At 41.1% G+C, this 288,358-nt stretch overlaps 3 protein-coding genes and 1 non-coding gene across 9 annotated transcripts; 1 reads left to right on the forward strand and 3 right to left on the reverse strand.

Annotated features, from left to right (window-relative positions):
* Nucleotides 1-96,075: 96,075 nt before the first annotated feature.
* RPS15A (ribosomal protein S15a) lies at nt 96,076-101,901 on the reverse strand. Of its 2 annotated transcripts, NM_001037443.2 has the most exons (5): nt 101,877-101,901; nt 100,701-100,838; nt 100,106-100,185; nt 97,324-97,409; nt 96,082-96,210 (listed from the first exon to the last, which is right to left on the reverse strand). In NM_001037443.2, exons 2-5 carry the CDS (start codon nt 100,831-100,833, stop codon nt 96,117-96,119), a joined length of 393 nt encoding a protein of 130 aa, NP_001032520.1. In that variant the 5' UTR covers nt 100,834-100,838; nt 101,877-101,901; the 3' UTR covers nt 96,082-96,116. The 2 variants fall into 2 exon arrangements, with proteins under 2 accessions (XP_059737146.1, NP_001032520.1); XM_059881163.1 differs by having other exon boundaries at nt 96,076-96,210; nt 100,701-101,901.
* A 4,116-nt stretch (nt 101,902-106,017) lies between these two features.
* On the reverse strand, nt 106,018-114,652 carry ARL6IP1 (ADP ribosylation factor like GTPase 6 interacting protein 1). 3 transcript variants are annotated; one of them, XM_005224767.3, is made up of 6 exons: nt 114,537-114,652; nt 111,552-111,685; nt 110,975-111,094; nt 108,629-108,746; nt 107,962-108,046; nt 106,018-107,538 (listed from the first exon to the last, which is right to left on the reverse strand). In XM_005224767.3, the coding sequence occupies exons 1-6, from the start codon at nt 114,570-114,572 to the stop codon at nt 107,420-107,422; spliced, it is 612 nt and encodes a 203-aa protein (XP_005224824.1). In that variant the 5' UTR covers nt 114,573-114,652; the 3' UTR covers nt 106,018-107,419.
* Nucleotides 114,653-117,022: 2,370 nt separating this feature from the next.
* SMG1 (SMG1 nonsense mediated mRNA decay associated PI3K related kinase) lies at nt 117,023-216,017 on the reverse strand. 3 transcript variants are annotated; one of them, XM_005224744.5, is made up of 64 exons: nt 215,928-216,017; nt 192,760-192,818; nt 189,192-189,355; nt 188,526-188,681; nt 186,197-186,333; nt 185,048-185,106; nt 183,620-183,833; nt 181,284-181,409; nt 180,815-180,887; nt 179,653-179,750; nt 178,230-178,403; nt 176,244-176,468; nt 172,911-173,012; nt 172,040-172,309; nt 170,088-170,218; nt 169,734-169,895; nt 169,193-169,311; nt 168,626-168,713; nt 168,430-168,531; nt 167,803-167,943; nt 167,023-167,222; nt 165,241-165,437; nt 164,909-165,070; nt 163,740-163,894; nt 162,186-162,328; nt 161,830-162,031; nt 159,273-159,382; nt 158,404-158,551; nt 157,865-158,024; nt 157,016-157,136; nt 153,968-154,216; nt 153,396-153,680; nt 151,927-152,071; nt 151,670-151,808; nt 150,571-150,801; nt 150,284-150,461; nt 149,460-149,621; nt 148,664-148,881; nt 148,207-148,361; nt 146,477-146,699; nt 143,041-143,287; nt 142,423-142,652; nt 141,319-141,567; nt 140,690-140,828; nt 140,498-140,607; nt 140,156-140,374; nt 139,268-139,458; nt 138,398-138,570; nt 137,983-138,262; nt 136,986-137,258; nt 136,519-136,753; nt 136,130-136,356; nt 133,437-133,587; nt 133,144-133,333; nt 132,495-132,964; nt 129,964-130,101; nt 128,546-128,698; nt 127,650-127,829; nt 126,639-126,866; nt 125,673-125,884; nt 125,407-125,513; nt 123,839-124,018; nt 123,645-123,751; nt 117,023-121,612 (listed from the first exon to the last, which is right to left on the reverse strand). In XM_005224744.5, exons 2-64 carry the CDS (start codon nt 192,807-192,809, stop codon nt 121,535-121,537), a joined length of 10,941 nt encoding a protein of 3,646 aa, XP_005224801.1. In that variant the 5' UTR covers nt 192,810-192,818; nt 215,928-216,017; the 3' UTR covers nt 117,023-121,534. The 3 variants fall into 3 exon arrangements, with proteins under 3 accessions (XP_005224801.1, XP_005224802.1, NP_001192844.1); NM_001205915.1 differs by lacking the exon at nt 192,760-192,818 and having other exon boundaries at nt 120,810-121,612; nt 215,928-216,013; XM_005224745.5 differs by lacking the exons at nt 172,040-172,309; nt 172,911-173,012; nt 176,244-176,468; ... (9 more) ...; nt 192,760-192,818; nt 215,928-216,017 and adding an exon at nt 170,408-170,467.
* Nucleotides 181,762-181,871, forward strand: LOC112444380 (U6 spliceosomal RNA). Its single transcript, XR_003032708.1, has one exon. It is a non-coding gene; the product is annotated as a U6 spliceosomal RNA (small nuclear RNA).
* Nucleotides 216,018-288,358: the final 72,341 nt, after the last annotated feature.

A 288,358-nucleotide genomic window follows, 5' to 3' on the forward strand; every position in this document is an offset into this window, starting at 1 on the left:
TGCGGTAGTTTGAGCATTTTTTGGCATTGTCTTTCTTTGGGATTGGAATGAAAACTGACCTTTTCCAGTCCTGTGGCCACTGCTGAGTTTTCCAAATTTGCTGGCATATTGAGTGCAGCACTTTCACAGCATCATCTTTCAGGATTTGAAATAGCTCAACTGGAATTCCATCACCTCCACTAGCTTTGTTTGTAGTGATGCTTTCTAAGGCCCACTGGACTTCACATTCCAGGATGTCTGGCTCTAGGTCAGTGATCACACCATCGTGATTATCTGGGTTGTGAAGCTTTTTTTGTACAGTTCTTCTGTGTATTCTTGCCACCTCTTCTTAATATCTTCTGCTTCTGTTAGGTCCATACCATTTCTGTCCTTTATCAAGCCCATCTTTGCATGAAATGGTCCCTTGGTATCTCTAATTTTCTTGAAGTTATCTCTAGTCTTTCCCATTCTGTTGTTTTCCTCTATTTCTTTGCATTGATTGCTGAGGAAGGCTTTCTTATCTCTCCTTGCTATTCTTTGGAACTTTGCATTCAGATGCTTATATCTTTCCTTTTCTCCTTTGCTTTTCACTTCTCTTCTTTTTACAGCTATTTGTAAGGCCTTCTCAGACAGCCATTTTGCTTTTTTGCATTTCTTTTCCATGGGGATGGTCTTGATCCCTGTCTCCTATACAATATCACGAACTTTCATCCATAGTTCATCAGACACTCTGTCTATCAGTTCTAGTCCCTTAAATCTATTTCTCACTTCCACTGTATAATCATAAGGGATTTGATTTAGGTCATACCTGAATGGTCTCGTGGTTTTCCCCCACTTTCTTCAATTTAAGTCTGAATTTGGCAATGAGTTCATGATCTGAGCCACAGTCAGCTCCCGATCTTGTTTTTGCTGACTGTATAGAATATCTCCATCTTTGGCTGCAAAGAATATAATCAATCTGATTTTGGTGTTGACCATCTGGTGATGTCCATGTGTAGAATCTTCTCTTGTGTTGTTGGAAGAGAGTGTTTGTTATGACCAGTGCATTCTTTTGGCAAAACTCTATTAGACTTTGCCCTGCTTCATTCCGTACTCAAAGGACAAATTTGCCTGTTACTCCAGGTGTTTCTTGACTTCCTAATTTTGCATTCCATAGTCATATAGTCACACACAATTAGATGTTTTTACACACCCTACACCTGGCTTTCCAGGTGGCACTAGTGGTAAAGAACACTCCTGCCAATGCAGGAGGCATAAGAGATGAGGGTTCAATCCCTGAGTTGGGAAGATCCCCTGGAGGAGGGCATGGCAACCCACTCCAGTATTCTTGCCTGGAAAATCCTATTGACAGAGGAGACTGGTGGACTACAGTCCAGAGGGTTGCACAGAGTTGGACACGACTGAAGCCACTTAGCAGGCAGCATGCACACTCTACACAATACATGGGCATTTGTCATTTTGCTCACATTCCTGATTCCTGTTTTCTCATTCCACAACATGCCATGGAAAGCCCTCCAAGGCATCTTGTATTACTCTAATTCATCGTTTTTTAATGGCTGCACAAAATTCCATGGTGTGGACGTCCTATAATTTATTCAATCATTCACAAGCATGCTGTTGTGTCCCCTCTCTTCCAACTAACAACAATGCTGCAACAAATTCTTTCTACAAATGTCCGTATGCAGTATGGCTTTCTATGATCTTTGAGATAGAGTCCCAGGAGAGATTGCAGGATCAAAGAGTATATGTATTTTTTTTTAACTGTTTTTAATAGAACGAAGCAAAAAAATAGGATTGTGGTTATCTGGAGAGTAGCTTGCCAGGGGATTCAACAGTAATGGTGATGATCCAATTCAGGCTCATGAATGCTTATTTTATCATTGTTCTTTATAATTTGCAAATATTTTATTTCCTTCATTATTTGATGCATATCAAATATTGTATAACAATTCTAAGTAATCTGCATGTTTTAATTTGAATAAATGTGGCCAAAACAGCTGAAGGAACTCTTATCTTCACCAATATGAAAGAGTAACCCTTTTCCTGCTACCCCACTGGTAGGAGATGTAATTAGTCTTTTCCATTGTTTTTTCAGCCTGAGAGATGTATCTCATTGTTACCTTAATTTACAGTTCTCTGACTTGTGAGTCTGGGCATCTTTTCAGATGTTTGTCATCTATTTGAATGGACATCGGTTTGAATGGATAAAATGGCATTTTAAATGTTCTATAAACCCTTTCTAATTAAGTAAAAAGGGGAAGGCTGATACTCAGCCCTTTTAATCTCACCCCTCTGACAGATAAAGCTCAGAATTTTCAAACACCACAAACAAAAATAAATTAATCAACATGAATGGCTGCTCTCTCATCTAAATTCTAGATGCCATGGTGACATGAGCAACCTACAGGGGAATCCCAAACAACACCCAAGACCTCTGAAATACTAAACATGAATGTAATCTTCATATAGGAGTTGGTGGGATTAACAGATCATGGTCATCATCAAGGTACAATGCATCAAATGATTATGTTCCCCCTTCACTCCCCCAATTCATATGTTGAAATTATAACTCTCAAGCTGATGGTATTTTAAGTGTGGCCTTTGGATGATATTTTATGTATGGTCTTTGGCTTCCCTGATAGCTCAGTTGGTAAAGAATCTGCCTGCAATGCAGGAGACCCCCATTCTATTCCTGGGTCAGGAAGATCTGCTGAAGAAGGGATAGGGTACCCACTCCGGTATTGGTGGGCTTCTCTTGTGGCTCAGCTGATAAAGAATCCACCTGCAATGCAGGAGACCTGGGTTCAATCCCTGGGTTGGGAAGATCCCCTGGAGAAGGGAAAGGGCTACCCACTCCAGTATTCTGGCCTGGAGAATTCCATGAACTGTATAGTCCATGGGGTTGCAAAGAGTCAGACTCGACTGAGTGACTTTCACTTCACTTTAGAAGGTGATGAGGTCATGAAGGTGGAGCCCTCATGAATGGGATTAGTGCCCTTATAAAAGAGACCCCAGAGAGTTCCTCCCTGTTCTACCATATGAGGACACAGAAAGCAGACGACTATCTGTGAACCAGAAAGACAGAATCTATTGGACAGACACCAGAATCTGCTGGTGCCTTGATCCTAGATGTCCCAGCCTCCAGAACTGCAAACAATAAATTTCTGTTGTTTATAAGCTACCCAGCCTATGGTCATCTCCTACAGCAGCCTGAATGGATTAAGATAGAAAATAAGTGTGTCCTTTACTGAATGAAAAGCTACCTGGTCACACTGTATGAGAGTTATAACCGCCCCTCCCAGATCCCCACCCATCTGGCTAGTCTCTTCCCACGTGTTTCTCCTTTCCCGTACAGACTTACTGGGGGTGAGTGTTTTTACAAGAGCTCTCTACTCATCAGTCCACTTCTACAGCACATCATGTACATCTTTCCAGGGAACAGCCAGAGATCTCAATTGTTTTATGTATAATTTATTTATTTTTGATTGCACTGGGTTTTCATTGCTGGGCATGGACGTTCTCTAGTTGCAGCAAATGGGAGCTACTCTCCAGTTGTGGTGCACAGGCTTTTCATTGCAGTGACCTCTCTTATTGCAGAGCACAGGCCCTGGAGCATGTGGGCTCAGAAGCTGCAGCTCGGGGGCTCTAGAATACAGGCTCCGTAGTTGTGGTGCATGGGCTTAGTTGCTCCTTGGCATGTGGGATCTTTCCAGATCAGGAATTGAACTCAGGTCATTTGCACTGGCAGGTGGATTCTAAGCCACTGGACCACCAGGAAAGTCTCTCATTTGTTTTTAATAGCTACACAACATCTCATACTTTAGATGTTCCAATCATCTGTTAGCGATAGACATTCAGGTGTCTCCAATTTGCTTTCCTTTACTATTTTTTTTGTTTTGTTTTACTTCACTTTTTTTACCATATATATATCCATTGTTACAAACAACACTGTAATAAATTTTCTCGTGTTTGTGTCTTTTTGTAATTCTAGGTCAGATTCCTCTTGGCTTCACACACATATACTTAAATTTGTCACCATACCCACTCCAGCACCAGACGTTATTAAGTATTGTTGCTCTGCTGTTTGTTTGACAAAATCTGAGGGTTTGAGAATGAGAAGGGAAATTCATTGCAGTCTCATTCTTTAGCTCTGGCTTAAAACTCAACATTCAAAAAACAAAGATCATGGCATCCAATCCCATCACTTTATGGCAAATAGATGGGGAAACAATAGAAACAGTGACAGACTTTATTTTCTTGGGCTCCAAAATCACTGTGAACAGTGATTACAGCCATGAAATTAAAAGATGCTTGCTCCTTGGAAGAAAAGCTAGACAAATCTAGACAGTGTATTAAAAACCAGAGACATTAATATGCCAACAAAGGTCCATCTAGTCAAAGCTAAATTTTTTCCAGTAGTCATGTATGGATGTGAGAATTAGACCATAAAGAAGGCTGAGTGCTGAATAATTGATGCTTTTGAACTGAGGTATTGGAAAAGACTCTTGAGAGTCCCTTGGACCACAAGGAGTTCAAACCAGTCAATCCTAAAGAAAATCAACCCTGAATATTCATTGGAAGAACTGATGCTGAAGCTGAAGCTCCAACACTTTGGCCACCTAATACAAAGAGCCAACTCATTGGAAGAGACCCTGATGCTGGGAAAGATTGAAGGCAGGAGGGGAAGGGGACGACAGAGGACAAGATGGTTGGATGGCATCACCAATTCAACGGACATGAGTTTGAGCAAGCTCCAGGTGTTGGTGATGGCCAGGGGAGCCTGGCATGCTGCAGTCCATGGGGTTGCAAAGAGTTGGACACCACTGAGCAACTAAACAACAACAACATAGAAATCATCTATACTTTTATCACTAGAATTTAATTTTTATAGTTTCCCAGTCCTTTTGATTGGCTGATCCATTTGCCTTTTTTCCTCCTGGAATTTAACTATTATTACATACTAATGATAGCTAATATAGATTAAAAGTTACACTAATTTTTTTTAATTTCCAATTATTTTTGAACAATTGATTCCTTATTACTATGTGAAAGCAAAAAGTTGAATCTGATATAGCTCCTGCCTGCAGTTAACTTACAGTCTTACTGGAGCATCAGTGGTGCAGTGGTAAAGAATCTGCCTGCCAAAGCAGGAGATGTAAGAGATGTGGGTTTGATCCCTGGGTTAGGAAGCTCCCCTGGAGTTAGAAATGGCAACCCACGCCAGTATTCTTGCCTGGAGAATCTCATGGACAGAGGAGACTGGTGGGCTACAGAGTTGCAAAGGGTCAGACACAACCGAGCAACTGAGTGTACACACACACACACAGACACATGACATATACAAATAAATACAATTAATAAAATGTAAATGCCACAGTGTAAGTATAAACACAGCACTCACTGGATTCAGAGATGGGACAGGAAGATCAGAAGGCAACACAAAGGAAATGACACTGGAGTCAAGCCTTGAGGTGCTGGTCCAATTTTTGTATTTGGAAATCGGTGGAAGGAAAAGCACTTAAGGAGAACGAGGAACAAAGTGTCTTTCCTTTCCGAGTCCTTGGCCAGGAATACAAACAAGTAACAGTGAATTGCAAATATGCATTGACTACCGGTGACTGGTGGTGAAATGCATGCATGGCAGTACACACATGATGGATGCATTATCCACGTCTGCATTATGTGAGATCTCCATCCCTTCATAATAACAGGAAGCTAAGGCACTGCACTGGAGAAGGAAATGGCAGTACTCCAGTACTCTTGCCTGGAAAATCCCACGGACAGAGGAGCCTAGTAGGCTACAGTCCACGGGGTCACAAAGAGTCAGACACAACTGAGCGACTTCACTTCCTTTCTGGTCACTTAGCTGGTAAAGAATCTGCCTGCAAAGCAGGGGACCCTGGTTCAGTTCCTGGGTTGGAAAGATCCCCTGGAGGAGGGCATGGCAACACACTCCAGTATTCTTGCCTGGAGAATCCTCACGGACAGAGAAGCCTGGTGGGCTGCAGTCCATAGGATTACAAAGAGTTGGACACGACTGAGTGACTAAGCAAGCAAGCCAGGCACTGCACACCTTCTCGATCTAGCTATGTGACAGCACTATATGAAAGTAAATTTAGTGGCAATGTTGAAAGAAAAAGGAAAAAGCTAAAGTGTGTTCCAATAAACCTCATTCATTCAACAAATAACTAATATTCTAGTTACAGGAGATAAAATGGTGGAAAGACAGCAAGCCGAAGGTGAGGCTTATGTCTAATGGGGAACAGGGGAAAGTTTAAAGAACAATAAAAACAGTTTGTCACCACCTGCCAGGCTTGTTTTCTCAATACCATTCATTCTCCTACAAAAGGAATCAAGGGTCCCAGGAGAAATGGCTGATTCTAGGACTGGAAAATACAAAATAAGCCTGGAGTATCTCATAGAGTAAAAAAGTAAGGAAGTGAAAGTGAAGTTGCTCAGTCATGTCCAACTCTTTGCAACCCTGTGGACTGTAGCCCACCAGGCTCCTCCGTCCATGGGATTCTCAGTAAGGTAGTGCTCCCCCAAAAAAGGAGAGGGTATGTCAGCGGGACACAGGAGTGAATCTGAAAGAGCTCCCAGTGGTCAAAGCTGGAACAGTTTGAGCAAAGAATAAGTAGCACAGTATTGGATTCTAACACAAAGTATAAAAAAATACATATATGAGTTCATACTTGTGTGACTAAATGGTTGCATAAATAAATGTATTGGAGGAAAAGCAACAAACCCTCTGTATAGGAAAATTCCAAATAATATCTATAGATCCCCATCACCACCAATTCCACTCCCTTTGGGTGTGGGCCACTTAGTAACTTACTTCTAACAAATAGGGAAAACAGCTTGACTATAAAAAGGAAAATAGTAACCTTACTGTAGAGAGGCTTGGCAGACACGACCTTCACTTCATGATCAAAGTCAGCATCACAGTTGATGAATCATGTTGATAGCATGTACCTCTGTGCTGTGCTTCCCCCACCTGCAAAATTCCCCTGCCTGCAAAATTCCCCGGCGGGCATTGTGAGGGAAAAAAAGCTTCCAACAAACCCAGTTGAGATACATTTGACAAAACTCCTGACCAGTCTTCCTCAAAACCATCAAGAGGGAAGTGGGGTGGGAGGTACTGGGAGGTTGGGATTGACACATATAACAATTCATACTATGTATAAAATAGATAACACAAGAGAATATACTGTATAGCCCAGGAAACTCTACTTGATTCACTATGGTGGCCTGAGTGGGAAGGAAATCCAAAAAAGGGGGGATATATGAATATGTATGGCTGATTCACTTTCCTGTACTGTAGAAACTAACACAACCTTTTAAAGCAACTGTAACCCAATAAAAATTAATTTTTAAAAACATCAAGTTCATAAAAACAAAGGAAAGACCAGCAGAAACTAAGAAGACTTGAGGACTACATACCATGTAGCAGAAATAGCCTGTGTCCATGGACAGATGAATGGATAAAGGAAACACGGCATATTTATACAATGGAAGATTATTTAGCCATAAAAGGAAGAGATCCCACCTGCCATTTTTGACCACGTGGATGGGACTTGAAGGCATTATGTTAAATGAAATGAGTCTGAGAAAGACAAATTCTGTATGATTTCACTAATATGCAGAGTCTAAAAACATTCAACCCCTAGACCCAGTAGAATTGTGGTCACAAGGGCTCTGGGATGGGGCAGATGAGGAGATGTTGGTCAAAGGGTACAACCAGGCAGTTTTAAGAAGAGTACGTTCTAGCGATCTATGTTACCATACTTAACAATTCTGTGTTGTATACTTGAAAGTTGCTATATGAGTAGAGTTTAGGGACTTCCCTGGTGGTCCAGTGGCTAAGAAGCCGCCTGCCAATGCAGGGAACACAGGTTCAAATCCTGGTCCCGAAAGGCTCCACATGCCAAGACGGAACTAAGCCTGTGGGCTGCAACTACTGAGCCCTCAAGCTCTAGAGCCCATGCTCCACAACAAGAGACGTCTTCACCTTGTTTATATTATAGTTTCCTCATTGCTCAAAAGTTTTTAAGTTTAATTAGATGTCATTTGTTTATTTTTGTTTTTATTTCCATTATTCTAGGAGGTGGATCATAGAGGATCTTGCTGTGATTTATATCAAAGAGTGTCCTGCTTATGTTTTCCTCTAAGAGTTTTATAGTTTCTGGTCTTACATTTAGGTCTTTAATTCATTTTGAGTTTATTTTTGTGTTTGGTGTTAGGAAGGGTTCTAATTTCATTCTTTTACACATAGCTAACCAGTTTTCCCAGCACCACTTATTGAAGAGACTGTCTTTTCTCCATTGTATATTTTTGCCTCTTTTGTCAGAGATAAGGTGCCCATAGGAGGGTGGATTTATTTCCAGCCTTTCTAGCTTGTTCCATTGGTCTATATTTATGTTTTTGTGACAGTACCATACTAAGGTGAAAAAAACTACCCTCAGAATGGGAGAAAATAATAGCAAATGAAACAACTGGCAATGAATTACTCTCCAAAATACACAAGCAGTTCATGCAGTTCAATACCAGAAAAGCAAACAACCCAATCAAAAAGTGGGCAGAAGACCTAAACAGACATTTCTCCAAAGAAAGCATACAGATGGCTAACAAACACATGAAAAGATGCTCAACATTGCTCATTCTTAGAGAAATGCAAATCAAAATTACAATGAGGTATTACCTCACACTGGAAAGAATGGCCAACATCAAAAATCTATAAACAATAAATTCTGGAGAGGGTATGGAGAAAAGGGAACACTCTTACCCTGTTGGTGAGAATGCAAATTGATACAGCCACAATGGAGAACAGTATAGAGATTCCTTTTAAAAAACTAGGAATAAAACTACCATATGACCCAACAATCCCATTACTTGGCATATACCCTGAAAAAAAAAACGTAATTGAGAAGGACACATGTACCCCAATGTTCATCACAGCACTATTTACAAGGTAAGACATGGAAGCAACCTAGATGTCCATCGACAGTTTAATGGACAAAGAAGATGTGGTGCATATATAGAATGGAATAATCAGATCAGATCAGATCAGTCGCTCAGTCATGTCCGACTCTTTGTGACCCCATGAATCCCAGCACGCCAGGCCTCCCTGTCCATCACCAACTCCCGGAGTTCACCCAGACTCATGTCCATCGAGTCAGTGATGCCATCCAGCCATCTCCTCCTCTGGCGTCCCCTTCTCCTCCTGCCCCCAATCCCTCCCAGCATCAGAGTCTTTTCCAATGAGTCAACGCTTTGCATGAGGTGGCCAAAGTATTGGAGTTTCAGCTTTAGCATCGTTCCCTCCAAAGAAATCCCAGGGCTGATCTCCTTCAGAATGGACTGGTTGGATCTCCTTGCAGTCCAAGGGACTCTCAAGAGTCTTCTCCAACACCACAGTTCAAAAGCATCAATTCTTCGACGCTCACCCTTCTTCACAGTCCAACTCTCACATCCATACATGACCACAGGAAAAACCATAGCCTTGACTAGACGGACCTTTGTTGGCAAAGTAATGTCTGTGCTTTTGAATATGCTATCTAGGTTGGTCATAACTTTCCTTCCAAGGAGTAAGCGTCTTTTAATTTCATGGCTGCAGTCACCATCTGCAGTGATTTTGGAGCCCAGAAAAATAAAGTCTGACACTGTTTCCACTGTTTCCCCATCTATTTCCCATGAAGTGGTAGGACTCGATGCCATGATGTTCATTTTCTGAATGTTGAGCTTTAAGCCAACTTTTTCACTCTCCTCTTTCACTTTCATCAAGAGGCTTTTGAGTTCCTCTTCACTTTCTGCCATAAGGGTGGTGTCATCTGCATATCTGAGGTTATTGATATTTCTCCCGGCAATCTTGATTCCAGCTTGTGCTTCTTCCAGCCCAGCGTTTCTCATGATGTACTCTGCATAGAAGTTAAATAAACAGGGTGACAATATACAGCCTTGACAAACTCCTTTTCCTATTTGGAACCAGTCTGTTGTTCCATGTCCAGTTCTAACTGTTGCTTCCTGACCTGCATACAAATTTCTCAAGAGGCAGATCAGGTGGTCTGTTATGTCCATCTCTTTCAGAATTTTCCACAGTTTATTGTGATCCACACAGTCAAAGGCTTTGGCATCGTCAATAAAGCAGAAATAGAAGTTTTTCTGGAACTCTCTTGCTTTTTTCATGATCCAGCGGATGTTGGCAATTTGATCTCTGGTTCCTCTGCCTTTTCTTTCTTTTTTTTTTTTCCCTCTGCCTTTTCTAAAACCAGCTTGAACATCAGGAAGTTCGCGGTTCACATGTTGCTAAAGCCTGGCTTGGAGAATTTTCAGCATTACTTTACTAGCGTGTGAGATGAGGGCAATTGTGCAGTAGTTTGAGCATTCTTTGGCATTGCCTTTCTTTGGGATTAGAATGAAAACTGACCTTTTCCAGTCCTGTGGCCACTGCTGAGTTTTCCAAATTTGCTGGCATATTGAGTGCAGCACTTTCACAGCATCATCTTTCAGGATTTGGAATAGCTCAACTGGAATTCCATCACCTCCACTAGCTTTGTTCGTAGTGATGCTTTCTAAGGCCCACTTGACTTCACATTCCACGATGTCTGGCTCTAGGTCAGTGATCACACTATCATGATTATCTGAGTCGTGAAGATCTTTTTTGTACAGTTCTTCTGTGTATTCTTGCCATCTCTTCTTAATATCTTCTGCTTCTGTTAGGTCCATACCATTTCTGTCCTTTATTGAGCTCATCTTTGCATGAAATGTTCCTTTGGTATCTCCGATTTTCTTGAAGAGATCCCTAGTCTTTCCCATTCTGTTGTTTTCCTCTATTTCTTTGCATTGATCTCTGAAGAAGGCTTTCTTATCTCTTCTTGCTATTCTTTGGAACTCTGCATTCAGATGTTTATATCTTTCCTTTTCTCCTTTGCTTTTCGCTTCTCTTCTTTTCACAGCTATTTGTAATGGAATAATACTCAGCCATAAAAAGGGAACACATTTGAGTCAGTTCTAATGAGGTGGATGAACCTGGAGCCTATATACAAAGTGAAGTAAGTCAGAAATAGAAAAATATCATATATTAACACATATATAGAGAATCTAGAGAGATAGTACTGACAATCCTGTGTGCAGGGCAGCAAAGGAGACACAGACATAAAGAACAGACTTTTGAACACAGTGGAGGAATGAGAGGGTGGGATGATTTGAGAGAATAGCATAGAAACACATACACCACCATATGTAAAATAGATAGCCAGCAGGAATTTGCTGCATGATGCAGCGATCCCAAATCCAGTGCTCTGTGAAAAACTAGAGAGTTGGGAAGGGGTGGAAGGTGGGAGGGAGCTTCAAGAGGGAGGGGACATATGTATGCCTATGGCTGGCTCATTGGTATACGGCAGAGACCAACACAAGGTTGTGAAGGAATTATCCTCCAATTTATCTCCAAAAAAGAGAGAGAGAACCCACCAGAACAAGAAGACTATGCGCCACAGCTGGAGAGTAGCCCCTGCTCACTGCAACTAGAGGAAGCTCCTGTGCAGCAGCAAAGACCCAGAGCAGCCATAAATAATCAACAACAAAAGGGTAACTGTGTGAAGCGACAGAGGGGTTAAATCAGCCAATTGTGGCCAACATTTCACAGTACATATGTGTGTCAAATCATCACATCCTACACTTCAACTTACACAATTGTTACACGGCAATTATATCCCAATGAATCTGAAAAAAATAAAAATAGATGCCACGTGGTATCCTGCATGAGATCCTGGAATAGAAAAAGAACACTGGTGATAAAAACTAGGGCAATCCAGGTAAGATCTGAAGTTTCACTTACAAAACATAAAAATAAAGTTAGTCTCTTACATCTCCTGCATTGGTAGGCAGATTCTTTACCACCAAGCCACCCAGGAAGCACCAAAATTTGGATTAAGTGCTATTGGATATTGCTAAGTTGGATAAGGGTTGAGTCTGTATTATTCACTTCCTTACCCCCAGTATCTAGAACAATGCATGGTATACAGTAAAACAATGCCTGCCTTGAAAAATATATATCGTGAGTGAATGAATGAGTCACAGAATTAGAAATGCCATAATTTAGTCTACCATTCCCATTAATAGACTTTCAGATGGTCTCCAACTCAGATTGGTTTTCTTGCAATTGCCTTCTAGTGCTGTTATACATGGCATATTTTTAGCTACTGAAGCATATCCTTTGCTACTAATCCCTTTGTTCCCATAGTATGGATTCCTCAAGGTGAAACCTCTGTTACTGCTTAAGTGTGTATGTATGTGATCATTCACTCGGTCATGTCCAACTCTTTGCGACCCTATGGATTGTAGTCTGCCAGGCTCCTCCATCTATGGAATTTTTCCAGGAAAGAATACTGGAGTGGGTTGCCATTTCCTACTCCAGGGGATCTTTAATCAGCAGGCACTTTACCACTAGTGCCACATGGGAAGCCCGTGTCACAGTCACAGCTATGCCCCCTTTCTTAAAAATTTTAACAGGAAATCTTTCTTAAAAGATTGTGATGGTTTACTGTCATATCAGCAGTGCATAAAACTTTCTTATTTCTTTCTGCACTCTAATAATTTCAACTTCAATATATCAATAATTTCAATTTTATTAAATTTCAAATTTTAATATTTTCCAATTTGATGAATGAATTTCATCATCAAATTAAACTTTTAAATATTAAAAATATTAAAACACTGACACAGTTGCACCAGTTTTAGTCATTTTGTTGGTCACTTCCATGTCCTGCATTGTGAATTGCCTGTTGATCTCTTTTGGCCCAGTTTCCTATTGGGTTGCTTTTATTTTGAGTTCATGCTGTTAAGTCAACTTGTAGTGACTATGGGTGTTAGAGAGAATAACTCTTTGCCATGCGTTTCAAATATGTTATTATTTATAGTTCACTCCATCTTACGTTGCAGACTTTTTATTAAAGTGTGGTCAAATCTGTCAGCTTTTTCTTTTGAGGTTTCTGAGGTTCCCATCTTGCTGACAGAAATTGCCTTTCAATTCTAAGACTAGCCTTCCTTTCTCAGGGAGTTCCCTTTAGCAAGTCCTGGAGGCCATGAGCCTGTATATTCACCATCAGTCATTTCAGAACACATCTTCCCAGGGGGTCTGTTCATTTCTGTCTCCAGATGGACTAGAAGACATATCCTTTGGACGCAGTTTGTTCGTTAACCAAGGATGCCAACGCCTTTTACCACAAAAATCTGAAAAAGCGACAGCCACCAGTGCTGCTGTTAGCACAGGAAGAGATGGGTGCCAAGGAAGTCTGAAAGTGAACCCAAAGCCCTCGCTGAGACAGGAATCACACAGGTGCACCTTTCCCTCGACTTTTAATATTTTAAAATAGCGAATGTACGGAAAAGTCGTGAGAATGATACAACAAAAGACCACACATCGATGATTTAGATTTGACTGTTAACATTTTGCCACTTTTAAAAAATTAGTTTTGGACTTCGCTGGGGGTACAGTGGATACGAATCTGCCTGATAGAGAGGAGGGAGAGGGGTTCGGGATAGGGAACACGTGTATACCTGTGGCGGATTCACGTTGATGTATGGCAAAACCAATACAATATTGTAAAGTAATTAACCTCCAATTAAAATAAATAAATTTATTTAAAAAAAAAAAAAGAATCTGCCTCACAATGAAGGAGACATGGGTTCAGTCCCTGGTCGGGGAAGATTCCACATAGGGCAAAGCAGCTAAGCCGGTATGCCACCACTACTGAAGCCTGACTGTTGTAACTACTGAAGCTCAAGCGCCTACAACCTGTGCTCTGGAACAAAAGCAGCCACCACGATGAGAAGCCCACACAGAGTAGCCCCCAACCTCCACAGCTAGAGAAAGCCCGCACACAGCAATGAAGACCCAGCACAGCCATAAATAAATCAAAAAACAAAAATCACTCTCTTCACACACACATAAATAAATATACATGCATAGATCTATATTGCACTAAACCAATTGAGAGCAAGTTGCAGATACTTCAATCCTAAAAACTTGTCATGTATATCCTAAGAGCAAGAACACTGCTATAAAATTATAGTACAGTTACCACACTCTGGAGAACTACTATCAGTAAAATACAGTTAACTAACAATCAGTTCATATCCACATTTTCCCGTTATCTCTGTAATGTTCTTCGAAACTGGATTATTTTCTTTTTGGTGCAGGACCCTATCAAAGGTCACGTATCACATTTCATTGTCTTTTCTTTTCATTCTTCTTTAATCTAGAACAGTTCCCAAACATGTTTGTTTGCTTTTGTGGCATGTATACTTTTTAAAAGTTCAGTTCAGTTGTTTTGCACGATGTCTCTCAATTTGGATTTCTTGGATTTTCTTCTCCTGGATATATTTTTGGCAAGAATACTGCATAAGCATAGCTGTGACCAGCTCAGTGTCTGTATCCCAGGAGGTGAATGATGTAGGTTTGATTACTCAGCTAAGGTGGTCCCTGCACATTTCTCCATTCTAAAGGTACCTTTATCATAAATTAATAAATGATCTGTAGGTAGATGTTTTGAGGCTTATGCCACACTCTTCCCAACAATATTTCTTCTAATGGTTTCAGCCTAGCCTGTTGATTCTTTCATGAACTGAGTATTTCACTGTGGTTATAAAATGTGAGCTTCTAAGTCTAACCTTCCTTCTATCGTTATTAGTTGACATTCTTCAGCACTTTCTCTTCTCCCTGTCTTTTTTCTATCTTAATATCAGTATGGACTCATGGGCTCTCCTTTAATCCTGTTATAATTGTTTATTTCTTTTGTTTTTGTTGTGCTGTGTCTTTGTTGCTGCGTGGGCTTTTCTCTAGTTGCAGCGAGCAGGGGCTGCTCTCTCATTGTGATGCATGGGCTTCTCATTGCCGTGGCAACTCTTGTTGCGGAGCATCGGCTCTAGAGTATGTGGCTTCAGTAGTTGTGGCCCCCAGGCTCTAGAGCACAGGCTCAGTAGTTGTGGTACATGGGCTTAGTTGCTCCTGGCATGTGGGATCTCCCTGAACCAGGAATCGAACCCATGTCGCCTTCCTTGGCAGGCAGATTCTTTACCACTGAGCCACCAGGTAAGCCTCTATCATTTTTAATTTAGATGTTCAAATTATCCTGAATTTAGCCAGCGGGAGCCCTTTCAGGCTAATTTCTCTTTCATTGAGATATGTTTCCATTCTTCTGAGGCACTCCATATTTTCTGATTAAAAAGAAAAAAGAAAGATGTTTGAGGTACATACTTTGTAATTTTCCTGTCCCAGCCCTGGAATCAGCCATTTCTCCAGGGAGCCCTGGTAACTTTTAGTGGACAATGCTATTTAGAAACCAAGATCTGAGTATTAAGAGTGCTCCTTCCTCCTTGGATGTCATTCTTCAGTAGAGCAAATGCACTTTCAGCAAACATGGCATGGAAAGTCAGACCAAAAGTTATCTGGCAGCTGTGACATCAACAGATGCCAAATTCAGTGCTGGAATCAAGGATCATCCTCCAAGAACAAGAGGTATTTGTTTTCAGCTGACCAGCATCCACTCCTCATTCTTCTGATAAGAGCACCCTTTTTCCTTTTAGGAATTATCACTGCCTTCTGTGAACTGTCACAGTGGGACTGTAAGTCAAGGTGTTCTAAACCTCTCCTCATATTCGAACCCATCCTCATATCCATATTCAATCCCTAAATCAGACAGGAGCCCCTGGACCCAGGAAGTATGTTAAAGAATACTGAGCATAAGAGGGTTTGCCCACACATCCAGAACTGACAGTCACGTGCTCTAAGAGAGATTAAATGAACACCCCTTTCCATGGTCGGTTGGTTTCTTTCTTTGTGAAAACTTTTATCCTACACAGGTGAAAGCTATCCTGTCTTTGTAGAAAAACTCTGACACGATAGAGCCCATATTGAACTTCTTTCCCTAATTTTAGTTCTTAGGTTCATCCTTTCTACTTCATAGAATTCAGTTGTTTTGACAAATATCTAGATGGATAGTGATACATTTTTATCTCCTTCCAAATCCACACAACAGATAACCCTGCTTGTAAATCAGCGTTTTTTTTGTTTTTTTTGTTTTTTCCCTGAGAAAAAGCTTCTAAAACTTTGCTCATTTTATGTCCATCCCTGCAGGGTTTCTTTATTTACTTGCTTGTTTTGTGTGGAGTGAAATTAAAGGCTGAAATCTTGATAATCACAACTCCAAAATTACAATATTTGTTTACCTCCCACTTTCCTTTTTTTGAATCCTTTTCCCCCTCCTCCTTCTTGTTATTTTCTAATCTCCAACATATGAGTGTTATGCAAAATGGTAGATGTGAATGAAAAGAATGATGGAAGGGAGGGAGGGAGGGGGAAAGTGGGAGAAGGATCAAAGGAAGGAAGGTTCTTCTATTTCCCAGGGCTTCTTGATGTAAAAGCACCAAATGTTTTCTGTCTTTTGGTGCACGAGTTTTTTAGTGACCCAACACTTGGATACTAAACTCATTCATGTCTATAGGATCTGGTCATCATGAAGCACCATTGCTGTGGGGTGAATGCGGAGAAAGAGATACAAGGGTACCAACCTGATGGGGACCACTCATCATCTCTAAATGAACAACAGATTTGGATTTCAATATGAGCATCGAGACTAAAAGTTATCATCATGGCTATTCCAGGAGACACCAACTGCCAGAGAGACTGAGGCTCCTCTCCCGGCCCTGCCCTTAGAAATCTGACCTTACAGATGGGCGGAGTTTCAGTGTTGGCTGACAAGTTCAGCTATATGTGGAAAGAAAACAGCGAATGGGAGGAAAAGGAAAAGCTATAATCCATTTTCCGAAGTTTGGAGCAATAGACAGCCTTCCAATGAATGAGGCATGCATGCTGAGTCGCTTACAGTTGTGTACGACTCTTTGAGACCCAATGGACAGTAGCCCACCAGGCTCTTCTGTCCATGGGATTCTCCAGGCAAAAATACTGAAGTGGGTTGCAATTTCCTACTCCAGGGGATCTTCCCAACCCAGGGATTAAATCTGCCTCTCTTATGTCTCCTTCATTGGCAGGTGGGTTCTTTACCACTAGCTGCACCTGGGAAATTTTTCCAGTTGGGGGGAAGGGATTGATTAATTTCCTACTCACTGAAGACACTTTTAGCTCATCAAACATTTATTGGTGGGGAGGGGGTCAGCGCCATATGAGAAGGCAAAAATGAGCAAGTTCTCACAGTTTTGCTCATGAAGGGGAAATGGCCACCTCTAGCCTGAGCAGCGTGACAGTTTTCAGTCTTGTTGTGTCACGTTGACACCAATGGTGTGCTACAAGCCCTTCACAGTGCACTGCCAAGTTTTGGTCCTTGTGCAAACTTCATTCCTTTTTTCCTACAGCTGGACTACTTGCTGTTACAGTAAGTTCTGTCTGATTTCTGTTGAGCTGAATGGGCCAGCAAAACTTTAGGAGGTGGAGTTAAACTTGAAACAAGTAGATACAAGTGGAACAAAACATCAAGAAAGCACCAAGAAAAGATACAATATTTACTAGATTCTTGCTACTTAAAATGTGATCATCACACCGGCAGCATGGATATGACCTGGCCATTTAGGAGAAATACAGACTCTCCAGCCCCACCTCAGACCTATTGAATCAGAATCTGCATAGTATCAACATCCCCAGTAATTCATGTGCACATAAATATTTGAGAAGCCATAGCTTAGAGTATGGAGAAGGCAATGGCAACCCACTCCAGTACTCTTGCCTGGAAAATCCCATGGACAGAGGAGCCTGGTAGGCTGCAGTCCACGGGGTAGCTAAGAGTCAGACACGACTGAGCAACTTCACTTTCACTTTTCACTTTCATGCCTTGGAGAAGGAAATGGCAACCCACTCCAGTGTTCTTGCCTGGAGAATCCCAGGGATGGGGGAGCCTGGTGGGCTGCCATCTCTGGGATCGAAGAGAGTCAGACACGACTGAAGCGACTTAGCAGCAGCAGCAGCACTTAGAGTATATTGGGTTGGCAAAAAAGTTCGTTCAGATTTTTCTGTTATATCTTATGGGAAAAGCCAAATGAACTTTATGGCCAACCCAATAGAAGACAATTCTCCTATGAATGTGTAGTATACCTTGGCGGACTTCCCTGGTGGTACAGTAGATGGGAATCTGCCTACCGATGCAGGGAACATGGGTTCAATCCCTGGTCTAGGAAGGTTCCACATGCTGCAGAACAATTAAGCCCATGCATCACAACTATTGAAGCCCGCACAGTCTAGGGCCTGCAAGCCACAACCACAGAGCCTGAGTGCCGTAACTACTGAAGCCCTCGCACCCTAGAGCCAGCAAGGTCCAACTACTGAGCCCATGTGCTACAACTACTGAAGCCCATGCACCTACAGCCTGTGCTCCATAACGGGACAAGCCCCCTCAATGAGAAGCCCTGTGTATTGCCACTAGAGCGTAGCCCCATCCCACCACAACTAGAGAAAGACTATGTGCAGTACTGAAGACACTGCAACCAAAAAAAAATTTATTAATAAATATAAGACCTTGGTCAGTGCATTAAGCAGGCCAAGGGCCATTGAAGGGTCAACAAAGTGACCGTGTGCATGTTAGTCATGTGTTGGTCGCTCAGTCATGTCCAACTGTTTGTGACCCCATGGGCTATAGCCCTCCAGCCTCCTATTTCCATGGAATTCTCCAGGCAAGAATACTGGATTGGAGAATCATTCCCTTCGATCTTCCCGACCCAGGAATCAAAACCAGGTCTCCTGTATTACAGGCAGATTCTTTACCGCCTGAGCTATGAGGGGGAAAATAACCAAGTGATTAGTAGATAAAATAGAATGGTGGCAGATAAAATATAATACAGCCTGTTCTGTGTGCCACCACGGTTTCTGATGTGTGGAAGAGCAGGCACAGCTCAGGCAGCCTGAGAATTACTATTTGCCCAGCACTTATGGTATATCATCCTCTTTGGTGGTCTCCACAACCCTGCCAGGGATGTAGCACAGGCTCCAGCACCAGCCCATTATACAGGTAGAGAGACTGAGGTTCTCAGAGGTGAAGTGACTGCCCAAAGGCACATGGCTTCAGGGTTTACCCACTGAATAGCTGGTTCTAGGAAGGGGGTCCTTCTACAGCTGCTTCCAACCAGTGTGATAAGGACCAGGCAAGTTGTGAGACTCAAATGAAATCAGTGTGACAGGCATGTAAAGAAACTGTTAATCAGCTATACTCTAATATGAAATTTAAAGTTTTTTTTTTAACTTTAAAAGATTTTTAAAAGAAACGGGGTTTGTCTAGTGGAGAGTTAGGGAAAGTAGGAAAGCTGACACAAGGCTAGAAGCTTCAGATATCAGATCCTGAGCTCTGGTTCCATGAAGACTCCACCTACACTTTCATATCTTTCTTAGGTACACAGGAGTGAGATGATGTCAACAGTCCAACCCACTGAGACCCAGAAACCAGCCAGGACATCATTTATCTCCCAAATCTAGGGCAGGTGCCTTCTTTGGGCAATAATGGCCTATTTTTCTCCTCAGCAGGGTAACCAAACTTCCCTTCTCTCCAAGTGAGGTTGAAAAAACCCAGATTTAGGGCTTCTTGCTGATCTGAACTAACTTGAACAGAAAACCTGTTGTTCAGCCCTATTTCCTCCACCACCTGTCTAACCTGATTATACTCACGTAGAAAGAAGTGCCCCGCAGAGAAACTGAAGAGCTTTGCTTAGAGTAATCAACAGAGACCTGGGGGCTGATGCAGACCCCCAGGAGACGTCTTCCCAACTGTGCCAGACTGCCTTTTGCTCACTCCTCGACATCGTCTATAAAGCTCTTGATCCCAATGAGCTTCAATAAAAGGATCCTTGCAGATTCTGAGAAACAGGTAAGCTGGGGCAAAGCCGGGAGGCTAAGGGCACTGGGTAGGAAGGTCGTCCCCTATACTGTGGGCAGTGTGGGTTTGCACTTGTCTTGCCTTCCTTCTAGATCCACTACCTTCATGTAGAGGGCCAGTGTAGGACAAAAAGAAGCAGAATTCCTGGAAAAAACACTCAATTAGACTTACTCAGCGTGTCATTGGTTCATTTCACATTACCTCCAGGATAAATGAGAAGTCAAAAGTCCCAAGAAGTCTTAGCCTTGATTACCTGACATCCAATCATTGACTAGCTATGTTCAATGCAGCATGATACTAAAAAAAAGAAGAAGAAGAAGAATTAATAATATAATTTGGAAGATTTCCTAGGCCTGTAGGATTAGGGTTAGCCAATGTTTTTCTCCCACAGAGAAGTGGACCATTTCTCATCATTCCCTGCCTCCACCCACCCCCACAATCAATGCTTTCCTCTGCTCATGTTTCAGAAAACAATAGTGTCAGCAAAGCAGGCACCACTCCAGGTATTGCAAACAAATAATTGATTATAAGTGTTTTGAGATAGGTGGAAGATCAATTGGAAAAGAGGGTCTGAGAAGCAAAAAGAAGAAGAGGTGATAACCTGATATTAGAAGGTGCTGATGCCCCGAGGTTGAACCCACGAATCTGCACCTATCGCTATGCATTGAATCACCTAGGTGATGCCACTGCAGTCACTTCTCTATTTATCAAAGAGAGGCCGCCTCCACCAGGGCTAACACCACACAGAAGGGGCTGCCTCCACCTGGAATGCTGGAGTCTGGGATCACTCCACTTGTGCTGTTGCTACAGCGACAGAAATCTCCCTCCTTTCCCACCTTCTGATCTCCATCCAGTGCACCCTAATAGGAAGTCAGGTGGCAGAGGAACATAGGAAATGTAGTTTGCAAATTCCCAGCAGCAGCACTACAGAACCAGTTACAGAAGGGAAAGTGTTGGCTCAGATGGTAAAGAAGCTGCCTGCAATGCAGGAGACCCAGGTTCAATCCCTGGGCCAGGAACATCCCCTGGAGAAGGGAATAGCTAACCACTCCAGTGTTCTTGCCTGGAGAATTCCATGGACAGAGGAGCCTGGTGGTCTACAGTTCATGGGGTCCGCAAAAAGTCAGACACGACTGAGCGACTAACAGCAACCAAGCTGTCTCAGGTCGACAGTGACACCTGGTGCCAGCAAAGGAAACAGCACGCCTCACCACCTTTATTCTATCTCTTGAGTAGCAGGAGAGGCAGGGGAACTGCACTTAACTCTAAGCTGCGAGTTAGGTTCAGATCCACTCCGCATGTGCTTGTGTGGAGGAGGAGCTGAAGGAGCATCAGCTACCCAGAAAATGCTTTTTTATAACTGACAATAACATTGCAAGGAGGTGAACCAAGCACACAAACACATTTGGGGAATCAGTTTGCATCATATCTGCTAATGTCCCATTGTTTCACCCAATGTTTCACCATTCTCTGGGTGGTCAGAACAGGACCAGAACAGGTGTGCCACAGGACAGACTATATAACCTGATGACAGCCAAAGTTAAAAAGCAGAAGAGGGTCACACAAGGAAGAGACCATGCATGATTCAATGTCACTGAAAACAGACCACAAGCATACCAGATTCAAGTGACTCAGCAGTGACTTGGAGCAAGAGAGGAGAGGGAGTGTTCACAAGAGGCAGCCCCATGCAATGTGCCAGCTGGCCAGGATCAGGGGATCCATAGCTGATGAAGCACATACCCTATGTCATGCTGCAGCACAAGGACTCAACTCTTCCTCCTGGGGCCTGAAATACAGGGAGCTGGGGCATGCACGAGGGCCACTGATGCACGCACTTAAGCAGAACAACATTATACACGTCAAGCCGGAACAGAGAGACAGTCCTTCCCAAGGCCATAAACTCACTACAGGCTGTGAGAGCTCTTTGTCTCCCAGGTAACGGACTATACCAAGCTCAAACCCATTCTTATATGGCCAAGTAAGGGTCAAAAGACTGTGCCCAGAGACTGCTTTTCCCAACACCCGACATCCTGAGTGGGGAATGCACTCCGATCATCTATTACACTGCAAAGTCATATGGCAGAAGAACTGTGATGAACAATCGAATGGACCACAGCAAGTGAGTAACAAACTATATCTCTTTCATCTCCCTTTTCCTACCATCTGGTGCCAGAACCAGCGCAGACAGACATCAGGCAGTGGTTATTGAAATTAACTGATTAACAGTGAAATGGAGCAATGTGAGACATAATACATAGGAGTGGTCAAGAGTTAGACCCTCAAGGACCTGAGCTCAATGCAAAATGAAAAAGCCACTTTAAAAACAGTTAGGTAGTTTTTTTTTTTTTTTTTTTTAATAAAGATAGATGTAAACTTACCATTAGACCCAGCAATTCCACTTCTAGGAATCTGCCCAAGAGAAATAAAAACCTCCATATAAAAACACATGAATAATGCCCAGGAAACGAAAATAGTCCAAATGCCTATCAATTGGTAAATGAATAAACAAAATGTGATATACCCATACAATGGAATACTCTTCAGTAATAAAAATGAATGAACTACTAATACACACAACAACACAGACGTACCTTTGGCTAAATAAAAGAAGCCAGAGAAAAAGACCATATATTTATGATTCCATCTACATGAAAGGACCAGAAAAAAATACATTTATAGAGACATACAGTAAATTAGTGTGTTGCCTGGAGCTAAAGATGGTAGTGGAGATTGAATTCAAATGAGCACAGAGGATTGTGGGAGCGGGTGATGGATTATAGAGATGGTTACACAGTGTATTAAATTTACTAAAAATCATTGCAATATAAATTCAAATGAGTGAATTGTGATAAAATGAAAGAGGATCTGGATTCAAACCTTCACTGCACTTACTATCCATGTGACCTCGAGTGAATTATAGTGACATAACCTCTGTGAGCTTAAACTTCACTATTTGTAAAGTGGGGACCAAAGAGAGGGCTGTTGAGGGGTCAGTGAGATAATGCATCTTGTACCCCAGCACAGAGCATGACAGGTGTCTGAGGAGTAGTTATGAATTCCCCAGTACTCCTATGCTTTTACAGGGAAATAACTCCCACACAAGCCCATACCAAGACCAAGGTCCAACTTCTGTTTGTATTTAAGTTGCCAGTTCACAGATACCCTTGGGAATATGTCAGTCTCTGTCTTATCCCCAAATCTCTGGTGCAGGAATTATTCAGAATATTTCTAGGCCAGAAATTACAATATGTTAACTTCACCTGCTTCACAGCTTCAGAAACTAAGGCTTTTCCAGAATGCTGTACTAAGATGCAAGAGCCTCTGAGCAAATACAAGCATTTTGTCTCCACTTTGTATTTTACATTTTTTAATAAAAAAAAAAAAAAAAAAACTTGACTTAGCAGGTCTGGGCTGCCTGAAGCTGACAGATTCTATAAGCAAGTTGCAGAAAACATCCCAGCCTTTGCAATGAACTTGAGCAAAGGAGCAGCCACCGAGAAGGTGATTCACTTCGATGACAGCTTCCTGATGAGGGCTCAAACCAGCTGGAGGGTTGTTCAATTTACGACTTCACAAAAGACTCAATAAAAGTCATAAATTAAAGGACATGTGAGTGTTAGCACACCTCACAGAGTCAAAAGGTCTCAGACGACAGAACACAAGGCTGGTAACTTCGATTTGGCTCAAGGTTTATCACTGACTCAGTGAAAGGCACAGCCCCTGTTTGCCAGGAATGCTTGTCATCCAGCACAAACAGATGGCACCAAAGGATTAGGGGAGCCATTTCTCAGATTCCTTGGCCGTGGATTCATAGGCAGTGGCAGTGAAGAAAGGCTGCCTTCCCTAATAAATAAATCTTTGTGCTTTCAAAGTTGACCCTGGATAAGGATTCCTCTGGGAGGTAACTGGCCATCTCCCCTTCCAAACTACCTAACTTTCCACCATTCAATTAACCCTTGGAGCTGAAGGCTTTGTCTTCTAATACAATGCAAAACAGCTTCAGAACAGGCCACATGTACCTTCATTCAATCACTTAATAACTCTTACTACTGTTACTACCAATATTAATAAAATTGATTCTGAGCTCACATTCCCTCCTGAAATAGCACAAATTTCAGGGTATTGCTGTGATGGTAAAGGCAAGGGTTAAGAAGGGCAATACCAAAGAATGTTCAAACTGCTGCACAACTGCACTTATTTCAAATGCTAGCAAAGAAAAGAAAGAAAGTGAAGTCACTCCGTTGTATCCGACTCTTTGCGACCCCATGGACTGTAGCCTACCAGGTTCCCCCATCCATGGGATTTTCCAGGCCAGAATACTGGAGTGGGTTGCCATTTCCTTCTCCAGGAAATGCTAGCAAAGTTATGCTCAAAATCCTTCAAGCTAGGCTTCAACACTTCGTGAACCCAGAACTTCCAGATGTACAAGATGGATATAGAAAAGGCAGAGCAACCAGAGATCAAATTGCCAACATTCGTTGGATCATAGAGAAAGCAAGAGAGTTCCAGAAAAACATCTACTTCTGCTTCATTGACTATGCTAAAGCCTTTGTGTGTATCACAACAAACTATGGAAAATTCTTAAAGAGATGGAAATATCAGACCACCTGACCTGTTTTCTGAGAAAACTGTATGTGGCCCAAGAAGCAACAATTAGAACCAAGCATGGAACAACCGACTGGTTCAAAATTGGAAAAGGAGTATATCAAGGCTATACATTGTCATCCTGTTTATTTAACTTCTGTGCAGAGTACATCATTTGAAATGCCAGGCTGGATGAATCACAAGCTGGAATCAAGATTACTGGGAGAAATATCAACAACCTCAGATACACAGATGATATGACGCTGATGGCAGAAAGTGAAGAGAAACTAAAGAACCTCTTGGTGAGAGTGAAAGAGGACAGTGAAAAAGCTGGTTTGAAAGTTAACTTAAAAAAAAAAAAAAACTAAGATCAAGGCATCTGGTCCCATCAATTCATGGCAAATAAAAGGAGAAAAAGTGGGAGAAGTGACATTTTATTTTCTTGGGCTCCAAAATCAATGCGGACAGTGACTGTAGCCATGAAACTGAAAGATGCTTGACATCCATATTCAAAAGCAGACACATCACTTTGCTGACAAAGGTCCACATAGTCAAAGCTGTGGTTTTTCCAGTAGTCATGTACAGGTGTGAGAGTTGGATCATAAAGAAGGCTGAGTGCTGAAGAATTGATGCTTTCAAATTGTGGTGCTGGAGAAGACTCTTGAGAGTCTCTCGGAGAGCACGGAGATCAAACCAGTCAATCCTAAAGGCAATCAACCCTGAATATTCATTGGAAGGACTAATGCTGCAGCTGAAGCTCCAATATTTTGGCCACCTGATGCAAAGAGCCAACTCACTGGAAAAGACCCTGATGCTGGGAAAGACTGAAGGCAAAAGGAGAAGGTAGCGTCAGAGGTTGAGGTGGTTAGATAGCATCACCAACTCAATCGACATGAGTTTGAGCAAACTCCGGGAGATAGTAGAGGACAGAGGAGCCTGACATACTGCAGTCCACGAGGTTACAAAGTCAAACATGACTTAGCAACTGAACAATGAAGGGTTAAGTGAGATGGAATTAAAAATAAATAAATGAACCTCAGTACATGCCTGGTACATAGTAATCCTCCTTAAACTGTAGCTGTATAATTTCCTGCTATCTAAACCCTTTAAAATCTTATGCAGTGGAAATTCCCTGGTGGTCCAGTGGTTAGGACCCTGTACTCTCACTGCTGAGGGCCCAGGTTCAACGTCTCATCAGGGAACTAAGATCCCACCAGGGAACTAAGATCCCACATGCACATGGCCAAAAAAAAGAAAAAGAAGATGTGGTATATATATACAATGGAATGCTACTCAGCCATAGAAAGCATTCACACAGCAGTGTCATAATAAGGAAATTAACAGTAATTAATTATGACCATTATTAATCATGGCTACTAATTACATACTGTTCTAAAAGATCTAGGTCCTTTCTCTCATTTGGAGAAGGTAGGATTCAGATTATATAAGTAGATAATATACATAGATTTTATATGCAGTATCTTATATGTACACTCACATAGCATGTGGTAAGAGGGCAGGTGTGGTATACTACAGGGAGGTCAATAAAGTCCTGCCTGATAAAGTGACATCTGAGCAGAATCCTGAATGAAGTAAGGGAGAGGACCATGTTTCAGCGGGGAGCATCCCAGGTAATGGGAACAGCAAGAGCTAAGGGCCCAAAGTGGAATCGAGCACAGTATATCTGAGAGCTGAATGGCCCCCAGGCTGTAGGAGTAGAGTGAGCAAAGCAGGTCAGGGGAGGAGAGTAACACCAAAGTCAAATGTCAGGAGCCAGTCCCTACAGGGCCTCCTAGGCCACAGTAAAGAGTTTGGATTTTACCCTAAATGTGATAGAAAAGCCAAAGAAGGGTTTTCAGCAGAGAAGTATTTTATTTACTCCCTGAAAGATCACTCAGGCTACTGGGTGAAGGGTGATGATGAAGAGGCAAGGGAGTGGGGAGAAGGGCTCAGGGGCTACGATAGCCGCCCAGGCAGGCCGTGATGGGGGTGCGAGTGCTGGGTGGGTCTGGGCTGCGCTTTGCAGGATGAAAAGAACCAAAGAGAACCCACGGAACCAAAGGGTTGGATGGCAGGAGGTGGAGCAGGAGGAAGGGGAAGAGGAACAACAGAGATTCCTGGCGCCTTTCAAGGGCCCTGGGGACAGATGGCGCTATTCACGGAGCAGTAAGGACACAGAGAAATATTTCAAGGGAAAATGGCAAAATGTAAAATAAGTCTGGGTCATATTTTAAACCTTATCAGTCATTTACATCTGTGTGAATAACAGCATCTCTATTTATAGAAACTTTCATTTCTACTATACTATTATATGCTAACATATGACATAGGGCATAGTATATATAATGGATACAATATATAACATATATATTATATAATATAAATGAAAGATGGTTATATACACAACATATAATATTGTCACAGTAGCATAGTATGTCTACTATTTACATATAATATACAGCACATTATATACTATACTAGCATAATATATTACACTCAATATAGTATACAGCCTCTATTATTGTATAGTATATATGGTATGATATATATATATCATATACATTATATAATATTATATTATATGCAGTACATATTATATGTTATACAATACAAACACTATATATTTGATATATGTGATATTCATGTTATATAGTATATGTGATAAACGGAGCATGTTTCATGTATTACAGTGTTTATATGCTATATAATTAAACATATAACATATAATACCTAGTATACTACAATATATTACTTGTGTTATATGACAAACAATTCAACATACTATAGCATATATTTTATATATTATAGTATTATAATACTTATAAATTATAGTTATATAAATTCCATACTTATATAAATTATAGTTATGTAAATATACTTTGTATATATGGGCTTCCCAGGTGGCACTAATGGTAAAGAGCCACCTGCCGATGCAGGAGATGAAAGAGATGTGGGTCCGATCCCTGTGTGAAGATCTCCTGGAGAATGGCGTAGAAACCCACTCCAGTGTTCTTGCCTGGAGAACCCCAGGGACAAAGGCGCCGGGCGGGCTGCAGTCCCTGGGGTCACAGAGAGTGGCACACGGCTGAGTGGCTAAGCACACACACAGGCACAGTGTGTATATAGTATGCACACACTACACAGTGTGCCACATATAGTGTAGCACAGCTTCCTGTGTATTAGTCTGGTATACAGTGTGTATAAATATATAAAATAGTATATATTATATAGTGCATGGGGGATACCTTGTGGCTCAGACAGCAAAGAATCCGCCTGCAATGCGGGAGACCTGGGTTTAATCCCTGGGTAAGGAAGATCCCCTGGAGAAAGGAATGGCCACCCACTCCAGTAATCCTGCCTGGAGAATTCCATGGACAGAGGAGCCTGGTGGGCTATAGTTCATTGGATCACAGAGTCAGACACAACTGAGTGACTTTCACTTCACATTCACAATATAGGTTATTATTTACTATCTCTTTGGGCTTTAAAAATTCTTCAACCCCCCTCCCCTAGTTTTCTCTCTCTGCTAAATTCAGAGGTAATGGAGTCTCAGAGAGGGGACTAATTTTCCCAAAGTCTCAGAGATGGCAGGACAAGGAACTGGAGCCAAGTCTAGAAAATTCCACTTGCCCTACACTGCTGTGTGAGCTACAGATCCTTTCACAGAGAGTTTTAATAGTAGGAAAATTTTTTGCTCTTATTTACAGAATGGAAATATGCTCCACATACCATGCTAAGAATTTCTAAATTGTATCTCATTTAATCCTCCCCACTAAAACTACTGCAGAGAATGTATGTATTTTCCATAGTCATCGCTCCATAGCTAAAAAAAAAAAATGAGGCTCTGATAGATCAGGTACTTTGGCCAGGTCACAAGGTTGATGAGGAACAAAAATGGATGATTTAATCCACCACAGGGGCTCTGGATGGAAAAGCCCAAATGCCAGTTACATCTGTTCAATTATGGAATCCAGGTGTCTATGGAAAGAAATGTACAATGTTTCTGTGACGTTTCCCTTCTGAACTGTCTTGTCTGTCATGAGAGAGATCTCCAATTTGGCTTAAGTGCATTGATACTGTTGCAGAGTTAAAGCCTCTTCCTGGGTGAGGGGGTGGTGGTGGTGGGCGGGGAAGGGAGGAAATCATTAAAACTGAGCCTGAAAAATAAAAAGACCAGCACACAGGTATCGAAGGTGAAGCCAAAGCTGTTAGAGATGGAAATTACATAAATAGCAGCCCAGATTCCTAAAGTGTGGATTTCTCCTACGCAGGTTCTTCAAAAACTCCAGGTACTTGAAGGAAAATCCCCTACATAGACATCATTTTCTACTTATTTTTCCTGAGCAAACCCATCCTCCTAAAGCCATGCATTTCTCTTATCTTCTGTCTCAATTCTCCATCACACCAGGTGCCTAAAATCCATATTTCTCCATTTTTCTGCTCTGGAAATTTCACAGAGAGTTTTCAAAGTATTTCCCTCTGCCTTTGGTCTGTTGAGATTCATATATAGTCTGAGATACTGGCTAGGATGAGGAGAGAGATGGAAGAGCGAGGCGGCAGAAGGGAGTAAGAGCTTGAGTCTTGCCCAGAGATGCAGGAAAATGAGCATTTGCTCAGGCAGGTCAATAGGACATGGATTTTAACGACAGCACAATGCCTTATTCTGGAAAAACACAGTCAGACTCCAACAGTTTCTCCCCTCCATATGTGACTAGAAAACTACCAGCTCTCCAGGGAAAAGGAGATCAGGAAACAACAGTTTGTTGAGCACCTCCTAGGCACCTAATCCCTACAGCATCTCTGAGAAAGGGATGGCATCATCTCATTTGACAGATTAAAATAATATGATACTGTAAGCATCATACTAGCAGGGAGTTTGGTTGTCTTGTGTGCCCACATCGTCAGCACAGTGCCTAACACCCAGTAGATGCTAAGTAAATATTTGGTGAATGAATGAATGAGGAAACTGAGAAGCACAGAAATACAGTGTGTAGAAGCAGAAAAGAACAAGACATTGGAGGCGGAGAGACCTGAGTGTGAGCCCACCTCTGTCATATACTGACTGTGTAATCTCTAAGCTTTGCCTACAAAATGGATTTGATAGTGGGCCCCATCTCCTAGATCTGGGGGAGGATCAGATGAGCAAGTGCCGACACGAGTACTTGTAATCAGGACTTCCCTGGTGATCGCATAGCTAAGACTCCACACTCCCAACGCATGGGGCCCAGGTTCGATCCCTGGTCAGGAAACTAGATCCCACATGCCACAACTAAAAGTTCACATGCCACAGTTACAAAATCCCACAGGCCACAGTGAAGATCAAAGATCCTGCAGGCCCTCAATACATGCTAGCTTTCTTACGGTAGCGTGGCAGTCAAGCCTACACTTGAATTAAATTAATATTTAATGATGATGATGAAAGACCATGAAGAGGAGAAAGAGGACAAGGAGAAGTAAAAGGAGAAGAGGAAAGAGAAGATCAGGGTGGTCTCAGGAGTAATAGTAGATAAAAAAAAAAAAAAGATCCTGGCTTGAAATCTTGGGCAAATTCTTGGGTAGATGAAAACTTACCAATATATTCTTCCTGAACTGTATCTGTCTCTGTATGGGCCACTGTCTGGCTTGAACGTTCTAGGGACCCAGAATTCAAGCATCTCCTTTCCACGTTCCAGCCAAATGGAGTTAGATGTAACTATTTTTTTCCTTCCACTGTCCACTTTGGGAATGACTTTTCAAGTTTTGCAGTTGTCCCTTTAATAACATTCTATACAGAACATATCCAAAATGTCTGGATCACGTGTTTCTCAAATATAGTGGTTCTCAAAGTGTGCGTCCCAGGCCAGCAGCATCAGTAACCCCTAGGAACTTGTTAGAAATGTAATCTCTTGGACCCACCTTAGATCTCTTGAATGAGAAAATCTGGAGGTGGGGTCCAGTGATCGAGTTTTAACATCTTCCAGATGATTCTGCGACTGAGCGACTTCACTTTCACTTTTCACTTTCATGCATTGGAGAAGGAAATGGCAACCCACTCCAGTGTTCTTGCCTGGAGAATCCCAGGGATGGGGGAGCCTGATGGGCTGCGTCTATGGGGTCGCACAGAGTCCGACACGACTGAAGCGACTTAGCAGCAGCAGCAGCAGCAGCAGGTGATTCTGATGCATAAGGAACAAAACTTAAATAGGTAAGTTTTGAGAACTGCTGCTGTAATGAAACCAAATAGGGCAGCCAAAAACTGTCCTCTCCATTAAGCTCCTGAGAGAGTTCTGATTTTCAAATTAGAAGAATGAGGCAGAAGTAAGACTCTCTGGAGAATGGGCATCTTCTCCAGCAACGTGCAAAAGGATTTGACATGAGAGGAACCAGAAAACTGTGTTGCTCAGTCAGTCAAAAATTACTGAAGATCTACTATATTCCAGGAGCTGGGCTAAGTGCCAGAGAAACCATGGCAAACGCAACATATGATCCCGACTCTCTAGGAGTTAACATTCCATGTGGAAGACCTGCATTTCATCCAGATAAAGATGGAAAGTCAAACAAAACCAAATGTTGGAGAAATGGGATCTCTTGTGTACTGCTGGAAGAGTGGGAATTGTTACAACTGCTCTGCAGAGCAATTGGGTGAAATCTAGTAAAGTTGAAGATGTAGAGCCCTTATCATTCCATTCCTAGGTTTGTACCCTAAGCCTGAGTACAAAGCTCCATTGGATTTTCACAGGGAGAAATGTACATTAATGTTTACTGCAGCACTGTTCATAATAGCAGTAAAATAAAAACAACATCAATGTCTGTTTATGGGAGAATGGATAAATAAAGCATGATAGGGTTGTATGGTGAAATGTTATCAGTAAAAAATTAACACTAAAGAAACTGAGTGAAACACAACTTTGATAAATTTAAAAATCATAATAATTTTAAAAAGCAAGTCATGGAATGATACGTATTTAATATAGCAAGATTCTATTGAAAGTTTTAAAATACACAACCCAATACTGCATATTGATGATAGATAAGAAATATGCAATGAAAGTATTAAAATATACGTGGAATAAAAATACAACTGGAGGCTTGAGGTCACCACTGGAAAGAAGGGCGAGAGGAAGGACAAGATTAAGACGTGTTCCAGTGGGATTAGATTGCATGTGTTATGCTGTTTCTTAAGCTGCTGCTGCTGCTGCTAAGTCACTTCAGTCGTGTCTGACTTTGTGCGATCCCATAGACGGCAGCCCACCAGGCTCCCCCGTCCCTGGGATTCTCCAGGCAAGAACACTGGAGTGAGTTGCCACTTCCTTCTCCAGTGCATGAAAGTGAAAAGTGAAAGCGAAGTCGTTCAGTTGTGTCCAACTCTTCACGACTCCATGGACTGCAGCCTACCAGGCTCCTCCATCCATGGGATTTTCCAGGCAAGAGTACCAGAGTGGGGTGCCATTGCCTTCTGAATGATGGGTAAATGGTAGTTCACTATATTAGACTTTACATAGGATTTTTGTACCTGAAACGTTTCAATATAAAATAAATTTATAGATGACACTGCAAAGATAATCAATAATTATAAATGTGTACAGCAGTGCAAGAAGGACTATGGGCTGTCATAAGAGGAGATCTAACAAATCTTTTTCATTTCAGTCCTGTCTTTAACTTGCCTCCTTAAAAGTCTTACTGTCAGCTCCATCCAGTGTTAAGTTCTATTTCATTTTGGGGACTTCCCTTATGATCCAGTGGTTAAGAATCTGCTTGCCAATGCAGGGGGCCTGGGTTCCATCCCTGAATCAGGAAACTCAATCCCACATGCAGCGACTAGAGCCCACATACCATAACTAAAGTTCCCACACACCATAACTAAAGGTCCCACACAAGGCAATGAAGACTTGGCACAGCCAAATTTTAAAAAAATTTTATTTATTTCATTTTTGTTTATCTGTACTCTGTAATTTTCCTACCAAGGAAATAGACCACTCATGTTTTGAGATATCAAATTGATTTTTTTAATAATTTTATTTATTATTTATTTTTGGTTGTGCTGAGTCTTTGTTGCTGCGCAGGCTTTTCTCCAGCTGTGGCAAGCAAGGGCTACTCTTCCTTGCAATGAGTGGGCTTCTCACTGCAGTGGCTTCTCTTGTTGCAGAGCATGGATTCTACAGCGCACTCGCTTCGGTAGTTGTGGCCTGTGGGCTCATGAGTTGCGGTTCCCCGGCTCTAGAGCACAGGCTTAATAGTTGTGGTGCATGGGCTTAGTTGTTCTCTGGCAAGTGGGATCTCCCCGCATCGGGAATCAAACCCGTGTCTCCTGTACTGGCAGGCGGATTCTTTACCACTGAGCCATCAGAGAAGCCCTCTGATATCTTTGAACAAAGTAGTCAAAATCAGCTTACAAAATCTGTGTAGGATATTCCAATGTTCTATATGTCTAATAAATGCTTATAAATATAGACACACAAGGGAGACAGAGGGGACTTCTGGGAGGAGCCCCACAAAGAAGTACAGAAGTCATTATTTCTGGGAGGGGGGATTATTGGAAATTGGTGGGAAGATTTGCTTCTTATAGTGACACCCGTCATTTTCATCAGTTCATCCTCTTCTCTTTCTTCTGGAACAGAACTCCTCCTTCCTCTGGTAAACTGTTTCTTATATTTCAAATCATATATGCCTTGATTCCACCTTCCCTGGCCATTGGCTCACTAATCTGACCAATCAGAGCCCATCATTCGTAGCCACAGGGATTGGCTCAAGAACGCACATGTGATACACACCCAACCAATCAAGTTCCTCTCTGAGACTTTTTGACCTGAGCTCTGAGAAAAGTAATAGATTTCTTTCTAGTAGATTGTTCAATTGATAGGAATTAATGTGGGATTAATAAGGTCCACCTTTCTCACATCTGGGGAAAGCTTATTAGAGAAATGGAGAGAGAGAAAGAGAGAGCGCAAGGTGGTATCCCATCAGCTTTTGAGCTTTGGACATGCCTGATTCATGTCTAGAACATCCTGATGTCTGATTCTTACAGCTGAACAAGTCCTGACTGCTATGCTTCTATTTTGTTCCCCTACATTTTCTGTTTTCTGTAATGAGCATGTAGAACATGTTTCAGATTCAAGAAAAGAAAGGAGGAGAGGAAACACAGATCACATTTGTTTGCAGAAGCTGGCTCTTGGACACTCTTGCTAAGGCATAGATTGAGCCTGCCTGATTTAGGGAAGGTCATGGTTTGCCTCGGGCTCCATGATTCCACTGGTCCCTCTGAAGTCTCCAGGCCTGACTCACTGCTTCCAGACTAAAGACTTTACTCCCCTAAATCAAGGGAGAGGGAAGTCGCTCAGTCGTGTCCGACTCTTAGCGACCTCATGGACTGCATCCTACCAGGCTCCTCCGTCCATGGAATTTTCCAGGCAAGAGTACTGGAGTGGGATGCCATTGCCTTCTCCGCATATAGTATGTTGCTGCTGCTGCTAAGTCACCTCAGTCGTGTCCGACTGTGTGTGACCCCATAGACGGCAGCCCACCAGGCTCCCCCGTCCCTAGGATTCTCTAGGCAAGAACACTGGAGTGGGTTGCCATTTCCTTCTCCAATGCATGAAAATGAAAAGTCAAAGTGAAGTCACTCAGTCGTGTCTGACTCTTAGCGACCCCATGAACTGCAGCCCACCAGGCTCCTCCATCCATGGGATTTTCCAGGCAAGAGTACTGGAGTGGGGTGCCATTGCCTTCTCTGCCCCTAAATCAAGAGCACTGCCAAATCCACCTTTCCCAGCACCCCCCATGGGTCCCTGTTTTAAAGTGATAATTAGTATAAAGTTGGGTATCTTTTTCCCCCTGGGAGAGAAAATTCTTTAACAGCATGAAGTGGAGCAGAGTGTGGGTGGATTTAACAAGGAGGTAAGGAAGCTTATGTAAGTGGCATTATTATATATGATTATATCACTGGGGTAAGAGAAACTCGTTCCTACTTGGGTGTTACACCAATCATTAAGTTTTAGGCTTATGTGAAATAAAGGGATGAAGAAAAGCCATGTTTTCTGTCCCTCAACCAACCCCAGAATAACATCAATACTTATCCAGCCTTACCATATTCCTGGCCCTGTTCTAAGCTCTTTCCAGGTATTAAATCCTCACAGAACTACATGAGCGGAGTACCATTATTAGCCCCACTGATAAAGGTACAGAAGAGGAGACTAGGTTACAGAGAGGTCACATAACTTGCCCAAGTTCCCATAGCTGGAAAGTGGAAGGACCACATTCCCAGCTCATATCTTTCAGCTCCCCACATCCACATCCTAAACCTCTCATATGAGCTAATGCAAATCTATGTACAAAACCAAAAATCAACCTATCAGATCTCTCTGTTTGGTCAAACACACCATGAATTAGTCATGAGGGGGGAGAAAATCAATCCAACTATTTTTGGTTCTTTAAAATTTTAATTAAACTTACTTCCCAGCTTTGTGCAAAAGCACAATGTCAGGAATTACTCCAAATAATGTGCACATCAGGGAGAGGTTTCCACCTGGAAGGCCATAGACCAAATTCAGCCCACACATGTGTTTGCTTTGGCTGGATCAGGCTCTTGCTCAAAACGTTTTAAATGAGGCATGGGCTCTGTAGTTTACCATAGTCCCCACTGCTCCCTAAGGTCTTACACCAACTCGGCCCACTCATTTAGAAGGAATCTGAACCAGCAGCCTTTGATGTAAGCAATGTTATCATTGTTGTTGTTTTAGTTACTAAGTCGCATCTGACTCTTGCAACTCCATGGACTGTAGCCCACCAGACTTCTCTGTTTGTGGGATTTCCAAGGCAAGAATACTGGAGTGGGCTACCATTTCCTTCTCCAGGGGATCATTCCTGACCCAGGGATCAAACCTGCGTCTCCAGCATTGACAGGTGGATTCTTTACCACTGAGTCACCAGGCAAGCCCAAGGGACACTTGAGAACAAAAGGAAAAGAAATATCTTTTTGTTGACTTTGAAAAAGCAATTTGAGTAATAATAATAGTAGAGTATATGTTGAGGGCTTACTCTATTCCAGATCTCGTGTGGAGTGCTTTATATATCTTATCTCATCTAATCATAGCAACTGTCCTGTGAGAGTAAGTGGTGTGTTGACCCTGAGAATGCACCTGCGAGTTTGAAATCCATCACACCCCATCAATGTTGGGTTGAACAGGGAAACCAAGGCAGGCTCACTCCTAGAAAGCAGGAGCTCCTCTGACAGCCCACTTGGATGTCCCAGCATTGCTCAAACTGCACAGCATGGACACTTCCAGGCAAACTTTTCTCTCTCCTCTCCCTCACAGTCAGACTTGCATCACAGGCTGACTTCACTCATGCAAGCATTTCCCCTAATAAAGTCCTTGCGCATTGCCTGGCAGAGTGATGTTTGCTTCTCACACTAGTAAGTGACAGAGCCGAGATTTGAACCTGTGCTCATTCAACGATGGTCCACTCCAATCCACAAGTCAGAGCTCTGAACCACTACTCAGACCTTTTTTCTTTGGGCCCTTATTTTCTCAAACTTGTGAGTCCAGAGTAACTAGATATCGCCCTCTGGACCCAAGAGTGAGCCAGGGGCAGGAGGGAGAGTTTCAGACCCCAAAGCCAGGCAGGATGCCCATACTTGGATGCCTAACAGTTGCCATGGTGACCAGGAAAGTATGTTAAGCTCAAGAAAGGACACGCATGTGACTGGAGAGAGGAGATATATCTATGATACTCTTTTCGCAAAGCCCTGTGAGAGAACCGGCCCCTCCCCAGGTCTGCAGGGAAACAGTCCACATGATATGACAGTGAGCTCTGAACTGAGAGTCTGGGATGGGCACCTGGCCTACCCCACAGAGATGCATCAGCAAACAGGATGAGTAATCCAGGGCTCTGTGGCCCATGAAGCATCTTCATGTCCACCATCATCACAGTTGACCCTTAGATACAATTATTATAAGGACTTTAAACTGAATTAAAGCATTGGCATTAAAGCATTTCCTTGTGAACTGAGGTGAAATTCACTAAACAAATCCAAGCAGCAACTCCTCCAGCACAGGCTGTGTAGAGTTGCCCCATGAGAAGTATAGCTCGAAGCTGCATCTATCTCTTGGAAGTGTTCTTAGGACTTTTGGTGTGGGTCATATTGAGCATCCTTCCTTAACTTCGCTGGCCAGAATAGATCTCTCTATATTAGCACCCACATATCCTGCCCTCACTGTTCAAGTGTCAGCAGATGGGAAGACCAACGGTCTCTCTCCCCGAGGGCCCCCAGGGTCCTCCAAGTCCCTACCATTCTGTGTTGGCATCTGTGTCCTCGGTCAGACCTTCCTCAGACACACGCTCTGTATTTGGTGAAAACCCATTCACCTGCTCCGTGTTATTTGGTGTCACTTTATCTTAGGAATTCTTACATGTTACAAGAGAAAATACCATCTGGCTTTCTGAACCAACACAGATATTATGCCCCAAAGGCTCACACAACTTGACCAAAGAGATCTCCTAACCACCCACCCAGAATAAATTTTTAAATTTAATTAATTAATTAAATAAAATCCCCAGCGATGCCCCACACCTTACACCAGCTCCTGACCTTTGTTTTCCCCAATTGGACACACACAACAGGTCACATTCACACAAGCAATATCCTCTTTGGAGACAAGGGGGTGTCATTTCCAGCATTCCAACCCCATCCCTTTCTTTCTCTCTCCCTCAAAGAAGCACATTCATACACAAGCACAAGAGAGGGACACTATTGTAGATCTACGTCTGCATTTACTAAGTTAATTGTTAGGGAGCTTCTTTCCAGGAAACATTATCACTTGTAAAATGTTTCCCAGTGGGATGCTGTGTATGGAGGTTGAGACTTTGGCACAGAACCTAGTAGGTGCTCAGTAAGCGGAGGTTGAATAAATAAAGGCATGAACAGCAGGTAAAGGGAGAGGAGGAAGTATACTGGGCTACCAGAGATGGGAGGGACTTCCTGGGTTTAAGAAGGGCCCAGTGATTTTAGGTGCTGGCTTTGCAGAACCAAAGGGAATGGAGACTTAGGACAGTACTTCCCAAAGTGCAGTCACTGAGAACCATCATCTCAAGTTTTGTGTGTGTATGTGTATACACATGCATAGGGGTGTGTGTGTGTGTGTGTGTGTATACATATGTATATTTATACTATTATTTATTTTGTGTATGTATGTGCTCAATCACTCAGTTGTGTCCAACTCTTTGCAATCCCATGGACTGTAGCCCACCAGGTCTTCTGTCCATGGTATTTCCCAGGCAAGAGTACTAGAGTGGGTTGCCATTTCCATCTCCAGGGGATCTTCCTGACCCAGGGATCGAACCCAGATCTCCTGCTTGGCAGGAAGATTCTTTACCACTGAGCCACCAAGGAAGCCATTATTTACTTCATAGACTTATTTGATAGCAACGGTCACTTCTAAAAAAATAAATACATTTATTGAAAATAAAAGCTTTGTAGCACTCCTGTAAATGAAAAACCAATATCACTTGTCAGAAGTTGCAGGCAATCATAAAAAATAAATACAATGAAGATCTCCCAAAAAATCAAATTTTAACTAGAATTCTCTGCTGACAGCTCTATGCTGTGAGGCCTGCTCTCTCTTTATTAAAAGGGAGGGAAGACAGAAAAGTGTTAGGGCCAGACTCATACCAAATTGAGATATTCTCCTTGGTGTAATCAGGTTAAAGGGGAACCAAAATGGGATTGATAGTTTTACTTCAAAACATATCCCAGACAAGACTCCTTAACTTCAGCGTTGAGACACCTTTGTGCAAGTCACCTTGGTCTCTCCCCTAGCTCTTTGCTACTCAAAGTGTCACTGAATTGGTCAACCGGACCCTTGCTGGGGTCCTAACCTTGGCTGGGACCAGGGAGGTTCTTGTCTCACCAGGCAGGTTCTTTTTTCTGCTCAGATTTGCACAGCCAAATGAAATGGATGCTGAGACTGGAACAGCACAAGTTTTATCCATTGGCCAAAGGATGGAGAAGTAGGAATTCAGTTTGCAAATCAACTTCTCAACCCAGTTCAGGTGGACACACTATATATATATATAAGAAGGTAGAGGTAAAAGAGGATTGAAAAGAGGGAGGAGTATTCTTGAATTATCTAACAACAGGAATGTGGTTTGGACCTTGAACTGATGCAACACTCCTTTTTAGTCCATGGCACCCCACTCCAGTACTCTTGCCTGGAAAATCCCATGGATGGAGGAGCCTGGAAGGCTGCAGTCCATGGGGTCGCTGAGGGTCGGACACAACTGAGTGACTTCACTTTCACTTTTCACTTTCATGCTTTGGAGAAGGAAATGGCAACCCATTCCAGTGTTCTTGCCTGGAGAATCCCAGAGACGGGGCAGCCTGGTGGGCTGCCGTCTATGGGGTCGCACAGAGTCGGACATGACCGAAGTGGCTCAGCAGCTCAGGAGCATAGGCTTTTCTGGCTTTTGTCATGGCAACTGTCACAAAGCTGGTGGGTGTGTCATTTAGCTAATGTAGTAATGCAATGTCATTACAATGAGCATGTAATGAGGCTCAAGGTCTACTGGAAGTCAGGTGATTCTGATGCAGGCTTGAGTTTAACAAGATTGTTGCCCTAGATTACAACAGCCTTCTATCAGGTCCACCAGATTCCATTCTGCCTCCTAGCCGCAACCACCAATATCCCCTTCTTGAAGCAGCCAAAGTGTTCTTTCCAAATTCATAAATCATATTGAAACAGGAGGTAAGGGTGCTGGGCACAAACTTCAAAAGAATGATATAGCCCAAGGACATGACATAAACTGATTAGAACCAAATGGGTCCAAGATGACAGGTAAGTTGACTTCCACTACACATTGAGCCTCAGCACATGCCCATCATAAGACATCAGCAAGCTAAATGACACATCCACGGACTGTTCGCACAGTCAGTCTCTCCCACCAGAAAGCTTTCATAAGCCTCTTATCCTTATCCATCAGAGGGCAGACAGAATGAAAACCACAATCACAGAAAACTAATCAGACTGATCACATGGACCACAGCCTTGTCTAACTCAGTGAAACTATGAGCCATGCCATGTAGGGCCACCCAAGATGGATGGGTCATGGTAGAGAGTTCTGACAAAACATGGTCCACTGGAGAAGGGAATGGCAAACCACTTCAGTATTCTTGCCTTGAGAACAAAATGAAAAGGCAAAAAGATATGACATTGAAAGATAAACTTCCCAGGTCCCTAGGTGCCAAATATGCTACTGGAGAAGAGTGGAGAAATAACTCCAGAAAGAGTGAATGGATGGAACCAAAGCAAAAACAATGCCCAGTTGTGGATGTAACTGGTGATGGAAGTAAAGTCCAATGTTGTAAAGAACAATATTTTATAGGAACCTGGAATGTTAGGTCCATGAATCAAGGTAAATTGGAGGAGATCAAACAGAAGATAGCAAGAGTGAACATTGACATTTTAGAAGTCAGTGAACTAAAATGGACTGGAATAGGTGAATTTAATTCAGATGACCATTATAGCTACTACCGTTGGCAAGAATTCCTTAGAAGAAATGGAGTAGCCATCATAGTCAACAAAAGAGTCCAAAATGCAGTACTTGGATGCAATCTCAAAAACGACAGAATAATCTGTCCATTTCCAAGGCAAACCATTCAATAACACAGTAATCCAATTCTATGTCCTGACCAGTAATGCTGAGGAAGCTGAAGGTGAATGGTTCTAAGAAGACCTATAAGACCTTCTAGAACTAACACCCAAAAAAGATGCCCTTTTCATCATAGGGGACTGGAATGCAAAAGTAGGAAGTCAAGAGATACCTGGAGTAACAGGCAAATTTGTCCCTGGAGTACAAAATGAAGCAGGACAAAGTCTAACGGAGTTTTGCCAAGAGAACGCACTGGTCATAGCAAACACCCTATTCCATCTACATAAGAGAAGACTCTACACGTGGACATCACCAGATGGTCAATACTGAAATCAGATTGATTGTACTCTTTGCAGCCAAAGATGGAGACGCTCTAAAAAGTCAGCAAGAACAAGATCAGGAACTGACTGTGGCTCAGATCATGAACTCCTTATTGAAAATTTCAAGCTTAAATTGAAGAAAGTAGGGAAAACCACTAGACCATTCATGTATGACCTAAATCAAATCCCTTATGATTATACAGTAGAAGTGACAAATAGATTCAAGGGATTAGGTCTGATAGACACAGTGCCTGAAGAACTATGGATGGAGGTTTGTGACATTGGACAGGAGGAAGTGATCAAGACCATCCCCAAGGAAAAAAAAATGCAAAAAGGCAAAATGGTTCCCTGAGGAGGCCTTACAAATAGCTGAGAAAAGAAGAGAAGTGAAAGGCAAAGCAGAAAAGGAAAGATATACCCATCTGAATGCAGAGTTCCAAAGAAAGGCAAGGAGAGATAAGAAAGTCTTCCTCAGTGATCAATGCAAACAAATAGAGGAAAACAATAGAATGGGAAAGACTAGAGATACCTTCAAGAAAATTAGGGATATCAAGGGAACATTTCATGCAAAGATGGGCACAATAAAGGACAGAACTTGTTCGGACCTAACAGAAGCAGAAGATAATAAGAAGAGATAGCAAGAATACACAGAAGGGCTATACAATAAAGATCTCCATGACCCAGATAACCATGATGGTGTGTTCACTCACCTAGAGCCAGATATCCTGGATTGTGAAGTCAAGTGGGCCTTAGGAAGCATCAGTACGAACAAAGCTAATGGAGGTGATGGAATTCCACTTGAACTATTTCAAACCCTAGAAGATGATGCTGTGAAAGTGCTACACTCAATATGCCAGTAAATCTGAAAAACTCAGCAGTGACCACAGGACTGGAAAAGCTCAGTTTTCATTCTAATCCCAAAGAAAAGCAATGCCAAAGAATGCTCAAACTACCACACAATTGCACTCATCTCCCACGCTGTCAAAGTAATCTCAAAATTCTCCAACCCAGGCTCTAACAGTACATGAACTGTGAACTTTCATGAAGTGGATTTAGAAAAACCAGAGGAACCAGAGGTCAAATTGCCAACATCCACTGGATCATTGAAAAAGCAAGAGAGTTCCAGAAAAACATCTACTTCTGCTTTATTGACTACGCCAAAGCCTTTGACAATGTGGATCACAATAAAATGTGGAAAATTCTTCAAGTGATGGGAATACCAGACCACCTAACCTGCCTCCTGAGAAATCTGTATGCAGCTCAATAAGCAACAGTTAGAACCAGAAATGGAACAATGGACTGGTTCCAAATTAAGAAAGGAGTACATCACAGCTGTATATTGTCACCCTGCTTATTTAACTTCTATGCAGAGTACATCATGCAAAATGCTGGGCTGGATGAAGCACAAGCTGGAATCAAGATTGCAGGGAGAAATATCAATAACCTCAGATATGCAGATGACACCACCCTTATGGCAGAAAGTAAAGAGGAATTAAAGAGCCTCTTGATGAAAGTGAAAAAGGAGAGTGAAAAAGTTGGCTTAAAACTCAACATTCAGAAAGTGAAGATCATGGCATCTGGTCCCATCACCTCATGGGAAATAGATGGGAAAACAATGGAAACAGTGATAGACTTTATTTTTGGGGGCTCCAAAATCACTGCAGATAGTGACTGCAACCATGAAATTAGAAGATGCTTGCTCCTTGGAAGAAAAGTATGACCAACGTAGATAACATATTAAAAAGCAGAGACATTACTTTGCTGACAAAGGTCCATCTAGTCAAAGCTATGGTTTTTCCAATAGCCATATATGGATGTGAGAGCTGGACTATTAAGAAAGCTGAGCACCAAAGAATTGATGCTTTTGAACTGTGGTGTTGGAGAAGACTCCTGAGAGTCCCTTGGACTGCAAGGATATCCAACCAGTCCATCCTAAAGGAGATCAGTCCTGGGTGTTCACTGGAAGGACTGATGCTGAAGCTGAAGCTCCAGTACTTTGGCCACCTAATGTGAAAAACTGACTCATTGGAAAAGACCCTGATGCTGGGAAAGATTGAAGGCAGGAGGAGAAGGGGATGACCGAGGTGAGATGGGTGGATGATATCACTGATGTGATGGACATGAGTTTGAGCAAGCTCCGGGAGTTGGTGATGGACAGGGAGGCCTGGCGTGCTGCAGTCCATGCGGTCACAAAGAGGCAGACCCGACTGAGCAACTGAACTGACTGACACACTGTTCTGAAGCTAATCATCAAAGACCAAAAAATGGGCAGTGGCCCAATTCATGGAAATCTCCACCCCTTTTCTAAAATAGTTGAAATAATCCTCCCACTCATTAGCCTATAAAAGTGAAAGTCCCTCAGTTGAATCCAACTCTTTGTGACCCCATGGACTATGTAGTCCATAGGATTCTCCAGGCCAGAATACTGGAGTAGGTATCCCACCCCTTCTTCAGCAGATCTTCCCAAGCCCAGAATCAAACCGGGGTCTCCTGCATTGCAAGCAGATTCTTTACTGGCTGAGCTACCAGGGAAGCCCATGAAGCCTATGAAATTACCCAGCCCACAAAAACTAACCATACCATTTTTCCAACCAGTCTCACCTTCTAAGAGGGCCAACACTCTCTCTGTGTTTCTCTCTTAATAAATGTACTTCTTACCTATCACTCTGTCTCCCACTGAATTCCTTCTGTAATGAGACATGAAGAGCCTGAGCTTCATTAAGTCCTGAAACCAGGTATGTGATCTCAGTTGGAAGACCATGGATTTTGGCCAGGTTCGAGTCCTGAAACATGGGCTCAAGTTTCAATATGAGTTGCACGGTTTCAATATCACTTTGCCTGTTTAAACCTCCAAAGACTTCCACTGGGCTTAGAATAAAATCCGTTTTTCTTTTCTGGCAGGGGTCAGAAGCCAGCCCCTACCTCCCCTTCTGAAACCTATGCTTCAGACAGCTTGACCTTTGCTAAGTCCTCAAAGGTGCCCAGGAACACTCCCGCCCCAGGGCCTTTGCACATTCTGTTCTCTCTGCCTGGGAAGCTACTCTGCCATCATGCCTGTAGTATACACCCTTGCTTCATTCTGCCCTTACTTAAATGCTGCCTCCTTAGAGAGGCCCTGACCACCTCACCAACAGGGCAGCCTCACCAATAGGCTGCCTTTCTTAGGGTGGCCAGCTCATCCCAGTTTGCCCAAGGCTGTCCCAGTTTTAAAACTGAAAATCTCCTGTACTGGGAACTGCCTTCAGTTCTCAGCAAAACTGAACAGTTGCTCAACGTCCAGTCCCCACCACTGCTCACACAGAACCCTGCTTTGTTCTTATATCACGTATTCTTATCTTCTCTTTCTTTTATTTCTCCTTTCTCAGTCAGTCCCATGAGGACATGGAGTTTTGTTCACGGCTGTATTCCTGGCACCTAGGACAGTGCCTGGCACACAACTGGCATTTAACTCAGATTGTTTGGCAAAAATATCAAAGGAACAACCCTCATAGTTTATTTAATCTATTGCTTACAGTTTAGTTGTCTCTTCCATTTGGCTGCAATAAACAAAGCTTTATCCAGATTTAGAATACTGTCCTTGAGCTAGGTTACCAGGAGTAGATTTATTGAACTGAGGGGAATGCCATGTTTAAGTTTCTGATACCTAGCATCAAACTGTTTTCCAAAAGGGTCAGAACCCCTCCCCCCATGCCTACTGTATCAAGGGTTCCCTATATACCTCATTCCATGCTGGACAAAGATAGCATTATCATTGTTAAAATCCTTCATAGGTGCAAATGTAGCTGTTGTTTTAATTTGCATTCCTTGGATTACTAGGTAGGCTGATCATTTCCCCATATGCTTAGCTAATTGCTTCCCTGATACCTCAGGTGGTAAAGAATCCACCTGCAATTCAGGAGGCCCAGGTTGATTCCTGGAGAAGGGATAGACTACCCACTCCGATATTTCTGGACTTCCTTGGTGGCTCAGTTGGTAAAGAATCTGCCTGTAAAGCCAGAGACCCTGGTTCGATCCCTGGGTTGGGAAGATCCCCTAGAAAAGGGAAAGGCTACTCTCTTCAGTATTCTGGCCTGGAGAATTCCATGGACTGTATGGTCCATGGAGTCACAAAGAGTCAAACGCGACTGAGAGACTTTCACTTCTACTTTACTTTAGCTAATTGCGTTTCATCTTTTTTGAGTTGTCTGTTCATACCTCTTTGCTTATTTTTCTACCCAGTTTCAGGACAGGGATTATTGATATGCTTGAGTTCTTTGAAAAATATATCAGCCCTTTCCCCTCATACATTGAAGTCTTGATTCTTTGGTATTTTCTGACCTCTGACCCCAGCCTTCAATTGTATTACTTCCTTATTTCTATTTTACATGTTCACACCCCATTTTTCATTTCTCTTTCCATTTGCTTTTATATTTTTTTATAGTTAATTATTGCACACTTCAAGAAAGCCTCTAAAAGCTTTCCATCTTATTCAGAGTATAAAATACCTTTTTAAAAATCATCTGTAAGGCCCTCCATGATCTGTCTCCACACCCACCCCTATATTACCTCTGTAACCTTAGTCCCTACTCTTCTGCCCTGGATCTCTCTGCTCCATACTCTCTGGCTTCTCTGCTGATCTTCAAGCACCCCAGCCACACACCTCAGGACCTTTACACAAGCTGTTTCCTCAGCCAGGACCCCTCTTTCCCTGGGTATCTGCATGATTCCCTCTCTCCCTTCCTTCGAGTCTTTACTCAAGTGTCATCTCAGTGAGTCCTTCCCAGGCCACCTTATCTAAAAGTCCAGTCCCTGTGGGAGACATCCCTCTGCAAAGATGTCCACATTGCAGTGCCTGGGACCTTATCTGCCAAAAGGGAGGTTCCCAATGTTGCAGGTTTTGTTTTGTTTTTTTAATTTTTAGTTGGAGGATAATGGTTTTACAATGCTGTGTTGGTTTCTGCCGTACAACAACATGAATCAGCCATAAGTATATATATATATCCCCTCCATTTGAATCTCCCTCCTACCTTTCCCTCCAGAGAATTTTAAGTTATGGATTTTGAGATGAGGAGGTGGGCCCGATTGAATCACAAGGGTCCTTATAAGAAGGAGGCAGAAGAGTCAGAGTCAGAGAAGGAGGTATGACAACAGAGCAGACGTTGAAGCGATGCAGGGTCAGGAACCAAGGAACTCAGGCAGCCTTTAGAAGCTGGACAAGCCAAGGAAATGAATTCTCCTCTTCAGCCTCCAGAAGAAATGCAGATCTACAAACCCACTCAAACTCCTGACATCCAAAACTATGAAATGATAAACATGGACTGTTTTAAGCCACTACAGTCATGTTGCTGATGCTGCTAAGTCGCTTCAGTCGTGTCCGACTCTGTGCGACCCCATGGACTGCAGCCTACCAGGCTTCTCCGTCCATAGGATTCTCCAGGCAAGAACACTGGAGTGGGTTGCCATTTCCTTCTCCAATGCATGAAAGTGGAAAGTAAAAGTGAAGTCGCTCAGTCGTGTCTGACTCTTAGCAACCCCATGGACTGCAGCTTACCAGGCTCCTCCATCCATGGGATTTTCCAGGCAACAGTACTGGAGTGGGGTGCCATTGTGTTCTCCTACTACAGTCATAGTACCTGTTAAAACAGCCATAAGAAACATACACACCCCCAATGCCTTCCATCTACCTCCTGCTTTCTCTGTTTGTTCTTGACATTCATCACTGTCCAAGTTCCTGTAATTCTACAGATTCCTCTTTTTTATTTTTGCCTCCCCTAAAAGAATATAACCTCCATGGGGACAGGTGTCTGTTTGCTCACTGTTGCATCCCCAGCACCTACAACAGTGCCTGGCACACATCAGTAAACTTCTGCTGAATGAATGGAAGCAGGAGTGGGAAGGAAGGAAACTTTGGTTCGCAGGTCAAACAGAAACTCGTGCTCAGCTGAGGTTGCTGGAAGGTCACTACATCTGAAGGGCCACTCTGGGTAGAACAAGGTCTTAAAGAAGCTACCAGGCACTGGAAGAAGATAAGTCTAATATTCTAGAGAGCTCCTGGGGTCCCTCCCTCCTCCATCCGCTAACAGGGGTGCACAACACATCTATGCACTCAAGCAGAGAACAAACATGTGCGCTCCAGTCTCAGGTTGGGTTCATAGTCTAGCCCATTAGAACTGCATTTCAAACCTGTTATGTCATTTTAAATTTTCTAGTAGCCACATTTTAAAAGTTTTGTTAAGGGAATTCCCTGGCACTCCCGTGGTTAGGACTCTGTACTGTCACTGCCAACGGTGCAAGAACTAAGATCCTGCAAATCTCAGACACAGTCAAAAATTTTTTTAATTAAAAAAAAGGAAAAGTTTTGTTCAAAGGTGAAGTGAGGGGGAGAGGAGGGATAAACGAGGAGTTTGGGATTAATAGACACACACTTTGCTGTTGTTGCTGTGCTTGTTCAGTCACTAAGTCGTGTGTGACTGCTCGAGACCCCGTGGACTGCAACAAACCAGGCCTTCACTATCTCCCAGAGTTTGCGCAAATACATGTCCACTGAGTCAGTGATACTATCTAACCATCTCATCCTTTTGTCTTCTCCTCTTGCCTTCAGTCTTTCCCAGCATCAGGGTCTTTTCCGATGAATCGGCTCTTCGCATCAAGTGGCCAAAGTATTGAAGCTTCAGCTTCAGCATCAGACATTCCAATGAATATTTAGGCTCAATTTCCTTTAGGACTAACTGGTTTGTTCTTTGCAGTACAAGGGACTATATATAAAATAGATCAGCAATAAGGACCTACTGTATAACATAGGGAACTACATATTCAGTCTTTCATAATAACCTATAAGGGAAAGGAATCTGAAATAATATAGATATATATGTATAACTGGATCACTTTACTATATACTTGAAACTAACACAACATTGTAAATCAACTATACTTCTATTTTTTGAAAAGGTGAAATTTTAATGATACATTTTATTTGGCTTAATGTATCCAAGTCAAGGCTATGGTTTTTCCTGTGGTCATGTATGGATGTGAGAGTTGGACTGTGAAGAAGGCTGAGCGCCGAAGAATTGATGCTTTTGAACTGTGGTGTTGGAGAAGACTCTTGAGAGTCCCTTGGACTGCAAGGAGATCCAACCAGTCCATTCTAAAGGAGATCAGCCCTGGGATTTCTTTGGAAGGAATGATGCTAAAGCTGAAACTCCGGTACTTTGGCCACCTCATGTGAAGAGTTGACTCATTGGAAAAGACCCTGATGCTGGGAGGGATTGGGGGAAAGAGGAGAAGGGGACGACAGAGGATGAGATGGATGGATGGCATCACTGACTCGATGGACATGAGTCTCAGTGAACTCCGGGAGTTGGTGATAGACAGGGAGGCCTGGCGTGCTGCGCTTCATGGGGTCGCAAAGAGTCAGACACGACTGAGCGACTGATCTGATCTGATCTGATCTAAGACATTATAATTTTGATATGTAAACAGCTTTTTAAATACTAATGAGACATTTTACATTCTTTTTTCTATATACTAAGTGTTTAAACCCCAGTGTGGTATTTTATAGCAGTTTCAGTGTGGACATTAAATTTTTAACAGTTAAAGTGAAACGGAATCCCACTGAAACAATCAAACTGTTTTCACAGATAGTTTACACCACTTCAGTTTTTAAATTAAATGTCAATTAGTTAAAGTTAAATAAAATTTAGAATATACTCCCTTCTGGGCACTGAGCACATTTGTAGCCACACGCGACCAGTGGCTCTGATTTTGGGCAGCGTGGTCCCAAAGTGCAAACCCTCACAGGTGATGTGACCTTGCCCACATTACTGAAGCTCTCTGAACCTCCTGCCATCACGTACAGAACAGGCGATGATACAGTAGCTATTTTGTGGGTTAAATGAAGTCAACTGGTCCACAGTAAACGCTTTATAAATTGTAGCTGTTGTTACTCTGGGGCAATTTCTTGTCTTTCCATTGGAGGAATCCCTGGTTAGAAAGGAGACTGAATTGACATTTAGGGAACATGTACTGTGTGCCTGCCCTGAGCTGCAGATGGCCCATCTCAAACTTCCCAGGAAACGTTCACAATGGGAGTTGTCACCTCCACGCACCCGGCCCCATGTACTCTCCCAGGCTGCTGAATGAAGCTGGCCTCCTGCCTTCTGGAGGGGCCGCTGCCAATAGAAACCCTGGGAAATACAGCAGAGCATTTCAGTTACCATCAAAGACGCCTGCCTGAGAGGCTGTCTGCTGGCCTTCCTGCCACTTTTCCCTCTTCCCCTTCTTCCTTCCCTTCCCCTCTTTCCCTCTCTACCTTCCCCTCTCTCTCTCCCTCCCCCTTTGCCCTGGAGCTGCCTCCTGCATCTGTTGAGACCATCCCTTATCTCAGCGATTTTTTCAGCAGGGTGTTTTTCTCCCCATAGGGAACAAGGGATGGCAGACCGTGACTCAAACCCACTCTTAAAGCTGGGAGGGTGGGGACCTTCCCCAAGCCCCCTCCCTGTCTAGACTCAAGTTTCCTGAGACATGAATAATTAGAGAAACCCGAGCCATGGAACTCCCGGAAAAAATCCAGCTGATTTCTTCAGCCTCCCAGATGTTCTTGCAGGAGGTGGGGACAGAGCTTATCCACAGATAGTGGTGGAAAGAGCTTGGATGTTGGGGTCTGAAAGGCTGGGTTCCCCCCTCTTAACCTCTTGTGAGCTTGGACAAGTTGTTTAATTGCTCTGAGTCCAGTTTCTTCATCTGTAAAATGAACATACTGATCCCCTCCTGAGAGGTTGAATCATTGGCCCCATGCATGGCATGTAGTCCCAGCATGCAGTGGTGATTGATATCACTGGGCTGTCAAGGAGTTGACAGCAAGACCTGTGGCTTGCTCCACCTCATTCACAGCTCCATCCCCAATACAAGAGCAGCACAGTATGTGCTGCACAAGTATTGCATGTATAAAAATAACTATTTTCATATAATGACACTAAGTCCCCCCCCAAGACAAAGGAAAACATGCATGTTACTTCCTGACAGCCAGGGCTGGGATGAGGGTAAGGCAAGTGAGATACTCTCCTTTAGTACAAAATTTAAGGGGGCCTCAAGAAACCCAGTCATCATGATAAAAAATATTTTGGTGCAGTATTCTAAGAAATCAAAAGGAATGCAAACATATCCATGAAGAATGAAAAAATCAAAGTTTCTTAAAAAAGCAAGATCACAGATAATCAACAAGGACCTACTTATGGCACAAGGAAGTCTACTCAATATTCTGTAATAACCTATATGGGAAAAGAATCTGAAAAAGGATGGATATATGTTTATGCATAACTGAATCACTTTGCTGTACACCTGAAATGAACACAACATTGTAAATCAAGTGTGTGCATGCCAAGTCGCTTCAGTCACGTCCAAGTCTTTGCGGCCCTAAGGACCCACCAGGCTCCTCTGTCCATGGGATTCTCCAGGCAAGAATACTGGAGTGGGTTGCCATGCCCTCCTCCAGGGATCTTCCTGACCCAGGGATCAAATCTTTGTCTCCTGCAGCTCTTGCATTGCATGCAGATTCCCCACTGAGCCACTGGGGTAGCCCAAATCAAATAAACTCCAATATGAAGTAAAAACTAAATGTAAAATCTAAAAGAAAAAAAAATAAGACAAGACCAGTATTACCAATATTTCCTTTGTCTCCAGCTCCACATGGCACTGCCAGCCATGGTCTAAAGGCTTTTCAAATATTAACCCATTCTATCCTCATACTATACCTATGAAGTATACACTTCAAATACTAACCATTCAATGCTTATGATAACCCATGAGGTAACTACTAGTATTCAGATGAGGAAAAGGGGGCCTAGAGAAGTGATGAATTTGCCTCAGATGGTTCAGCTGCTAAGTGGCAGAGCTGGGACTTGAACCCAGCACTCTGACCTGAGAGACCCAGTTCCCACTCCATTCAGGTCTGCCTATGATACAGCTCTGCCCACTGGGTAATTTTCTTTTTCACTTTTTATCTGCATCAGGTCTTTGTTGTAGCTCTTGGGATCTTTCATTGCAGCACATGGATTCTCTAGTTGCTCCATGGCAGATGGGATCTTAGTTCCCCAACCAAGGATCAAACCTGTGTTCCTTGCATTACAAGGTAGATTCGTAACCACTGGACCACAGGGCATTCCACCTCTTCCCGAACTGGGACTTATATCATGAGATCATGTGCTTCAGTGGTTGATCAGGTTGTCCTGTTATTTGAATCAGACATGCACCATGTCTGCAGGCTGGGTTCTGCAGACACAGAAATAACCTCACAAGGGCAGTTCCCTGGCACCAGGAGAGCAGGGCTCCTGTCAGCTGCTCCTCCTGGCCTGGACAGGGCTTCATGAGGCTGGAGAGGGCATGACTAACTCGACTTTAGCTGGGAGGTTACTTGAAATGCAGAGGCGTTTCCTGCCTCCCATCATGTGATAACTGACGCACCTTTAAGAGATGAGTAAGCGCTTGTCGGCTGGAGAATACAAAGCAATCATGTCCCCATTTGACACCCACATAAGACTCAGCTCAAAGTGGTTTTTACCAAAGGCACGAAACTCAAGGAGTAAAAGGCCACTCAGTGTTCACTTCGGGTTCTTCGTGGGTTAGCAGACAGCCCTGAACTCTCCCCTCAGGATCCTTCTGGAGCAGTATGAGATGTGAGGAGTAGAATCAGACAAGACTGTCTGCACTTTCTAAGCTGGATGAGCACGGGCAAGGCACATAGTCCTTAGTCTGTTTCTTTACCAATAAAATAGGGAGTGGAAAATCCCATGGATGGAGGAGCCTGGTGGGCTGCAGTCCCTGGGGTCTCGAAGAGTTGGACACGACTGAGCGGCTTCACTTTCACTTTTCACTTTCATGCATTGGAGAAGGAAATGGCAACCCGCTCCAGTGTTCCTGCCTGGAGAATCCCAGGGACTGGGAAGCCTGGTGGGCTGCCATCTCTGGTGTCACACAGAGTTGGAGACAACTGAAGCGACTCAGCGGCAGCAGCAGCAGTGATGCCAACCCCACAGTTGTGGGGACTAAATGCGCTAAGTGAACATAAAGCATCCAGCACAGAACCAGGCTTGTGGAAAGCCCTCAGTAAATGGTAACTACTGCCATTACTTTCAAAACTAGGTTGCAATATCCACTGTTAAATGTAACCTACATTTACAAAATAAGGCAGTACCTCAGTCCTTGATGAGAAACGATCATTAAATGGCCTGTTTGAGGCAATGAAGTAGTAAGTTCATCGAAAAACTAAAGCGCAAAGACATCGTGGGACTTCCCTGGGAGATCAGTAGATAGGACTCCACGCTTCCACTACAGCGGGCATGGGTTCTATCCCTGGATGGGAAACGAAGACCCCACATGCTGGGATGTGGCCAAAAGATAAATAAATAAAGCACAAAGACATCGTTACCTGAAAAATCAGAAAAACTCATTGATTCTACCCCCCAGGGATTCTGCTTATGTTAGTCTGGAGACTCTTGGCATCATTACTTTGTAAAGTCTTCCCAGGAGACTTCACGAGCAACCATAGGTGAGTGAAATCACTCAGTCATGTCCCAGTCTTTGTGACTCCATGGACTGTAGCCTGCCAAGCTCTTCTGTCCATGGAATTCTCCAGGCCAGAATAATTGAGTGGGTAGCCATTCCCTTCTCCAGGGGATCTTTCCAACCTAGGACTGAACCCAGGTCACCCACATCGCAGGCAGATTCTTTACCATCTGAGCCACCCGGGAAGCCAAACCATGGGTGAGGACCACCAAGAAACTGGAGGGGAAGGGTGAATTTGGGGAAGGGGTTTTGGTGGGAGTGGGTGTGGCTGACAACGAACTGGTAGTAAATCCAAGGATGTTCACTAGACTCATTATTCACCCACAATACCTTCATGCTTTATGCACTTTCTATATAAATGCTATATTTCATAGAGTCTTACTTTTTATTATGGAGAATTTAAAACATACACTAAGGCTTCCCTGGTGGCTCAGACGGTAAAGAATCTGCCTGCAATGCAGGAGACCTGGTTTGATCCTTGGGCTGGGAGGATTTCCTGGAGGAAGGAATGGCTACCAACTCCAGTATTCTTGCCTGGAGAATCCCCAAGGACAGAGGAACCTGGCAGGCTACAGTCCATGAAGTTGCAAAGAGTCAGACACGACTGAGCAACTAACACTTTCACTAAAGTATACACTAAGCAAACAAATGCATAAATGCATCTCCTATGCCACCACTCAGGCCCCCAAATATCCAGCAAGTGTTCAAGTAAGTGTCATACTTTTTTAAAAAACTTTTTTTTCAGGATTTAAAGAAGGTCTGCACTTTTGTTATGGGCTGATTTGTCTTCCAGGTCTTATATCTCAGCACTTCTCACATTTTTACATGCACATGAATTTTCTGGGGATCTTGTTAAAACATAGATTGTAACCAAGTAGGTTTAGGGCAGGGCCTGAGAGTCTCCATTTCCGACATAGTCCCAGCACATGATACCGATACTGAGGGTCTGAGGACCACACTTTAAGTAGCAAAGTTCTATTTCATAATAAGAGGAAATGTTTTTTAAAGTCATGCTGATGTCTTTGGGCTGGCCCAGGGATTTGGCAGACAAAGCCCTGCTGGCTGGGAGGGACTGTCACCTTCTCATGAAGTGCAATTGATAATCATGCCTGCTGTGGGTGTTTAAATGCCAAAGGCATCATCTGAGCTCCCAGAATTGGTATCTGACACCCTGACCATCCAGAGGTTCATCCTGGCAGGGTCCAGTCCTCCTGAATCCAGAGGTCACAATCCTCAGAGCCTCCGAAGAACATTGATTTGTTCAGTTTCTGGCAGGCAGGCAGAAACGCAAGCTGCGGAAATAAAGCAGTTACCTTTTCTCGCAGTTATAGGTTTAATTAAAAAGCCCTGTGCTGCCAGATTCAAAGCACCCTCCACTGATCTGCGAGACCTATTGATTGCTTAGCTCTCCCCGCAAGACATAGTGGAGAGAAGACTTTATCTTCCTTTAATCAGACTTTCTTCCCTCAGATCCAGTCCTGACAGGGCTGCTGCCTTGTCAACCGCTTGCGTCTCCTGGTGCTCAGCCTGCCCCGCGTACAGTGGGCGGCACCAGCGTCAGCCACACGAGCTGGGAGGTCTGTGCCCCAGGGAACTGGCGGCATCATTAGCATCACCATGGCAAACGTGTATGGAGCCTGCACCACATGCCAGGCACTGAGCCAAATACTACTTCAAACGCATTCTCTCTTCAGATACATTAATGTAACTCATTGTTCAGCAGGTTATGAGTCCCTGATCGTCTGATCTCATGTCTCCTATGCCGGGCATTTGTTCTCTGTCATACCGCCCGGTCTATTTTCACCACAGCCCTTATTATTATCTGAAACCATATGTATTTCTTTTCCTACCTGATCATTGTCTCTGCCTCTAGATGGTAAATTTCATAAGGGCAGAGATTTTTGCCTCCCTCATTCAGATTAGAATCCCTGGCACCTAAAACAGCCTGAGCACACAGAAAGTTCTCAATAAATGTTGAGAAGGTTCATCCATGTTGTCACATATCACAGATTTTCCTTTTTCTAAGGCTGAATAGTATCCCACTGTATATGTGTGATACACCACATTTTCTTTATCCACTTGTCAGTTGATAGGCACAGGTTGTTTCTCTGTCTTGGCTATTGAGGATAATACTACAGTTACCATGGGAGTGCAAATACCTCTTCAAAACCTTGACTTTTTAAAATAATTTTTATTTATTTATTTTTGGCTGGGCTGGGTCTTCATTGCTGCCTGGGCTTTTCTCCAGTTGCAACAAGCAGGGGCTACTCTCTACTTGCGATGCGTGGGCTTCTCATTGCAACGTTCCCCCTGTTTCAGAGCATAGCCTGGCGGGCACACAGACTTCAATAGTTGCTGCTTGTGGGTTATGGCTCCCGGACTCCAGAGCACAGTCTCAGTAGTTATGGCACACGGGCTTAGTTGCTCCACAGCACGTGGGATCTCCTGCATTGGCAGGTGGATTCATTACCACTGAGCCAAGTAGGGAAGCCCCAAAATCTTGATGTTTGATTCTTTTGGATATATTCACAAAGATAGGATTGCTGGGTCATATAGAATTTCTATTTTGAAATTTTTGAAAAACCTTCACACAGCTGTTTTCCACATCAGCTGTTCTGTTTTGCATTCTCATCAATAGTGCACAAGTTTACAATTTCTCCATATCCTTGTCAAGATTTGTTGTCTTCTTGTCAAAAGGGTAGATTTCATGTTAAGTGTTCTTACCACAATAAAATACAATTTTAAATAAATACATGTGGGCTGAATCTGGTTTATCATATTCACTTTTCCTGCCAGCTTATGAGCTCACTAGTCTTATACCCATTTTACAGATGAAGAAACTGAGGTGCAGGTAGCATAGGCAACTCACACAAATGTTTGACACAGGAAGGTGTAGGGCCCAGGCTGAAACCCAAGCCTCTCTAACTCCAGCAAGGGCTCTTAACCTGGAGTCCATGAGCATGTAACCTGGAGTCAGTGAACTTGGATGGGAAAAGAACATGACCTCTTAATTTTCTGAACACCTAACTGAAATGTCTCATTTCCTTCCATGATGAGTGTCAGCAGCAAATTGTAATAGTGTCTGCAGCCCTGATGACTTTGTCACCAGTTGGAATCAAGGATACTTCCATCTCCTATTATGTTTGTTGCAGATATCTTAGAACATCATTTACACTCATCTTTTGCTTGAAATTGCAATCATAATAATGCAGCTGACCCACCACCTGATCTTACATGGTGTGTTAGTAAAAAAACACAATTTGGCTTTGTAATAGTGTGTTAACTGTAATTCAATATAATTGGTTGCCTGAAATAAGCCAGAGACAAATACTGCCTGGTCCACTTATATCTTATATGTGGAATCTTAAACACGTCAAACTCATAGCATAGAGAGTTAGAAAAGTGGCTTCCAGGGGCTGGGTGCAGGGGAAACAAGGAGAGATTAGGGAGAAGGTATAAATTTTCAGTTATAGGATGAATAAGTTCTGAGAATCTAATATGTAGCATGGTAACTATAACTGATAATATGGTATTATAAAATTGAAATGTGCTAAAAAGTAGAACTTAAATCTTGCCACCAAAAAAAAAAAAGGTAAATATGCAAGGTGCAGGTGTGTTAATTAACTTAATGGTGGGAGTCCTTTCACAATGTACATGTATATCGTATATCAAATCATCACACTGAACATGTAAAATTTTACAGTTTGCTGATTAAACCTTAATAAAGCTAAATATATATTCTAGGAATGTATTTACATGGTTGCCTTTGTAATCCTGTGGATTCTATCTAAAAGCTCTACTCTTGAGATGGAGTTCAGGCACAAAAAAGACTAAGAACCCAGCTCTGGAGGCATGCTCTGACCTCCCAGGTGGGCAGCAGGAGGAGCCCTGCCCAGTACCGCAGCTCTCTTCCCTTCAAGAGTGGGGACACCAAGCCCAGCGTGGGGAAGTGACCGGGCGGACACACAGGGAGGTAGAGTCTGGGTCTCAACTAGAATCCAGGTTCTCCCACTCCCAGCCCAGCGCTTTGCTGCTGTACCACACTGCCACCTAGGGACACAAAGCATTTCAAACCTGCCACAGCCCAGCCGACTGGGCAGCAGCCAAGGGATGGGCAATCCGGGGGCCGCTGACCAGTGGATGGACGAGGACTCCAGTTCACGGGGCTGCAGTGACCTGCGTTCACCGGATCATGCAAAACAGTCATTAATCGCTCACACACTGCCCTGCTGGTGAGGATGCAAATAAGGTCAGACACCTTGAAAAGCAACTGGGAGGATTTCCCTGGTGGTCCAGGGTTAAGAATCTGCCTGCCAATGCAGGAGACATGGGTTCGATCCCTAATCTGGGAACTAAGATCCCACATATTGTAGGACAACTAAGCCCGTGGGCCACAACTACTGAAGCCTGCAGGCCTAGAGCCGGTGCTCTGCAGAAAGAGAAACCACCGCAGTGAGAAGCCTGCACACCGCGTCTAGAGAAAGCCCAGGCACAGCAATGAAGAGCCAGCACAGCCAAAAATAGAATGCTTTTTTAAAACATTTATTAAAAAAAAAAAAAGTAAAGCAACTGGGCAGTGCCTAGTAAAAGAAGGGGCTATGCATCTCATTTGACAGTGATTCCACCACCTCCACCCTCAGTGTACAACCCAGAACAGTGGGTCTCAACCCTGGATGAACACTCAAACCACCTGGAAGCTTCTAAAACTACTGTTGGGAGTTCTCTGGTGTCCCACTTGGGACACCACGCTCCCAATGCACAGGATCTGGGTTCAATCCCTGGTCAGGGACCTAGAACCCCCATGCCACAACTAGGAACTGGCATGGCCAAACAAATAAATAAATATTAAAAAGAAGAAAAAAACCACTGTTGCTTACCTCCGGATCAGTCTATTGAAATCTTTTAAGGTTTCAGAAAATCTTAAAATCTTGAGAAATGAATTAAGGATCTTTGGGGGTGGGGCACCGGTGTGATTGTAAAAACTTCCAGGTGATTTTCTCTGCAGCCAAGCTGAGAACCATTGACGTCAGGAATTTCTGAATGTAGGCATGACAACGTCCATGTGGTAAGCTCACTGGAGTACCCTTTGCAGGGGAAAGGAAATAGGCATAATGCACATGTCCATCAACAGAGGAATAGCTTGACAGACAAAATGATGAAACACTATGCAGAAGTTAAGAGACATTAACTCAACCCACTTATATCATCAAGGATTGGACTTAGAAACACAGTCAAGTGAAAAAAATAAAGCTACAAAATATTACAGCATGATGTATCTTTGGGTCTTAAAATAATCAATCCTAAAGGAAATCAGTCCTGAATATTCTTTGGGAGGACTGATGTTGAAGATGAAGCTCCAATACTTTAGCCACCTGATGCGAAGAACTGATTCACTGGAAAAGACCCCGATGCTAGGAAAGATTGAAGGCAGGAGAAGGGGACGACAGAGGATGAGATGGTTGGATGGCATCATGGACTCAATGGACATGAGCTCTGAGAGTTGATGATGGACAGGGAAGCCTGGCGTGCTGCACTCCATGGCGTTGCAAAGAGTCAGACATGACTGAGTGACTGAACTGAACTGATAAGATGCACACAGATTATCTGAATGCATTTTAAGGTCCTTAAGAAGACATACCATGTTCATATCAGTGAGGCGTTGGAATTAGGGATGGAAACTAAAGAGACTTTAATTTTGTATTCTTTTTTAAGGAGAAGAAGATACTCATTCTTTACACAAGCTATTTTAATTGATTCTAAAAATTAATATATTTTAAAATATTCCAGTACCTTCTATGTATTGTACTAGAGGTGGGAGAAATGAATCTGAATAGGAAACTTCACAGCAGATAGTCCAGAGAAGAAAGACAAAGCAGCTAGAAAGACAGGGCTTTCATCCTACAATAGGAGAAGCGCTGTGGAGGATGAGAGGAGACACTCCTAACTGTCCTGCTAAGTACTTGCTGTGTAACAAATCATGCCAACAGTCAGTAGCATAAAATAGCCCTTTTATTATGCTCATGGGCTTTTTGGATCAGGAATTCAGACAGGATAACAGTGGGAATGTTCCATGATGTCTGGAAATCTAAAGGGTTGGGGGTGACTAGGTGGCCACTGAATCACCCGGAGGCAGCCTCACTCACATCTGGTGGTTGATGCTGGCTGTCTGCCAGGAACTCCGCTGGCTTATTGTCTAGAACACCTCCAGGGGCCTCTCCATGAGGTCTCTCCATGTGGACTAATTTGGGCTTCCTCGAAGGCTGGGATTGGGCCCCAAGAAAAGATAAAAGAGTATGATGATTTCATGCTCTAGCATCAGGAATCCCGTAGCATCACATAACATCATTTCTGCTACACTCTTTAGAAGGAAGCAGTCACAAAGGTATGTCCAAATTCAAAGGGACAGGACATAAGTCCCAGCCCTCAATGGGAGGAGTGCCTAGGAGTGTCAAGGTCACCCTGTAAGAAGAGCATGTGGGATGATACACAATGTTGCCACCATCTTTGGAAGATGCAATCTGTCACACTAACCTACCCCGTGGGGTAGAAGGGATGGTGGGGTCAAACTGGACTTCCCGGACAGAATGAAATCCAAGCTGAGGCTTAAAGGACAACTAGGAGTTGACCTGGAAAGGGACAAGATCATTCTGTGCCAAGGAAACAACAAGGGCCAAAGCCTAGTGTAAAATGAGGGCCTGTGCACAGAGCATACTTAGGAAGCCCATCACGAGTGGGCCTGGAGGAAGTGCTGCAAGTTGAGACTAAGAAGTGGACAGGGGCCAGATGGTGTGACATCTCTGAGGCCGCCTTAAGGATTTGGGTCTTTTTAAAAAATTGATTACTTATTTTTGGCTGCACTGAGTCTTCGTGGCCATGCAAGGGCTTTCTCTCATTGTAGTGGCTTCTCTTGTTGAGGAGCACAGGCTCTAGGGCACTCAGGCTTCAGGAGTTCCAGCACTCAAGCTCATGTGCTCAGTTGCCCATGGCATGGGGGATCTTAGTTCGCAGACTAGGGATTGACCCCGTGTCCCCTACATTGACAGATGGATCCTTATATTGAACACTGGGCCACCAGGGAACTCCCAAGGATTTTGGTCTTGATGCTCAAGGCAAGGGGAGCCACTGAAGTTTGTCGAGCATCCCACTGTACCCTCTTGGGTGGGTAATGAAGGAAGGGAATAAGAGCGGAGGCAGAGAGGCCAGCGAGGCAGCCACGGGGTGACAGGTGACAGTGGCAGTGGAGGTAGAGAGCAGTAGACAGAGCCAACAGATGCTTTGGAGGCAAAATTGATAAATTGCTAATGGTTTCTGTGAGGAGTAAAGAATTCAAGAATATGTCCCTTCAATGAGGCAACTTCTAGCTCTGTGGGGTCCTGGCTTGGTGGACTAATCCCAGGTCTGCACCCCTTCACATTTTCCCGGGTCCAGCACATTTTGGGTCAAGAAAAATGCTGGCTAAAGAAGGAGCCTTCCAGGAAGAAGACCCCGAGGTTCAGTATGTCTCAGATCAAAGACCAAAATGATCTTGGGGGAATTCTCTGGTGGTCCAATCATAAGGACTCTGCATTTTCACTGCTGTGGCCCCGGGTTCAATCCCTGGTCAGAGAACTATGATGCAAGTGGTGAGGCCCAAAGCAAACAAATAAAACGATCCTCCTGGCTCACCACATCTGAGTCCCTCGTGCCCCAAAACTCATTATCCTACCATGGCACCCGCTGACAATTAGTGGGAAATTGTATAGACAGCTCCTGATTGGATCTAATTTCCTTGACCTGGAGCATCGTGAATCAATTACTCTGAGTAACTCAACTTTAATGCCTTGACACCCGGACCTCGGTGAAGGCGCCCACCCCCCTTTCCACACATCCTTCTTTCTTCCCCATTAAATAAATTGTGAGCTGTTTGTCTACTGGGACATGGATATTTCCATTAGTGATTAAAGAAGCAGGTCTGCTCATCTCCTTAGTGGTGAGTCACGGATGACTGTGGTCCCAATCCCTGCCCCAGGTATGGGTTCCAGACTTTGCCCAAGGAGTGGAGTGTCCTGCTCTGTGTCCTGGTGACCTAAAGCCAGACATCCTCAGAACAGAGCTCCCAAGGGTCAGCCGCACTGGACACATTGCTCCAGGCCACAGCTCCAGGCATGAACCCTCAGCCACGAAGCTCTCATTCAAGAACAATGCCGGAGGCCTGCTCCATGCTCCAGGCACTGGTCCAGAAACCCCCACCCTCAAAGAGCTGAATTCATACAGAGAGAGATACAAAAGAAACAAAAACACATAATATGAGGGAATCCCTGGTGGTCCAGGAGTTAGGATTCAGCACTTTCACTGCCCGGACCTGGGTTCAATACCTGGTCAGGGAGCTAAAGTCCTGCCAGCTGCACAGCATGCAAAAATAAACAAATACATATATGTTATGAAAATGGCAAGATGTCCTGTGGGAAAAATTTTCGATGAAGAAGTGGACAGGAATTCCCAGGAGGTGGGGAAAGAGAATGAGCATTGCAACTTTAAAGTGTCTTTAGGGGCTGTCTTGTTGAGAAGGTGACTTTTGAGAAAAACTGAGGGAGGAAGGGTGGAAGCCATGGGCGTGTGGAGGAGAGAAATCCAGGGAGAGGAGAGAGCCCAGCACGTGTAAGTGTTCTGGGGCAGGAGGTGGGGAGTGCTGGAGGAACAGGGGGGTGTCCTGGGACAGGAGATGGGTGGTTCTGGAGGAACATGGGGTGTCCTGGGACAGGAGGCAGGGGCTGCTGGAGCAACACTGGGGCCAGTGAAGCTGGGAAAGAGGGAGGGAGGGGACAGTAGTAAGTGGTGACAGCAGAGAGGTGATGGGGAGCTGGAGGACAGGGAGACTTTCAGGCCAGTGGGAAGGTATGACTTTGACTCTGAAGGAGATGGAAAGTCACTGGCAGTTTAAAAGATCACTCTAGTTGCTGATGCTGATGATGATACTAATGGTGATGATCATGGTGATGACGATAATGACGATGGTTGTGATGGACCTTCTCGTTGTCACGTTAAAGTTCTGGTTTTCTTATGTTTTGTCCAGCATCTAATCTGTTCCTCTTGTACCCTGGCACTCCCATGGGAGGGCCCCGTTTTGAATAGCTTTTGGCTCTGACCTGCTTCAGCCAAATTTCAAGACCTTTTTCTGGAGAATATCACACTTACCTCATGACTTCCAGCCCCATTCTGTAGATCGCTGCTTCCTTTGCAAATTCTGCATCCACCTCTATTTTTAAAAGACAAATCTTATTGCCTCTGGTTTTCTGTTGAAATAGGAATTTGCTGGTACTTTCCAACCTCTAACCAAAATCTGAAACTTCCTGTGGTCCCAGCTGAGCACCACTTCCCTTCTACCACCTACCCCTTCTGCCCCCTAGCCAATGGGTGCCCTGACCTGGGCCTTCTTGTTGTCAGCTCCTCTCTCCTCCAGTTGTATGCCTGCATGCCAATTAAGGGGTGTCCCCTGCCACTTCCTGACCCCTAAACCCCATGAGATCCAGCACCAGAGGCAGCCCCACCCAACAAACTCCTCTTCCTTTGCCCACATCCACCCCCATCTTCTTCCAGAATAGGTGTGTGGGGCTGGATGAATCATGTACTGAAAAAAACCTAGCACCAGGTCAGACACACCCAGGTTCCAATCTCAGCTCTGATCCAATTGGCTGTGTGGCCTCAGGGTAGTCACTTCTGACTAGCCTGCTTTTTCAAATCACTGCTGTGCATTCACAGCTGGGCCCCCTATTTGAAATCCCACTAAGCCATGAAAGACCTCCTCAGTGTCCCAAGTCAGACCACAAAATTTCTGGATCTCCTAGATTTCAGGTGGGGAGAAATGGACTTTACCTGTTTGCCCTGCCTTGCTAAAAGAGGGTTCCTAACAGGTTCTAGCACTTGCAGGCAGGATCCCTTAACACAAGACCTCCTCAATTAATTCAGAAGAGAAGCAACTGTCAACAGGATGCTTTATCCACAAGCCAGCCTACTTCAGAGGCTTCTCAGAGAAGGAAGTACATTTGCCTAAGGCCTTAGACCCACAAAGGCACCTAACCCAGCCCTGGGAGGGATAGGAAGCCTTCCACAGGCAGCCCAGAGTTATCCAAGCAGAGGGGGGAGGGGCAGGCAAGCTGGTGCAAGGGCCTGGGAGATCAAACAGCTCTCACCTCCTAAGAGACAGACCCAATCCCAAGGCTGCAGATGCCCACTGGTCAGGATGCGGGCTTCTGAATCTGTACCCCTCCCCGGGCTCTCCCCCAGATATCAGGCCCAGGCCCAGGGATGTTTAACTTGGCAGCCCAAACTCAAAGCAGTAAAGCCAACTCTTGCTTTTCTCCCCCATGCTGCTTTTTCTCCCCTGTTTTCCCACTTTCTCAGTCTGGCTTTCATCAGAGTTTAGAGTCCGTGCAAGGTGCTTGCTGCCAAGCCGGCACCCCAGCTTCAAATGAATCCCTAGTCCTCCAGGGATGGGGCTTGGATAGTGAACAGAGAAGGGTGTAGTACCCCTGGGGTCAGCCAGCCAACAGGAGGAGGAGGGAGCTGGTGGGCAAGCGTGAGCAACAGGAGCTCTACAGGAACCAGGCATGAGATGCAATCCCTCCCAGGACACCCCCCAGAAGCTGCCTCTGCTAAACTCATAGAGACCTAGTGTGCATCATGTCAATGAATTTTTGTGATTGTTAGTGTTTTTTTAAACAGAGGATGTGCCATGCTACAGGTCAGAGGCATCCAAGAAACAGGCCTCAGGGCAGGAAAGCCAGGGGTCAGCAGCAATCCTAGAGAGGCCTTGGAGCTCCTCAGCAGTGGGGTAGAGGTGGGGCAGAAGAAGGGGCATTCGGGGACATTTTACCGTGTCACGAGGTCTCAGATAACATCTAGTGTACATTAAGAAGTGAAGGGGCAGAATATAATCATAATAGAAAAAGGGTAATAATATTAGAAATGCTAGTAATAGGGGCACGACAGGCAGGCCAAGTGCTTTCCAAACAGCAAAAAGAGAAAAGCAACCTAGACACTCAATAAAAGGTACTACCAGTTATTCTCATTGTGTATATATGATGTATATTCGTGTGTATATACATGTAAATACACGAATATTCATTGGAGGGACTGACACTGAAGCTGATGCTCCAATACTCTGGTCCCCTTATGTGAAGAGCTGACTTGCTGAAAAAGACCCCAAAGCTGGGAAAGATTGAGAGCAGGAGGAGAAAGGGGCAACAGAGGATGAGATGGTTGGATGGCATCATTGACTCAATGGATATGAGTTTGAGCAAACTCCAGGAGCTAGTGAAGGACAGGGAACCTGGTGTGCTGCAGTCCATGGGGTTGCCAAGAGTCGGACACAACTGAGCAACTGAATAATGAACAACAACGTGTATATGCATATATGTATATGAATATCAATATATACGTACTTCAGCATGTATGATATGCATCAGTATATATGCATGTATATATGATATATATCACTGTCTATATATTAGTATATATATATATGTCAGCATATGTGATATACATTAGTAGAGTAACATCTCTAACTTGTTTCCTTAGGAACTTATTTTTTTGGCCACACTGTGTGGCTTACTGGATCATAGTTCTCCAACCAGAGACTGAACACAGACCCTGGAAGTGGGAAAAGCTGAGTCCTGATTCACCAGACCACCAGGAAATTCCCAGAAACTTTTTTTTATTGAAGTATAGTTGATTTACAAAGTTGTGTTAATTTCTGCTGGAGCAGCAGAGTGATTCAGTTACATATATATATATATATATATATATATATATATATATATATATTCCTTTTTCTATTCTTTTCCATTATGGTTCCCTGTGTTGTTCTAGGACTTTGTGGTTTACCCACTCTATATGTAATAGTTTACAACTGCTAACCCCACTGGAAAAGGAAATGGCACCCCACTCCAGTACTCTTGCCTGGAAAATCCCATGGATGGAGGAGCCTGGAAGGCTGCAGTCCATGGGGTTGCTGAGGGTCGGACACAACTGAGCGACTTCACTTTCACTTTCATGCATTGGAGAAGGAAATGGCAACCCACTCCAGTGTTCCTGCCTAGAGAATCCCAGGGACAGAGGAGCCTGGCGGGCTGATGTCTATGGGGTCGCACAGGGTCGGACACGACTGAAGCGACTTAGCAGGAGCAGCAGCTAACCCCAATTCCCACCCCATCCCTCTCCTTCTGCCTCGCCTTGGCATCCACAGGTTTGTTCCCTGCCTCTGTGACTCTATCCTTAGAAACATTTCTTCACTGAAACCTAGAATAGATACAAATCATCCAATTCAAACTTCTGAGGTTAATGAGGTCTCTCACGGGCCTGGGGGATGCCTTCAAGTTCAAGGCTTAATCAGACTTTGCAGAAGGGGTGGACTGGCCAGCGCTCCCCTCTGATACAGGGAGGACATTGATTACCCAGTTGGATGGCCTCAGGGCTTAGCAATGTTTTCAGTTCCCATGAGCGCGGGCGGGGCAGAGGGAAAGAGAAGCAGCTCGGACTGGATGCCAGGACCTCAGCCTGACCAGTTTATTGCTCTGTTTTGCAGATGAGGAAACAAGCCCAGAAGGGTATGCTACATAATGGGGGGAAAGGATGGCTCCAAGTTGGGTGCAAGGCCAGTGAGGATGGGAACTCCCTGTGTTTTTCTTGTTCATCTCCGGAGCCTATCACGGGTGCTCAAAACCATCTGTTGGATGGAAGGATGGAGTGAACCTGTCTTCCAAACCTCGAACCAACTCTAAGCTGTCTCAAAGACGGTGGGTGCCCACTTCCCTTCCTCCCTTCTCCTGCCTCCTCCTCTCCCCCTTGGCTAGTAAATGCTCTACCCCAGCGTCTCAGCCACTCTTCAGGCTGGTCGTGGGATAGTTCAGGACATTTGCGGTCCTGTGCTGCCACCTACAGGGAGTCTTGGGTACTGCAGAGAGAGGAGCCCTGTTTGACTCGAGTCTCACATTATGCAGAAAAAGAAACAAGCATGAAAAGGCATTTGGCAAGGATTTGGTAAAGGCCACGGTAAATTGAGGGATGGTCTAGGTGTATAATCTGCTTTTAAAAAAGAGGAAAAAATTGGGCTAATTTAGGTACACTGGGCCCAGGGAGGTTAGGTCAGGTAGAGCAGGAGACGGCAGGAGGGAACAACCAAGGACAGAATGGAGCTTCTATCTAGGAGTCGCTTATTTCACTTCAAAACAACCATGCAACACGTGTGTCCAGGTAGCATTATTACTTTAAAAAAAGAAGAGAGGATCTGTAAAGGCAATTTGTAAAGTCTAAAACAAAAGAGCTCAATAAAACAGGAACCAACACAGGCTTAGTTGCTCCCTTGGCATGTGGAATCCTCCCAGACCAGGGATTGAACCCGTGTCCCCTGCGTTGGCAGGTGGATTCTGATCCACCCTATCACCAGTAGTCATATACGGATGTGACAGTTGGACCTTAAAAATATTGAATGCCGAAGAAGTGATGCCTTGAAATTGTGATGCTGGAGAAGACTCTTGAGGGTCCCTCAAGAGTCAGACCAGTCAATCCTAAAAGAAATGAACCCTAAATAATGTTCATTGGAAGGACTGATGCTGAAGGTCCAATACTTTGGCCACCTGATGTGAAGAGCCAACTCGTTGGAAAAGGCCCTGATGCTGGGAAAGATTGAAGGCAAAAGGAGAAGAGGGCAGCAGAGGATGGGATGGTGAGATAGCATCACTAACTCAATGGATGTGAATTTGAGCAGACTCCGGGAGATAATGAAGGACAGAGAAACCTGGTGTGTTGCAGACTATAGGGCGACAGAGTCGGACACAACTTAGCAGCCAAACAACAGAGGACGATACATGGAAGATGAAGTTGAAAAGAATGTGGCTGAGCCAATGAGACAGATGGTGCAGATCGTAAGTCTACTGGGGTTGAACACATCAGAACTGGGGGTAATCAGTACTACAGATTCTCACGCAAGATAAGAAACAGAATCATAGATCCTGGATGATTTGTCCAAGTAAACTCAACTGGGATCAGAACTAGGACCAGAACCACTACCTCCTAAGGTGGATAATGACCAGCACAGGACTCAGCAATAGAGAAGAGTCTGGCAAAGTCAGACCTTGAAAGATGGAGAGCCTGTCATGTGCCCACCCTGGGTCAGGTGCTGGAGTTGCCAAGATGAACAGGGAGCTCCCAGTCTGATGGTACAGCTTGATACAGAAGCAGTCATGGTGCCCTGAGATAAAGTACTACAAGACAAAGGTTATGTGAATAAAGAAGTCTACTCTACCCTTCCACAAAAAAAAAAAAAAAACACAAGAACCAAGACAGCTCAGAAGGTCCCAGCTAGAGGAACCCAGGAGCTCGCACAAGGGTTCCAACCCTTGCCGCAAAGGTGTCTCTACATGAGACAAATTCTCGCAATGGAGCCTGATTATGTGGCCATCTCAGAAGTGGGGTCCAGGATTGGCAGGCCCAGCACTGCAAAGCATCAGATAAAAGTCATTGCCCCCAAGAAAGAGATGCTGAACCCAAAAGCAACATGTGTCCCTATTTCACAGGTAAGGAAACGAAGTCTCAGTTTTGATGTGTCTGGTGTTGGTCGGGTCTTTGTGTAGGTTTCAAAAAAGAGAAACATTCTCAGGTGTCATTACATGATGGAGAAAACCAAAGTCTCAGCCACCCAAGTCTCAGCCGGCCTCTCAGAGGCTGGAACGGCTTTGGGTTACAGCCATAGCTCGAGCCACAGCTCTGTAACACAGCGGCACCCAGCTCAGTACTCCACGCTCCACCATCACAGTGACTCAGCACCTCCGGGTCTTGGCCTGTCCCTCTGCTGTCCCCACTCCTCTCTGTCTCGTTACTCACAGTTCTTGTTCATTTGTGGCTCCTACTCATCCATCACTTTTGTTGACTCAAGGCTTCAACTTAGAACTTTCCTTCTGCGTGTCTCTGCTTCTGCCCCTGACGCTGACCCTCATCCTTTCTCCATGTCTCAGATTCAAATTCTGCAGAAGAAAGGATCTAAATTGTTCCGTTGGTCCCCAGGACCCTTATGGGTTGGATTTTCCCACAATCCTCTGACCGGCCTGGATGTTGCCTGCTCTTAGTGGGGTTCCATTCCTTTCCAAACAGCTGTATCCTGAGTCCTAAGTGCAAAGCGGATAACTCAGAGCAAAGAAACCCTCTGAAGGGGCTGTGGATGTGCAGGATAGGCAGGTGTGACAGGCTCTTCTACAAGCTGGCTTGTACATGAAAGGACCAGGATCCGAGCCCGGATTTTCTGCTCCCAAGTCTTTCCCACCTGAGTACACAGGCTGTCCTTCCCCAGGGGATCAAGAAATAATAAGAACTAATACTGACTGAGCACCATATGGCAAGCACCATTCTAGCTTTCCACTGAGTATCTCAGTCCTGACTGCGATCCCTCTTTAATTGTGCTCATTTCACAGAAAAGAAAACTCATCTATAAAGACTAAATTACAGGCTCAAAGTTATACTCCTAGTAAGTGGCAAAAGGTGATCTGAACCCAAGCCTATTTGAGTTTATAAAGGAAAATAAAAAGGAATACAGAGAGAGCCCTTTGCTGGTAGGAAGCTAAAACTGTCTAGATTTGAACCTTCCAATATGGAACCACTAACCAAATGTGCTACTGAGTGCCTGGTAAATGTCTGGTCCAAAGTGATGCACTGTGACTGTAAAATACACAGCGGATTTCAAGGATCTGTTACCAGAACAGACCTGAGATACCTCATTTATGATGTTTAACACCGAATGAGAATAATGTTTACCTTTTAGGAGAGTGAATGACTTCTGTGGGCATCAGCTCCATTAGCAATAATACCAGCTTAAAGGGTGGTAGTAATTTCTATATAGTAACATTGTATATTATATACTGATCAAACTCTATACTTAATTTATTTCAATAAAAACTCCCATAAAAATAATGGTTTACATTGATTGCAGCTTTAAATGATACTATTTAGGATATTTTGAGTCCAATAAAATATATTAGTAAAATTAACTTTACCTATGTCTTTTAGCTTTTTATTTTATATTGGAGTGTAGTTGATTAACAACGTTGTGTTCATTTCAGGTGTACAGCAAAGTGATTCAGTTATACATTGTGTGTGTGTGTGTGTGTGTGCGCACGTGCACGCTTAGTCACTCAAGTCTTATCTGACTCTTTGTGACCCTATGGACTATAGCCTGCCAGGCTCCTCTGTCCATGGGACTCTGCAGGCAAGAAACTGAAGTGGGTTGCTGTGCCCTCCTCCAGGGAATCTTCCCAACCCAGGGACTGAACCCATGTCTCCTGCGTCTCCTGCCTTGTAGGCAGATTCTTTACCCACTGAGCCACCTGGGAAGCCCACACATACATATGTATCCTCTTTCAAATTCTTTTCCCATTGAGGATGTTACATAATATTCAGCAGGGTTCCCCGTGCTGTAGTGTAGGCCTTTGTTGGTTAGTTGGTTATCCACTGTAAATATAGCAGTGTATACCTGTCAATCAAACTCCCTCCCTATACCTTCCCCACCCTCCCCACTGTAACCTTAAGGTTATGGTCTTTTTACTTTTTAAAACATGTAATTCACATGCCATACAACTCACTCATGTAAAATACGCAACTCATTGGTTTTTAATCTATTCACAAAGTTCTGCCCCCATTACTACGATCAATTTTAGAACATTTTCACCACTCCAAAAAGAAATCCTGGACCAATTAGCAGTCACGCCTCTCCCCATTTCCATTTTCCCTCAGCCCTTGACAATCACTAGTCTACTTTCGGTCTCTATAAATTTGCCTATTCTGGACATTCCATAGAAGTGAAATCATATAGTGCAAGGTCTTTTAGATCCGGCTCCCTTCACTCAGCACATTTTGAAGGTTTATCCATTTTATACTATGTGTCAATACTTCATTTAATTTTATTGTCAAATAATATTCCCTTCTATGGATATGCCACATTTTGTTTATCTATTCATCAGTTAGTGAACACTTGAATTGTTTCCACATTTTGGCAATTATGAGTAAAACTGCTATGAACATTCATGTGCAAGATTTTGTGCAGACATGCATTTTCATTTCTCTGGATCTTTTAACTTTTCTAAATAAGGTTATCAGATAATTATAAACCACACACATTGCTGGCATTATATTTCTGTTGGAGAGCACAGGCCTAGATCTTTCACCCTGGTTCAAATCAATTGTTAAAATACTTGTGAACACAGCAGGGGAAGGAAAGGGTAGGACAAAATCAGAAAGTAGCATTGGCATATTTACAGTATCATGTGTGAAACAGGTAGCTAGTGGGAAGCTGTTATAGAACACGGGGAGGCCAGCCTGGCACTCTGTGATGACCTAGAGGAGTAGGATGGGAGGGAGGAGGCTCAAGAGGGAAGGGACATATTATAATGATGACTGATACGCATTATTATCCAGCAGAAATCAACAGAACATTGTAAAGCAATTATCCTCCAATTAAAAAAAAAAAAAAAGAAAATACACAGACACCACGGGAGACTATTGGCTAACTCTGACATCACCTGTCGCCCCCTCGGAGCTAAGTGGTTCCCAGCTTGACAATGGACCAGCAAACTAGGAGATAATTTTCATCAGTCTGAAGCCTGCCAAGCAACTCCAACAATTCCAGAGATCCAACAATCACTCCATCAAGTTTGCAAGCTCAACATGAGCAGCTAGGCACTTGAAGTGGGCATCTTTCCATTACAGAAAGCTGGATGTCTAACAAATAGGATACACCCTGAGGGACTTCACCTACGAAAATTGATCTGGCTCTCCGTTTCATCTGCACCGTTTCCCCATGAAACACCAAGAGTGTGTGGCCTGAGTTTCTGGGTGGCCTGGATTCTTTGGTGCCCAGTTAAAAATAACTACAGCTACAACAATGTGTTAATGACACAAAATATAAAAAGAGGTAAACTGTGATATCAAAAACATCAAAGGGAAAGAGTAAAAGGGTAGAGCTTATGTTTTCCATCAAAGGTAAGTTATTACTAGCTTTAGGGACTTCCCTAGAGGTCCAATGGTTAAGACTCCATGACCACCTGCAGTCCATGCAGGTTCAGCCCCTGGTCTGGGAACTATTAGATTGGTGCAAAAGTAACTGTGGTTTTGCACTGCTGAATTTGCCATTTGATATTGGAATACATTCTTAAATGTGGTTATCTTATGCATCATCTTAATGCACATTTCTTTATTTTTTTTTTTGCTAATGACTTATTACTTGCTATGTATTTTACATTTATTTCAGACTATGGAAATAATGTTAGACAAAAAGTAAATTAGAGCTATTTTCTGAATCGAGTTCAAAATGGGTCATAAACCAGCAGAGACAACTCACAATATCAACAACACATTTGGCCCAGGAACTGCTAACAAACATACAGTGCAGCGGAGGTTCAAGAAATTTTGTAAAGGAGACAAGAGCCTTGAAGATGAGAAGCACAATGGCCAGCCATCGGAAGTTGACAACAACCAACTGAGAGCAATCATAGAAGCTGATCCTCTTACAACTACCAAAGAACTCAACGTCAACCATCATATGGTCATTCGGCATTTGAAGCAAATTGGAAAGGTGAAAAACCTCGACAAGTGGGTGCTTCATGAGCTGCCTGAAAATCAAAAAATAACCATCCTTTTGAAGTGTCCTCTTCTCTTATTCTACACAACAACAATGAAACATTTCTCAATTGGACTGTGCAATAAAAAGTGGATTTTATATGACAACCAATGATAACCAGCTCAGTGGTTGGACCAAGAAGAAGCTCCAAAGCACTCGCCAAAGTTAAATCCTTGGACTGCAAGGAGATCCAACCAGTCCATTCTGAAGGAGATCAGCCCTGAGATTTCTCTGGAAGGAATGATGCTGAAGCTGAAACTCCAGTACTTTGGCCACCTCATGCGAAGAGTTGACTCATTGGAAAATACTCTGATGCTGGGAGGGACTGGGGGCAGGAGGAGAAGGGGACGACAGAGGATGAGGTGGCTGGATGGCATCACTGACTCAATGGACGTTGAGTCTGAATGAACTCCGGGAGTTGGTGATGGACAGGGAGGCCTGGCGTGCTGAGATTCATGGGGTCGCAAAGAGTCGAACACAACTGAGTGACTGAACTGAACTGAAAAAAAGGTCATGGTCACTGCTTGCTGCTCTGCTGCCTGTCTGATCCACTAGTTTTCTGAATCCCAGAAAAACCATTACACCTGAGAAGTAGGCTAAGCAAATTAATGAGATACACTGAAAACTGCAACACCTGTAGCTGGCACTGGTCAGCAGAAAGGGCCAAATTCTTCTCCATAACAACACCCAACCACACATCCCACGAGCAAGGCTTCAAAAGTTGAACAAATTGTGCTACAAAGTTTGGCCTCATCTGCCATATCCACCTGGCCTCCTGCCAACCAACTACCACTTCTTCAGACACCTTGACAACTTCTTACAAGGAAAATGCTTCCACAATCATCAGGAGGCAGAAAATGCTTTCCAAGAATTCATCGAATCCTGAGGCATGGATTTTTGTGATACAAGAATAAACAAACTTATTTCTCAATGGCAAAAAATGTGTTGATTGTAATGGTTTCCATTTTGATTAATAAAGATGTGTTGCTGCTGCTGCTGCTGCTCAGTCGCTTCAGTCGTGTCCGACTCTGCGACCCCAGAAATGGCAGCTTACTAGGTTCCTCTGTCCCTGGGATTCTCCAGGCAAGAATACTGGAGTGGGTTGCCATTTCCTTTTCCAATGCATGAAAGTGAAAAGTGAAAGTGACATCGCTCAGTCATGCCCGACTCTTAGCAACCCCGTGGACTGGAGCCTACCAGGCTCCTCTATCCATGGGATTTTCCAGGCAAGAGTACTGGAGTGGGGTGCCATTGCCTTCTCCGAAAGATGTGTTAGAGCCTAGTTAAAATGATTTAAAATTCATGGCCCAAAACCACAATTATGTTTGCATCAAACTAATAGGATCCCACATGCCACAGAGCACAACAAAATAAAAAGTTATTATTAGCTTTAAATAGACAGCTAAAAGTATAAGATGGTTATGTAAGCCTTATGGAAACACAAAGAAAAAAACCTATAGTAGATACACAAAAGAAAAAGACAAGGGAATCAAAACATACAACTATACTAAAATCATCAATTCACAAAGGAAGACAGTAGGAAAGGAAGAAACAACAGAACTACAAAACAACCAGAAAACAACAAGATGGCAACAATAAACCAGTTCAGTTCAGTTCAGTCGCTCAGTCGTGTCCGACTCCTTGCGACCCCATGAATCTCAGCATGCCAGGCCTCCCTGTCCATCACCAACTCCCGGAGTTCACTCAGACTCACGTCCATCGAGTCAGTGATGCCATCCAGCCATCTCATCCTCTGTCGTCCCCTTCTCCTCCTGCCCCCAATCCCTCCCAGCATCAGAGTCTTTTCCAATGAGTCAACTCTTCGCATGAGGTGGCCAAAGTACTGGAGTTTCAGCTTTAGCATCATTCCTTCCAAAGAAATCCCAGGGCTGATCTCCTTCAGAATGGACTGGTTGGATCTCCAACACCACAGTTCAAAAGCATCAATTCTTCAGCGTTCAGCCTTCTTCACAGTCCAACCCTCACATCCATACATGACCACAGGAAAAACCATAGCCTTGACTAGACGGACCTTTGTTGGCAAAGTAATGTCTCTGCTTTTGAATATGCTATCTACGTTGGTCATAACTTTCCTTCCAAGGAGTAAGCATCTTTTAATTTCATGGCTGCAGTCACCATCTGCAGTGATTTTGGAGTCCAAGAAAATAAAGTCTGACACTGTTTCCACTGTTTCCCCATCTATTTCCCATGAAGTGATGGGACCAGATGCCATGATCTTTGTTTTCTGAATGTTGAGCTTTAAGCCAACTTTTTCACTCTCCACTTTCACTTTCATCAAGAGGCTTTTGAGTTCCTCTTCACTTTCTGCCATAAGGGTGGTGTCATCTGCATATCTGAGGTTATTGATATTTCTCCCGGCAATCTTGATTCCAGCTTGTGCTTCTTCCAGCTCAGCATTTCTCATGATGTACTCTGCATATAAGTTAAATAAGCAGGGTGACAATATACAGCCTTGATGTACTCCTTACCTATCAATAATCACTTTAAATGTAAATTGATTAGATTGTCCAATCAAAAGGAATAGAGTAGCTAATGGATAATTAAAAAAAAAAAAAAAAAACAAGATCCAATATAAGTAGCCTACAAGAGTTTTACTTCAACCTTAAGGACATACATAAGTTGAATGTAAAGAAATGGGAAAAGATATTCTACATAAATAGAAACTAAAGGAGAGCAGGGGTACTTATACTTATATCAGACAAAATAGATTTGTCTGTAACACGAGACAAAGAAAGTCCTTGTGTAATGATAACGAGATCAATCCATCAAGGGGGAATAACACTGTAAATACATAAACACCAACAGTGAATCACCTAAATATGTTAAACAAATATTAATACATCTGAAGGCAGAATAACAATGCAACAATAGTAGGGACTCCAATACTCCACTTCAGCAACAGATAGATCATTCAGACACAAAATTAAAAGGAAATATTGGACTTGAACTACAATTCATACACCAAATGGACATAACAGATATCTCTATAACACTCCATGCAGACTTTCCTGTTGGTACAGTGGATAAGAATCCACCTGGCAATGCAGGGGACATGGGTTTGACCCCTGGTCCAGGAAGATTCCACATGCCACAGAGCAACTAAGCCCATGTAGCCCAATACTGAGCCCGTATTCTAAAGCCCATGAACCACAACTACTGAGCCCATGAGCCTAGAGCCTGTGCTCTGTAACAAGAGAAGCCACCACAGTGAGAAGCCTGTGTACCCAGTGAAGAGTAGCCCCCACTGACTGCAACTAGAGAAAGCCCACATGCAGCAGCAAAGACCCAGCACAGCCAGAAGTGAAAATAAATTAAATAAATTAAAAAAAAAAAAAAACAGTCCATCAAACAGCAGCAGAATACACATTATTCTCAGTGCACATAAAACATTCTCCAGGATAGATCAAATGTTAGGTCACAAAACAAGTCTTCACAAAGTTAAGCTGCTGAAATCAAATCAAGTATCATTTCTAACTACAAATGGAATGAAAATGGAAATCAATAATTGGTAAAACTGGAAATTTCACAAATATGTGGAAATTAAAAAACACTCCTAAAAGATCATTGGGCCAGATAAACCAAACAGGAAAAAAAAAAAACTTAAAATAAATGAAAATGAAAATACAATATATCAAAATTTATTGGATTCAGCAAAAGCAATTCTAACTAAATGCCTCCATTAAGAAAAAGAATAATGTTAAATAAACAATCTAACCTCATACCTCAAAAACTAGGAAAAGAACAAATTAAGCCCACAGTTAGCAAAAGGAAGGAAAGGACAAAGAGAAAAACAGAGATAAATGATATAGAGATGATAAAAACAACAGAAAAGATTGATGAAACTAAAAGTTTTTTTTTTTTTTAAAAAGATAAATTTAACAAAAATTTACCTAGACTAAAAGAGGAGTGGGAGAGAAAAGACTCAAATCATAAAATCAGAAATGAAAGAGAAGACATTACAACTGATATAACAGAAATTTAAAGGATCTAAGTAGTCTTATGAATATGTATGTGCCAAAAAAAAATGCACAACCAAGAAGAAATGGATAAATTCCAAGAAACATACAACCTACCAAGACTGAATCCTGAATAAATAGAAAATCTGATCATATCTACAACTACTAAGGAGACTGATCAGTAATCAAAAGTATACCAAGAAGGAAAAGACGAGGAACAACCTGTAAGCAGTGGATTTTTACACTATGATCCAGCAATCCCACTCCTGGGCATATATCCAGACAAAACTATAACTCAAAAAGATTGCATGCACCCCTGTGTTTATAGCAGCACTATTCACAATAGCCAAGACAGAAATAATCTAAATGTCCATCTACAGAAGAATGGATAAAGATGCCATGGTTCATATATACAATGGAATACTACTTTGCCATAAAAAAGAACAAAATAATGCCATACGCAGCAATATGGATGCAACTAGAGAGTATCATACTAAGTTAGGAAAGAGAAAGACAAATACCATATGATGTCATTTACATGTGGAATCTAAAATAGCACACAAACGAACCAGAAACAGAATGATAGACATAGAGAACTGGTGGTTACCATGTGTCAGAGGGTTAGGGGAGGGATGCTATGGAGGTTGGGATTAGCTGATGTAAACTTATAATAGATAAACAATGAGGTCCTCCCGTATAGCACAGAGAACTATATTCAATATCCTATGATAAAAAAAAAACCATAGTGGAAAAGAATATATTTTTAAATGAATGTACATATATATATATATGAATATATATGTACATTCATTTAAAAAATATTCTTTTTTAATATATTCATTTAAATATATTAAATGAATATATTAAAATATTTTAAATGAATATTAAAAAATATTCATTTAAAAAATACATTATGCACACACACATACGTATATATATTATTTATACATAAAACTGAATTGCTTAGCTGTACAGCAGTAATTAACACAACACTTTAAATCAACTACTCTTCAATTTAAAAAAATAGTGAATTCTACCAAACATTTAAAGAATAATTAACACCAATCCTCCTCAAGGTTTTCTCTGATAGCTCAGTTGGTAAAGAATCCACCTGCAATGCAGGAGACTCCAGTTCAATTCCTGGGTCAGGAAGATCCACTGGAGAAGCGATAGGCTACCCACTCCAGTATTCTTAGGCTTCCCTGGTGGCTCAGCTGGTAAAGAATCTGCCTGCAATGTGGGAGACCTGGGTTCAATCCTTGGGTTGGAAAGATCCCCTGGAGAAGGGAAAGGCTACCCACTCCAGTATTCTGGCCTGGAGAATCCCATGGACTGTATATCCATGGGGTCACAACAAGTTGGACACAACTGAGTGACTTTCACTTTCTTTCACTTTAATCCTCCTCAAACTTTTCCAGAAAATTGAAAAGGAGGGAACACTTCCAAACTCATTTCACAAGGCCAGCATTACCTTGATTTAAAAAAAAAAAAAAAAATCCAGAAAAGGACACTACAAGAAAAGAAAAGTCACACAGCAATATCCCAGATGAGCATAGATTCAAAAATCCTCAGTGAAATACAAGCAAACCAAAGTTAATAGCACATTATAAGGACCACATGCCGTGATCAAGTGGGATTTATCCCTAGTTTGTAAGTATGGTTCAGCATACACAAGCCATTCAATGAGACACATCACATTAATAGAATGAAGGATTGTGTGATCATCTCAACAGATGGGGGAAAAGCATATGACATTCAACATCCTTTCATGATTCAAAACTCTGAAAAGATTGGTGTTGAACAAATATACGTCAACATAATAAAGGCCATATATGACAAGTGCACAACTAACATTGTTCTCAATGGTGGAAACCTAACAGCTTTCCCTCTGAGATGATGAATAAGAAAAGGATGTCTATGCTCACCACCCGTATTCCACATAGTACTGGAAGTTGCAGTCAGAGTAATTAGATAGGGAAAAAGTCATCCAAATCAGAAGGAAGAAGTTAAATTGTCTCTGTTTGCAGTTAACATAATATTACATACAGAAAATCTTAAGACTCCACCAAAAAATCATTAGAACTAATAAATGCAGTTAAGTTGCAGGATACATCAATATTCAAAAATTAGTTACATTCTATACACTAAAAACAAACTATCTGAAAGAGAACTTTAGAAAGTAATTCCACTGATAAGAGCCATCAAAAACAATAAAATACCTAGGAATAAACTTAACCAAGGAGGTAAAAGACTGGGTTTTTTGTTTGATTTTGTTTTGGTTTGGTTTTTTGGGGTTTGGGGAGGGAGGTAGTTGGTCTTTTTGTTTTTTTGGCCATGCCACAGGGCTTGTGGGATCTTAGTTTCCAGACCAGGAATTGAGCCTGGGCACTCAGCAGTGAAAGCATTGAATCCTAACCACTGGACCACCAGGGAATTCCTTTGAAAGTTTGGTTTGCTGAAAACTAGAAAACATTGATGAAAGAAATTGAATAAGATACACATAAATGAAAAGGTATACCATGTTCATGGAATGGAAAAATTAACATTGTCAAAATCTCCATACTACCCAAAGTAATCTACAGATTCAACATAATCTGTATCAAAATTCCATTTTTGGAATTTGGAAGACATTTTTCACAGAAATAGTAAAAAAGAATCACAAAATTTGTGTCAAAACACAAAAGATCCTGAGGATCCAAAGCAATCTTGAGACAGAAGATCTAAGTTGCAGGTATCACACTTCTCGATTTCAAACTCTATTACAAAGCTATAGTATTCAAAACAGTATGGCACTGGCGTAAAAACAAACGTATAGACTAATGCAACTGAATAGAGAGTCCACATACATAATCAACTAATCTTTGACCAGCACCAAGAAAGTACAATAGGAAAAGACAGTCTCCTCAGTAAATGGTTTTGGGAAAACTGGATACCCATGTGCAGAAGAATAAAATTGGGTCCCTATTTTACAATACTCACAAAAATTAACTTGAAATAAATTCAAGATGTAAATGTAAGATCTGATGGAATATCATATATTTGTGTGTACAGATTCATTAACATATACACATTCTTAATAAATTTTGAGCTTTTAGAAGTGGGATATATTTATACATACACTTTTGTCACCCAATTTCACCTCTCCTATTCCCTCTTCTTTACTGTTTTTAATAGCATTTTTCTATCATTAAATCTTCTGTATCATTTTATTTCTTGCATACTATTTCTTGCTCTAAATTAATGGTAATGAATTTTTTTAAATAAATAAATAAATGTAAGACCTGAAACGGTAGAATTCCTAGGAGAAAACATATGTGGAAAACTCCTTCACATTAGTCTTGGCAATGATTTCTTTTTTCTTGATATGACAACAAAAAACAGGCAACAAAAGCAAGAAGAAACACCTGGGCCTACATCAAACTAAAAATCTTCTGCACAGCAAAGGAAACAACAAAATGAAAAAGACATCTACAGAATAGGAGGAAATCTTTGAAAACCATCCATATGATATATTCCTAAAATATATATGGAATTCATACAACTCAATAGCAAAAAAAAAAAAAATCAGATTAAAAATTGGCAAAGAACTATGAAGAACAGTACAGAGATTCCTTTAAAAACTAGGGATAAAACTACCACATGATCCAGCAATCCCACTATTGGGCATAGACCCTGAGAAAACCATAACTAAAAAAGACACATGTAACACAATGTTCATTGCAGTACTATTTACAATAGGTAGGACATGGAAGCAACTTAGATGTCCACCGACAGACGAAATGGATAAAGAAGCTGCGGTACACGTATACGATGGGATATTTGTTGTTGTTGTTTTTGTTCACTAAGTCATGTCTGACTCTTTGTGACCCCATGGACTGCAGCATGTCAGACTTCCCTGTCCTTCACTATCTCCTGGAGTTTGCTTAAATTGATGTCCACTGAGTCAGTGATACTGTCCAACCATCTCAACCATAGCTTTGACTGTATGGATATGGACCTTTGTTGGCAAACTGATGTCTCTGTTTTTTTAACATATTCTCTAGGTTTCTCATAGCTTCCCTCCAAGGAGCAACATCTTTAAATTTCATGGCTACAGTCACTGTCCGCAGCGATACCGGAACCCAAGAAAATAAGATCTGCCACTGCTTCTACTTTTTTCCCTTATTTCCCATGAAGTAGACCGGATGCCATGATTTTAGTTTTCTGAATGTTGAGTTTCAAGCCAGCTTTTTTTCACTCTCCTCTTTCACCCTGATCAAGAGGTTCTTTAGCTCCTCTTCACTTTCTGCCATTAGAGTGGTATTATCTGCATATCTGAGGTTGTTGATATTTCTCTCAGCAGTCTTAATTCCAACTCGTGATTCATCCAGCCTGGCATTTTGCATGATGTACTCTGCATTTAAATTAAATAAACAAGGTGACAATACACAGCCTTGTCTTACTCCTTTCCCAATTTTGAACCAGTCAGTTGTTCCATGTATGGTTCTAATTGTTGCTTCTCGGCCCACATACAGATTTCTCAGGAGATGGGTAAGGTGGTGTGTTAATCCCATCTCTTTTAGAATTCTCCACAGTTTGTTGTGATCCACACAGTCAAAGGCTTTAGCATAATCAATGAGGCAGAAGGCCTACTTATCTCTCCTTGCTATTGTCTGGAACTCTGCATTCTTTTGGATATATCTTACCCTTCTCTTCTTTCCTTGGCTATTTGTAAAGCCTCCTCAATTTTTTTTCCTTTGGGATGGTTTTGGTCACCGCCTCCTGTGCAGTGTTACCAAGTTCCATCCATAGTTCTTCAGGCACTCTATCAGATCTAATCCCTTGAACCCATATGTCACTTCCACCATATAATCTATAATAATATAACGATTTGATTTAGGTTGTACTTGAATGGCCTAGTGGTTTTCCATACTTTCTTCAACTTAAGTCTGAATTTTGCAATAAGGATCTCATGATCTGAGCCACAGTCAGCTCCAGGTCTTGTTGTTGTTGACTGTACAGAGCTTCTCCATCTTGGATTGCAAAGAATATAATCAATTTGATTTCGGTATTGACCATCTGGTCTTGTCCATGTGTAGAGTCTTCTCTTGTGTTGTTGGAAAAGGGTGTTTGCTATGAGCAGTGCATTCTCTTGACAAAACTCGGTTAGCCTTTGCCCTGCTTCATTCTGTACTCCAAGGCCAAACTTGCCTGTTACTTCATGTATCTCTTGACTTCCTGCTTTCACATTCCAGTCCCCTATGATGAAAAGGACATCTTTCTTTGGTGTTAGTTCTAAGAGGTCTTGTAGGTCTTCATAGAACCACTTCATCATCAGTCATTGGAGCATAGACTTGGATTACTGTGATGTTGAATGGTATCCCCTGGAAATGAACTGAGATCATCCTGTCATTTTTGAGATCACACCCAAGTACTTCATTTCAGACTCTTTTGTTAACTATGAAGGCTATTCCATTTCTTCTAAGTTTTTGCTCACAGTAGTAGATATAATGGTCGTCTGAATTAAATTCACCCATTCCCATCCATTTTCACTGATTCCTAGAATATTGATGTTCACTCTTACCATCTCCTCTTTGATCATTTTCAATTTACCATGATTCATGGACCTAACATTCCAGGTTCCCATGCAACATTGTTCTTTACAGCATTGGACTCTACTTTCACCACAAGACACACCCACAGCTGGGCATCATTGCTCCTTTGGCCCAGCTGCTTCGTTCTTTTTGGAGCTATTAGTTAATTGCCCTCCACTCTTCCCCAGTAGCATAATGGACACTTTCCAACCTGGTGGCTCATTGTCCAGTGTCACATCTTTTTGCCTTTTCATACTGTTCATGGTGTTCTCGTGGCAAGGGTACTAGAGTGGTTTGCCATTCTCTCCTCCAGTGGACTACATCTTGCCAGAACTCTTTACTGTGACCTATCCATCTTGGGTAGCCCTGCATGGCATGGCTCACAGCTTCACTGAGTTATACAAACCCCTTCGCCACAACAAAGCTATGATCCATAAAGGGAAATGGAATTATTATTCAGCCCTAAAAAGGAATGCATTTGAGTCTGTTCTAATGAGATGGATGAACCTAGAGCCTATTATACAGAGTGAACTAAGTCAGAAACACAAACATCATATATTAATGCATACACGTGGGATCTAGACAGATGGTACTGAGGAACCTATTTTCAGGGGCAGCAATGGAGATGCAGACATAGAGCACAGACTTGTGGGAGGGAAGAGGGTGGGGCAAACTCAGAGAGTAGCATGGAAACGTGTACATTACCATGTAAAACAGATAGCCAGTGGGAATTTTCTGTATGATGCAAGGAGCTCAAACCGTGCTAACTAGAGGGGTGGGATGAGGTGGGATGTGGGGCAGGGGGGAGGTTCAAGAGGGAAGGGACATATGTGTACCTATGGCTGATTCGTGCTGTATGGCAGACACCAGTACAATATTGTAAAGTAATTATTCTCCAATTAAAAATAAATAAATTTTTTAAATGGACAAAGGATCTAAAATACACATTTTCCCAAAGAAGATATACAAACGGCCAACAGGTACATGAAAGGGTGCTTAACAATATCAATCATCAGGGAATTTAAATATATATATATATAGGAGTTCCCTGATGACTCAGTGCATTAAAGAATCTGCCTACAATGCAGGAGATACAGAAGATGCGGGTTCGATCCCTGGGTTGGGAAGATCCTCTGGAGAAGGAAATGGCAACCCACTCCAGTATTCTTCCTTGAAAAACCCCATGGATAGACATACACACACACACACACATACAATGGAACGTTACTCAGCCATTAAAACAGAAATAATGCCATTTGCAGCAACATGGATGGACCTCAAGATTATCAAACTAAGCTAAGTCAGTCATAAAGAGAAAGGCAAATACTATGTGCATACACATATGTACACAGTACAGATACTGTGATATCACTTACATGTGGAATCTAAAGTACGACACAAATGAACATGTCTATGAAACAAAAACAGACTCACAGATATAACAGACAGCAGGCCAGCAGCGGGACAGCGGGTTGGGGCGAAATGGATTGTCACAGATGTAGAGAACAGACTGCAGGTCAGCAGTGGGACGGCGGGTTGGGGCGTAATGGATTGGGAGTTTGCAATTAGCAGATACAAATTATGATACATACCCTGGATAAACAGCAAGCTCCGACTGTATAGCACAGGGAGCCATATTCAATATCCTGTGATAATCCATAATGGAAAAGGATATATACATGTACAACTGAGTCACTTTGCTGTACAGCAGAAATTAAACACAACATTGTAAATCAACTACACTTCAGTACATTTTTTAAACAGTTATTGTATTGCACACACGATGACACTGGAGGAGAAAGGAAGGGAGAGAGGAATAACGACACTGAAGGAAGGGACAGAGGAATAGCAACTGAGTTGCCCTCCAGAAGTCTACAGTGTGATGGCACAAATGGGACCAGCTGAGAAGAAGCTAATCTGTGGGCATCCCAGACATGGCCACACAGCAAGCCTTGCTTAAGGTCCTCCTGAAGGGCAGCAGAGTCTTTTGGGTTTTTTTCCCAGGTAAGCTGGGGCAGAGCACCCTGGACCCTACGCAGTTCCGCTCCTTTTGTATTTTTTCTCCACTGACCCTGGGCCCAAGCCCTGCTCAAGCCTGTGTGACGGCATCTGAAGCTGATGGACTGATGAACAAGGAGGAGGCACTAACTCTCACTCCACAGCTGATGAACATTAAGACGTCACTTCCTAGACTTCCCTGGTGGTTCAGCAGTTAAGAAGCCACCAATCAATGCAGGAGACATGGGTTAGATCCCTGGGCCAGGAAGATGCCGCACGACACAGAGCAACTAAGGCCGTGAACCACAACTACTGAGCCTGTGCTCTAGAGCCCATGCTTGGCAATAAGAGAAGCCACAGCAATGAGAAACCCGTGCACCACAGCTAGAAAGGAGCCCCTGCCCCCCGCAGCTAGAGAAGAAGCCTGCACAGCAACAAACACCAGCAACGCCAAAATAAATACTTTTTTCAAATGTGCTAAAAGAATTCACTCCCAGCTGGCAAAGTCAAAGTCTTCCAAACTGTCTCTTCAGTTCAGTTCAGTTCAGTCGCTCAGTTGTGTCCGACTCTTTGTGACCCCATGAATCGCAGGACGCCAGGCCTCCCTGTCCATCACCACCTCCCGGAGTTCACTCAAACTCATGTCCATCGAGTCGGTGATGCCATCCAGCCATCTCATCCTCTGTTGTCCCCTTCTCATCCTGCCCCCAATCCCTCCCAGTATCAGAGTCTTTTCCAATGAGTCAACTCTTCGCATGAGGTGGTCAAAGTATTGGAGTTTCAGCTTTAGCATCATGCCTTCCAAAGAACACCCAGGATCGATCTCCTTTAGAATGGACTGGTTGGATCTCCTTGCAGTCCAAGGGACTCTCAGGAGTCTTCTCCAACACCACAGTTCAAAAGCATCAATTCTTTGGTGCTCAGCTTTCTTTATAGTCCAACTCTCACATCCATACCCATTAGGAAAACCATAGCCTGGACTAGATGGACCTTTGTTGGCAAAGTAATGTCTCTGCTTTTAAATATGCTATCTAGGTTGGTCATAACTTTCCTTCCAAGGAGTAAGCGTCTTTTAATTTCATGGCTGCAGTCACCATCTGCAGTGATTTTGGAGCCCCCAAAAATAAAGTCTGACACTATTTCCACTGTTTTCCCATCTATTTCCCATGAAGTGATGGGACCAGATGCCATGATCTTAGTTTTCTGAATGTGAAGTTAAGTGGGCCTTAGAAAGCATCACTACAAACAAAGCTAGTGGAGATGATGGAATTCCAGTGGAGCTATTTCAAATCCTGAAAGATGATGCTGTGAAAGTGCTGCACTCAATATGCCAGCAAATTTGGAAAACTCAGCAGTGGCCACAGGACTGGAAAAGGTCAGTTTTCATTCCAATCCCAAAGAAAGGCAATGCCAAAGAATGCTCAAACTACCACACAATTGCATTCATCTCACACTCTAGTAAAGTAATGTTCAAAATTCTCCAAGCCAGGCTTCAGCAATACGTGAACTGTGAACTTCCAGATGTCCAAGCTGGTTTTAGAAAAGGCAGAGGAACCAGAGATCAAATTGCCAACATCCGCTGGATCATGGAAAAAGCAAGAGAGTTCCAGAAAAACATCTATGTCTGCTTTATTGACTATGTCAAAGCCTTTGACTGTTTGGATCACAATAAACTGTGGAAAATTCTTCAAGAGATGAGAACATCAGACCACCTGACCTGCCTCTTGAGAAACCTATATGCAGGTCATGAAGCAACAGTTAGAACTGGACATGGAACAACAGACTGGTTCCATATAGGAAAAGGAGTCTGTCAAGGCTGTATATTGTCACCCTGCTTATTTAACTTCTATACAGAGTACATCATGAGAAACGCTGGGCTGGAAGAAGCACAAGCTGGAATCAAGATTGCTGGGAGAAATATCAATAACCTCAGATATGACGATGATACCACCCTTATGGCAGAAAGTCAAGGAAAACTAAAAAGCCTCTTGATGAAAGTGAAAGAGGAGAGTGAAAAAGTTGGCTTAAAGCTCAATATTCAGAAACTGCCTCTTAGAAACTCCTAATCCTTGAATGAGGGACTTGAACTTCCTGCCCAGATGGAAACAAAGGACATGAGAGGGATTGACCACTCAGAGAGCCCAGACATTCTCCACCAAGGAGGAGTAAAAAAATAAGAGGATTATTTGGCTGTAAAATTCATTTAATAATTGAATAGGAAACTTCTTTTGATTTCCCAAGAAAAAGTCACACATTAAGTAATGCAAATTCCCATTCAGCCGGGAGCCAAATAAGCAGAAAATATGAATCACTAGATTCTTCCCCACGCACCAGACCACATTCTATTTCATGGGAAGAAAGAAAATCAAATTCTCTGACATCTGGATTTTGTGCTAACAAGCAGACCGACAGAATGAACTGGGGAGGGGGAAATGCCCACATTTTCCCAGGCCCTATACCAGGAGCCCTCGGAACCAGCCACATCCTGAGTGTTCTCCTGCAGACCTCTTGGATCCTTTGAGGGCTAATAGGAGAGACTGGCTCATGACCAGGAAGTAAGACAAACGTGAGTGCCTGGTGGGGGAGAAGCCCAGGGGCTGAAGGACAGATGGTGGGCTCAGCTCACCCAGCCGCATGGGCCCAAGCTGGAGTAAAATGAGGAAAACCTTGAGCAAATTTTACCTTCCCTAAAGCATAAAGGTGTTTATAATTTGTTCTAAGTAAAGATCCACCAGTTCAACAGATACTTGCAAAACAATGTTCCCCACGCCCCTTTAAAAGTGGCTGTTTACACAAGCACATCTGACATGAGAGAGCTGGAGAAAGCCCCTGATTGTATGTTTGGATCTGATCTGATGACAACAGCTGTTACGATTTTCTGAACACTTATCCTGTACCAGACACTAGACTAAGCTCTTAATGTGTTCACCCATTTAATCTCATGATAAGCCCATGAAGCCAGGCCAGTGCTTAAGGTCTGAATCTGTCTTCTCCAAATACTAGCAGTACAACCAAGTGACTTAATTTCCCTATACTTCAGCTTCCTCATCTGTAAAATGCATATAGTGAGTATGTGCACGCGTGCTTAATCGCTTCAGTCGTGTCCGACTCTTTGCAACCCTATGGACTGTAGCCTGCCAGCCTCTTCTGCCTATGGGATCTTCCAGGCAAGAATACTGGAGTGAGTTGCCATTGCCTTCTCCAGGGGATCTTCCCAAACCAGGGGTCGAACCAGCGTCTCCTGCATTGCAGGTGGATTCTTTACCACTAAGCCACTGGGGAAGCCCTATAATAAGTGCACCACCTTGTAATATCGATATGAAAATTAGATGAGTTCTTACATGAAGTGTCTGGAACACAGTATGCACAGTACAAGCAGTGCTGTCATTATCATCTGTTTTCACAAATGAGATAACTGGAGCTCAAAAGGTAAGAAGACTAAGCTACATCCTCACAGTCCATTCTACTATCAAATTCATTGTCAAGGCCCCACCCTCCCCTGCATTCCCATTCACAAAGCATCTGGGTTACACTCTACAAAGCGCCTGCCCTTTGGTTGCCTCAGGAAGCAGGTTTGGGAGCAATGGTGCTGGAAACACAGCTGGACATGGACCACCTCTCTACAGACACATACCCACCTGCCCACAAGACCACCTCCTGGGGAGCTCTGCCCCGTTCTCCCTTGCCACACTGCACACTTTTCTAAAAGGACAGAGGCACGCAACTCCATCCAAACAGCAAGAGAGAACACAGCAAGTAGGGCTCCTCAACAGGACCACACAGGTACACATTTATTCTAAACACGTCCCATCCTCACAGCCCCCAAAGAGGACTTAATGTTTAGTGAGTACAGTTTCTATTAAATAATTTTTCTGGTGAATGGCCGTAATCTCGTTACTCTCATGGCTTGTTATTTTATTGTTGTTGAATACTGAGTATTTTGAATATGTGGCAACTCTGGAAGTCAGATTTTCCTTTCTCTGCCTGTTATAGGTTGCTGTTGTTTGCTTGTTTAGTGACTTTTCTAAACAATTTTTGTAAGGTTTGTAGTCAGTCTTTGCCACTAAATTCTGTGTTCCTTTATCTTACTGGACAGCTACTATTTTGGCAGAGCTCCTTAAATATTTGAAGCCAATAAAAGAAATGAAGAACTTTTTTAGACAACAGAGGATGAGATGGCTGGATGGCATCGCTGACTCTATGGATGTGAGTCTCAGTGAACTCCGGGAGTTGGTGATGGACAGGGAGGCCTGCCGTGCTGTGATTCATGGGGTCACAAAGAGTCTGACACGACTGAGCGACTGATCTGATCTGATCTGATCAGGGCACTCCTTGAACACCTAGTAGGCTGCTTACAACTCTGCCTTCACTTCACTTCCTGCTTGCACAGGGCCTGAAGGCCAGCATGACATGAAAGCCCAGATCTTCTCAGGCCTTTTCTGAATATGTGTCTCACGTTAAGCCTGCACATGGCTTTCTCAAGTCCCAGGCACACACAGATGCTTTGAAAAGCTCTATGCCCACCCATGTCTCTTCCCCAGCCTCTCCCTTCCCAGGCTTCTTGTTCTATTACTTGTCCCAAGTATTGTCCCTTGCTCCAGGCTGCTGAAGCCAGTAGCTGCCTGTGCTTTTAAACACTTTTAGCAAAAGCCACAGAGAGGTCACCCCAGCCCTAGGAATGCCCTGAGTAAAGAAATAGAAAGCCTTTCCACCTGTCCTGAAGGCTGACACCACAATCACAGTTTTTTGAGAATAAGTTCCTCTTCTGGCACTTGCAGTCAGCACGAGAAATCTAGGCCCCCTTCCTCAGGGCCATGGAGCATGGGGGATGGTAGGCGGGCAAACTGAAATGCCACTGCACTCTCTTACCATAAAGCAGCAGTTTCTCTCTTCACCAAGCTTTCCCTTGGTTGTTTTAAGTTTTTGACTAGATTTCAGAGTCCCCCAAGAGCTGACTCTGAGGCTTCCCTGGTAGTCTAGTGGTTAACAATCCACCAGCCAAAGCAGGGGGGACACAGATTCCTGGTCCAGGAAGATCCCACATGCCATAGAGCAGCTAAAGCTGGTGAACCACAACTTCTGAGCCAGTGGTCTACAGCCCTCGAGCCACAACTACTGAAGCCCTCGAGCCTAGACCCCATGCTGCCCAACAAGAGAGTGGCTCCCGCTCTCTGCAGCTAGAGAAAGTCCACTCAGCAACCAAGACCAAGTGCTGACAAAAACTTTTTTTAAAAAACTAAAAAAAAAAAAAAAAAAAGCTGATTCTGACAGTCTTCATCATTAATTGTTTAGGGGATAGGACGATCCCCTTGAGGCTTCCCTAGTGGCTCAGATGATAAAGAATCTGTCTGCAATCAGAAGACCCAGGTTCCATCCCTGGGGTTGAGAAGATCCCCTGAATAGAATGCTTACCCACTCCAGTATTCTTGCCTGGAGAATCCCTTGGGCAGAGGAGCCTGGTGGCTACAGTCCCTGGGGTCACAAAGAGTTAGACATAACTGAGTAACTAACACTTTCTGTGTTGCCCTGGATTTCCCTATTCCAACAATTTTGGTTGCCCAGCACCTTTTAAGCACTCTTTATGTGTTTGGGGAAATTCCTATATTGTGACTCTACAGATCCCCAAGGTTAGGATCTTGTTTTTCCCCATCTCCCTCGCAGTCAGTAATGCACTTCGATCCTAGCAAGATTGGCCCTGTATCTCAGAAGTACATCAAAAGAATAAATGTATTAAGGAACACAAGGGTGCTCTTGTCACTCAGGATTATATGCTTAGCACTGGCTCAGCATGAACTGTAATCCTAAATATCCTATTTCATAATACTGTTCAGGCCCCAAGAATGTTCTCCTCACTTCTTGCCCTAAAATCTCTAAACAAAAGGCAACAGTATCTGAATCTCACAAAGGTTTGCGGGGAGTGGCCTCTGCCGGTATTGCAGACAGACACCTCTTCAGAGGATTCAAAGAACTTGAGCACTGGAAACACTTATGTGAGAGAAAAAACAAATTAATTAACTTCTTAATTAACTTCTCCCTTCTCAAGTAGCATGTGTTCTTGTGCAATAGAGTCTGCATAACAAGCACCACTTTCCCGCAGTGCTGAACATCCATTTTTCTTTTGCTCTTCATGTTCCTGCTTGTTTCTGAGGAACATTTTGCAGTTTAAGTAGATCACGTTGATCAGTTATGTTCGACTTTTTGCAGCCCCATGGACTGTAGCCCACCAGGCTCCTCTGTCCATGGGAATTTTCAGGCAAGAATACTGGAGTGAGTTGCCATTTCCTACTCCAGGGGATCTTCCTGACCCAGGGATCAAACCTGGGTCTCCTGCGTCTCCTTCACTGGCAGGTGAATTCTTTACCACTGAGCCTAAGTAGATCGTATCACTTTCTAATTTGTATATATGAGATCCATAATTTCTGTTTGGATAGAAATTTCTATTCTTCTTCACATAAGAAGTATAAAGCGATACCAATTCCTTATATTAGCAACTAGATTGACAGTAAATACCAGGTAAAAAGTCATGTAATAGAAATACTACTTAATAATGAAATATTACATAATAAAACTTTTGTGTTTGGTTTTGCTTTTGGGCCGCAATGAGTCTTAGTTGCAGCATGTGGGTTTTTTTTGTTTTGTTTTGTTTTGTTTGAGTTGGGGCTTTCAAACTCTCAATTGCAGCTTGTGGAATCTAGTTTCCTGACCAGGGATCGAACCAAGGCCTCCTACATTGGGAGCATGGCGTCTCAGCCACTGGACCATCTGGGAAGTCCCCAGTAAAACTGTTTATAAAATTGTTTTCGAAACAGTAAACTAAAATTTCTCAGATTTAAACAACTTTGATTTAAAACTTTGATATTCAATACTTATATAATTTGTATTTTGCCCTGTAACTTGAATACTTTTGAATACTTTAGAAAAGCAACTTCATTGAGGCTTTACAGCTTTAACACTTTTTTATTTGTATATTTATTTACTTTATATTTTCTATGAAAACATACTCAAATTCTTATATTTTGAAACTAATTACACTTTTTTGTCTTTTGGATCATTACAGCCTGTAGAATATAAATTATACAAAAACTTTACTATATTTCATGATTTTATGAAAAATGAAGGGCAATAAATTTTATGGAACATACAATAATTTATAAATTATGAATGTCTTTCTCACCCAAATATTGCTGTCCCATCATCTTGCTAAGGATATATGCAATAGTTCAGTTTTTGACATTCAGCCAACTTCATCATATAAAACCAAATTTATTTAGGGTTTTGCTGTTATGAAGCTGTCAAGATACAAGAGAATATACTTTACTAAACATCTTGTTAGCTTGACTTATTACTTTTAAATACACAGACATATGACACACAAGCCTTTTTTGGAACTCTGGCCCTGGCACAGGCTGCTTGCAGCAAGAGTGTGAAGCCCTGATCCCATAGAACAGAGCTTCTCAACCTGGAGTGATGTTGCCCTGTAGGAGAATTTAGTAAAGTCTGGAGACATTTTTGCTTGTCTCAGTTGGCATGTAATGAGTTTTAAGACATTCCTTTCTTTCATTAACAGACTGCTAGTTTCATTAACATCCAGCTGAAGACTAGCAGGGGGGTAACTCTTTCTGCCCCCTTCTGATGCTTATGTCAGAAGCTTTCTCTATCTCCTTTATGCTTTAATAAAACTTTATTACACAAAAGCTCTGAGCGATCAAGCCTCATCTCTGGCCCCGGATTGAATTCTTCTCCTCCGGAAGCCAAGAATCCCGGCGTCTTTTCGTGGGTCAACAACAACCTTGTAGAATGATAATCCCTTTTATTCTGCCTACCACCAATTTCCTTTTTGTAACTTAAAAAGCCCTTACTAAATTTCAGAGACTGCTCTAATGCTTGTTGTATACAATTCACTTGTATCAGTGGGCTAGTAATGAACCAAAATCAACGGGTGATTTCTCGCTCTTCTACACTGCCATTGCTGAATAACTGGATCTCTGAGTTGTCACCCACACTCCCAGGACTAGGCTAACAGAGCCCAGCACCCAGCACCATGGCAGAAAGAAATGGGGCACACGGGAGTTCTCCCACCAGCCTGGCAGTAACCAAATCACTCCTGCTCACAGCTCATGCGTTGCCAGAACTAATCACATAGAAAGTATATGTACCTGGCAGGGGGAGAACCTGGACATTTCGCCAACAGCTCTAATCACCATCCCAGTACTTAACAAGCATTGTATTTGATCTTTGTGACCACCACAGGGGGCAGTACTATCATTCTTACGGTAAAGATAAAGAAACTGATACAGCAAGGAATGGCAATTGGCCCAAGATCACAGGGCATGGGAGTGACTGAGACTAACATTTCATTTCAAAGTGCATTCTATTAACCATCTTTCTTTACTGCCACCTTTAGCTTATTTTCTGTGTGGTCTTCAGTGTGCGGCAGTCTATGGGGTCGCAAAGAGTCACAACTGAGTGACTGAATGACAACAACAAAGCATTTAAATCTTGACTTTGCCACTCAATCCCTAGCATCTTGAATAAAATGGCATAGCTCTGTGCTTTACTTTTTTTCAACCTGAAAAACTGGACCCAACAATAGTAGCTGTAATGCCGAACAGTTAAGATGAAATTAGATGATACTTGTAAAGCTCTTAGTTCCATGCCTGGCATATAGTAGTAACTAACAAACTGAGAAACCTATATGCAGGTCAGGAATCAACAGTTAGAACTGGACATGGAAAAACAGACTGGTTCCAAATAGGAAAAGGAGTACGTCAAGGCTGTATATTGTCATCCTGCTTATTTAACTTCTATGCAGAGTACATCATGAGAAACGCTGGGCTGGAGGAAGCACAAGCTAGACTCACGATTGCCAGGAGAAATATCAATAAGCTCAGATATGCAGATGACACCACCCTTATAGCAGAGAATGAAGAGGAACTAAAGAGCCTCTTGATGAAAGTGAAAGAGGAGAGTGAAAAAGTTGGCTTAAAGCTCAACCTTCAGAAAACTAAGATCATGGCATCTGGTCCCATCACTTCATGGGAAATAGATGGGGAAACAGTGGCTGACTTTATTTTTTGGGGCTCCAAAATCACTGCAGATGATGATTGCAGCCATGAAATTAAAAGATGCTTACTCCTTGAAAGGAAAGTTATGACCAACCTAGATAGTATATTGAAAAGCAGAGATATTACTTTGCAAAGGTCTGTCTAGTCGAGGCTATGGTTTTTCCAGTGGTCATGTCTGGATGTGAGAGTTGGACTGTGAAGAAAGCTGAGTGCCGAAGAATTGATACTTTTGAACTGTAGTGTTGAAGAAGGCTCCTGAGAGTGCCTTGGACTGCAAGGAGATCCAACCAGTCCATCCTAAAGGAGATCAGTACTGGGTGTTCATTGGAAGGACTGATCCTGAACCTGAAACTCCAATACTTTGGCCACCTCATGCAAAGAGTTGACTCATTGGAAAAGACCCTGATGCTGGGAGGGATTAGGGGCAGGAGAAGAAGGGGATGACAGAGGATGAGATGGCTGGATGGCATCACCCACTCGATGGACATGAGTTTGAGTGAACTCCAGGAGTTGGTGATGGACAGGGAGGCCTGGCATGCTGCAATTCATGGGGTCGCAAAGAGTCGGACACGACTGAGCAACTGAATTGAACTGAAAAAACACTAAAAACTACTCTTAGCCTTACTAATTCCCAGGTGATGCAAAGCTGAAGAATCCACCTGCCAATGCAGGAGATGCAAGAGATGCAGATTCAGTCCCTGTGTTGGGAAGATGCCCTGGAGTAGGAAATGGCAACCCACTCCAGGATTCTTGCCGGGAGAATCCCATGGATAGAGAAGCCTTTCGTGCTGCAGTCTGTGGGGTTGCAGAGTTAGACACAACTTAGCAACTGAACAACAAATCTTCAGAAAAAGTGTAACACATTTCTTTGGAAGAAAGTTTTATGATGTGACATTTAAGCTGGATTCTGGGAACACCTCTGGGGAAAAGGTATTCCAGATGGGGTGAGCCATAACCAAGGGCTCAGAGGCGGCACACATTTGAGGGAGATTTAGAGCTCAGGATTAGATTGTCCCTATATTAAAACTGAAACAATGGGTATTAGCTATTTTATAAGTAGTGAATCAGAATGGAAAACCAAGAATTAGATTTTGGGTTTCCCAGAGCTTGCTTTCTTCTGGGTCAGAAGTGGAAAGCAAACTTCCTAGTCTGGGGTAAAGGAAAAGTCATCTCAGGTGTTGACCTGACCAAGTTAAACTGTTAATAATTCTGACTCGCCCAGAGAACTGAGCACTCTTCTATCTTCCCAAGTTACCCCAAAGCAAGGCAAAACAGCCTCCAAATGAGGACTCAGCATGCACTAGCATGGACACAGACGTGCTGCTAAATTGTGGAGGGTCTCCTTGGCAATGGTTTTGACTTTTTGAATTACAAGTTTCTTTCAGACTGTGATCAAAGGCTCTGTGCTGTATGGAATGTGTTTCAAAAAAAAAAAAAAAGGTATCAAAGTTTGTCTGCCTGACATCTATAGATTCCAGGTTAACCAGGACCTGTGAAGGTGTGGGGCCCCCTCATAAGACTGACTCAAAGTGCATCTAGAGGGTTCAAATAATCCAGGCGCTGTGCCACTCCAAGCCTCTGGTCTCTGCTTTCTGGCAGCAGTAGCACATTAGGAGTGAAGGCTGGGTTCACATCACCGAGAAGTCATCCTGCCAGCAGCAACCTAAACAGTCTCCAGAACCTCAACTCCAGTACATAGTCCCAGGTCATGATACAACTCTTACTGGGAGGGTATCAGAAACAGACTAAGGCCATCTGCTTCCTTACCAGCATACAGAACATGTGCTGTTAATTTCATTAACAGGTCTCCCAATTGTTCCCACCCTTGTTCATTTTAAAGGACACAGGATCCCTATTAATAGCAAATGGGGCCATTTTCTTGTCCTCATTTTAGTATTTGAAGTCAACACCCAGTATGATATTCAATCAACACGTACTTCCTGAGGGGCTTCTCTGGTGGCCCTGCTGCTGCTGCTAAGTCACTTCAGTCATGTCTGACTGTGTGACCAGAGACAGCAGCCCACGCTAGTGATACAGAATCCTCCTGCCAATGCAGGAGATGTTAAGAGACTTAGGTTTGATCTCTTGGTCAGGAAGATCCCCTGAAGGAAATAGCAACCCACTCCAGTATTCTTGCCTGGGACAGAGTATCCCAGGGACAGAGGTGCCTGGCGGGCTACAGTCCATAGGGTCACAAGGAGACACAGCTGAAGTGACTTAGCACACAGGTACTTACTAAGGTATCCCCCATGTGCCATTATCAGGCAGGCCAGAGACAACAGTAAACAATACATGGCCTCCATCTACTTAAGAGCTTACAACCTTGGCGTTTAAGACAAATCACATGTGTCTAAACAGCTGTAAAAACATCAAGTGCTTAGTACTGTTTTATGGAACCTCACCTTTCCTTCGGACTTCCCTGGTGGCTCAGATGGTAAAGCATCGGTCTACAATGTATGAGACCCGGGTTCAATCCCTGGGTTGGGAAGATCCCCTGGAGAAGGAAATGGCAATCTACTCCAGTCTGGAAAATCCCATGGACAGAGGAGCCAGGTAGGCTACAGTCCATGGGGTTGCAAGGAGTCAGACACGACTGCCTTCACTTTCACCTTTCCCTCAATTAAGGTAGATTTTTTCCATTTTCCCCAATGTACAGATAAGGAAATCAAGGTTATTAGGTAGAAAAGCAGACCTCAATCCTGATCTGTTGAGCCCCCCAAACTCATGCTAATTACTCACAACCTTTCAAATATCAGAAGCCCCAAACCTAGACATGCCTCTCAACTTGCTTTTTAGTGAGGCCTACCACATGTGGTTGGGCTTCCCAAGGGTACTAGCGGTAAAGAACATGCCTGCTAATGCAAGAGACCCGGGTTCAACCAGTGTGTCGGGAGGATCCTCTTGAGGGCATGGCAGCCCACTCCAATATTCTTGCCTTGAGAATCCCACGGACAGGAGCCTGGTGGGCTATAGTCCAGAGTTAGTCAGACAGGACTGAAGCAACTTAGCACACACACCATATGTGGTTACCAGGCCTGTTTCCCACATCTTACAGTAGGCCCTTTCAGGAAGTTACTAAATGAGTCCCCTCTTTACCCAAGAAGGAAGCTCAGAGTTGTTACTTGTAAGAGTTCACCTTACTTCAAGTCAGCAATGATTCTGCATTCCTACCCTGGAATACCAGTCCCAATTAAGATGTGCTTTAAGTGTGAATAAATGTACTATGTTGATCATTTCAGGCTTCCAAGACAGCGCTGAAACAAATATCAACCTCAAATATGCAGATTACACCACCCTTATGGCAGAAGAGGAACTAAAGAGCCTCTTTATCAAAGTGAAAAAGAACATTCAACATTCAAAATACAAAGATAATGGCATCCAGCCTCATCACTTCACGGCAAATAGATGGGGAAACAATGGAAGCAGAGACAGACTATTTTCTTGGGCTCCGAACTCACTGCAGATGATGACTGCAGCCATAAGACACTTGTTTCTTGGAAGGAAGAAAAGCTATGACAAATCTAGACAGCATATTAAAAAGCAGACATTACTTTACCAACAAAGGTCCATATAGTCAAAGCTATGGTTTTTCCAGTAGTTATGTACAGATTGAGTTGGACCATAAAGAAAGCTGAGCACCGAAGAATTGATGCTTTTCAACTGTGGTGTTGGAGAAGACTATTCAAGAAGAGTCCCTTGGATAGCAAGCTGAAACCAGTCAATCCTAAAGGAAATCAATCCTGACTATTCATCAAAAGGACTGATGCTGAAGCTCCAACACTTTGGCATCTGATGAGAAGAGCCAACTCATTGGAAAAGATCCTGATGCTGGGAAAGACTGAGGACAGAAGGGGGTGACAGAGGATGAGATGGTTGGATGGAAGGCATCATCAACCTAATGGACATGTTTTAACAAGCTTCAGGAGATGGTGAAGGACAGGGAAGCCTGGCATCTTGCAGTCCATGGGGTAGCAGTCAGACATGACTGAGCGACTGAACAAGATGGCGCTAGTGGTAAAGAACTTGCCAGCCAATGCAGGACACTGTTAAGAGACAGTGAGTTCTATCTCTGGGTCGGGAAAAAGCACTAGAGGGCATGGCACCCACTCCAGTATACTTGCCTGGAAAATCCTTAAACACAGAGGAGCCTGTGGCAAGATACGTAGGATCCATAGGGTCAAAAAAGTCAGACAAGACTGAAGTCACTAGCACAAACACACACATCATTTCAAAGACACTGCAAAGAGCAAAACCTCATTCATTTTTCACATCATCTGTATGGTGAAATTTTAACTTTTGAACACAAATGTTATTTTAAGAGAAAAAAAAGTTTCTCTTGTTTTAATGTGGCTTCCTGAAGTTTTGAATATACATGTGGCTCTTGTTAGATGTATACTGGACAGCACTGCTCTTACTAATTCTGCCCAATTCCTGAATACATTTGATGATAGGTTTACAGTACTGGTTTTTTAAAAAGAATGACATTTTATAAGAACATACTGCTGGCATGTCCCTGATATGCCATCCAAATTTACTTTGAGTCTTAGTGAGCCGTAGGGCTCTAATTTTCTGCTTCCTTATGAGTACTTACATAATCAACTGTAACTTATCATATTTTTAGGGTATGAAATGCATATTCTATTAAGCTAAAAATAGGAAAGGCACCACTCATTCAAGGGTTAATTTCAGACTCCAGAAGAGGCAGCTTCACCATCTGGACCCAAACCAGAGTCAACCATGCAGGGCCAGACACACCTTCCTCTGGTGAGCCACAAGGGTGATGGTGAAAGTTACACCAAAATTTTCTTGTACTTCAAGGAAACAGCATTCACCAATTAACACAAAGGCTGTATACTTCCAAAGACACTCTTGTTACTCTGCTGTACAAAATTCAAAACGACTTAAGGAAGCATCAGAGTCCTCTGAGGCATTTTATTTGTATGTATTACATCCCTAGAAAAAGAATCCAAGGATTTTCCCTCCTGTATGTTTTCGTCTTGCTTCTTCATGGTCCATGATGCCAGCTGAGGTTGTCAGTACAATGAAACTATGGAAAGTTAAAAAAAAAAAGTTGGTAAGTTTTCCCTACGAACTATTCAACATCGAACTACTTCTGGTACAAAAAAATTCCAACATTCATCAGTGTTTAACATACGGTCCCAGACATAATGCAGCCTCCACAGGGTGGCAGTGCACAGGCATGACTCCTAGAGCCAAAGACTCCAGCGATACACACAGTCCTGGTCTCAGCTAACATGAGGCAATGCTACCTAAAAACAAAACTGGACCTCCTCTAACTTCAGAATGTCACTTTCTGCTCTTAAGCAGACACACAGTTTAAAGCATTAAAGCACTGATATAACTTGACAGAATTGTTTCTGCCACTTACTGTGTGTATGATCACAGGCAAGCTATCATACAGTTACTTGGACAAAGGGCATCCCACCTGGCCTATCTCATGGGTTACTATGGGGGTCAAGGTAAGACACAGAAAATGTATCAACTGAGAGGCATTAAAATTAGCATCCTAATTACAATCACAAAGGACTTGCCCATAACACTATACCTGTTATACAGTAACCATGAAGTGGGAGTAAATTCAACACCACCAAACGTAACTGGGTGTTTAAGTTCTTAACCACAAACAGACCAAATGCTTGGTGTGTCAGATCAGGTTTTAAACTGCTTTACCAGAAGTAAATCAGCTGATAATGTAACTTATAAGAGAACTACCATCTTTAAGAAATCAAGGCCATGAATCACCCAAAGCCTCACAGCTTTAAAGAAAATCCAGAATTTGAACTCAGTCTCTTAACCACAGATGAAGATTTTCAAACTGAGTTTGCCCAGAGGGCAATGGTTCAGAAGTCATTCTGGCCACAGGAGGGTATTCATAGAGAACATGTATGAACTATTTGCACTAAGCCAAAAGAGCAGACACTAAAGGGAACGCAATTCTGCTCTCAGCCAGCTTCAGCTCTCACACACCTCTCAGAAACTAAAACCTAACACATGAAGTGTGGCCACATAGGCGCTAACCCACGAGTCAAGCTGTTTGGGAATGGAGACTATTACTACTACTGTTATGTAAAAAATAAATAAGAAGCTCTGCATCACAGGCATCCACAGCATCAATTTTAAATGAAGAAAATCAACTTACCCAAACTGACGGGATGGGAGCAGGTTATTCTGCCATTTTTCTAGATCTTTGAGTTGCACATCAAATCTAGGGCTGATCACTCCACACTGTAAACAGAAACAGAAAACAGTGTTCACACTTCACTAATAACAAATAACACTAAAAAGCTTTTATAACGGAGCATGGAAGCCAACCAACTCAACATTACATGGGTAACTATTCTGTTCAATACTCTATGTAAGTTCAATTTGAAGAACAAGACTATGGCTACTTAGGAGGAAAAAGCGAACTACTGGAAATATCAACAGAAGAGGCAGAACATAAGACAACACACGGTAGCCAGCAGTGCGCATCCCTACGGCCTGTGGCGCTGTCCTGGCACAAATGGCCAGATTTTAAAGAGCCGAGAGAGCAAGTCTCAGAGCTAAATAAGACAACCCTGCTCACATCTCTGTTCTACAAATCACTAGCACACTCACCAAGATGCCTTGCATGCTCAGTCGCTTCAGTCATATTCCACTCTTTGCGACCCTAATAGACCATTCTCCAGGCAAGAATACTGAAGTGGGCTGTCATGCCCTCCTCCAGGGGATCTTCCCCACCCAAGGACTGAATCTGCGTCTCTCACCTCTCCTGCATTGGCAGGCAGGTTCTTTACCACTAGTGTAGCCTGGGAAGACTCCAAAATGCTTAACAGTCAACTGAATGAGACTACAAGATTAGAACTTGGTGAAGTCTCTGAGTAGTTACCCTTCCCACTTCCCTAGGCAGATCGAAACTGAAAATGGACCCATCAGGTCCAAGCGCCCCCAGGCAGGAAGCTCACTCAGCTTCTTTTTAGCACATCATCCTGGGAGCTACTACTGTCACTTGACTATCAAGGGCAATCCCACATTGGATAGAAGCAACACAGGGATACCACGAGGGAAAACCCAAGCAAGCTAAAGTAAAGACAAAGCTTTCTGAGGCCTCTACACTACCACACCCGAGCTTTATGTATTCCAGTAGCAAAAAAAATCCCTCCTATTCAGCTAGTGTAAGTCCAGCATATCTGCTCTCCGCCGCCAAGTCGCTTCAGTCGTGTCCGACTCTGCGACCCCACTGACTGCAGCCTACCAGGCTCCCCCGTCCCTGGGATTCTCCAGGCAAGAACACTGGAGTGGGTTGCCATTTCCTTCTCCAATGCATGAAAGTGGAAAGTCAAAGTGAAGTCACTCAGTCGTGTCTGACTCTTAGGGACCCCATGGACTGCAGCCTACCAGGCTCCTCCATCCATGGGATTTGCCAGGCAAGAGTACTGGAGTGGGGTGCCATTGCCTTCTCCTATATCTGCTCTCAAACCACATCAATCTAAGATATGATTAAGGCAAGAATTTTCTTAACCTAATCTTTAAACACTACCTGATTTCCCAGCCCCATTACATTTCCACAATAAGGTATATCCATCTCTTGCATGAAGGAAACTGAGGCAAGAATGTCTTACAAAGCAAGAAAACTGAAGTTAAGAGAAACCAAAAAATAATTCTGGCATTTGGCAGGGCCTGGATTTCAACTATCTATTAGCCAGGATTTTCCAAATAATTTAGTGTATCACAGAGTAAGGATGCCACAAGTGAGTTCCATTTGGTAAATACTCTGTTCAAACTTATTTCTTAAGCTATTATGTACAGTGAGTGTTCAAGAGAAACCTGGTACAGGGCACTTCTCAAACTGGTTTTTTTTTAATATCAAATCTTCTGCGGGACAGCTTTAAAATGTGCTATAAGCTATACACCAGAATTAGTCTTTCACTGTCCCTGAGCAGGACTCAGATTTCCTAATTCTCAGTTTCCTAATTCTTAAAAATAGAGGGGAAAATAAACACACCCTCTTCTACTTCAACACACTGTGAGGATCAGAGTGAGAAAAGTGAATTCAAATCCTTCCTTGGGATTGGAATCTAATGGTTACAATAAAATAAGACAGACCCAAAATGTCCTTCAAAAACTCTTCAAAGGCTTCATATCCAGTAATTTTCATCTGACATTAAGAATCTATCCACACCAGAAGCAAATTCACTACGTAAGAAAGCAGCTTTGTAACTAAACAACTGCGGGACTAGGGAATGACCTTATTAGTCAGTCTGGCCCCTGCCACTAACCACTTTCTTGGCCCACTTGCCCTAGTGCTGGATTACAGGAACCTGCCTGCAATATAGGAGACCCAGGCTCAATCCCTGGGTTGGGAAGATACCCTGGAGAATCCCACTGACAGAGGAGCCTGGCGGGCTGTCATCTTTGGGGTTGCAAAGAGTTGGACACCACTGAGCGACTCACACTTTGGATTACAGGATCTCAGATCCCTTGCAAATCTGAAAGCAACAAATCTGACACAGAAAGCAAACTAGCAACGATGAGACCCCCAACTGACTTACAGACTAATACCTAGCCCCCAAATTCATGCAATCCAAAGTCAAAAACATCAAACACATTCAGTAGATTATGCCTACAAACTGACAGGAAAAACAGACCTCACAAGTTATTTACACCAACAGGACTACTGGCCTTGAACCATCCAGGATTCAAAACCAGTACCACCAGTCTCAAGCCTCCACATCTCCCTTCAGATAACCTTATACTCCAAACACTAGGTCAATTGACAATTCTACCAGGAAGTTACATAAAATTTAATGATTTTAATCAATTCTCATTCTTCTTAACCTAACTAGGTAAAGCAAGCACGACATTATCTGATTTTACAAAGGCAATATACCACCTTAGACCATTCTCAAGATTCTAAAATGTGAAAGATAGTCAATTCTTACCTTATTTAGCCTGCCTGTGAGGTTCACAACAATTTTCCCAGCCCTGTGATCATCAATGATTTCAAATTCGCCAATGTAACCTGTAGAACACAACTGACTGTATTAAAAAATAATTTTAAAATGAAGACAGTAATCCACCCTGCAATTTTAAAAGAGGGATACTTTCCTCCTTGCCTTTTCATACCTTCCCACTCCCAAAAGCTACCTAGTGTCCAGGACGTTCAACAATCCTTTACATCCCATGCAGCTCTGAGAAGAGCTCAGGGTCCTTTCAATGACATGTTGTGGGGTGATGTTATTATCAAGAAAGGCCATTTTAGCTGCCAAACACCTAAACAGTCACAAACCTCCTCCTTTCAACAGTCCTATCCCACTCAGCATTTCTTAAACAGCATCACTTCTCCAGGACTACCCTGTCCACAGCCCAAGTCAACTGCATTAGTTACCATGTCTGACTGCCACTTTGTTCCCCATTTTCCCTTTCCAGGCCTCTCTCCACAGTTAAATTTCTACAGGACCCATTCCATAGTTAAATTTCTACAGGACCCATTCCATAGCATGTTTATCCCAAAACATAAAACAGCAAGACACTTACCATGCTTCATCATCACTGTTAGAAACCTGACGATGACTTTGGAGCACGGCCTAATAAGGACCTGGCGTTTGCCTCTCTTTTCGGCATTGTTGATACTCTTGAGAGCATCGGCCAGGACATTCATGCGCACCATTCTGGCTGTTCAGGGAAGACAAAACAGGCGTTTTACCGGCACTGCCATTACCAGGCACCCTATCATTTCCCTACAAACACATCCTTTCCTTTCTGCCTCAATCATGTGGAAGCTTCCCCATTTCTAAGCAGACTGGTTCCCCGGTAACCCCAGAAGGATGTCAACTACTAAAATAAAAACACCAGCCATGGTAGGTGTTATTCGAAATGGCAGTTAATACTCAAACTTGTGGAATTCGGCAGCATCTGTACTATTAACACGGTCCTTTAAACCTACTAACTCAGTGTCAGACTTTTCCCAATAACCCAAAGATACTACTCAACTTTCACCTAACACTCAGAACTGCTGCATTAACATAACATGTCCGTCCCTGTGCCATCTAAAACTATGCCCAACGGCAAGTACCGAAGTAATAAACTGAAACATTTCACATGTATCACCAGACGGGTCTCTTACCTCAAAGGGCACAAACTTCATCTAATAAAGTTTTGAAAGTTAGGAACAGAGGCATGTCTCAAACCACGACAGCAGGACGCCAACCTACTTCCTCCAGCTCAAGTGTCTTGAGAGGAAACCAGACTCGTTCCCAGCAAACGGCCACCACAGGCAGGATGCAGTTTCCCCTCCCGACGGTCCTCATCTCCCAAGCTCCCGGCGCACCCAAAGTAATGGGAAGCTGCACGGCCCACCAATTCCATGGCCCCCCGGTGCTTCTCAGAGCCAACGAGCTGCTTCAACCTGGCGGAGGTTGGAGGTCCTGGCGCCGCCGAAAGATTCGGAGCTGCCGCCCCCCCGGAACGGTCCAAAGCTCCCTGTTCCCAAGGGCGGCGGCCTGCGTCCCAGAGGCCGGGCTCTCCGGGGTTCAAAGCATGGGATAGCCGGGCATGACTCTCCCCTCTGCCTGCCCAGACCCTCGCAAGGCTAGCATCTCCGGCCTAAGAGGCCTCCAACATCCTCGCAGGACACGGAGCGCGAATCCCACACCACAGGATGGCACCGATAACCGACGGATGATATTGGATAGCTCAGAGAGAGATACTCACCGGCACGGAAAGATGGCGGAAAGAGGACGGGAGGGGCGAGCGCACGGAATTATGGGTTACGGGTCGGGCTATCGCGAGACTTTTAAAGCCCCGCCAAAAACAAAGAAAAAAGGATTGCCTACTGGAAGGAGGCGGGTGAAGGGGCGGAGCCTCCCGCGGGGTAGGTAGCAGAGAGTCGATGGAATCGAACATCCCTGGCGCGGCATAGGGCAGTCAGCTGGCAAGAAGTGGGGCATTTGCGTAGTTTTGAACTCCTTTCTAGCAGCTAATCGGTAAAAACGAAAAGCTGACGAGGGCCTAGATATTTACTGATTTTTATTGCAGTAACTGTTGACTATTTAGAAAGAATTTTGATACGTGCGTATTTACAGTATCTCTGGAAGGACCCACAAGAAATCGGCAATTGCCTCTGAGAAGGGCGTTAGAAACTGGGATGGGAGTCATGCTTTTCTCCCTATTTTTGTTGCTTAGTCGCTAAGTCGTATCGGACTCTTTGTGACTCTATGGATTGTAGCCGGCAAGGCTCCTTTGTTCATGGGATTTCCCAGGCAAAGATGGGTGAGTTGCCATTTCCTTCTCCAGGGGATCTTTCCCATCCGGGAATCGAACATGGGTTTCCTGCGTTGGCGACTTCTTTACCACTGAGGCACCAGGGTAGAGCTTTCTCCCTGTACAATTTCTGTTTTTTGAAATTTGTTTATACTTTTTCAAAACAGTAAAAAATATTTTTCTTAATCGATGCTTCTTTTTTGACGCTGTTTTTTTGGGCTTCAAAATCACTGCAGATGGTGATTGCAGCCATGAAATTAAAAGATGCTTACTCCTTGGAAGGAAAGTTATGACCAACCTAGATAGCATATTCAAAAGCAGAGACATTACTTTACCAACAAAGGTTCGTCTAGTCAAGGCTATGGTTTTTCCAGTGGTCATGTATGGATGTGAGAGTTGGACTGTGAAGAAGGCTGAGCGCCGAAGAATTGATGCTTTTGAACTGTGGTGTTGGAGAAGACTCTTGAGAGTCCCTTGGACTGCAAGGAGATCCAACCAGTCCATCCTAAACATCAGTCCTGAGTGTTCATTGGAAGGACTGATGCTAAAGCTGAAACTCCAATACTTTGGCCACCTCATGCGAAAAAGACTCTGATGCTGGGAGGGATTGGGGGCAGGAGGAGAAGGGGATGACAGAGGATGAGATGGCTGGATGGCATCACCGACTCGATGGACGTGAGTTTGAGTGAACTCCGAGAGTTGGTGATGGACAGGGAGGCCTGGCGGGTGCTGCAATTCATGGGTTCGCAAAGAGTCGGACAGGACTGAGCGACTGAACTGAAGTATTAGAAATTATTTACTGGAGTTCCAGACTTTTCTTTTAAGTTCTGAAATACAGACACAGTTGCAAAGAAAGCCACAAATCTTTAGAAATAAAAGCTCGGCCTCTTAAAGTTTGTTGCAAGGGTCAGATGACATAATGGTGACAAAGGGCTCGTAAAATCTCTGGCACGCGTTAAATAAATGCTCAGCAGTTACTGCTCGAGGTCCGGCTGCCTGGGAGACAGGGAATTCTGGCCCCGCCCTCTCTGGAGCTGAGTGACCTTAGGCTAAGCTTCTGCTCAGGACTTAACTTCCTCACCGCTTTCACCCTTACCCTCCCTTCTTACCCTTCCCTGTATTTTCCACCCCCTTCCCTGTGTTTCCCACAAGGCTGCCAGAATGATCATTTTAAAACTTGACAGACCTCGGACTCTCCAAGGATTCCTGTCAGTAAAATCCAGATTCCTTACAAAAACTTAAAAAGTCCTTCTTGTAATATCTGCCTCCTTACATAGGAACACCATCTCCCAGCCATCTCCCTTGCTGACTTTTCTTCAGATACTCCAAGCACACTCTGCCTCAGGGCCTTTGCATTTGCTTTTCCCTTTAACTTGACTTTTCCTCCCCCAGTTTGTCAGGTCTCTGTTCAATCACACAGCGTCCTCCTCATCCTCCCTGCCCCCCAATCTCATTGCCCTGTTTAACTCTTCTCCATAGGGTTTACCGCTTGAGATTTTGGAAGTGTATTTACTGTCTCCGTTAAGCAGGCAGGGATATGGTTGGCTTTGTTCACCACTGTACCCACAGCTTCTAGATAAGTTAACTCCACATGGTAGGTCCCTGATACATGTGTAATGAATAAATGAATGGGCAAATCAGTTTCCCCATCTGTAAAAGGGAATGATATACTAACTACTCGAAGTTGCTGTTAAGATAAATGAAATAATCCAGATAAAAGACCAGCATTTGTTATTAGCATCACAGCCCACCTCACCCACCGTCACCACTTCTCAAATCCTAAGTGAACCTTGAGGAGTGCCAAGCTCCCAACATAGGCATTGGCTTTTCTAAGAAATATTTCCTTTAAAAACTGGTTGCCTGAATGCAAGATGTTGACTAAAACTGTGGTACTCAACTTGAGGGACTTAGCAACAGTGGGGAGTTAATAAACCCACTTTCCTTCAAGAGCCTCCATCAAAACTAGCACCACTCAACCTCTGTTTATACACTTCATTCATTCTTGCATCCCTTCATTCAGCAAACATCTAATGAGTGCCTATCATATGCCAGTTGTAGCACGACAAACATCAGTTCCAGGCCTTAAGAGGTGCAGATCCCAGCAGAGACAAATCTCTAAATAACAGTACCAGGCAGTGTGCTGTTTCCAGGCCAATATGAAGCACGTGGGAACGGAGAGGTGGCCTGCGAAGTTGCTAAAGCTTTGCCAGGAGGAAGTGCCATTTAATCTGTCTGAAGGCTTCTAACAGCTAATTCCTAACTGCCACTAAGCGCTTCCTGTAGATTAACTCTGAATCCTCAAAACACATGGAGTTACATAATGCCCCTTTGAGATCTGTATTATCTCCACCTCACAAATGAGGAAGCAAACTAAATTCAGGCTTAACTCAGTCTTAAAATTTTGCTCTAAGTTAAAAAGTCAAAGACAGTGGTCATATATAAATTACTTGTGGGGTTTTATTCCCAAACATTAGGAAGGGTGTGTGGCCTATGGGTTTTTGAGTGGCTCTAAGAGCTAGGGGCTTCCCTCATAGCTCAGTTGGTAAAAATCCGTCTGCAATGCAGAAGACCTGGGTTTGATCCCTGGGTTGGGAAGATCCTTTGGAGAAGGGAACAGCTACCCACTCCAGTATTCTGGCCTGTATAGTCCATGGGATCACAAACAGTCGGACACAGCTGAGCGACTTTCACTTTCACTTTGAAGAGCTAGGAGGGCATATAAGGCATATAAAGATATCCAGAAATCTTGGAATGGTTGGGACTGGGGGAAGGGGAGAGGAGTGGAAATGGAGCAGAAGACTGTGTATAGATCGCCTCTTGACATCCTGTTAATTCTGGAATAACTCTGCTAGAGGTGGTGCAAAGAAACTCGAAAGTCGACTTGTGCTATGGCCAGAGCTGGCACAGTAGTATCCAAGCTGGCCTGGAGACTCATCACAGCTGCGCGTGGCTGCATTCCAGAGCACTGAGTGACCAAGAGACCTATGGTGACTAGGTAGAAACTTCCCTTTTCTGGACATCAAGCCTCCAGGAGGCTTCAAGGAAGGATCCATACATTTGGCAGGTAGGGAAAGCAAGAGGTTTGACACTGAATCTGTTCCCAGTACCCACAAAGGATAGTGAGACCCAGTGATAAAATACCCAATTTGGGCTCTATTTTAAAAAAACTCTAAGTACAAACAAATGTTACTGGGCACATCAGGTACAAAATTCTGAGCTAGGTCCTAGGGTAGAGGTGTGTGGCCCTCTCCTGCATCCTTCTGCTGCCTGACCTCCCAGCCACACCCTCACATACCACCTTTGGCCATCATTTATTCATTTTACCTCCTTTTCCATCTAGGGTGGTGCCTAGATGTTTACTGAAAGAATTTAAACCTTTTAGTTCATTCTGTTCTTAAGGGACCTTCCCAATGCAGGGATGGCTTCTCCAGCATCTCCTGCATTTGCAGGTTCTTTACCACTGCGCCTCCTGGGAAATCCAAAGAGCCCGCTACAGCAGTGGAATGATCACCCAGGGTAGTTCATTAACTGGGTATGTAAATCCAATCATGGAAACACTTATTGGTTAAGCTATAAAGAAAGGACACAAGGAGGGATTCCAGCTTTTTTATTTATTCCCCTTTTAACAAAGTAGAAGAAATAATACAGGATTAAAACTGCAAAAGTAGTTAATTGGTAGAACACACATTCACACAAAAAATCTGGATAGGAAGACAAGCTTATATACAATGAGGAAACACACGTAAATTATGGTAGTTTGTAGGCTGTATACGAAACATTTAAAAAGTCAAACATGCTACACGGTGCCACTGTTTACAGCAATATTGAAGGGGAGAAAATAACACTAATTTAGGGACTGATATACCACAAGGTCCAGGTTTCACAGCATCAGTGCAATAAATTCACAAAACTATATTACAACTAGTTAATCAGTTTAAGAATTGTTCCCAAGTATATCACATTTCCAGCCCTCAGAGGTCCATTCCTACAGATTTCAACTACTCCATCTATGGGGACCAAAAGCAGCCAGTGTTACCATAAAAGGAAACTCTTGAGACTTATCTTTAAAGGCTTATTCTGGTCTTGAAAAATTGGTAGGATAAGGCTATTTTCTACTGAAATGAATCTTGACTCAACACAGGAAGACTTTTGTCCTTTATTGGCTGGTCTTGGAGTGAAGATCATGGACCTGACTCTTAACCTATTATGGACTTTAGTTCCAATTAACTGAAAGTCTGAAATTAAAAGTCCTAACTACCAACTTGTGTAAGCCTGCTACTAAAAAGCCTTTAAGGACGTACTAACTTCAAGTTTAAGTGCAAGGGAACAAGAGTTCTAAAAGTTCCTGCCAGATTCCCCATTTGGGAGGAAGGAAACATTTAGGAAACACTGAGTTTCCTACAAACTGCTAAATTCTGCACAAGGGAGAAAACACACGCTAAGGCATGAAATTAGCTTCATCTTATTCCATGAGGCTTCTGCTCCCACACTATCGAAACAGAATGAGGAATGAATCTCAATTGGTCTGTTCATCAGAAGTGGTAAACTTGGTCTATACTCATGAAGCCAATTTTTTAAGCAGACCATGGAAGCAGACGATAGAATAAGCTTCCTGAAGTCACAGACCACTATCCTGTATCCAGCTAAAAAAAAGATCAACTTGAACAGTTACCCCGAGTCACTGTTAACTGTACTAAAGGGTGAAGTTCACCACTATTTTATTTTAAAAGTAAGAGTTCAGTTAACCCTGGGTGACAAAAAACCAAGATGAGGAACTGAAGAAAGAGTTGTCCATATAAGGCCAGCTGCTAAGAACACACCCATGAAGACACTGGGCATAAAGCCTTGCTTAGCAAGTCAGAATTTGTACTAAGGGCAGAGTGAGGGACAGCAGAGAGCTACTTCTGTAACATTTTAGTATCCAAACAGCATAACAGACACTGTTCCCAAGGACAATGTATACTCCATTAATCACACTGAATAAAGCAAATGCTTTATTCATTTTTCTTTTCTTTTTGTTTGAGAAGCTTGTTTATCTCTCTTTTGGCCATTCCAATGTACTTCGAAATGATCCCATGTTGGTTCAGTCCAGGAAGCAAAAGAAAGAAAATCACTTAAAGGAAAAAAAAAAAAAGTTACAGAGGCAACAATTAACTTTCTAAAGACTACAACATTTTACAGAAGCTAGTTCCTCAGACTAAGACACACTCTAATGAGAAGAAGCAACATGATACCCATTATTCCCGATGACAATTATCCCTAGAAGCGCCTGCTCTCACACCTCCCAACCTCAGGTAACACACACTGCCTATTTTTACCTTGTGCACAATACTTTCTACCTTGGTTATCGGTTCTTTGTCTTACTTCTGATAAGACCACAAACTCATTGAAAACAAGGACCCAGCTTTTAGTCATCTTTCTATGTTCACACAGTTCCTTAATCACTGCCTCGAACTCAGTGAGCAGGAACATACTGTTTACCAAATTCCAGTTAAACTGGCTAGGACATGCCTGCAGTCCTTCCCCAGAGACTTACCTATCAGGTAGGTGAGAAGGAGGTTGTGGACTTGCTGTCCCACCCAAGCAACCGCAGCAAGAGAAATGATCATGGTCATGAAGTACTAATAATGAAAATAACAAGAACTTATCAACTCCTCGGAACAGACTAAGAACTGAAACTTTAGGAGGTTGTTTCAAAGGTTGGAAAATAACTCAGTTTTTACTCTCATTTTTCTTTTAAAATATTTAGCATCTATGTATTATACAAAACCTACAGAAAACTCCCTAGGTCTACTTTATAGAATTTAGATACATTCTCTCCTAGAATAACTATTTCTATATGTAAATTAAGTAGTTTATAATATAAATTACACTACTTTCGCAATTCATAACTTCACATAGTAACCTCAAGTGAAACTAAGAGAAAAGAGATGTATCTTTTATATTTATTTCAGTAAGTAAAAAGAACCAGAAAAAATTCATTCTACAATGAAAAATTAAATGCAAAATGTAAATCTAACTTTCAGTATAACTGATACAGATAAATATTTATGCATGTACTCAGAGGAGTTAAACCAACACACAATGATAAACATCCAACTACAACTAGAGTAAAAAAGAAAGGCTTTAGACTATGATGAAGTAAAATCTGACACAATCTTAAAATGTTGCTCTACTTAAATAAGACAAAACCAAAAAAGTACCATTTTAGGCTTTTCTTCCTTTAGTGTAAAGAGGCGTTTCCACCAGCCCACAGCTCTGCGTCGAGTTTTTACTAGATTGCTGCAAATTTCATGGAATCTTTGCTGTTGCTCGGTGGTCCTAGAAAAAGAATTTTCCTCTTTACTATAGACAAATCTAAATATTAAACAGAAGTATACCATCCTCTCAAATTTCAAAAGCTACTTTCCAAAGAAAATCTAAAGAAAACAATGCACATTATCTCATTAAAAAAAAAAGAACTCTTGAACCATTAAGACTCTTTTGGGAATTCCTTTTTGGTCCAGTGGTTTAGGACTCCAAGCTCTAACTTCTGAGGGCCCAGGTGCAATCCCTGGTCAGGGAACTAAAATCCCACAGCTGTGCAGCATGGCCAAAAAGCAGACAAAAGACAGAAACAAAAAAAAAAAAACCCCCAAACTTCCTATATCATTTGGCAGATCCCAGTGAATCCTGAGTTGTGGCCACCAGAGTCCCACGATTTTGAGGAGGATGTGACATTTCTACCAAACAGTAACTACTGGCATTCAAAGTACCTCAACTGGGCTTCATACATTTGATGCCAAGGCAGCCACGAACAGTTCAGATCCAATCACAAATCACAAACAAAACAGCAATAAGAATAAATACAAAAAGATACTCCAAAAAAGTCTGTTTTCATTTAATAATGTATTTTAGGTGCTGATTTTTTTTTTTTTTTATAATTTTGTCTTTGTACTGTCTTTGCCACACAGACATAATGGCTGATATAAAAAGCAAGCCCTCTGCTGGGGTGTGTTGCTTTCTCTCCGCTAGTCCTTGTCCTTGTAAATCTGCAGTGACAGATACAGTGGAAGGCCTTCTGCGGAGCCCTGGAACTTCTTGTAAGCAGACATTCATATGCTGCCCACAGTCAAGGCTGCCCTGTGGCTATGCGACAGTGTTCTTCCTTCCTCATAAAGGTCAAAAAACAAAACTGCGCCAGTGATAACGTACCAACTACCAAGAAACTTCGTGTGTTTACTTCTGAAATTTTTTCTCCAGGATTTAAGGATTAGCAGATTAGAATGTTATCTGGCTAATAAAATCAGGGTATGACGTTGAGTATGTTAAATTGTTACACTGCATAGTCACAAACATGCCCCCAGGGACTTCCTCGGTGGTCCAGTGGTTAAGACTCTGAACTCCCAAATGCAGGGGGCCCAGGTTTGATCCCTGGTCAGCAAACTAGATCCCACATGCCACAACAAAGAGTGGGCACAGCCAAATAAATTAAAAATAAAGTTTAAACATTAAAAAAAAAAAAAAGAATTTGGCTCCCAAACAGCAGCATAATTTATTACTGCACATGAAAAACAATTCAGAGGGCATTTCCCAACACTAACCGTTCTGATATGATAGAAACATGTTTATACAAACAAACATGCTTACTTATCCCATAATTCAAGCAATTCCTACATTTAAAATTATTTTTACAGAATTATTTTTATCATTTGTTATTATCAGGAGAACAAAAAACTATAGGCACAAGTAGACTACTAATCAAATTAAAATAAACAACCAAGGAAGAAAAACATCCAGGAGAAAAACAATCCCATTCCTCTATCTAGTTTTGTTCACTATTTGGATCAAAAGTGAGAAATCCAACATTCCAGAGGAAAGTTAAGCAATTACTTTAATAGGATCCGAAGCCACTTAACCTTATCTTGGGAACCCATAAGTAACTCGTACAAAGAATGGTATAAATGAAATAAACAACCCACTTCTGTATAAGCTTGAATCTATTCTTTAGCACTTTTGCTAACCATACTGCACTCCCTCAATGTCTCAGCCTGAAACACAAGATCAATCTTAAAAATCAAAATACTTCACAGCACCCAGAAGAGTACACCTAACATAAAAGTAGACATTCAATAAACAGTTGCTAAATGAACAGGCAAAAAAAAAAAAAAAACAACTATGTTTACTGTTTTCAATTATTCATGTTATTTATGAAATTAGTATTATCTTAAATATCGATGGTAAAAAATGTAAAGCAGACATACTACTTTTATGGAAAGCTCATTATGAGTTCAATCGCTGAGAAATCATTACCGAAAAAAGCCTCACTTCAATACAAAGGTCTAGAAAGAAAAAAGTCAAAATAAATGCTAGAGTCTAAAAGAACTATGGAGATATAAGTACTGGAAATTCATGATTTATATGTGAATCAGCTAAGAAATTCTTTACATCAAACAATAAGTCTAATCCCTAGCTATCTGTTAATTAAGGCAGTTCTCTGTAATTACAGCACCCTAGTCACAGTTATCAGGTTCTCAGAAATTTGAATGCCACATCATTATGCCACCTACCATTTATTGGAGCCAAAAATTCTAGGTGCTAGAATGGGAACAAGGTAGTCAGCCAAGCACAAAAACATAACAAAACAGGAAACACCAGATAGAACAGATGGATCTAGATAGTAGATAGTCCTGTTTAAAAAAAAAAAAGTAACAAAGGTTAGAAAAATATGGTCTTTATTAGTAGTGCTAGCTGAAGATGTTTATTCAGTCAGTCCTCTGGTTCTTAAAAGATGTTATCTGCCCTTCCTATTCTCATTTTCTCACAAGTGGTTTTCCGGAAGTTTTGTGACATGATGACATCCCAGGCATAACGGTTAATGTAAACATCAAGAGGCAAAAGCCCTTTGGGGTCCTCGGCACCTTCTTGGAGTATAAACAGTCCTAGGTTTGAGCCACAGATTTATTTCACTGCACTGGTTACTGAGTTTACATAGTACTATCGATTCTGAAAACCAGGCAGACGGCTCTAAGGAAAGGCATTTTTTACAGATTTTAAAATTACAAGACTTCAGGCACTTCCATAAATGAAACCTGAACCATTATTAGTAACAAGCATAAATCTATTGTAATTTAATAGCTCACTTACAGAAACACCAAAGAAACCACACCCATGATGGCAGGTGGAAACCAGGCTCTTTCCCATCGGAGGACTTTATCTGCCATCAGCATCACTTCTCCCCATCCTTGCAGCTGCTCTTCCAGACTTGCAGTCTCTGCAGCCTACATATGAGCAACATTTAAAGCAATCATTTTACTAATCTCAACATTTCTGTGACTCCTAGAGATACCAAAGTCAGAAATCAATGGGGGGAAAATTATCATGTAACGGTCACTTTCCAAGCCCAAGCACTGGGGTTATGTAACACAATCCTTATAAGACTCCTTAAGATAGGGATAATCAGACCCCTTTACAATTAAAGTGAGTTCAGAATGGTTATTTTCCCAAAGCCATGCACTGCTAGCTGCAGGCTTCCCTGGTGGCTCAGACAGTAAATCATCTGTCTACAATGCGGGAGACCTGGGTTCGATCCCTGGGTCGGGAAGATTCCCTGGAGAAGGAAATGGCAACCCACTCCAGTACTCTTGCCTAGAAAATCCCATGGATGGAGTAGCCTGATGCAGGCTACTCCGTCCATGGGGTCCCAAAGAGTTGGACACGACTGAGCGACTTCCCTTCACTAGGCACTGCTAAGTGGCACTGCCCCAAGTATAAAATAAGATCACCTGAGGTTTGCTCATTTCAGGTTGTTACAATCGATCTCTTCTTTTATTATTTCATTGATTTAACCCCCTACTCCTGAATACATGAGGAAAGCCTCTCCCTGAACAGCATTCAATTTCCAAAATACCTCTTTGTGTACTGGAATAATCTATATATTGGCATCACTTGCACAACTAAGGAAAACTACTGTGCTTTCACCGAATTATAAATGACTTATTAATATTAACCCCAATATATCTCAATAAAACGCTCCTTACACTTATCAGGATGCTTTGGTTAGATGTCAAATTTCTCTGCAAATCTGACAATCAGCTGCAAGTAGACTTCTCAGATGAGCTAAGTAGACTTCTCAGATGAGCTACTGTGGCAAAAAACCTTTAAGTTGATTTTGTTGTTGTTTGGTTGGTTTTTTCCTTGCATGTAAGCTAAGTTTCGGAGAAGGCAATGGCACCCCACTCCAGTAGTACTCTTGCCTGGAAACTCCCATGGACGGAAGAGCCTGCTAGGCTGCAGTCCATGGGGTTGCAAAGAGTCGGACATGACTGAGCGACTTCACTTTCACTTTTCACTCTCATGCATTGGAGAAGGAAATGGCAACCCACTCCAGTGTTCTTGCCTGGAGAATCCCAGGGATGGGGGAGCCTGGTAGGCTGCAGTCCGTGGGGTCGCACAGAGTCGGGCATGACTCAAGTGACTCAGCAGCAAGCTAAGTTTTGCAAGAGTCGAGAAAGAAAAAAAACTAGAAAAATCCATATTTCCTTAAAAGAGTACCATGTGACAGAAACTCTGTTAAATATTTTATATATTTATACTTTAAGGTGTAAGTATATATATTTTATATACTTATATACATAAATATTTTCTATACTTACACCTCCCAACAAGCTGAAAGGAAGGTATCCTTACTATTCTCATTCTACAGATAAGGAAACTGAGACACACAGAGGTTTACAGATCTGAATGCAGCAAAGCCAAGGCCAAAGGTCTTGTTCTCATTAAATTAAATCACACTGCGAAGAGTCGGACACGATTCAGCGACTTCACTTTCACTTTTCACTTTCATCCATTGGAGAAGGAAATGGCAACCCACTCCAGCGTTCTTGCCTGGAGAATCCCAGGGACGGGGGAGCCTGGTGGGCTGCCGTCTATAGGGTCGCACACAGTCGGACACGACTAAAGCGACTCATGGCCAAGATCAGTTGTTTCAATAGCTGTTCGATCTTGGGTGGGTGGGTGGGTGGGTGGGTGGGTGTGTGTGTGTGTGTGTGTGTGTGTGTGTCTGTGCAAAAAGCAGACCAGCTCGAGGCCAAGACCAGTTATTTCAATAGCTATTCGATCTTGGGTGGGGGGGTGGGGGTGGGGGTGGGGGGGTTTGTGTGTTGGGGCTAACTAGGCTAACCATAGAAAAGGGGCAAAGGTCATGCATATTTAAAAGTCAACACAAAATGAAAATCACCACAATCAAAACTGCCCAATAAAATAATTTGATTCGTTAGAACCTGGGCTCTTGGAAAATCAAACGCCAAAATTAAATTATTCTGTTTCTCTATTCACTGTGGTGATGGTGTGTGGCTTGTCTTTTCCTGGGGAAAGGCCATGGAGAAGATGGACAGATTTCTCTCGCTTTTTGTCTAGATCCTGCGGTGAGATTCGGGCTGAGGTTATAATTGTCTGCCTTTGATACAAGCTCACTGCAGTTCCCTTCGACCCCTGCTTACTCTAAAATCGTCCTGTGACACCCCCTCCCAGACTTAAAAGTTCCAGATAAACGCCAGGAACCTCCCATTGTCTTCCAGCTGGATCCCACCTCCATTTTCCAGCCATGAGCTTGAAGCCTCCTTGCCGTTTTAAGCCGTGCCAGGCTCTAACAGAAACGCTCGGGAAGAGCCCTTTGACCCTCCACTCCTGCCCAATCATTAGGATAAAGGGCGAAGGGACATTCTGATTAAGATCAAGAAGGGGGAGACACAGATACGGCTGGAGTCTGGGCCCCCAAAGCGCTCGACAGGCCCCTCGAGGCCCTCTGCCACTGACTGCAACCCAGACTGGTCACAGCCCCCTTCTCCAGCTTCCTCCTCAACCTCTATTCGCAGTGAATGATCAAGCGCCCTCTTCGCTCCATCGCGCACCTTCCCCAAGGGGGTGTTAGGAGTCGCCACGACTAGTCACTACCAAGCAGAGGCTAACCAAGAAGCCAAAAGGGCAAGCGTCATCGCCTACACCCGGAAAGGGAGAGGAGGGCCGGGCCCGCCGCGGGTGATAAGAACAAGGCCGCAGCTCAGTCCCACGGAGCACACCGAAGTCCGGAGGCTCCGCTCTGTCCTCTGGCGACTAGGCGCTGGGACTCACCAGCAGATTGGTGCTGCGATTATCTCCTTCCGCCATAGTTCTCGACGTGCCGTATCAGCGAGAACAGGACGCCACCAATTCAAACCCTCCGCAGACTCCCTCGCCGCACCCCTAGCGCGAGGATACGCCCCGCAGCCCGCTTATATAGGCCGGCGGCCTTTCCCGACAAACCCTGCGAAGCTCGTTCCTCATTGGGCAAATCGAGATCAAGCTTGAGCAGACCGGACCAACCGCTGTCCAGCGCATGACTTGAAACCGAGGTCAAAGGAAAGTGAGACCTCGCCGGGGCTCCGGGGGCGGGGCCATGGGTAGCCAATCAGCGCCCAGTAGGTGGGAGACGCCCCGCCCAGGCCCCTCCTAAGCGGTTCAACGGCCGCTGCCGGGGGCCAGGCCTGGCTTCAGTATTCCCGAGGCGGGCCGCCAGATGGCTCTCGGACGATCTTCCAGTAGACTTCAAAGCAGCTAAGCACAGCTCTCTGGAATTGAGTCCTTAAGGAAATATGCCATGCAGTAATCAGGCGGAGGGCAGAGATGGGCATGTGACAGTAACCTCCTTAAGGGGGCGGGCTGGAATCTTCTACCAGATCCAGCGGGTGGCCCTGGGCCCGGCTGTGCCCCGAGTTGGACCCGCATTTCTTCTAATCCCTGCTTTGGCAGCCCTCGTCAGGCTACTGAGCAGTTTAGCCTAAATATGTGACTTGGAGACTCGTGCCCATCTCATGAGCTTTGTGGAAAAGGGAAAAGGGCATAAATTGTAGGTTTTCCTCAATTTTTCCTCCCCTACTCATTAGGAATAAGGCCTTACATGGAGGGGGCGGGGGGAGGCAGAGAGGGTGTGGACATCTGGGCATAGTTTGAGAGCTTGTGAAAAATGCACCACTTTATAAAACTGGTTTATTTTCATGGGTTCTTTGGGGAAGTTATTGATAGAACACCTCACTTGAAACCGCATGGTTCCCCTCCAAAAAGGAGCTGGTTTTGACAGATCCTTTCATGTAAGGAAAGATGTAAACCATCCTGAGTGGAATTCACTGCAATTTAAGAACTAGATGATCAATGTGAGACACATTGTCTCTCCAGGATTTCAAAATGCATTAACGTTTTTACTTAACACAAAATAATGCCAAATGTTGACCTGGTCAGATGTCTCTTTCAGAAAAACATGCCATAGCTTTCAACTTCCAGTCTTTTATCCTTTTGCATTCATCTATATTATGCCATCAAGTTTATTTTAAAAACGTTCCTTAAATTAACTACCAGGTTCATAAAAAGTTCAGGGAAGGCATAAAGAAATGTGAGCCAACACAACTACAGACCACATGCTGCCCCTAAGAAAACTAGGGGGGCAGAAGCATTGTATCATAAAAAGGCATGAAATTTGCCATTGAACTTTGAAAAAAATTAAGCATCTGATCAGGTATAAACTCTGTGGGGCGGGGCAGGGTGGGGGGCTTCGTAAGGGAAGGAGACTTTTCAGTCAAGTGCCCCTTTGGGAAATGCTGGGGAAACAATTTTATGTAGGGAAAATGCAGCCAAGATATACCCCATTTCGGGAGACTTTATATAAGTTATGAACTGTGAGGAGCAGCCCCTCCTCTACCTATTCAAAAGAAAAAAGGTCCCAATCAATCAGCAGCCACATAATTAGTGAATATATAGAGCGCTGCTTGCAAAATCTTGCTACTGGCACAGTAATATCCTCTTCCGAAGGAGAAGTGTGGGGTTATTAGACTTTAAAACCTGCCCTTTGTACTTTAGGAAATCAGTTTTTATTACAGAATGTGCCTGGTTTTCACCCAAGTTCTAAGTACAACTTCAGAAGAAAGACTTCAACATCAGCTTGTGAAATTGAAGTGGGTGAAAAAAACTAAAGAAACTGATTTAAAATAGCACAGTTCTCCACAGTCCCTTGTTACTCAAGGAACATTGTTCCCAGACTTATTTACAACTTAACAGCCTAAGGCACTGAAATAAGGTCCTTAACTAAATTTCCAATTGCCCTATTAAAAATCCCAGCCCGCCCTTGGTGTAGCTTCCTTTGGAGTTTTGGGTTGGTTGTGGTTTTTTTTTTTTTTTTTTTGGTACTACAAAGGCAGGATGTGAACTTTTGAAATATATCAGATGACTGAACAGATCCTCCTACAGAATCTGGCAGCAACAAATGCAATCTGATTTCCAGATATTCAAACAAGCTGGATATTGTTTTCCCTCAGAGCTTTTGCACACCACACACCAGGAAATATGTCAATAATAATCTACAGAAGTTTTTAAAGATATACAAAACGAAGCTTAATAAATTGTGCCTTAATACTAAGAACTCTGAAGTAAAATTTCCACTTCTATTCAAAAATATTAGAACATGTAAAATAAATTTTTTTAGAATCAACTTTTTAAACTTTTGGAGGTATTAATGCTTTAAAAAAGCTATCCATACTCCAAAACTAAGTTTTCCGGAAACTACTTCAACAAATTCAGAGCTTAAATGCTACGTCTTTTAAGACTTTATTTTCTGAAAAACAGATATTTCATACAATCTTTGCCATGTTAATGCAGATATGCACAAGGTAGGCCATGTACTTTTGTTTTCCAAAAGATGCATTATGAGCATTTTCAGGAAGCTGGTGTGATTTATTCAACTTTTAATCTTAAATACAATCACAAAATTATATCCATCAGGAGGCATTGCAACCTTTTGTACAGAGAAGCCACTTTTATTTATACAGTGTTACTAAGAACAAGGAAGATTCAGTTCAACTCAATTTGCTCTTATATAATAAGGGTAAAGTAAATTAACAAGTGAAGTATGGTGTTGCCACTGACATTACAGGTGGAAATACAAGGAAAATTTAAACCAGAAAATAAAAGAACTTTAAACAGGAGCTGAAACTTGGACTGTCAAGGAAAAAAAAAAGCCTGTTTTGAAAGACATACATTCTGCAAGTCTGCATTTCAGAACATTCAGTTAAATTTACCATCTTCCAAAGTCAAGCTAATTTTATGACATTTTTACAATAGCACAACAAACAGCTTTTTCCCTAGTAAGCCCAAATTCCCATGGAAAGCAAGAGGCTAAATGGTTCATGTTGTACAACTAACCACTGAACCTATAAAGCTTCTCTCAATTGCAGTTCATTTGCCCTTTTGTAAAAAAGAGATGGTGATATTGTTACCCAGGCCTTAAAAAAAAGCAGGAAAAGTGCAACAAACCCTTCTGGGTTCATAATACAGTGGATTTTCTTCCTCAGTGTTTGGAAAATTTATAATGCTAGTTTTTCCCCATAGGAGGAATCTTTCTAATACAACCCAAATAGTGAAAAAAATCTGCCTTCTTTAAGCGATCCTTTAATTAACATAGTCTACCTCCTAGAGTTAAGAGGGGAAAAGTCCTAGCTCTAAATTACTGGCATTTACAAGCTCAAGATACAGAATGGAAGGGCACTGGTTTTCATATATATCTGGTTTTATGTAAAACAAAGGTACCTTCAATGTGCTAACAGAAAAACATTCATTGATTTTTTTATGTATATGAACAAAAGCTAACAAGCTAATTGTAGGTGCCTTCTTTAATAGGAAAAGAACTGGGAGAAAAGAAGAACCAGCTCCTTTGATTTTAGTACTGCCAAAACAAGTAAGCCCCCAGAGTAATTACAAATATGTAGAGGAAAATAGGCCAGGAAGACTTTTCAATTCAAAGTACTGCCTATATCACAACAGATTTAAAAGGACCTAAGATTGCACATCAACTCTAATATTTGGCTGTACTTGCATTGCCCTGCTTGGAATTTTTTAATGGCTCTTTCCTTAAATTTCACACATCAGAACAACCACAATTAAAAACAAAAACAATGCAGATAACACCAAACATTGGACATTAAGAACACTACATACGACAGAATAGAGGCAAGTGTTAAGGGCAGTAGTGATGGAAGTTTTTCTTTGTATTACAAACCCTCAACCCTGAACCTGGGGTTTGGGCTCTAAAAGAGCAATTTAGGGGAGCAGATCAAGAGCTTATCAGTTCTCACACAGAAACGTCACATATCTCAAACAACTCACAAGTGTCAGGCACAGAAGAATAATCATCTAACAAACTATGTGAAGAACTCATGACCAGAAATAAAGAGATACTGCAAGACACATCAAAGAAACAGAGTAAAAGAGAAATACAGACAGCTCCATAGACTACTAAGCCTCCACAGCTTTATAGAGAAATCAACTAAAATTCAGGCAATTCTAGAAAATTATAGACAGCAAAACACTTATGATAAACTTCCGTTTCCAAGGGTACTTCAAATTGTAGAAGTAAGTTATTCTGTACCCCTGAATCTTAAGAAGGGTGGGGGGAGCACGAGAGTGTGAGAGTACAGAAGTCGGATGGGGAGGAAGAGGGAGAAGGAAGGTGGGAGAGGGGATGGGGGACAGGAGGAGGGAGGGTGGAGCAGACCCCTGGTTTGCCACAGGTATTTCTGTATTATCAAAAATGCATGACTTCATAACCATAGCACTCTGAACTTCACATTTTAAAAGATAATCACCAAAATACAGACCTGTCTTCTGAATCTGCTGTATGACCAAAGCCTTTTACTCCTGATTAAATCTCTTAACTGTTGAGTTCTCTTGTAAACAGTTCAAAATGACAAGGCTACTTGTCAAATGACTTCCCCAGAAGCAGCCAGAGTACAGACTGAGGTCTTATTGTCCAGAATGCAGCAAAGAGCAAGCTTTGAAGTCATCAATCATACCTGCCCTACAACCAAATATGTATATGTCACACTATTCTCTGAGGGATCATTTTAAAATAAAAGTGATGGATAATTTAGCAGAGGCACATGTTTTTTTATGTAAAGCTGTTTTGTTTTTGCTAGGATAAGGTGCCAGGTACCTCTGAAGCCTGAAATTCACAGGCAATAAAATTCACCTATTTCATTTTTCTTCTTTACCAACAAAAAGGCAATTTCTGATTACTGTCTATAAGGATAAACTAGTGTGAACTGGTTTTATCATTGTAATAAAAGTTTTTCCTTGTGACAAAGAATGTTGTTGAAAGACTAATCTTGAAACAGCAGAGGTAATCAAGTGATGAGTGCAACAGCCTCTGGGAAATAAAGCAGTGTGCAAAACACAGTATGGCATTATTATTCAGTTAGGTTGTTTTGATTGTGAAAATAAGGTTCAAAATGAATGAAGAAAGTAAAATTTGATGCACTAGTTTCCTTAACTTGCCATTAGACACATGGGTACTCAAAAATATCACCTTTCTTATAATACCTGTCAAAGTATTAAAAGAGCACTGATACTGAAATGCATTCTCCCATGAGTATTTAAGGATTACAGATTAATGTGGCAATCAGAATACAGCAAAGGCCAGAACTATGTGAAATTTTTCCTTAATTTCTTTCAAGTTTGTCTGTGAAGACTGGCAACTAGAAAGTGATCATAGCCCTAATCTCTAAATTGCAGGGAAAATGTACTCGATCAAGATTTTAATCCTCTTCTACTCTGTGTTGATACGTGATTTTAGGAATCCTATTCTAGTCTGGATTTTTATTTTGGATCAACAGTTGAGTTTACACAGTACTGAAATGCAATGCTAAATTTAAGGAAACCTTGATCATGAATTCACTACTGAACTATTAAAACTGTGCAAAAATTAAAGTACTTCACACACTAATAATGGAACTTAATAAAAGATGTTGGTTCTTACTTTTTGCTGATGTTTCATGTATATGTCCTAAAAGGCCAGGTAAACTAAAGCACTTTTAATTTACACCTTGTAAACTGTATAAATTAAAAGTATCAAATGAGAAAACTGAATTAAAAAAACATTTCACTCTACCTCCACCAGAACATCACTTTATTGTTAATCTGCCATCAACAATGTAAAACTCTTAATAGGTACTCTATCCTGGTTTTTAAAAAGGTAAAAGATTACATTGGATTAGCTACTTTCTATGAAGATACTACAGCAATCACAGAAGAGGGAAATTTGAATGACCTCCCAAAAATGTACACTATAAGCAAAGGGGAGTGTACATTAAATCAAATGTCTGTTAGATTCATTACTTTTGAATGCACAGTGACAATTCTGGAAACTGTACATGATAGAATCACAGAAATGACTTAAATAACCAGAATTACATTTTGTATGTGATCATCAGACCTTTAAACAATCCTTGCATTTTCCGTGTTATCAGTGGTTTTGGAAAATTTTCTGTTTATCACTCCAAATATAAGTTAACAGCATCGAGATGAAGTATATGAAATATAAGGATTGAAATAAAAGTGAATGCGAAAGATGGCTAATCTACTAGATCAGGTAAAGGGGGAAATGGGCAGATGGAGAGGGATGGGGAGGACGACGATGGGGTGGGTTTTTTTCCCTTCATTTCAGAAGTAAGTTCTTCCAATGTAGTGTATCTGTTACATAGCTCTCCTTCTTCAGTCCATTTCTGAAATTCATATCTCATAGCCTTTTTTTGTACTTACTGGTCAACCCGACCAGTACTGTTGCTAAGCAACAAGTGTTATGCAAGAATCTGAATGCATCAAATCTTCCTTGGCTGTGATTTCTTCGCGGCCCCAGTTTCCTCTTGTTTCTGAGCTGGGTTTTTTTCCTGGATTGTACACACGGGGTCAGGTGGAATGGAGTTCCAAATCACTGTGCTCCGCGGCATCCCGATCTCTTTCTGCAGCTAACCTCCTGACACGTCTGCAGCTGTTCTGTGGCAGAAAGACAATCTCCGTGTTCAGGCGGTGAGCTTGCTTGCTTTCTTTCACCCTTGACCCTGGGGTTGCAGGCCATGGTGTTGGGCGTATCCCTGAGTGCAGCTGTCCTGCAGGATTCACTTCCCTAGCGCACCGAGATTTCCTAGGTTTCCTCAGAGTAAGCCCCCAGTTGCATCACCACCGACTGTGGTGTGGCTTTGGATGCCTGAGGCTGAGTTGATTCTGGTGGATGTCTGACCTCGCTTAACCAGACTCATCTACTGTCTTGCCATTCATACCCAGGCTGTCCAACCTTCATACAGCTGAGCCAAGTTATCTAGATTAGTTGCTTCCTTAATGACATAGTCAACCTGTAAAAATGGGCAGGACAGAATTTAAAGCCATTTAAAACTTGAAACAGCATGATTCATATCTGAATTACATGAACTGTTTAAGTTTCTAATCACCCAAATTAATTACCCAAAGATGTGCAGTTGTCATGGTGGGAAGAAGTTAAATAATCTGAGCTTCCCTCCTAATTCTGTAACTTACAAATGTGTGCCTTGGGAAAGTCACAATCCCCTTTGAGCCTTACAAATCCTTAGATGGAGAGAGAGTGCCACTGACCTCACAGGTGTTCTTGGGATTAAACATGTGAATTCACTGGACAAATGCTTAGGTGAATTGAAAAGTGCCCAGAAGATTCTGGAACAGTTTCATACTCAGCAAACATCTGCTGATTCTGACTCAGTTAAATATTCTTTTACAGTAAGAGATATGATCATTTCTCTATCCAGAGCATCCATCAGGGTCCAATTATATAGTAAATGCTCACTCTATGGCTGCTGAATTATAACTTACAACAGTTCTTTGTGTGCAAAGAACTCTATACTTTCCCTACTCCTGTGAGCCACTTAACATTTTTTTATATAAAACTTAACTATCAGAATAAAAAGCACAATAGCTAAGCATCCTTCAAAAAAATATGGACAGAGACCTAAGATGTAGTCATGAAAACACACAACCCATTAACCTACCAGAAAATTTCTGAAGCAAAGATACCCCTAGACCCAGAACACTGTCCAGGATTTTTGACAAATTTGACACACCCTCTCTAAAGAATGACTCTTAACCAAGAAGAGCTTAAGCTCAGATCCAATATAGAGATCTAACAGTGTTTAAAATTTTTTAAAAAATTGCTGATGTGAATTGTGGATGCCAAGCCATTAGAAAATAGGGTATTCACAAGTCTCAGATTTTTACCCTACCCCACAGAAGAAAAAGCAAATGTGTAATGGAGAATTCAGGAGAACATTACCCTTGACTAAGTGCTCTAACTTAATAACAAAGATGGCACAAACAGACACACATTCAATGATGTAAAATTCTAAGAACACATCCCTGGCAAAGTAGTCTTGCCAAAAATGCTATGATATAAGGAAAATATCAGACAAATATAAACTGAGGCACATTCTTCAAACCAAGTGGTCTGGACACATCAAAAATTTAAATGTCATAAAAGAAAAGGCTCAGGAACTGTTCTAGACATTAAAAGGAAATTAAAACTGGAACAAGTATATAAACTTCAGGATAAGCTTTGACTAAATTCTGTATGGGTGAGGGTGGCTAAGTAAAAAAGGATATCTGAAGATAACTGGAGAAACCTAAATATGGACTCAATGGTGGATAGCAGTCAACGTTAACACCAGTGTTAAGTTTTCTGAAGCTGATAATTTTATAATTGTATCGTAGCTATATATCATGGCTATATATTATTACAATGTTTTGTTTGGGAGACAAAGTACTTAGGGCAAGAAGTGTTACACAGAAAGATTAGGCAAATATAAGAATATTAATAACTGATTTGCCAATTCTAGGCAAGGAATATGTAATACATGAGCATTCCTATAACATTTCTGAAGTTTGAAACTTTTCAAAATAAACAGCTGTGGGCAAAAGAATTCATTCCTGAATTTATATATACAATTTTAATAATAATGATAAAATTTCAGAGTAATAACTTCAGACCAACTGACACCCAGGAACACTTTACAGATTATTTATAGATACTACTGACACCGAAAGTGTCACCCTCATATCATTAGAAACCTTCACATAGCTCTCTCTAACACGCAAACTAACAGTCTTCTGTTGGAAGAGAAAGGGTCAAGCAACACCTCAAATTTTGGTTAAAAGAGGACTGGGTTGAAAGGAAAGTGTTAACAGGCTAGAGTTAGAGTTGACAATCTAGGAGCTGTGTTATTCAAAATCTTCTGAGGCCTGAAAATAGATTTAAATTCCTTATTTCTCGATATGCCACGGAAGATGGGGATGATGGAATCTTTAAACCTATACTGCTTCAGCAGCATTAAAATATGTAGCTCAAGTTTAAAAGATGGTCACCTGTTCAGCAACTGACATCCTCCTATTCGGATCAACATCTCGGCCCTCTAGCTTGGCTTTCACTCTCTTCCACACACTCACCGCATACGAGTTTCTCTCCTGCACAGCTGTGAAGCAATGGAGACATGTATAAGTCAAGCCACCACTGAGTATTAATATTTAATATTTAAGGTGTCCTTATTTTAACTAATTACCTTTTCCAGTCTTAGGGTCTCTGATGGCCTTTTTAGGACTACAAGCAACACTCTTGCCAGTTCCCGGAACGGTGCTCGGTGGGGTATCTGCTGATGTAGCTAGGTTTTTCTGAATCAGCTTTCTAGCGTTCTGTGACATGACATCAGGCTGAGTCTTCTGGCCAGTGTTGCTTCGGACTGCTACAGAGAGCAAGTTGGTAGCTCAATGTACAGGTAAACAGCAAACAGGCAAGCAGGGCAGTTCTGTTTCAATCATCAACTGCAAATGGACAAGCCCTGATACTAGATGTGACATTACAACCTTAAAGTCCTTATCCCTTAAAATGAAAGCTCTTCACCTAAAAAGACAGTTTAAACAGCTGCTGAGTCGCTTCAGTTGTGTCCGACTCTGTGTGACCCCACAGACGGCAGCCCACCAGGCTCCTCTGTCCCTGGGATTCTCCAGGCAAGAACACTGGAGTGGGTTGCCATTTCCTTCTCCAATGCGTGAAAGTGAAGTCCCTTAGTCGTGTCTGACTCTTAGCAACCCCATGGATTGCAGCCCACCAGGCTCCTCCATCCATGGGATTTTCCAGGCAAGAGTACTGGAGTGGGGTGCCATTGCCTTCTCCCATTTAAACAGCTAGATGTGGCAAAAGGCGAGGAAAGTTACATTCACAGAATGATACATTTGCATACATGTGTGCATGCACACAGAGAAGTCAACAAATACACAGTGGTTTTGTCTCTAGTTGGAAAGCAACTACAGATTTTTCTATTAATTAATTTTCCGTATTTCCCTAACAGACATGTATTTTGTAATCATAGACAGTATTTAAACACACAGTATTTTTTCTCTAATCTCTAACATAAATACTTTTAAAATTAAGGCAAAATCTGTTCAGTTTGAAATATGACAAGAAATTAGGGAAACCCTTTATTTACTTAGATAATTAATGTTTTATGGGAGTCTAGTTGATTTACAATGTTGTGTTAGTTTCTGCTGTACAGCAACGTGAATCAGTTACACCACTCTTCTTTAGGTTCTGTTCCCATATAGGTCATTACACAGTGCTGAACAGAGGTCCCTGTGCTATACAGTAGGTTCTTGTTATCTATTTTATGTACAGTAGTGTGTATATGTTAACCCCAATCTCCCAATTTACCCCCTCCTTGGTAACTATAAGTTTGTTTTACATCTGTGACATAATTTGTTTTTCTAAATAGGTTTATTAGGGAAAACCTTTAAAAAGATGATGACTATAAACATGTTTGTTGTTGTTTATTTTCTAAGTCCTGTCTGACTCTTTTGCGACCCCACAGTCTAAAGCCTGTCAGAGGCCTCTGTCCATGGGATTTCCCAGGCAAGAATATTGGAGTGCACTGCCATTCCCTTCTCCAAGGGATCTTCCTGACCCAGGGATAGAACCCATGTCTCCTGCTTCTCCTGCATTGGCAGGTGGATTCCTTACCGCCTGAGCCACCAGGGAAGCCCAATAAACATATTAGATGCTCTTTAACATCTTAGCATGTATGTGTAGATTATCAACAGGTCAAGATACAGGTTTTTCTGAATACAGGAGTCTTACCTGCAGCAAAGGATGGTTGATAAGTAGCAGACGATGTTGGACTCGAACATTCATTTGTTGCATCGGTCACTAATGGTGATGCAAAACTCACTAAATTATTATACACACTGAAATACAAAATAAAATGACTCATTTATGAAATGCTTCAGCAAATAGCTATTTGTAAGTACGAACAAAACTGAAAAAAATATTTAATTAAATATACAAAACTTACTTTACCACATGTTTTGCTTACATTTTAAATTCAGGCCTGAAAGCATTCTTACCTCTGACTTTGCGTTTTCAGTTCTTTCAAGGTGGGAGTTATTTCCTGGAGCATTTCAACATGTTCTTGACTTCGAACCTGACCCATGGCTTGGACTAATGTAAACAGCACTGTCTGAATGTTGTCTTGCCATGATTTATATTCACCCAAGAACTGCCTAACACTGTTCTCATAGGGAACATCTTCACCATCTGCCAGAGCAGCTTCTTCATCCTAGAATCAACATGTTAATGATTAAGAAAAATGGTATTTGTTTTAGTATTACTCTTCAGACTAATAAGTGGCTTTTTAGTATCAATGTATTTAATCTGCTTATTACAATTTATTAATAACTTCTTTTCAATAGGAATCTTGTTTCCAGCACAAATAAAAACTCCAACTAAAAAGAAATCCAGGGACTTCCCTGGCAGTCCAGTGGTTAGGACTCCATGCTTCCACTGCAGGGGGGGACATGGGTTTGATCCCTGGTTGAGGTCCCACAAGCCATATGATACAACCAAAAACAAAAAAACTCAAAAAGTAAATGATCTACTGTTTTGTGATAATAAAGCCTTTTCTGAGGACTGTTTCCTTACTATCTAGATTCTATACAATACTGGAGAGAAGAGGCAATATTTCATTTATTTTGGAAGCAAACTATATGATTTGAGTTGAGAGCCAGAAGAGAAGTTAGAAATCTAAATACTCTGTGAGACTAAGTTCAAGTTTCAGCTCTTCTATAAGTTATGTGACTTTGTATAAATCAGTTTCTCTAAGCCCCAGTTTCTCTGTGTACAGAATCAGAATACTATTTACTACCTGCTTAAAAAAAAAACAACAGTTGACAGCTGATGAAAACACAAATAAACTCAGTGACAAACCAGAAATATGACCCTGGAGAAATTAGGTTTTTTTCTCATGAATAAAACTCTCTTGTAATTTTATAAAAGGGGGGCGAGTAATTATGTGTCAATGGTATTAATCTTACCTTGGCCATTGCTTTCAGGAGATGTTTGACATCTCCAAGCTGCCGGTTATGGCCAGTGAGCACAGTCTTTATATTATCAACCAGATTCTGAATTGTTTCACAGACTGTTTCTATTTGTTGCTCTTTCTCTGTCTGAATTGCTCTCTGAGTAGACATATCCTGGGTCAGTTGTTTGTGTGCTGACAAAAGCCACTCAGAGCTGCCAATAGGATGTTCAAGAGTCGTGTCCTAAAGAGAATAAGGGTTTGTTTGAGTTTAAGAATCAGCCAGAAAAATATAAGATTCTTTTCCTCAACATCATATCAAAAGATAATCGTAACTCAAGTTGATACAAAGAACCTTAGTTGCTGAGTCATGAATTAATTCACTAGAAAAGTGTTTTCTTAAAAATTTAAATAAATTTTTAGAAATACTTGATAATTTAAACAATCTACAAAATACAAACTAAGATTTTTACTTTTCTGCCTAATTATACAGGGAACAAACGCTTAAAGTTTAAAACCTAAGAAAATATATTTGGAGTAACAAACATGACACACAGCTAGGACCCCAGGCACTGTAAGTAACTCTTTAAAATAAAACCAGGGCGTCCTAATACATAGTGTAAAGCCTTCCCACAAAGTAGAAATGCTGAATTTATTAACTTGATATTCCAGCATTCGTCCTCCACTAGCCCTCTGTCTGCTATCCTACTTTCCAAAGTGCATCTGAGTCATTTGCTACACTTTATCTCTCTCCTTCCCTAGGAACCCCTACAGTGATTCTACTTATAGCTCTACTTATAGCTCTGAGAGTTCTTTTCACTTTTTCATTTCATTCACTGTATTATTGGTATAAATAAGTTCCTTTGGGGATAAAAGAAAGATTTAGTCATCCTTGAATTCTTCACAATATCTCATATACAGTACATGCTCAATAAATGTAGACTAGTGAATATATTGATTTTGAGAGCATATAGTTGGGTCTTATTTAAATTACCAAATCTATTCACTCCCAAGAATCAAGACTTACCACCCTCTGTAATAAACGAAGCTCTAACTCAGAGACTGAACTGTTAAACTGCGATGCAAATGAACACATTTGCTGACACCGTTTGATTAGTTCAAATAATGCAGCATCCAGGTTTAAGGCTTCTGCAGTTCTAGTTCGTAAACTTTCAAAATGAATGATATTGCTGCAGAGGAAAGTGACCTGTGAAGAGGAAAAAGAGTGGAACCATCACAATGAGGAAAAAAAATTGCAATTAATGAAAGAAAAATAATACTACCTATTCATTTCCAGAATTTAGGACCAGGTCCTGAAAATGTATGAATGTATGACTCTCAGACCCACTTCTTATAAAAGCTGTAAATAAATTAACACTTTTAGGTTGATGCTGTCAAGTCTGAGAAGGCCAAAAAGCACCTAAGTAAAGTTAGGTAAACACATCTTCTGTATGATTCTTTTTTAACACAGAAATTTTACTCCATAAAAAAACTGTTATCATATTCAGCTTAAATTTGTTTGTGCTATATCTAAATTCCAATCTGAAATGCTCCCCCCTTCTGCTTCTACTCCTACATAATTTTACCATTTAGATCAGAAAACACTAACTGCTTATTTGACAATATTAAGGACATCTTTCAAGGTACAGTAATAGTATTATGATTATGTTACTAACTAGTTCTCATCTTATATATACATATTGAAATATTTACAGATAAAATGATATAATATTTGAGATTACCATTAAATTTAGGGTAGGGAGTATACAGAAAATAAAGTAGGACTTAAGTTGACAATTATTAAATTCTGGTAATGGATATATGGGATATGGGAATCATATTAGTTCAATGTTGTGCCTGATTATATAATGAGTTACATTATCCTGTAACTGAAAATAAGATGGCACACACAGGTGCCCATACCTGACTTGCTCTTTGGCTCTCCTTAAGGACAAGATTTCTTCTTTCAGCTATTGTTGCTTCAAAATCCTGTAGTACAGGTGCCAGTGCAGGGTTGGCACCACCTGCCCATTTGAGTCGCTGTTCAATACTTGCTTCAAGTGCTGCCAGTTTCTCCTATAAAAGCCAGCAGAATCTCAGTGAATAGGACTCCACTTCCTATCTGTTGAGCATTTTATATGAATAAGAGAGATTCAAAAGAAATAGGATGGCATAAGTAACTTAGAAAACATCTTTAACAAACTGTCACCTTTTGGAATTAATTTTGACTTCATATAGAGTATTTAAGACTAAACATATCTGAGAAGGCAAGGACTGGCTTTCAGTTTATTCTGCAGAAAGAAGTTTCATTTTCATTTCTAAATAGTCTTTAAAAAAAAACAAAACCCTGTCATACCAAATTCCCACTGCACTATATATGCTATCTATGAGAAAGTCCATTTATATCTTTGATTGTAAAAGATGAAAATCAGATTCCCACAAATGGAAACATTCATGAATAATGGTAAAAAATCCAGCCAGATTATCACAATACAAAGGTTTTACATAACAAAGTTGCTTCATTATGTACTCAACATTTCAAGTGGCGGAGTTCCCATTCATACTTTTCGCCCCCCACCCGCTCACACACAGACACCTCTAGAATCAGAAAGGGCATGAGTTCAATCTCTAAAGTGAAAACTAGGACTAATATGCTGTAGAGAAAAGGTATTTCAATCTTCAAAGAAGTGAGCTCAAGAAAAGTTCTATTAAAAATTTAAAAAATATTATTACAGTGATTGTAATTATACTAATATTAAACTATAAAAACAGAAAAATGTCAGTTACTACTGAATATATAAGAATACCAGAGATGTATATAAAACCATCATCAAGACCAGTTTCTCTTGTTGAAAAAAAGGTGAGATTAAATATTTTGCTGATGTGACCCAAAAATAGTCAAAAATGATGGTTTAGAAAAATGTTCTGCTGCTTTGGATATCACAAAATTCCATTAACTACACAATAGAAGGAAGATAGAACTAAACTTCATGGATATTAATAATATGCCAAACTTTCAGAAAACAAATTTGGTATTCAAGTTTTTACCATTACCAACGTTAATGTATAATGGCACAGTAATAGCCATTAAAAATTCTTAAATAGTTCATTAAAAATTTGAAATATTTAGTATGTCTGTATTCTTGGTTCAAAATATACTGCTAAGATTCAGTTACTTTGGAAGATAAGAAAAAAAAGACACAAATTAAAAATAAAAGTGAAAAAGGTATTAAAGTTCCTGTGACTTAAAAGCCAAGGACAGACTGAACAGAGCACTTCACCACAGTAGAGATCATTTCTAAAAGTAAGATGTGCCAGGAGGAGGAAATGACAAAACGTACCTGAACTGTTGCAATTGAAGTTTCAATCTGGCTCAGAGTATGGAGTTTCTTTTTCATGCTGGTTAATATGGCAGAACGAGGGGGAGGTGTGACAGACATGGCTTGTGGTCTATTGATAAGGAGATCTTCATGCTGCCACTGTTCAAAGAAAAAGAAATGTAATAAAGTAAGCAGGGGAAAAAACCAAGAGAGGAGAGTGACATTAGGGGAAGGACTGGGGGAGGTGGTAAAAAGTCCAGGTGCAGCAGGGCAGGGTGCGCAGGGAAGAGTGACAGAAACACAGTAAAAGCATTAACCAGATGGAAAATGTCCTGAGGTAGAGAATGGCTGATAAATTTCTTGGATCACGGATATGCAGTATTTAAACAGCAATACTGAAGGCATTTCCTAGTAAAAGTAAAAGTTTCCTACACAATCCCCCGAAAATAATCTCCAGTTCAGAGGCTGGAACAAGCACAGTAGGTAGAAGAGTTGCCCAGCATGGGAGCTAAGCAAGTAACTGAGAGAGACAATGGCAGCAGTCAGAGGAGGAGGAATTCTCCAGTGAACCTACAAGTGGCAGAATAACAGAAAGGTGCAGGCAATGCTGACAGGGGATCAAGCCATCTTACGCGTGCATCCTGTACACTGTACGGTGGCCCCAGAAGGCCAAGGGACTTGGCTGAAATTTTAAAGTTATATATTGTGCTAGCTTACAATATGTTCAGATGAACAAAACTGGAAGGACTTTTATAATATTTTCCATGTAGTTGTCAACTTTTTCAATGAATAAACTCTAAAATGTATTAAATAAACCTTTCAACATTATTTTTTTGAAGTAAAATAAATGCCAAGAAAAGCCCAACATGGGGCTTTCCCTGGTGGTCTAGTGGTTAAGAATCCACTTTGCAATGCAAGGGACACTGGTCTGGGAAGATCCCACACGCTGTGGAGCAACTAAGCCTGTGCGCCACAAGTACTGAGCCTGTGCACCATAGTTACTGAAGCCTGTGTGCCTAGAGCCTGTACTCTGCAACAAGGGAAGCCACCGCAATGAGAAGCCTGTGCACCACAAATGGAGAGCAGTCCCTGCTCTTCACAACTAGCGTACAGCCAACAAAGACCCAAAACAGCCAATAAATAAAAGATTTTTTAAAATAGATGTTATTAAAAAAAAAAAATCCCAATGTGCTAGATGGACTGCTAACCTATAATAAATGTAACTTCAGAATCTGAATAAATTACTTTTCTTAACTTATGACCTAAGAAACCAGCAAATTGATAAAACTGCAAAGAGAAAAATACACTGGTTCCATGTCCCACCAACTCACTCTTGGGAAGTGGCTTCAATATAAATGATACAAAGTAAACAACGTTTGGGCCAAACCAGAACCCCTGATACTACAGCCCCAGTGCTACTCCATGAGTCCACCTGTCTGAAGCTACTGACAATATACTGAAGTAAAGAAATAAGAAAAAAATCTATAATTTATACTGTGCTTATTATCTTACACAGATCACCATTTTTTTTTTCTTTTTTTAAAAAAGTGTTTTTGGCAGTGCTGGGTCTTTGCTGCTGTGCGGGCTTTTTCTAGCTGCTCAGAGTGGGGCTACTCTTGTTGCAGTGCGTGGGCTTCTCGCTGCAGTGGCTTCCCTTGTTGCAGAGCACAGGTTCCAGTGCACGCAAGCTTCAGAAGTTGCAGCACATGGGCTCAGTAGTTGTGGCGCACAGTAGGTAGTTGCTCAGTAGTTAGTTACTCCAAGGCATGTGGGATCTTCCCAGACCAGGGATCAAATCTGTGTTCCCTGCATTAGCAGGCGGATACTTATCCGCTGTGTCACCAGGGAAGTCCCAGATCATCATTTTTAATCCACACAGTCATCAACCTTTAAGAGAGTACTGTCCCCATTCTACAGGTAAGGAAATCAGATCTTAAGGGAGGTTAAAGGTAAGTTCATATACCCAAATCCAAATCTATCTCACTCCCAAAGCCTGTACTGCCCCGAAACAAAGAAGGACAAAAACAGGCTTCTTAAAAACAGTTCCCAAATGATGACAGGATGTATGTAGAGAGCTTAGAGATTCAGGGAAACAGATGTCACTTTGGAAATAATTGAGTTAGGCAGTACACAAGGAATATATACACCTAACAAATAAATTTAATTGTTAGAAATTACATATACAGGGTGGGGCACAGGGAGGCTCAATAGGGAGGGGATATATGTATATGCACAGTTAATTCACTCTGTTGTACAGCAGAAATGAACACAACGTTGTAAAGCAATTATACTCCAATTAAAAGAACAAGAAATTACATTTACAAATAATATTTAATGATAACACTAACCATAAAACACTGATGGAAACTAATTAAAAGGACACAAACTATAAACATAAAATGATCACAACTCTGTAACCGAGAAATGTTACAGCAATGTTAAAGCTGTGTTTGTTCCGGGTTGGCACAATTTGGCAAGTTTAAAATGTTCTCCTCTTTATATTGTTCTACAGCAATCTCCCGGCTTACCCCGTTATGAAGGGAAATACTTACCTGAAACATGGCGATGTGCAGCTGGACACGCTGCAGGCTTGTCTTGCAGGAGGCGATGCTGGTCTCCAGCCTGCGCACCAAGTCGTGCTTCTTCCAGGCAGTGTCGTAGGAGCTCGCCAGCACAGTCGCCCTGTTCATGACCAGCTGAGAGAACTTCCCGATCTGGATGTTGTGCTCCACCGCCTTCTTACACAGATCGTCAACAGAAACTTTGCTTTCAGCACCAAAATCCTTCGCCTCCACCTGCGCAATGATGTCTACCCCTAGAGCACTGATGAAGCTGCACAGTGTGAGGCCCAGGGCTTGGTTCGGGAGTCCAATCAGGAGCTGCCGCACAAAGTCAGCTGTGAATGCCTTTATTGGTTTGGCCATCTGGTCTTCACTGAAACAAGAGTTTCTAAAAAGGGTTTTCACATTGACAATCTGTACAGGCCCATTTACAGTATTCTGATCTTCAAGTGAACTTGATCCTAAAAAAGGAAATTTTTCTTTAAGTATTTCATACAATACTAAAATAAGGTGATAATGCTAACTTAAGAATTTGAAGACTTCCGTGAACTTAAGATTTTAATTTACAGTTAAATTAAGCCTACTCTATCCCATTTCCCTCCAAAGTACAACTAAATCCGGCTTAAGTGTGAAATATTACCTGACAAAGTTTTAGAAAAGGTACCACAGAGCCGAAAGAACTCCTTAATTGTCTGTAGTCGTTTTAGAAAGAAGATCTCTTCCAGCACCTGTCGGTGATTATCATCATCAAAAAAATTGACCTGAGTGCTCCTGGCTTCCCGTATTATGTCAATCTTTCGCCAAGCTATAGGAATTTCCATCTTATTTAGCTATGTAAATGAAAGAAAAGAAAGTTCACTTCTCCACTCTTCAAACACGGAGCAACTACTTTACTACACTTGCGTTATTCATCAAACCAGGTCAATTATTTACCTTTTCAACCAATAAGCCAAAAGCAGTCTCAACTTGGGCAAACATGCCATCAAATGCTACCAAAAGCATCTGGCCAGCTGACATTTTTGGTGTTTCATCAACTGAACCATTTCTTGGTTGGATTAATTCACCATACTGAGCATGAAGCATTCTAGAGGAAAAGAAAAAGGAGTTAAAACCATTCCTAAACAGTAATATATTTGGGGGGAAACGTTAAGAACAACAAGTCTTACAGCTAGTATGCAGAGTCTAGGAAAAAGTCTTTTTATGAAGGAAGGAGTGTTATTAGCCATTCTTCATGTGATTAAATTTTATGCAAACTGAAGTTATGACAATTTAAAAAGAACTATACAAAATATTACAGTATCTCTTTATATACAGAACGTAAGATAATCTACACTTCCAATATTAAAAAAAAAAATCAAGAGGCACACAATTCTAAAGCTGGTGGACCCAGCAAAAGTTGTCAAGTATCTTCACACTACTGTCACATGACAGAGTCAGCTACAGACAATGAATGGAAATAGCTATCCTTTTTCACATGCTGAGTTTTGAATAATGCATAGTTTGAAGGTAGGTCTTGAGAAATTTGCCCTCACATTATAATTAACTGAAGACTTGCATTGTGTTTATGTATCCAAGTATCATGTTAAACATTTTATGTAAGTTTAGGCTATCAGAGAAATTTATAATGGAAAAAGAGCTATATGATGGTATAAAATTTTCATTTAAATTACCAAAAAGTTTCTCTAACACAAGATACAAACAGGCTGTAGCAGAATCAAACATGAAGTCTGTCACCCAGTGCATACATGAAGTAAACATTCCTCCATTTGAGAGTAAAGGGAATCTAGATTAGACATCAAGGGAAAGTAAGGGCTGAACTTTTGTGACAAAGAAAAGTGTACAGACTTAGCATCTAACTTTTAAAATAATGCTAGGAACTTTATGATAAAGCTCCTGCACAAATAATCTCATTATTTAGCTGGCAAATGTTTATGCTATACTAATTACAGTTGTTTTTTAAATTTTATGATAAAACTAAAAGAAACATGAGAAAATAGGAAAAATTTGAATGCAGGATAAAAGAAAACATCAAGGAGTTGTTACCCTTTCTTATGAAATAAGGGCCTCTTAAGAAAGTAAGTCTACATTTTAGATATACATTTCTCCTGCAGTTTTTTTTTTCTAATTTTATTTTATTTTTAAACTTTACATAATTGTATTAGTTTTGCCAAATATCAAAATGAATCCGCCTTGCAGTTTAAGAATGAAAAGGTATTTGATTCAAAGTAACCAGAGAAGTACAATTTAAACAAGATTAACCAGAAGCAAAAAAAAAAGCGGGGGATGAGGGAGGCAGGATTAATCACAGTGTAGATAATTACTGAAGGTGGTAAAATGGGAGTTCATTATACTGTTCTCTCTGCTTTCTTATATCTTGTAATTTTCCCATGGGAGGAAGTATTGGGTCAATTCATTGCTACTCTCTCAATTATATTTTCTGACAGTAACTGGACAGAATGCCAAAGAAAGGGGTCCTGAATCACAAGGCACAAAGGGGCTTAGGGTTTAGCTTTAGGTACACTGCATGGCTGAAGAAACTGTTCAAGCTCTACATGTTTCAAAGTCAAACTGTTTTCCTAGATTTAAGAGTTGAGAAATACAAAGTTCAATACCTAAAACAAACTTATAAAACTTAAGCTAACAAGTGTTCACTTGAAGTGACATGTATACTCCATTAGCAAACTAAACTGGCTCAGATGCTCCCATTGAATTCCAAGTGCTGGCTTAAAAAATACCACATTCCACTTTGTGTGTGAGCACAAGTATGGTAAAAACTACAGCCCTTAAAGAATACGTATGTGTATGTAATAAAACCACACACACACACACGCGCGCGCGCGCACACACATGTAACTGGTAAAACCTGAGTAATCTCTGTGGACTGTACCAAAGTCAACTTCATGGTGTTGCTACTGTACCACAGGTATGCAAGATGCTACAATGAAGGAGGGATGAAGGCTACATAAGACATCCCTGAGCAATGTTTTTTTTTAAAAAAATACAACTTCCTATGAATCTGTAATTATTTCCAAATAAAAGGGGTTTTTTTGCTTTGGGGGGGGGTGGGGACGGGAAATGTTGTTTTGATTTTGTTTGTTTCAGCCATGCCATACGGCTTGCAGAATCTACCAGGGACTGAAACTGCACCCTTTCCAAGTGCAGAATCCTAACCACTGCATCACCAAGGAATTCCCCCAAATGAAAGTTTTTTTAAAAAGATACTACTGAGGCTTCCCTAGTGGCTCAGTGATAAGGAATCCACCTGCTAATAAAGGAGATACGGGTTGCATGCCTGATCTGTGAAGATTCCACACGCCTTGGAGCAACTACGCCCGTGTACCACAACTATTGAGCCTGTGCTCCAGAGCCCAGGAACTGCAACTGCTGAGCCTACAAGCCACGACTACGGAAGCCCATGTGCCCTAGAGCCCAGGAGCCACAGCAAGGGAAGCCACCGCAATGAAAAGCTGGAGCCACTGCAGCTGCACAACAGCCCCTGCTCCCACAACTAGAGAAAGCCTGAGCAGCAATGAAGACCCAGCATGGCCCAAGATAGATAAAACTTAAAATGTATCTGGCTTCCCAACTCTTTCACAAGAAAACAGCACAGCTTAGCATTCACTTGCCTGGCAACATCGATGTAATGAGCATGTGTTTCTTCCTCAAGTCCCATAGCTGCATTTCTTAAATAGGCTTGAAGAGATTCAACTAGAGTCTGCAGAGGAACACCATCAGTTGTCTGCTCAATAAGACTGTCCAGCTCATGAAGCATATTTTCTAACGTGTATTCTCCTTTCATTAAACATCTCAGTGCTTCTGGAAATATGATTTGCCGGAAATTTGAATTTAATTCCTGTAAATATGTAAGAAACCTATTTTAATGCTCCCTGAGTTTAGATAAAGCAACATTAAAGATTGAGGAAGTCAAACTGCTTTTCAGAACCAGAGATGAAAAATACAACGCTCAACATTTAAAACAAACTTACAAAATTTAAGCTAATTTAGAAGTGCTCACCTGAAGTGAGGTGTATACACCATTAGCCAAATGAACGGCCTCAGATGCTTCCATGGGGTTAGGAATGTCTAAGTCTTGTGGCACTAAATGACACTGCTTCAGTAACTGAACCAGACATGTGACATTTCCGCTCATACTGCAGAGTTCCTCCAAGAACCAGGCTCCATCCCGAGAAGTCAGATCAACCAGCTGCTCTCCAGCACTCGACGCTGCACCTTCCATCATTAGGTTACGCCTGAATGAGATAAATATTTGTACAGTGAAACTGACTTAGTGGAACCCACACAAATAGGATACCTCAAAATCTGGGAGAAAAAAAAAATAAAGCAGTCTTACACTGGGCAAGACTAACAGAAAGTACAAGGATACCTTAATTTTGGGATTAAACAAAAAACACATGAACTCTCAATAAGCACTAATGTTTGCAGGACAACGAAACAGTCTCAATGATATGTCAGCTGACTCACCTTGTGAGAGTACAAAGGGCAGAAATAATAACACTTGCTAGACTCAAAGATCCTTCCTCTCCATTCTCGTGAAGGAAAACTTTGATACAACGTTCAATTTCTTTCAACTGATCTTCACAAACCGGTACAGTGACAGCTTCCTGTTTCAAGCGTTCCACCTGTCTGATAAGTCGGCTGTTGATGTCGGCTGCGTACCGCTGCAGGGTCATCTCAGTGGCCGTGATGAACTGACACACTGTTGGGGGTGGCTGGGGCGCATACTGCATTTCATATCTTTAAAAAAGAGAAAGAGGTGCTTGAAAAGAAAGTTCACACCTTACAAAATACTAAAAAAGACAAGATGGACTACTGTATTTGATACAGAGCAGAAATCATTATTTCCATTTACAGAGAAGGTTTCAAGAGCAAAAGTAACTTCTAAAAATGATTTGAGTAACAGAAACAGTGTGAATTCAGCTCTCTTTACCTGATCACATCACTCTTAGATACATTTTATCTAAGAGTGAGATACATTTTAACTAATTACAGAAAACACTGTCTTATAAAGGAAAACAAGAGTTTGCTGCTGCTGCTAAGTCTCTTCAGTCATGTCCGACTCTGTGCGACCCCATAGACAGCAGCCCACCAGGCTCCCCCGTCCCTGGGATTCTCCAGGCAAGAACACTAGAGTGGGTTGCCATTTCCTTCTCCAATGCATGAAAGTGAAAAGTGAAAGTGAAGTCGCTCAGTCATGTCTCTTAGCGACTCCATGGACTGCAGCCTACCAGGCTCCTCCGTCCATGGGATTTTCCAGGCAAGAGTACTGGAGTGAGGTGCCATTGCCTTCTCCAAAACAGGAGTTTAAACCCTCTTAAAACCACAAGAAAGTGACTCCATTCAAATTCCATCTATCAATCATTTCTTTCAGAAAATGAAATACTATGCAATTGAAAATATGAACACAACTTTGCTTCCAGTCCCAATGAGAAGTAAAGAAAATCGAGAGTGATCAACTTACTTCCTGTAAAGTTCCTGACAGCGTTCTACTGTGGTATTACAGATGAGCTCTTCCATCCAGGTCTTCCACTGCTCAATTCGATGTTTCTGAAATATGGCCTTTGGATACTGCAGAGCAACAGTTGCGTAGTGATGCAGCTGCTCCAGACAGCCTCGCAGCACCGAGCGCCTCTGCTGCAGGAGGGCACCAACCTCCCCTTCTAGCTGCTCACACTGGCTAATCAAGTGGGCCTGGCCAGCATTCTGCAGAAAGGCTGTTGCCGGCACGTAGCTGGGAGGACCTTTTGGTAAAAGATAATTATCCATTACAGTGAAGCCGTTTCAAATCAGCAGTCATTGAAAGGAGTACAAACCAGAACTCCACACAAAAACACATAACAACAAAACTCACATGCTCACATGTACATCTAACATACCAAGGTCCATCTGTGTGCTTATCTCCTGAAGCAAACTGGCCAGCTGTGTAGCTTCCAAATTATTGAACGCAGCCTGATAGTGTGTTATCCACTGTTCAAATTCATTCAGCTTCACCTGGATTGCTTCCTGAACAGCTCTCTGCTGAGTCTGTAGTTGAGTGTGTTCAGAATACCTAATGGAAGGAAAAAATTTTAATTGACTGCTGGGAATTTTCATCACTCTAAAAGTACATTTTGCTCATACTTGGACTGCCTGGTAAGCTCCTTTTTAATCTTGAGGACACCACTCAAATGTCCTTTTCTCCTCTGGTTTTTTTCCTGAGGCTATAGTCCCCTAACTATACTCGCAACATTTTAAACAAAATTCTACCACATTTACCAGAGTTATTTGAAGTGTGGAAGACTGAGATCAAAAGATCTCTGTAATCTCAGCATCTCCTGCAGTGTCTGGCACTTGCACATTTAACCACCCTTCACTGAGCCAGGCACCCACTCTATGTGAGGTTCACTCACTTAGATCAAAGCTCAGAAAAACTTGGCCATGTGGACAAAACCCATCATACAAATGAATAAGGATTCAGACATAAACTGCAGAGGAAAAAACCAAAATCCCAGGTTTTCTGAATCCAAGTTCACGGTTCTAACCACTATGTCCACCATCTCCCACAGTAACTCAAATGTCTAAATACAATGAAGCTGAAAATTTAAATGAATTCTATTAATACTTCAAAACTGCAGTTCTTGCGAGAGCTTTGATTATTCATGTGAGTTGCTGCAACAATTCTAATTCAAGTTGATAATGTTCACACAAATAAAAAGTTCTCCTTAATGGAATAAAGATAAATTAAGAGTTCAACACTTGTTTTAAACCTGTGTTGCAGAGTATGAGAAGGATGATCCACTCCTTCAGCTCCTTCTAGAAACTCAATTTCTTCCAGCAGTTTGCCCTGCAGTTTCTCCACATCTGTTAGTTGCTCTTGCAAGCTCAGGTATTCATCTAAGCTGCTGTCCAGCTTGGGAAGTACAACCAGCATCTCATCTCTGTTTTTAAACCAGTTCACCTGTAAAAAGACATAATTAGGAAGATTCTTATAAGGCTGACTGTGAGGTATGAGGATGTATGCCAAAAGGATCATGTTAGAAGGATGTTCTGCACATGCTATTATACTTAAATCTCAACAAAGCCAGTGTGGATCACCCTCATTTTTATAAAGATAACTAATGCAATCAATTCACATGGCCATAAATGAAGACTCAATTCCACAATACACAATAACATGCAGTTACCACCATGCCACATAAAGCAAGATCAGCACCACTGGCTACCATGGAGGAGAAGACTATCCAATCAAAACCAAGGAGACAATCCAGTTAAAGAACACTTAAAATAGTCACTGGCAAACACATTCAGTCTACTAAAAAAGGTATATTTTTCAAATCATTAACCCACCTCCCACGTGGGAGTGTGACTGTGTCTTTTCATGTGAGCATTTCTTAGCAAACGATCACAGCAAACTGCCATACTTTGTGACCATTTCAATATTATACATGACAGTCTTTTTTTTTATGGACCTGTTAACCTTTTTCTTTTTTTGGTGGCATTACACAGCTTGCAGGATCTTAGCTGCCTGAGGAGGGCTGGAACCCAGGCCCTGGCAGTGAAAGCACCAGGTCCTAACCACTGGACCACCAAGGAATTCCCTGGTCTTGTTAACTATTAACAAAAAAGGGACAATGACTTCTTATTACTGGCCTCACCTTAATTTCAGCTACTCTCGAAGAAAAAAGGCTGCGAGTAATCTCTCGTTCCATCTCTCTCTTGCTCTGCTTGCTCTCAGCCTGCTGGCCCCCTCCACCATAGACCGCACCAGCAAACCCAGCCTCGCCCCCAGCTGTCCAGTCCACCAGGGGGTCATATACAAAGGCCTCCAGCAGCGTCAGCAGAGTCTCTCTGCCACGCCGCATAATGTGTAGAACCTGTTTTCAGAAAACTTTTAATTAAGTTTTGCCACAAGCTTCCTCATTAAAATGTAGTTTTTCATTCCAAAGGACTTGTTAATGTAACAGGTACACTAAGAGGTATAAGAGAAAACCACATACCTGCTCACATGAAAGCCTAAAAACACCTTCTACTCCAGTTACACCCAGTGCTGTTTCAATGTTCTGTGTCATTCGAAAAGGTACTTTCTCAGGAACTCTAAGGCTTTTACCTTGAAAAGACAAATCATTATATTTTTGTCCTTTCACCAAAATATATTCGACCCTTATATAAAAAGTCCACTTTAATTTTACCTTTTTCAAAGCAAACATTGTAATCTATGTGAACAACCTCTCCAGTCGTCATATCTATGAGAACATTATCCAGATGTCTATCTCCAAGGCCAATTATGTATCCGACCATAGACATGACTGCAGTAGATCTGGCATAAGACTAAAGAAGAGGGGGTGGGGGGAGCAAGTTAGGCATTATTAGCAAATTTCCTTCCAACACGGTCTTTATCCTCTAAAATTTACAAGCCTCCACAGTCCTACTCCCTTATTTCTGAATAAATAGCTGGCACTCTTCAGGGATGCTGCATGTGATCACAGACTATAGTGAGCAGCAGCATACAACACTGAGGTCCTTGTTGTTCTACTTAATCATCAACAGAATGCATGACTTAAAAAAACAACTATTCTTCAGTCTCTCTAGTTTTTCCCTTTCTAAAGTTTTTATTCCACTTTTCATTTCATCCATAATCCCCTTCATTCTGCCTTCATACAGTCATGGCCATGCCTCATAAAAATAAATGTAATATAAGATTCAAATGCAGGTCTCAAACTACCAATTCTAGAGGGGCAGCAGGAAGAGGGTGAACAAGACAAGACACGACGCAGGCAAAGAATAATACTGATGACCAAGCCCAAAACAAAACACATACCTGTGTGACTCTCCACCACTCATCAGGGGTGGTACATGATGACCAAAGCTCTTTAGCAAGGAGATTTGGGGGCGTGGCCTCCATTAACTCTTCTAACACTGCCTTCATCACATGAAGAGGCCAATCCCGGCGGGACACATCCAGACTAAGCCCAACTGCTTTCAAAGCAGGACCAATTTTACTATAATAAAGTTCACTAGGACGGGGTACGATTCCAGGATTCTGAGGAGTTTGGTAGGAATCTTGGGCCTTTGAAAAAATTTTAAGACAAGATTAACTTTGCTTAAATAAGGATAAACATTACCTTGACTATAAAGTAGTATTTTAAAAATTGGTTTTTCAGCAGCATTCTCCACCTAGCTAGGTAAATCTCACACATCAAATAGCCAGTTCTTCTGGACTGCAATCTACATTATCTTTTTCTTAATTAGGTATTATCACTTTATTGAAAACTTGGTTTACTGTTATATTTTCTTGAGGTTCAATTCAAGCTCAACATCCAAGTTCCACTTTTCTTTATAACATATAATTCTGTTTAAAAAATTTATCATTCATTTATGCACATATTTCATTCTTCACCAATATGATTTAATCATAATACAAAATTAACAACACATATTCAGGAACATGTTAGACAAAAATTTAGATGTCCCTTTCCTAATTCCAGAGATCTACCCTTCAGTAATTGTTCTACGGTCTCCTTTGTTCAAACTCTTGCTCCTTCCCATACCTATCCTACTTAGAATCATTTTATTTGTCTAGATGTTGGAACTTAAAGTTGTGACTGTTTAAAAATTTACCTTTTTTATATGAAGTACTTAGAACTATTTCTTTCACATACTAAGCACTCAGATACTCAGCTAAAATGAATTCTAAAAAACTGTTCTAAATCAAAGTATAAATTTCACAGGTACAAAACAGGATGCCATAGTGATTAACTCCAAATTTAAAATTATGTTTATTCCTTCTTTAACTCTCATAAAGTTGAAAAAATGCTCAAGGGCAGTAAGCCTAGACATATTTCACAGGTAACAGAGAACAAACTAATACATATACTTGTTTATCAACATTCAAATAAAAGTACGTATTTTAATTGGAATCAACCTTTTGTGCTTGCAAGGCGGCTTCCCGTTGTTGCCATCGTTTGTAAAGACCAAATAAGGGCGTGGCTCCATCCACCCACTGGATTAGGCCTGAGCGAGTTCCCAGTGGTGTTACAGAATAGTGGCGAGCATGGAAACGAGGTGTTTCCTGGCGATTGATTGTTGCAAACATGGTATTTACAATAGACAGAAATTGCATTATTCTCTCATCCAGATGTAAATCCTCCAATCCTGTGGAAACAAAATTAGTTAGGACAGATAACCAAATAGGGTGAAGTACAATGGAATGGGACTGGAAATATACCACTTTTTCGTGTCCCTCTCAATTAGCAATAGCAGTCAAGAACTGACAGTCAAAAGGGCATAATGACAGTATTAAAGAACATTCTATTCAGTCACAAGGTATTAGATACAGCATTATTAGCTGTATCTCAGTTGCCCAGCTTGCATAAATAAGCAAGAACAGAGGAAACAACAGAAAATCACACTACACAGCTTCCAACAACTTCCATCAAAATACATGATACTCCAGGCTATTCATGACATACAGAAATTCACCTAAACAACACACACAGCATTAAAACATTAATAATCAGATTAATGCTCTTTTAAATCCCACCTTTGAAAAGATAAGGATAGCTCTTCCCATCTGATCCTAGAAAGAGAAGTTTCTTTGGCTTGGTTTTAGTAGGTAAGATTGTGATGGTTCCACCAACACTGTGGATTGTGACGGTATCTCTGGCTGAGACTTCTCCGGGAAGAGCAATTTCAGTGTTAGTCATGGCAGCCAGCCATGGGCTGATTTCTTCAAGACGCAAGATGTAACTTGCACGTTTCTGTGCTCTCTGTTGCAAACTCAGCATTATCTATATTTAAGGTAGGAAAAGTTTACATAATCATTACCACACTTACTTTCCTCTACATTTAATCTGGCTTAAAAATAAATTTAAAACACAAACACCTCTTGTCTAGTTCATTTAATTTGCTGTTACATATTTGGGCCTTCCTGGGAAGGGAAACACTGATGTGCTAATATGCTCTCGGTGATTTCTACTTTGTTCAGACCTCTCCCAAATAAGCAATGAAATCATAGCAGATGGAAAAACAATAACTGCTGTGATCACAAAATTCAAGGCTTGTAGCGAACTAATTCCCCAGTGTTAAGCTATGTCCAATCAACACCCAAACAGATCAATTCAGTCCTAGCAAAAGAACAAAAGATATAGCAAGTTACTGGCAGGTAACTTAAAGGTGGCACACACCTTTAAGAAAGCCATCTGGGCTAACAAACACATGAAAAGATGTTCAACATCACTCATTATCAGAGAAATGCAAATCAAAACCACTATGAGGTACCATTTCATGCCAGTCAGAATGGCTGCGATCCAAAAGTCTACAAGCAATAAATGCTGGAGAGCGTGTGGAGAAAAGGGAACCCTCTTACACTGTTGGTGGGAATGCAAACTAGTACAGCCACTATGGAGAACAGTGTGGAGATTCCTTAAAAAGCTGGAAATAGAACTGCCTTATGACCCAGCAATCCCACTGCTGGGCATACACACTGAGGAAACTAGAATTGAAAGAGACACGTGTACCCCAATGTTCATTGCAGCACTGTTTATAATAGCCAGGACATGGAAGCAACCTAGATGTCCATCAGCAGATGAATGGATAAGAAAGCTGTGGTACATATACACAATGGAGTATTACTCAGCCATTAAAAAGAATACCCTTGAATCAGTTCTAATGAGGTGGATGAAACTGGAGCCTATTATACAGAGTGAAGTAAGCCAGAAAGAAAAACACCAATACAGTATACTAAGTCATATATATGGAATTTAGAAAGATGGTAACATTTTACCCTGTATACGAGACAGCAAAAGAGACACTGATGTATAGAACAGTCTTGTGGACTCTGTGGGAGAGGGAGAGGGTGGGATGATTTGGGAGAATGGCATTGAAACATGAATATCATATATGAAATGAGTCGCCAGTCCAGGTTCGATGAACGATACTGGATGCTTGGGGCTGGTGCACTGGGACAACTCAGAGGGATGGTACAGGGAAGGAGGAGGGAGGGTTCAGGATGGCGAACACATGTATACCTGTGGCAGATTCATGTTGATATATGGCAAAAGCAATACAATATTGTAAAGTTAAAAAATTAAAAAAAAAATCACACACACAAAAAAAGCCATCTGAAAATTTAGTAATAATTTAGAGCTCAGACTATTTGAAGTATGCAGAAAACACACAATCTTTCTAATAACTCACAGAGAGAGAATCATGTATAGCTGTATCCCTACTTAGCTAACTCAATAATCTACACCAGAATTAATGAACTCTGGGCTCTGCTTTCACGTGAAACATTTTAATCAATCCTTAGCAACATTTGTCCATAAAAGGAAAAAGGTAACTGGAAACACCTCAAGTATTCACTGACGGGACAAAAGATAAACTGTGGTACTGTTCAATAATCTATTCATGTTCAGCTGTATACAAAATATGGATGAATTATTTTAAAAAAACAAAAGCAAAAACCTAATGCTGACGAATCATTTATGGAAGTGGTAAAACACATACAATACACATAAAATATAATCTCATTTATATGAAATTCAAAAACAGGAGGGCTAAACTATACCATTTAGAAATGTATCAATAAAAACTATTTTCTTTAAAAAGGATTAATTCAAAATTCAGAGCAGTGGTTGTGGAGAGGAAGATATAATTATGGAGGGACACAGTACTTCAAAAATTTTTCTTTATGACTTATCTCACACACACACAGAGGGTTTTTTAAAAAAATATTCCCTATGGGAGGAGTGCAGGAGAGGGAAAGATCAGTATTAGCAGATGCAAACTAGCATATACAGGATGGATAAACAAGGAACTACTGTATAGCACAGGGAATTATACTCAATAACCTATGATAAACCACAATAGAAAAGAATATGAAAAATAAATATATATTAAAAAAGTCACTTTGCTATACAGTTGAAGTTAATACAACATTGTAAATCAACTATATATCAATTTTTTAAAAGTGGGACTTCCTGGGAGGTCCAAAGGTTAAGACTCCACTGCAGGGGGCACACGCAGGACCCCTGATTGGGGAGCTGAGATCCCACAAGCCAAGCACTGTGGCCAAATAAAAAAAAGTATCCTTCCTATCTCCTCTGGGTTTCCTGGTTGATTTACTGAGAAGAACGCAAAGCAAGAAATTACTGCTGGAACATGAGAAAAATAAGTTTTGGCTAAGTCACACAAATAAACTTCATCCTTCATGTTAGTGCTCTTGTCTTGAGCTCCTAAGGCATTTCCTCTGAATGTAGCATTTCCTCTTGTTCACATTTTCTCCTTAAAGTCAGGTGTACTTTGTCTCTACACTGTCTAGCTTTTAACAGTTTTTTCATTACTAAAGTAAGGGAATCAGTTAAGATCAATTACAGGAATGGGACAGAGAAAGAAGGGATAAGAAAAAGATATAAAGTAATAAATAGGATCCCCCAACTAATGGTGCTATTGCTAAAACAGATGCAAACCAAATACAGAATTAAGTGGATCAAATCATGAAAGATAAGGATTCTCAAATATTTAAACATACTAATCATTCTTCAGCCTATGCAGAACTGCTGTCAAAAAAATTACTTTTAAAAATTGATGCTGTTATTTATATGTGAATATTTTGTCTGTTAGAAATACTGAATACCCCTCCACTAAGAAAAACTACATAGGTACAAGATTAAATTTGTTAATCTTTTATGAGAAGAATACAGCAGGCAGTCAAGCCCCTTCCCTAACACCTTATAGAATATTCTTCCTTGGTGGGAACCCTCAGTAGATGCAGTTTGCCACCCTAGGACCACTTAACCTCAAATTCTCAAAAATGAAGAAAATACCTTTCTCTATATTCTTTATAGCAACTGAACACTGGCTGTATTCCATGGGTTTAGAAAGTCTTCTCTCTGTGTTCTAAGTAAAAAGAGACCCCTTACTTAAGTTTATCTCACGGAATTTCCCATTTCAGTAGCATTCTTGAGATTTTTCTATACCTCTTTAAATGGAATCCAGCTGCTTCCAGGCTTTGCAGGGTTTGACGGTGTTTTCAGCTTTTCTAGAGCATTTTCAATGGCATCACCATAGTTATCCTGAAACCACTTTTCATGAGGTGTTTCTGCAGGGGCCGCTGTGATGCTCCTAACGTGCTCCAAAGCAAATACGATGGGCTTCATCAAAGCTGTGTGCTTCTCCCGCATGATTGCGATTTTCTCTTCTCTGACCAGAAAGACACAGAGTTCAATACAAACAAGGAAGAATTTAAATTGTCAAGTGTAAGTAAACAGCATAAAAGAATAATCAAAATAAATTACTAAAATGTTTGCAAAGTAACTGACCACAACAGCACTGTAAAAAATCCAGCATATAAAAGACGCAGCTTCTCCTTTTAACAAATGGTGCTAGGAAAGCTGGATACCTGCTTACAAAAGAATGAAGCTGGAGTGTTACCTGATACTAACATGCAAAAAAAAAAGTCAAATGGATCAAAGACCTAAACATAAAAGCTAAGACTTCATTTAAAACTCTTAGAAGAAAACAAAAGAAAAAACAGATAAACTGGGCTACATAAAACTAAAAACTTTTGTGCATCAAAAGAGATCTTCATTCAAGAGTGAAAAATACACAAAATAGGAAAAAATATTTGCAAATCAATGTATCTGATAAAGGGATTAAAATCCAGAATATTTAGAGAGCTCCTAAATTTCCAACAACAATAAAACAACCCAATTCAAAAATGAGCAAAAGATTCAAACAGACAAAGGAGATATACAAATGGTCAATAAGCACATGAAAAGATACCATTCCACACCCATTAGGATGTCACTATCAGTAAGACAGAAAACAATACATGTTAGCGAGGATATGGAGAAACTGAAATCCTAGAGCACAGTTTACCAGTTCCTCTACAAGTTAAACATAGAATTAACATAAGACACAGCAAATTCACTGGCTCACACACAAAATAATTAAAAGCAGGGACTCAGATACTTGTAAATCAATGCTGATAGAAGCACTGGTTACAAGAGCTAAAAGATAGGAGCAACTCAAGTGTCCACTGACAGAAGAGTGCATGAATAAAATGTGATAAAGAAGCCCCCTGCCAACGCAGAAGATTTAAGAGACGCAGGTTTGATCCTTGGGTCATTAAGATCCCCTGGAAGAGAGCATGGCAACCCATTCCAGTATTTTTGCCTGAAGAATCCCATGGACAGAAGAGCCTGATGGGCTACAGTCCACAGGGTCGCAAAGACTTGATCAGGACTGAAACGACTTAGCGCACGCGCACACACACCCACATCCATACAATGAAATGTGATTCAGCAATAAAAAGGAAGGAAATTCTGACACATGCTACAACATGGAATGAACCTTCAAAACATGGTAAGTCAAAGAAACCAGATACAAAATGACAAATACTGTATGTTTCTAGTCACACAAGGTACTCAGAATAGTCAAATTCATACAGGCAGAAAGTAGACAAGTGGTGAGCAGGGGCTGAGGTGGAGGATGGGGAAGTACTATTAAACGGGTACAGAGCTGCTGTGGGTACAGAGCTGCTGTTCGGGAGGATGGTAAGTTCTGGAGCTGGACACAACACTGTAAATGTACTTGCTGCAACTGAATTGTACACTTAAAACTGGTTAAAATGGCAAACTTTATATGTATTTTACATTAATAAAAAGGGGCAGCTATGTTTTTGACGTTTAAATTGATAAAAACATACTTGCGTAAGGTGTTGTTGTTCTGGACTCTCTTCACCTCGTCTTCCAACTGCTGAATTCGTCTCAGGACATACATGTGCTGCTGTAACAGAACTCCCAACCAGAGCTCATCCCAGAGAACAGTGACCCTGCGCAGCTCAGCCACAAGCATCTGAACCTGCACACAGGGCACATCCAACATGCTCATCTCTAAGTCTACACACAGCTCAGTTATGCTAACACTGCAAACTTCAAGCAAAATGGGCACATCTTTTGTTCATTATCCAATTACAAAACCTCAATCAGTGATTCTATCAGTACAGATTTATAAAACCAATTTTGATTATTTTAAAGGCTTTGCTCCTTAACTATCATTTCCATAACAACTTTAGGGGTTTTGTTTTTAGGTGGCTTTTTCTGGGAGGAGAGGGGAGTGGTTATAATACAAATTTATTTTAAAACATGTGAACTGTTCTATACCTGTAACACCATAGTTGGGTTTGCCGAGGACAGTTTATCTACAATTTTGCTGTAGCAGTCCTGCATCATGGCTTGGTCTTCATTCAGTCCACTTTTAGGTTCATCCTTATTGCTATCTTGAGAAGCAGGAGGACTTCCTCCCTCACATTCAGAAACCAGTAGTTCTTCTCCTTGAATATTGCCAAGTAAAGTTGGAATTGCAGAGGAAAATTTATTTCCTATAATGAAATGGGAAAAAAGTATACATTGGCTGTTTCTCTCATGTGCATACGTTGAGTTAGGGAAAACATCTATAATGTATTTGATTCCAGAGCACTCATTTAACTCATCTTGCACATGTGCACTAAGTTGACCAAGGATCATGGATATTATGCCTTTTTACAAGTTGAGCTTCCATACTTATTAATATTATAAGCTAATAAAAGATAAGTGGGGGAAATGATAATAGGTGAGTCTCAACAAATAAAGTAAAGTTTGCCTAGCCAGAGTTCAGAACTTGGTTTCAATCCTTATCTGCCAGATAATTCAGCTCAGTGAACTGAGGGTGACTCAGTTTCTCCAAGCCCTGGCAAGTTATTTTGAGACTGAAGATACAGTGTAAAGCATACATCCTACTGCCAGACATGGCAGCTACTCACTCAGTAAGTGGTATTACTATTGATACTATTATTATTTTTGTTGGGGAAAAAAAAGTCACAAACTCTTATCAACTATGGAACATAAAGCTCAAAAAATTTTACCTAATAAACAGTGTTTGCAAACTAATTTAAAGTAGCAGTATTTTAACCTTCCTTACCTGAAGCCTGTGACTCACTACTAAGCGATATGGTGCCCACTATTGCAGGATACAGTATGAGATGCGGGGAATCCTGAGCCACGCGGCAGAGGAGGTTACAAATACTCTGGCGCACATACACTTCAGGGTGGTTTAAGCGTGAGAAAAGCTGCGGAATAATTCCTTTAGGATAAGAAGAAAAATACTTTAAAGTTATTAAAGAAAAACAGTTAACATGGTGGAGGCAAAAGGATAAAACTTGATATATGTCAGCCATTAGTTCTAGGAGCCTCAAATTTCTCCCTGGGATAACAAAGAACTATATACATAATAGCTCTTGATTTGCAGGTTTAGTAAGGGTACACAGCTGTAATCAAAATCTTGATTCAAACGTTACACAGAAATATATTGTCTGTGAATGCCTGTAAAAGAAGGCAGATATAGACAATTTTTTCAAAGGGATATGAAATTTTTTGAAACATTCTTATCACTCTCTCCAAAATTCCTTTTCTATATTAAAAGCTTTTTGCCTCTCAGCCTTCCATTTCTCTGAAAGGTGGGAGGGAAGTGGTATAACAAGCAGTCCACAGTGTCGTCTGAACTAATTTAGCTATTTCATAACACATTCAAACAGTAAACATATAGGAACTTTTTTTTTGGCCACACCATTAAGCACGTAGGATCTCAGTTCCCCAACCAGGAATCGAACCCACACCCCCTGCAGTGAAAGTATAGTTTCAACCACTGGCCTGCCAGGGAAATCCAAGGAACTATTATGTTTCAACTGTCTTACTACATTCTACCCAGAAGTACTTTTCCCTGAAACATTTTATTTAGACCACCACCTCTCCAAGGCGCAGTAGGTGTTGTTTCCAAGCCATGTTCCAGATACTGCCGAAGCTCCCCAGCGTGCTTCACGAGCAACCTGAGCAACCGCAGCGTGGCCATCACAATCATGTCATCCGTGCTCTGCTCCACTCTGTGGCTTAAATGGAGCCGAGGGTCATCTTCATCTAAAGGAATCTAAGGATGAGAGACAAGAGGATACAATTAAACAATTCCAAATGCTGTTTTCATCTACTAGAAAAGAAATTTCAAATAAACTTTCATAAAAGAATACTGTGCTACCTACCTGCCCAGCATTGAGTTTAAGGAAAGTAAAATATGCGCTGCAGGACAGTTTATACAGGCTGAAGATTCTGTCCACAACTTTCCTCCACACTTTAATGACTCCTTCTGTTGCACTTTCATCAAGTTCTGAAAGCCATGGGCAACTTGATATTAACTGACGCCAGATAACATCAACCATGTCATCTTCCTCATTATCTTCACTTTCTGTGATCTGAAGCGTTATATCTTCATCCTAAAGAAAAACAGGGCAAAAAAATGCTATTTGGGGACACAAATTTTAAAAAGGAGAAAGGTACATGATTTTCCTAATATATGCAAGCATTTTCTCATTTATGAAAGATCAAAATATTCCACATTTAGTGCTATGCATGCTAAATAAATGTTACCATGCTTCTCTTACCAATGTAGCTAATGAAGAAGGATATAGGCATTTAGCAAAGATTAAAGATTTTGATTTGGGGAATTTAAATGCTTCAGTTACAATATAATATTCTTCCTGCAGAGAATTACCTGACCCTCTACAGTACTGCACACGTACCTAAGACCAGCTTTGGCAGACACTGATATATGCCAAAGTCTAGAACAAGAAGTCAACAGTTTTAGCTCAGCAAATAAAATTCACATGTCTAAAGTCTACAACCAAATTAGACTTATAACATTCTAGAACTAATAGAATTTTGAGACAGAAGGGAATAAATCATACAGACTATCTAGTCGGCTGGTTTTCAGCTACGGCTGTATAAATATCACCTAGTAAACTTACACAAACCCTCCTATGCCCAACACATACATAAACATTCCATTCAGAATATGTGGGGTAGTGCTTAGACATGAGCATATTTTAAAAAGCTTCTAAGCTAGTGATAAGAAGCTAATATCTGATAAGAGCAGTGAAAAGAGAAATCTATTTTACATAAAAAGAACTTCACCTTTTTTTAACAGAACCCTAAGGAAATGACTTGATTTCTCAAATCACATTCTTCTTAGAAAAATATTTTAATTCACTTTCATCTTATCGAAGTTTCATCTGAAATATTTAATCAGGTATATGCTATTTAGAACACTATTTCCCCCAAAATACTGTATCAGGTTTTTCTTGCCTGAATCCCCGCTGGGCGACACACAGCCTGACCAAGAATACCATATATTCTCTCTTTTTCTTCTTCGGTTATGGTGTCTGGGAGCAGATTCTGAACTTCAGATTTTTCTCTAGGCAACAGACGAACACCTTCTCCCTGACTATAAAAATAAAACAAATCATCAGTATTTCAGCTACCAAAGCTTTGCCATGTCAGTAGACATTTTAAATCTCTATTTTGCAATGCATTAAATAAATTACACATTTTAACATACATACCTGGCATTGTCAACCACCTTTCTGCCCCACCTGTAAGCCCAACTAGCCAATGCGGCCCAAGATTTGGCTACTTCAGGTGCCTGTACTGAAGACAGATGATACAGCTGTCCCAAGATGAAGTCAGGTTCCCCAACTCCAATATGTACTGCCATGATGGGAAAAAAAAAAAATAACAATGTCACATTCATAAATTTCTAACAGCATTTTCATTTACATTTTAGGAATTTGCTATCGGTCAGTAAGTCCTATAACATTATAATGGTACATAATTTGATAAAGCACACATTTGTATTATGCTTTTCTGAAAGGCTACTATGTTGAAATCAATCACTCAGCTTCTCAAGTAAGCCTGTAAAACACATCAATGTTTTTCATGACACCGAACTTTACAAACAGTTCAGGTGTCAGACGTGTAGTAGAGTGTCTTGTATTTTGGATATGATTGGCCATTTCCTCACAATTAGATTCAGCTTAAAAATTCTGGCAAAAATAATATGTGATAAGTAGACAATTTCATTCAATGAGAGAATCATGAAGTACTATCTTTATCCCCAATTTAGAAATGAAGAAATCTCCTGCTATAGTGCCACTTGCCAATATGAAGATTTATAATGGTAACAAGCCATATGCCTTACAAATAAAGACACCTATAGTACATAGATTAGAATTACTTAGACTAATCTAAGTAACTACAGTTCTAGGATTCACAACATCAAAATGAACAACATAAACAAAATTCTAATGTTTTAGCAAAACATCTAGTTATCTCTCAATCTGTAAAACCTGGACAATGGTGCCTATCACAACAGGCACCCGAACACTGAATGAATTAACTAGTCCATCTGTCGAGTACCTTTCTGTAAGGAACATACATTAGTGTCAGGACGTGAAACTTGAACCTTTCTGTAGTTTTTGTGCTTCACCAGTCAATAGGATCAGAGGCCACTATTCTATATCTATGTTAAGTTCTTCCCAGTATGAGGAAGAATTTTAAATATCACAGGTAGGACCTTTCTGCCAGCAAAAACATCTAAGTCCATAAAAGCACCATGAACTGGGGAGTTGGGAAGTATGGCCTGGGAGGCTTGAGTTCAGTGACTTCCACATGGTTGGTGTCAGATACTAAAGAAATGTGCTTGAGTCACTTCTGGGCAATATAATATACTAAATTTCCACAGACAGTTTTTGTGGCAAATTATAGTCAGCCTATAACCCATTTGCCAATGCAGGACATACAAGAGACGCAGGTTCAATCCCTAGTTTGGGAAGATCCCCTGGAGTAAGAAATGGCAACCCACTCCAGTATTCGTGCGTGAGAAATCCCATGGACAGAGACACCAGGGGGGTTACAGTTCATGGGGTCACAAAGAGTCAAGACGCAACTGAGCACGCACACAACATTGTAAACTTTAAAACAGGGGAAATAACCTCTAAAATTAACATTTTAAAGCTATTAAAACAAATTCTACCTGTAGATTCACTCTCTATCCGAGGATACTCTTCCTCCATCGTATTAACAGATGGTAGTTCAATTAGAGTGAGTATGTTTTTAGACAAAGTAGAAAGACCCGTGAAGTTCTGCTGCTGCTGAGCTCTGTAAACCTGTTTCAGCTGTCCTGAGATTTCTTTCCATTCTGCCTGGATCCATTTAGCCAATGTCAAAATTGACTTGGCAACAGCATGCTCAGCTTTGGCAGACTTGCAGAAAGAGATGGCACAGGAACTCAACATCTCCATTGCATGTGTTGACTGGCCTATAAAAAGATCAAAACACCATCTCTTAGCAGTAAACAAATGATATTCTTTCAGGGTAAAGTAATATTGTAAATTCAGTGATAATCAATGATTTCTGGAAACATTTCTTACTATAATAATAACAAAATCAAAAGCACCAAACTATATAGATAACTCAATTACACAAAACTTATTCAGGACGCAAATGTTCTGCAAAAGTTGAAAAAAAATCAACTTTTCTATTACCATACACAGTAACATTCATACACATGATTTTTAGTATATAGTCACGTATTATTTTACTAACCTGCTGTATATAGCAGTTTCGTTTTTTCAATGTCAAGTTCAGGCCCCCATTTTTCATCCACTTGACCTTGAGTTGATAGTTTTTTAAAGTGCTGGACTAAATCCTGTGCAGTGGTAGTCTTTCCCAGCTGAACCTCGCTACACTGTGCCAGCAATCTTGTTGCAAGTGACACATTCCCCCGTTTTCTAGCAAATTTTGCTGCTGTTAGACCTAATTCCATGAGATGGCTTCTAATTGGAACTGTTTGTTCTGCAGAGAAGAAAATGTTTTATTAGTCCCAGATTGGTCTAATCCCAGAGAGCACAAAAACATGGCCAAAAATTCCTTCCCCAATTATTCTCTTTACCACTGCCTCCCTAAATAAAGATAATTCATTTTTCATCATCTTCAAATCCCTAGAAGTTAGCATAGTGCCTGGCACACAATGAACAATAAATGTTTGTTAAAATGAATGTATACACTGGAGTAGATGAAAGTAAAAATTGTCCAGTCTAAGAAATTAACTTTTTAAGTTTCTGCACCTAGTGAAGAGCCTAGGCCAATGGGCAGGGGATGAGGATAAGGCTAGACCATCCCCACTTCTTGAATAAGTACCCTCTGCCCTTCTACCATGCCATTTCCTTCTGGTTTACTCCTACCTTTCTGAAGAATCAGCTTCTCAGTCTCCTTCTCGTCCACTACCCATCCGCTATAACTGGGGCTCCTGGGGTCAAGCCTAGGCTCTCTACTCTTCTCACTCTGCATACTCTCCCTGGACAATATCATCTGCTCCTGGGGCTTCAATTACCATACAAATGCTGATGATGCTTGAATCTTATCTCTAGAGCAGACCTGACATCTGAGTCCCACCTGCCTACCAGTCTAGTCACCTATACTCGGGTATTTCAAAGGCACTTTAACCTGTGTCACATGGAATCCATTTCCCACCACCCTCCAACAGATCTCTTACTTCTCTGTTTTCGTTCTTGGGTAAAGGCACATGATCAACCTGGCTACCTGAGAAGGAATCTGGCAGTCATCTTAAATCTTAAGACTTTACTGTCAATCCTCACGTCACATCAGCTTTTTTCTGTCCCTACTGTCACTATTTTGGTTACCTTTCACAGGGACTTCTGCTGCTCTGCCTTAGGCTCTAATTTATTCTTCAACCTGTAACTGAACTGATCTTATACAAAGGTAAATCTGAATACTTAATTTCCCTTTCATCCCTTCCCTAACTCCTAAATTTGGCTTGTAAGGCACTGATGCTTGCATTCCACTCTAATCTCAATCTCATCCAGCTTCATCTCTTCCCATTCTCCCTTAGATGAGAACTGAGTCCTCTAAGAATCTTTTATTACTGCTGGTGGCCTTCACACATGGTGTTTTCTCTAAATCAGTCTGCCTTCTTTCTCAGCTTAAATGTTACTTCCTCCCCAAGTCCTTTTCTGATTCCTAGGATTAAATTAGTGGCCCTGTTGCATTATTTTAAGCACCATGTACATGCACCTCCAGTCAGCACACCATGTTGCTGTTCCTAGATTGATGACAATTTTCCCTGCTAGACTTCAGAATCCCTTTGGTCCTAGGAATGCAGAAAACAGGCTTCTCTTGTTCACCATTACATCCCAACTTACAGCACAGTACCTGGCACAAAGCACATTATTTTGATAAGGGTTTGCTAAATAAAAAAAGAAATGTGAGGAAGAGTGAAGTTCCGTGTTAGGTTACTGACATTTCCTTCTCAATTTTAAAACTTATTCAGTATAGGAAGGATGAGAAAGGAGATGATACTTGTAGCCCTACTATATGTCACGCTCTATGCTAAGGCTTTTATATACCTTGTCAATCCTTTCAAGAATCTGAGCAGGGCAATCCCCATAACTGATAAGCAAAGTGATTCAGCAGTTTATGACTTGCCATGAGGTTCCTCGATTTGCAAGTGTTGGGCAAATGATCCAAAACTAGGTCTATCTGGCACTGAGGTCCTGGTGAATCAGAGTTGCCAGTCATCACCTTGCAGCACAAGTCCCTATCCCAGCATTAGCTGACTTAAGATTTAGTAGCAAACTTACTCAGTAACTCTAACGACCACATTTTTGACAAATTTTACAGAATTCTGGCAACTTTTCTGTTTTACAGCAAAAGGAAATTTCTAATATCCATTCAACATGATATTTCTTTCTTAAAAATGAGAAATATTTATACAAATGCTAATTCTGTATTCATTTGAATTATTTAAAGCATTCACAGTATAGTACAGCTGACAAAGAATTTGAATATCCAGAACATAAGTCTTCATTAAAAATAGGCAAGAGTTGAATACTTATACATGGCCACTATACAAATGAAAAGATGCTCAATATCATTAATCATCTGGAAAATGCAAATAAAACCACAATGAGATACTACTGTAGATTCACTCCAGTGACTAAAACTAAAGACCCACTATTGCAAGTACATAGATGTCAGAAGTAATGTAAAATATACAACCACTTTATAAGAAACTGGTGAACTATTTCAAAAGTTAAACCATATGACCCAACAACTCTAATCCTAGGTATTTATTTAAGAGAAAGGCAAATGTATACCCAACCAAAGACCTGTACATGAATATCATAGCAACTTTATACATAATAGCCTGAATTTGAAAACAACTCAAGTATCTGTTAAAGGATCAACAGATAAACTATGGTGAATTCATACAATGGATATACTCAACTGTTGGAAGGATGGCAATACTGACACATGCAACACAGGGAACCTTAAAAAATAAAATGCGAGCAAGAGAAGCCAGACACAGAACACACTGTACAATTCATAAAAAAATTTAGTAAAGACAAGTCTAATCTACAGTGATGGGAAACAAATAAGCAGTTGCCCAAGACAGGACAGACAGGAGAAATACCTGGGAAGAAGCATAAGGAAACCTTTGAGGGTGACATAAATGTTCTGCATCTTGACTGTATTGGTGGCTACACACGTGAAGAAGTGTCAAAACTGATGAACTACACATTCAAAATGTGTAACTATACCTCAAAAAAGCTATTAAAAACAACAACTAGTTACCTTTTATTTTCTCCAACAACTGACTCTGGTACATCGTGTATCTTAATGCTTGCATCCATGGCCTGACATCATGCTGTTTACATGAACGCAAAGCTTCACTAAAGAGTGGAATAAGACAGTCCTGCCAGAGAAAAGTCAAAACCACTTAATGTAAAAAGAATCCTTATATGACCCCACAGGTCAGCTACTTCAGATCTATTCTAGATTTCTCTATTAAACTTTCCTCTACCTTCACTGTATCTTCTAATCACAAGGGAAAAAGATAAAAACCTTTGTTTTTCCAAAAGCAAAAATATTTTTTTCAGAATATTAAGTCCAATTTATCAATGCATTTACAATAAAGTGGTCATATTTTAATTAAAAAAGGGTTATTTTCTATAAAGCAAAAGCTAAGTTACAGAAAAACATAAAACAACCGCTTCATAAAAAGATTCTCAAGGATTATTTCCCTTGGGAAGGGTTCACTTTTGGTTAAACTTTATCCTGTTTGAAGGAGGAGGCACTGTGTCGTCTTTTCAGTCAAATCTGAAATTTATACAATCTGGTATATATTTTCATAATCAACTCCTCGTGCAAAAAAAGGAAGGAGGAAAGGAGGAAAGGAAGGAAGAAGAAAAATTAAGCAACTAGCCATGCTTATGTTCCATCTTCCTCACATAGTTCTCCAGTGAAAATCTGCCTGAAAAATGGCATTTTAGATTTCTGGATTTAATATTAATAGCTTGTCCAAAAATGCTACAAATGTTATTTTTAAAAGTTTTTTAAAAAACTTGAGAAACAGCTCTTGTCCACACTAATGCCTATTAATGGTCAAAAGAATATCCTGGTTAAAAATGTATACATACGCACCTCTGTGGCAAGTCTGTTGGAAACTGTGTTCTCCAAAGCAGAAGAGCAATACAGCTGTAAAGTACTTAGGACTGGCAGAGACTGGGAAACTGTTAGAGTAGAAAGTCTCAGGGGTCCAACAGCTATGCGGGAGGTTTGCTTCAGGTACTTCACCACATTTCTGAAACAAAATATTTGCTGCTAATTAACAAAAAAGATTTTCCAACTTGTAACCGCTAAAGGGATAAAGCAGTGTGATAAGATGCTACCACACTGGCATCCAAAGTGGGGAAAGAAAAAGGAACCGCCTGCTTTTAAGTAAAATGACATAATCAAGTCAAGCTATTTGTGTTTGGGGATATGGAATTTTTGACGTTCTTTAGTTTCAACCTCTGTATATTTGCAAGCGGCATTTACACAACCTACAACTCCTACAACTAAAATGAAGCTATGATGACTACCATTGCAGTGATCCGGTGACTGCCTCACCCCCACCAAACTACACACATTTACCATATGGCACACGTAATACATATTTACCTCCTTAGGATTAAACTTACTCGGTAATAGACTGCCACTTCTGATCTTGTTCTATGTGGTTTAAAGCAGTTGCCAAACAAACAGAACTTCTTAACAACTGAACTTCAATGGATTTCTGAAGTTCTCTTGGATCTGGACTTAACATGTTAGGAAGCAGTTTTTTCATATCTACAGAAATCAAACAGGTTCCACTCAGTTAATTCATTTTTAATGTGTAAGAATGACAAGATATCTTGATAGTATTAAAAAAACAATCACCAATGAATACCTCCTTTCATGTTTAAGTTCATATTTAAGTTCAGACACTATGATCAAGCATTTCTGATAGCATTTTGGGAGGTGTGAGGTATTACTCTATGTGAAGCATAAAAACAGCATAAAAAAAAGTATTTTAAAAAGTATAAAAATACTTCACATAATACCTCAGACCTCCCAAAATGAGTTCATTTTCAAAGACTCAAAAATCAGTAAGTCAACCTACTATTTAATGGGGCAAACAATGAATTCAGCAGATCAATGTTAACACATAAAATATTCACAATATTTAATTTCAGTACTACACTCTTTAAAATGTTCTAGTTATAATAAAGAGTTTAATTAATCGACCATATTAAGATGTGAAGCAAGAAAAATATTTAAACACTTGCACTTTTTCAAAAAAAATGGCTAGATAGATCTCTAAGTATTACAATAATCTTTTTTAGTTTGCTTAATTTGAATTAAACTGTTTTATATTTGCCAGATGTAAAGAAAACAGACCTAATTTATTGCTTCACACTCTGCCCCAATAAATGTACAAAAACTTTCAGATTTTCCACTAAAGTATACTAAGCCAAACATTTTAAACAATTTGTTCATTAAAATACTTAATTTTAAAATTATCTAATACCTATTTTTTCTTTTGATCCTCCAGCAAGTAGACTGATATTTTCTCCTGGTAACAATTCTAATTGTTCAGTGCATTCAATAAATTCTCCAGATTCAAAACTGCTTAGTGATCTGTAATTAAAATACTGGGTTAGCTTGTATTATACTTTCTCCAGGCTGTGGAGCCATTCAAAAAAATAGAACAAATTAAAGGAAAAGGGAGCAGTTACACAGAATTCCTGTGATGAAGTTCCTTCCACATAGGCCACCATTGAAGATGCAACTACCATCTTAATTAGAGTGCAAACCACAAACTCACAGCTACAGATACTCAGTTTAGCATACCCAACACTCCACATTTCCTTCCTCTTTTTGCAGCATGTTATCTTTGAGGGCCCGACCAAAACACTAACAGCAGAGCTCTGCGGGGGCAACTTCAACGTCCAGTTCTTCCCGAGCTACCACTAAATCCCCTGCCTCACCTCACTGCTCATCTAAAGCATAAGCCCCAGTAGGCCTCCTGTCTTACTGCCTCAATCTGATATCCTAGTTCTACCTTCTTTGCTGGCCTCCCTCCTTTGCTCACTTTTCCACTGTTTTACAGAACCTGTTCCTCTTCTTTCAAAGAATTTTTCCTTCCCTTCTCCTCACCTGACCTGAACATGGTATACCCGAGCTCTTTCCAATAGTCTATCTGTAGCTTCAAGGCCAGGATGAGGGCCTTACATCCCAGCAATCCACTGCCACTTTCAGATCTATTTTCACTCCATTCCCATTCCTATTACAGCTGCTATCGAACCAACAAGAGGACTTCAGTTCAGTTCAGTTCAGTCGCTCAGTCGTGTCCGACTCTTTGCGACCCCATGAATCGCAGCACGCCAGGCCTCCCTGTCCGTCACCAACTCCCGGAGTTCACCCAGACTCACGTCCATCGAGTCGCTGATGCCATCCAGCCATCTCATCCTCTGTCGTCCCCTTCTCCTCCTGCCCCCAAATCCCTCCCAGCTTCAGGGTTACAGTTTCTCAATTTCCTCTTCTACACTTCTCTCTTCTTTTCCTATCCCTCTCACCGTGTCACTTCCGTCACAACCCAGCCAGAATACAGCACTGGAAATGATTGTGCCTGCTTCTACCTTAACAAATCCCAGCTTCTTGGGTGAGCTGCGATCACCTGGCATTAATGAACTGTCTTGATGTGCTGACCAACACACTTATTATTTCTGCCACCACAGAGTCCGAGTCCTCTCCAAAGGTAGGTTTGCTGTGTCCCCACTATGCCTTGTACTTTCAGCTAATAACTAACACCTCAGAAAAAATTTCATTGTCTTCTGTGTGTTCTTATTTCAATTAATAGCATCTTTTTTCTCTCTGTACCTTCACCCCACAGTTCAATGGCCAAACGTTCCCACCCTAGCCCCTCACCTCCAGCCTGCTGACAACCTAGCAAAGAAAGCCAGTAGGTCAGATACTTCTTCAAATCCCACCTAAGATTTTCTATCTTACTGGGACTCAAAATCTTACTTCTCTACCCTTATGGCCTATTATTCACTCAGCTCCAACCATAGTGGCCTCCCAGGCATTTCCAGAACACTCCAAGTCTATCATCTTTGCAAGAGATCTGCTTCCTCAAGCCTGTGCTCAAATGACATGCTGATGGTTTTTCCCAAGCTAGTCTGCCTGTGTCTACTCCTCACTAGAAGGTCAGCTCCTCAAGGGTGAGAATGCGTGTCTGTTGTACACAGTGTTGCACCCCACTGGCCGGCACTCAGTACATGTTCAATGGAGAAATTACCCACTAACTCATTTACTCACTAGAGAGCTCCCTGATGGCAAGACTAACAACCCTTATCATCTCAGCCAAGGGTCTGGGACACAGCTTGTACTCAAATTTCAAATTAAGATATTAATAAATGCTCAAAGGAATAAAAGGAAGAAGAGAAAATAAGAAAGGGAGTTTGATTTACAAATGTCATAAACTCTGTCCTCTTTAAAAAAATGTTTTTGATATAGTCACACCTAATTTAGAAATGGGGCTTCCCTGGTGGCTCAGACGGTAAAGCATCTGCCTGCAATGAGGGAGACCCAGGTTCGATTCCTGGGTCGGGAAGATCCCCTGGAGAAGGAAATGGCAATCCACTCCAGCACTCTTGCCTGGAAAATCCCATCGATGGAGGAGCCTGACAGGCTACAGTCCATGGGGTCGCAAAGAGTCAGACACGACTGAGCGACTTCACTTTCACTTTTAATTTAGAAATAATGCCATCAAGTATTATCCTTTCTAAAGCAGTGACCAATTTCTTTATTTCATTAAGATTTTAGAACAGGTTCTGAGACTCAATCCCAAATGACTATTTCAACATACAAATATGTTTTCCCTCTACATGAATATCCTCCTCATCTCTAATGTTGGTTTCTCATTGTAGTCATTTTAAGAATGGCAGTATTATTAGAACTACAAGCATCTTGTCATAATAAATGATTTTAATATTTTTCTGCCATAAAATAAGACTTTAAATAAAGTTACTGAAAAAAATTTTAATGGGGTTAAGTATAATTCATAACTGAAAAGAAATCCTTACTTTATGTAGTTGAAATCAGCCTTTAGGTTGAGAGAAGTACTACTGGTACTCTTTTTCAAGTCATGGACAGCATTCTGCCACTCCTGTACAGCAGCCCAATCAGCTATTGAAATGTAGCACTCACATGCTTTATTTCCCAAATAATTTATAACCTCAGGAGAAGAATCAGTTGGTTTGGAAAGCACAGTTTTTCTGGATTCACCTAAGTGAAAACATTTCATAAAATAAAGAGACAGCAAGAGAGATCCAAAGCAGTTATAAATATTTCAAAGAGCAGAGATATCTAAAAATGTATAGTAAGATCATGAGTACAAATTATTTGACTACAACTGTTTGTTTAAACTTGGAATGCTCACCATTCAAAGAATGCTTGGGGCTGGCACTATTACGCCCAGTATTAGCCAATGTGAGAACGGATTTGTCGAAGCTAGAGATGCAGCAATCGACACCTGTCATGGCACACAGGTGCTCCTGGTACTCCACAGAGGCCTTTTCAAACCTTCAACACAAGTTCAAACAGTCTTATTTTTTAATTATCCACATATTTCATTTCTAAAAACACTGGAAAGAATGAGTTATTCAATAAATTGAGTGGAGACAATAAGTTGATTATTTTGTGTGGGCCTGAGCAGGCACAAAATTAGACTTCTTACTCACAAAAAAATGAAAATAAATCCAAAGATCATTAAATGTTTAAGAAAAGAGAAGGTACAAACTAACAGAAAATATCAGTAAGTATCTGATCTCAATGTATGCAGAGACTCAACAGAAAAATAAACACTAAAACACATGAAAGTTAACAGATCTAATGACACCATAATTTGAAACTTTGGGCATCAAAAAAAGAAAAACAAGAACAAAACCCCCCCAAAATGAATATTAAAAACAAATTACCAATCAAGAAGATAGATAACATCAATAATCCTGGTGTATAATAAAATCTCACAGATCAGTAACCAAAAAACCAAGAGGCCATAAAGACACCATCTATGTTTTCAATAATCACAAATGGTCAGTAACATATGGGGAAACCTCTACTATTAATTAGTAATAAAGAAATTTATATTAAAACAAGCATTTTCATTAAATGATGGCAGAGTTCTTGTTTTGCAGTCGCCCTCTATATACACAAAGGAGAAGGGAAAAGGTTATTTTTGTTGTTAGGAATACAAGTGGGAACCATCTTTTACATAGGGTAAATTAGCAACAGTATGTATCATAAGCCTGATGGTCTGTAGCCTTTCTTCTATGAACAGTAAATCAACCTTCAGGAATGCATTCAAAGAAAACAATCACAAACATGAGCAAAGAATTAAATGCCGTGGTGCATTAAGATTAGTAAAAAGAAAATCCCAAATAATTCTGCTGTCCAACAATAAGGAATGTTAAATTATGGTGCACTCAAAAAAAAAAATATGTATTGTTAAAAATCACACTGTAGAAAATTTAACAGGGCAAAATATTTTTTTTTAAATCCTGCTGAGTAGAAAAAGCAAAATCATGTAACCAGCAGAAACACTGCTATTTCTGTGAAAAGAGGATAGAAAACTGGATATAAAAGAAAAAGAAATAGAAAAGCATGTACAACAAAACAAGTTACCAATAAGAGATGGAATTATGACCCTTCTTTTATTTTCCCTACATTTTCCATATTTGATAAAACTCACTTGAACATATACAGAGGAATCCAAGGTATGCAAAGAGTTTGCCTACAGGAATCGAGTAAGTTTAGAGCTAATAAGTGAGAACTCTGGCTATCAAGGGGAATTTGTATCAGATTCTGACACGAAAAGTTATCAATTAAGAATCAACATTAAATGTAATTAACATTTAATTACAGAGTCAGTGAGTAACACAAAAAAACTTAACATAAAGAACTCCTATCACCCATTTCCTTCCTTCTAACTTACCTCCCTTCAGCCTGTTGGGCCACTGAATTAATCCAGAGAAGATTTTTTCCAACAACCGAAGACGACCAGACAGCAATTCCCTGTATAGCTTCAGGACAATGAAGTTCACACAATGCTTCTACCACCATCATGATAGTTACTTCCAATTCATTTCCCTGAAAGTGGCCATTCAAAAAAAAAATCAAAGACGTCAATACCCTCAAAATTCAAATCTCTACTAAATTTACAACTACTGATCACAATCTAAAGCCTATTTAAAGTCAAATTTATTTAACAATTGCTTTTACAATGATGAAATTACATTATTAGAATTTCCTAAAACGTCATGTATACTGTAGATACGAGGGGGAGGGGGTGCTGATGGACTGTAATAAATAGCACTTGGGTGTTAATCTCTACAAAATAAAAAAAAAACTTTACCATTTCAGCTGTGGCATCTTTAGGAGTAATACATGAAGTAAATACAAAGCAAAAATTTAAATAACCATGAATCAAAGAATGCCTAATTTTATGTTTTTGCATATTGCCTATTGATATTAACTAGTAGACATTTGCAATTTTTGGATTCTATTTATTTAGTAACCCCACCTACAAGTCAGCACTTTCCCCACATATTATGTTATCAATATTATATTTTTACACATATTATAAATTATACTTTCCTATATACTATATAATCATTACAAGTGATTATAAAAGTTTTCTTATATACATGAATTTCTTAGAAGTTCCAATCTTTAAGCCTAAGTAATGAATATTTTCACATACTCTAAGTAAAAAATATAAATAGGCAACTTTGGAAGTTATTGCTTGTATAAAAATATTGGATGAAAAGTTTTAAATATCAATAGAACCTTTATTTTATCCACAGACTGTGTGCTCAGTTGCATTTGACTATTTGCAGACCCATGGACTGGAGCCCCAAAATCCTCTGTCCATGGGATTTCCCACTCAAGAATACTGGAGTGGGTTGCCATTTCCTACTCCAGGAGATCTTCCCAACCCAGGGATCGAACCCTAGTCTCTTGCATCTCCTGCACTGGCAGGCAGATTCTTTACCACCAGTACCACCTGGGAAGCCCCTATCCATAGATTAGATCATAGCAAAGGAATTACCCCCAAGTTTTTCTAATTAACAGATTTAACTAACTCCACACACACCACTTTACCTGAGACGGATTTGTCTTCATTTCTGTAAGCAAATCGAAGCCGTGTCTCACTGTCACAGCAGGCTGGCCTGCCAACAATCCAACCCTCATGATGGAGAGTCGGATCCGAGTCAGCCAGTCTTGACAAGTTTGGCGATTGGTATAGAAAAAAGTCCTAATGACCTTTAGAAGAGAAAGAAGAGCTCAGGACTGGTTCTGACAAATTACAGGCAGAAACGTCTGAAATACACATAAAGCATATATACAAGTCTACTGTGATTTCAGCTCTGCTCACGCTGCCAGGTTTGACCACAAAACTGCTGTAAATCAACATCCAGCCCACTGAAACCAACCTTGGGAGGCGATGTTAATGCATTGGCACATCCTTCATATGCATTATACATTAACTTCTCCAGGTTTTCCAGATACTGCAGAAGCAGCACAAGTCTAAGCTGGTTGCTACTGTGGCCTTCGTCATTGTCTGCAGTTGTCCACTGACTAACATCTTGATCGGGGTTTAATGTGTGAGCTGCAAGACTTCTAATGATACCTACAACCAAAGACAACATTCCACATTTAAAAGGAGTCTTCAAAGATTCTAGAAGTTCTTGGACATAATTTCACAAATTCACATTTAGTAAGTATCCTCTGCATATCCGTCACTTAAAAACAAAGTGATCTTTCCATTTTTAGAAGGAAAAAATGTCTTCTCCACACAAATTCCCTAAGTTCGTGAACAAACACATACGACACAATTATTTCAGTTCAGTTCAGTCGCTCAGTTGTGTCCAACTCTTTGTGAACCCATGGACTGCAGCACATCAGGCCTCCCTGTCCATACCAACTCTCAGAGTTTAATCAAACTCATATCCATTGAGGCAGTGATGCCATCCAACCATCTCATCCTCTGTCACCCCCTTCTCCCACCTTCAATTTTCCCAGCATCAGGGTCTTTTCAAATAAGTCGTTTCTTTGCATCAGTTAACCAACGTATTAGAGTTTCAGCTTCAACATCAGTCTCCAATGAATAATCAGGACCGATTTCCTTTAGGATAAACTGGTTGGATCTCCTTGCTGTCCAAGAGCAAGCGTCTTTTAATTTCATGGCTGCAGTCACCATCTGCAGTGATTCTGGAGCCCCAAAAATAAAGTCTGTCACTGCTTCCACTGTTTCCTGATCTATTTGCCACGAAATGATGGGACCAGATGCCATGATCTTCGTTTTCTGAATGTTGAGCTTTAAGCCAACTTTTTCACTCTCCTCTTTCACTTTCATCAAGAGGCTCTTTAGTTCTTCACTTTCTGCCATTACAGTGGTGTCATCTGCGCATCTGAGGTTACTGATATTTTTCCTGGCAATCTTGATTCCAGCTTGTGCTTCATCCAGTCCAGCATTTCTCAGGATGTACTCTGCATATAAGTTAAGTAAGCAGGGTGACAACATACAGCCTTGTACTCCTTTCCCGATTTGGAACCAGTCTGTTGTTCCATGTCCAGCTCTAACTGTTGCTTCTTGACCTGCATACAGATTTCTCAGGAGGCAGGGCAGGTGGTCTGGCATTTCAATCTCTAAGAATTTTCCACAGTTTGTTGTGATCCACACAGTCAAAGGCTTTGGCATAGTCAATGAAGCAAAAGTATATGTTTTTCTGAAACTCTCTTGCTTTTTCAATGATCCAACGGACATTGGCAATTTGATCTCTGGTTCCTCTGCCTTTTCTAAATCCAGTTTGGACATCTGGAAGTTCACAGTTCACATACTGTTGAAGCCTGGCTTGCCGAATTTTGAGTATCACTTTGCTAGCATGTGACACAAGTGCAACTGTGCGGTAGTCTGAGCATTCTCTGGTATTGCCTTTCTTTGGAATTGGAATAAAAACTGACCTTTTCCAGTCCTGTGGCCACTGCTGAGTTTTCCAAATTTGCTAGCAACTTTGTGAATGAACACACATGACACAATTATTTAATAAAAGCTTATTCTAACAAACATATCTAGATTAACTGATAAAGTATTAAATGAAAAAACTGTGTACTCTCAAAGTTCTGTTTTAATGAAGATAAAAAACCCATTATTTCTTAACGCAAGCTTGAAAGTATTTACATTGCAAAGTCTGAAACAGTGCAGAGTCAATTACCTTCAATTGTTTGGAAGGTATCCTGAGCTCTGCCAAGTGGGGTCCTCAGCTTAGAAAGGACAGTGAACTGTGCTGCTTCCCAAATAGCCCACTGCCAGAGGACAGCATCTGTCTTTAGCAGATTGCGGGGAATCGTTGATTGGTCACGTTTATCCAGTCTCTGGCAGCTATAGAACAATCTTTCTAACCAATTGTCCTTCCTGGAAAAAGAAGTTTCATATTGAATGACAATTTCATTTGAAGAAAAAACAGACAATAACAAAAAAACAAATTGCAAGGGAAATGGGAATATGGGACTTTCCCCCTACTTCAAAAAGGCAAACCTATAAAACTGGGAAGCATTAATTATATCCCCACCTCTCATTTTAAAGTCTTTTACGGCTGAAATAGAGTAGGGTATAGTGTGGACAGATTATTAGGGTAAAAGGCTCGTGACAGTTTGGCCATCAGGATAAAATATTCACTGCAAGTAAAAGTCTCCAGAATGTCTACACCCTCAGGCCCCTCCCCAAAGCACTGATGACTAGGACACATCAGTTACATGTGAACCACACTTCACCTTTACTATCAAGTGTAAAGCTCATTTTTATCTCTTCAGGTGCCATCTTCAAAGCAATTCCTCCTACTATTGAAAACTTAAAACAACTCATTTGAAAAGAACATTACTTTCTATTCTGCCACCCCTGATGTATTTTCTCCTCTAAATTGGGCACAGGGTTAAGATATTCAAATATATTTAAAGTACTTTTCCCAGATGAAAGAGTCAAAGAAAGGTCTTACCCTATTCTATGAGAGTTTCCATACAAAATAAAACTAATAACATCAGAGAAATCTTGTGGGTGGAATGTGTTACTTGGTGCTTTACTCATGTGACTTCTTAATGCTAAAGAAATTTCTTGAATTTCTGTGTGATTGTTATTGCTGTAGACAGAAAATAAAGTCACTGTTACACAAAATCCTTTAGTTAAAAGGTTACCTCCTGCTGTAAATGAAATACTTCCTTGTTAACTAAATCTGACAGTAAAAACAGATAAAATTAAGACATTAAAAATAAAGGTTACTACAACTTTGAAATTTAAAGTTTTTTTTTTGAAATTTAAAGTTCTTAAATCACCAAAATTAACCCAATTAAAAACTATAAAAGAATGCAATTTAGTTTTACAAATAATAACTACTGAGAAACACATTTTGGCACTTTAAGTATTATTCTGTAGCAATCATCATAAGCTTTATAAAAATTACAAATTTTTGTTATTTTCTTCTAGACCTGCATGATTTGATCCTTTGCCATCTCTTCAATCATTAAGAAGTACCACAAAAGATGTGATATTAATTCACTAAGAGACAATTCGTCTTTTCCTAAATTAAACATTATGGGATGTCTTTGTATTGATACAATTGTTATACCTCAAGACAACATCTAAAGGGATTGACTTCAATAGCTTTCCAAATGCTTGTCGAATACGAGTTCCACTATGGACTAGCTGAACACGGCAAACATCAACACACCTACAAAAAAAAATGAAATAGATAATACAAGTGTGGCAATATTTCTAAGTTATTAGGTCCAGGGTCAAAAGAGTGGATCTAATTTAATCCATACCTCTGTAAAAGATCATCTGGTAAGGAAGAGGACAGTGCATGTAGACTGCTGCATGCTTGCAGACAGATATTCACATCTTCGACCAGAGCTGTTAAAAATTTAAAGACACTTTCAGCTTGCCAGAAGAAATTCTATGCCAGTACATCATAAATTTCTGAACACATTCACTTCAATAAACAGTGAGTGACTACTATGAATGAGGGGTTGTTCCTGCCTGGAACCCTCTCTCACTGGCAGTAGTAACATTTGGGAAAACACTAACACTCAACAAAAATCTACTTAGGGTGACTAGTCTTCACCCAAACCTTTTCTCTGAAGGAAATTTTAAAAGTACATGGAATGTATCAACAATCACATAAGCTTAAAAATGTTAACAATCACTTTAAAACAACCTTTTTTCACATATTAAGACTGGCAAAAAAATTAAGACAGATTACACCTTTGTCATTAAAATGGGGATGAAACATTTCCACTCATGAAAGGCACTCAAGTGACTATCTTTCTCTCATTATCAAAGATCTCTTTTAAGCACTGATTAACAAAAATTAAATAATCACAGAATCTTACTGTTGGCTAAAAGGCCTTTGCAAAATTTATGGAAAGATGGAAGAGAGAATAAAGGTGCATATGTTTCAGACTTCTTCATTAAAACAGCCACTTCCAAAGCCCAGGTCATTAACAGTTTCCTGAAACATAAAATACACAGCTGATTTCAACATTAATAAAAACTAAAAATAGAAAAACAACTTGAAAAATCTATTCTTTTAACATTAATTTTCTTTTGGTTTTTTTAATACTTCAACAAATAAGAAATATTAAAACTACAGAAATTCCTCTGACAAAACTGTCTTTTAAGAAAATCTCCCCAAACTAGCATAAATTGTAGCAAAAAAAATTCTAAAATCTCTACAAATACATTCATCTATAAAATATTGCAGGAAGGAAAGGTTTCATGTAATTCTTTCAGGAAACAAGAAATGCTAGACTAAATAATGAAACAAAATTTAAAGTGTTTCATAATGAAGAAGCTGCCCTACCCCTAATGATAGTCTTCATTTCTTTTTCTCAAATTAACCAAAAGTTAGAAACATTATAAAATATTAGTTACCTTGTGTCCTGGTTAAGATTATCTTTCTTAAGCAATATTCCCAGGAGATTTAAGATAATTGAGAAATGTTTTTTTGTAGCTGTAGTTACAGTACTAATAACGGCACCATCAAACAAGGACGGGGATGATGAACTAAGACTACTAGATATAAAGTGGTCATGCCTAGAAGACAAAATTTGGATCATCTTGTCATATCTCATTAAAAAAAAAAAGCAAATCCAAAGTTAAATCAACACATTTTTTTTTTACACTGTATACTCTAAAGGGTCCATCTTCCCTTTAAAAACAAACTTTCTTTCTTTTTTTTTTTTTTTTTAACAGACAATTCTTAAGAAGTATGTGTAAATACATTACCTGGTACAATGAGAATACAATGTGTAGAGCACTGCATACTGAATGGCAGGGAAATGAACAGCCAGGTCGCCATGCACAATCATCAGATTCTTACTCAGAAGTGCAAACACAGTTGGAGACAGGGCCCACATCTGATGATGTACCAAAGAAAGTAAATGTTTGGCTCCTCCAGGACATACATGACCATACAAAATGTTTATCTTTCAGAATATGTCTGCACATTTTTAAAAATTAAAATGACAGATTTAAATTTGGAAATAAGCTAGTACACTAAACCTGGGATCAGCAAATACTTCTTGAGAAGATAAGAGAGTAAATACCTCAGCCTCTGCAGGTTATGTGACACCTCTGTTACAATGTCCAACTCCTCAACTTTGCCACTGCAGTGAGAAAAGTTACAGACAAAAAATAGGAATCAAAGTGGCTATGTTCCAATAAAAAGTCTTTACAAAAAGAGGTGATGTTTGGTGATGGCTGCACAATTCTGTGAACATATTAAAAATCACTGAATTGTACACTTTAAATGGGTACTGTACACTATGTGAATTATATCTCAATAATTAAAAGAAAAAAAAAGGAAAGAAAAAAAAAAGCAGTGGGCAGCTAGATTTGGTCCATGAACTGTAATTTGCTGATCCCTGGTCTAAACAAAAGCCCCTGCACTCTTCAGTGTAGTAGATTACCTCAGTTTTCCATATACCATAAATGGCAAGTTGCCCTCTCCAGTATGAAAAAAGGGCAAATCCTGCCACTATAAGCCTTTACCATTCTTCCCTTTCTTTCCATTGCTAAGATACTCCTTTCACCTGACCACTCTGTCCCCATTTCCTCTCACTTTCAGAGTGTAGAATATAAACCTCAAATCTGAACACAATGTGAATTTCTCAACAATCAAATTTTAGAATGCGAAAGAGGAGTCAGCTGCAGCCCAGCAGTGAGGGAAAGAATAGTCACTGCGGGGGACACAGGGCACCTGATCTAATATGGACAGCATGCAAATACAAGTACCAAATCTTGAGTTTTCCCTCTCTTCTCTCTCAGAAACACTAACCCCTTAATTATATTCCATTACTTTTCATTGTAAACAATGCTTTTCAATTTTGCTAAGTACCACAGGAGGGAGAAATATACCCTGATAGCTCAGTTGGTAAAGAATCCACCTGCAATGCAGGAGACCCCGGTTCGATTCCTGGGTCGGGAATAGCCGCTGGAGAAGGGATAGGCTACCCACTCCAGTATTCTTGGTCTTCCCTTGTGGCTCAGCTGGTAAAGAATCCGCCTGCAATGCGGGAGATCTGGATTCGATTCCTGGGTTGGGAAGATCTCCTGGAGAAGGGAAAGGCTACCCACCCCAGTATTCTGGCCTGGAGAACTCTATGGACTGTATAGTCCATGGGCTTGCAAAGAGTCGGACACCACTGAGTGACTTTCACTTCACTGACGCACAGCAATTATTATAAATCAAAAGCAGTCACTTCAGATTTCTTAAAAGGAATGAAATCTTTCTTCTTCTTCCAAAATAATATGTGAATGTTCCCAAAGTAAAGTGGGTAGTCAAAAACTAAGGGACATATGGAAGCACTAACTCTAGTGGGAAAAGGAAAAGAGTACCAGGGGAAGAAAGGGTTGCATTTTAGAACTACACAAACTTGTCCTGCGGAAAATGTTGACAAGTTTACTAAAAGCATGCTAGAGTAAATGGGAGAGAGCATTAAAATACAAGTCCAAAAAATAAAAAGGATATAAAAAACTTATCAAGGAAGGCAAGAGCTAAACATAACAGCATGAAAATATTCCTGTCAATTTTAATTATCCAAGCATATCCAAAATATGGCCGTTTGTTCTGTGTGATGCTGCAGACACACCGCCTTGTAGTTAATGAAACATGTTAACATGCAATGAGGAGAGGCTCAAATGTGGATAAAACAAAGCCATTACAAGTAAATACTCACCCCAATTAGTGAGTTTTTAGCATTTCCAATTGTAGTCAGAGCACTAAGGTCAAATATAACTACAAATTTTGCATTGTCTACATTGAAAACATGATTCTTAAAAGCCTCATGTTTTATTTCAGAACAGGCATCAGGAAGTTGTAGACTATGTAGCAGATTGTTTAGGGCACAAGTCATTTCTCCCAAAATTAATTTATAGGCAGTCTCTAAAACAGGAATATTCTTCAGACTGAGCACTGCTTGATAAACAGCATGGGCTACAGCAACAACCTTAAAAAGAGAATTCAGGAAAGTAATAATTAAATGGAAAGCATATTACTATCTGCAAAATGATGATACAAATCAGTTTAAGAATGGTAAATTCACTGTCTAAAACACCAAAGACTTTAATTTTTCAAAAAAAAATTTAGGAAACCTACACAGTATCAGTAAGCTATTTAAAAATCTATAAAGCTTTATTATCAAAAAAGTATTCTCTAAAAATGACAATGTGGAATTTCTTAAAAGGCCTTCTGTTTTTTAAGCCAGTATCAGAACAAATACAAGCAGCAATTTATAGAGACAGGTTTTCCTACATCTACTTAGAAAGTCTATATTGGCTTTGACTTGGGAGTCAGTTAGGAAGCTAACAATAAACATTTGACATATATATAAATTTTAATAAATTTAATGGAAACCTGAGAAAACTATCATTCATCAAGGTATACAGTATGAAACTCAACAAATATTAAGTGAATTATTATAATTTCTAATATTCTAAATCAAATATTTATCATTTTAATATTTCATTTATGTACCTACTAAGTAATGAGCATGAGTCAAACTTTTTAATGACCTAAGTTAGCAAAAGCCTGATCAGTCAATCACTTACCTCTTTTTCTTTATGATAACGCAAAAATAGTAGCTTAGATGATGGTATAAACAGTTTTTCTACAAATGATGATGGCAGTTTTGTATTTATCTGTTCAACAATCTAAAAGAATAAAGTAAGAAATGAGTTATCAATTCACAAAAGAACACAGAGGAACCTTAAATACATATTCCTAAGGGAGAAAAACCAATATGAAAAGGCTACATATAATTCTGACACTCTGGAAAAGGCAAAACTACCTAAATCAAATCCCTTATGATTATACAGTGGAAGTGAGAAATAGATTTAAGGGCCTAGATCTGATAGAGTGCCTGATGAACTATGGACTGAGGTTGATGACATTGTACAGGAGACAGGGATCAAGACCATCCCCATGGAAAAGAAATGCAAAAAAGCAAAATGGCTGTCTGGGGAGGCCTTACGAAGAGCTGTGAAAAGAAGAGAAGCGAAAAGCAAAGGAGAAAAGGAAAGATATAAACAACTGAATGCAGAGTTCCAAAGAATAGTAAGGAGAGATAAGAAAGCCTTCTTCACCAATCAATGCAAAGAAATAGAGGAAAACAACAGAATGGGAAAGACTAGGGATCTCTTCAAGAAAATCAGAGATACCAAAAGAACATTTCATGCAAAGATGGGCTCGATAAAGGACAGAAATGGTATGGACCTAACAGAAGCAGAAGATATTAAGAAGAGGTGGCAAGAATACACAGAAGAACTGTACAAAAAAAGATCTTCACGACCCAGATAATCACGATGGTGTGATCACTGATCTAGAGCCAGACATCCTGGAATGTGAAGTCAAGTGGGCCTTAGAAAGCATCACTACGAACAAAGCTAGTGGAGGTGATGGAATTCCAGTTGAGCTATTCCAAATCCTGGAAGATGATGCTGTGAAAGTGCTGCACTCAATATGCCAGCAAATTTGGAAAACTCAGCAGTGGCCACAGGACTGGAAAAGGTCAGTTTTCATTCCAATCCCAAAGAAAGGCACTGACAAAGAATGCTCAAACTACTGTACAATTGCACTCATCTCACACGCTAGTAAAGTAATGCTCAAAATTCTCCACGCCAGGCTTCAGCAATATGTGAACCGTGAACGTCCTGATGTTCAAGCTGGTTTTAGAAAAGGCAGAGGAACCAGAGATCAAATTGCCAACATCCACTAGATCATGGAAAAAGCAAGAGAGTTCCAGAAAAGCATCTATTTCTGCTTTATTGACGATGCCAAAGCCTTTGACTGTGTGGATCACAATAAACTGTGGAAAATTCTGAAAGAGATGGGAATCTGCCTCTTGAGAAATTTGTATGCAGGTCAGGAAGCAACAGTTAGAACTGGACATGGAACAACAGACTGGTTCCAAATAGGAAAAGGAGTTCGTCAAGGCTGTATATTGTCACCCTGTTTATTTAACTTATATGCAGAATACATCATGAGAAACGCTGGACTGGAAGAAACACAAGCTGGGATCAAGATTGCCGGGAGAAATATCAATAACCTCAGATATGCAGATGACACCACCCTTATGGCAGAAAGTGAAGAGGAACTCAAAAGCCTCTTGATGAAAGTGAAAGTGGACAGTGAAAAAGTTGGCTTAAAGCTCAACATTCAGAAAACGAAGATCATGGCATCCGGTCCCATCACTTCATGGGAAATAGATGGGGAAACAGTGGAAACAGTGTCAGACTTTATTTTTCTGGGCTCCAAAATCACTGCAGATGGTAACTGCAGCCATGAAATTAAAAGACGCTTACTCCTTGGAAGGAAAGTTATGACCAACCTAGATAGCATATTCAAAAGCAGAGACATTACTTTGCCAACAAAGGTCCGTCTAGTCAAGGCTATGGTTTTTCCTGTGGTCATGTATGGATGTGAGAGTTGGACTGTGAAGAAGGCTGAGCGCCGAAGAACTGATGCTTTTGAACTGTGGTGTTGGAGAAGACACCTGAGAGTCCCTTGGACTGCAAGGAGATCCAACCAGTCCATTCTGAAGGAGATCAGCCCTGGGATTTCTTTGGAAGGAATGATGCTAAAGCTGAAACTCCAGTACTTTGGCCACCTCATGCGAAGAGTTGACTCATTGGAAAAGACTCTGATGCTGGGAGGGACTGGGGGCAAGAAGAGAAGGGGACGACAGAGGATGAGATAGCTGGATGGCATCACTGACTCAATGGACATGAGTCTCAGTGAACTCTGGGAGTTGGTGATGGACAGGGAGGCCTGGCGTGTTGCGATTCATGGGGTCGCAAAGAGTCGGACACGACTGAGTGACTGATCTGATCTGATGGAGACAGAAAAAGGATCAGTGGTTGCCAGGTAGAAGAGGGGAGAAAATAAGTGGAACAGGAGGGATTTTCAGGGCAGTAAAACCCTTCCGTATGATACTACAATGGTGAACACATGGCATTACACATTTGTCAAAAACCACAGAATGGACAATACAGAGACTGAACTATATGGACTTTAGTTAATCCTAATGTGTCGGTCTGGCTCATCAGTAACAAGAGGGAACTACTGGGGAAAGAGGCTGTAGGAGAACTCTGTACATTCTGCTTTTCTGTTAACCTAAAAACTGCTCTGAAAAGTAATCTATGAAAGAAAAAGGTAATATATCTAAGCTGTATTTTTAGGCCTTAACACTGTGACATTAAATGTTTAGCTATCTAAATAGGATACATGTATTTACACTTAAGGGTAAATTTTTACATTGGCAAAGGAAAGTACAACTATGGCAGCAATGTTCAGCAGAATGTCATCTAGAATTTGTTCTGAAATAATCCAGTTGGGGATGGAGGGATGGCAAGGAGGAGGCAGAGAGTAGGAGGCCTAGATGAAACCAGATGGGCCATGTGTTTCTAATTACAGAAACCAAGTATTAAGTATGCAGAGATTCATTATACTACTCTACTTTTTAAAAAATATGCTTCAAAATTCCATAATAAAAGGTGAAGAAAGAGGAAATATTTATGATTAAGAAAAGAAAATCTATCAAAGAAGCTTTCACATGTTTCAGAAGCAAAACATAACAGGGCCTTTCAAAATAAGTATCAAGTACCTCCTCTACACAAAATTTATCAGGAGTGCTAGATAAGTCTCATATGAAGCATGCTATTTCATCAAAAACAAGAAAAAAGAGTGAAGCTACACTAAGATAAGATCTCAAACACTAAAAGTAAACAGATACAAGAGCAAAAGCAAACTAGATTTTAAAAGACTAATACAAAAAAAATTTTAAAAGCCCCACAGGCAAACAAGGACTTAATTTCTTCCACATCAATTTACACTTAACAACCTGAATAAACATATTAAAAAGCAACAAAAAAGAATTCACATACCAATGTGAGTAAATTCAAGACTGAGATGATATAATCTGTACCACAAGTCTGGCAATTCTCCAGTTGATCTAATCCATATGTAATAACCATGTCACAATGTATAGTCATGCTAGGATCCAAGCTGCCGAGCAAAACACCAACACACTCATTAGCAGCTGTCAACACAGCCTCAGAAAAAAACACTTGGTTTGCAGCCGTCACACATCTCATTACTCTGTACAGAACCTGCAAATGGGGAAAACAAGCAGCTTTTTAAAAAAATTCATATTCTTCCACAGAGCAAGAAAATATTTTCTTTCTAATGCAGTTTCAATGGAAAATTAACTGCCTGCCTTGTCAGTAGTCTCAATATTCCAGTTCTCAATGGTTGAATAATAATAAGAGTATCTCTGGTACAATACACAGAAAGGATCTTGCCTAAGTATCTAAAGTACTACTGTGACAGGAAATGGAATTTGCCATCCTCTATTTCCCTTATACCCAATTCCTACCCCCCAACCAAAGTCACTAAATAGCTGAAGTTCAAAATCTTTTTAATAATCATAAAACACACCAGAACTTAATAACAGTATTAACAACATGGAAATAACCTACCATGAGAATAACTTTCCATAATCTAGCACTTGGACTTTTTTATAAAACTAAATATCCAAGATAGTTTAGCTTATGAAAGTTCATGTATTGGCGGCCTCTTTGTAAAGATATTCTCATTCGTAACATATAATACCTATTTAAGTATTATGAAAATCATATCATTTCCAAACAAAAAACTCCACTAAACTATAGTAGTCAATATTAACATACTAAATTTTTAATAAAAATAACTTAGGAAAAAACAGATACAGAGGAAATTGATACAGAATAATACTTCTCAAATTTTTATGTAATATTCAACAACTACTACATACAGGGTTTTTTTTTAAACCAACAATAGGTTTAAAAGGCCTAAAATACCATTTTTGGCAAAGACCTAAAAGACTCTCATTAAAGACTACATTAATATAGAACTATCCTGGAAAATGGTATGTGCTTGTCCTTTGTTTTATATCTGAGTTAACTGCTTTTATTTCAACACTGACAGTCATCAACCACCCTTTTAGACAATTAAAAAAAATTAAACTACTTTGCTCAGTTTTAAAATATTAACATACTGGTTGTAATTATCTTCAGGAGCTGACATGTCTGCTCAAATACACAATTAACTTACTAAGAATTAAATATGTAATTAATGTCCTATTTTATCTAGCAATGTGTTCAACAAAAGTAAATGCTAATGAAAGCCAGAAATTCATACTAACAGTAAAGTTTTAATCATTTAGGTTAGGTCTTTTAAGACTTTATCACACAAGTTTCTCCCTTCTTGTTCAAGCAGAGTATAATGATAGGGATTCACTTCTCACATCCATTACACTGAACCACTCACTGGACTGTAACACAACACAGCTGATGTCTGGGGCTAAAATGTAGCAATCTAGCTACCTTTTTTAATTGGTCTCAGGCTATTACATATTTTAGATTCTATGTCTTTATATCCTTTGATGTCAAGCTATCAAATTGTTTCATCCTGTCATGCTTAGCAAAAATTACTTTTCAAAGCCTTATTTATAAATGAGAAGTATGTTGAAAAACTTCTTAGTATGTTGAAAAACTAAAAGGAGACACAATAATTTTAAATCAAAACTTTAAATTATTAAAAAACTACAGAATGTTTTTCAAGTTATATATGAAAAACAAGACTAAATGGACCTACAGAGAATCTCCTAAAAGTTCACAGCATTTAAAAATACACAGTGGACCTTTTATCATGGGGTGAGGGGGAATGGAATATAGAATTCCCTACCTTTCTGGCTATTTAAGAAAGTAGTCAGACACATAGATACATGCTAAACAAATGAGAGATTAATAACATATTTCACTAGGTAAAGAGAACCATTTAAAATAAAAAGCAATTATTATTGAATGATACCTAAGACTACTAAAACTTACATCTGTTACATATGCCTCAGTAATTGGAGGACCTCGAATTGGGCTGAAACGTTCCCCAATGCTTCTCACCACAGTACTGAATACCCGGAGAAGTGCTGCCAGCTTTGGTAAGGACACTGATGGAGGAGGAACATCTTCATCCACTGACTCCCCAGAGGCTACATGGCTGAGGTCCTGGATGTGAATTCACAGCATTCTTATTTAAGAAGGACATTGTTTTTAAAAATAAACAAAAAGAACTCCCAATTTTTAAATCAGTTAACTTTATAACAGATCTGTACAAATGAAGAGGAATTTTGGCCTATGACAGAAAAGGAAACACGAATCTTAAATACAAAAGTAGACTTTACTTCTCCAATTATTTAAAAAGCAAATATTAACCTCAATAGATTCTTTGAGCAACTCCAACAGTAAGATAAGCCAATATCATGCACATGAAGAGGAAGGGGGATGGGGGAGTTTAGAGGAGGCTGGTTCAAAAAATTATAAGAACTTGTAATACCTAATCTACAGATTTAAAGTCAGTTGAGGAAATTAGATATACTCAAAGGAAAAGATTAGCAAAAAATGGAATATGAAAACCATTATACCCACATATAATTAAGCACCAAAATAACTGAAGAAAACTAAATCTCTAGGGATAGCAAAAGGCAAGTCTCTACAAAAAAGAATGGGTGGCTTATGAGAAGCAGATCAGCTTTAAAGTTGTGCTAGGAAGCAAGACATCCTAGCTGTGGGGGTAAAGAAACATAGGGAAGCAAAATATTCTCTCATTTTTCTCTGAAAGGGAGAAAACATATTGGTACAGTTACAAGTAGTGAATTAACCGTTTGCCAGAAAGAGCAGAGGTATAAAGAAAAAATGAAATTACATCTTTATGGAAGCCTTGACCACCAAATAAGAATCATGGTAATTACCAACTAAGCAGGAAAGAAACAATAAGAGACAAATTCAAAGACGGCAGGTTTAAATCATGACAGTGGCCAGGAAATCCGAGAACCAGTAATGGACACTTGACTTAAAAGTGTCATACTCAAAAGGTAACTGAAACCAAGCCTTGTCCTCTGAAGCACAAGCCAAGATTGCCGATACAAGTAAGAGGAAAGCCTTTTTCATCATCAATTCACAACATCAATTCAGCTTTTTCATAACAAAAAAAAGAGTAAACTACAACTGAAGAAAATGTTTTTGGAAAATTACCAGCCACCAAAATTATTTCAAGCTTTGGGAAATTAGGTCTGCAATCTTTCCAGTAATTCTGCTGGCAACCTAAAAGCATCTGAAGCAATGGTCTCATAATTTTTGCTTAAATGTCAGGTGATCAGAATTATTTTAAAATAAATCTAGCATTGCTTTAGATTTTTGTTTTGTTTTTTTTCTTAACTGAAATTTTAGGAAATAACTTAGTTTTTTATATACTCACCTCAGCATATGCCTCCATGTCCTCTAAAAACTGACCAAGAAGAGTGGTAGAAAATGCAAGGTCAGCTACCCAGAATGGCTCCAAACTCTGCAACCACCCTAGGAAGCACGTAAAAAATTTTGAAAGAGTAGGAAAAAAATCTAGGTCCAAATAAAAGAGACTTTTAAAAGACTTTCAAGTTGCTCACTCTTGAAACAAGCCCTGTATCATAAAATTAGCACTATAAACTGTTTTTTGTTTTTTTGCTGTGCCGCATGACTTATGGGATCTTAGTTTCCACACCAAGGATCAAACCACTCTCCCATCCCTCTTTGCCCCGTGGAAGTGCAGAGTTCTAACCATTGGACACCAGGGAAATTCCCATGAACTATTAAATATACTAATGATTAACAGCTACCTCTTTTAATGCTGCAGAAATAAAAATGCTACAGAAATTAAAATCTAATCTGTCCTTTTTTTTTTTTTTAAGTAGATTTAATATCCATAGTATCACTACACACATGGCTGAGACTATACTGCCCCAATCTAAGACCACACTGGTTTTCTCCTCCAGGGCCACACTTGGCCACTGAAAGTGTACCTTCATCTCCGAGGGAGAAATGGGACCACTCGCCAGTGGAACTGAGAGAACTATTCTTACCTGTGTATCTTAACTTCAGAACTTTATTGTACCAAACAAGCTATGAAAAACTACAGCACCTGGAACAAGTTCAAGTGAGTCCTACTAGTCATTCATTTAACTGGAAAAAAAAGGTGGCTTTTTCCCACAATTTATGACAATCATCCAAATTAATCCATTTGTTTGACTGTTTAATCACTAGAAAAACAAAAAAAATCATAAATATCCAGGATGTTCCTTCCATTCTACCCTTCAGAGTACTGCCACTATGGTTATCTTCCAACCAACACATGCAACAAATGACTTGAGACAAGTCATAGGTACAACACTACAATCTGCATTTACTCTCCCTACTTACTACAAAAGTACACACTTTTCCTTTGAAAAGATAAAGGTAGCTAACAAGTAATCTTCACCAAAATATTCTCTGAAGTAATTGTGTTTCTTCTATTATCAAAAGAACTAGTATTAACAGCTGGTCTTTGAGGAACCAATACTCCTTCCCACAATATTTAAATAACTGGTATATCCTGAATGACTCACCAGACACCTGTTGTGTAAGTGAAGGCTTCTGAGTATGATCTATATGCCATCCAACTAATATATCAACTGTATCCTGGATGGAGACAAAGAAAAGGGGACTAATCATTTTAAGGTCTTATTGCTATTCCACCTGTGGACCATATAAGAGTAGGAGATTCTAGAACATCTTATGTCCTACCTACTTGAGATCATACTAACTTAAGAGGGGGGTGAGAGGGACAGGGCAGGAGAATAACGGACCTTTGTTAGTGACATTGATGAAATATTTAAGTATCTTAAGGCACTAGTGTTGGCAAGTACAGATGGTATTTTTTATAAAACTGCATTACTGTATCATTCAATCCTGGCCCTTAAAACTGACTATACTCAAAGGAGCAGAAACTCTGTTTTCTATCTAATTTCTCAATTCCTCATGTACGCAGCCAATCCCTCACCCCATTGTATGAAAAGAGGGAGTCAGGGAACTCACCCTAAAATTTGTGCTGAAAATATGAGGGTAACATCGAGCTACCAAAAGAATGCACTTAACACACTTGCAAAGTAATTCTGGTGTATCCACATTTTCAAGAATGGACTGCAGGCTGGTCATTACAAGCTGAAAAATAAAAATTACAAACCATGAACATTTAATAAAATAGGGAGAAAACAAGCAAATTAGCTTCATTATTTAATAGTGACATAGCCAAAACTGACTATGACATCAGAGAAAATAAACTCTGTAGTTTTAGTTTCCAAAAAATTTGAAAACATTTCAATCCACTAAGATATTAAAGGCTGAAAACAAATACTGTTTTTCCCTTCTTTAACGTCTGTTAACATATTTCTAAGTAACATGTTTACTCTGTTCCTAAGTGTTTTCTTCAATATTATGGGTGTGATTAAAATTTCAAGAACAAAAACTAAGATGTATGATTTTAAAATTCAGAAGACAGAGCAAATGTTGTACAGTTTATACTTAAAGATATAAACACTTGCTTCAAACTGGAATGATTTAGAGAAGATTAGCATGGCTCCAACACAAGAATGACATATTATGTTACCACTATTACATGTGCATATATATATTAAATAAACATATGGCATACTACTTATAGAATATTTTGCAGCTGAATTTTTTGTTAAAACCCATTCTTTCCCCTAAACGAAGGCTCTTCTCTATAAAAGAATTAAGTTATAAATATAGAAAAAATGCTAGAATGAGAAAAACCACCATTTTGCAACAGCTAGTACTGTAACCTATACAATGCACAGCATATGAATGAATGCTAAAATCAAGTGAAATATTATGAAAAACAGGATATTCAGAAGGTCTCATGGTATTATGTACAGATTACTGACTAATTACAAAGGGAGAAAAACAAGCCTTCACAAAGGAAAAATCTGGTTGGTCTTCACCTTAACTAAGCAATGAAACTCTTCATCTAAGAGGTATGTGAATCTCAAGTTATGTACCTGCTAGCGTGACACAAAGCTAAGTGTGAACCCATGAAGTATTCATGACCAAACTGTTTGAACTGAATCTAACCAGCAAGGAATAATCAGACAAGCCCAAGATGTAGAACATTCTACAAAAGAAGGGGGACAAAAAAAGTGCAGCAAATTGTTATGCTTAAGAAAGATTAAAGAGGCACACCACCATCTTCAAGAGATTAAAGATTCATCAAAAACATGAATCTTGATGGAATCCTGAGTAAGACAAAAGACATCTCAGTGGCAACAGCACGATTTGAACATGGATTTTATTATGCAACAGAACTAATTTTCTTAACTATGATTATAATATTGTTGTTATATAGAAGATTAGCCTTAATCTCTGGAGATGTATATGTATGCTCAAGTATCACAGGGTAAACCATCATGATGTAATTTATTTTCAAATGCTTTAATAAAAAATCATGTCTGTGTCTGCATGTGTGTAAAAACAGAACTGGAGCAAAATATTAATAAGTGACAAATCTAGGTAAAAGATACATGGGTGTTTACTGTACTAGCCAATGTGTTTACCTGTGGATTGAAAATTTTTCAAAATAAATAACCGGGGAAGCATCCACTATATAAACTATATGCAGAATAAGTCAAATTTGGTGTTACGCTGGTCAGTTACAAATAATTTTCTAAATCTTTTCCCAAATTCTTTTCATAACCTCTACAATTAAGGGAAAATAAAAATTTTAAGACAGAATAGATTTCTCACTTTTTTTTTTTTTTTTACTAATTGGACAAAATAAAACACAAAATCAACTTTTTAGGAAAAGTAAAAATAAAGATATCAAATATTCCAAAACCATCAATTCTAAATTTTTAAACAACAAAAACTGAATTATTTATAATTTGGCTCTAAATTAAATTGGGAATTATCTTTTAATAATTCAGATATACTATTATTTTATATAACTTGGAATAATAATTTTTAACATATTATCAAACCTAAAAAAAACCCAAAGTAAGTTGTGATGTTTAATTTTTATCTCCCTCAAAAAATGTGAAGCCCCCTTTGACCTGGCTTTCCTCATGCAGCTCCAATGTCTAAATCTGTAAATGATTCTAGTACTAGGCAAATTCAAAAGAAAGCTTCTAAAAAGTGAAGACATAAAATTTTAAGTAACTTATTTTAAATCTACCTATAAAGTGTATTCTTTATATTCTTTACTCACATTCAGAAAGAGGCATTTTATTTACATTACATGTACTATCAGTAGATAACCCCTACCCTAAGATTCCTTTCTTCAAGCACTCCACCAAAGATGTGTTACAGACACCGTTCTTCCCAAGCGCATCATCACTCCCCATCCTCCATATTCTTACCTGCATTACAGATGAAAAGGCTTTCTTTTCTCCTACAGTCTCTAGTGCTTTGTAGGTGGCACATAAGTAGAGGAGTTTAACTTCATCTTTTGCAGATGAGCTAAATTTGCTAAAAATCCATTTGAAGATCTTCTCAGCCTCATAGCTCAGAGATGCACAAAGAAGGCCAAGACAACAAGCTCCCTCCTGTCTCAACTCCTGAAGCAATTTGCTACTGTTTATTTTAATGCAAACAAAACAAAACAAACAAAATACACAAGAGGCTTAAGCTTTCAAAGATGACAAGAATAACATATCTTACAACAGAATGTGTTAAATGATTTAATTTTTATTCAGACTACACAAAAGGTTTAAGTTTTATCCATTCTAAGTATTCTATCTTCTCTCTCCTATGGTACCTTTGTTAAAACTTTAAATTTTCTTTTATTTTAGAATCGATTATTTACAAATAGTAAAGAAAGGTTTAAATATACTAAAATTCAGACTTTGAATTCGATCTCAAACTATACTAACTGATCCATAGAAAAAGGCAGCAACAAATGATCAGACAAAGTGAAGTCGCTCAGTAGTGTCCGACTCTTTGCGACCCCATGGACGGTAGCCTACCAGGCTCCTCCGTCCATGGGATTTTCCAGGCAAGAATACTGGAGTGGGTTGCCATTTCCTTCTCCAGGGGATCTTCCCAATCCAGGGATTGAACCCAGGTCTACCACATTGCAGGCAGAGGCTTTAACCTCTGAGCCACCAGGGAAGCCCTAATATTCAGTATCTGAGGACTATAAAATAGGGAACAGTAATAGTTAAGTATAATAAACTTAGAAGATTAACACTGATTTAAGTATTATATTAATCAGTAACTATACAAAATAAAACCATCCAAAAGCAATAAGATTCATGACATACTGAGATGAGTTTTGGATGCTTTCTAACACTGCAAGTCTTTGGGAATCACCATATGAAGAAATGACTGCACACCTCTGGGGAACCCCAGCAGCCCTGGAGACTAGATGGCTTTAATCCACTGTTGCCCAAAGGACACACCCTTTCACCTCTACTCTCTAAGCAGTTTCAAAATGCTCTAGTTTACAAAAGTTAACTGGATGCATTCATGCTTGCATTCAGAGTTTATGTCATTCTACAAGTCAGTGCTCAATTATTTAGTCATGTTGACAAATTAAAAAAAAAGAATGGCTTTCCCTTTCAAGTGGGTTCCATTTGTGTGTGTGTGTGCTCATTTGCTAAGTCCTGTCTGACTCTTTGCACCCCCACAGACTGTAACCTACCTGGATTCTATTTCAGTGGTAATTAAGGTTTAAATACTTTAACACAAAAAAAGATGGCAAGAGAACCCAGTGAAACATTAAAAATGTTATAAATGAAGTCAATACGTTTATCTTCCTGTATACTTTTAAAATTTCTCTTACTTACCTTTCATTAAGCACATCATGTACAGCAGCCAAGATATTATCCAACTGCTTAACTAGCACCTTAAAAAAAATTTAATAAAAACTTCAGATTTCTATACTTTTAAGAATAACATTATGTACTTTTTCTTACTTCTGGTTCCCTCCAAATTGTAACTGGACCACACCTTACTTTTCTTATTATTCCCAGGTCCCAATTATATCAGGAGGGTCATAAGTTTCCTTTCAGATTCTGAAAGAAATTTATCCATAGGAAATATACAGCCATGATCATCAATGGGGGAAAAAACCAACAACTCTTTTATTTACTCTGAAATGCATTTTTAGAACAAAAGGTGAACTGATGGATAGAAGAAGAGGTAGAGACATATATGATAAAGTCATAAAGTGTTACAGTGTTAATGACAGAATTTAGATGCTATGATATTCACTGTAAAATTCTTTCAATTTACTATTTGAAATTTTTCATAATAAAATCAGGCAGGGGGGCCTGGAGGAAACCTGCTTTGAACCAAATGTCATTTGACTCACTACACCATTTTCATTAACTGCCTCCTGTTCTGTATCATGTTTTTAACAGTAGGAGACTTAGTTGTAGGGCAAAGAAATTTGCAACTGCTCCTGTACTTTATTCTTTTTTTCTGGCCAGGCCAAGTAGCTTGCAGAATCTCAGTTCCCTAACCAGGGACTAAACTCAGGTCAAGGCAATGAAAGCCCAGAATCCTAACCATTAGGCCACCAGGGAACTCCCTCCTGTACTTTAAAGAGTTTTTCCATTTATTTAGCCCTGGCCAAACTTACCCATGAGCAAATTATGTACCTCCTACTCCAGTTTCACTTATGAAAACAGAGAGATATTCTGTCCCAGAACACAGGATAAAAAAGTTCCAAGGACAACAGAATAAATATGTAAAAGGTCAAAAATACTTTATCACAGAAGGAACCAACAAGGACCCAACATTTGTGGCTAAGTTACACATTAGGGGCATTAAGTTCAAGATGATCATAATATAGGCCAAATAATTATCTGGAATTCCCTATTATTTTTCCTTAGAAGCAAACCTTTTCCCTTCTTAAACTACTTCAGATAACGTTATCTAGTGTACTAAGGATATGTAAAACTGATCAATATTTCCAAACATACTATACTGACCAGCTTATTTTCTGGTTGCTGAATAAATTCTTTCAACTGCTTAACAGTAGCCAGCCTTCGGTCTCTGTCATCTTCCCGGGTGATCCTCCGAAGAAGATTCGACAGTCGAGACTCATCAGAATAAGACATCGATCGCTCTGTGAACATCAACATTGAGGATGAATCAGCACAGAAACTTAATAGCCCAAATATTTTAAAGTATATTAATAATCACAGTACACCAGACAATTGAAACAAAGCTCAATGAATGTTAAGTCGTATAACATTTTTTTTTATAACTATTTATTTTTGGCTGTGCTGGGTCTTTGCTGCCACAGGGGCTTTTTCTCTAGTTTCAGAGAGCAGAGGTAACTCTCGAGCTGTGGTGTGTGGGCTTCTCGTTACAGTGGCCTCTCGGTGTAGAGCTTGGGCTAGGGGCACAAGTTTCAGTCGCTGTGGCATGTGGGCTCCACGTGGGCTCAGTACTTGCGGCTCCCAGGCTCTAGAGCACAGGCTCAGCAGTTGTGGCACAAGGGCTTAGTTGCTCCGCAGCACATGCAATCTTCCCAGACCAAGGATCAAACCCATGTCTCCTGCACTGGCAGGTGGATTCTTTACCACTAGGCCCAGCCGTAACATTTCTGTTCATCACTGTAAACCCAGCCCCAGCAGACTGCCAGGCACACAGCAGACCCCCCAAAAAGATAAACCTACACAGACACCTCATTCCAGAGAACCAACTGACAGAGAAAAAAGAAAGGCTTAGAAATTATTCTCTTTAGATCTGTTCCAAACTGTTTTCAACATCCAGGTAAAGAGCACAGGTAAGAAACTTCAACAGGTTTAGAGATAAAGTCACTATCAGCCAGAAAGAGATTACATGCTTCTCTTTCTCACCTAAGTCTCCCATTGGAAGGGAGCCTCTTGTTACATCATCAGTTGCCTAGGACAAAGGTTTGGTGAACTTCAATCACACATTCAGTTCAACAAAAATTACCACCTATCATGTGCAAGGCATGCCGCCACAAGGAAAGTGGCAAATCAAAACTTTTCTTCCCTTTTTTAATGACAAGAACAAGCAGGAATGCTCAAACAATGTTGAACACTACTAACCAAGATGGCTTTAAATAAAGTGTTAAATTTTTCTTTTTAAATTTTCAACTGTGCAATTCATCGTAATTAATGAATGTACATTAACACAAACCACATTAAACAGTCTGACAGTTCCATTTCTAAGGAATGAAAGGAAAAATGATAATAAAGAAATTGTAACATCTGAGAGAAGGAAGAAGATTTTTTAAAAAGCCTTAGCCTATAGAGTCAGCAAGGATGACTGCTAAAATGTCTTTAGGTTACTAGTCAAGAAATCTAGGCTGTATTTACAATGCTGCCACTAGCAAACTGTACAACTCTGAGCCTGCGAGGGGGAGCTAGACTAAATTAACTTTAGAGTCACTTCTTAACTCTACCATACCTAACTCTTAAGACTTTAAATACCATTGTAATTAGCCTCCAATTAAAATAAATAAATTTAAATTAAAAAAATTTGAACAATGAAAAAAAAAAAGACTTCAAATACTTTTAAGAGATAATTTCAGCCTATGACTTAGTCATCCCACTTTAGAAAAATTTATCTAAAAGAAATCACTTTTTTTTAAAGCTGCATGCAAAATAAAAAAGCTCTATACAAAAATGTTCACCAAGATACACAACATACACACACACTCCCCTCACTGGGAAAAAATGGTTATAAAGTAAAGGTCCAAACAGTAATTATATCCAACAAAGAGTATAAATCAGAAATCTTGACTTCTTAATCAGCTTTACCAAGAAAATAAATTTCTCTTTCAGAAAAAAGACCATTACCTCTAATCCTATGAATGTTCAAGACACTTTACCCATTCAATGAGGCTTGTGTTTTAAAGCACGAAGCAGTAACTGTGTGCTTAACTTTAGAAAAGGGCCCAGTCCCTTTACTAGAGTCAAACAGAACTCTAGAACTCTAGGGGCCTACCCTCACCCTAGAGTTGAAGGACTTGCTGCAGAAGAGTCTATTATACACTACATGTTCAATATCTACTGTAACCAGGAAAATCCTTTCTTAAAAATCTTATCCTGTCTCCTAATTTTAAGAGAATTATTTTTAAAAGTATTAAAAACCTTTCTGGTAGGAATTTATGTTAGGGAACAGTTGAGAGGAAAAAGAATGCAAACAATTATCACCAACACATATTTCTCAACTCAGTAAGCTGACCAAGTCACAGATGCGCAAGGCACTGGCAGGAAACGAGGCATTTAGGAGATGTCTCAGGGGAGGCATGTGCGATGGTCCCAGGTCACCCAGTCTTACCCTGTGATTTCCTCATGTCTTTGATGGCTAACGCACGACTGCCATGCTGAATACTGGTAAACTCAGGGCTGGTCACATTGTTAACCCTCAGCTCTTGCCCCAACGACTTCCGACCATAAGTATTTTCCCCAGATCCTCCATTGACACTGTAGCCACCTAAAAATAGCAACATTTACATTATTTCAATGGGCTCTTTGTTTCACTCCATCAATTCCTGATAGTTCAGGTCCTTCTGACTCAATCTGCAGCTCAACCAGCCTTTGCTTCTACTCTTTCTCTGTGATGCATGCCTTGATTTCATTTTGTTATCTTCAGTGGAAGATCAGATTTTGCACTTGAAAACTTTTTAGAAGTCCAGAGGAGAGACAGTAGTCAGGAAAGACTTTAGCCTCAGTGATAATACTGTATTTTGGGGGCAAGAAAATTGCACTTATGTATTTTACTGCATGTGTAAAAAGTATATTTAAATTTATAATTAAGGGGTAAACTTTCAAAAAAATGTTTCAAGAACAGCACTGTATTTAGTAATTATAAACATATTAGAAGAAAAGAAGGGGAGAGAGGGAAAGAAAGGGAAGGAGGAGGAAAAGGAGAAATAGGTACGTTAAAACACACACACACACACAAAAGCATGCCTCTGGCAATAAGGAAACATATAATATATACCCTTTTCGTCATTCTGTATGTCAGCATGGATTCTGGTATCATCATGCCTTTGCCGAGACACCACAGCTGAATTTGAAGGCTGCAGTCCATAAGAGGAAGACCCACCCCTATCTCTGGATGAAGAGTATTTTAAATTATCTGGGTCGGCTGATGCACTATCAGTTCTGCAAAGAGAGAAGGGTATAAAGTTACAACTTTAAAAAAACATTTTGATAACGCAAATCGACAATCTTTCTTCTATACAAGCCTCTATCTTCTCATTGCTATTATACAAAAGCACTCCAACATCTAATAAGAAGCCTTTCAACCAGGAAGAGATGGAAAAATGGGTGAAACACCAGCTTTTCAGTCCCTTCTACTATCTAAAGATTCATTCAGAAATATGAATAACTTCCAGGAATAGGGTGGCCAACTCAACACCTAAACTGGTTTTAGCACTGAGAGTTCCATGTCCTGTGAACCCCCTTAGTCCCAGGAAAACTGAGGTAGCTGGTCACCATGGTGGTCCAGCGTTCTTTTCATGTAACTTGATAAAAGGAATAGTTGTTTCTAAATCGCCTTCTCTCATAAGAAGGTTAACCAGTGGAAAGTTAGTCTTCTCAGTCATAAAAATAAAAAACACTAGCAACATATCAGGCAGGAGCAAAGTGTTACCAAATTATTTTTAAACTACTAATGGCAATGTGGCACTCTGTCTCTCTCACCTAAATTAGTAACTTGATTATTTGGTGGCAAAATAGATTACAGCACGAAATCTGAAAGCATGCTCAGTAGGGTATTAGGAAAGAACACAGCTGAAAAATAAGATTATTTTAATGTATGGTAATACTGAGGACTTCATTATTAATAGATATTCTTTATATAAGCAATATCTATTAATAATAGAGACTGATTTTATCTATTATTTTATCTATTTTATCTAATTTTATATAATATATATAATATCTATTTTATCTAATATTTTATCTATTAAAATTATAAAAAGTGAGGAAAATAAAAGCAAGGTATCCAAGGAATCCAATAAAGTTGAAGGTTGCAGTCCATAATCTATTTAAAATTCAAATGCTACCTAGAATAATCCCAGGTATCTGGGTATTAATAAACAAGTGGCACAGTTCCAAGGTAAAATCAGTATGCTTATCTAAGGATCATCTCTATGCCACAATGGCCCTATCAGTAAAATAGGAAGCTAAACTCTGTAATTTCTCATGAACCTTATTCTTTCTTCAATCAACTATCAAGAAATAAGGTATCATGGCAACATATGAAAAATATGAAGAAAAATGCTCCTCTAATACTGATATTTGTTCGGACAGGAACGACCTTCTTGGGGAAAAAATAAATTATTCTTATGGTACTTACTAAAACACTTCTGTACTATAATTTTTTGGTGACATTATCTGAGGACATTGAGGACACTGGCAAGAGCAGAAACTTAGCTGTTTCTCAACCCCATTCCCCTCCCCATGTATAAAAAAGGACCCAGTGTCTGTGTATTTTATCTAGAGTTTATCATCCTTTCCTTGTCCCCACCCACAAGAATACTAAATATGAAAAAGTTGCATAGGCTCATACATCCTGATCTGAACCTACTGCAACCATTGTCACTATAGACTGTAGACAAATAGGTTCAATTAAAATTGGACACCTCCATGGCACACAAGTCTAAATCATTCCTGCTGCTGCTGCTAAGTCACATCAGTTGTGTCCGACTCTGTGCGACCCCATAGACGGCAGCCCGCCAGGCTCTTCCGTCCCTGGGATTCTCCAGGCAAGAACACTAGAGGCTCTGAATCTGAAACTTGATAAAAATTTATAACACTAGCATACTAACTAAACATATAACTAAGGTTCCATAATGCAGTATATTCTTCAAACATTCAGAGTTCACTCAACAAAGCTTAGAACTTCCAACATATGAAAAAATCAAATCTATGGAATTTTTAAAAAATGTATGAGAATATTTTGTAAGTGTAGTAAGTCTACAAGCATTTAAATGCCTTTACCACTAAATGAAGCATAAGAACTCCTTAAAACTTACATAATGACCTGCCCCATGTACCTAAAAGTAGCATACTCAGTGAGCACCTATAATAAACTATAACATACCACTTCTAAAAGGGAATTGAAAAATAAGAGAATCTATAAGCTTTAATGATTTGGGCAGACTTTAAACTTGTCTGTATGTATGGCACCTAACACAACCTAGAAAAGGAAACTCGCAAATGAATAAAACAATTCTGAAACATCAAGATAATTAAAGCCTTATCAATATTTAAATAAATATTAAAATACTCTGGATTTCTAGTGTCCATTATGCTTAATATAGATTACATATACTACTCTTACTATGAAGAGTTAAATATTTGTATCTCTTTCTCGTGACACAGCAGTAAACACAAAGCAATAGAGAATATGGGTTAAAAAAAGATCGAGGCTCAAATCTCAGCTCCAGCACTGGAAAGGTACATGTGACTTTGCACAAGGAAGTTAACTTCCAAGCCTCTGATGTCTGCTGCATAAAATGGGGATAATACCTATAGATTATGTGATGTTTTTATAAGACTTATGAAAGACAACAAGTTCTTAAAGCTAAGTAGCTTACAAGGTACACTCAAAGTCAATAGGTCCATAATACTAAATATATTCAAGGTTTCCAGTCTAACAGATAAATATAAATCATTAATGAACATATGAATACAATCAAAACAAGTTTTTATACTCAGTATACAATAAACTGATTTTAACTTCTTCATTGAAAAAATTAAGCAATCTACGGCTACCAAGAAAAGAAATCCATTTCTACTTAGGAATCATACAAAACTAAACAAACAAAAAAACAGAACAAATCTCCCAATTTGTTAGAAACAAAATCTCATTAGTATATACACAGAGTATATACACAAATAAACACAGAGACTTTTCTCCCCAGAATTTGAGTTTTCAGAAATATAATGAAAAATTCACTAGAGTAGAACTACTGTCTCAGAAATGTCTAAAAACTCCCTGGTTCCCAGGTTCTTTAAATATAAACCGATCAAACTACTTCTAACCAGAATGCAAGTTATAGATATTCTGAACCCAAAGACAAAAAATGGTTCAGCATTTATATGAAATCTTTCTTTTTGTAAAATCTAGACAGCTTAGTTCTCAAAAAGTCAATATCAGGCAGTTAGCATCAACAGGATCATCCCAGTCCAATAAATAGAAAATTGTTAAGAATGGAAATAAGCACTTAAAATAAGGCAATCAAAGGGAGCTAAAAAGAAAATGCAGATTGATCTCAAAGAGGCAGGCATAAATGTTAAGCTAGTTGTAAGGGCTGAAAAAACTATCATCTGCCAGAATTAGTATCTCAATTTAGTGATAAAAGAAAATGTATTTGTTAAGACTAAGTAACCTAGCTAGGACCCAAAAATACCTCCACAGCCCCTTTAATACTCTAAAAATATTATGGAGAGAGAGGGAAAAAAAAAAAAAAGAAATGCATAAATTCCCCAAAATGATTAAACTGAAGTTAAAGCCTGATGTACATGCCACATGAGAGGTAAGTTTCTAAAGCTCATACCTCAAAAATCGCATACTGTATAATATGGAGCCTTTGTGATGTTTTTGCATCAAGTCAATCTGTAAGACAGTAGTTACAATATTAGTGAGGACACTGGGTTAAAACATTTGTTTTCCAAACATGAAGCAAAGATCATTCATGGGTTAGGTGCTTTTAGTTGCACTGCGGCCTTCTAGGGTTCATATGCTGAAGCAAAAACTGAGATGGAATGCCACTCTCTGCCTTAGAGGACAGAGGCTTGAGGTGGCAGCGAAAAAATTTTTAGAACCAAAGAGAATTTAAATGTTAACTGTAACATACAAATCACATGCAAATACAGTTACCACTCATTTTAGTTACCTATTATCAATATACAGAAAATGTAATAAATCAGAGAGATTATTCATTTTCACTGACCCCAGCCCTGAGATCTCACATCAACAAACTACCGAGTGTTAGGGATAGTGTCACCCCTAAATGTGGTTTTATAGTCCAGTTCTTGTAAGCATTATGAAAAGCAACTAAGGTGGGGGGGAATCAGCCTGGAAAGGTGAAGTCAAGGAATTCTCTATCAGAAAATGTCTCCATAAAGCACCCCAAAATGACTTGATGCAAACACCACACCTAGCGGTGCCCCCAGGAAGAGCATGATACTGCTTCAGGTAGTTTTTAACCAGGCTTATTAAGGGATTTCACTCGAATGGTGAGATCTAATTTGTAGTGAGGATCAAGTAGGAAATGAGATCTGCACTAAAGCCAATGAGGTGGGAATGCATTAATTCTCTGAAGCAGTGGCACTCAAAGACAGAGAGCATCACTATCACAAAGAAGTTGCAGAATATGCTGTTTTTCATACTAACAGTTCATACCAGTAAAAATTTACCTTTTGAAAATAAATTCAAGGTTATCCCTGTGATGTCTCTTACTCACCTGGATTCAGACATACTTTTAAGAGAAAATATGAAACTATGCATAACTCTGAGACTTGAGTACATCACACTTTCACATGAGAGACAATGCTCTGAAATATGAATCTGTGGCTAAAAAATTAAGTTGGCAGGCTCAGGGACTTCATTATATGAAATGCCACAGGAGAAAATAGTAAGTTCAAATTTAATAAAACAGAATTGAACCACCATACCAAAATTAAAAATTATAAATGAGTTTACCTCAGTTTTACTATAATGAAATATTAACAGTTAATATTTCTTGATGAAACTTCCTTAGGTACTTAATAAGAATTAAGTACTAAATACCAAATTTTAATTACCTATTTATGGGTTCTTTAGTAATCAACTTTTAATATCATTCAAACCTTAGTTTTTGCAGTCTCAAAATACAAAAATATATTTACTGTCGTAAAAGTGTAAAGAATTTCACCTTGCCCAAAGAGAGGCCTGAGCTTACCCCTCAACTGCTGGAAGAAGTCTAAACACTTGGAATATAATGCCTAATAAGAGTGTCCCTGTCCACCTGGAAACTGGGTCACACCAGAAAGTAAAACTATGGGATTTATGGTAAGGCCTTTGAATCACATGGATCAACTCAACCTTTAGTAGGGCTGAAAACCTAAGTTCATGCATGTGAGCAACTGATCATGGACCCCATGAGAACTCTGGACACCAAGGTTGGGCTGGGCTTCCATGTTTGGTAACATTCCATACGTATTATCACAAATCAATACCAGGAAACAGGGAGAAGCTGTGAGTTTGGAAGTAACTGAGACTCTGCCCTATGTACCTTTACCCTTGTTGATTTTAATCTGTATCCTTTAGCCACAATAAACTGCAACCATGAGTACAACAGCTTTCAATGAGACTTTAAGCCCTTCTAGTGAACCATCCAACCCAAGAGTGGTCTAGAGGACCCCCAAACTTGCAACTGCTATCAGAAGTAAGGGTGGTCTTATGGACATGTTCCTTCTAACTCTGCACCTATACTTAAAATCACTGAATATACTCTAATGCAAAATTTAAAAGGTTGTAAATTTTGTTTTTATGTAATATCTTTAGCAAAACATAGTTTTCAACTTCAATATAGTTTATATCCCTTCCAAGGAATCTCAAACACCATCTATGTGACAGACCTCTAAACCATATTAACCAAAAAGGACAAAGTAAGTAACTACGTAGGTACTCCATCAGAGTTCAGCCTTTGCTTCATGTGCATCTACACTCTGTCTTCAGTGTAAACGTTGCTGAATACGCCATTCCTATGTAGCCCTCTGCCTGCAACTGAGTCTTCAATGCAGCCCATGACTCCCTGGCTGGGGTTCTGCTTTTCCAAAACAGCTGTCAAACTTTCTGCACCTTTCTCTTTCCCCCAGTACTACCACTGATAAAGATTCCATGAGTGATCTAAAGCAGCACAGCTAATTAGCTAATTAAAGGCAGAGTAAGAATGCAAACTCAGTCCAAGTTCTTCAACACTCCACCACTGCCTGCCAACCTCCTTCCAACAATCCACAAGTTTACCTGGGTCTCACACAGAGCCTTTCTTCCCATCACACTCACACAATGGAACAAGTAAACCTCCTATCTACAGAACCGTCTGGATCCATACATTCCCCTATCTTCTGAGGTATGCCTTGCATCTCCAACTTTCCTACTGCTCATCACATCATCAACAAACACAATCAGGTCTTTCCTCTTCAAAAAAAAAAAAAAAAACCCTCAGCTCTCTTTCTCCTTCTAAAGCTAATTGTATAGATAGACTTTTCACAGCCAAACCTCTGGGAAAAAAATTATCATCCTTGCCTTCACTTACTTTTCAACTTGCTGAAACCAGAATCACACCCTGAATGCTCCAAAGGGCTCCACAGAAATGGTTCCTGCCAAAGTAGCAACTGCCACTGGTGGTTACTTGTCCTTCAAATCCCCTAAGTTTTTCAGTTCATCTTGCTCAATACCCCCGAAGACTTGCGTTGCTTTTGACAACTTTCTATTCACATTTTCTCTGTACCACTATAAAAGTTTTTAGTAACTTTAATTCCTGTGACTTACTCTACTTTTCCCAATCCAAGTACCTTCTTTTGAACTTCCTTCTTTAATCAGTTTAGATTTCATGGTCTTTCATTTCAGTAACTCTTCCTTTAACTTCCCTTAATATTTCCCTCACACCAACCTGGCAAAGAAGAAGGCAATGGCACCCCAACCCCAGTACTCTTGCCTGGAAAATCCCATGGACGGAGGAGCCTGGAAGGCTGCAGTCCATGGGGTTGCTGAGGGTCAGACATGACTGAGCGACTTCACTTTCACTTTTCACTTTCATGCATTGGAGAAGGGAATGGCAACCCACTCCAGTGTTCTTGCCTGGAGAATCCCAGGGACCGGGGGGCGGGGCGGGGGGCAGTGCCTAGTGGGCTGCCGTCTGTGGGGTCACACAGAGTCGGACATGACTGAAGTGACTTAGCAGCAACCTGGCAAAATCCTAATCCTGCATAAATCCAATTATCAATTACCCATCATCCATCAGGAAGTACCACATTCCCAGGTTCTTTCAAAGTTCATCTTCCACACGCACTATCTGTTCCCCATTCTCTTCAGATTCCAAACACTCTCCCAAATTCCCTACTCCCTTCTCTCCTTCCTTCTCTAACATTCTCTTTACTTGACCAAGACGAAAAATAAAGATACGATAACACACACACACCCAACTCTAGAACTTTATGGGATCCCATCTATTTCTACCTTCTCGTAACTTTTCAAATAATCTTTCTCCTGTGGACTCAACCTTTTCCACCAAACTGAATCTTCTTTAACATGTAAAATTTTCCAATATCTCCCACTTAAAAATATAAAAACAAATTAAACACACACACACACACACACAAAAACTCCATCAATCCCACATCCCTCCAACCAACCAACCTACCTTTGCTCTCTGCAGTCAAACAGAATTCTCTCTCTTCCCCATATTGTTTCTTTACCTCTATTAGCTCCTCTGTCTACACCAATCCAACTTCTGTTCCATCACTTTTGGCAAAACCAACTAAGACCTCCAGGTTGCTAAAAGCAAGATATATTTCAGGTTGCTCTTTACTCATCCTCTCAAAGCAGGCTTTCACAAGGCTGCTGAGCAGGGCTGATCGGGCTATGGCGTGCACAAAGGTGCCTTACAGAGGAATGAAGTGGGCTGAATGAAAACTTCTTTTTAAAATCCTTACAATAACCTGGGCTCAGATCCTGATAATTCAAAGTAACTAGATTCTTTCTTTCCTTTGGCTTATAGAATGTTATACTATGTAGTTCTTCCTATCTCTCCACTTCTGCTTTTTCAGGCACCTCTGAAGGCTTACTCAGCCTCTTCTACCAAACCACTAAGCCTTGGAGTTTCTCAAAGCTTGACCACAGGCCTTCTATTCATCTCTTCTGCAAACTATGCTGATGGCAATACTTATCACCTGCATGACATCGATTCCCAAATCTAGGCCTCCATCAAAGACGTGCACTCTGAGATCCAGATCTATATACCCAAGTGTTTAACAAAACAAAACAAAAAAGACTTTTAATGTTCTAATGCCGCAAACACAATAACTGGCTCGTTTCTTCCCAGAACTCCCACTTTAATAAATGTGGGCATTTCCAATAAATGGCACTATTTGGTCAGACAGACATATTACGTTGGTACAAAAGAAACTGCAGTCTCACATTGTTGAAATTGGCCATTTGATATTGGAACACATTCTTAAATGTGATTATGTTATACATCATTTTAAAGCACATTTCTCGCTTTATGATTTTTTGCTAATTACTTATTATTAGCTGTTTCAGCTCAGTTCAGTTGTTCAGTCGTTTCTGAGTCTTTGCTACCCCATGGACTGCAGCACACCAGGCTTCCCAATCCATCAACAACTCCCGGAGCTTGCTCAAACTCATGTCCATCTAGTCCGTGATGCCATCCAATCATCTCATCCTCTGTCGTCCCCTTCTCTTCCTGCCTTCAATCCTTCCCAGCATCAGGGTCTTTTCCAATGAGTCAGTACTTCGCATCAGGTGGCCAAAGTTTATACTTTCATCAGGTGGCCAAAGTAGACACAAACTAGCTGTTTATATTTATTTTAGACTAGGGAAATTATGTTAGACAAAAAGCAAATCCAAGTGACTTTCTTATTCGAGTTCAAAATGTGCCACAGAGCAGCGGAGGCATCCCAACATCAACAACACATCTGGCTCAGGAATTGCTAACGAACATACAGTGCAGCAGTGGTTCAAAAAGTTTTGCAAAGGAGACCAGAGCCTTGAAGATGAGGAGTGCCACCAGAAGGTGACAAAGACCCACTGAGAAGATCATCAAAGCTGATCCTCTTAGAACTACACAAGAAGTTGCCAAAGAACTCAACATCAACCATTCTACGGTCATTTAGCATTGGAAGCAAATTGGAAAGGTGAAAAAGCTCAATAAGTGGGTGTCGCATGAGCTGACCAAAAATTTTAAAAAACTGTCATTTTGAAGTGTCATCTTTTATTCTACGCAACAATGAACCATTTCTCAATCGGACTGGGACGTGTGATGCAAAGTGAATTTTATATGACAACCAGCAATGACCAGCTTAGTGGCTGAACCTAGAGACAGCTGCAAAGCACTTTCCAAAGTCAAACATGCACCAAAAAATGTCATGGTCACTGCTTGGTGGTCTGCTGCCAGGATGATCCACTACAGTTTTCTGAATCCCAGCAAAACGATTATATCTGAGAGTATGCTCAGCAAATTGATGAGATGCACCAAATACTGCGATGCCTGCAGCCAGCATCGGTCAAGAGAAAGGATCCACTTCTTCTCCACAACAACATCTGACCGCATGTTGCACAACCAATGCTTCAAAAGTTGAATGAATTAAGCTACGAAGTTTTGCCTCATCCGCCATCTTCACCTAACCTCTCACCAACCAACTACCACTTTCTTCAAGCATCTCAACAACTTTTTGCAGGGAAAATGTTTCCACAACCAGCAGGAAGCAGAAAATGCTTTCCAAGAGTTCATCAAATCCCAAATTTTTACACTACAGGAATAAACAAACTTATGTCTCATTGGCAAAAATGTGTTGATTGCAATGGTTCCTATTTTGGTAAGTAAAGATGTGTTTGAGCCTAGTTATAATGACTTAAAATTCACAGTCTGTAACTGTAATTACATTTACACCTACCTAATAGTATGTTTTCCACCACTAGTTCTCACCTCTATTCCATTTCTCCCCACACTACAACAAAAACAATTCTAATAAAACACAAATGTTTTGTCCTCCCACTGCCATTTTCATCTTATGGACCTTACTTCCCTTTTCAGCTAACTCTCCACACTCTTGTAATCCTTTTACATTCTGTGCCCCATTCATCCCATTCTTTCAGTGCCCCAGTCACCTTGCTAAAGCCTGTCTGCATGGAACAGCCTTCTCCTTGGCCCTCATTAATCTCTCAATGTCCTTTAAGCTTTAGCTTTCCTTTGCAAAGTTTCTGATTCCCCTGAGACTGACTAGGAATCCCTGTTACGTAAGTACTACCCGAAACCTAACAGTTCCTTAACTCTTACCCCACTGGAGAAGCTTATTTAATTGTGTTCTGCCAGGAGACTGTAAAGTCTAGAAGAGCAGGAGCCTGTCAGTGTTGCTTATCACTGTATTCCCATTGCCTAGAGAGCAAAAAATTATTTCCTATGACTGCCTCTTCTCACAATCAAGGTCTTTCTCTTTACTCTAGAGTGCAGTCCCCTAACTTAACCCAACACTAATTTTTCTTCCAGATTCAACCCAGAACCCATACTCCCTCTCCCATATGTTCTATTAAAAATCAACAATGTTTTCTTGGTTATTTTCTACACGAGCACTAATTAAGAGTAATAACTCCAAAAGATGAACTAATTTACAATCTAGAAAGAAAAGAACGGTTAGTTATCAATTCCAATTAGGAATATAAAATATTCTGTGATTTGAGAAAAAAAAATCCTATGATTCAGTACCTTCTTTAAACTCTTACAGCACTCAGAGTACCACACTAGCTTGCACTTTAGTAGTTCTATACTAGCTTCAATTTGTTCACTAGTTTGAGATGTCAGCATTGAAGACAGATGTACTGTATTATCTAACACCACACACCTTTCATAGGGAAAGGAGAACAGCATGATGCTGCAAGGAGAGTGGAGGGAAACTAGATGACGACCTTGGATCAAAATCCATTATGATTATTTAAGTAAAAACTTTGTCTTGTAATACAAAAAAGAATCCAGTAATAGAAAGGGATGGATTCAGTAATACATTTAAATGAATTCTGAATTTTTAAAATCTACTTAAATGCATATTACAAGTCTCATTTTTGTGCAAAGCATACTATCAAGTGAAAAGACCACTCACAAAACCAGAGAAAATACTTGCAAATCATGTATCTCTTAAGAATCTAGTATATAAAGAACTCCTATAACTAAGCAAGAAAACAATCAAATTTAAAAATGGGCAAAAGACCTGAATAGATACATGTCTCCAAAGATATACATACGGCCAATTAGCACATGAAAAGTTGCTCAACTTCACTGGCAAATGCGTGCTAAATCGCTTCAATTCTGTCCGACTCTGCGACCCTACGGACGGCAGACCACCAGGTTTCTCTGTCCTTGAGATTTCCCAGGCAAGAACACTGGAGTGGGTTGCCATTTCCTTCTCCAGGAGATCTTCCTGATCCAGGGCTGAAACCAAGCCTCTTATGTCTCCTGCATTAGCAAGTGGGTTCTTTTAACACTAGCGCCACCTGGAGGATAATGCAAATCAAAACCACAGAGAGAAAGCACCCATCAGAAGAGTCAAAAAATTTGTTAATGGTAAGTAACTAATGTGAGAGGTGGAAAATTTGGAGCCCTCATACATTACTTATGAGAATGTAAAATGCTAGAAACCACTTCAGAAACAGTTTGGCATTTCCTCAAAAAGTTAAACAGAAATACCACATGATTCAGCAAATCGACTCCAATTGACTCCCAAGTATATGCCCCAAAGAACTGAAAAATGTTCAAACAAAAACTTACACATCAATGTCCACCACAACACTATTTACAGTAGAAAAAGGCAGAAACTCAAATGCATATCAAACAATGAATGGATAAACAAAATGTGTAAATCTATACAATGGAAGATTACTCAGCCATACCTACTACAACATGGATGACCCTTGAAAATGTTATATAAGTCAAAGAGGTCTGACATAAAAGGCTACATATTACATGATTCCATTTATATGACATATCCACAATAGACAAATCCAAAAAGAAAGTAGATTTGTGCTTGCAAGGGGCTGGGAAGAGGGGAAAATTGGGAGTGATTGCTTAATTGGTACTGGGTTTCAATCTGGGATGACAAGAAGCTCTGGAACTAGATGTTGGTCATGGCTGCACACACTGTGAATGTATTTAATACCACTGAATTGTAAAATGGCAAATTTTATGTGTATTTTACCATAATTTTTTCAAAACTTATTTATAACATTCTTGAAAAGACAAAATTATAGGGGGGGGGAAAAACCAGTCGTTATCAAGGACTAGGAGAACTTGACTACAAAAGGGAACAAGGAAACTTGGGGGTGTGGGGTGGAGGGGATGATGGAACTATTGATAGCTTGACTGAGGTGGTCATTTTTTTTTTCTTTACAGTATTTTCTTTACATATTTCTTTACAGTAAAGATATAAAAATAAGTAAAAGACCATCAGGCTTCCCAGGTGGCACAGTGGTAAAGAATCCACCTGCCAATGCAGGAGATGAAAGAGATGTGGGTTTCATCCCTGGGTTAGGAAGATCCCCTGGAGGAGGAAATGGTAACCCACTCTACTATCCTTGACTGGAAAATTCCATGGACAGAGGAGCCTGGTAGGCTCCAGTCCATGGGATCACACAAAGTCGGACGCAACTGAGCACACAAAAGGCCACTGATTTTTAATAATTTGATATTTCATGTTTTACATTGCCTACCAAATTTAGCAGTCATTTTCAATGCAAAAGCAAAAATGTAACACTGGATACTCTCCAGTGAAATCAAAGACTGTTAGTGTCTAAATTTACCAAACAGTAAAGAATTTACCAGATTCTTTACCACTGTGTCACCTGGAAAGCCCGATGGTCTTTTACTTATTTTTATACCTTTACTGTAAAGAAATACACTATTTCCTTTATGTTTGACTTACTGAGATATAATTTACATGCCCTAGAGTTCTTTTGAGTTTTGAGGAATGCAGATAGTACTTAGCACTAACTAAACTTCTCTTAGTGTCTAAACTTTAAGCTTGGGAAGGATTAACCTAGGCAGGGTACAGAAAGAAACCTACTCATATTGCCTACTCATTTTCAAAAAATTTTAAAGAGTCAAAGCACTCAGTTCAGTCGCTCAGTCGTGTCCAACTCTTTGTGACCCCATGGACTGCAGTGTGCCAGGCTTCCCTGTCCATCACCAACTCCCAGAGCTTGCTCAAATTTATCTCCATCAAGTCGGTGATGCCATCCAACCATCTCATCCTCTGACGTTCCCTTCTCCTCCTCCCTTCAATCTTTCCCAGCACCAGGGTCTTTTCCAATGAGTCAGTTCTCATCAGGTGGCCAAAGTACTGGAGTTTCAGCTTCACCATCAGTCCTTCCAATGAATACTCAGGACTGATTTCCTTTAGGATTGATTGGTTTGATCTCCTTGCAGTCCAAGAGACTCTCAAGAGTCTTCTCCAACACCACAGTTCAAAAGCATCGATTTTTGACACAAGCGTCAAAGCACTATGGCGAGCAAAATCAGAAAAAGCACTGCTTGAGAGAGAGGCAGGCAATCCACTTCTGATACATTTTATGTATATTAAGTATTATGTACTTCATCTGGCATAAATTCATATCTTACTAGGCATTAAGAATACTGATAGCTATAAAATCTGGTATGCTTTTAATCTTCTATACAAATATGAAATCAATTCTCAGTATTTAACAAAAACATTTTGTTAATGCTAAATAATTGTTCACCTGAAGGCTCTCAAATCTAAAGCACATGAATTTGACTTACTCTCAAGTTTATTTTTAACACAAGTTGGTTTACAGCCTTAAATAAAACCCTGCCTCAGCTACCATTTTTGCATTGCTTATCTTCCTCTTTTGTCAGCAAGTCCTGGAAGTACTTTAGAAACATCCCATTCAGCCTGGGAAATTGCCAAGATTGAAAGGAAATCTCTTACTCTATGACCTCCCTAGTAGAATAGGAAAAAAAGACTGAAAGTCTACAAAGAAACATGTCCCACCCCCTCATCCCCACCCAAACTCTTCAACTAAATGCCAAACATAGAGATCAGAGATCAGTCACTCAGTCGTGTCCGACTCTTTGCAACCCCATGAATCGCAGCACGCCAGGCCTCCCTGTCCATCACCAACTCCTAGAGTTCACTTAGACTCCTGTCCATCGAGTCAGTGATGCCATCCAGCCATCTCATGAGAGAAGATTAAGGAGAAGGAAATGGCAGCCCACTCCAGCATTCTTGCCTGGAGAATTCCTATGGACAGAGGAGCCTGGCAGGCTACAGTCCATGGGGTCGCAAGAGTCGGACATGACTAAGCGACTACACCACCACCAGTTTAGAGATAAACACTAAAGGAATCCTAAAAGGAAAAGTCTTGAAACCAGATTGGGACTCTAATCCATGAAAAGGCAGAGTGTTTTATAAGAAATGTGTGAAACCATCTTTAAAAAGTCCTGAAAACTGATGTTGGGGGAGGGGTGAGCAAAGTATAAACAAATCATCACTTTTTTTTTTTTTACAGGTCAAGAAAAATGATGTGGTTGTCAAAAATCACTCATAACACATTAAGAAAACATAGTTCAGTTCAGTCGCTCAGTTGTATCCAACTCTTTGCAACCCCATGGACTGCAGCACACCAGGCTTCCCTGTCCATCACCAACTTCCAGAGTTTACTCAAACTCCTGTCCATTGAGTCAGTGATGCCATCCAACCACCTCATCCTCTGTTGTCCCCTTCTCCTCCTGCCTTCAATCTTTCCCAGCACCAGGGTCTTTTCCAATGAGTCAGTACTTCACATGAGGTGGCCAAAGTATTGGAGTTTCAGCTTCAACATCAGTCCCTCCAATGAATATTCAGGACTGATCTCCTTTAGGATGGACTGGGTGGATCTCCTGGCAGTCCAAGGGACTCTCAAGAGTCTTCTCCAACACCACAGTTCAAAAGCATCAATTCTTCGGCACTCAGCTTTCTTCACGGTCCAACTCTCACATCCATATATGACTACTGGAAAAACCATAGCCTTGACTAGACAGACTTTTGTTGGCAAAGTAATGTCTCTGCTTATAAGAAAACATAAATATTATGCAATTCGACAAAGGTATTTTTAAAGAAAACAATTATCGAGTTAGGCTCTATTGCCGTAATGGTATGGTATACCCTACAAGTCCTGGACATAGTCAAGGATTTGGGCAACAAGAGAGCAATATTCTAACATGCACCTCTTAACATGCATCACATATCTCAAATATAGTGGCAAGCATGGAAAAGACAGTGAGTTTCATATTCCACACATGATTTTCAACAGAGATATTACCAGAAATATCTTTAGCGTATTCTCAAATTAAACACGTGACCCCCCACTCCAACCCTCTTAAAAAATACACCTAAGAGAAACCTAAACTTCTTGGTTTTACTTTTAACTTTACCAACACAACTATACTAAGACAGCAACTGGATTTTTAAATGGACCCTGATTCCTTTCAACATCTCCAGTAACTCCTCCAGGACCTATAGTCTTAGGCATCCTGGGGTAGGAAATACACTAGTAACACCAAATTGGTGAAGAAACATACTACCTGTAATTAGTGATAAAATATGTATGGTAAACCCTCCTACCTAAACACTGGAACTTCTTTTTCAGAGTGTTCCTGAAACAGCCACATCCTCTCCTTTGTTGTTCAGTCGCTCAGTCGTGTCCGACTCTTTGTGACCCCGTGGACTGCAGCATGCCAGGCTTCCCTGTCCTTTACCATCCCCCAGAGCTTACTCAAACTCATGTCCATTGAGTCAGTGATGCCATCCAACCATCTCGTCCTCTGTCATCCCTTTCTCCTGCCTTCAGTCTTTCCAGCATCAGGGTCTTTTCCAATGAGTCAGCTCTTCCAATCAGGTGGCCACAGTATTAGAGCTTCAGTATCAGTCCTTCCAACGAATATTCAGGACTGATTTCCTTTAGGATTGATTGGTTTGATCTCCTTGCAGTCCAGGGGACTCTCAAGAATCTTCTCCAACACCACAGTTTAAAAGCATCAATTCTTCAGCGCTCAGCCTTCTTTATGGTCCAACTCTCACACCCACACGTGACTACTGGAAAAACCATAGCTCTGACTAGATGGACCTTTGTCGGTAAAGTCTCTGCTTTGTAATATGCTATCTAGGTTTGTCTTCCAAGCTGTCTAGCTTTTCTTCCGAGGAGTTGCTACTGCTGCTGCTAAGTCGCTTCAGTCGTGTCCGACTCTGTGACCCCACAGACGGCAGCCCACCAGGCTCCCCCATCCCTGGGATGCTCCAGGCAAGAACACTGGAGTTGGCTGCCATTGCCTTCTCTGTCCAAGGAGCTAGTGTCTTTTAATTTCATGGCTGCAATCACCATCTGCAGTGATTCTGGAGCCCAGGAAAATTAAGTCTGCCACTGTTTCCACTGTTTCCCCATTTATTTGCCATGAAGTGATAGGACTGGATGCCATAATCTTAAGTGTTTTGAATGCTGAGTTTTAAGTTTATGTGTAAGTATCCTCCCTACATAGTTTTTTGAATGCTGGAGTGTTAAGTTTATGTTTAAGTATCCTCCCCTACTTAAACATAAACAAATAAGGTCTCATAGATATATCTCAAAAAACATGGACTCCTAAATCAAATAATTGGAAAATGAAGATACTTTTCACAAAAACCACATTATTCTTTCAACTGTAGAAATATTTATTAAATGAAGTCAGTTTGGGGTAGTTACTGAAACATACTAGTAAGCAGTAATCAAGAGCCAGGAAACACTGCTCCCACTGTGCTCAGCAGGAGCCAGAAATACACTGAGGTATCTAAAGTAGCCGTAAGTTTGAGAAAGCTATGAAACAGTTCAAAATCATCACTTAAGCCACTTTAAACTCAAAAGGCCCATACAAACTCAAAAAGCCTATACAAACCCTATCTTTTTCTTCTAGTACATTTTACACTAAACACACAGGTATCAGATTGATTTAAGTGGTATAAAATAAAAACCTTACAACGATAGAAAAAAATCAGTTTTTAGATATGAAGTTCCTTAGGAGAGAGCATTGACCCATTCTGAGAAATTTATAGTGCCATAATTCAAAACAGTACCAAAATTTCATGATAGCTTAATACAGTATATACATTATATAATGATACAAAATTTCATTAATTCATATATGTTTAGATGATATATATGGTCCTTTTTTTTTTTACATACTTCAAACTATTACACTGGCAGAGTCAACCCTTTTCAGGATTCCCCCAATCCCTTTAAATCAAAGATACATGCATACTACAATAGGGGAGAAACACAATGCAGCATTCAACTGATGTTCTTGTAAGAATTAGTTCTTAAATTCCAACTGTATAATCAAAGTTAAGCAAGGTACAAACTACCTTTTAACCCACCCCGTCTGTATTTAATTCCACTGCACCTTCTCTACAATAAATGCGGTCATCAAGATTAGATTATTTTTGCTGGCCCACAATTTCAACTGGTATCAAATTCTAAGAGTGTGACTTATAAGATATAGAGAAAAACAACAAATTTAACAATTATATGAGCTTCCAGTCATATATCCTCTGTGAGACTTGACATAAATGTCCTTTATGAAATTTTTATAAGTAACTACACACATATATACACATTGTGGTACTTAGAGTATTAGAAGAGAAAAATGAAATTTGAACTTGAGTCTAGGTACATGTGCATAGTCAATTCTAAAACTCTTTGAGGAAGAGATAAAAGAGGGACTTTCTTTAAAATTCCTAATTTGATTCAGATGTGGCAACATAAGTATCATTTGTACAGCACTTGATAGTTTTGAAAGTAATTTCCCAAACTTTATCTTTAACCCACACAACCCCATTATGTTAGGAAAAGCAAGAATTACCTCCTGAGGGACAGCTGGTAACGTCAGTACAAAAGACCTCTATCTTCTCATGCTTAGTACACTGCTGTTTTCATGACACCAGCCTCTCAAGACAAATATTTGTAAAGAAAAAAAACTAAAAATGCACACATTCTTAAAAGCAAATATATCTTAGAGAAGAATCTAAAACACTCTCGTTCTATTTTTAACTCCTCCAGTGTAACTGTACTAACAAGTGGATTTTTAAATAGACTAAAAGAGGGGGGAGAAGAACACTGTAGTATAAGTTTTATATCTTCAATAAGATTACAATAAAAACACAGGGAATACTAGCATTATAGAAGCTATGCAAGATAGGCCACTTTAACTAAATAAAAAGATACAATCTTTATTAAACACAAATTTATCTTTAATTCCAGTATTTTCAAAAAAAGAAACAAGATACCATATATTAAAATGATCTCAATATTTCAAATAAGGACAACTAATCATTTCTAACAGTCAAAAGTCTAACTCAAGTCCTACAAAAACAACACAAACAGTGCCTCAAGGTAGATTTCTCTATAAACCAGACACTAAATCCCAAGTTTCATTACCTTACTTTTGGGAAACCATTTTCATTTTTCTTTACATTTACCAAAAGAATAGAAGGACAGCAAGAAAATCAATCTTTTTAGAAAAGAAAATCCAGGATGTGCTTTCCGATTAAATATGTATTAATTCATCTTTACCATACTGTGTGATACTGGTAATCATCTTTGAATCTTTTTAGTCATCTAATCAGAAGAGAGTCCCATTATACAGAGGACAGAAAAAAGTCTGACATCTTTCCTCAAATTAATAGATTTTTCTGCTTAATTTCTGACAAATCCCAAGAAGTCAACATACACTCTGTCATTAGGGCAATGAGTCTGAATTTTCAGCATTAGAATCAAAGCAAAGAGACTAGAAATAAAGTGATATAATTTAGACAAGGATTCCAGGTCTCATGTTATCAGGAATATAAACTACAAAGACCTTCAAGAAACAGAAATAGCAAGAGTCATGAGATGTTCCAAAGAACTAAATATTACAAGTTGAAAATTAAAATTCCAATCACACACACACCATATACACACATCTTTTAAAATCAGATTAAAATACTAAAAAGAAAAATTTTCAATTAAATTTAAATAAGAGGGAAGTTTTTTAATTCAAAGAACTTCAGCAGTAAAAAAATAAAATAGTTGTCACTGCTGTCAAATATGGAGGAAAAACTAAAATATATCACTATATAGACCAAGACACGCTTACTATTGAAGCCTCTTGACTACTCTGCAGGAAGGTATTAATATAGATAGTACCCAAAAATAAATATATACTAAATACTAAGCTTAACATTTTTTTTAATCTTTGTAAATATACATATAATTCAGCCACTGCAGAGCCTACAATAACTTTCTCGTGGACCTATAAGAGCACTGTCAAGGTTCTTTATTGATTAAAAAAGGTAAAGGAAAAAAAAGTAATGCCTTTCCTAATTTTTAAAGATACAGCATAATTTAGGAAACTCCATACCAAAAAGCAAATTACAATTCTGATATCAGAAACCCCTTTTTTTTGGCGGGGGGGGGGGGGGGTGGGGGGCTCCAGGCTTGTGGGATCTTAGTTCCCCTACCAGTGATCGAATCCAAGCCCCAACTGTGAAAGAGCTGAGCCATAACTGCTGAACCGCCAGGAAATTTCCTGGAAACTCCTCTTTTGAAAAAGATTTTAATAAACACAGAAAGTCTATAAAAGGTTTTTACATAATAAACAGGAGATTTCAGACATACTATCAATAGCAACATTAACTTCCAAAGGAATGATTTCTAATAGGGATACAATCTCCTTTTTTCAAAAGGTGTGAAGATTACTATGAAAGAAACTTGTTGATCTTGGAATTTGGGGTTTCAGTCATTCCCCAATCAGTAGGCATACAACTGGCAAGAGGTTTGTTTTCTCAGGCCTTCTAATGGAAGGCCAAAAGAGGCTCAATCCAGTGCTTAACTTTTTCGTGATTAGACTACTTAAATAATGTATAAACAGATATGGGATAAACTGTCAGTGTGTAAACTAACTGTCAGTGTGTAAACTAACTTGAAATACGTGAGAAGAGACTTCCCTGGCGGTCCAGTGGCTATGGCTATACACTCCCAATGCAGAAGCCCCGTGTTCAACCCCTGATTGGGGTACTAGATTCCACATGCAACAACTAAGATCCAGGACAACCGACTGAATAAACATATTTTTTTAATAAATAAATATGTGAGCAAAGTATTTCTTCAAGATGGATAAAACTCCATGGCCCTAGTCTGATCTGGCCACCTGAGCCCACTAGAACACTGTCCCTTTGAACTTGTTCAATCAACTTAATGAAGTTGCTGCCTCAGGCTAACCAGGCCACTGTATAAGGAACAGTTTCCCTCAAAATGTCTCCTACAGTAACAGTGTTCTAAGCCCTGAAGTAAAACTCTGAACACAAAAATAAACTTGCAGAATTCCATTTTCACATATTTAGATGAGAAAGAACACTCAGATTTAGAGCCTTTACTATTTATTGATGCATTAGTAGGGAAGGAGGGATACAGAGGGAAAACCATTATGGACAAGATACACAAAAAACTCATACAGTGAGTATTATTAGAGAAGTTGTTAGAGAAGGCTGCTGCTTCTCACTGAGGGGGTGGCAATTAGGCTGAAACAGCATGAAAACACCCAGGTCAGGCACTCTGAGAAGAGCAATCTATGCGGTAGCTACACGCAAGAACAGGATATTCAAAGGCCCTAAATAAGGCAGAAATTAGTCTGGGGAGTGCTTTGGGGCAAGTACACAGAAGCAGCAGAGAAAATAACTCACACTCAGCCCTCGGGGATTTAACTAGTTGGGGGAACAACAAAAAAAAGATTGAAGTGCCTAGCACAGTTAGCTTTCACTGTAGATCTGTAGCAAGATTTGGAAAGAAGGAGTACAGAGGGCAGAGGCAGGGTAAGGATCTTAAAGGAAGCACAATGCTTACATTAGAGACAGCACAAGAAACAGTAGGTGTAATTTGCCACAGAGAGGTCTGTGAACCTGTACCTCACAGGAATTATGTTTAGCCAACAAACTCAGAAGAGCTCCTGTGTGTCCAGGACTCAAATGCCTGAAAAGGTTAACAGTAGGTCCATCTGAAACTACTTTCACAAAGCTCTTCAGGGATCCCAAGTTTGTTTACAGCAAAAGAGGAATACCAGAAATATATTGAAGATGATAAGGTTATCAATCTGAAGAAACCATAAGTTGGTAATAAATTACAAGATAATATTCAAAGATTTCCTTTCTATAATAACTTTAAGGCAAGATCCACGTGTACAGTCTGCCAAGGTTCTGTTCTGGTTTGGTCTGGTGGTGAGGGTGGGACAAGGTGCAGTGGGAAGGGAAGTTATCCAGCTGCAAAGTCATTGTGTATCTGTATCTTGATCAGGGTCATGGTTACACAGGTGTATGCATTTGTGAAATTCACTGAATCTACACACGGATAAATTTTTTCTCAAAAAAGTAAGAAGCTCAGAAAAGAATTCAACTAAGAGAGGAAAAGTACAATCAACTAATACAAGATGGAGCAGAAATAACATAATAAAAACATACATGGGACTTCCCATAATAAAAACATACATGGTCCAGTGGTTAAGACTCTGCCTTACAATACAGGTGACTAAGACCCCAGGTGCCACAGAGTAACCAAGCCAACACGCCACAACTAGAGACTCCATACCCTGCAAATACTGAGCCCATGAGCTACAAGTAGACAATCCACGTGCCACAATGAAAGATTACACATGATGCAAGGAAGATCCTGCATGCCACAACTAAGACCCAAGGCAGCCAAATAAATAAATGTATTTTTTAAATGTACACACACCTGAAACTAATATGCTGTACGTCAATCATACCTCAATTTTTTTAAAAACCAAGAAAAACACAAATATCTCCATAAAAATTTAAGAGGTTATACTCTACATTAAAAAAATTAACAAGCTGGAGTATTTCATACAGGAGTTAAATCACAAAACGTCTGCAGTCTTCACTGTTAGACCTCTATACAAGAGAGAGTATGTTTTACTTTGTAGTCCCCAACATAAAATGGATTTTAAGAAAACTTTAAGACAACCAAAGACAGGTAACCAAAAAAACAATATGAAAAGATACCAAACAAATGATAGCTAGTGTGAATCCATAAAGAGAGGTCCACTGAAAACTGTCTCAGGGATTTATTTTAGGTTTCATTATTAGGATTGGCAAAGAAATGCAAATAAGCGAGTACCAAGCAATGAAGGCAGGAAAGCCTAAATTTTAAAGTTGTGAGAACTCAATGTTCACAAAAAACATCAACAACACTCCATTTTATATATATGATCATTCCATATAATGTAACTGCCCTAACCTGAACTGAATTGTGAACAGGTTTAAGGATCACTCTAGTGATCACCCTCAATCAACACCAAATAACAAATGAGGGGCTTTTGCTTTTGAAATTTCCATATACTGAGCTGAATACCTTTGTCTGAATTTAAACCATGAATTATAAACAGAGTATTCAGGTCCTTAACAGTCTCTGTCTAGTGTTCAAGTGCCTCCTACTGGGGTTACACTTACATACACACAATCACACACACACACACACCAACAATCCTCAATTATGCCACTTCCATGCTGGTAAAACTTCAATGGCTCCCTAAAGTCTTTCCAAACACATTTCCAATATGATTCAAGAGCCACAATACAGCCCCACTCCAGCTCTTAAGCTTCACTTCTTATTTGTATCACATTTCACAAATACCCCATCCTTCTAACCAATCTGGGAATCTTTTTTTTTTTTTTCCTACCAAAGACAGCCTGTATTTTGCCATTATCTACCTCCTTCTATTTTTGAGATCCCCTCCAAATTTACTGTCAAAATAGAACAGATGAATTTCATGGCCCCGCCATCCCCCACTCAACTGTATGTATAGCTTTCCCTCCTCTGACTCTCCAGGTTTTAAACTGTAAATCACATGTAAAAAGAATTATATCAAGAACTGTATCACAATTAATATCCATATAATGCTCTACCTTTTACAAAGCCCTTTCTTATCTCCCGTACCAACCAACAACCTCCTTAACGACAGTGGCTCTATTAGTTATAAAAATCCCTACAGCATCTCTATTTCCTGAAGCAGAATATTTTCATGGAATTAGAATATTTCAGTCTCTGTCTCTTAATATTTAAAAAAAAACCTTCAATTATACTCCCATCTTAAAAAAGGACCAAAAAAGAAGAGGGAGAAGGGTTCAGTTTAAAGACACAATTATTTCATAAGGAATATATTTTATTCTATAATTAAAAAATTAACTTTTCCCCTAAATTAAACACCCATACATAATCTCTGAAGCTCCTTAATGTCCTTGAAAAAAATGTGGTACTGAACTGGCAATCTTTAAATTCTGTCCAACTAAAGCTCTATTTATAGTTGTAAAATGTACTTCAGTCTATCGTGCTCTATGGATATCCGACAGTACAGGTTCATAAAAGGCTGAAACAGACAACTCTAGTTTCAAAAATCCAGCTTCTCACAATGCCAGACATACTAGTTTCTGGCTTTTCCATTTTCACAGGCCTCTTCCCTATCTTCTGGTCTGTGACAATAGAGAATGAAGGGATTTGTACTGTGAGAACTTCAATCTGTCTACATTTTACCAAAAGTGGAAGCTGTTTTTAATATACAGTTTCATCTTTTTAGTATTGTAGAAAGATCTTAAGTTTGAGCACAGTAAGACACCAATATATGTCTGTTAAATAAAGTCTTAAGACTCCCGAGTGTGGAAGTAAAATTATATGTTTTGGGTTGACCTGAACGCTTCCTCTTGTTTGTTGAACTACTCTGTATTTCACTCCAATGTCAAATTAATCTTGTCATCTGGAGTATTAAAATGAACAATGTAATTATACATTGAATTTTTTTTTTCTTGGCTGTACCGCAAGATATACAGGATCTTAGTTCCCTGACCAGAGATGGAATCCATGCTCCCTGCAGTGGAAGCCCAGAGTCTTAACCACTGAACCACAAGAAAAGTCCTATATACACTTAATTTTTAAACAAATCATTCTGATCTCTATCTTGACTGGTGTACTTAGAAGATTACTTTCCAAAATAAAGTCAAGAAAAGGAGAGACTGGTCAGTGGCAATAAGACCACCCATTTGCCTAATCATTCTTAACTGTTAAAGAACAGTACAGTAAATGAACCCTATAAGACACAGCTATAAAAATGCTTTCTGCTAAGATGTATGCTTTTAGCAAAGGTGGGCTTGCTCTGTTGCCACATGACACAAGTCTACTCAGCCACCTGGAACACTTCCTGTCAACATGTATGAAGTATCATGTGTGGCCATCACTAACTGAACAGTTTCCAGACTGACGAACACTGAAAAGAAACCAACCAAAAGTCACCTTTTTAAAATCCTGCTTTTTAAAAAGTCTAAATTAAGGGAAAGAGAACCAAAATAATAAGAGGACTGGCACAGAAAGGCAGATAATTTTTTAAAACCAAAATGATTCTGATGAACCATAAGGAATCTGCTTGCATTTGAAGGTGCTGAGAGAAATGAACCCCCATTTAAACAAGGGGGAAAATTGACCTCCATTCTCTCGGTTAACTGGAGTCTTTCACCCTCTAAAGTGAAGAGGGAACAGAATAACAGCAACCTCAAATTTAACTCATGAAAATTTATGACTTGGCAAACACCTGAGTTTTTTTTTATTGGCTATTTAATAAAACAACTAGGTAACCGTGCAAAGAAATCAAGTTTTGCTAAGGTATATTGTCAGTACTTTTCTGTTCTCTCCTCTGAAAAAGTATTTCCAACACCCTAATCAACTCATGGGCTGTCAAGGTGTCTCAGTGGTAAAAAAAAAAAAAAAATCCACCCACCAATAAGGAGACAGGGGTTTGTTCCCTGGGTCAGGAAGATCCCTTGGAGAAGGAAATGACATCCCACCCTAGTATTCTTGCCTGGGAAATCCAACAGACAGAATAGCCTGGTATGGACACAGTCCCTGGGGTCGCAAAGGAGTGGGGACTAAATAAGAATCAACTGTAACCTAGGCAGTAAGTTCTGAGACTTTGTAACAGAGCACAGCTTCAAAGAATACACAGCCTACCTGACATATAGCCAAGAAATAAAGTATTTAAAAGAAGAAAATAGGAATAAAATTAATAACCCATGTATATATTTCATAACTATATAAGCCACCCTGCTTCGTATCAGTTGAATGAAGCCAGGTGATCTCAACCCATAGCTGCAACTATGCTACTGCATTTATTCAGAGCCACAATCTACAATTTATTCTTTTCCAGAAACTCTGTGAAGGGCACTTTGGTCCTCTAACGGGATACCATGTACATTCTTTTACATATGCTGACCAGAGTACTGAAAAATAATGGAAGATCTGTCAAAGACCTCTCAAATGTCAAATCATACTCATTTATCATGTAGTCAATAGGTGAAAAAAAAAATTAAATTTACACATTACAACAAGCATATAAAACAACTAAGAATGTCAATTACAGATTTTTTTTAAAAAATACCAAACTAGTTAACTGATTTTATGTGAAGCATGCACAAGCCCTAAAGAGTAAAACTATGCTTTCCAAACTTTAACTACTTAACATCTCAATTCTAGGCTCAAGTATTAACTTTTAAAGTCACCTGTTCTCAACAGACACTGGATTTGGAAAGGCATATTAAACAGAATAAGATGCGTACCACTCATTAGCCAAAAGATTATTTTTATTTTTCTATCAAGTCTTAAGTGTTACATTCTAACATCTTACTAATTTCCAAACACTGCTGGAATTACACATACCATTGAGAAGCAAAAGTCATCCCAACAACCTGTGTGTCTAACATTTATCTGCCGAGTTCCTGGGTAATCATAATACATGTGTGCGTCAAAGTATGAGAGCACAATGAATCAACTAACCCTAAAATATTACATACGTTTAGGGAGTTCTTCTAGGCACTGGGCGAAGTTCCAAAAGTCTATTACAAGCACTTATTCAGTAAGAGAGGTAACAATAAATTAGTCCTAAATAAGGTACAACTGCTCCATGATTAATCAGAAAGACATGAAAATTAATTTTTTTTTTAAAGTCAATGCTCCTTAAGGAGTTCCGTGGTAAGGATTCCCGGCTTTCACTACCCAGGCCCAGGTTCGATGCCTAGTAGGGCAGCTGAGATCCTGCAACCAGCGTGGGGAGGCCAAAAACAAACAGGGAAAAAACAAAAAACAGTCGATTTTCCAAATATCCACTTCCAGCTAGGCCCCAAACCTTTCTAAAATCAAAACAAATTCTCTACTCCTCCAAACGAGTGTCCGCTCAAGTGTCCAGGTAGGAACTGCTCTCCGCCCAAGTAACTGCCCCTGCACTTCACTCTTCAGCACCAGGGTCGGTCGGTCCCCATTAACACAGTCACAATCTCGTCTCACAACTAACCCTGTTGTCAGAGTAAAGACTCGGGAGTGGTGGGCGTTTTTTTTTATTTTAAGATTAACACGTGGGGGGGGGGGTCACAATAGAGATCGCTGTTAAGGAAAAATCTTTCACGTGGGGGCTGAGAGGGTGAGGGATCGGGGAAGTTAATGGATAAACAGGGTCCAATGCTCTCAAGATCCCTCAAACTCAACGCCCAACTTGAGGGAAAGGTGGTAAGTCAACCCACCCCCATAACCTGGTCCCCCTTCCTTCACCCTCCTGAACCCAATTCCTAGGCCAGTGCCTTCTCCCAGAGCACCGGGTTCTCGACTCCTGCCCCCGAACTCAAGCGCAGGGAAAGGGGAGGCATTTAGGCCTCGCCTCCCAGCGGCCTTCCTCCCCCGGCCGGGGCGGGAGGGGACCCAGGAAGCCGCGCCCGGTTTTCAGTGGGGGGGCGGGGGGGGTGTGGAGAGCCTAGGCCGCGCCTCCCACCCCAGCGGTCCTAGGCCTCGGCCCGCCCGAGGCGGGGCCCGGGGTCGCGGCGGCGGGCTGGGCGCCGGCTCACCTACCTGGGTTGCCAGTCATTCCAGCTCCGCGGGTACTTGGTGCCGCCGCCGCCGCTGCTCAGCCGAGACCCCGGGGCTCTGCGGCTCATTACCTTCCCCGACACGACATGGCCAAGCGCCGCCGCCCGAAGAAGCGCGAGTCGCCGCCCGAACCGGCCGCCGCCGACACTCCGCTCCGGCCCGGGGCTGAGGAGGAAGCCGAGCACCAGCAGGAGGAGGAGGCGGCGGAGGGCGGGGGAGGCGGACGGCCGTTCCGGGTTCCGCCTGAGCCCGCAGCGCAGGACGAGGAGGCGGGAGTGCCGCTGCGCGAGGGAGGCGGAGGAAGGGGAGGCGACTTCTCTTCCAGGGCCGTCTGCGGCCCGCGACGCCCGGGCCCAGGAGGAGGAGGACAGCGAGCAGGAGGCGGTGGCGACGGCGCCCCACGTTCACACAGCCACTGCTTCCCCGCCTCCCGGCTCCGCCCGCCGCGCCGCCGCTGCCGCACGGCATGCTGGGAGAGAGGGGCGGTGCCGGCGCCCGCCAAGCCAGGGCAGAGGGGCGGGGTCAGATCAGAAGGGCGGGGCCTGGGGCGGGGCCGGCGGGGCGAGCCGACTGTCCTCCGGCTTCCTGCGCTAGTTGCAGCTCTCCGCGGACCGCGCCGAAGTCCAGCCCCGCCGCGGGGGATCACGGGAGAGGGGATCTCCGCCACCACCCCCACACACACACCCTCCCACTTACGCCCGGGAAAGCACCTGACACCCCTGAGGACCAGGCAGTCAGGTGTAAACCGGCCACCAGTCAAGAACCTGCGGTGCCCTTGAGGGGGTGGGGGGAGCTAGGGGGCGCGCGTGCACGCACACGCACACACACACGTGCCTTGAGGGTTCACGTGTGTCCACGTTCCTCACCTTCTACGGTAAAAAGTGCAAATTTTTTTAAAACGGGTTGATCTCCACCTACCCTGCCTCTACCTGAAATGTGCCCATAGAGTCATGACACCCTGACCATTTCTTCTCATTGCAAGAAAAAAAAAAAAGTAGGAAAAGCTAATTACTAACGAGCACCAACCCCGATCCCCTGAAACATGAAATATTCCCTATCTTCTCACGGTAACACTTGCCCACTTTCCCCACCAAAAAGAGACTGGAGAGTGGTGGGGGTGGTGGACAGCCTAAGCACTCTCTCCCCCATTGTGACAGTCCTCCGAAAGCCTTCAGTAAATCATTTGATACGTAATGCGAATGCCATGTACAATAAAATTTCAGCAAGGTGCACATCAGACAGGTAACAGGAGTTACATTTGGGGAGGTTATTCAAATGGATCTTACCCCTCTCTGCACAGAGGGTCTTAACCTAGTCTATGTTACAAGACGAAAGTCTATATATTGCTTGTGTGATTAAAAATGGCTACCAAACAAAGTTGAGATTATGAGATGTTACTCATCCTCTTTCCGCTCCTTCCTTATGCCCACCAATCCCTCATAAAGGTACGATCCTGCCAGTTGTAGAGGATGGAAAGTTAGATTTTCAAATGCACTTTCTCACCCCCGCCCCCACTCCACCCATCCAGGAAAAAAGAAACTCCTCTGAACTGGGGCTGTTTGACTCAACCCAGAAATTCCCACTAGGTCAGACCTAAGTATGGTCACCCACATGCGTAAAAAAAAATGTTGTTGTTGTTGTTGTTGTTTTCTAAATAAAATACCTGTGTGAAAAGAAATACATCTGGAAATTTGCCCTGGGTTCCCCCATACTTACTTGAGGAACGATCCCACTGTTGTAAAAGCGGGCCCTACTCAACCCCCGTCCAAGAAATTCTGGAAGTAGGGGTCAGAGAGATCATCTATTCAATATTATTAGAAATAGCTAAAATTGCTATCGGAGAAGGCAATGGCACCCCACTCCAGTACTCTTGCCTGGAAAATCCCATGGACGGAGGAGCCTGGTAGGCTGCAGTCCATGGGGTCGCTAAGAGTCGGACACCACTGAGCGACTTCCCTTTCACTTTTCACTTTCATGCATTGGAGAAGGAAACGGCAACCCATTCCAGTGTTCTTGCCTGGAGAATCCCAGGGACGGGGGAGCCTGGTGGGCTGCCGTCTATAGGGTCGCACAGAGTCGGACACGACTGAAGCGACTTAGCAGCAGCAGTAGCGGCAGCAGCAAAATTGCTATGTTTGCTCAGTCTTCCCTCTCTCCAACATCCTGCAAGCCTGTCTCACAATCTGACTAAAAAAGCCCCCTCGCCCAAAGCCTTTTCTTAATTCTAAATTTTGAGGCTTCCTTGTACGTGTTTTCCTCAGATTGTTTTCTTTTTGTGCTCCAGGTGAGTTCCTGCCCTCCTCCTCTATGGGACTCTCAGACCCGTGAGCAAATGGCTGATGTAGCCAATTAATCATGTTGATTTCCTTCAACAGTTGATTGCAACAGTGGTTCAGTGACCAAATTATGTCAGTTGTTCAAATTCCAAAAGGATTTCCAAAAGACTAATCAGTACCTTAGAACTCTGAGAAAAATTTCGGGAGTCCTCTAACCTTTTCAAATTACAGAACACCAGCAGAGTAATTCAAGGAAGGGCTCTGGGATCAAATTCCAACTCTGTAAAAGCTTGGGCTGGGGTGGGGGGGGGGGGGGGGAGCGGGGGAGGAGGGGAGGCTGAGTGCCCCAGGTTCTCATCTGTAAAATATAGATGATAATATTAGGACTGACCTCTTCAGGATGTTGAGAGGGCTAATAGCAATCTTGCATGTAAAGTGCTTTTCACAGTGCCTGCCACTTGGTAAGCAATCAAAAAATGTTAGCTAAAAATCATATCCTCCACTTCACTGAAGCACATGGCTATTTGGATAATATATGACCAGTGAAGAATGAGAAAAAAAAAAAAGTAGCTGGCAGGGGTTGTTCCCAATTGCTCAAACAATTGCTTTTTATTTATCATTTTTTCCCCTACTGTTTACATAGAAATGATTAACCCTCAAAAACAGTGTTGATACAGAGGAGGTTTAAGGACGCAGAAGGTGAGTGAGTGTCATTTAGCAGCAACTTCCTGGAAAGCAATTTAAGAGTGTGTATCCAAAGACTTAAAATGAATTCCCTTTCCTCCTAGGAGATTCCTCTCCTAGGACTCTATCCTAAGAAGATATGCGACACTGCAAAGTTATTTTCTTCAAATAAAGATCAGATCATGTGACCATCCTGGTTGAAACACATCAATGGCTTCCCATTCTCTAGATAAAATCTAGACTCATCATTACTAAGAGCCTGTAAAAACTGGCTTATCCTGCATTGTAAATATCCCAGGGCTGCTCATACCCGTGAACAGGATCCTAATAATGGTTCTAAATTTCTTCATAGTAAAATCCTCTCACCTAGGCTGTACCCCAGTTTAAAAAATCAGAATCTCTAAATGTAGACTCAGGCATTAATATTTTTTAGACTTCCCCAGAGGATTCTAATATGCACACACGACTGAGAAACACCATTTTTGAGCACCTGAGAACTGAAAACGCTATTTGGGACTCCACCCTCCACCTTACCTCCCAATATACGTTGGTTATAAAAATTCTAAACCACTGGGAAAGAAAGACTTAAAAGCTCAGTTTTCCCATGATGACTACGTGGATACTTAAAAATACATATACATCAAATATGATCAATGCTCAAAACTTTAAATTTTTTCTCACTTCTTTTGGTGGTTCAGCTTCTCTGGTTCCATTAGCACTTTTTAATTCCACTCCGAACACAGAGACCATTTCTGTTCCTGAAACACACTGAGCCTCTCCAGTCCCAGAGTTGGTTTTTTTTGTTTGTTTGTTTTGTTTTGTTTTTGCTTATTTGTTTTTGTACTTGATGTTGCCTCTGCCTGGAATGCCTTTCGTAACTTTGCTCCCATTAGAGTTGGGACTAAGGTAAAGAGTGGAGTGCCTCTGGTGCTGAATTTAAGGAGGTACTCACTCTTGAGACTGTCCAAATGCAACCCTGCACTTGGCACAGGCCTGCAAGTAAGTGCCTCCTTAAATCAGGGCAGCTAGGCACCTCTTTTGTCTCACCCTAGTCCTGTTTTCCTTGGGCCATCTCAATTCTTTTGAGAGGTTTTCCCTGACCTCCCTCCTCGAAAAAGCAGGCCAGTATCAGAGAAGGCAATGGCACCCCACTCCAGTACTCTTGCCTGGAAAATCCCATGGACTGAGGAGCCTGGTAGGCTGCAGTCCATGGGGTCGCTAAGAGTCGGACACGACTGAGTGACTTCACTTTCACTTTTCACTTTCATGAATTGGAGAAGGAAATGGCAACCCACTCCAGAGTTCTTGCCTGGAGAATCCCAGGGACGGGGGAGCCTGGTGGGCTGCCGTCTACGGGTCGCACAGAGTTGGACACGACTGAAGTGACTTAGCAGCACCCTATCCAGGTGTGCTCTATCACACACCCCATTTCTTTCCTTGGCAACACCCATCGCCATCTGCAAGTATTGGGTTTCTTTGCATATTTATTATCTGTCTCACCCTTAGGGTACAAACTGGGTGAGATTCAAGCTCATACCTGTCTCACCTCTACCTCCCCCATCCCCAGCCAACAGCACAGCAGTTGACTTAGAGTAAATAAATGCTCAAAAAATAGTTGTTAGTGGAGAATGGCATTGAAACATGTGTAATATCATGTATGAGACGAGTCGCCAGTCCAGGTTCGATGCACGATGCTGGATGCTTGGGGCTGGTGCACTGGGACGGCCCAGAGGGAGGGTATGGGGAGGGAGGAGGGAGGAGGGTTCAGGATGGGGAGCACGGGAATACTTGTGGTGGATTCATTTCGATGTTGGGCAAAACTAATACAATATTGTAAAGTTTAAAAATAAAATAAAATTAATTTAAAAAAATAGTTGTTAGTGGAAGGAATGAAATGAACATCAGCTAAGATATGGACCAAATTCAGTTCAGCCTCACAGTCATGTCTGACTCTGCATGTCTTCAGTCATGCAACCTACGGACTGCAGCACACCAGACTTCCCTGTCCATCACCAATTCCTGGAGTTTCCTCAAACTCATGTGCATAGAGTTAGTGATGCCATCCAACCATCTCATCCTCTGTCATCCACTTCTCCTCCTACTTAAAGGTTGACCTTTCACAGCATCAGGGTCTTTTCTCATGAGTCAGTTCTTCACATCAGGTGACCAAGGTATTGGAGTTTCAGCTTCAGCATCAGTCCTTCCAATGAATACTCAGGGTTGATTTACTTTAAGATTGACTGGTTAGATCTCCTTGCAATCCAAGGAACTCTGAAGAGTTTTCTCCAACACCACAGTTCAGAAGCATCAATTCTTCAGTGCTCAGCTTTCTTTATGGTCCAATTCTCATGTCCATACATGACTACTGGAAAAAAACATAGCTTTGACTAGATGGGCCTTTGTGGGCAAAGAAACATCTCTGCTTTTTAATATGCTGTCTAGATTTGTTATAGCTTTTCTTCCAAGGAGCAAATGTCTTTTAATTTCATGGATGCAGTCACCATCTGCAGTGATTTTGGAGCCCCAAAAAATAAAGTCTCTCACTGTTTCCATTGTTCCCCCATCTATTTGCCATGATGCTTTGGGACTGATGCTATGATCTTAGTTTTTTGAATGTTGAGTTTTAAGCCAACTTTTTCACTCTCCTCTTTACTTTCATCAAGAGGCTCTTTAGTTCCTCTTCGCTTTCTGCCATAAGGGTGGTGTCATTTCCATATCTGAAGTTATTGATATTTCTCCTGGCAATCTTGATTCCAGCTTGTGCTTCATCCAGCCCGGCATTTCCCATGATGTACTCTGCATATAAGTTAAATAAGCAGGGTGACAATATACAGCCTTGACGTACTCCTTACCAATTTGGAACCAGTCCATTGTGAGCTGCATACAGATTTCTCAGGAGGCAGGTAAAGTGGTCTAGTATTCCCATCTCTTTAAGAATTTTACACAGTTTCTTGTGATCCACACAGTCAAAGGCTTTGGCATAGTCAGTAAAGCAGAAGTAGATGTTTTTCTGGAACTCTCTTGCTCTTTCAGTGATCCAATGGATGATGGCAATTTGATCTCTGATTCCTTTGCCTTTTCTAAATCCAGCTTGAACATCTGAAAGTTTTCAGTTCATATACTATTGAAGCCTAGCTTGGAGAATTTTGAGCATTACCTTGCTAGTGTGTGAGATGAGTACAATTGTGCAGTAGTTTGAACATTCTTTGGCATTGCCTTTCTCTGGGATTGAAATGAAAACTGACCTTTTCCAGTCCTGTGGCCACTGCTGAGTTTTCCATATTTGCTGGCATACTGAGTACAGCACTTTCACAGCATCATCTTTTAGGATTTGAATAGCTCAGCTGAAATTCCATCACTTTCTCTAGTTTGTTTGTAGTGATGCTTCCTAAGGCCCACTTGACTTCACATTCCAGGATGTCTGTGTGAGTGGTGTGAGTGATCACACCATTGTGGTTAATTATTTAATTATGGGTAGCATAGATGCTTTTTTTTTTTCCTATGCAGCTAGTGGAGAAATACAAATTCTTGCCAACTTTTCAAATGGAAGGTTTATTAAATATATTTCACTACGCAGATTAAAAAAAATCAAGACGTGACATAGTATCTGTGCTTTTACTGTAGTAATATCAGATTAATTTTTCCCCCAACATTTTTATTTGGATATTTAATCTTAAAATTCAGTTATAAGTTGCAGTTCTCCTTTTCAGTCCTGAGATAACTTCCCCTTGATATATGGGGAAAAGACTCATTTTGCCTCCTCTTTTCTTTTTTTTTTAAATTTTATTTTATTTTTAAACTTTACATAATTGTATTAGTTTTGCCAAATATCAAAATGAATCCGCCACAGGTATACATGTGTTCCCCATCCTGAACCCTCCTCCCTCCCCATACCATCCCTCTGGGTCGTCCCAGTGCACTAGCCCCAAGCATCCAATATCGTGCATCAAACCTGGACTGGCATCTCGTTTCATACATGATATTTTACATGTTTCAATGCCATTCTCCCAAATCTTCCCACCCTCTCCCTCTCCCATAGAGTCCATAAGACTGTTCTATACATCACTCCTCTTTTCTTCTCTCAGTCTCTCATTTAGTATCAGTCAGACTCTCAGGGACTTTCATAGATTAGCAAACATATTGACTAAGGGGTATTTAAATAGTTTTTGTTTGGTGGCTGGTGACCATGTTGATACTTTATCAGGAAGTTAAAATAACCAAGTAGATCAGTGTCAGTGAGGAGAGATCCCCCAAATTACCATCTATCATGCTGACTGGTAATGGTTTGTATATATGTTGCTAATTTGTGTCCAGTAACTTTTGTACATGAGTAAAAGTACATGTGCGGCCAGCCAGTCTTTAGTATATATCATTTCTTTTTTTATCCTTTTTTTTTAAGTTTAAGTAAGAATGATCATTCTTACCCTTATCTGTCAGAGGGCAGACAGAATGAAAACCGCAGTCACAGAAAACTAACCAAACCGATCACATGGACCACAGCTTTGTCTAACTCAATGAAACTATGAGCCATGCCATGTAGGGCCACCCAGGATGGACAGGTCATGGTGGAGAGTTCAGACAAAATATGATCCAGCAAAGAAGGGAATGACAAACCCTTTCAGTATTCTTGCCTTGAGAACCCCATGAACAGTATGAAAAGGCAAAAAGATAGGACTCTGAAAGGTGAACTCCCCAGGTCTGTAGGTGCCCAATATGCTACTGGAGAAGAGTGGAGAAATAGCTACAGAAAGAATGAAGAAATGGAGCCAAAGCAAAAATAATGCCCAGTTGTGGATATGACTGGTAATAGAAGTAAAGATATGGACCAAAATTAATTTTTTAAAGTATTGGTCTCAGTTTTACTTATAAAAAGCAAAAAAAAAGAAAAAATTGAGGCATTATCTCAATGTTCAACAACAGGGAGCATTAGGAGATAGCCCATTCGTACTTGTAATTTTCTGCAGATCAATAGAAGTTATAATTATGAAACATTTTAATGGAATTGGGAAAATATTATGTTTACATGTTTTAAAAAGAACATGAATTAGAGAAATGGAAATCAAATGAGGTATCATCTCATACCTGTCAGAATGGCCATCATCAAAAAGCCAACAAACATGGGCTTCCCTGATGGTCCAGTGATTAAGAGCCTATGCTTCTACTGCAACAGGCACTAAATCAATCCATGGTAGGGAAACTGTGGTCCCACATGTCCCATGGCACAGCCAAAAAAGGCCTATAAACAATATGTGCTGGAAAGGGTGTGGAGAAAAGGGAAACCACCTACACTTGCTTGCCCACCTGTGAGCTGGTATAACCATTATGGAGAATAGTGTGGAATTTCCTTAAAAAACTAAAACTAGTGATCCAGCAGTCCTAGTGCTGGGCATGTATCTGGAGAAAACCATAATTCAAAAAGATACTCACACCCCAGTGTTCACTGCAGCACTATTTACAATAAGACATGAAAGCGACCTCAATCAACAGAGGAGTGGATGAAGAAAATGTGGTACATGTAGAATATTACTCAGCCATTAAAAAGATTTAACTAATGCCATTTGCAGCAACATGGATGGATCTGGAGATTTTCATACTGAGGGTAGTAAGTCAGACCAGAGATAGACAAGTGACATGCTACCACTTATATGTGGAATCTAAAAAAAAGAGGGATACAAATGAACTTATCTACAAAACGGAAACAAATTCACAGACTTCAAGAACAAATTTATGGTTACCCAAGGAGAAAGGATAAATTAGGAATTTGGGGTTGACATGTACACACTGCTATAGTTAAAATTGATAACCAACAAGGACCTACTGTATAGCACAGGGAACTCTCCTCAAAACTATGTAACAACCTAAATGGGAAAAGAATTGGAAAAATAATAGATAAATGTGTAAATAAAATAAATAAAGTGGCAGAACCGAAAAGAAGAAGAGGAAGAACGAGAAGTGATACATATATATGATGCAATACTGCTGCTGCTGCTGCTAAGTCGCTTCAGTCGTGTCCGACTCTGTGCGACCCCATAGACGGCAGCTCACCAGGCTCCCCCATCCCTGGGATTCTCCAGGCAAGAACTCTGGAGTGGGTTGCCATTTCCTTCTCCAATGCATGAAAGTGAAAAGTGAAAGTGAAGTCACTCAGTCGTGTCCGACTCCTAGTGACCCCATGGACTGCAGCCCACCAGGCTCCTCCATCCATGGGATTTTCCAGGCAAGAGTACTGGAGTGGGGTGCCGTTGCAATACTACTCAGTCATAAAAACAAATGAAATAATACCATTTGCAGAAACATGAATGGATGTAGAGATTATCATGATAAGTGAAGTCAGTCAGACAGAGAAAGAAAATATCATATGATATTGTTTATATTTGGAATCTTTTAAAAAGTAATACAAATGAACTTATTTACAAAAGAGAAACAGACTTGTAGACTTTGAAGACAAACTTATGGTCACCAGAAGTGAAAGGCGAGGAGGAAGAATAAATTAGGAGTTTGGGATTAACATACCCACACTACTATATATAAAATGGGCTTCCCTGGTAGCTCAGCTGGTAAAGAATCCACCTGCAATACAGGAGATCCCGGTTTGATTCCCAGGTTGGGACAATCCCCTGGAGAAGGGATAGGCTACCCACGCCAGTATTCTTGGGCTTCCCTAGTGTCTCAGACAGTAAAGAATCCACTTGCAATGCAGGAGACCTGGATTCGATCCCTGGATTGGGAAGATCCCCTGGAGAAGGGCATGGCAACCCACTCCAGTATTCTTGCCTGGAGAACCCCATGGACAGGGGAACCTGGTGGGCTACATACAGTCCATGGTGTCACAAAGAGTCAGACATGACTGAGCAACTAAGCACAGCACATATGTAAAATAGATAATCAACAAGGACCTACTGTGTAGCACAGAGAACTCTATTCAATATTCTATAATAATCCATATGAGAAAATAATCTGGAAAAAACATTGAATATATGTATAGCTGAACCACTTTGCTGTACAGCTGAAACTAACACAACATTGTAAATCAACTACAATGTAAAATAAAGATCAAATTAAAAATAAATTTAAAAGAGCATGAGATACAAATATGAACATGTGCTATGACCTCAAGTCTGTTTAAAAACAGTTTTATAGAAAAAACAATTAGAAGAAAATGCATTAAATTTACTTAATATTGATGTTCTGGGATAAGTGGAATCATAGGTGATTTTCCCCCTGCTAAATGCTACTTTCTAATTAAAATACAGAAGTAGCATTTGAAAGCACAATTTAAAAAAACTAAAGCATTTGATAAATATGTGTTAAGTGAGTGAACAAAGAAAGAATACTCTACTGTGGCAGTGACCCACATAGACTAATTAGATACCCTTTGGCCAAAGCATAGAGTCTTAGCTCTAATAACGGTGACCAACTCTAGCTAATGTTTATTGAGCATTTATTAATGTCTAATTTACTAATTTACTTCACAGAATTCTCCAAAACCATGCTCTGCAGTAATTATCTCTGATGCCAAGAGTAACTGAGCAGCGTGCCCAAAATCACCCAGCTGGTAACACTCAGGGGACTGTCGTAAGAGGGACAGAAGGGACATTTGGTCCCGACTTTACATTCGTCAAGCCCTCAAATTTAGACCCTTGACGCTATTGCCTAGTGAGGTTATACGCAGAGTCCCAGAAACACAGTGATGAGAAAGAAGCCTGGATTTTAAAAATTGTGTCCCTTTACCAGCCACAGACCTGGAGGTAACCCTTTATAATTGCATTACATTATTCACTGGCAAATAGGTGAATTCTGTTGCCTTGTAGTTTCTTCCTCTAGTATTAAAAACAGTCATATGGAAAAAGAAAGCTCTTAAAATGTACCACAAATTTTGTGTCCTGTTTGCTATTTCTTTTTTTTTTTAACACACCCAGAAACTCCAAAGCTGTAAGTTGACCTGAACCTTTAATTTCTGAAATACAGGGTATAAGAATTTGAACAGAGGCACTAGGATTTTCCTAGACAGATCTTCAAGATTTCCTAGACAGATACTAAAATTTATATCCTGAGTAAACAAAAGATAAAGCACTCTCTTTTGTTTCCTATAATCCCCAGACCTGGTGCAGGACTGACTCTGATTTGTCTTCAAAAATCGAGGGACCTCATATTCAAATAGAAGACAGGAGTACAAGAGTGATTTTTAAAACACAGCCTTAAAAGCAAATCCACATCATAAAGACATTAAAGCAGATTTTTTAAAAAGAAAAGCAGCAACCTTCTTATTCCTGCTTCCAGCTAGGAAAGCTTTGTCACAGGTCAGGCTCCCTCAGTAAGGTCTATTTTTGTAGCCAGTTTTCAAGTTGGTGCTGAAGGAATTTGGCTGGAAAACCTCTTGACACATTTGAAATCTCCACTCAAGCTGCCTCAGCTTGAGGCAAAGCCAAGCTTCTATGAATCAGGGCACAAGACGTGCTGCCCAGTGACTCGCACACACTCCAAACAATAAAATAGGAGGGCAGTGATGCCCATCTAAAGCTGTTTGTGACTTGTAAAGTGCGGAAAACATGAGGATGAGGTTCCCACATGCTTGGCTCTGAGGTGCCCAGGAATTTATGTGATGATTCTAAAGGAGCCAACTCCTTTGCTTATTAGAATTTAAACAATAATGGGCACATATGTGGGCTTCCCAGGTCACTCATCGGTAAAGAATCCGCCTGCAATGCAGGAGTTGCAGGAGAGGCAGGTTCCATCCTTGGGTTGGAAAGATCCCCTGGAGGAGGACATGGCAACCCACTCCAGTATTCTTGCCTGGGAAATTCCATGGACAAAAGAGCCTGGTGGGCTACAGTCCTGCTGCTGCTGCTGCTGCTGCTAAGTCGCTTCAGTCGTGTCCGACTCTGTGCAACCCCATAGATGGTGGCCCACCAGGCTCCCCTGTCCCTGGGATTCTCCGGGAAAGAACACTGGAGTGGGTTGCCATTTCCTTCTCCAATGCATGAAAGGGAAAAGTGAAAGTGAAGTCGCTCAGTCGTGTCTGACTCTTCATGACCCCATGGTCTGCAGCCTACCAGGCTCCTCCATCCATGGGATCTTCCAGACAAGAGTACTGGAGTGGGGTGCCATTGCCTTCTGTCCATAGGGTCACAAAGAGTTGGACATGGCTAAAGCAAGTTAGCATGCACACACGCACACAGGCACAAATGTAAATAAAATGCAGATATGCAAATAAAATGTCCCCAGAAAGCCATTTCCATTCATTTTTTGGACAGTTATCTTTTTTTTTTTCTTTGACTCTGCTGGGTCTTTGTAGCTGTGCAGGCTTTTCTCTAGCTGCAGTGTGCAGGCTTCGCATTGCGGTGGCTTTTCCTGTTGCAGCACACAGGCTCTAGAGTGAGTGGGCTTCAGCAGTTGCAGCATGTGGGCTCAGTAGTTGCAGTTTCTGGGCTCTAGAACACACTGGGCTCAATAGATGTGGTGCATGGGCTTAGCTGCTCTGCGACATGTGAGATTTTCCCAGCCCAAGGATGGAATCTGTATCTCCTGCACTGGCAGGCAGATTCTTTACCACTGAGCCACCTGGGAAGCCCTTGACAGTTACCTTTTAACATTTTAAATATATCCTGTGTTCTTTCTAATGGCTGAGTAATACTCCATTGTGTATATGTACCACAGCTTTCTTATCCATTCATCTGCTGATGGACATCTAGGTTGCTTCCATGTCTTGGCTATTATAAACAGTGCTGCGATGAACATTGGGGTACACGTGTCTCTTTCCCTTCTGGTTTCCTCAGTGTGTATGCCCAGCAGTGGGATTGCTGGATCATAAGGCAGTTCTATTTCCAGTTTTTTAAGGAATCTCCACACTGTTCTCCATAGTGGCTGTACTAGTTTGCATTCCCACCAACAATGTAAGAGGGTTCCCTTTTCTCCACACCCTCTCCAGCATTTATTGCTTGTAAACTTTTGGATCGCAGCCATTCTGACTGGTGTGAAATGGTACCTCATAGTGGTTTTGATTTGCATTTCTGTGATAATGAATGATGTTGAGCATCTTTTCATGTGTTTGTTAGCCATCTGTATGTCTTCTTTGGAGAAATGTCTATTTAGTTCTTTGGCCCATTTTTTGATTGGGTCATTTATTTTTCTGGAGTTGAGCTGTAGGAGTTGCTTGTATACTTTTGAGATTAGTCGTTTGTCAGTTGCTTCATTTGCTATTATTTTCTCCCATTCTGAAGGTTGTCTTTTCACCTTGCTTATAGTTTCCTTTGTTGTGCAGAAGCTTTTAAATGGTAACAATAACCCTGTATACGAGACAGCAAAAGAGACACTGATGTATAGAACAGTCTTTTGGACTCTGTGGGAGAGGGAGAGGGTGGGATGATTTGGGAGAATGGCATTGAAATATGCATAATATCATATATGAAACGAGTCTCCAGTCCAGGTTCGATGCATGATACTGGATGCTTGGGGCTGGTGCACTGGGATGACCCAGAGGGATGATATCGGGAGGGAGGAGGGAGGAGGGTTCAGGATGGGGAACACATGTATACCTGTGGTGGATTCATTTCGATATATGGCAAAACCAATACAATATTGTAAAGTTAAAAAATAAAATTAAATTAAAATATATATATATATCCTATGTATATTTCCTTCCTGTACCTCATTCCTCATTGCATGCATGCTCAATCATGTCTGACTCTTTGCGACCACATAGACTATATATAGTCCACCGGGCTGCTTTGTCCATCCCATTTCCCAGGCAAGAATAGTGGAGAGGGTTGTCATTTCCTCCTCCAGGGGATCTTCCTAACCCAGGGATCAAACCTGAGTTTCCTGCAACTCCTGCATTGCAGGCGGATTCTTTACCACTGCACCACCTGGGAAGCCCCTCCTGTATCTAATATATGCCTTTTGGAGGAACTGGACTGTAAGGGAACAAAACTTGTCACTTCTAATGCTAATTGACAAGTAATGTCTGGCTAGAGATAGTTTATCCTCCTTTGTCTCAGGCCTTTAGTGGGAGCTCCTACCAGTATAGACTTTGGTTTTCCCTCATTTTTAAATCCATGGCTTCGCCTGTCATTTCCTGGTCTCTTACCAACGTTCAGCCTTCCAAACATTTTGCCTAAGGTCAGGGCCCACCAGGATTGGGTTGAAGAGAAAGGATATTAATGTGTGGTGGAGGGTTGGAAGAGGAAGTATACAGATGGAAGCTAACTTGGGACAAAGCAGAGTGGCACCTTTAGTATCTGTTATCACTGCCTGGAAGTCATCCAAGTCTGATGATGATGGTGGTGATGAAGATGATACAATTGGTAATAACAATAGCTGACATTTACTGATCTCTCACTTCTCTCCAAGCCACTGCTAAGGCTGTACAATAACTAATTCATTGTCCGTGGAATTCTCAAGATGAGGTTGGTTGCTCTTCTTATTCCCATTTTACAGATGAAGAAGCAGAGGCTTTCAGTGGACAATACTTGCCCAAAGCGACACAGGTAGTATATAGTAGAGCTGAAGCTTAAATTCACATTCCTGTCCCCATGCTCCCCCTATAATTTACTTTAGCCAACAATCAAATCAATGTATCAATTTGTATGAGTACCCATCTTTCAAAAAGCAAACAGATATTGCACATTTAATTTACTATAGTTAAAGAGTTGAGCCTACCAAGTAAGGGAGGGATAAATATTTCCCTGCAGAGCTCTTGCTGAAATAGAACTGTTTGACCTCTTTAGTGGACTGCTGTATGTGTCGTAAGTGAAACTGAAACGATCCCTTCGTCCCATGCCAAGGAGCAAATGAAGGCTTTTTCTGGAAGGTCTTTTGTGTTACAATGATTTGAAGGTCACTCAACTTGGCCTGGGTGTTTGGACCATCCCCCAGGCATACCACCTCTCAGGGTACCCTCCTGCTGGGGCCCGGAAGAAGCTTCTCAGTAAAAGCATGACTTGAGGTGGTTTTTGGATGCAGGGGAAGCAGATGGCCGAATATGACATCACCTCTGGTAAGGGAAACAGAAACATGAAAATAATGGGATTGTAGGAAAATAATAGCCTAATCTTAAATTATCAGCTAGTGTTTTGGAAGTGTTTATTCCTAGCAAATATCAGGGATGGAAGAGAGTTAATAAAAGACCAAGTCTGGCCCTGAGCTCCCCAACTGAAACTCAGAAACCACCTTTTCCACTATTTTGTTAAAATAATAATGATTACTTACAGAGAATTTTAATTATATTTATTTCAAACTGCCACCATTCCTCAAACACTGGGAGATAAATATTATCAAATCCTGATTTTTACATAGGAGGAAACTGTACTCAGAAAGCTTAGTGAGTAACTTGCCCCCTGCCACTCAGCTGGTAAATAGCAGAACCTGGTTTTGAATCCTGGGCTATCTGATGTCAAAGATACCCCGTACCTGAAAACCACTTGAGGGGTGTATAATGGGGGAATGTTTTTCTGACCATTCCATAAAGTACCAAAATAATGTGCCTCAAAGGACACTATCAACAGAGTGAAAGGGAGGAAATATTTGTGAATCATGTATCTGAAATGGAGTTAAAATCCAGAATATATAAAGATCTCCTACAGCTCAACAACAACACAAACTAGTCAATTAAAAAATGGGTAAAGGGGGCTTCCCTGGTGGCTCAGTGGTAAAGAATCTGCCTGCCAATGCAGGAGACATGGGTTTGATCCCTGGTCCAGGAAGATCCCACATGCCATGGTGCAACTAAGCCCATGTGCCACAACTATTGAGCCTGTGCTCTAGAGCCCAAGAACCACAACTACTGCAGGCTATGTACCCAAGAGCCCATGCTCTGCAACAAGAGAAGCCACCACAATGAGAAGCCCATGCACCGCAACTAGAGAGTAGCCCCTGCTCACTGCAACGAGAGAAAAGTTCGTGCAGCAATGAAGACCCAGCACGGCCAAAAATAGATAAGTAAATATATTTTTTTTAATGGGCAAAGGACTTGAATAGACATTTCTCCAAAGAAGATGTACAAATGGCCAATAAACACGTGAAAAGGTGCTCAACATCACTAATCGTCAGGAAAGTTCAAAACAAAACCACAATAAGATACCACTTTATACCCTTTAAGACAGTCATTATAAATGAACAAGCAGAAACCAGTAAGTGTTGGTGAGGATGTGGAGAAAATAGAAGCTTTGTGTGTTGCTGGTGGGCATGTAAAATAGTGCTGTCACTGTGAAAAACAGCATGGAAATTCCGTAGAAAATTTAAAAATAAAATTACCATATGATTCATACATTCTACTTCTGGGTACATGCCCCAAAGAATTGAAAGCAGGCACTCAAACAGGTTTTTCCACACCCATGCTCATAGCAACATTACTCACACAGCCAAAGATAGAAGCAATCCAACTTTCCATTGATGGATGAATGGATAAATAAAATGTGGTATATCCATACAATGGAATATTATTCACCCTTAAAAAGAAAGTCTGACATATGCTACAATATAGATGCTTGCAGACATTATACTAGATGAAACAAACTAACACAAAAAAATAAATCCCGAAGAAAGGCAATGCCAAAGAATGCTCAAACTACCGCACAATTGCACTCATCTCACACGCTAGTAAAGTAATGCTCAAAATTCTCCAAGCCAGGCTTCAGCAATATGTGAACCGTGAACTTCCTGATGCTCAAGCTGGTTTTAGAAAAGGCAGAGGAACCAGAGATCAAATTGCCAATATCCACTGGATCATAGAAAAAGCAAGAGAGTTCCAGAAAAACATCTATTTCTGCTTTATTTACGATGCCAAAGCCTTTGACTGTGTGGATCACAATAAATTGTGGAAAATTCTGAGAGATGGGAATACCACACCACCTGATCTGCCTCTTGAGAAATTTGTATGCAGGTCAGGAAGCAACAGTTAGAACTGGACATGGAACAACAGACTGGTTCCAAATAGGAAAAGGAGTTCATCAAGGCTGTATATTGTCACCCTGCTTATTTAACTTATATGCAGAGTACATCATGAGAAACGCTGGACTGGAAGAAACACAAACTGAAATCAAGATTGCCGGGAGAAATATCAATAACCTCAGATATGCAGATGACACCACCCTTATGGCCGAAAGTGAAGAGGAACTCAAAAGCCTCTTGATGAAAGTAAAAGTGGAGAGTGAAAAAGTTGGCTTAAAGCTCAACATTCAGAAAACGAAGATCATGGCATCCAGTCCCACCACTTCATGGGAAATAGATGGGGAAACAGTGGAAACAGTGTCAGACTTTATTTTTCTGGGCTCCAAAATCACTGCAGATGGTGATTGCAGCCATGAAACTAAAAGACGCTTACTCCTTGGAAGGAAAGTCATGACCAACCTAGATAGCATATTCAAAAGCAGAGACATTACTTTGCCAACAAAGATTCGTCTAGTCAAGGCTATGGTTTTTCCTGTGGTCATGTATGGATGTGAGAGTTGGACTGTGAAGAAGGCTGAGCGCCGAAGAATTGATGCTTTTGAACTGTGGTGTTGGAGAAGACTCTTGAGAGTCCCTTGGACTGCAAGGAGATCCAACCAGTCCATTCTGCAGGAGATCAGCCCTGGGATTTCTTTGGAAGGCATGATGCTAAAGTTGAAACTCCAGTACTTTGGCCACCTCATGCAAAGAGTTGACTCATTGGAAAAGACTCTGATGCTGGGAGGGATTGGGGGCAGGAGGAGAAGGGGACAACAGAGGATGAGATGGCTGGATGGCATCACTGACTCGATGGACATGAGTCTGGGTGAACTCTGGGAGTTGGTGATGGACAGGGAGGCCTGGTGTGCTGCAGTTCATGGGGTTGCAAAGAGTCGGACACGACTGAGCGAATGATCTGATTTGATCTGATCTGATGATTCTACTTATATGAGGAACTTAGAGTAATCAAATTCGTATGGACAGAAAGTAGAAGGGTGGTTGCCAGGGCCTGGGAGGAGGGGAGAACAAGGAGTTACTCTCTAAAGGGTGCAAAGTTTCAGTTTGGGAGGATGACAAGTTTCTGGAAATTGATGGTGGTAATGGTAGAACAACAGTGTGAATATAGTTCATGCCACAGAACTCTGCACATAAATGGTGGATTTTATGTTATGTGTATTTTATCTCAAGCTAAAAATGGTAAAAAAAAAAAAATAGAAAAAGAACAAGACATAGGAAATATTACTGTTCTGTACTTAATAATTCTGTCTTCCTAACATTAACAGGAAGCAAAAGTAACAATCTCTCACTTAAAAAAAAATTAAATTATTCTTAAAGTAATGGATTAAGGAATTTTTCTTATGTGCCACTTATGGAAATAATTTTTACATTAAAAAATATTGTTAGCACCAGTTGTATCAGAATAGAATTTCAGAGATTTTGGAAGACAGAACACTTGAATAAGAGTGGTAGTTTGTACTGACATTATGGTAGCCGTTAGCCACTCGGGGCTATTGAGCACTTGAAATATGTCTGATTCCCCTTGATATGTGATGTAAATAAAATATACACCAGTTTTCAAAGGCTTATTACAAAAAGAGAGTGTAAACTATCTCATTAATAATTTTTACATTGAGTATAAGAAGTGATTGTAGTTTGGATATATTGGGTTAAATAAACTTTATTTTTTTAATTAATTTCACTTATGTCTCTTTACACCTTTTTTTGGGTTTGTTTTGGTTTTCTGTTTGTTTGTTTTGGATGTGCTGTGCAGCTTGTGGGATCTTAGTTCCTTGCGTGTGTACATGCTCAGTTGCCTCTGACTCTTTGTGACCCCATGGACTGTAGCCCACCAGGCTCCTCTGTCCATGAGATTTTCCAGGCAAGAATACTGGAGTGGGTTGCCATTTCTTTCTCCAGGAAGTCTTTCCAACACAAAGATAGAACCTGTATCTCTTGTTCACACGAATTCTTTATCGCCTGTGGAGCAGGGATCAAACCTGGGCCCTGAGCAGTGAAATTGTGGAATCCTAACCACTAGAATTCTTTCTCTACTTTTTAAATGTGGCTACTAGAAAATTTGAAATTATGTATGTGGCTCAAATTATATTTCTATTGGACAGAACTGTGCTAGACAAAGGATAAGAATGTATTTTTATTGAGCATTGTCTAAGGGATGCTGACACTGTATCTGGGCACCTCTAGATGTACAGGCTATCCCTGGGGCCTTGGCAGCTCATCTGCAGTCTCTGCTGAGAATTACCTCCCAGGGTCTCCTCACTGGACCTAACTTTTCTAACCTCCATGGTCCAAATCACCTCTTGCATGCAACTTATCTTTACCTCAAGACCTGAAGGAACTCTTTTTCTGACCCTCTAGAATGATCTTAACCACTCCTGTTGTCACTTAAGTGTATTAAGTCTTAACTCCCCAACCAAGCCAATGTGGGTAGTTTGTGGTGAGGAAATACCCAACAAGCATCCTGTGCCTTCTTCTAGGATGTAGACATCCTAGTAAACATCACAACAGACATCAGCAATCAATCACGGCACTATAGTTAAACATTAAGAATCAATCATAGCATATATTCTCTCCAAGCCCATTCAAGGGCTTCTTCTTATTTTTTAATACAGAACCCTAGGCAGCTACCACCCACCGATCAAAGCTGTCATGAGAGAAAAAAACCTATTTGCCATCCCTGTAATAGTCACCTAGTGAACTGAATTGTCAGAGTAAATTCAGGAGAGAACCATATGTTTAATACTTTTCTCTCTTTGCACCATAAGCTGTATAACAACAAACTGAGGCCAATAAGAGGATTTTATTTATAGTGTGTCCAAGCAAGTCGTTGTTGCCTGATATCAGGTGTTTGGGTAATTCCTATATGTCTACTGAAGCCCGGGGAAGTTGTAAAGCACATTGTCTATTTTCTTTGAGATAGTTTTTAGCAGGTTCCATCATTCCCTCTCCAAGTACATACAGAGCAAAAGGTATTGGCATTATATAAGTCAGGTTCTCCAAAAGTGAGTTTCATGGAACACTAGTTCTGTAATTCTGTAGGATGCTAATAAATATTCAATGAAGAATTAATTCTCTAGTCAAGTAGGTGAGACACATTGGGTTTAGAAAATGTTAAAATGATTTATTGTGACTCTCCAAAAGGGGAATCTAGTACGCTCCCCAGTTTTTTTGATGTAGAGTCCCATTTTCATATCTTGAGAACTATGTTCTAAGACACACATTTTTTTTTTTAAGACACATATTTTTAGGAAATACGATCCCAAAGGTTAGTGCTGATGCTGTGTTTTTGAAAATGGTAGGGGCGGGTGGGAGGCAGGAATACTGATGGTAAGAATCACTGTAATCTCTCTTTTATTTTCAAATTTATTTCTTCAAACACAAGCATTTGTTGCCATCATTTATCTGGTTAACAGGTGATAGATAAATCATGTTTATTTAGCGTGGAAGATCAGTAAGCCTGATTCAACCCCTTGAGTTTGCCGATGAGAAAACTAAGGCTCAGAGAGATTATGTGCCAATAGCCAAAGTCACCAAGCACATCAGTGTCTAACAAATTAGGAAGCTTTAAAAAAAAAAAAGGCAAAATATGAAGCGGCCCAGAACTATCATCTCCATAATTTCCTGTACCTTAGACTACCCTCATCCTTCATTTGTTTACCTGCAAGAGAAAATTACATTTTGGGGGAGGGTCATGAAGGTAGATATACTCCATTCACCCAACAGAAATAGAGGAGAGATTTACTACAGCAAAGAGCAGGAGAGCTTCTTGAGCCCTTAGCCTTCCTGAGGAAACCCAGCAAAGTGAGCTTAGAGTTCTTAACACTAATGATGATACCTGTCAAAGAACTTCTCTGACTTGATTTCTAGAGCTCTGGACATAAGTTTACTGTTCTAAATGCATAGTGTCCTCAAAAGTGGGCCCTGTGACAAGTGAAGGTTAATGGCTGAAGTTGGCCTCTCAATGGGGACCTTTACAGACTCTGAAAACTCAGTAGACCTCTACTTGGGGCTTAATTTCAAGACTCTCACTAATAAGATCAAAGAGACCACATGGCATGTGTCCCCCACACTCAATGGCTTCTACTCTTGTACAGCCCAAACATCTTTGCCTCTGGCTAATGTCGTTGGCACTGACCTTGGCTTGGTCAGGTTTTCTCAACGTTAGCACTGTTAGCATTTGGGGCTAGATAATTACCTGTTGTGGGTGCTGTCCTGGGCACTGTAGGATGCTTAGCAACTTTCCTGGCCTCTACTCACTAGATCCCAGTGGTATCCCCTGACTTGTAACAATCAAAAATATGTCCAACAAAAGCCCCTTGGGGAGCAAAATTGCCCCTGGCTGAGAACCATGGTTAGATGAACTCAGTGAGGATGATGAGCACTTTCAACAGAGTCAGTTTCCACTAGATAATGAGCTTTTTCAGACAAGGATGCAGGAAACATATGTTAATAATTTTTTATCTCTCTCCTTGGCACCTAGTAGGTATTTACTCACCAATTCACTGCACAAATATTTATTAAGCACCTATTATGTGCTAGGCATTCTTGCAGGAGATAAGGATATAGCACTGAATATCAAATAATCCATGGCCTCAAAGAATTTATATTTCAGAGGAAGTAAGATAGATAATAAAAATACAAATCAAAGTATAAATAAACATATGAAGTAATTTTAGTCACTAAGAGCTTTGAAGAAAAAAAGCAGATAAACATGAAAGAGGGCTGCTTAAACCAGAGTAGTCTATCAGTTAGAATTATATTGGTAACATGATCCAAAATAACCGTGCCTTCAACAAAATAAAAGTTTATTTCTCTCTCAAGTAGAAGTTCAGAAGCAAGTAATCCAGAACTCTTATGCCAGTTCTGCTCCATGAAGTCCTCAGTGATCCAGGCTCCGTCTATTCTATCCCTCTGCTGTGCTTGGCCTCCATTTCCAAGGTTACCTCCTGGTCTGAGGTGGCTGCTCCAGCTCCAGCCATCACATCATGTTCCAGTCAGGAGAATGAATAAATGAGAAGACAAAGAAGCTAAAAGTATGTACCAATTATTTTTTAAGGATGGTTCTTGGATATTGCCACATAATATTTCTGCTTATACTGCATTGGACAGAAGTTGGTCATGTAGCTAGAGCCAGTTTTTTTTTTCTTTTTTGGCTATGTTGCCTGTGGGATCTTAGTTCCCCAACCAGGGATCGAACCTGTGCCCCCTGCTTTGGAAGAATAGAGTCTTAACCACTGGACCACCAAAGAAGTCCCCCGTATTTTTCATAACTACACACAAACACATGTATACAGAGATGAGTGTACAGCCACACCTCCCTTTTGAGATGAGGAAAAAGGCTAAATAAGTGGATTGGGTTAATAAAAAAAGATCTTATATGTTACAAACATTGCAAGGCATAAACGTTCTATTGCCTTTGGTCACAAAATCAGCCTATTTTAATCTGGGCCTCTTTCACTTTAAGAAAATAGTAAATCCAGGTTAATATTTATTCCAATTCTGAGTCATTCTTGGTTTCACTTTCTAAATCATTCAGTAGTGGGTCTGGTGAGATCTTGAAAAGAAACTGTAGGGTGGGGGGAAGAGGGAGAAAGAAACAGCTAGTTTATAGTGAGGCCTCCTGGGAGTAGCTGTTAGACAAGGTGGTAACTAATAACGCGATGAACAGAATTTGTCCAGAATACGTCCAGATGGTAATTAAAATGTTTCTTCCTCCCTTACTCACTCTGTAGGGCCCCCTTGAGGTGCTCTTTGAATTTATTTATTTTCCTCCGGTCACTAGCCTTTCCCTAATTGAAATGGGCGGGGCTGGGGGGAGGGGAGTGTCGCCCGAGAACCAGAAAACAAAATCACCTCTGGACCCGGTTCAGTAAATCATTGATCCAGAAGTCAGAAAGTTTCAGACACACGCTTCAGATTGTGTTTTTTGTACCCCAGGCCAGTGCTTGTCACATTTTAATATGCTTATGAGTCACTTGGGATCTTGCTAAAGCACAGACTGATTCAGCAGGTCTGGACTGGGGCCTGAGACCTTGCATTTCTAACAAGCCTCCCCCCGTAGCTCCCCACCCTGTGATGGCTAGTCTGGAGACCTCACTCTTGAGCAGCGAGGTCCCAGATAGAGCAGTGGTTTTCAAACTCGCCTGCCCGTTTGAATTACCTGGAGGATCTTTAAGAACTCCTGATGCCTAAGCCTTATGGCCAGCTTCTGACTGAATTAGTGTGGGTGAAGCCTGGGCATGATTGGGATTTTCTATGCTTCCCAAGAGGTACTAGTATGAAGCACATTTGGGGACTCACTGCCCTAGACTAGAGCCATTAGTTCTCACACTTTAAAGCGCATCAGGGTCATCTGGAGGGTTTGTTAAGTCATACAGATTGCTGGACCCCACCCTGCATGGTTTCAGTGGGTCTGGGTGGGGCTGGACAGAGAATCTGCTTTTCTAATGAAGTGCTTTTTAATTTTTTTTAACTTTTTATTTTGTATTGGGGTATAGCAGATTAACAACCAATGTTGTCATAGTTTTAGGTGAACAGAGAAGGAACTCAGTCACACATATACATGTATCCATTCTCCCCAAAATTCCCCTTCCATACAGGCTGCCACGTAACATTGAACAGGGTTCCACACGCTGTACAGTAGGTCCTTGTTGGTTACGCATTTTAAATACAGCAGTGTGTACATATCCCAAACTCTCTAACTTTCCCTTCCCCCCGGCAACTATAAGCTTGTTTTCAAAGTCTGTGAGTCTGTTTTGCAAGTTCATTTGTATCATTTATTTTTAGATTCCACATATAAGGGATGTCATACAACATTTCTCCTCCTTTCTCTGACTTTTTTCATTCAGTATGATGGTCAGTAGGTCCATTCATGTTTCTGCAAATGGCCTTATTTCACTCTTTTTAATGGCTGAGTAATACTCCATCTAACAAAGTGCTTTTGATGCTGTTGGTCTGAAGATTTCACTTTGAGAGGCACCATCTGTGGGCTAGGGAAGAGGAGAAGGAACACACAGCAATGTCACTAAGGGGAGGCATTAATCTTCACTCAAGCAAGCACCTAGAGAAGCATAAATTACCGGTGCTTGGAAGTTGCCTTGACTGTCCTCTCACCACCTGGAAAGGACTGACCACCAATTACAGCCAGCCTATGGCCCCTACTTTATGGCACAAGACTTGCCAGCTTTCCCACTCCATGCTGATGACCCATTTTGCCACAGTTCAGACCAGTAGTAGCCCCTCTAGAATAGAGGGTGGTGGCCTTGTCCTCAGAGAGGTGATGCTCTTGGGGAGGATGAATGCTGCATTTGGACAAGCTGCAGATCACCCACCGAGTCTGGACGGAGGTAGAACATCCGCCCTTGCCTCAGGAAAAGCCCATGATGCCATTTCACAGAGATGCTTTAGTGATCCTGGTTCTTATGCAAACAGTGGAAGACCTCGCTTATAACCACAGGAATGCTGAGATGTGGTGGAACAAAAGAGAATTCTCTTATGGGTAGCAGATAAGAACGTTCAATGACCGGGACTGTCTCCCCAAAACACTGAGCTCCTAAATCCAAAGAGTTATTTTCCATATTTAATGTTTTCTCCAGCTTTTTAAATTAAAAAATAAGGAAGAAAGAAGCATGCTATAGATTTATAACAAACTTCAAGATAGAGCAGAGGTAAGACTGATCCGCTCTTTTAAAATATTCACTTTTATCTTTCCCAAAGAAAATTCCTTTACTTACCTATGTATTTTCTTTCAAGGATGTTTTCATAGTCAGCAGTCTGAGTTAAGTCTGTGTGTGTTGAGTTGCTAAGTTGTGTACGACTCTTTGTGACCCCATGAACTTGGGAGCCTGGGATCACACCCCATGTGATCCCAGGCTCCTCTGTCCATGGGATTTCCCAGGCAAGAATACCGGAGTGGGTTGCCATTTCCTTCTCTAGGGGATCTTTTCAGCCTAGGAATTGAATTCACACTCCTTCATTGGCAGGCAGATTCTTAGCAGTTAAAAAAAAACACAAATATATATGATATATAACTTTGTGTACGTTGTACATTGTACAACATGTTGATAAGATTGCTATTGTAGTACCTCTTTCACATCACATAATTATCATTTCCTTTTAAGATCTAGTCTCTCAGCTAGTCTGGTGATTATAATACAATGCTTTATAGTATATATTTACTATAGTATGTATTAGCTCTCTTGGCTTTATTTACTACTTAATTGCAAGTTTGTTTAATCCTTAGAAGAAAATAGCCCTAGAGATGTGGGAAGGAAAGTATCATTTATTAAGCATCTACTATGTTTTAGGGATTCCACAAACCTTTTTGTGTTCATTAACTCATGTATTGTAGTAGAAAGCTCTGCTATCACTGGAATTATAATTGTCTGGAATTTTTTGGAAAAAAATTTTTAAGCAAACTAAAGATAAAGCATTCTTTATCATAGAGAAAATAACATAGACATTAAAGAAGCATGTAGAACTCTGAATCTATGTGGGCCATTAAGCCACAAAAACTTTCTGGACCTTGTATGGTGACCATTCAAATTCCTGCTGAGAGCTTGTTTTTATTTGTTTGTTTGTTTTCCTGCGAGATCTTAGTTCCCCCATCAGGGATGGAACCTGTGCCCCATGCAGTGGAAACATGGAGTCTTAACCACTGGACTAGGGAAGTCCTGAGAGCTACTTGTTTAATGATATCACAAACAAAGTTTTAGCAGTTGCTTCTAATGGGTTTTCAAGGCTTTGGGGTCCCCCAGAATTAGGGGGTGGTATGGCTTATTTTTGGATGTGAGAGTTGGACTGTGAAGCAGGCTGAGTGCTGAAGAATTGATGCTTTTGAACTGTGGTGTTGGAGAAGACTCTTGAGAGTCCCTTGGACTGCAAGGAGATCCAACCAGTCCATTCTGAAGGAGATCAGCCCTGGGATTTCTTTGGAAGGCATGATGCTAAAGCTGAAACTCCAGTACTTTGGCCACCTCATGCGAAGAGTTGACTCATTGGAAAAGACTCTGATGCTGGGAGGGATTGGGGGCAGGAGGAGAAGGGGACGACAGAGGATGAGATGGCTGGATGGCATCACTGACTCAATGGACGTGAGTCTGAGTGAACTCCGGGAGTTGGTGATGGACAGGGAGGCCTGGCGTGCTGCGATTCATGGGGTCGTAAAGAGTCGGACATGACTGAGCAACTGAACTGAACTGATGGCTTATTTTGCCTGCTGGCAGAAACTTTAAATACAGCAAGTTCCCTACATATGAACCTTCGAGTTGTAAGCTTTCAAAGATGTGAATGTGAGTCACTGCTTTTTTTTTTCCAAGGGGGTAGATAGAATTGAATCCAGCAAGGAACCAGAACCTGCACCATGGTGTGAGTGAACCTGCAGCTTGCCCTCCGCCTCTTCTTGCTGAAAATTCTTCAGTTCTGCCATCTCCCACCTCCTCTCCCTCCTCCAGTCAGTAACTCTTCCTGCCTGTTCTCTTGATGCCAGCCCCTGGATGTCAGCTGTTGTGCTGTACTACTTACTTTTCAATGTACTGTAGGATTAAAAACGTTTTATTTTTTGTGTTTGGTTTTTTATGTATTACTTGCATGAAAAGTATTATAAACCTATTATAAGCACCAAAGTACAGTACTATGCAGTCGATAGTGTTAGTTGGGTACCTAGGCTAACTTTGTTGGACTTAACAAACAAACTGGACTTAAGAATGTGCTCTTGGAATGAAACCTGTTTGTGTGCGGGGGCCTTACTGTAATGTATATATATTTTTGTTATTCTGCTATATGTTGACCATAAGTTATATAGCAAAATGAAGCCATGTATTAGGCAAAGGATTTTTCCCCCCTCCAAAATACTGTATTAAACATTGACCTTGAATGTGCAAGTGTGGCAGTCGCCATTGCTGAAAGTACTGTGGTCAGAGGCAGTGGACGATGAGATGCAGAGACGTCGGATGTTCCACTTGACCTTGCTCGCCTCTGCTCTGCCCCAGCCCGGTACCACCAGATGCTCGGTAGGGGCACCGCACAGAGGCGCAGCTTGCCAGAGGGCCTCCCCTCGGCTGTCCTATTTTGGTGCTTGGCTGCCCAAATGGACTGGCTGGTGCCTTCTCTGATCCTGTGGCTTCCCTCCTGGACTGTCCTTTCCCCGCTCCTTCTAGCACTCTGTAAGAGTTATTTCCTGGGATAAACCTCTCATCCCATCACCCATACGGTTGTGTGTTGAACCTTGGACCAGACCACAAAGGCCAAGGTGAAGAATGAAGGAAGCTACTGAAGGCCCCTGAGCCAAAGGGTGGCCTATGTCTGTGAGTGGGGCTCTTTTGACTGCAGCTAGGGTTCAAGGCAATGGCACCCCACTCCAGCACTTTTGCCTGGAAAATCCCATGGACGGAGGAGCCTGGTGGGCTACAGTCCATGGGGTCGCTAAGAGTCGGACACGACTGAGCGACTTCCCTTTCACTTTTCACTTTCATGCATTGGAGAAGGAAATGGCGACCCACTCCAGTGTTCTTGCCTGGAGAATCCCAGGGATGGGGGAGCCTGGTGGGCTGCCGTCTATGGGGTCGCACAGAGTTGGCCACGACTGAAGCGACTTAGCAGCAGCAGCAGCAGGGTTCAAGGCACTTGGGCTTCTCCATGGAGCAGGGTGCTGTGCAGAAAAAATTGCCTTCTGACTACTTCCCAAGTCTGCCCCACAGCAGGTGCCCTGTGCCCTCCTGCTTCACTGACCAGGGGTCACTATGACTTTGCCCCTCAGTCTTGACAAGAAGTCTTCCCTTGTGGCTTAGCTGGTAAAGAATCCACCTGCAATGCAGGAGACCTGGGTTCGATCCCTGGGTTGGGAAGATCCCGTGGAAAAGGGAAAGGCTACCCACTCCAGTATTCTGGCCTGGAGAATTCCGTGGACTGTGTATAGTCCACGGGGTTGCAAAGAGTTGGACATGACTGAGCAACTCTCACTTGTTTAAATATATAAATATTCTCACTTAGGGGCTTCCCTGGTGGCCCAGAAGGTAAAGAATCTGCCTGCAATGAGGGAGACCCAAGTTCGATTCCTGGGTTCGGAAGATCCCCTGGAGAGGGAAATGACAACCCACTCTAGTACTCTTGCCTGGAAAATCCCATGGACAGAGGAGCCTGGTAGGCTACAGTCCATGGGGTCGAAAAGAGTCAGACATGACTGAGCGACTTCACGTTCTTTATTCTCACTTCACTTGACAAGAAGAGTTGGTGTTTGCATTCAACAAATAGAAGGACTGATGTGCAAGAAGATTCTAGTTCTTTATGGCAGTGGTGTTTATATGCAGCTGCTTTGTGGCAGTCACAGGAATAGGTTAAATGAGGTGGCTTTTAAAATAAGAATAGCAGGAAATCTGCCTTCCAGCAGGATATATATACAGCACTCTGGGAAGGAGCACGTGTAATTGGCCAAAAGAGGTATTAGTGGTTACATTTCAGAATCCACTGGGGGGCTTTAAAAATATCCAGGCTCTCCACTGCAGACCATTTAAATTCAGTTTCTGGGGGTGAGGCTCAGACATCTTGGTGGAGGTATTTTTTTCTTTTTTAGTCTAAAGTGATTCCCAAGAGTAGCCAGGATTGAGAATCCATTCAACCACAGTGAAGAGGTTGCGAAAGGGGACCTATGGGCCATATCTGATCGAGGATAGTATTATCTTTCAGAAATTTGGATTTGCTGCTAATATTGAAACAGGGAAATTGCAAATACAAACCTAAATTTCCAGCTTCTTTCCTTTGAGATCCCAGAAGTGGGGCCATAGTCCCCACTAACCCTTAGTGTCTTGCCCAGTCTGTTTCACTCATTCTATTATCTCCCTGTCCACTGTAGACACTGAATTTGGGGACCTCACAGGGATTAAGAGAAGGTGTCAGTAAACTATAGCCCTTGAGCTAAATCTGGCTTGCTGCCTCTTTTTGTATGGCCTGTAAGCTAAGAATGGTTTCTATGTTTTGAAATTGCTGAGGGAAAAAGTGAAAGGGGAATATTTCATGACGCATGAAAAATTACATAAAATTCAAATGTCAGTGCCATATTAGAACATGGATCATGGCCATGCTTATTTGCTAATGTGTTGTATGTGGTCACTTTTGTGCTGCAACAGCAGACTGTAGGGTCACAAATCCTGTGACCTTTATCTACTACCTGTCACTTGTTACAGAACCAGTTTGCTGATTAAGAGAGTAAGATTTAGTATCAAACAAAGCTAGATTTGGACTCTGTTTCTGTTATCAGTTATCGGAGAGAAATTGGGCAAATTACATCACCTCTTGGTAAAAGGCAGAGAAGAAATCTTACCCTGCGAGCCACCGTGATGATGTTGTTCAGATGACTATGTTCAGCTCCCAGCCTAGTGCTGAGAAAGTGCACAATACATTGTATCCAACAGAAGAGGAAGACTGAAAATCATCCACTTTGAGAGTGATAGTGTTTTTCATTGACTAACAGAAAAAGATCCAGGGGTCCTTAACTATTTTAAAAGAAAGCTCATTGCTCTTCTAAAGAGATTACATTACTATTTCATTAAAGTCACTTTGCAGCAATTCAATGGAGTTATTATTCTACGTTAGATATCTTTTAAGTGTAAAAGCTGCAATGTTTATCAAATGCAAAATCACCTTTTTACTTGATACTATTGATTATTGGCTTTGTTACCATATGAAAACCTTGGAAATAATTACCATTTAGCATGAATAATAATTCAGTTTGTTCAGAAACTGAACTGTCCATGCTGCTGCTGCTAAGTCGCTTCGGTCGTGTCCGACTCTGTGCAACCCCAAAGATGGCGGCCCACCAGGCTCCCCCGTCCCTGGGATTCTCCAGGCAAGAACACTGGAGTGGGTTGCCATTTCCTTCTCCAATGCATGAAAGTGAAAAGTGAAAGTGAAGTCACTCAGTCGTGTCCAACTCTTAGTGGCCTCATGGACTGCAGCCTACCAGGCTCCTCCGTCCATGGGATTTTCCAGGCAATAGTACTGGAGTGGGTTGCCATTTTACTGAGTGAAAATTGTCTTTTCTGTGATATCACTTTATGTGTTACATTGGAAGTTTATTAATTATCCAGAAGCTGATATTGTTGATTTCCAAAAAGAAAAAAGCAGCAGAATCTTCTTCTGTTTGATGAAAGTTGACCAAATCAAAGACTTGGTTATAAATATTTATCATTTAATTAAATCATCAGAACTGATCATGCACTTAAAATACTCATAACTTAACATTTACCATTTTAAAATATACAATCTTACAGCATTAAGTACCATTCGCAATGTTGCACAGCTGTAACCACTATCGAGTTCCAGAACTTTTTCATCACCCCCGCAAAGAAACCTCATACCCACTAAGCAGTCACTCCCAGTTCTCCGCCTCACCCCAATTCCTAGCAACCACTAACCTGCTCTCTCTCTCAATGAATTTGCCTATTCTGGATATTTCATTTATATGACCTGGGGTGCCTGGCTTCTTTCACTTAGCATAGCGTTTTCAAGGTTTATCTGTGCTGCACTATAGCATGTCCCAGGACTTCCCTGATAGCTCACTTGGTAAAGAATTCACCTGCAATGCAGGAGATCCTGGTATGAGTCCTGGGTTGTGAAGATCCGCTGGAGAAGGGATAGGCTACCCACTCTAGTATTCTTGGGCTTCCCTTGTGGCTCAGCTGGTAAAGAATCCATCTGCAATGCAGGAGACCTGGGTTCAGTTCCTGGGTTGGGAAGATCCCTGGAGAAGGGAAAGGCTAGCCACTCCACTATTCTGGCTCAGAGAATTCCGTGTATAGTCGACAGGGTGCAAAGAGTCAGACACCGCTGAGTGACTTTAACTTTAACTTTTCATAGCATGTACCAGCTCTATGTTTCTTTTTGTGGCTGAATAAAATTCTATAGCATGGGACTTCCCTGGTGGTCCAGTGGTTAAGAACTCCCCTGCCGATCCAGGAGACACAGATTCAATCCCTGGTCCTGGAAGAACCCCATGCTGTGGGACAACTAGGTCCACAGGCTGCAGCTGCTGAGCCCACCTGCCCTAGAACCCAAGCTCTGCAGCAAGAGAAGCCACCGCAGTGAGAAGCCTGCACACCTCAGCTGGAGAGTAGCCTCTTCTCCCTGCAGCTAGAAAAGCCTGTGCATAGCAAGGAAGACCCAGCACAGCCAAAAATAAAAAAAAAATAAATAAAACTTAAAAAAATTAAATTTAAAAATTGTACAGGAGGCAGTGACCTAAAACATCCCAAAGAAAAAGAAATGCAAGAATGCAAAGTGATTGTCTGAGGAGGCTTTACAAATGGCTGAGGAAAGAATAAAAGTGAAAGGCAAGGGAGAAAGGGAAAGATATACCCAACTGAAAGCAGAATTCCAGAGAACAGCAAGGAGAGAGAAGAAGTCCTTCTTAAAAGGACAATGCAAAGAAATAGAGAAAAACAATAGAATGGGAAATACTCATGATCTCCTCAAGAAAATTACAGATATAAAGGGAACATTTCATGCAAGGATGGGCACGATAAAGGACAGAAACAGTAAGGATCTAACAGAAGCAGAAGAGATTAAGAAGAGGTGGCAAGAATACAGAGAAGAACTATACAAAAAAGGTCTTAATGACTTGCATAACCATGATGCTGTGGTCACTTACCTTAAGCCAAACATTGTGGAGTGTGATGTCAAAGGGACCTTAGGAAGCATCAATACAAACGAAGCTAGTGGAGGTGATGAATTCCAGCCGAGCTATTTCAAATCCTAAAAGATTATGCTGTTAAAGTGCTGCACTCAATATGCCAGCAAATTTGAAAAACTCAGCAGTGGCCGCAGGACTGGAAAAGGTCAGTTTTCATTCAAATTCCAAAGTAGGGTAATGTCAAAGTATGGTACTACATTGTATGTACTACTACACGTGCTAGTAAGGTTATGTTGAAAATCCTTCAAGCTAGGCTTACACTAGTATATGAATTGAGAACTTCCAGTTGTACAACCTGAGTTTAGAAAAGGCAGAGGAACCAGAGTTCAGACTGCTAGCATTCACTCGATTATGGAGAAACCAAGGGAGTTCCAGAAACATATCTACTTCTGCTTCATTGACTACACTAAAGCCTTTGACTGGGTCACTACAAGCTGAAGCCTTTGACTATGGATCACAACAAGCTGTGGAAAACTCTTAAAGAGATGGGAATACCAGACAAACCTCACCTATCTCCTGAGAAATCTATGCGGGCCGGGAAGCAACAGTTAGAATTGGACATGCTACAACTGACTAGTTTCAAATTGGGAAAGGAATATAACAAGCTGTGTATTGTCACCCTGCTTATTTAACTTCTGTGCAGAGTATGCCATGCTAAATGCTGGGTTGAATGAATCACAAGCTGGAATCAAGACTGCCAGAAGACATATCAGTAACTTCAGATATGCAGATGACACAACCCTTATGGCAGAAAGCAAAGAGGAACTAAAGAGCCTCTTGAAAGTGAAAGAGGAAAATGAAAAAGCTTGCTTAAAACTCAACATTCAAAAAACTAAGATCATGGCATCCGGTCCCATTCAGTTCAGTTCAGTCACTCAGTCATGTCTGACTCTTTGCAACTCCATGGATCGCAGCATGCCAGGCCTCCCTGTCCATCACCAACTCCCAGAGTTCACTGAGACTCATGTCCATCGAGTCAGTGATGCCATCCAGCCATCTTATCCTCTGTCGTCCCCTTCTCTTCCTGCCTTCAATCTTTCCCAACATCAGGGTCTTTTCCAATGAGTCAACTCTTCGCATGAGGTGGTCAAAGTATTGGAGTTTCAGCTTCAGCATCAGTCCTTCCATTGAACACCCAGGACTGATCTCCTTTAGTATGGACTGGTTGGATCTCCTTGCAGTCCAAGGGACTCTCAAGAGTCTTCTCCAGCACCACAGTTCAAAAGCATCAATTCTTCGGTGCTCAGCTTTCTTCACAGTCCAACTCTCACATCCATACATGACCACTGAAAAAACCATCTAGGTTGGTCATAACTTTCCTTCTAAGGAGTAAGCGTCTTTTAATTTCATGGCTGCAATCACCATCTGCAGTGATTTTGGAGCCCCAAAAAACAAAGTCTGATACTGTTTCCACTGTTTCCCCATCTATTTCCCATGAAGTGATGGGACCAGATGCCATAATCTTAGTTTTCTGAATGTTGAGCTTTAAGCCAACTTTTTCACTCTCCTCTTTCACTTTCATCAAGAGGCTTTTTAGTTCCTCTTCACTTTCTGCCATAAGGGTGGTGTCATCTGCATATCTGAGGTTATTGATATTTTCCCCGGCAATCTTGATTCCAGCTTGTGCTTCTTCCAGCCCAGCATTTCTCATGATGTACTCTGCATATAAGTTAAATAAGCAAGGTGACAATATACAGCCTTGACGTACTCCTTTTCCGGTCCCATTACTTCACAACAAATAAATGGGGTAACAATGGAAACAGTAAGAGACTTCATTTTCTTGGGCTCCAAAATCACTGCAGATGGTAGCTGCAGCCATGAAATTAAAAGACACCTGCTCCTTGGAAGAAAAGCTATGACCAACCTAGACAGCATATTAAAAAGCAGAGACATTACTTTGCCAAGAAAGATCTGTCTAGTCAAAGCTATGCTTTTTCCAGTAGTCATGTACAGATGTGTGAGCTGGGCCATAAAGAAGGCTGAGCACCAAAGAACTGATGCTTTCAAACTGTGGTGCTGGAGAAGACACTTGAGAGTCCCTTGGACCGCAAGGAGATCCAACCAGTCCATCCTAAAGGAAATCAATCCTGTATATTCATTGGAAGGATTGATGCTGAAGCTGAAGGTCCAATACTTTGGCTACCTGATGTGAAGAACTGACTCATTGGAAAAGACCCTGATATTGGGAAAGATTGAAGGCAGCAGGAGAAGGGGATATCAGAGGATGAGCTGGTTGGATGGCATCACTGACTCAATGGACATGAGTTTGAGCAAGGTCCAGGAGCTGGTGATGGACAGGGAAGTTTGGCATGCTCGCAAAGAGTCAGACATGACTCAATGACTGAACTGAACTGAACTGAACTGAAGATCATAGCATCCAGTCCCATCACTTCATGGTAAATATAAGGGGGAAAAGTGGAAGCAGTGACAGATTTTATTTTCTTGGGCTCCATAATCACTGCAGATGATGACTGCAGCCATGAAATTAAAAGACGGTTGCTCCTTGGAAGGAAAGCTATGACAAACCTAGACAGTGCATTAAATAGCAGAGACATCACTTTACTGACTAAGGTCCATATAGTTAAAGCTAAGGTTTTCCAGCCGTCATGTACAAATGTGAGAGTTGGACTATAAAGAAGGCTGAGTGCCTAAGAATTGATGCTTTTGAATTGCGTTGCTAGAGAAGACTCTTGAGAGTCCCTTGGACTGCAAGGAGATCAAGCTAGTCAATCCTAAAGGAAATCAACCTTGAATATTCATTGGAAGGACTGTTGCTGAAGTTGAGATACCAATATTTTGATCACCTGATGGGAAGAGCTGACTCACTGGGGAAAAAAACCCCTGATGCTGAGAAAGACTGAAGGCAAAAGGAGAAGCAGGCAGCAGAGGATGAGATTGTTAGATAGCTTCACTGATTCAATGGACATGAATCTGAGCAAACTCCGGGAGATAGCAGAGGACAGAGGAGCCTGGCATGCTACAATTCATGAGGCTGCAAAGAGTCGGACACGACTTAGCAACTGAACAACAACAATATCATTTAAAAAAATATTTCAGTATTTGGATATTCCATGTTTTGTTTATTCATTCATCCACTGATAGATATTTGGGTTGTTTCCTCTTAGGGCTAGTGTGAATAGTGCTGTGATGAACATTCATGTACATATTTTTTGTTGGAAAACCTGTCAGAGTTCTACTATCAAGACCCTTTCAGACAATGCTAAGTATCTGAAAGAAAATGAGCTAGATGAACAGTAAAAGGACTGAGACCTGGATTAAAAAGGGTCTTGATAATGCATTTGTTCGCTTGCATAATGCTGTCTCACCCCCTTGAATGCAAAGGCCATGAGGGCCGGGACTGTAGGTGTGTTCACTGCTACACCTTGAGAGAGTGAACACACAGACTGTGCCCGGACCACATATATAAATAGAACTCAGACTCACAGTCTGCAGCAACCAGCCAAGAAGCCAACCCATGACTGCCAGTAACCAGTCCAGGAAACCATTCTGCCGTCTCTAAATCAGACTTGGAGGAAGTCAGACCACTGTCTTCAGCAACCAGCCCAGAAGCCAAATAACAACCCCTGCAACCATCAGCCCCCCATAACCAGGACTTGATTCATAACTGACAGCTTCTCTAATTTTTGTTCCCACTTCTAACTAGAGGGACCAACTAGAGAAAGTTAACCATGCAAGCCTAACCAGTTACACAAGGACGTGCTTCTAGTTAGCCCGCCCCACCTTTCCTATGCCAACAGCCTCTTATGGGACACACCTGGTCCTTCTCGCATCCCCTCCTCTTCTTTTTTCAACTATAAAGCTTTCCCACTCCTCTGTCTACCCTTGAGTCTCTGCCAAAAGGCAAATGATAGGGGCTGAGTCCCTTGCTCTAGCAGGCCCTGAATATATGGCTTCTTCATGGTTCCTTCGGATGGTCTTTATCTGTTTCCACAGCCTCCTTCCCCAGGACAGGGCCTGGCATACAGAGGGGCCTGGTCAGTGACTGGGGATGGTGTGAACACACATTGCTGAGGACAGGCCTGTCCTTTCACAGTCCCTGCCAGGGCCCTCAAGCCCACAGCACACTCTGAGGTCTCATCCCAGCCCCCCTCTCTCTTTAGAACTCCAGACCTGCTTGTGCAGCAGCTGACAGGCTGTGTCTGCCGAGACATCCACAGGTCCTGGGATGCAGTGTGTCCCGCATCTGCTGGTCCCTCCTCTCTTCCTTCTATACCTCTTCACCTGGTGTCATCACCCAGGTGCCCCCGAGTGCCCCGCCTGGAACCTGGGAGTCAGCCTACCCACTCCTTCTCATTCTCCCCAACCTATTCAGTTCAGTTCAGTCACTCAGTCTTGTCTGACTCTTTGCAACCCCATGGACTGCAGCACGCCAGGCTTCCCTGTCCATCACCAACTCCTGGAACTTGTTCAGACTCATATCCAATGAGTTGGTGATGCCATCCAACCGTCTCATCCTCTGTCATCCCCTTCACTTTTTGGATTCAATCTTCCCCAGCATCAGGGTCTTTTCTAAGGAGTCAGTTCTTCACATCAAGGGGCCAAAGTATTGGAGCTTCAGCTTCAGCATCAGTCCTTGCAGTGAACACTCAGGGTTGATTTCCTTTAGGGTTGACTGGTTATAACCCGTCAGTAAGTCCTGTTGGTTCTACTCCAGAATGCCTGGTGAAACCACACGTTCTTCTAGCTCTGCTACTGGTCAGGCCCTCATTGCGGCAACAGCCCCAAACTGGTCTAGCTGCCCTCATCCTGGTCTCCTCCAAAAGAGCCAGGGGACACTCCCCTGAACAACCTATTTCTGATCAGGAGATGCCCCCACTGAGTCACCCTCAGGCTAGAGTCTAAACCTAAAAGAAGGGAATTCCCTGGCTGTCCAATAGTTAAGACTCTGAGGTCTCAATGCAGGTGGCACAGATTTGACCCCCAGTCATGGAACCAAGATCCTGCATGCCCTGTGGCATGGCATAGCCAAAATAAAATAAAAATAAACCTAAGAGAAGAGTTTTTCTGGAGCCTCCCAGACCTGGTCCCTGCCCACCTTCCCAGTTTTAACTCTGGTCTAGCCTATATTCTAACCATGGGCATGGCAGGTGATGGCACTCTCTGCCCTCCCTGTCCCCCTCTCTCCCCTCACTTACTTGGCAGGTGGCTTCTCTTCTTCAAGCCTCGGGGAGCCACTGCCTCAATGGTGAAGCCTCATCCTGACTGCCCTGATACCCTCCTGTTATCTGATAGATTATTCTGGGCTCATTACCCTAGGACGAGATTTTCTGGTCAGTCCCCTTCCCCACCTCCATGTGTAAATTCCTTGAGGGCACAAAATGTAGTTTTAACCTTTGTCATCTCAGAACCAAATACAATGCCTGGCACTTGGCAGGTATCAGAATGTCAATATTTGTTGAGCAAATAAATGTTTGCATAAGAACTGTATCAAAGCTGGATTACCCAACTGACTTTAGGGCTAGTTAGTGAAAGAGGGGGAACTCCCCAAATTATTTGGAAAGATTTTGATATGTGATAGTTGAATAAAAACAATGAGTCATTATTCTCAGAAAATAGAGGAAATGAGAATTTGGTTGGACTTCCTTACATGCCTCTTGCTGTCTCGGTTTTTCTTATTTTTCAATTTCATTTTCTTCCAGTTTTGTTGAGATATAATTGACATGCAGCACTGCACAAGTTTAAGGTATACAGCATCATGAAATGATTATCACGATAAGCTTAATGAACATCCATCATTCCATATAGAGACAAAATGAAAGGAATAGGAAAAAAAAGTATCTTTTCCTTGTGATGAGAACTCAGGGTTTACTCTCTTAACTTTCATATATAACATAGCAGCATTAATTATATTTACTATGTTGTCCATTATTCCCCTAATACTCACTTATCTTAGAACTGCCAAGGTTTTTTATTTATTTATTTAGATTCCTATTATTATTAGGCTTACCTGGTGGCTCAGATGGTAAAAAATTTACCTGCAAAGCAGGAGACCTGGTTTCAATCCCTGGGTTGGGAAGATCCCCTGGAGAAGCAAATGGCAATCCACTCCAGTATTCTTGCCTGGAGAATTCCATGTGTCCATGGCTTGTTTTTTTATTATTATGTTCTCAAGTGTATTTGTAATACTTGACATATGAAACTTGCTTTTGAATATGTTTTAGGAACATTGAGAATGTGAACCATTATATAATTCGTTATTACCTTTTTAAAAATTAGGATCCACAGGAAAGATTTCTTTCATAGTTCTCCCTTTCCTTCCAAATACAATCTTAATCCCTACTGTGCAGATATATATATATTTTTAATTATTTAATTTTTGGTGGCACTGAGTCTTCGCTGTCGCTCAGGGGCTTTCTCTTCGTTGCAGTGTGTGGGCTTCTCATTGTGGTGGCTTCTCTTGTTGCAGAGCACAGGCTCCAGGGCGTGGAGGCTCAGTAGCTGTGGTGCACGGGCTAAGTTGCTCCGAGGCATGTGGAATCTTCCCAGAGCAGAGACGGAAACTGTGTCCCCTGCATTGGCATGCAGACTGCTATCCACTGTACCGCCAAGGAAGACTCAGCTATGTGTTTTCAATCTCATGTCTCCTTTTTTGTCTAGCTTCCATGAAGCGCCACACTGTATCTTTGGGCCATATTTTATAATTACGCAATACTTTCTAACTACTAACTTCTTTGACTATTATTTAACCTTTCTTCTTCTTTTTTTGTCTTTACTTTTAATTTTTTTCTTTTGGCTGCACTGGGTCTTCGCTGCAGCCCTTGAGCTTTCTCTAGTTGCAGACTATGAGTGGGTTCTAAAGGGCGCAGGCTCAGTAGATGCCATGTGCTGGCTTAGCTGCCCCTCACCATGTGGGATCTTAGTTCCTAATCAGGGATCAAACTTGATCTGCCTGCATTGGAAGGTGGATTCTCCACCACTGGACCACCACGGAAGGCTGTACCGTTACTTTTCAAGCTTACCTATTACCGTAGTTGTTCCTGGTTTTTTAGTCAACACACTAATTTTTTAAATCGCAGTTTTAGAAGAATTGAGCAGAGAGAACACAGAGTTCCTATATATTGTCTCTCTCCTTAAGTTTCACTTATTATTAACAGCTGGCATTGGTATAATACATTTGTTTCGATTGATGACCCCATTGTTGTGTTATGGAACTCTTCTCGACCTCATGGACTGCAGTACTCCAGGCTTCCCTGTCCTTCACTGTCTCCTGGAGTTTGCTCAAACTCATGTCCATTGAGTCAGTGATACCATCCAACCATCTCATCCTCTGTCATCCCCTTCTCCTCCTGCCTTCAATCTTTCCCAGCATCAGGGTCTTCTCCAGTGGGTCAGCTCTTTGCAAAAGGTGACCCAAGTATTGGACCTTCAGCTTCATCATCAGTCCATCCAATGAATACTCAGGGTTAATTTCCTTTAGGATTGACTGGTTTGAGGTCCTTGCAGTCCAAGGGACTCTCAACAGTCTTCTCCAGCCCCACAGTTCCAAAACATTGATTCTTAGGTGCTCAGCCTTCTTTATGGTCCAACTCTCACATCTGTACATGACTACTGGAAAAACCATGGCTTTCATTATACAGACCTTTGTTGGCAAAGTGATGTCTCTACTGTTTTTTAATATACTATCTAGGTTTGTCATAGCTTTTCCTCCAAGCAACAAGTGTCTTTTAATTTCATGGCTGTAATCACCTTCTGCAATAATTTTGGAGCCCCCAAAAATAAAGTTTATTACCCTTTCCATTTTCTTATCATCTATTTGTCATGAAGTGATGGGACCAAATGTCATGATCTTAGTTTTCTCCATTTTGAGTTTTAAGGCAGCTTTTTTACTTTCCTCTTTCACTTTTATTAAGAGGCTCTTTAGTTCCTCTTTGCTTTCTGCCATAAGGGAGGTGTCATCTGCGTATCTGAGGTTATTATATTTCTCCCGGCAATCTTGATTCCAACTTGTACTTCATCCAGCCTGGCATTTCACATGATGTACTCTGTATCATGTGAATAAGCAGAGTGACAATATACAGCCTTGACATACTTCTTTCCCGGTTTTGAACCAGTCCATTGTTCCATGTCCGGTTCTAACTGCTGCTTCTTGACCTGCATACAGGTTTCTCAGGAAGTAGATAAAGTGGTCTGGTACTTCCATCTCTTTCAGAATTTTCCACAGTTTGTTGTGATCCACATAGTCAAATGTTTTAGCATAGTCAATGAAGCAGAAGTAGATGTTTTTCTGGAATTCCCTTGTTTTTTCTATGATCCAACGGATGTTGGCAATTTGATCTCTGGTTCCTCTGCCTTTTCTAAATCTAGCTTGTACAACTGGAAGTTCTTGGTTCACGTACTGTTGAAGCCTAGCTTGAACGATTTTTAGCATTATGTTGCTAGCCTGTGAAATGAGTGCAATTGCATAGTAGTTTGAACATTCTTTGGCATTGGAGTGAAAACTAACCTTTTCCAGTCCTGTGGCCACTGCTGAGTTTTCCAGATTTGCTGGCATATTGAGTGCAGCACTTTCACAGCATCATTTTTTAGGATTTGAAATAGCTCAGCTGAAATTCCATCACCTCCACTAGCTTTCCTCATAGTGATGTTTCCTAAGGCCCACTTGACTTCACTTTCCAGGATGACCCCTTATTGATACGTTATTTTAAACTTATCAACCAAGATCATAGCATGTTCCTTGTTGCTTTAGTCACTAAGTTGTATCTGACTCTTTTGTGACCCCATGGACTGTAGTCCGCCAGGCTTCTCTGTCCATGGGATTTCCCAGGCAAGAATGCTGGAGTGGGTTGCCATTTCCTTCTCCAGGAGATCTCCCCAACCCAGGGATCGAATCTGCTTATCTTGCATTGGCAGGCAGATTTTTTACCTATGAGCCACCAGAGAAGCCCTCATGACTTATATTAGAGTTCACTCTTTGAAGTATACAGTTCTATCCATTTTGACTAATGTATAACATCATGGATCCATCATTTCAGAATCACAGAGAAGAGTTTCACTGCTCTAAAAATCCCTGGTGCTTCCTGCTGCCCCTTACCCCCACCTCTGCACTTTGCTCTTACTTTTGCTTCTCTTTTGAATTATGTAAGAGAGAGGACAGAGGGGAGTCATAATCACTTTATCCCATCTTCTCGTTATAGAAATTTTCAAACAGCCCTAAATGTGGAACAAATGAACATCAGTATACCTTCTACCTGGATTTAACAATCATTAACATTTTGTCAGTTTTATTCTCTATTATTTATTTATTTTATTTCACACATTTTTTCTGAACTATTTGCAAGTAAGTTGCAGCCAGTGTGGACTGTTGAACTCTAAATACTTCAGCATGCTTCTACAATAATAAAGACATTCTCCTATACAACCTTAATGCCATTATCATAGCCAAGGAAATTAACTATATTCTATATTGTCATCTAATAGTCACTTCACATTCAAATTCCCCCAGGTGTCTTCAAAATGCCTTTTATGACTGCTTTGTTTTCTCAAACCAGGATGCCATTAAGTTTCACGTTTTCCCTCTAATGTTGAATCCTTAGTCATTTTTTATTCAGAACTATCAATTCATCTCCTTCCATCTTTTTTTTTTTTTGGACATTCACTACGGAAAAATTTGTGTAGAATATACATAGCATAAAATTTTCCATCTTAATCATTATTTTATTTTATTTTATTTGGCCGTGTCTTGCAGCATTGCAGGAACTTAGTTCCTTGACCTGGGATCCAACATGTGCCCCCTGCAGTGGAAGCATGGAGTCTTAACCACTGGACTGCCAGGGAGCTGCCTTAACCATTTCTAACTGTACTATTCTTGATCCTATATGAAGAAAACCCTAACAACTTCACACACACAAAAAAAAACTATTAGAAGTAATAGACAAATTCAGTGAAGTTTCAGGATAGAACATGAAAAAATCAGTAGCGTTTCTTCACACTAACAATGAACTTTCTGAAACAGATAACATTGACTTTTAAAAGCCTCAAGCCAGTTGTCTTCAAATATATCCCCCACCTTCTGAATTTGCTTGTTTCTTCCTAATGGTAATTTCCTCCATCTGACAAACTGGAAGTTAGTTCTAGAGGCTTGATCGAATTCAGGCTAATTGTTTTGGGACAAGAACACTTCAGAGATGGTATGTCCATCAGAGTGCATCACCTCAGGAGGACACGCAGCTTTACACGCTGTGTGTGTGTTAGTTGCTCAGTCATGTCCAACTCTTTGCGATCCCATGCCAGGTTCCTCTGTCCGTGGGATTTTCCAGGCAAGAAATACTGGAGAGTGTCGCTATTCCCTTCTCCAGGAGATCTTCTTGACCCAGGGATCAAACCCGTGTCTCCTGCATTGTAGGTGGATTCTTTACCATCTGAGTCACCAGGGAAGCCCATGCTGTAACCTAGGAAGGACTCAATCCAGCCTTGAGTTGAAAGAAATCTCTGCTTCTCTAATCTCACCTAAGGGTCTTCAAATTTATATCTCTACAGTCTCTACAGCTGTCTCCAGCAAACTTCATGATGAATTTTCTCTCAGCCACTGTGTCCTGCCTTTAAAAATAACTTTAATCTTTAGCAGCCAAGGATGGAAAGGAAATGAGCTGTAAATGCTCTCCTCTACCCCACTCTGCTCTTCCATATTCAGAGGACTGCTTTAATCTCAAGATGCATTTTTATCCTTTACTTTTTGATCACTAAATGGATATGACTTTTTTGCTTTGATTTCATTATGTTGGTGCATTTTCCTTCTAAAGGTGTCGAAGTAGGCAATTTCAGAAAAGTTCAAAGAGGCATCTTAAGATCTGGCCCCAGTTTCACTCATTATCTCTGATTCATTAATCAGAAATGTAATAGTCTAAATTGACTTAAAATTGCAGAAGCAAAGACAAATGGAAAACACTCAGATACTTCTGAAGACGTTTGCAAAGGTTGGAGTAGGGGGTTTTAATAAAAATTACAAAAATAGCTGCTGTTTACCCAACACCTGCCACATGCCTGGCTGCCTGGGGTTCTTGTCCAACATGTTTTCTGATTCTCTGACCCCAGTTGGGTGTCCAACAATTCAATTCCCTTCCTGGAGTTAGGTCTGATCCCACAAGCTCGGTCCCACAAGACTTCACCCACTTTAAATAGCAGCCTCAAGACCAGGGCCACCCATAGTTCTGACCAATGGCTACAAATTTGGGGGTTCTCTCAACTGCCCCCTCAAGTTCAGTAATTTGCTAGAATGGCTCACAGAATTTGAAATCGTGTAACTCAGATTGGATTTGAACCCACAATCTTTTAACTGAGATCACACACCTGCTTTCAGGACTTAATGAAGCTCAGGTTCTAGACATCTCATCGCAGAAAGTATTCAGAAAGTAACAGGTAAAAAATGGATTTGTTTAGAGAGAAACACACTCCACAGAGACAGTGAGGGCCATCTCAGAAGACAAGAGTGGCACCAGGGGTGGGGTTGCCAGTTTTTACGGGGGAGGGTAATTTCATAGGCTGTTGAGGAGGAGGATTGTTCCAACTGTTTTGGGGAAGCGGTTGGAGGTTTCTAAGAATTGGGTCATCACCCACGTTTTGAACTTTGATGGTCTGCCTCAGAACTGTCATGGTATTGGTGAGTGTGCCACTTAGCTTATGATAATGTGTAACAAAAAGCGTATAATAAGGTTCAAAGTCCACTGGGAATCTCCCACCATCTTGGATCTAGTTAATTCTAACCAGTTCTTGTCCTGTCCTGTGGCTCTCTCATTCTTTTAAAGCTTGTGCTCTGCCCTCTTCCCTCCTGTTTCGATCTCAGGAATATACTTCATTATATTTACCAATTTATTGTAAAAGATAAAACTCAGGGATGCACGGCAGAGAAGCCCAGGCAAGGTGAGACGGGAGGGCAGCACAGAGCTTCCACATCCTTTTGGGGAAAGTCACACTTCCAGCACCAACCCAGAAACTCTCGGAACTCAATCTCATTGGAAAAGTTTTTATACAGCTCACCCCCAGCTCCTCCTCCCCTCCCTGGAGGTCAGTTGTTCTGTCATTAAGTCACATCTGACTCTTTGTGTCCCCATGGACTGCAGCATGCCAGGCTCCCTGTCCTTCACTATCTCCTGAAGTTTGCTCAAACTCATATCCACTGAATCAGTGATGCCACCCAGCCATCTCATCCTCAGTTGTCCCCCTTCTCCTCCTGCCTTCAATCTTTCCCAGCATCAGGGTCTTTTCTGATGAGTCGGCTCTTCACATCAGGTGGCCAAAGTATTGGAGCTTCAGTTTTAGCATCAGTCCTTCCAGTGAATATTCAGGGTTGATTTCCTTTAGGATTGACGGTTTGATCTCCTTGCTGTCCAAGGGACTTTCAAGAATCTTCTTCAGCACCACATTCAAAAGCATCAATCCTTTAGCATTCAGCCTTCTTTATGGTCCAGTCCTCACATCTGTACATGACCACTGCAGACCATAACTTTGACTATATGGACTTTTTCAGCAAAGTGATGTCTCTGCTTTTTAATATGATGTCTAGAGGTCAGTAGGTGGGGCTAAAAGTTCTTACTCTCTAATCAAAGATAGTCAGCCCTCATACAGTATCTTTGGGTTCAGAACACTTGAATTCAACCAACTGAAAATCAAAATTATTTTTTTTAAAACATCTGGAAAGATCCAGGAAGCAAAACTTGAATTTGCTGGGTTCTGGCAACTATTTACATATCACTTACATTGTATTTACAACTATTTATATAGCATTTACATTGTATTAGGTATTGTAAGTAATCTAGAGACAATTTAAAGTATAAGAGAGGATGTGTATAGGTTATATGCAAATACTACACTGTTTTGTATGGGGGACTTGAGCATCTGTGGATTTTGGTATTCGAAGGGGTCCTGGAACCATCCGCCATGGATACTGTGGGTTGACTGTGTTCGGTGTTTTGGGCAACCAGCCCCACCTTGAGGCTATATAAGGCCCCATCCTAAATCATCTCATTAGCATACCCTAAGCTATGAAAAGACTCCTATCACTCAAGAGATTACAAGGATATTAAGAACCCTGGACAAAGATCCAATGCATTTCTTGGATGTCACACTAGTACATATTTTCTGATTATCTGCTCTATGCCAGAGACTGGGTAAAGGGCTGGAGGTACAGTGAACACTGGCAGAGCGGGGAACAAGAAAGGCATGCTGATCTTGATGTTTAGTTCAGGAAACAGATAACTAAACAGGCAATTACAATTCAACTTTATAAGTGTTATTGAGAGAGCAGGAAAGAGAGCAAGGCATAACCATTCAAAGAATGACCTGGCCATTAAAGATACAACAAAAACTGGTTAGAACCTACAAGGCCCAAGATGGCAGAAGATTTGACTTCCAGCAGACCTTGAGCCTCATTATATGCTCATTGTACTACATTAGCATGTAATAAACAGGCTCTGTGACAGTTTCAAGATTGACCATAAGAGACTAAAAAGTGGGCTGTGGCCCAATTTCTGAAAATAGTTGGAATAACTCTCCCACTATGAAATTACCCAGCCCATAAAAACTAATCACCCCAGCACCCTGGGGCCACTCTTGTCTCTGAGATGGACCTCATTCTGCCTATTAATATGTAGCTCTCTAAATAAACCTGTTTTCACTTTACCATGGCTTAGTCTTGAATTCTTTCATGTGCGAAGCCTACCACCCTCACTTGGAGGCCCACCCCAGGGACTCACCTGAGACCTGGGACGCGACCATCCTCTTGCACCCTGTTTTCCTGCAATGATATGAAGAAGATACAAAGAATGTTGGAGTACAGAGGAAAGGGATAAGGGTAAGGACAGAGCACTTTATACTATACTGACTCTGAAAACTGAATTTCACATGCAGAAGAATGAAGGTGGATCCTTATTTAATACCATATAAAAATTAACACAAGATGGACTAAAGATCTAAATGTAAGGATTAAAATTACAAAACTCTTAGAAGGAAACATAGAACAAAAGTTTCATGACATCAAATTGGTTTCTTGTATATGACACCAAGAAGCCACAGGTGAAAAAGAAAACATAGACAAATTGGGCTTGCTGAAAATTAAAAATTCGTGTGTGTCAAAAGATGCTATCAACAGAGTGAAAAGATAATTCACAGCATGGGAGGAAATATTTGCAAACATATATCTGATAAGGGATTCATATCCAGAATACATAGAGAACTCGTAAAACTTAACAACAAAATAGCTCAATTAAAAAATGGACAAAAGACCTGAACAGATATTTTTCCAAAGATGATATACACACGGCAAATAAGTACATGAAAAGATGTTCAACATTACTAACTATTAGGGAAATGCAAGTCAAATCTCAATGAGATATCACCTCATCACAATGGCTATTACCAAAAAAACAAACAAGAACTGAAAAAAAAAACAAACCCAAGTATTGGTGGGGATGTAGAGAAGGTGCTACACTTGTGGATTGATGGTGGAAATACAAAATGGTGCAGTCATTATGGAACACAGTATGGTGGTTCCTCAAAAAAAAATTAAACATAGAATTACTGTATGAGCCAGAAATTCTGCTTCTGAAATTCTGAATTTCAATTCTTTCGAAGAATGGAAATCAAGGTCTCTAAGTGACATTTGTACACCCGAAAACATGGACTCAATCCAAATGTCTATCCAAGGATGAATGGATAAACACAACTTGATAAATGTATGCAATGGATTATCATTCATCCTTAAAAAGTAAGGAGATTCTGACACATACTACAACATGGTTGAACCTTGAATTCTGAACTGTCAGACACACACACACTAAAACATATACTGTATGATTCCACTAACGAGGTACTTAGAGTAGCCAAAGTCATAGAGACAAAATGTAGATTAATAGTTGTCAGGGTTGGGCGAAGGGAAATGAGGAGCTATGATTAACAGGTATGGATTTTCAGTTTTGCAAGATGAAAACATATAATGATGGATAGATGGTGGTGGTTGCACAATATAAATTTACCACAATTAAAAAAAAGACAACAACAAATATTGGTGAGGATACGGAGAAATTGTAATAGTCAAACACTGCTGTGGGATTCTAAGATAGCACAGCTAGTTTATTTACAGTCTGGCAGTTCTAATAAAAGTTAAATGTAGTTACCATGTGACCCAGAAAATCCACTGCTAGATATATGCTCCAAAAAAAGTGGAAACATATGTCTACATAAAAACTTGTACACAACATTATTCACAATAGCCAGAATGTTGGAACAACCCCAATGTCCATCAATTGATGGGTGGATAAAAAATATGATATATACATGCAAAGGAATATTATTCATCCATAAAAAATGAAATATTGATTTATGCTACAACATGGATGAACCTTAAAAATGTTAATCTAATCCTACTAACCCTTCATCTAACACTTCTGACTCTTTGCAACCCCATGAACTGCAGCCTGCCAGTCTCCCCTGTCCGTGGAATTTTCTAGGCAGGAATACTGGAGTGGGTTGCTGCTTCCTCCTCAAGGGGCCTTGGATCATGCTGCTGCTGCTGCTGCTAAGTCGCTTCAGTCATGTCCGACTCTGTGCGACCCCGTAGACGGCAGCCCACCAGGCTCCCCCGTCCCTGGGATTCTCCAGGCAAGAACACTGGAGTGGGTTGCCATTGCCTCCTTCAATGCATGAAAGTGAAAGTGAAGTCGCTCAGTAGTGTCTGGCTCTTTTCGACCCCATGGACTGCAGCCTACCAGGCTCCTCTGTCCCTGGGATTTTCCAGGCAAGAGTACTGGAGTGGGGTGCCACTGCCTTCTCTTGCCTTGGATCATACTAAGTAGCAAATCGAGGCTCTAGCCTGCTCTTGACTTAGCAGTTCAGCTTACACAAACAGCTCTATCTCCAGAGCTCCTGAAAGGGCAACTGCCCAGGAATAGGACCCTGAAATCAAGTGCACTTCAGCCCCGTCAGTCACCTAGTGTAATACATACAGTAGCTGTAACTGGACAGTGTCAGGAGGTCAATGTCTCCTGCTGTGAGAACGATCTCTGTGGCTTGGCCTGGGCATTTATAAGCAGCAAGAGACCATTACATAGCACTGGCCTTGTATTATGGTCCCAGTACACACATAAAAAGTATAAACGAAAGAGAAAGTTCACAGGCTTATTTAAGTTATTGCTTCTCATGACTGAATAAAAAGTCAGTATTTTGATACGTTCCAAAAATCTTCTAGCTACAGTTATTAATCTCATGCCAGAAACCTCAGTTCTTTCAATTTTAGTCCACAGCCTATGTTGCTGAGGGCTTGTTTTAATTTCTTTTTTGAAGCCTGGAATAATGTTATATTGGAAAAATAGACACAGTAGATCGAATCCCAGATGTAAACCCATTGAAAGGGCCATAGACCCAAACCAAAGGTCAACTAACACTCAAAGAAATTTCTTCCTTTTCCAGAAATGATACTGTTTATTTAATCATCTGATATTTATTTAATCCAATAGGTACCAGGTACTGCACCTCATGTATTCATGTATCGCCTTGTTTATATTTGTTAAAGCCTTCAGGTATGAGCAAGAGAATACTTGACTGGGATGTAGTCATCAGTTATTGCTGGATAACAAACAATCCCTGAATCTCAGTGGCTTATTATAGCAAACTTTTTTTTCCCCCTTGCTCATACATCTGTGGATTGGCTGGAATTGACTGTTCTAGGTTGGGCTTAGCATCAGGTCATGAGTTTGGTTAAATCCTGCTTCACACATCTATTCTGAGACCAGCAGGTTTCTTGAGGCACATTCTTCCATGGAGACGGCAGAGGTTCAAGAGGGCAAGCCCAGATGTGTAAGCATACGTTTCATCGGCCAATATCCCAAAGACCCGTTCAAGTCACCTGACCAAGCCCAAAGTTAATACATGGTGAAGGATACCCTGACCTTCATGAGGCCAAGAGTGTAGATGGATAATTCCACCACAGAACAAGAAATAATTGGGACCAACCTGCCAATATATTTCTGCTGTTGTTGTTCAGTCACTTAATCGTGTCCAACTCTTTGTGATCCCATGGGCTGAAGCATGCCAGATTTCCCTGTCTTACACCATCTCTTGGAGTTTGCTCAAACTCATGTCTATTGAGTTTGTGATGCTATCCAACTATCTCATCCCCTGTTGCCCCCTTCTCCTCCTGCCCTCAATCTTTCCCAGCATCAGGGTCTTTATATCTCTGTCTCTGTCTCTGTTAGTGTCTATCGGAGAAGGCAATGGCACCCCACTCCAGTACTCTTGCCTGGAAAATCCCATAGACGGAGGAGCCTGGTAGGCTGCAGTCCATGGGGTCGCTAAGAGTCGGACACGACTGAGCAACTTCCCTTTCACTTTTCACTTTCATGCATTGGAGAAGGAAATGGTAACCCACTTCAGTATTCTTGCCTGGAGAATCCCAGGGATGAAGGAGTCTTGTAGGCTGCCGTCTATGGGGTCGCACAGAGTCGGACATGACTGAAGCTACTTAGCAGCAGCATAGGGTCTATATGTCACCATGGCATAGGGTCTATATGTCACCATGGCATAGCCACATAGGGACTTTTTTCTCTCCCATAGGAAGTCCAGAAGCAGGCAGTAGGCGGCAGGCAGCTCATGGCTGGTGAGGCTGTTCAATGATGGTGCCCTCCCAGGGCTTTTCTCTTTCCCCTTTGCCATCTTCAGCATGTTGGAGTCTGCCTTGATGCATACATTTCCTGTCTTGGGATATGGCTGCTCCACTTGCTGCCCTACTTCTGCAAGAGCAAGCAGGAAGCAGGTAGGGAGAGAGCCTGATTCCATTAGACAAAAGCTTTCCCAGAAACCCTCAGCTTATTAGTCATTGACAGAAACTGTGTCACTTCCACCACGGAGATGAGCCTGCTTACAAAGGCACATTGCTGCCTCAGACAAAATCGGGGTCCTTTCAGGAAGAAGAGGTGGCAGACATTGGGTAGAAGTTGCAGTGTCTGCCATGCCAAGGAAGTGTCCTGAAAACTCTTATGAAATAAGCATTATTGCCATTCCAAAGATGGAGAAATCCTGGCTCAGAAACGTTAACTCATCCAAGTTGCCTCAGCCAGGATATAGGGCTATAATAGGATTGAGATTTGGACATAATACATTTATTTCACAGCAAATCACTCCTTCCCACTAAGCTGGGGCCCAATACACTTAGTTCTTGCCTTTCTGTCTGCCACTAATGCAAATGTGTGACTTTGAATGTATCAGCCAATTAGAGTGAGTCTCAATTTCTGCAGCTTCCCCAAGTCCAGGTGGCAGTAGAAGAACTTTATGAGTTCTTCTTCAAGCTTGAGTATTCTGTGCTACTTCTTTTTAAAAAAATATTTATTTATTTATTTGACTGCTCCAGGTATTAGTTGCAGCATGTGGGATCTAGTTCGAACCTGGGCCCCCTGCACTGGGAGTGTGGGGTCTTAGCCACTGGATCACAGGAGAAGTCCCTAATGTGTTACTTCTAAAACAGATGATGAAGATATAGACCCTTCCTTCCTGCAGTGTATTCAGTCATTTATTATACACTTGAGATTGAAGAGCAAGTTGATCCATTGTGGTCTATTTCATATTTCAAGTTTTTAAGTTTTCAAGTGTTTCTTCTAGCTCAATTCAATTACTTGGCAATCTATTGAAAACTAATACTACAGAAAAATTGATGTTTAGATCAATATAGACATCATATTTTCCCCCAGAACATATATATCTAGTAAATTACTTCTCTCTGGTGTTCTGTTTTTAAGAACTATTTGTTTATTTAGTTACGGCTCTGGTGAATGCATGAGGGCTTTCTCTGGTTGTGGTGAGTGGGGCTACTCTCGAGTTGCGGGGGGTGGGTTTTTCATTCTGGTGGCTTCTCTTGCTGCAGAGCACAGGCTCTAGGCGCTCGGGCTTCAGTAGCTGTGGCACATGGACTTAGTCATTTCACAGCATGTGGGATCTTCTGAGAACAGCGACTGAACTGGCATCCCCTGCATTGCAGGATGGATTCTTAACCACCAGACCATGAGGGAAGCCCTCTCTAGTCTTAAAAACACCCCCCCAATTTTAAGGTCTTTTTAGTTACATCAAAAGAAATTAAAATTTACCCATAGTTCCAATCACTCAAAGATAATGAGTATGTCTAGAATATTTTCTATACATGTATAGAAATAATTTATTTTATACATGTACAGAGGAACCTGGTGGACTACAGTCCCTAGGGTCACAAAAAGTCAGACACGACTGAGAAACTGAACATGTATGATTATATGTTATACACATCTATATATGTAAATGCTGCTGCTGCTAAGTCCCTTCAGTCATGTCCGACTCTGTGCGACCCCATAGACGGCAGCCCACCAGGCTCCCCTGTCCCTGGGATTCTCCAGGCAAGAACACTGGAGTGGGTTGCCGTTTCCTTCTCCAATGCATGAAAGTGAAAAGTGAGAGTGAAGTCGCTCAGTTGTGTCTGACTCTTCGCAACCCCATGGACTGCAGCCTACCAGGCTCCTCCATCCATGGGATTTTCCAGGCAAGAGGACTGGAGTGGGGTGCCATTGCTTTCTCCGATATATGTAAATGGGATAACATTATTTTGGATCTGCTTTGTTTTCAATTCATAAGCATATTTCCATGACAATAAATATACATTATATCATTACTTGCAATGCCTATTAACATGCCTTTAATTTACACAAATATACTACTACAATTTGGTTAACTGTTGCTGTTGTTTTCAAGTTTTTGATATTAAAAAGTAGTAATTTCCCACAATGTGATACAAGTAACTGGAGTAATGCAATGTGATGTCAGATAGCACATTGATGAAGTCTTAAACATTTAAATAGTTATATATTTATTTGTATTTTATATACATTTGTGTGTATATTATGTATTTATTATAAACACCATAACTAGACTTTTGATAGTCATATAATGTTTGATTTTAAAATAAAATGAATTTAACTAAGTGTCCTGGGTCATTTAGAAAATAGTATGCTGGTGTGTAGATATAAGACAGGCCACAAACACAGAGCTTGAATGAGCCAAGTTTAGAAAACACTTCCACACACAATGCTAGGATAAATATCCCTGGGCACCTGTCTCTGTGGACTCGTTTGATACTTTCCTTAGGATGAATTCTTAGAATTGCTCAAAAAGTAGGCACATTTTTCAGGTTTTAAATACGTTCTGCCAAACTTTTCTGCATAAAGGATGCCCCAACTTACCCTCCCACATTCCACCCCACTGATAGAAGCTTCAGGAAGGTAGACACTTTGTTCAGTTCTGTAGACCTGAAATTTACAGTAGTACTTAGAAAATAATGGGTTCTCAGTTTAAAAACTACACTAGCTGGATGTGTCAAGAACTTTGAAGAGCCTGAGATCTTATTCCACTTGTAACTGAACAAGTTGGCGTGCCACAGCTTTGTGAATGTGGTGCTGAAAGCTCAGCTTCTCTGTACACTGGTGTGCCAAGTCAAATTTTGGAGACAGAGCTTCGGGTGAAGTAGAAAAGAGTGGCTTTATTGTTTGCCAGGGAAAGGGGAACACAGTGGGCTGATGCCCTCAAAACCATGTGTTCCAACTTGTGGAAGATAGTGAGAAGTTTTATAATAATTGTCCAAAGAGGGTGTGATCAGCTCGTGCACATTCTTCTGATGAGTTGATAGTGAGGTAAGTGGGAGTCAACATTATCAACCTTCAAGTCCAATTGGTCTGGGGTCTGCAGGCTTGTGGGCAGCATACCATGATTAAGGGTTAAATTCTCCCACCTGGGGTTTCAGTCTCTGCAAAATCTCTCAAAGATATTGCTGTGTGTATCCATTGAAAGGGAAATAGGACCTTGCCCCAAGGCTGTTCCTGATGGTTTGTTTCTCCCTTGTCTCACACCCGCTGCCTTCGATAATTAACAACTGCTTGAATCTGCCCATTGGAACGCAGGGAAGGTCATGGAGGCTGAAGGAAGGCTGCTTCCTGTAATACAAGAAATGGGGGACACAGAGAGTCTTTGTACCCGGAAGCCCTACTGGGCCCTGCTTGGTATCTGATGCTGCAGAGCAAACAAGATTCTCAGCTCTGAGACAAAAGGCCTCATCACTTGCTGCAATAGCAGTGGTTGGTGTACAGTATTCATGCTGGTTCCCCAAGCCCCAGTTCCCCAAGGGTGATGCAAAAGGGGGACAGGGGCCGGCAGACACAACAGGATGTGTTACAGAAAAGAGACCTTGAGCTTAGAGATGCTCATCATTCATAATGGACAATAAGCCTGCCTGGCCTTTGCCCAGAAGTGAGTGAAGTCGCTCAGTCGTGTCCGACTCTTTGCGACCCCATGGACTGTAGCCTACCAGATTCCTCCATCCATGGGATTTTCCAGGCAAAAGTACTGGAGTGGGTTGCCATTTCCTTCTCCAGGAGATCTTCCTGACCCAGGGATTGAACCTGGGTCTCCTACATTGTAGGCAGACACTTTACCATCTGAGCAACCAGGGAAGTCCAGAGGGAGATGTTAATTTCTTCCTCTCTTCCTCCCCTCCCTGCCCCTCCCCCTCCTCCTTCTTCCTCCTCACCTTTGCCGTCCCCTCTCCCTTCTTCATCTCCTCCTATCCTCCTTCTCTTCCTCTCCTTCTTTTTTGAGATACTACCTTCTTTGTACTATGAGTGTGTGCTCAGTCGCTCAGTCACGTCTGACTCTATGTGACCCCATGGTCTGTAGCCCGCCAGGCTCCTCTGTCCCTGGGATCTCCCAAGCAAGAATACTGGAGCAGGGTGCCATTTGCTCCTCCAGGGGATCTTCCCAACCCAGGGATTGAACCCACATCTCCTGCATTGGCAGGCAGATTCTTTACTAAGCCAGCTGGGAAGTCCTATGTTCTCATACTGGACAGTAATCTAAATTTGATCTTTGCTCTGTATCAATCTTCCAAGGCTGTTACAAACATTCTTAAAAAGACACTCTGGAAAAGTTCTGTTCAAAAAACTTGCAGGAAAACGAGACCCATGGAGAATTGATTCCCAACAACATCCGTCCTTCATTTCTATACTGTCCTGGCTTTTGGTAAATTCTTCCATGAGTATGCCACTCCACTGGCCATATCAGTTCATCTGATCAACAGAAGCTAGAACCAAACCCATCCATTTTGTCTCATATAGCACTTAATTAAGCCTAGTGTCAATAGGACTTCAACCAACAGTATTGCCCTTGTCAATTTCCATGGTCCTGGACTTGACCAGCTGAACAAGTCCCATAAACCATCTGGGTCATTCTTGGAAATCCAGGTGACTTTCACCTTAAATGGTTGTGTTGACCTTTGCTCTTGGCCTAAGGCATTGGTCCCGATGCAGCCCAAGGTTCTAGAGGTTGCACAGATCCCACTGTGACCTGCAGAAAAGAAACTACAGCAATCACATTATCCATAACAACCCTGGCCAGTGAAATGAGGCTGACCTGAACGTCTTCTAGGGATGAGGTGGTATCGCTGATCACTTTGGCTAAAATCAGGGATTGGTTCCATACCATCTATCCCAACTGGATGACTTCCTTTTCGTGGATAACTGAAAAATAACGAGTATGAAAAACAATGGATCATAGCCTCATTTTGGAGGGATCCCTGCAGCTATGCCACATATTGTGGCATTTTCTTAAATACTTGAAGATCTCTTCTGACCACCCCAATGGTGTTTTCAGAAAGGAGATAAGTCAATGCCTGACTTGCACAGAAGTACTGTCCCAGGGTTGCACATGGTGCTCCTGAAAAGATCATTGCTTACAACTGTTGGGGCCTTCAAAGTGGGATGTACATCAGTCAGAGAGGACAGAGTGATGAACCTGTAGGTCTAAAGGTGCCAGTTCGGTTTGAGTAAATAAGGAACTGCCTGAGGGCAACCTGTCTTGTGCATCCATGCCGCCAACTGGGGCATTTGCCCAAATGACTGAGCAATGGCTATGGGAAAGGAGGTGGACAGGTGCTTTGCATGGGAGGTACAAGAGCTGGGGCCAACTCCTGCTGTTCCCAGACTTTTCTGTCAGATTAAGGAGCGTGAAGTTGCTTCAGTTGTATCCGACTCTGCACTCCCATGGATTGTAGCCCCCCAGTCTCCTGTGTCCACAGGGTTCTCCAGAACACTGGAGTGGATTGCCACTTCCTCCTCCAGGGGATCTTCCGGACCCCGGGATCAAACCTACCTGTGTCTCTTATGTCTTCTGCATTGGCAGGCAGGTTTCTTTACAATTAGTGTCACCTGGGAAGCTCAAGGTTAAGGAGATCCATGATCAAACCACTGCTAGAGCCACCTAGTGGGGAATGGCAGGCCAGCTGAGAGATTTCAGACATTTGCAGCCGCTTGAGATCAGGGCGTTTTCCTTCCTAAGGAAAGCTCTAGAGGTGGCTCTGAAAGACAAGATTGCTAATGTGCTTTCCTTCTCCCCACCTTCTGGGGTCCAAGGCGCCTCCTCCACGGTGCCTGTGCCTGTGCTGTTCCTCCACCTCCATGAATCACCGTCCACCTCCTAGTAGATAGAACCTCACCCTTTCCAATCAGCCCCTCCATCTGAGGCCAGTGCAAGGACAAAGATGCTTTTATAAAGCTTAAAGAGAATGATTATGATCCCGCTTTAGAGGGCTACTAGCAGGGTACTCAAAGAAGTATTCATTATTTTTATGATCTCAGTTCAGTCGCTCAGTCATGTCCGACTCTTTGCAACCCCATGAACCGCAGCACACCAGGCCTCCCTGTCCATCACCAACTCCCAGAGTCCACCCAAACCCGTGTCCATCGAGTTGGTGATGCCATCCAACCATCTCATCCTCTGTTGCCCCCTCTCCTCCTGCCCTCAATCTTTCCCAGCACCAGGGTCTTTTTTTACGATCTAGGGCCATATTAATCCAACAGGTGAGTCCAGGCGGCTGAGGCACAACTGAGTTTGAATCTCCTAGTCCCCTTCAGTCAGGTGTCTACCTTGCAATGATTAATTTCATATGTCAGCTTGACTGGGCCACTGGAGGACCCAGACAAATATTATTCTGGTGTGTCTGTGCTGGTGTGTCTGGATTAGACTGCCTGTCTGTCTTCCCTTTGGGACATCAGTCTTCTGTCTTTGGACTTGAACCCAGATTGGAGCTCATATCATTATCCCTCCTGGTTCTCAGGGCTCTGGACTCAGACGAGAACTACAGCATCACCAGCGGCTCTCTTGCATCACCAGCCTCATGACTGCAGGTCTCGGACTTCAGCCTTCATCATAGCGTGAGTCAATTCCTTATCTCAGTCTCTCATATATATCATATATCTCTATGTCCGTACATACTCATCTCCTGCTATTTCTGTTTCTCTGGAGAAGCCCCACTAATACATTCCAGGAGAAGGTAAACTTGGTTGCAATGAGCCCAGAAATGGTTCAGATGAAATTCTGACTTAAAAAAAAAAAAAAAATCACTCCCTAACCCTTTCATTTTGAGCCTTATTCAAGACACGGCCAAGAGCAGATGATCCCTTTCCAGGGACATCTGTATTCAGTGGCCAGATAGCCTGACTAAGGTGCTGGGACCAGGAGGAGGGGAGAGAGGGAGGGAGAGTCAGAAACCTCTCCAAGTTGGTTTGTAAGAACTTAATACTACCAGGGGCTTATGGATGGTAGGGAGGGTTATGGGATAAACTGCGTCTCTCCAAAATTCATATGTCAAAATCCTACTATCTCACTCACAATGTGACAATATTTGGAGATAGGGCCTTTAAAGAGGGAATTATGATAAAATGGAGTCACAAGGGTGACCCCTAATTCAATTTATATATAATATATATTTATGTGTGTGTTAAGTTGCTTTAGTCTTGTCTGACTCTTTGCAACCCCATGGACTGTAGCCCACCAGATTCCTCTGTCCACAGGATTCTCCAGGCAAGAATACTGGAGTAGGTTGTATGTCCAAATACACACTACCCTTCTGCCACAACAGCTACAGGATTTTGGCAGGAGCAGACCCTTTACCGTGTCACCCTACCCCCTGGAGTAAACCAGGATAAGAGGTGCAGCAGGACAGGACTTGCACATCTTCCGTGTCGCTACCGACTAGGAGGTCGCTCTCCAGAGGGTCCTGCCAGCGTCCTTTATTGGCTTCTGAGCATCTGCTGTGGCTTGAGAATCACAGTCAAGTCACTCAACACAAAGCCTCCAAGGCCCGTAAAGAAGCAAAAACCAGGAAGGTGAGACTTCTCAGGGAACGTCCAAGTGACTTTCCTTTCTGTTTTCCCTCTCTGCATCCTCCAAATAAAAGGGCTCTACCGTTTGGGTAAACTCCAGGAGATAGTGGAGGACAGAGGAACCTGGTGGGCTACAGTCCATGGGGTCGTGAACAGTCGGACGCGACAGAGCAACTGAACAACAACAGCTGTTTTTCACAAACCCCAGAGTCCTCTGGCTCCCAAAGTGGCATCACTCAACAGAGGTATCAAATTGAAACTGGTTAAAATAGGACTTAAGATTTGGGAGGTGGACAGAGAAGATGGATGCCTCCAGAAAGAACAGAATGAGTTGGGAGTGTCCAGTATCTCTAGATTCAAGGTATCGCGTGTGAGTGTGAATAAATGAATAAACATATATGATGTGCCCAAGGTCACACAGCCAGTTAGCCAGGGCTGGGACTCAACCCCAGGGCGCTGGCTGAGGCTGCTGGAAACTTCTGAACAGTATTGTCGCCTGGAATCTCGTCTTTCGCCTAGCATGTGTCTGCCAGGGCATTGCTCACACCAGAATGGAAGAATTTATTGTCTGGCCCTCCCACATGACTCCAAGCACATTGTTTCTTTACCTATTGATTTATTTTCAATCGACTCCCATTAGGATGCAAATTTTATAAGGGCGGGGCTGTTTTCTTTTCTTTTTAATTGATGTGAAATTCACATAGCAAAGCTAACTCTTATAAAGTGTATACAATTCCCTAGCATTAAATGCATTCACAGTGTTGTGGAACCGGCACCTCTCTCTAGTTCCAAAACATTGTAATCATCTTAAAGGAGACTGTACCCATTAAGCAGTCCCTCCCCTATCAATTCCTCTTGCCAGCCCCTGGCAACCACTAAGCTATTAATACTTTCTCTCTTTAAGGGTTTACCTGTTCTGGACATTTCAAATAAACGAAGTCATACAATATGTGTCTGACCTCTTTCACTTAGCATGATGTTTTTGAGATTTATCCAAGATATAGCATGCATCAGTATCTCATTTCTTTCTATGGCTGAATAATACAATACTCCACTGTATGGATATGCTGCGTTTTGTTTATCCATTCATTCGTTAACAGCTTTCCGGGACTGTGAAAACGTAGGGTTTTTTCTCCTTTTTTTTTTTTTTGGTCCACTGCTTTCCCTTAATGCGAGAACTCAGAAATTAAGGAGGGGCCAGGTGTTATTCATTTTATCCTCTCCAGTTGATAATGGGCATTACTAGGTTTGTAGCAGAGAAGGCAATGGCACCCCACTCCAGTCCTCTTGCCGGGAGAATCCCATGGATGGAGGAGCCTGGTGGGCTGCAGTCCATGGGGTCACTAAGAGTCGGACACGACTGAGTGACTTCACTTTCACTTTTCACTTTCGTGCATTGGAGAAGGAAATGGCAACCCACTTCAGTGTTCTTGCCTGGAGAATCCCAGGGATGGGGAGCCTGGTGGGCTTCCATCTTTGGGGTTGCACAGAGTCAGACACGACTGAAGCAACTTAGCAGCTTAGCAGCAGGTTTGTAGATCTGAGCTCAGAAGAATAAATAACCAGAGAGGCAGTACCAGTGGAAGCCACTGTGAAGGAAGAAGGGAGGGGCCCAATTGGAGAAAGCTTTCTATCTTCTCCCTTTTGAACTTGAAAATGTGAATCATGATGGTCACAGAGAGACCTCTTAATACACCCAGTTCTGAGGAAGGAGATTATTTATCATCACACAGCAAAGGCAGAATGATGCATTATGATGTTGGCAGGTTCACAGTAAATCACAAGTAGGCGTAGAAGGCAGATTCTACCTACCAGGGTAACTCTAGGGAGAAAGTCATCGAAATTCAATGGTTTCGCCATAAAGGACTTCATTAAATGGCTGAAATTATCAGGAGTCTATTGCAAAAAAAAGAAAAAGAAAGGGCGAGGGGAATAATTTCCCTTTAATTGTTGGTACAATTTAGAAGAAATTAAATTGCAATTATGTTCGTTTATTTAGGAGGACACCGAGTGTGAACACCCAGTAGGGACTCCATCAGCCTTTTGAAAATAAGATTGCTTTTTGTTCTGGATTGTTCTCAGGGTTCCCCCCCCTCCCCACCCCAACCCCTCAACTGGCTCCTCGGCGAGTTTGGCTACTTCAGCGCGCCCTCTCGTGGTCATGTATGGAAGGTTCGGCATCGCCCTTCATTCTCCAGCGCAGTGTGCAAACCAAAGGGGCCGGTTCAGCCACACTTAAATTGTCACATTTAAACTAGACCCGCAAATTGTTACGCTTGAGCAACTGAACTGACTGAACTGAAACTGGAAAGTCTGTCTCAGCATGTGCCACTTTGTGGGTGGGGGCAGAAAGAACTGTCTAGATCAACAGACTTTAAAAAATTGTAATTACAAGGTTAATTACGATTTCAAATTTCAATACTTTAATTTCAAATACTTTCAAATACTTTAATTTCAAATACTTTCGAAGCTTATAATGTAAAAGATCAGTTTCCCCGGACAGTTTTCTCACATCTCAAATGGTATCACTTGTGTATTTCAGAAACCTCTATAATTTTCTTCTGCATAAGCATGCCTGTCTAACCTTTCCCCCCCTAAATGGGATCATATTATACATACTGTTTGGCACTTTGCTGCTTCTTCAGGCTCTTCTCTTACTAGTATACGTTGGAGAGAGTACCATGTGAGCACATACAGATCCATTTGTTTTAATCATCTTGCATTTCATGGAAGTACCATAATTTTTAAACCACTCCCCTGTTGATGAACATATAGCTTGTTGCAGCTATTTCTTCTTTTAATTGGTAGAAAATTGCTTTATAATTTTTCTGTTGGTTTCTGCTGTATGATAACTCAAATCAGTCATCATTATATATAATCCTTCCCTCCTGAGCCTCCGTCTTCTCCCCCCATCCACCCCCTTACGTCATCACAGAGCACCAGGCTGGGCTCCCTGTGTTATGTAGCAACTTCCCACTTCCTATCTTACACGTGATAGTGTATATGTCAATACCACTTTCTCAATTCGTCCCACTCTTACCTTCCCCTACTCTATCCATAAGTCCATTCTCTACTAAGTTCATCAGAAACATTTTTCTAGATTCCATATATTAATATATATGTTAATATATGATACTTGTTTTTCTCTTTCTGACTTACTTCACTCTGAATAAGAGGTTCTAGGTTCACACACCTCACTACAACGGACTCAAATTCATTCCTTTTTATGGCTGAGTAATATTACATTGTATAAATATACCACAACTTCTTTATCTGTAGATAGACATCGAGGTTGCTTCCATGTCCTGGCTTCTGTAAATATTGCAGCTACTTCTTTTTAATTACAACAGACCAGCACTGAATATTTTTGTTTATCTGTGCACATATTCCTGGAAGTGGGCACATTTCTGCTGAAATGGCCACCGAGGACAGTGTCGGTGCCTATCTGCTGCCCCTCTCCGGATTTCCTTTCACAAGCATTCACCGAGGACCTCCCGATTGCTAGACTGGGAGCTGAGGATACATACATAGGATCCATAAGCCATGCTCCTCACTCTAAGGTGCCCACAGTATCTGTGCAGTTGGACCAGTCAACAAACACACACCTGTAATATAATATGGTCTATGGTCTCCAGGCTATGTAAGAGGTAGAATGGAATGTACTGCGGCACACACAAGAAAGCTGTGCTCAAGCCTGGGGGAAGTCAGGAAGGCATCCGAGAGAAGGTGATAAGGCTTAGGTGTCACAACAAGTTTCTATGATGGGGCACGAAGAGGCCCTGCGGGATGGAGGGGAAGAAAGAGGAAAAACGATTCTTTGCACATGAGCAGAGGTGAGCTGCCCCTGGAGTTCTACATCAGTACGACAGAGTGATGGGAGGAGCTAGTTAGGAAAGGGGAGGGGCCAGGTAATCAGGGGCTTTGTCAATCACTCCAGGGAGCCTGGGTCTCATGGGGTAGGACAAAGTTTCTCAAAGTGGACTCTGGAGACCACCAGCTTCAGAGTTCTCTATGGGAGAAGGATATCTTTATTTAAAAATGGAGCTTCTCAGGACTCGCCTGGATCTGTTGATGCGTGCTCTGTGGAGACAAATCTTTGCAATCTGTTTTTTTTTAAATCAACTCTCAGGCCCATTTTTAGATTTACTAAAGTCGGAGAACCTTGCTGTTGGCAGTTGTAAATACACAATTTTTCATTAGCAGGTGTCAATGTTTATTTAAATCACTACCAGTCAGAAAGTCAAAAAAGTTGATTTAAAGAGTATTCAAGGGACAAAGTCTATGTATCATTCAGGGGGGAAAATGCAGGAAATAAGATTGCTAAGTTAGTTACAAGACTAGCTAGTTTTCTAAAGGGCAAAAACGAAAAATCATGTTTGGGGTTGACTCTGTTTATGAGCTATAAAATTATAGCTGATCATACATCATACTCTTAGACTACGAGAACTGCATTTGATCAGTTGTGCATTGCTCATCAAAATCCTGTGACTATATTTCCTATGTGGAAAAGCTATATTTTTCAAAGTGTCAGCTGAGGGACAAGCCATTTAATTAGTAAATGTGCTAACTCAAGGCTCGTCACATCTTTTCTGTAAAGGACCAGATGGTGAGTAATTTAAGCTTTCTGGGTCAAACATCTGTTTGATTACCCAACTCTGTCTTTTGTAGGACTGCAGTCGTAGGTAATATGTGAATGGACATGGCTGTGTCCCAGTAAAACTTTATTTACAAAAACAGGTAACAGGCCATATTTGGCCTGTTAACCTCTGCTAGTACTTCAACTCCAGGAACTCTGCCCACAACCACTGCGTGAACTGCCTCAAGTGCATACTTCTGGAGCTGTTATGGAAATCTCAGGTGAGAGCGCCACTTTTAAGAGTAAGCACCAAGCACTCACTGCTATTCAAGAACCTTCTTTTCTCATCAGAAGATGTCAAGCTACATAGAATAGTTCTTTGTAGCAGATGATTGCAAATTACCTGGGAATAAATTCTGGACTGATTAGGCTTGCATTTTACAATCAGAACTACAGGCACGGCAGCAACCCCAGGTCAACTCGAGTTTTGGGCATTTTCATTTAAGGAAGTCCCTGCTGATGACAGCTGTATCAACTGGAACCCTGAATAATTCGCCAAGATTGGAGATCCTCTGCTGCCCTGAATCCTAGCGACCTAGGATGCAAGTGAATGACTATGTCCCAAACACAGACATTGGTGAACAGCCTAGTGCTTCCGCAGACTTATCAGAGTTTGTGGCGTGGCTGAGGGGAGTCAGCCTCCCAGGGAGGCTGTGGACTGGAGGCCTTGGCTTCTCACCACAGCGACATTTCCACTGGGCTCTTTCAGTGCCCTCACAATGTAAGGGCTGACTTTCCTCCAGTGAGATTCAAGACAAAGGAGGAGGGCATCTGGACTCGGAAGTCACATGCTTCCATTTCGCCATCATCCTTTGGGTTCCACAGCCCACTCTCTACTCAGTGTGACGCCAGGAGATGACACTCACTGGAGTCCTCTTGGAGGCTGGCCACCAGAGTCACATTCTAGGGGAGAAGCTGAGTCTCTAGGGCAGATGTGGCAGGAATCATGGATGGAAAAGCAGCTTGGAGCTAGGGTTCCAAGGCCTATCATAGCCAAGCCTAAGAGTTTTAACTAGGAACCAACAACTGTAATTATTACAGGGATGTGACATGATCACTTTGCATGTAGGATGCTGGTGCTGCTGGGAGTACCTTCAGAAGACGAGAGGTGAGGGGTTAGAGGCACAGATCCATTTGGGAGCTATTGTAATAATGTAAATGGAGAGAGAGAGTAAGATGGTAAGGGGACAGGTAGGTTGCTATAACAAAGAAACAACCTAAGATGGTTGTTTCTCTCACACCTTGCAGTCCACGTTGGAGGTCTAGGGCTGGAATTGTGGTATGAAAGGGTTGGGGACCCAGGCTTCTTCCATCGTTTGTTTCTGTATCCTCAATACATGCTTCCACCTTATGATCCAAGATCCTGCCAGCATGCCTACCTTCCAGTCAGAGTGAAGAGAGAAAGTGACAGTGGAGGACAAGCTCCTCACCTATAGGAGCACAACCCAGAAACTGCATGCATCACTTCTGCTCCACACTTCATAGGTCAGAACTGAGTCACGTGACCACACCAGAAGCAAAGGAGGCTGGGAAATGTAGTCTTTATTTTGATCGGCCATGTGTTCAGGGAGGAAGAAGGTGAGGTTAATCATGCGGGACAACTAGCTCCCGCTATTCAGGAGCGACTATGGTGAGGGAGATGAGGCACAAGAATCAAGTGCTCTTTCTGAGGGAGATATAAAAGGATTCAGTGATTGAATGAATGAAGGAGATGAGGGAAAGGGAAGCACCTCAGATAACAATGACCTTGCCTGGAGATCTGGAACATGCACCACCCCCCTTCAGCCACTGATACCGCCTCTCTTTCCTTGGAAAATGTGAGCCCTCTGATGATTCTTCTCTTCCCCCAGCTCACTCGGGCTGCTCACCACCCCCAAATGTACTGCCAGCTGCTGTTTACTTAGGAAATGAAAACTAATTTTAGTGTTAGCTTTAGCACAACCTAATCTCGAAGCGAATCAGCTGCTGCCATTGAATAAGTATAAGGGACTTGAGAGTCAAATAGAAATGACTTCTGACTTACAGGCTGTATGCAGTCATCTACATCATAGCACAACCTTGCTCTGGAGATAAAAATAACCATTTCCGCACTGAATTCTGAAAATACCATCTTCATTAGATTTGTTTTTTTCCTCCACCTGGGATGCTCTTCCTTTAAAGTCTCTGCTCAAATGCCACCTTACCAGTGACAGGTGGTGACCACACTGTGTACATCAGCACCCACTCACTCCACTGTGCTCAGAGTTACCACCCCCTTTACCACTCTAGAGTTCATTAGAACACCTATCACCATCTGACAAATGGTGTATTTTCTTGTCAAGTAGTTTATTATGTCTTTTTGCCCCTTTAATAGAGTACAAGCTCCATGAAGGTAGCAGCATATGCCTGCTGGTCACTGCTGTGTCTCCGGTGCCTAGATCAGAGAAAAATCTTGACGTTTATTTGAATATGGAAAATCTTGACATTTATTTGCATAATGGACATTGCCAGCAAACGTGGAAGGTATGAGAAACGGACTCTTGCAAATTCCTGGTGGCAATGTTATTCAAAACCAATTTCCTAGAAAACAATTTGGCTTGATTCTCTGTGCTTATCTTAAGGATACCATCAGCAGTGTAGACAAATATTTAGAACAGAGATTGGAAAATCTTTTCTGTAAAGAGGCAGATCATAAATACTCGATGTTTTGTGGGACATAGAATCTCTCTTGGAACTAGGAAACTCTGCTAGTGTAGACAATGAATGGGTATGGCTATGTGCCAATAAAACTTTATTTACAAGAATAGGCCAAGGGCTGGATTTGACTTGTAGGGCCATAATTTGTTGATTTAGATTTAGAAGAAAATGTCATTTATAATGGCATATATTGAGGATATTCTGAATATTCAACAATTGGGAATTACTTAAGTTATACTACATCCATAAGATGGAAATGATGTAGCTATTAAACATGGTGTTTTCAGAGAAATTGTAATGAACTGAGGATATGTTTAGAGATAATCATGTAAATGAGAATCAGATTAGCCATTAATTAAAAGCACAACCTCTGCAGTCAAAGAAATCTAAGCTTGACCCCAAATTGGACACTTGTGGTATTTGGTCCTGGGCAAATCGCTTAATTTCTGGTAAATCTTAGTTTTTTCATTTGAAAAATGGAGACAAAATATTACATATCCTGGAAGATAGTTGAGAGCTTATTAACTTAGTTTACTGTTGACTGTTACTTGTTGACTGTTGACTTAGTTTACTGTTAATATTGACCAGTGCATAAGTGCTTAGCAAGTAATTGTTTGCAAGTGGGTAACTTCAAAATGGATTTATTTTTATAACTTCACAGTTTGCGAAGCTGGGAGGAAACATCTGAGAGGCAAGCCTCTCAAAGTAAACTTATCCCAGCCTCAGTTCCACAAGGCTAGAGAAGGACTGTGATTGGCTCATTTTGAGTCACTTGTCAACATCTTGACCAATCAGTGTGTCAGAAAGTCAAAGTGCTGCCCATTGTCTCAGACTTGCTCACCTGCCTGTTCCTGTAGCATGGAGCATGGAAGGACAACCTGGATACAATGGGTCATTGCTAGGAGCACCCGTGAGTGGCAGACTGTAGAGAAAGTGGCAGGTGAGTCTCTGTCATGCTGGAGCTTACAGGCTAGTGTGGTCTTGGGGAACTTGCTAGACTTTGGGGTGTAATGGGGTAGAGAAATTTCCAAGGTATGTGTCCTGGAGCTCGCTTCCTGTTATGGCCATATGTTCCAGCAGGTACTGAAGTTATGGTTACCGTTTTGGTTCTCTGGACTCCTATAAGGTATATATGGTGTGGTGATTTCCACTAGTAGGGGCTGAGTAACCAGGTGTGGTTTTCAAGTGAAGGACTGCATTTTTGAAGTTTTAGTTATTCTCTTGCTTTTTCTTTCCTTCTCCCTCCACACAAAACTCCATTCTCTGCTTTATATTCTGTTTTACTTCTCTTTGTCTTTTCAAAATATTCTACAGCTTTCTTCAGTTATAACTGCCCTCCTACTGATGATTTCCACCTGACATCTTTGCTTAACTCAGATTTTCACTCTTTGTACATTTAAAATTGAATTCAATTTTCAAAGCTCCCTTTACACCTAACACTTGCAAGATTAATCTAAGGTGTCCATATTCATTCGTGCGTCAGAAATCTAATTGAATGTTAGTAGAAAATACAGATACTCCCTGGCTCTGCCATAGGCCTATGAATTCATATCTCTGAGAGTGAGTTTTTTGGTAGCATCCAGTCCCATCACTTCATGGCAAATAGAAGGGTTAAAAGTGGAAGCAGTGACAGATTTTCTTTTCTTGGGCTCCAAAATCACTGTGGATAGTGACTGCAGCCAGGAAATTAAAAGACACTTGCTCCTTGGAAGGAAAGCTATGACAAACCTAGATAGCGTATTAAAAAGCAGAGCATCACTTTGCCAACAAAGGTCCATATAGTCAAAGCTATAGTTTTTTTTTTTTTTTTTCCCAATAGTCATGTACCGATGTGAGAGTTAAACCACAAAGAAGGCTGAGTGCTAAAGAATTGATGCTTTCAAATTGTGGTGCTGGAGAAGACTCTTTAGAGTCCCTTGGACTGCAAGAAGATCAAACCAGTCAATTCTAAAGGAAATCAGTCCTGAATATTCATTGGAAGGACTAATGCTGAAGCTGAAGTGCCAATACTTTGGCCACCTGATGTGAAGAGCTGACATTGGAAAAGATCCTGATGTTGGGAAGGATTGAAGAAGAAAGGATAAGGGGGTGACAGAGGATGAGATGGTTAGGTAGCATCACCAACTCAATGGACATGAATTTGAGCAAACAATGGGAGATAATGGAGTCTAATGTGCCGCAGTCCATGGTGTTGCAAAGACTCTCACATGACTTAGCGACTGAACAACAACAACAAATTCTAACAAAATTTTCAGACGGGATTTAATGAATAGCTAGTTTGGGAAATCACTTGTCACTACTGAATTTATTACACTTGTAGTTTTACATTAATTATATGTGGATGAATGTCTGTCTCCTCTGCAAGATCCTGAGCCTTATGAACATGAGAATGTGTCCACTCACTGTGCTGTTGTGCTCAGTCACTCAGTCGTGTCCGACTCTGCAACCCCATGGACTGTAACCCCCCAGGCTCCGCTGTCCATGGAATTTTCCAGACAAGCATACTGGAGAGGGTTACCATCTCCTCTCCAGGGGATCTTCCCCACCCAGGAATTGAATCCATGTTTCTTGTATCTCCGCCCTTAGCAAGTGAATTTTTTACCACTGAGGCGCCCGGAAAGCCCATACTGTGTTCAGTATGTATCCAGCACATACTGCATGTTAATACTGTATGTTTGTGGGGAAAAAATGAACCTCCTGCAACAGGATGTGACAGTGAGGTTTTCTCAGTCAACCAGCAGGTGGCGCAAGAGGCTAGGCCACGGTTAAGAATTACAAACCCATGTTTCAGTTCATTTCGGTCATGGGTGGGTTTACATTTTTTTAAAAATTGCTTTTTACGAACAGTTTCCTAAATTTATGGAATACCTTCTGTGCACAATACATTAAAATCCTCTTGGAGATCCTTTTAAAATTCAGTTAAAAATGGAACTGTTAGATCAATACCCCTAGAAGAGGAATGAATTTCTGTTCTCTGACAATCTCCTTTAAGCACTTTAGAAAAGTACATGGTATATTTAAAAAATAAAAACATGATGGTACTGCTTGCACCTTTTTAGGCCTCTTTGCTTCCTTCTGTAAAGTGGAGGAGAAAAGACGGTTTCCAAAGTCACTTTCTTAGCATATGCAGGGATCGTGGGTGGGCTGAAGTGGCTTAAAAATTTTAGTCTTGATCTGAACGCTGGTTATACAGGTCTGCTCAGATAGTGAAAAATGTATCAAGCTGTATGCTTATGTTATGTACATCTTTATAATATATCTGTTCTTTTCCATATTCTTTTCCATTATAGGAATTCTATATTGAATGTGCTATGCAGTAGGTCCTTGTTATCTAATTTATATATAACAGCATGCATTTGTTAGTCCCAGACTCCTAATTTGACCCTCTCCCCCCTTTCCCCTTTGATAACCATAAGTTTGTTTTCTATGTCTGTGAGTCATAATAGGTGTACTTTTATGTGTGTATGTTATACTTCAGAAAAGTTAAAAAGAAAAAGCAAAACCAATAAAGGTCCACTATGAGTTTCCTATTACTGCCTTAACAAATTATCACAAATTTAGTGGCTTAAAACAACACAAACTTATGGTGCAGTTGCTATGGAAAACAGTATGTAGATTCCTAAAAAAATTATATATAGATTACCATATGATCCAGCAATACCATTTCTAGGTATATATTTAAAATAATTGAAGACGGTATCTTGAAGAAATATTTGCACATTCACATTCATCACAGCAATATTCACTACAGCCAAGAGGTAGAAACAACTTGAATGTGCATAAACTGATGAACGGATAAACAAAATATGGTCTTTACATGCAGTGGAATAACATTCAGCCTTAAAAAGGGAGGGCGGAATCCTACAGCATGGGCGAACCTTGGGGACATTATGCTTAGTGAGATGAGCCCATCGCAGGAGGACAAAAGCGCATGCTTCCATTTATATGAGGTACTGAAAGGGGTCCAGTTCTTACAGAACAGAACGTAGAATGGTGATTGACAGGCCCGGGGGGCGGGCATGGAGGGTTGTCCAATGGGTATGAAGTTTTACCCTATGAAAAGAGAGTGCATAGGTTTAACATAGCTCCACTGTGTACCTAAAAATGCCTAACATGGTAGAGTTTGTGTAATGTGTTTTTCACAAATAATAATGGTAATAAGAACAACCCCACAGATTTACTGTCTTACAGGGCAGAAGTCTGAAATGGATCTTCCTGGGCTCAAATCAAGGTGTCTGCAGGACATCCGTTTTCTGGACGTTCTGGGGGAGGTTCAGTTTTCTGCCCCTGTGAGTTTTGGCAGAATTTGGTTCCTTGCAGTTACAGAGTGGGAGTCCCAGTTTTCCAGCTGGCAGTCAGCTGAGGGTTACTCTTGGCTTCTAGAGCTGTCACGTTTCTTGACTCATCCTCTATCTACAAAGCCAGCAGTGGTGAGTTGAGTCTTTCTCATGTGGAATCTCTCGGACCTAACTCTTCTACCTCCCTCTTCCATTTTTAAGGACTTGTGTGATTAAATTGGGCTTCCCAGGTGGCGCTAGCAGTAAAGAACCCGCCTGCCAGTGCAGGATACACAGGAAGTGAGGGTTCGATCCCTGGATGGGGAAGATCCCCTGCAGGAGGGCACAGCAACCCACTCCAGTATTCTTGCCTGGAGAATCCCATGGACAGAGGAGCCTGGCGGGCTATAGTCCATGGGGTCATATAGAGTCAAACACAACTGAAGTGACTTTGTATGCACCCACGTGATTAGATTGGGCCCATCTCCATAATCTCCCCATTTCAAGATCTGTAACTTAAATCTGCAAACTCCTTTGTGTCATGTTAGGTAACTTATTCACGATTTCTGGAGAATTAGGATGTGGGCATCTTGGGGGTGTTCTTTATTCTGCCCACTACAGGCCCCTTCCAGCCTTCACCTGATCATTCTCATTTACCTGCCCGTGATGGCAGGAGAGAAGATAATCACGAGATTGGATGCCAGTATTGCTCCTCATATGAATATAAGGGTCTGTCTTTATTGAGACTTTATTATATGCCAGGCACATTTGAAGCATATCGGAGGCCTCATATAAGTCTTCTCAGGGGTAAATGTCATTATTTTACAGCCAAGGAAACAGAAGCTTAGCACAGTTAATTAACCTGTTTAATGTCTCAATGACACTAATAACGAATTTGCTGTAAATTTGGGATTTACATTTATACAGTCTGCATGCTTAATCAATTGGCTTTACTGCCTCTTTAATAAATATAATGATGTTGATGGCAAAATATTAATTTAAAAGATGATTATACTTGTGCATTTAAAAGAAATATGAATAAGAAGTGAATTCAAAAAAGTGGGAATTAGACATAGCATCACATTTATTTTATAATCAAACACATCAGAGCTAATAGGGAAGGCAGTTACTTGTCCAAGTTCCCACAGCCAGTTGCAGTTTTAGAACCTTAGTCTCTTCAGACTAGAAGGGTCTTGAACTGGTAATCTTTTTCATTTGGGTAGGACCTTGTATAGCTAGCGTGCAGAGAAAATCCAGTTTTGAGGGTGTATATGTGGTGATGGGAGCATAATTATTAACTTGATTCTCTAATCTCATGTGAAAGGAGGCATTCTTTCAACTCTTGCTTGTGTTCAGGAGACCACAGTTGCCCTCCTGCAACCGGAGTCCTGATTTTAATCCTGTGTCTAGCCCTCTCCATGTGACTCCAGAATAAATCCTGATTGGTCTAAGCCCACAATGATAGCCTCGGCTTGCTGCTGCTGCTGCTAAGTCGCTTCAGTCGTGTCCGACTCTGTTCGACCCCATAGATGGCAGCCCGCCAGGCTCCCCTGTCCCTGGGATTCACCAGGCAAGAACACTGGAGTGGGTTGCCATTTCCTTCTCCAATGCATGAAAGTGAAAAGTGAAAGTGAAGTCGCTCAGTCGTGTCCAACTCCTAGCGACCCCATGGACTGCAGCGCACCAGGCTCCTCTGTCCCTGGGATTCTCCAGGCAAGAGTACTGGAGTGGGGTGCCATTGCCTTCTCCCAGCCTGGGCTTAGCAATGGGCATTTGGTCCTGATCTGGCCAATGGGATGAGAGGGGAATCTGCTGGGGGCTCCTGGGAAAGAATCTCTGTTCTTCTTCAAAAGAAATGTGTAAGAAGAAGAGGTCCCCTTCCTCCTGCTCTGAACATTGTTGAGCACTAAACTAATCTGCCCCCTGATTTCCTCTGTTTAAGCCACTGGCAGCTGGCTTTCTGCATACTTGCAGATGGACCATCCCAAATGGCTCACACTTGCCTATTTAGTCTCTGTTTTCCACATCATTTATAGTTTGTCTCAAGACCAATAGCAATAGCTCTGTTGGATGGCATCAACAGCTTACTGAGCCCTCTGATTCTCACCGTGAGATGCTCCAGGACGTCCCTCGTGCCACACTTGTTGAATATCCACTTCATGTCCAGCACTGCACATACATTTTCAGACTCAGAGAAATGAAATGTTTGCTCAGTGTCACAAAGCTAGTAAATATCTGAGCTGCACAACACTTTTTTTTTTTTTTTGGCCCCAGGGAAGCTGCCTCATCTTTCCCAAATGCAGGAAGGAGTCCATTTAGCAAAGACAGTGATGAGAATGGCTGAGCCCATTCCAGACAGAATTCACAGCTCTACCCCATTGCTGTTGTTCAGTGGCTGTCGTGTCCAACTCTTTGAGACCCCATGAACTGCAGCACACCAGGCTTCCATGTCCTTTACTGTCTGCCAGAGTTTGGGCAAATTCATGTTCATTGAGTCAATGATGCCATCCAACCATCTCATCCTCTGTTGTCCCCTTTTCCTCCTACCCTCAATCTTTCCCAGCATCAGCCGAGCACTGGGTCTTTCCCAGTGAGCTGGCTCTTCGCATCAGATGGCCAAATTATTGAAGTATCAGCATCAGTCCTTCCAGTGAATATTCAGGGTGGATTTTCTTTAGGATTGTCTATTGACAGAGGAGCCTGGTGGGCCGCAGTCCATGGGGTCGCTAAGAGTCGGACAAGACTCAGCGACTTCACTTTCACTTTTCACTTTCATGCATTGGAGAAGGAAATGGCAACCCACTCCAGTGTTCTTGCCTGGAGAATCCCAGGGACGGGGGAGCCTGGTGGGCTGCCGTCTATGGCGTCGCACAGAGTCGGACACGACTGAAGCGACTTAGCAGCAGCAGCAGCAGTGATCTTCTTAACATCTCCATTTTACAGATAAGAAAACTAAGGCACAATGCACTTAATAACTTGGCAGAGTTAGCATTTGAGACTCCCTCCTCATAAGCTAATTGACAGAAAGGAACTAGCAACTGTTGAGGGAATCTTGATCTGGGGAGTTGGAGGTGGTTGTTAATTAAAAACAAACAACACCACCACAAAATCAACTTTTTTCCAGGTTTATAGAGAGATACTTAAAAGAAAGCAGTCCTGTAGTTCCCCAGAGGCAACCACTCATCAGTTTCTTGTATTTCTTTTCTTGGGAATTAAAGATTGTTTGAACCAAAGCCATTCCCAAGGTATTAGTCTGAGAAGAAATAGGGAAGCAAAAGGAGAGATGAGATAAATACTTTCCATGAGAAAAGCAATAGGTGCTGGGCAGTTGGTGGGAGATAACGTTTCCTCTTCTGTTCTGTGAGGTATTTTCCCCACACAAATGTGTTACTTATTTAAAAGTCTGTTTTTTAAAAATTTCCAGATAATAAGAGTAAATTCCAAAATAATTATATTGATTACTAGAACACTGATTTATTTTTCCTTTTACTTTGGCTTTCTATAACTAGTGTATCAAGATATAATCTATGGGGGGAGGAATGGGGGGGGGAGTGGAAGTTACAAAGTACTGGGCATAAGATAGGCTACAGGGATGTAGTTTACAACATGGGAAAAGAGCCAATATTTTGTAATAACTGTAAATGGAATGTAACCTTTAAAACTGTAAAAGAAAGATCTGTATACCATGACATTCACTCATTTAGATGGAATACTTCAGTGGCTCTTATATTTTACAGTTGGTTTGTTCAAATCTGGATCTAAACAAGGGTGACACATTGCATTCAACTATTATGTCTCTTAAATCCCTCTCCTTTCTTCTTTCTCTTTGAACATTTTTTGGTGGTAAATTTTTATTATAAATGGAACAGACACTGGAAGCCACACACAAAAGACTAGCTTAGTGAATCATGATCAAGCAAACTTTTGACATCAGAGAATGCCTTCAAACCACTTATGTCACCAGATTGCTTGTTAAGCTCTAATTGTCACGGAGAATTACAATGCTTTCTCCCTCTCCCCCAATTTCTTGATTAATTTTTCTAGGGATTCAAAAAAGTGTAT

The sequence above is a fragment of the Bos taurus genome, chromosome 25 (assembly GCF_002263795.3).
Source record: "Bos taurus isolate L1 Dominette 01449 registration number 42190680 breed Hereford chromosome 25, ARS-UCD2.0, whole genome shotgun sequence".
NCBI classification, from domain to species: domain Eukaryota; kingdom Metazoa; phylum Chordata; class Mammalia; order Artiodactyla; family Bovidae; genus Bos; species Bos taurus.

Bases quoted from the DNA above. Each gene is read 5' to 3' on its own strand.
- RPS15A (XM_059881163.1), bottom strand. From the start codon at position 100,833: ATGGTGCGCATGAATGTCCTGGCCGATGCTCTCAAGAGTATCAACAAT. The intron at 100,186-100,700 runs GTAAGTGTCTTG...TGTGTTCTACAG, and splicing joins AACAGTGATGATGAAGCATG to GTTACATTGGCGAATTTGAA. The intron at 97,410-100,105 runs GTAAGAATTGAC...TTCTGTTTACAG, and splicing joins TCACAGGCAGGCTAAATAAG to TGTGGAGTGATCAGCCCTAG.
- ARL6IP1 (XM_005224767.3), bottom strand. From the start codon at position 114,572: ATGGCGGAAGGAGATAATCGCAGCACCAATCTGCTG. The intron at 108,747-110,974 runs GTAGGTGGCATA...TTCTTTTTCTAG, and splicing joins ATTTTTGGCTCCAATAAATG to GACCACCGAGCAACAGCAAA. The intron at 107,539-107,961 runs GTAAGTCTCTGG...TTTTCCTTTAAG, and splicing joins CCTTCTCACCTACCTGATAG to TGATTTTCTTTCTTTTGCTT.
- SMG1 (NM_001205915.1), bottom strand. From the start codon at position 216,013: ATGAGCCGCAGAGCCCCGGGGTCTCGGCTGAGCAGCGGCGGCGGCGGC. The intron at 172,310-172,910 runs GTAAGTGATTGA...TCTCTTTTTAAG, and splicing joins GTTATCATAAAGAAAAAGAG to GTTGTTGCTGTAGCCCATGC. The intron at 168,532-168,625 runs GTATGGATTAAA...TTTTTTTTGTAG, and splicing joins CCAGATGATCTTTTACAGAG to GTGTGTTGATGTTTGCCGTG.